Source organism: Lutra lutra, chromosome 2 (assembly GCF_902655055.1).
Source record: "Lutra lutra chromosome 2, mLutLut1.2, whole genome shotgun sequence".
Taxonomy (NCBI): Eukaryota; Metazoa; Chordata; class Mammalia; order Carnivora; family Mustelidae; genus Lutra; species Lutra lutra.
In genome coordinates this window covers 173196987-173485344 of record NC_062279.1, presented here as the reverse complement: position 1 = coordinate 173485344, position 288358 = coordinate 173196987, and the positions used below count along the sequence as shown (strand labels likewise).

Genomic DNA, 288358 nt, shown 5'->3' with positions numbered 1-288358 from the left:
TGATTTGACTTCCCAAACATACCTTGTCAAATAAAAACTGTCCTCCATGGAGGAAGAAGCTCCTGTTGACCCCTTGGGGGAGGGAAAGGCAATGTTTACCCAGTCTGAAAACTGGAAAGCCTTTAAAAGATGCTCAGAGACCAGAGCTTTGTCTCTGATGATACGAATACTTTTTCACCCTCACATGTAGGCCTGTTGACTGAGTTTGACCACAGTGACAGCATCTTCCAAAAACCCTCCTTCAGGCAAGTTTGTCCCAGTTCCCTTGAGCCCTCGCTGTCCGCCATGTTGGTTGATTTGAGGAAAACACCATGGGAGGCCCCTGGGAGCCCACCCCCAAGGGCAGAGTGAAAAGAGAAGGATCTCTTCCATAAAACCAGAGACTTCGAGAGCCTCTCCAAGCTGAGTTTGCCATGACCGCCAGCTCGGTGCAAGCCACCATCTGAGGTTCTACCTTAGGTGAAAGATAATGAATGATTCCCTGATCCCTGTGCCTGGTTAACACTCCAGGCCAATGAAGGCAGAAATTCTGGGAGTGGCAGCCAGGTGTTAGAACTGATTAAACCTCTAGGGTGACTCCAGTGTGTGGCCAGTTTGCGAATCAGTGGGCCGGATCACCGTGGTTCTTAACCTTGGCTGAACATTAGAACCCCCTGGGGCGGTTTTTTCTATATACACTGGGGGAGTCTGGCCACCAGCCTGGTAGATCAGAATCAGAATCTCTGGGGCTTGGGTGTGGCATTGTGGCCCTTAGACCTGAGAAGGAAGCCGGTACTCCCCAGCTCTGCATGCTAGGGAGACCTCGTGGCAGTTTTTCCAGTTCTAGGCAGGTGCCTGTACCTCCAGAGGGCCAACACAGTTGTCCCCTGGGACCAAGAGGCAGATGCCCTCAGGGCTCATTGTCTCATGATGTTGAAGTTGCCTGCTGCACTGTTTCTTACAGGAGAGATCAGGCTGCTGGTGGCACTAACTCCTGATTTGGGGTGACAACTCATATCAAATATGGAGTACATCTGGGGTTCTGGTTTACCTACCGCCCACCCTGCTGGAGTTGCATGTGTGGAAACTACTGTGGTTCTTGTCCCTCCGCCACTGGGTCCATGGCACTGCGGGGGATGGGCAGCACCCCGACTCTGTGATTTCCCCTGCGCACCGCACGCTGACACATAGGATGACCAGCCACCCCCAAGGCAGGCTCCGCATTCTTCCCAGGTGTCTTTCCAAGCTGTTCCTCCTTGATGTCAAGGATACTGCTGGTCAGTGTCCTCTCTTATCTCCCATGGGTAGTGACTTCATGCTGACCACATCTTCAGCTGTGCCCGATGAGGGTGGATGTTTTTTGTGGGAATCGCCTGTTCTCACCCTTTCTGCATGCCGTCACCCTCTGTTTGGCAGGGATGTGGTCCCCACGGAAGGAGATCCCTTTCTAGGAAGGCGATGATTGCCGCCCAAGGAGTTCAGAACACAGTGGAAGATAATTTCACATTTGTGCTGGGAAATTTCAAACAGCAAATTGAATGTCACCAAAAAGGAATTTTATCCTTTACTCTTTTTTTGTGCGTACTGGGGAACACCTGCGTTTTCTCCCCATCACCAAGAGGGAAGCAGAGTACAACCTTTGAGAGAACGGAGGGCAGCCGATCTTCACCCGGAATGCAGCGATGAGACAGTGTACCAGGAACAAAGTAACAACCTTAAAAACAATGTAGAGTAAAGCTGAAGAGAGATCTCTTTCAATACAGACTGGCTTTGAGGAACCCGGTGCTGTGACAACAATGTTCGTCCCTTCCAATTGTGGGAGACATGCAGTTAACCAGGGATGGTGCCTTGGACAATAAAGAACAAGAGAAAAAGGGGTGTGTGAACCCCATGAAGAATTCCCACATGCAACGACCAGATAATAAATTAATACATAATGTAGCTCTTCTACCCATAATTCTAATTTTTCTTCATTAAGTCACTCCACCTCATGTGGGCCTATGAATATTGTAATACATTTTGTAATCAATTGGTCTTATATTTGACAATAAATCTGTAAACAGCTTTTTTCTACCTATTATTCCAATGCTTCTTCAATAAATCACTCATAGGGGTCCATGAACTTTGCAATGTGTTTTGTAATTGACTAATTTCATAGACAGGAGCCCCACCAAATAGTATGAGCCCAGGCTGCTCACCTGTTAGGGGCAATCCTGTTGGGTCTTCCATTTTGCTGTTTTCTGGGGGGTTTTTTTGTTTTTTTTTTTTTTAGTTTTTATTTATTTTTTTTATTTTTACCTAAGCCTCCCCAGGTGATTTCAGTTTGCATCCCCCGCTAAAAGTTCCTGACCCAGAAGCACGCCGATGAAGGAACGTCCCTGACTCTGGTTTCCGCCAGTGATGGGGATGGGCCTTGGGTGGAACCAGAGGTTGAACGGAGCCCCTCCCCCACACACTAGGATTCACGCATGGAAGTCCTAACCCCCAGTACTTCAAAACATGGTCTTATTTGGAAATAAGGTCATTGCAGAAGTCATTAACTAAGATAAGGCCATACCGGAGGAGGGTGGGCCCCTGGTCAGTATGGCGGGCACCATATATAAAGGGGAAATTTGGACACAGTCCCCCACACAGGGAGAAGGCCATGTGAACATGAAGGTGGAGATTGAAGTGATGAACCTACGAGCCAGGGGAACGCCAAGGATTGCCAGCAGACCATCAGAAGCCGGGGGAGAAGCCCAGAACACATCCTTCCCTCAACACCCATAGCAGGAGCCAACCCTGCTGACACCTTGAGCTCTGACTTGGAACTTCCGGAACTGTGAGAAAATACATTCTACCACTGGAGCCTTAGCAAACCACTAAGGGGAGATTCTGCCAAAAAAAAAAAAAAAAAAAAAAAAGCCAACAGAAGTTCGATACACAAATGTTCCAAATGGATTTAAAAACAAGAACAAACAAAAATCCAGAATCTCTCTGGGTAGTGAAATCATTGGAAAGTATTTGGAAACACAGAGAAATCATTTTGTTTTGTTTAATGCACCTCACGCTCCGGCAGGAAGCATCATAAACCTCAAAGAATACCCCTGATCTGCTGATAGCGAGTGAGAAAGTAACTGGTTTTGGGTCCCTTCCTACACTTTCTCTCCCTTCCTCATCCCAGCCTCCAGAGAAGAACAGCTCTTTTATTAAATTACTGGGCAACTCAGATGCTCTCCTTTATAGTGTTAAAAGAGCCTTTCTCTCTAATCAATTAAAAATCTGAGGTCTCCCTGGCAAGGAGAAAAGTCTTCGAATTAGAAGTTGGCCAGGAGCTGGATTCAAAGGGACAGTTTCTGGATATGAAAGAAAGCTTCAGGGGAACCTTCATCAGGCACCCAGCAGAGGACCTCATGGGCTGGCGCAGGGGGTCCTGTACAATAGAGGCTTGTAGTCCTCCCACCAGACACTGAGTCCCTTGAGGTCAAGGACTCCATCCCTCACACCTCACCGTAGACCCTATGTTCATGGCTGTTCCATTGAATTCTCCTACCTAACCTTTCCTCGGGCACAGAAATTGTTCTTCCTTACCTGATTCCTATGCACGGAGCGAGTTAAACAAAGCTCACAGATTGGGGGGTGCAGAGAGCAGATAGGAAGTGAGCATCTCGGCAAAGCACTCATGAGTTCTCAGGGTCACGCAAGCCAGATAAAAAGACGACAAATGGAAATTTAATTAGGGTCACTGAAAGGAGAATGGGTGTTGAACGCAGTGATGAATTTTGCTTTGTGACGATGTAAGTAGAACCTCAGAGCCCTTTGGCTCCTTTGACCTATGGAGATGGTTTTCTAATGGAAGAGCATGAGACTCAATCACCTTCCTATATAAGATGTAAGCGGATCTCGTGAACTTTGGATAAGGCTCTTTAAAAAAATAATAAATGCAAAAGAAGGACATTCATATCTTCCATCCTTCCATTCTTTTCAGGTCCCCTCCTGCCCTAGGACTTTTCAGGGGGTAGATGTGGAGGAAAAGAAAATTTGAACATGAAATTATTCACCTTTAAATCAGCTTCATTTTCTAGCTGTCTGGTGGGTTGCCTGGAGGATCAACCCCTTGTCCTCTAGCGCCCTAGAAATGCCTTGTTCAAAAAGTCACAAATACCCTGGTTACCGTTCTGAGCTGATCCCTTCTTCCCACGTGGATCCCTACTGCCTAGAGAAGTCTGGTCTCGTGTAGGGAGTGTCCATTCTCAAGTCCCAAATTTGAATTCCAGGTCCTTCCCTGGTATAGGTCAGTTGACTCTCTAAGAGTGGAGAGGAAATGAGCCATGGGAGCTTCTTCTTATCCTTGTGAGAATCCGATAAAAGAATAAGAAATAGAGCTCTGTTGTGCTGATCAGGGGAGTAACACATTAACCAAGTTCCTGAGGCCCCCTCGAGCATGCTCAGGGAAAGGGCCTCCACTCTACTGTCTGCCCTGCCGCTCAGCTGAGCTTCTGTCCTTCTCTCCAGGGCACACAAGAGAGGAGAGGGGTTGGGGCAGGTGTTCTCCCCAGAGGTGGCTCTCTGAGGCCTGGCTCCTGTGCCCTACCTTCTACAGAAGGAGCCCTCACTGAGAGAAGACTGGTCCTTTCCATTCCAGGGAATGAGATAAAGGGGAATCCGTGCACTGGACTTGAATTCCAATCAGTAAGCCTGGGCTGAGCACAGACCTGCACGCCGACCCTATGCTAGGAACCAAGGATGAAGCCAAGGGCAAGCTTGGCCCCTTCCTCCCAGCCTCCATACATCTCGGCGTGTGGCTGTTCAAGAATGCAAAACGTCTTTCAAAGCATCGACTTCCCTAAGAAATGGCAGCGATTTTATATGTTATTATACTACTGGGCTTATTTTTTATTTTAATAAAAAGATTTACATGCAAAAGAAACACATTATTTTTTCCTCTCTCTTAATCCATAAACCTCATTGATATTTAAGACTGAATTAATTTCTAATAATATAAACAAGTAGTGACTGTTTTTCCCAGGTTGCTAAATAAATAAAGCCAACCATATTTTCACTGAAATATCTGATGAGACAGTTTTGAAGTCCTGGAGAAGAACTCCTTCTCTGTCTAATTAAAACCCATTTAGTGTAATAAAGTAGAACCTCTAAGGGCCTCCTCTAATAGAGAAAACTTTCTTAATCTGGGATGAGTTACAATGTGAATGTAGAGGACTTTTCAGAGAGAAAACCAAACATGCTATAAGTGGGAACTCTTATTTATGCCCACCGTCTCCCCGTCTGACTGCACATCCTTTCCCAGACAGCTGTCTTCCCCAGTTCAGAACCGAAAACGGAGCTCCCTCCACAATGGCTGGAGGTATTTTTCCTTTGGGAAGACAGATTTTTTTCTTCTGCCCCTTCTTGCAGCCCGGTCAACTTGAGCTTGATGTTCTGACACTTCCTCTCTTGGCCAACAGCTTCCCATTGAAAAGTGACACCATTCTGGTCAACGAGGTTTGTCCGTGGCCACAAAGGGAGCTCAGTGCCGAATGGAGAATGGCGTTGTCTGATTGTCCTCCCAAGTGAGAGGACACGGCATGAAATTCTCTCTCCGGGAGCTCTTGGACATGTGGCTGACACCGAGGGGATCATAATCTTGAATGAAGGATAAGAACATGCTCGCAGAAGGTCACGCACATCTGTTACGTGTGTAAGTGTCTGCAGACGACACCATGAACAGATCTCTGTATTGTCAAAACAGGAGCCTGAACTGAGGTCAACAAAGATTTCCCTGGAGCCTAGAGGTTTCTAAGGAACTTGTCTTAATTAGTAGATTAAGCAGTTGGTATTTTCAAATAGATGGTAGACCGATCGATGATAGATGCGTAGATAGGTCCATCGATCTATCGATCGATGGTTGATGTAGAAGTCAGATAGACCTAAGTTTATACCAATAACCTACAGAAGGATAAAGTACTAAGTTCCCTCAACCTACCTTTCCTCGTCTGTAAAATGGGCTCAATTACTCTCCAGGTGGTATTAACACATAAGCGAAACAGTGCACGTCAAACACTTAAGGAAGCAACGGTAAAGTCAGCCTCAATAAACAGAAACTGCTACCACCATTATTCTCGCTGAACAACAGTTAATCTGGGGGCATCTTTGTGAGTTCAGGATTTCGGACCGGTAAGGAGACAGACAGGGCTAATGGGAAGGTGACGATGGACACACCTGTAAACAGATACTTTCCACAACAATGCCCAGCTTAAGTGGGGCCGGTCACCTGGTGGTCAGGTGTTACCCCCCCCTCCCACCCCAGTCACCCAGGGTGAGACGGTTTTGCCCCCGGAACCCAGCTTGATTTCCTGGTTCAAAAATCACACCTGTGAAACTCGATCCAGGTGGGAAATTCTGGTTGATTCTGCTGAAGCCATGGTTCATTATCAAGTTATTTCTCTGGGTCACTCTGAGGTCATCTCTTAATTAAGTACAGCCGGGGGAGGGGGTCACAAACCCTAGCTTCTCAGCCCCTGCCCGAAAGCCCATGGTAGCACCTTCCTTTGGTTGAACACTTCCTGGGCGCCCAGCGCCAGGCAAGCAGCGATCTGCAGGGCAGTTTACTTCAGCCTCTGATGACTGCCTCCCCGGGGGGCAGCTACAAGGATCCCCACGTCTAGACGAAGAATCTCAGGCTTGCGCAGTTCAGTTATTTGTCCAAGATCACAGCTCGTCGGTGGTGGATGCAAGCACTGGAGGTTAAGTGCCAGAGCTCTTCCCATCAGCCTCCGCGTCGCCGAAAACCATTAATCCCCCTTTTCTCTCCTCTGTCATGTGTGTTTATACTGCATCCGAGAACAAAAGATGGTTTAAAATTCTCATTTTTCTCACCTGCCCAGGAGTGGGACCGTCTATTGTTCCTAATCAGGCTGGACCTGGCTCCGGGCTCTCCAGAAGCTCCCTCCAATCCTTTTCAAGTCGCCATCTCCGCTGGCCCTCATCCCTGCTTAGGATTCTTTCTGGCCTTTCAGAAAACAACTGGCAACAATTTAGCAACTAGTTTAGATCTCTTCAGTTGGGCGAAGGATCCCCCCTCGCAGAGGCCCCTGGTTGGAGCAAAGCAAGAGTGCCACCTGGTGGGACATTTGGGTCACTGCCAACAATGTTCCCTGGGCGGGGGGCGGGGGAGGGGGATTCCAGCTACATCAAGGGCCCACGGGTGTCCTCACTGTCTGGGACCATTCCTAGACAACTACAAGAACTCACTCAGCACGGTCCAGGCACTGACTGCATGAAGTTCAAGGTCTTACTCAAATGCAAGTTTGGGACTTTAAAGTCTTGCCTTCTGGGCTCCAAAACCCGGTGGGATTAGGGTGAGGTAAGAGGCAGGCCATCCACTCAGGACCAGGACGGCATCTCATCTTTATTTAATTTTGAAACTTTTCATCATGGATTTTTTTTTTTTTTGCATTGATTTTGACTTTTTAAGATCACGTTAAAATATTAGTTACCTTAATTGCCGACTTGGAAGCACCCCACCCTTATGTTTTAACACACCACAAACACCCCTTGACACACCCCTGAATGGGCTCTGCCAAAGTCCTCCAAAGAAATATTCTGTTTCCTTTCAAAGCTCTGTCCTTACAGGAGTGACACATAGCTCCTGAGGCTTCCTCGCACGCCTGCCTTTGCTCTGTCCTGTCTGACAACAGTCTCGGTGTCACCCCACTCCTCCCTACCCAACTCGCCCACTCAAGTCAAAAAAAAAGTACTCAAACCGGGGACACACTTCCGTGTAACTGCTGAATAACGGGACCAAACACGTGTGCCCCTCCCTGGCCTGGTCACAGATGTCGACCCTGGAGCAGGGAGCAAACCTGCCTGTGTTTCTGCCGGGTCCCAGCGCACCAGGCCAGGAGTCTGAGCCAAGAGCACCTGTCTGCACCTCGCGCCCTCGCCTGACCCTGGCCACGCCCAGCTGAGGGTCTGCCTTGGGACTTCACTTTCTCAGCAATGTCGGAGCTGAATGCCCACATCTGGCCAGATCACCATCAAATTCTCTGTCTACCCTGGGTCATGCCAGGCCCCTCCCTGGTCCACACCAGAGGCTAGGCAGGAAGTTCTTCACCTGGAACGGATGAATGGGTTGGGAGGGGGGATGGTTCTGGAAGTCCCTGAAATTTCCGGCCAAATGTTGTCCATTTTCTAGGGAGATGGTGTATCACTTTCTTCCCATTCTCCAAGGAGCCCTTGATCCCATAGAGAGTAAGAATCACAACAGCCTTTATAAAGTCTAGAAAGAGCCTCTTCCCATGCCTGGCCAGGGAAACAAGAGTCAGTGGCCTGATCTGCGGTCCGTCAACAGGTGGGCCATCCTGATGAAGGTCCATACGTTTTTCAAAATTCAGAAGAAGGAAAAATTCCTCTCTTTCAATAAACTGGAATTTCAGCCAGATCCTGAGAACTGGAGAGTCCCTGCTGCGTCCTTGGTCTCTCCCTCTGGGCTTAAAATCTCTTCTCCCCGCCCCCCTTTGCCATTGTTCTCAGGCAAAGTTCTTTAGCAAGATGGGGACTCGCTTCTAGAAGCTTCTAGAATATCCGTCCACTCTCTCGACCTCCTTGACTCATCCTTCCAGATCAGCTTTCTCCACATTTCCCAGCAGGGCTGGGCCCATCACACACTCCCGCTATCCGTGCAGATGACTTTTCTAGACTGATTTGCATATTTCTCTCTCCTGCCGGCAAGACCATGAGCCCGGGAGGGCAGGAGCCCAGTCTTATTCATTTCCTATCTCGTGCACCTAGCACACAGTCCCTGTGTTTGTGTGGCTGGGAGAGAGGGGGAGGGGTGTTCAGTGAACGAATAAATAGATCCATGAATGACCAACCCCCCACACACACGCACCTCCATGCCTTCATTTCCTTGATGAGGAGAGTGAGGCTCTGGGAGACATTAGCATGCCCTGAGACTGAGCCACATGGGGGTGAAGGGAGGAACCCCCCCCACCAGGAGCCACCCCCGCGCCAGCTGCAAGCCTCCCGGCAGCTGTGGGCTGAGGTCATGCAGTCAGCATCCCGCACCACCCTTCGGTGGCCAACACGGCACGCCACCTTGCCTCCCCTTCTGTCTGCTGCTCCTGGGTTCAGAGCACATAGCAGGGAGACGCCAACCAAAGCGACATCAGGGGCAAGAAAGCAGTCACTAGCAGATGACAATTGCCCCCTCCCTTGGCGGGGTCCGGGAACCCCAAATCTTCTCTGGGATTCTCTGTCATGAGCATAGTGAGGACCAAAATGAGAAACTGCTGGGCTCTTTCAAACTTACTTCAACAGCAGGATAAAGAGAGCTGAATTTCATGCCCAGAAATGCATTGTCCATGAACCTAAACAGTCAGTTTTCCTTGGCTTCCTCCCTGCCAGAATAAGATTCACGAGACGTCTGATAAAATCTCAGGCCGGCTGCTCCGAGTTCTGCTCGTCCCAAACACATTTCAGACACTAGAAAGAGAGCTGGTGGGGAGGGCGGCCTCCCCAGCTGGTTTTGTTCCTGCCCCGAAGTGGGGGGAACGCCTCAGAGGAAATTCATAGGCCCCAACACAGCTGTGGTCGTTACTAAATCATTAGATTTGCCACAAACAAGATAAAAATTTCGAACAACAAAGAGGACTTTTCCGTGGTCTGCCGAATGGGGTTTCTTATTGTGTTTTGGTTCCCTCTGGGAGCAGGGCTGGCTGGCCGGGTTTCCTCACACCCCACTGCCTTGGCCAGAAAGCCACAGGACACCCCCCACCCCGCCTCGGCCTCTCCCACCACTGCTCCTGCTCTCCTGAATGGGGCAAAGGGTTTGGCTCTTTCTTTTTTTGTTGTTTTTTTTTTAAGTGTAGACAAATCCGGAAAAGACTCAGGGTTTTGAGTCAATGTTTCGTGAGCAACAACCTGACCTTCTCTTGTCCGCTTCTCAGAAGTACAGGTTTCTTCTCTGAAGAACACAAAAGCCTGCACAAGAAAAGAGAAAAGTATCCCAAATTCACAGCTGGGAAAAGGGAAGTCACTTTACTGTTTGTCCTCAATGGGCACCGCGTTTGAATTCTCCGCCTCTTCCTGAAGTCTGGGAAATCAGCCATTTGTCCCTGATTCCACAGTTTTCTATGCTGTGCCTGTCTTCTGTATCACCCTAGACCTCAGCCTTCTTTCTGCTCCCTTTTGTACCTACTAAGTGTATAATAAATATTACTGACTGATAGAAAGCCTGGAGCCAAATTAAAGTTGTGAGGGTTTTTATAAAAACATGAGTCATGGGATGCCTGGGTGGCTCAGTCGGTTAAGCCGCTGCTTTCAGCTCAGGTCATGATTCCAGGGTCCTGGGATCAAGTCCTGCATCCAGCTTCTCTCTCTGCCTCTGCCTGCTTGTGCGCACGCTCTCTCTCTCTGTCTCTCTGATAAACAAATAAAATCTTAAAAAAATAAAAAAATTAAAACATGAGTCATTTACAAAGTGTCACTATAGCCCAGACCTGTACGTCATGTTTATCCTCACTGCAATCCTACAGGGGTGGGGTTTCTTTCTATTTTACAGATTAGAAAACTGAGGCTCAGAAGGATTCTGGGAGTGCAAACTGCTTCTTATTGGTGTAGGTAGAATTCCAGGACGGGCTCCTTTGCAAAGCTGAGCTCATCACCTCTTTGGACTTCCCAGGATTTCAGCGGATGACCCAGGGAAGCTTTCAGTAACCAGGTCCTAAGGGATCAGGACACTGTGTAAGACATGTCAGGGCTCAGAACAGAGAAAGGTTGACTAGCATGCTGAAGTCGTTCATGCTTTTCCTGGCAGAGTGGCACAGACTGCCCAGATCAAGCCCTCATTCCCCAAATCCTGCCCTTTCCTCCTAACCATGGCCAGTTGTCCACTCCCATCCCACACTGAGTGGCTTTCAGGCCAAAATGTCCTTTGTCTGCTCCCCTCACTAGCCCTGAGCTGGGAGTGAGGCACAGCATGGTGGTTCTGAGGATGTGTGTGACTGCCGACACTTGCCCCAGTAGTGCTCATGGCGGATATCCCTGAATTGATCCCAATACTCTTTGCTAGAGAAGATAGACCAGACCTCAGAATCCTTATCAATACAGCATTCCAGGCAGACACCACCAATCCATCAGCATTGTCCTGAGATTAAGCCTGTCCTTATTGGCATAGCAAATGATCAGCTGAACTTAATTTCTGTTCCCTTCTATCTTTCCTGCCTGCCTTCCCCAGTGCTTCTGGGATGGATAGAGGGGTGGATGGGTGGATGGAAGGAAGGACAGGTGGGTGGATGGAAGGATGGATGAACAGACAGATGGAGGGGTAGATGGATATGGTAGATGGATGGATGGATGGATGGATGGATGGATGGATGGATGGATGGATGGATGGACAGCCAGGTGGATAGATAGACGGATAGATGGACAGATGGATGGACAGGTGGATGGATGGACAATGGATGGATGAAGGGAAACTGAGTTCTCACCTTACAAGGAGCCCTGGTTCGCACCACTCCTAATTCTTCTGATTTCACTCAGTGCTGACGCTTCTTTGACAAAGCATGCTCTTAGCATGTGGCGTTTTTTTACAGGAACTGGTGAGATTCCTGGGTCATCCTGAGGCCGCGGAGGATCCTCAGCGTCAGCACTTTGTTTCTCACTCAGTCTCATTTCCTCCCCCTCTAACATATGCCTGAGCTTAAAAACATCCACTCATCCCATACTTCCTCCTTCTTTTTAAAGCTCAGGCTGACAAGAGAAATTTCTTCTCCCACTCACCTTTTTTTTCTTTCTTTCTTTTTTTTTTTCTGTACAGAGAAGAAAAAATACTTACAATTCCACCGTGGGGTGCATAGGAATGGCCAATGATTAAAAACTCTTCCATGTCTTTGGAGCAATCAGTATCCTTGACCCATAACTGCCATTAGCTGCCCAGAGGTTCTGAATCATCCTATGATTTAGCTGTGGATGGGGAAGCATGTTTTTCCAGGGCCTTTTAAGAAGCCCTGGCTTCTTAAACCAATCAAGTTATGGTGTTCTCAGAATATTCTTTCCCTAGCAAAATACCACTTAGTGTTCAAGAGGAAGAAAATGTTAAGAAATGTTTATTCAAGCCAGTTTGAAGGGAATAAAATAGCTCTTATAAAGCAACACTTTGGAGATTTGAGTACAAGTAAATCAGCAGCATATGGATTGTGTGCTGTTAAAACATGCTTTTGTTTCCTCAGGAAGGAAAAAAAAAAACTTGGGAAAAAATATCTTCTATAAAATGACATATATTGGAAAATAGCTAGGGATTTTTAAGAAAACCAAAATGTAGCCGGGATGGCCCAACTTTAGTTCTTAATATCCTGCGACCAATTAGGGAGTAAAATTAGGTGGTAAAATTATTGTACCATTTCTTAATCCAAGCTGGAGATGACATATTTCTCAGATAATTCTAAAAAAAAAGAAAAATTACATATTGAGATTTATATGAGATGAGGCTTTGTTTCATTGTCTTTGTTTTGACAGTCTGATAATAATTCTTTTCACTGGACTCACCATCTGGGAAAGTAAGAGTGTGGAGGTAAAGATGGGCCCTAGAATCAGACTGTTGGTTTGAATCACACCTCTGCCCCTTGTGCCATGGGATCTCCACAAGGCATTCACTGGTCCGTGTGCCCTAGTTTCCTCATCTCGAAAGTGAGAATAAAAAGAAGACGAATTACTACACTTACCACCTGGAGAAAGCGCTTGGATGCACAGTCAGTTCTCAGTAAATATTAGCTGGTGTTACTCATCATCTCACCTAGAATGCTAGCCCACTAGACAGCTCTGTGCCTCAGTCACACACATCAAAACTTAACAAACCTGTAGGTAGGCTGACAAAGAAAAAAATGAAATGCAACTGGGGACCTTACAACCAACTGTAAAGAGATAAAAAGCATTAGGAGAGAATACAATGAGCAACAGTACACCAAAAATCTGATAATTTACATGAAATAGCGAATTCTTCGAAACACACACAGATCGCCTAAACTGACTCAAGAAGAAATAGAAACCATAACAGACCTATAACAAGTAAAGAGAATGAATCAGTAATCAAACCTCCCTATGAAAATAAGCCCAGGACCAGATGTCTTCACAGGTGAATTCTGTTAGATATTTAAAAGAAAATTAACACCAATCCTTCTCAAGCCCTTCTAGTCACTCATGCCCTCCCTGACCCTTCTCTATAACTATGGTTTCACCGTCCCACACACAAATATGCATTCCCTCACCTCAACTTATTTTTCATCATCACTTAATGTATCATATACTCATTTTCTTATTTATTTATTGACTATCTTCTCCCTCTAGAACATGGGAGCTCTATCAGAGCAGGGAATTTTTTTCCACTATTGAAAGTTCCATGCCTCAGAGAGTGCTTACCACTGAGTGGTACCTATAAAACTGTGTTGAATAAATAAACTGTCTAATTATTCTTTTAGTGAAAGAGAATAAAGAGAAATCTAGAGAGGGCCTGGGTATTGCAGAACTCTAAGATCTAGCTGACTAGAACAACATGAGCCTTCAGAAGAAGATCACTAAGGAAGTGTTGTGTCAGGAAAACAAAGGGAAATGAGATTTCTGAAGAGCAGGGAACTGGTCAGCAGTGTCAAATAATGCTGAGAAATCAAGTACAATGAGAACCAAAGTGTCTACTGGACTGAGCTGCAAAAGACTGAATGACCAACCTAACGAGAAGCATTTGGGGGTATCAAAAAGCCAGGAGCCAGAACCCAGGCTGTTCTGAGGGACAGAAGAAGGAAGCAGCACATTTGACAACATTTTGAAAAAGTTGCTTTATTTTTTAAAAAGATGATACAGATGGAGCACCTGAGTGGCTCGGTGGGTTAAAGCCTCTGCCTTCCGCTCAGGTCATGATCCCAGGGTCCTGGGATCGAGCTCTGCTCGGCAGGGAGCCTGCTTCCCCCACCCCCTCTGCCTGCTTCTCTGCCTATTTGTGATCCCTGTCTGTCAAATAAATAAATAAAATCTTAAAAAAAAATAAGATGATACAGAGATAAGGAAGTTGCTAGAAAGGGCACGGGTCAATTGAGGATATTGTTTTTAAGTGGCCAAGATCTGTAAATGTCTAAAAGCCTATGGAAGGAACTCAGCGGGGGAAAAGAGAAGGTGAAAATACAGGGGAAGGCAAAGTTCCCAAAAGGAAATGTATGGGATTGCTAAAGCCAGACCATAGGACTGACTTTAGCAAGGAACAAGCTCTCTTACACCCTCAGACTGGAGGAAAACAAGACCCAGAGAGCCCACATGACTTACCCACCAGCCCAAGCAGGACCCAGGTCTCCAGTGTTCTTTTTCCTATGCATATTTTTTTTTTCTCTGGCTCAAATTAGAATGTTCAAGGGGCAGTGAGGAGGAGGGAGGGATAGAAACCAAAACTGGTAAGTAAAAAATGCTGACTGCAATAGATTTTGTCACTGAAGACTCTCACAGGAAAGGTACTTCTTCCCACTCAGGAGCGCCCTTCCCTGCGCTGTGAGCCCCGTTAGCACTAAAGAGCATCTCCCTGAAGCCTCACTCACCCTTCCCCGGGACAGCGGAGGGACTTACCTAACTGGGGAATCTGTGAGAAGGAACAGAACATGCACAGCCCAGCCCCTTCCTGTGTCTTCCTCTTTTTAGGAAATACCAGAGAAAAGATGATCTAGGTGGCTCTCAAACCCACAGCCAGCATAGCAGGAAAGCTCTCCACACCTACCCTGTGTGGAGGCTAGCAGTGGTCGGACTCTCTCCAGGGCCAGATGGGCAGGTCCGGCCAATATGTGGGCTCAGGTTTAGGAAGTCCATGTGCCCACAGATATGTCCCACTTTCTCTAATGTCACCCTTATCAATAGGAAAGATGCTATTTTGGTGTCTCTTGGCCTCCCTGCTTTGTTTTTTTTTTTGCTTTTTCCAGTGGATTCAGAAAAAGATGAGGAAGAAGGGAGGCAAAGACTCCAACAGAAATGATGCTATTAAAATCAGCCTGCAAAACTTGATTCTCAGAAACATTCTTTTTAAGCTATAAAGACCAAAGAAACATATTTTCTGATACAATTTTAAAAATGCAAATGCATTCTTTTCAGCAAAGAACACTCAGAGGGGGGAAGAGGAGAGCCTGATTGCTTTCATGGATGTGTAAAACCCAAAGGACCTGCTTTCTTCATTCAGTTGGATCAAAGTATGAAATCACGGTTGATCATTTCTTCAGCTCTTTCCAGGATTCCACTGTTTTCTGTCTGGAAACAGCCATGGCCACATCCACAATTTCAAACTTGAGAAAATGACCCAGAATCATCACAACATGCAGAGAGGTTTCATGGCAATGACCGTTCTGTGAGGGTTGGGGGTCGGGTAGGGAGAGAAACCTGCCAAAGTACATTCTTCGTTGATGAGAAAAATGCATCAACGATTATAAGATTAGGTGTTTGGCACTGTTCTGAGCCATGGTTCTAGTTTTTCGACTCACTCCTTTCCAACATTTTCAGTGCCAAAGAGTTGATCCTAATAATCATTTCAGAAATAGTGACCATCACCCTCTCCCATGACTTCGGTCTCCATATTCCAAATTGGAAAGATATTGGCCTTGACTGTACAACTTCTCTCTGCTGCTCCCAAGCTGCTATTTGGAAATTTACCACGTAATGTTTAGTTCTATCAGGGAAGACAAAGTTTAGCAGCAAAATCCCTCTTGCAATGTTGCTTGAAAGTTATTTTAAGAAACAAAGGGTCTGGGGATTATTCAAGGACTTCATGGCACATCAGACTCTGTGGGAGGTTGGAAGTCAAGGGTGGGAATGTGGGCAGTGACTAAGGCAGCTGGTAAAGGCAAGGCGGAGGCGGAAGGAGACTCAGAGCAGAGACATGTGGTCTGTGCTCTACCCTTGTCCTGCAGCCAATGGCCTCCAACCATCCCACATTCTTGCAATGGTTGTGCAAATTCAGAGCTCCCAGGGAGAGGATCTAGCCCCTTTGGTTTCTAAGAGCAGTCACTTTCCTCTACACCCTGCCCTCCAAAAAAACAGCCTATGGTGAGAAGCTCCCTACAAGAAAGGAGGAGTGCTATTGGAGGGGTGGGATCAGACGCTGGGAGCAGAGCTAGATGAGTGATTCCCCATGCCTGGGCCCCATGGGGGGAGTCCTGTGACCGACAGCTCAGTGACTTCATTTATCCAAGATGGTTTACTGCACGGTGATCCTGAGAGCTCCCATTCACCCAAACACCATTCACTGCATAGCGATTAAGACCTGAGGAGAGAGGCATCAGTGGACAGAAGAGACACAGCCCCTGCCTCCTCAAATCATCCGCCTTGAATTACGGGGCACTGAGTTCACCCTTGCTGTTATGAGCCTTCAGTGGCTGTAAAGGGTCCCATCCAAACCTCAGCGCCGGTCTGACTGAAAGGACCCGCTGGCCCGACTTGAAATACAAAGGACTGAGATCTCTAAGTTCAACTCATTTGCAAATGAAAAAGTGAGCTCGAGCTCTGCACAGACTCAAGGAAATGCAGGACATGATCCTGTCCCTGGGGGCCAGATCACCAGCCTGCGACCCTAAGGGGTCCACAGAGGACAGCACAGCTTACTGGAAACTTTGTACCTACTGATATCAGCACACATTCGTGCAAACAAACATTCCGTTTGGTAGACCCTTTTGTAAAACTAATAATTTTACATTCCAAGAATGAGCTGAGCTACCTAAAGTGTGTAGTGTGTGTGTATGTGTGTGTGTGTGTGTGTTCACTAGCAAGTATGAAAAAGAGTTAACTTTTTTCCCTTGTTTTTCATGGGGACATCTGGGCCTCCATGGTGGTCAATGTCATGGAAAAATCACAAGCCTTGGGAGGTTCCCGGTCTAATACTCTCAGTTGTTTATCTGTGTTCATGGCCTTGGAGAAGTTTCCTAACTTTGTCAAGGTTTGTTTCCTCCCTTATAATATTAAAATAATAATAATAATAATATCTATCCTTTGTCATGCACTTACCATGTGCCAGGCACAACAGTGAAAATTTATTTCTACGATGCTGAAAATTTTAAGTGTATTCTATAATATAATTTTTTCAATAATATATATAATACATATAATTCTATAATACAGTATTTCCCCAAGTAAAAAAGTTCATTTTTTACTTACACTGATTTTGCAAATGAAGAATCAGACCTAGTGCAGCTAAATAATTTGCCTAAGATCATGAAGCTAGTAAGTGTGGCAGAGGCAGGATTTTAACCCAGGTGTGTCGGACCCCAGAGCCCCTATTCTCCAGCACCTCATTCTACTACCTTCTCACAGGGTGTTTCTGGCAGGACAGGTTCACTTGCAAGTGACAAAAAACCCTCAGCATTCTCCTTCACAATCATCAGGGACTGCGGCTCCTTCTTACTGCTTTACCATTTCCAGTAAGTGACTTCCACCTCATGGTCCAACATGGCTGTTCACATCCAGCCATCATGTCCACATTCCAGTTGGCACAGAAAAGAAGAGACAAAAACGGGCCTGTTTCTTCCTGTTTAGGACACTTCCTAAGAATTGCATGTAACGCTTCTGCTTACAACACGGTGACCACACAGGCACGTGTAGCCACAAAGGAGGCTGGGCTCTGTGTTCTTCTCACAGGATTTCATGCGCCTGATTAAACAAATGTGGCATTGTATTATTAAGGAAGAAGGGATGGGTGAGCACTGGGGGAACAATCTCTGGTGTGTGGGGTAGTAGGAGCTATGAGGGAGGGGTGCCTGGGTGGCTCAGTCATTAAGCATCTGCCTTTGGCTCAGGTAATGATCCCAGGGTCCTGCGATCGAGCCCCACAATGGGATCCTTGCTCAGTGGGGAGTCTGCTTCTCCCACTGCCTGCCACTCCCCCTCATTCATGTTCTGTGTGTGTGTGTGTGTGTGTGTGTGTGTGTGTGTGTGTGTAATAAATAAATAAATAAATCGAACAAAGTAAGGAGGGAAGGAGAGGGAGGGAGGGAAGGAGGAAGGAAGGAATGAAGAAATAAAGAAAAGGAAGGAAGGAAGGAGGAAAGAAAGAAGGAGAAGGTAAATGAAGAGCCAGGTCCACTGCCTGGCTCAGAGTAGGTCTCCCCGGAACATAACATGGTCATTTACTATGACTGACCTCTATCAGGCGTCCTGCAGAACTACAGGCAAAAAATCACAAATTCAAATCAGTGAAGGGAAGGTCACAGAAACAGGGCAGGGGAAGGAAACATTTTTAAAATCACCATGATATGATGTACTGGTCCTCTTTTTGCACACAAAAGCACCGCCTTTGCTCATTCGCAGCCTCCCCAGGACCGCGTGGAAGGCGACAATGAGAGGCGCTTCAGCGAACAGCCTCGCCGGCAGCATCGGTGCGCTCCACGTGACCCGCGGGACGATGCTATCAGCGGTGACCGCCGTTAAGTAATTCCGACCGCCGCAGTTAATGGAAATGCAGTTTTCATTACAGTAAGAAAATTGAAATCTCAGCCAGCCTCCGTGGGTTCCATCTGACCCGTTCCTCATTTCTCATAAGATGGTGTGTTGTTTTCATTCCCCTCCTGATTAACCCTTATCTTGAAAAGGTAGGAGGAGCCAAGTAATTGAAATCCCCAGGAAATCTCCACATCACACTGCCATTCAAGCAAACGTCCTCCACCATCCTGACACCGGGGCTCCCATCAAGCAGGAAAAGGCCATTTTTAATGTGAGGTGGCCTTGGTGGTCCCCTAGGAGGGAAGGTTCCGGATGGCCGGACTGAATTGAAGTGACAGACACATAAGTGGTACGAAAGTGGGGGAGAGGAGAAGGGGAGAGGAAAGGAGGAGAGGAGGAGGGAGGGAAGAGTGGTGGCACCGAGGGACCAGTGTCATTGACAAGTTCTGAAAGGTAGCAGACAACTTCCCTTGGGAGGGAGGTTTGTGGGGCATGGAGGCTACGAATACCTTTCCACTCAAAGTATGTTTTCAACTGACTTTGGTTCTGGCTCTTTGGTTTGCTGATGATCTGTGTCTGCACCGAGTGTTTCCTTTGTTAAAAAGAAGTTAGCTAGACATGATGCAGACTTGCTCCTTCCGATGCCCCTTTCCTCTGGATTCACGGTCCTTGTCCCTCAGCTCCTGACCTCTCAGAGCCTCCTGTCCCTTTCTGTCACTGCCAGCTCCTCCCATGCACCGCCCACTCAACAGAGTGAGAGAGGAGCGAAGAGATTTGCAGCAAAGCGAACATCTGCTTAGCCATGCGAGTCAAGGCGCTTGGTTTCGTAATTTTGTTGAGAAAGCAAAAGAGTGCTAGACACCCCTCCCTTTGGCAGAGGCCCACCCTGGTTGAGGTTTTATCTCTTCCCTGTTTTATCCTGTCATTGCTCATCCTATGACCACATGGGGCCTGGCTGCCATTTTCGTAGCCCGGAACTGATACTCTTATCGACCACGCGCAAGTCATTTCCAGAAGGGGGACTCTGGTCACATCAGGAAGGAGCCATTTGAGCAGCCAATCAGACTCAAAGGTTGCCCATGACCTACAGGGGTTCCGGCCACGGCCAGGGCAACATGAAGCCGTGATAGCAGGCTCCACTTACTCCGTCCTGGAGGGCAATCCTGTGTGATGGCTCAAAGATGTTTGTAGAAGGAAAATCGTCTGTCCCCTTATTTATTCATTCATGTATCCTCACCTTCTTCTTCTTGCCCAGTCTCTTTTAGGAGAAACTCATTTTGCCATGATTGGCAGAAGTCCCTAGGCACAGGTCCGCTAGTCTCTTGGAGGGTGTGCTCTCCCAACTTGCAGGCGAGCTAGGATTGCAGGCTGGGTATCATTCCACTGGTCAGTTGGACTCGGGTCCCCTCTTCAAGCTCGGAAGCTTCCTTGTCCCCACTCTCACTCTTGAATCCTGTTTCGCTTGCATCTGTATATGCGGGAGACATTGGAGCCTATAAGGAGCAGCTGCTAGGAAACCAGCAGAGTCTGACTCATGTTTGTCTTCTCCTTTTGCATCTCTAAATCCAGTGGAACCACGTGGTGTCCCTCCAAAAGCCCGAATACGGAGCTGAGCCCTGCCCCCTGGCCTTCTGCAAAAAGGCAGGCCAGCCGTGCCAGTAGACAGAGAGTGGACCGAGGAAGGGAAGACGCACAGGGTATCGATTTCAGAGCCCTGGAACCTTAGTTCCCGTTGAGATCATCCATCTTTGTCACTTTACAGAGAAGAGTGCCATGGGCAAGATTGTACACCAGCCCATGGCAGACCCAGGCGAAGAGACAGAACCTTGGGCTCCCAGGTCAGGGCTCTCCTCACTGTGCCCAGGGTGTCTGATGGAAAGTGGGTGATTTGTAGCAAACGGCACCCCCCAAACGCTAGAGCTACCAACACCACAGGAAGCTACTGAAGGGACATAAGAGGCAAAACCATTGACAGAGAGAAGGGGGCAGAAACTTCTTTTTCTTTATGGCCAGCTGGTGTTCTGTTGGCCTCCTCACAGTGGGAGAACTGAATGATCTGAAGGACAGGAGGACTGCAGAAGAAATGAAGTGAGGGGCACCAGGATGGTTCAGTTGGGAACGTGGCTGACTCCCACTCAGGTCAGGATCTCAGGGTCCTGGGATCGAGCCCGGGAATGGGCTCTGTGCTCAGCGGGGAGGCTCCTTCTCCCTCCTCCTCTTCCCCTGCTCATGCTCTTTCTCTCTCTCTCGAATAAACAAATAAAATCTTAAGAAGAAGAAGAAGAAGAAGAAGCAGAAAAAAAAAGAAAGAAGAAGAAAGAAGAAAGAAAGAAAGAAAGAAAGAAAGAAAGAAAGAAAGAAAGAAAGAAAGAAAACAAGCAAGCGGGCGCCTGGGTGGCTCAGTGGGTTAAGCCGCTGCCTTCGGCTCAGGTCATGATCCCAGGGTCCTGGGATCGAGTCCCGAATCGGGCTCTCTGCTCAGCGGGGAGCCTGCTTCCCTCTCTCTCTCTCTCTGCCTGCCTCTCTGTCTACTTGTGATCTCTGTCTGTCATATAAATAAATAAAATCTTTAAAAAAAAAAAAAGAAAGAAAGAAAGAAATGAAGCAAGAGAGTCAGAAGAAGTACCATGGTGGCTGGGAGAGTGAGCCATGGAACCAGCCAATGGGGGTCTAAATCCTGCTCTCTCACTTACCAGCTATGGACATAATCTTTGTGCTCCAAAGGTATGGATTAAACGAGCCATTTCATGGAAAGTACTTCAGACAGAACCGGACACATAGCGAGCCATTGATGTCCTACCAGGGAAGGAAGCGTAAGGAACAGCCCAGAGAAAGTCACAGGACCTCTCTCAGGCTGACTGGAAGTAAATCCTTCTCCTTGTTTCTGGTAGTGTTGCTAGGAGAGAGTGCAGCTTGATGAAAAAGACCAGGATTTAAAAAGGGTGTTAGTCATGGGGCGCCTGGGTGGCTCAGTGGGTTAAACCTCTGCCTTCGGCTCAGGTCATGATCTCAGGGTCCTGGGATCAAACCCCGCATCGGGATCTCTGCTCAGCAGGGAGCCTGCTTCCCCCTCTCTTTCTCTCTGCCTGCCTCTCTGCCTACTTGTGATCTCTGTCTGCCAAATAAATAAATAAAATCTTTAAAATTAATTAATTAATTAAAAGGGTGTTAGTCAGTGTGGGGCTACCTGGCTATAACAGGCCTCAAAACACCTTAACTTGGGTGCCTGGGTGGGTCAGTGGGTTGAGCTTCCAACTCTTGCTTCCAGCTCAGGTCATTATCTTGCCCTGATGAATTCTAGCCCCGGGTAGAGCTTCACGCTCAGTGCGGAGTCTGTTTCAGATTCTTTCTCCCTCCCCCTCGTCCCCTCCCTGCTTGCACATTTGCACTCTCTCTCTCTCTCAAACAAAAAATCTTAAAAAAACAAAAACAAAACAAAACAAAAAACCATGACTTCCAGAATGAAGATTATTTCTCTGTCACATCACAATCCTGATGTAAACGGTGCTGGTCAGTGAAGGAGCTCTGTTTCTTTACGATCACTTGAGAACCCTGGTTCTTTCCATGTTGTTGCTCTGCCTACCCCAGATCTTGTCAAACTGAATCCTCTGCCACATCTGGATTTTAGACAGCAGGCAGAAGGAAGCCAGGAGGAGAGGGCATACCCATGGACTTAAGGCTCAAGCCGAAAAGTGGCACCGTGATCTCTGTTCACGTTTTAACTTGCAACAATTGCGTCACATGGTCACAGAACCCCTGGCCACTGTGGAGGCTGGGGATGGAGTCTAGCGGGCCAGCCACGCACCCAGAGAAAAGGGGAGTGAGACCTCCATGCAAATCCAGTTTTTTTGATTACTGATGGTGTCTGGGTGCTGGTTATGGAAACTCCTTCTAGCTCTTCCAGCTCATTCACTGAACTGGCTCTCCATCATCAGTTGCTCTTTCATTCCGCAGGTATTTCTTGAGCTCCTACTACGGGCCAGACTCTGTTCTAGATCCAGGGGACGCCACTTTGAACAAGACAGACCACACCCCTTCCACTCTGAAGCCCATTCACTCTAAGGCTAATGAGAAGCCTTCCAAGGACTTTTTCTTTTCATTCCAAATCAATATTCATTTTCATGTTCTTTTATTTTTTAATTGTTTTTTGGAACGAAGACCTCAGATTTATAGGCTCTCCAGGCCTCACAAAATTTGGATCTGCCTCTGCTGCTCTTGTGGGGCTAACAGCTTAGCCGGAAGAAAGAAAGTCAACATTGAACAAACGAACGTATACAACAGCAGAGGTGGATGGGTGTTGTACAACCACAGTCGGGGGGAGGGGAGAGAGCCCTGCTATATTCAGTGTGCCCCGAGAGCCCTTCTGGAGTCAGGTGAGCAGCCATTGAAGGAGGGGAGCTGTTCCTACTTTTTACTAAAGACGAGCGTCATTCACAGATCCCAGTGTGTGCTGCTGATTGTTTTTCAGAATTTATTTCTGCTAGTGGAGTTAACGAGTCAGAAGGACAAATGTTCTTCAGGTTCTTGAAATCATGGGCTAAAACCTCTCTTTTTAGTGAGACTTCTCATTAGGATTCTAAAAGACACAGCAAGGGACACCTGGGTGGCTCAGTGGGTTAAGCCTCTGCCTTCGGTTCAGGTCATGATCCCACGGTCCTGGGATCGAGTCCCACATCAGGACTTCCTGCTCTTCGGGAAGCCTGCTTCTCCCTCTGCCTGCTGCTCCCCCTGCCTGTGCTCGCGCGCTCTCTCTCTCTGACAAATAAATAAAATTTTAAAAGAAACAACAACAATGATAAAGACATAGATTTTGAGACATTTTAAATAACATCTTCTCAGAGCTTAGATTTGCTCCAGACATTTAAGGATGACCTCTATCTGTACTGTCTGGGCTTCTCCACGTCTGAGGTCCTAACTAGGCTTTTTTCACCTGCCACATGAACACCGACACGCAATTCCTTATTCTAGAATCATGTCTGAAGTCCTAGAATTTTAGGGTGAGAAGGCAGCTGGGTGTTGATGAGTCTGTGCTGACTCGCCCTAAGTCTCAGAGTGAGTTAATAATGGTCAAGCGAAGCTAGAGCCTCCATCTCTCAATCCCTCCGTCCGTGATCAAAGCCAGTGACAGGTGAAATGTGCCTGCAGTGTTTTGTGACAACAGACCTTAAGGCAGAAGTTTTTAAATAAACACTCTTGGATATGACCTGCCAGAGGTACCTGCTTCATAGGCGGTGATGAGCATGATCTGGGATAACAAATGTCAAGTCCATAACCCAGGGCTGGAACAGAGACATTTCAGCGTTAGCAGTGGATACAACTTTGGTGGCAGAGCCAGGAGAATGTCCCGAGGCCAGATGTGGGCCCCGTGGGAAAGGGAGCAGGTGTGGGGCAGTGTGGGGTGGTCTTGGGGTCTGTAGGCATGAGCAGAAGACCTCAGCAGAAAGGGATTGACCGTCATACCCCGGGAATCCCAGGAGCTGGGGAAGGAGTCACATGAGACCACCCAGAGGGAGAGAGCCCTTCAGTCTGGGTCAAGAGAACCACGGGAGATGGGGGGCCCAGCTGGAGGCCGCTGCAGAGTCTGTGACAGAACCACTTTAATCATCTGCCAGGCCGCCCCACAGAGGCCAGCTGCCGGCCCAGAGGGCTTAGGCCACCCAGCCACGTGAGAACTATCTTATTCCCTTACCTCTCCCCTTTCTGGGCTTCATTCCAAGCATGGAGGGAAACAGCAGCTAGCCAGGGGGAGGAGGTAAGTAGAGGGAGAGGCCAGGAAAAGGACCGTTCCCCCTTTCCCAGGGCAGACTTCCAGGATGAGGCAGGTCTGAGCCAAGGGAGAAGAAAAGATTTCAGGCTGAATCAGTTTCAGGGTTTTAACTATTACCTGGGACTTGGAATGTTAAGGTCTGAAGTGAGGCTGGGATTTTGGGGGGGGTGGGTTGTTTTTTTATTTTATTTTATTTGCTTTTTTGTTTGTTTGTTTTGCAACTCAAAGGATTTTTGTATTGTCTGAATAGGACAGGGAGTTCATCGGCTTGCCCAAGTCAGCATCGGAGGAAGAGAGATTCTGCAGCCTTCGAATAAAATGTAAGGAGACCATGGGGGTGCGGCACAAAATGTGGATCAGCCTCCTGCTGCTCTCAGGGACAGAGCGATGATAGACAGATGGGGAGAGAGAGAGTTGCATTTTGTTCACAAGCCCTGTTCCGTGATTTTCCAGTGAGCCAGATATATACGAATTTGATAGTCATTCTGGCTGTGTCGCACACGTGTAATGTTATTTCCTAAATCATCACTTTCTGCTAACAAGACCCACTTTTATTCCACTCTAACTCACTCCTGAGTTAAAAGTAATTTTTGGACCTCCTTTTAAACTTCATCTTCCTGATTGCACACGTGAGAGTTTTATCTTCTGTAAGCCTTTCCTTTACCAAAGCCTCGGGGAGGTATCTTGAATGCGCTGATCGGACTCTGAACACCGCGTGATCTCAAAATCTCAGCCACCGACCCCTGATGTCTCCAAGCCACAACGAACCACACGGTGTTTTCATGTTCCTTAAGGTCTTCCTCATCACTCGCCACTGATAGACTCCCTATGGTCCATTCATTCATTCATTCATTCATCATTTATTGGCTTGGGTACCCCCTTTGTACCAATCACCCTGTGGGGTGCTGGAGGTACAAACGTGATAGCTAAGAACACACACTCCCTGACCCCGAGGCACGCACCTTCTACAATTTCATGAGTCAGTGGATACTAAGTTATCGTGATAACAGGCCAGAAGGACAATGTTGGCGTGATCTACCAGGTGCAGTGGGAGCACAGGAGGGAGTCGTGAACTCTGCTTGGCAAAGGGTCAGATCAGTTTCACAGACAAAAAGCCCATCGGGCTGGAAGGATCAGTTAAGACTCTGCCAGGTGGCCGAAGTGGGGAGGGCAGGCAAAGGGAATAGCTTGGACAGAGGCACTGCATGAGTCAGGATCGCCTAAGTTACGCCACAGTCACAAAATGACCCTGAAGTCTTAGGAGCTAAATATAACTAAGATTCATTTTCCACTGGGATCATAGGTCCAAGGCAGGTCAGCTGCTTAGTGGGTGGATAGGAGGAGGAGCAGGCAAGGCTGAGGACCGAAGTCAGCGGTGTCCATACACTCTTATAGTGGGACCACCCAGAACACGGGGCTACCACGTTGGCTCTGAAGGACACAAAAAGCTGGCAAGTAACCCACGGAAGATAAATTCCTCAGCGCAGAGGTGATCTATAGAATTTCCACTCCCACTGCATTGGCAAGGACTAATCCCATTGCCCAGCAGACGGTGAAATGTACAGGACCACGTGGCTATTCCATGAACATAGTTAACATCTCTGCTATAAGCACAAAGGCGTGAAGCCATTTCCTAGGCTTAGGAAACTGAAGGGTTCAAAGTGATCAGAGAAGAAAGTGCAGAGAAGCAGTAGCAGAAGGTAAGAAAGGTAAGGATAAGATGGTGAACTCTTGTGCACCGTGCACGGGAGTCTGGGCCACTGTATGTCCAAAGCAAAGCTTTTGAAGAATTTTAAACATAGTATTGTGATCATATTTGTGGGATTTTTAAAAAGATTTTATCTATTTGAGATAGAAAGAGAGAGAGTGAGAGAGAGAGAGAGAACGCACAGGGTTCCCAGCTGAGCAGGGAACCTGACATGCGGCTAGATCCCAGGACCCAGGATCATGACCTGAGGCAAAGGCAGCCGCTTAACCAATTGAGCCACCCAGGCGCCCGTATTGTGTTTTAAATGCATTCCTCATGCAGCAGAACAGGGGATGAATTAAAAAGGGATTGAAATAGGAGATGCAAAGAATGGTTTGATTCCTACAATTGTCCAGGTTAGAGGTGATGGAGGAACTAAACTAGGGTTGTTGGGGATGAATATGAGAAAGGTGAAAGAGACAGTCAGTAGAACTTGATGACTAATTAGCTACGGAAGAAGGAGAAAAATTGGTTGACTTTCTCTTCTTCTCTAGATCCCACTGAGTGGCATTGATTAAGATGGTGAATACAGAAGGATACTGAGCTTGGGGAAAAGACACAGAGGGCAATTTGGGACCTGAGCATGAGTTACCCAATGTGCTTGCTATGAGTTGAACTGTATCCCTCAAAAAGAAATGTTCAAGTTAAACCCCCTAAGAGCTCAGAACGTGACCTTATTTAGAAATAAGGTAGCTGCAGATCTAATTAGTTAAGATTACGATGAGGTCCTCTGGAGTAGAGTGGACTCTTACTCTAACGTGACTGGTGTCCTTATAAGTCAGACACGTGACAATGGAAGCAGAGACTGGAGTGACACACTTACAAGGCAAGAAACACCAAACATCAGAATCTCGAGGGGATAAGGAAGGATTCTCCTCTGCCTGTTTCAGAAGGAGCATTTGCCCCACCAACACCTTGATTTTTGACTTCTAGCTTCCAGAACTGTGAGAAAATAAACTTCTGTTGTTTTAAGCAGTTCGTGGGACTCAGTTATGGCGGCCCTAAGGAACGGACACAGGCATCTAGGCGGGGCTGCCCCACTGAACGTATGGTGAAGTCAGACCAGTCTTCTAGAGGCCCAGGAAGGATCCATAAGGAGCAGAGAGCGGTCTGGGGCACGTGCTGCAAGAGCTTTATCTTGCCCAGGGTAGAGGGGAGGAAAGGGGAAGGGATAGGGAACATCGTAACAAAGATAACACTTAAAGAGGGCTTTGGAGAGTAAGCTGGGGTCTTTTCCTGTCCTAGCTGATGGCAAACTCCTGGGAGCCAAGACTCCATATCTGGCAACTAAGCATCTGACAACATTCACTGGGCACCTTTGTGCTGGGCTCTGTGCTAGGCACTGAGGATATGATGGAGAGCGAGCAGGCAGAGTGCCGATTCTCAGGCAATTCTAATCCCCTGGGGACACAGACTAATGGCGCTCAATATCAAACAACCCCCCAGAAACGTATACAGGCACTCACCCTGGTAAGTGGTACGAAGGGACATTACCGAGTGTTAAGAGAACCTATTGCAAGGAAGTTGTTCAAGCCTGGAGGCTCTGAAGGGCTTTTTGAGGAAGTGAGGTTTGAGCGGAGATCTGAAGTAGAGGAGTTAATTTTAGGGGAAGAGGGAAAGGGAGGGGACAGTCCAGGAGAAGGCTCTGGAGCAGGAGGGGAGACTCATGCAGATTTGAGGATCTGAAAGACAGCCAGGGTCACTGCAGCTCAGAGAGGAAGAGGAACTGACCCTGGGAGCAGGCAGTAGCCGTGGTCTGCAGGGCCTCCGATGGTTTAGTCGTCATCTGAGAGCAATGGATAGAAGGGGGAAAGCCAGTCAATGACTTTCAGCAGGGGTCCAGAGGGGCAAGATTAAAGTTGTATTTTTTTATTTTTTTTAAAGATTTATTTATTTGAGAGAGAGAGAGAGAGAGCATGTGCAGGAGTGAGGGAGGGGCAGAGGGAAAGAATCACGCAGATTCCCAAGGAGCTCAAAGCCCAACCCACGGCATGACCTGGGGCTCGATCTCCCAACCCTGAGATCATGACCTGAGCTGAAATCAAGAGTCAGATCCTTCACCAACTGAGCCACCCAGATGCCCCCTTTAAAAAAAATAATAATAATTAAAGATTTATTTATTTTAGAGAGACAGAGCGAAAGTGAGCATGATCGGGAGAGGCAGAGAGAGAGAGGGAGAGAATCTCAAGCTGACCTCATGATGATCACAGAACCCAACAAATCTCATGACTATGAGATGATCACCGTTGAGACAATGATCTGAGCCAAAACCAAGAGTCCAATGCTTAACTGTGCCATCCAGGCACCTCCGCCCCTTCCTTTAAAGACTGCTTTGATGAGAATGGCTGGAGAAAGTCAAGAATGCCTGGCTCAGTCAGTAGAGCAAGCAACTCTTGATCTCAGGGTCATGAGTTCGAGCCCCATGTTGGATGTAGAGCTTACTTAAACATTAACTAATTAATAAACTTTTAAAAAATTTTTTAAATAGTAAAGAAAAAAATGGAACGGAAGCAAATAGAACTATTAAAATTATCTCAGTGTTCCAGCTCAGAGAGCGTGTTGGCTTGAACGAGGTGGTAGCAGTGGAAATGGCAGATTTAAGAAGGACTTCTCTAGGCACTCATTGAAAGGAAAAAGGAATTCATGAATGAAATTAACTTTCTGAATCTGCCGCTATTCCATGCTCTTCTCTGTCTTCAGGTTATAAAATACTGTCTCTCTGAGGAGTAACATTGATGCCTGAGTAACAAAGCATCTTGACATCTGATAATAAAGACTTAATCTCTGAAGAAGAAGTTGTTCAACATTATGCAGAGGAGACGATGATACTCTTTCTAGTTGGGGAAGGGAGGCCCATCGAAGAGAGAGCAAGAGGTTTGACCCCTAGAGGCTTCCACAGGTCAGAGAGGTCCCAAGACAAGGCTCTATCTGAAGGACCTTCAGCACCTGCCAGCCCCAAGCTTTCTCTCACCTCATATCCCTAAGGAGCATGACTCAAGGGCACCATGTATAGAAGGAACATTCTGTACAGTAGAGCTCCCGCAAGGCACCCTGCAAGACGCTGGTATCACCCAGGAAGGGCTGAAGCTCCTGTAGGGAGAGTTTCCTCCTCTGTTAGCCTATGCTTTAGACACAGGGACGAGCGTAAAGTCCAGACGGTGGCCTTTGCTTTACGTAGGAGGGTGTGCTTCTTCCCAGGGGCCCGGCATGCACCTGACACTCTCCTCAGCATCAGATTTCTAGCTCCCAAAGAAGGCAAAGCTGTAGTCCCAGGTGCCAAGAATCTTGGCCCACCCTTGCAACTTGGGATGTGTGAAGTTCAAATTGTTTGCTCAGTTGGGGACTTGATTAGATGTAAGATGCTGCAGTGGGTGGGTCTTGAGTTCCTTTTCCTTCTCCATCATGCCAAGGAAGGGTAGAGTTTAGAGGAATGAAAGGCGCCAGCCATCTTGGAATAGCTGGTAGTGTCTCCCAGCTGACAGGATCTGAAGACTATTGGGGAGGAATTGCTTTGACTCTTACCTTCTACTCTTATTCAAGAAACGCTGGAATTGAATCTGTGGAACCAAAAAAAACCAGACTCTTCACTAGAGAGAACAAACTGGTGGTTACCAGAGGGGAGGTGGGTGAGGGGATGGACGAAATAGGTGAAAGGGATTAAAGAATACACTTACCATAATCAGCGCTGAGAAAGGTGTAAAACTGGTTTTTTGTGTTTTTTTTTAAGATTTTATTTGTTTATTTGACAGAAATCACAAGTAGGCAGAGAGGCAGGCAGAGAGAGAGGATGAAGCAGACTTCCTGCTGAGCAGAGAGCCTGATGTGGGGCTCGATCCCAGCACCCTGGGATCATGACCTGAGCTGAAGGCAGAGGCTTTAACCCACTGAGCCACCCAGGCTCCCCTAGAACTACTGAGTTAATATCATACACCTGAAACGAATGTAACACTGTATATCAATTATACTTGAATAAAAAAATAATCAAATCAATCAATAATACATTTTCATCCTAATTAACCATGCAAAAGCTACTAATGAAGTGACACAAATGATTCAATATTACTTAATAATGACATCATATTCATATGTATGCCCCAATTCCAATGACTCTGAGCTCCCCTTGCCAAACTGGAGTACCTGAACCTCCCTTTGAAATCTTCCAATTATTTTCAGGCAACTGCGAAGGGGGTGTCGGTGTCTTGGCCTCAGGAACCACACAGAGTTCTCCACTGGCTTTTTCGGGAGTGAGTCCTCAGGGCTGGAGTCCACCAAACAGACCCTTCACGAAACCTCCCACCGCTGGCAGTGCCAAGACCGTCCCCCCAACTCTCTGTCACAGCTTGTCATTTGGCTGCTGAGGCCAATGCCCAGAGTCTCACAAAGTCTTCAGAAAGACATTTCCTGTAGACCACGGTCCTTACCCATCTCTGTGGCGAAACCGTGAACCTGGTTCCAAGGAGGGTTGAGGACAAAGGCCATAACATCCCTTCCCGGTCATCCCTTTTCTGTCTGTGGGACGCCCTGCACACCCCAGGTCCATCTCTCCACCCCAGGCACATCCACAGACAGTCAAAGAACCCTTTTCACTAATGACATCAGAGCCTCATCCTGTCGGCCTAGACACACGCAGGCACGTGTGCACTCAAGCACACGCGCACACACACACACATGCGCGCGCACGTGCGCGAATTAATATATGTATAGAGCAGGAGCCAAAAGGTCAAACATCAAGGAATTTTCATAATGACGATGATCTCTGGAGGGTCAGTGCTTGGGTGTCCCACATTTTTGCCTGCTGACATACCCACTTGCTTTGCTTTCTTGTTCTTATTTTATGTTGTATTGCTTTTTTAAAAATTGTGTATTAATATATATTTTACATTTTATTACCTAACGCTTTCATTTTTTTAAAAGATTTTTTTTTTATTTATTTATTTATTTGACAGAGAGAGATCACAGTAGACAGAGGCAGGCAGAGTGAGAGAGAGGGAAGCAGGCTCCCCGCCGAGCAGAGAGCCCGATGCGGGACTCGATCCCAGGATCCTGAGATCATGACCTGAGCCGAAGGCAGCGGCTTAACCCACTGAGCCACCCAGGCGTCCCTTAAAGTCCCTTAAGATTTCATTTTTCATTTTTTAAAGTCCCTTAAGATACTAATGCTTTCATTTTTTAAAGTCCCTTAAGATACTAACATTTGGCCGATAACTGGACACCTTCCAGTTTATTTCTGGTCTTCCTCTAAGTTGCTTTGGAACCTTCAGGAACTGCTCCCTGTCTCAACCTATGTGGAAGCTGGCGAGAGCACCTGGGAGCCCTCGCTGCGTGCCAGGCGCTGTGCCGGTGCCTTCCATACACTGAACCAGGCCCCCCTCCCAGGAACTCTGGGCGGGCACTGTAATCCCCACTGCGCTGACCAGGACCCTGCTTTTGAAAGCCCATACAAAGGGCAAGGCGGGAGAAGATGCACAGGGCGGAGACTCACATTCTCCAGGAGAGAAGAGGCCAGAACCCTCCCAGGGGGTATCTGTTTAGGGTACCAGTTTGGGGGCTTCCTCTTTCCCCAAATTCCTGCGTCCTGGAAGAAACAGAGAAGGGCTGGGTCTTCGGTGGAACCTCGCCCAGCCCCACCCACAGGCTCTCGCAGAAAGCGCAACTCAGCCAGGCCCTTTCAGAGCCCGGGGGCCCTACCCGGCCCGCCCCACCCAGCCTCCAGCAGGAGCTGAAGGCAGTGGGGCCGAGAACCAGCCACTAGCCGGCCATCCTGGGACGAGGAGAGGAAAAACCCCGGCAGCCGCCTCCTAATTGGCGTTGGAAACAGGGAGAGGCTTCCAAGCGCAGAAATGAATTAAACAAGCTTTTTTTCCCCCTCCAGGGTGGAGTACCAGCTCCAGGTCTCCGCCCGAGTCCCACCCCAGCCGCCGCTATTTATAAGATCTAAATGCCAGATGGAACCTGCCAGGGTGAAACAGAAAACACAGGGCTGGGCCGAAGGCAGAGGCCCCAGGAGGCCCCTGCGGAGAGCAGAGAGGGAGCAGGGAAGGCAGGGGGAGGGCGCAGGGTGAGCCGGCGCCTCCGCGGCCCCTCTGGCCCCACCCAAGCCGCGGGGGCCCCAGCCAGCTGGGAACTTGGAAATGCGGGCGGCTGGATGCTTCCCCGACATTCCACAGCCTGGGGCGCAGGGCTGGGTGCCGGGGAGGGACTCGGGGTTGTACCTGTTGGATCAGGCGCAGCGGGCAGAGTCCAGGAAAGCCGCCGGGGCCTGCAGCCGGCTGCCGGGTGGGCTGGCGGGCCGCCGGGGAGGGGAGGGGCGCGGGTCCCCGCAGCTGCGGGAACTGGGTGGGGCACGGCGGGGGCACAGGGGGCAGAAGCAGGGAGCAGGAGGGGGCAGCCCTGCTTTCTTCTTCTGTTACCTGGTGGAACCTCAGGCCTGTTGCCAACCTCCCACTTCCTCGTTTGTGACACCCGGGCAGTCATTAAGCCCACTGGGTAGGGTTTTTGAGAAAACAGAACAGACAGCACGGGCTTTGGAGGGTTCCCCAGTGTTGGAACAATACCTGTTCCTCTTGGACTTTTCGCCCAGGTGCAGAAACGCCTCTGTGTGGGCCACTGTCTCTCTGGACCAGAGACTTGCAGGGCAAACACAGGTCCCTCTCCTCCTGCGGGGCTCAAGGGCTTGGGGACAGTCCGATCACATCTCGGCTTCCCAGGTCTGGGTGCCACTGCGCCCAGAAAGGCCGGCCTGAGCTCCGGGGTCATCTGACACACGCGCCTGACAAAATCCAGGTGAGGTCCCAGTGGCTTTGTAAGTTTCCTAGCAGCCACTCGCATCAGTTAAAAGAAGCAAACAGGAAGTTAATTTGAATGTATTTTATTTAACGCAATATATCAAAAATAGTATAATTTCAGAAACACTATTAATGAATGAGCCACTTTACATTCTTTTTTTCTGTCAGGTATCCCCAATCGGCTGTGTATTTTATACTTCTAGAATCTCCGTTCCCACTAGCGACATTACAAGTGCTCAGTCTGCTGGTGTGGCCAGTGGCGCCTGGACCGGCCAGCGTGGTCCCGAATTGTTGGCTGGATTTGCCATGGACCGGTTTGGGGTGGCATCCCCCTGAGACTGGGAGGCCCCCCTGGGCCGCTGAGACTTCTGCTCTCAGAGGACACAGTTTCTGCACCTCCCCCCAAGTTCACAGCTGGAGGGAGGCTTTCAGGGGAACCCAGGCTGTTATGGCTGGAGAAGGAGGGGATTGGATAGGGGAAGAAACCAAAAGAAAAGAATGAAAGGAGAGAATCTTCAAACTACCAGCCATCCGGCCGGCTGTGGCAGGCTTTTCACACAGCCTCAGAAACTGGAAAAGTTTTTTTGGCTTCCAAAGTGTCTGCAACATTGTTAGGTTTGCTTGGTGTGCCTCTGCATATGAGAAACAGTTTCACGTCACATGGAAAATATTTTCTTGCTGGTGCTCTGAGGGCCTGAGCTCACTGAGGGCTGATCCTACCAGTGAACATGGAGGAAGGCACTCCCTGACCTATAAGCCGCCGCCTTAGCCGCTGCAGGCATGCCTGTTAAACCCCAGCCTTATGGTCCCTGCCTTGTGCAGAAAATGCTGGAACTCTCTAGAAGACTCCAGATGGGGCCAAGATGGGACTTTGTGGCTAGTGCCTGCTAGTCTTGAAGTCACGGAGGTGATGACCCATTGATTCACACAGGTCCCCACCTGCCAGGAGCCTTCCCAAACCTCGGGTTGGCCTGGCTTTCTGACTCATCCACTCCTCTCTCTTGACTGCCCATCATGCAGACAGCCAAGCTAGTTACTGAGAGGATCTGGAATCTGGGGAGTAAGAAAAATCACTAGCTACCCTCCAGGGAAAGACCACGGGGTCCAGAATGAACCCAATGACCTCTCTGGGCATCCTTGACTCCAGTGCAGCCCAGCCCCTATGGAGGCACAGTGACCCCAGAACCCAGCCAGTGGGCAAAGGGGGACAGTGCTCCCTTGATTTTGTCTGGGGTACTCCTACGCCCATCCAAAAAACCCCACATGGATCCCTTGTCCCAGAAAATATCATTTCCCAGAGAAATTGCTACAGCAGACTCCCTTGAAAAATAATTTGCTTTCTTTTTATCACCATAAAATCTCAAAAATTAACATGCTGAGGAAATGGGGTTCTTCGGATAACTGGCCCCTTCTGATTAACAGGAAACTGTTTTTATTTTAACCAGTGATGCTGAAAATCTCTGTCTCATGGACCATGCCTGGCCTGTTTTTAATCACACAGGACCCTGCTGGGCTGCAGGCCGTTGTGAATCCAGACGCCACGGGCCAGCGATGCCAAACAGAGAAGCCACTGAGTCCGGCTGGTTCCGGGCCTGCTGCTGGCGTTTCGTTTCTGTTTGGTTTTCACCAGACCCTTTAGATGAACTCATTTTGTTGTCGTGGGTCCCCTTTCTCTAAACCCAAGCCTAAAAATTCCACTTGCGGGCTCAAGGGAACCGGGTCCCACCGGAGAAGGGGCTCTCGGAGCAAAATGTCCGGCCCCCACCTCACGCCTGACCGCAATTTGACTACGGGATGACTTTAGCATTCGCTTGGCAAGGGCATTTCCATTTGGCTCCCCGTGAAGTCACAGAAATTCTAGTTATTTCTGTAGTGTGCTATTGCCTGCTTTATTTATAAGAACCAGCCACTGGGGCTGAGCTGTTCTGTGTCTGGAGGCAGTTATAGTATCACAGTTATGAAATGTTTATTTTCTTAGATCGGCTTAAGCTGATACAGCACTTTTGAGCCATTAAGAATCTTGTAAATCAAGATAGTTTAGATAGGGGATGATTTTTCTGATGAGGGCTAGATCAGCTGGATCGATGCTTCTCCCTTGATTGGGCTCTTACATTAAATGGGTGGGACTGTCACATGTTCCTCGGAGAAAAAGTGTTGCCTAGTTAGGAAGATTGTGCTGCCCACTTTGTTTCTTCTGGCTCACGCCCCAGCTGGGAAGTGACGCTTCCAGGACCTGCAGCGCTGAGGCCGCCCCAGCACCCACAGGAACCCGTGATGAATATTTTAGGGCCACTATTTGCTAAAACATCGAGGACAAGAAGCCCAAAGAAAATATGGCAAATTAGCGAGGGTTGCACGGGCTCGTGACTTGAAAACCAAAACACAAATCTATCAAAGAGGGATCTGGCCATGCCTATCAGACGAGGAAGATTATACCCGTGCAGCAAAGATTTGAGAGTCTCCCCTCGCGAGGAGCTGTTCCAGAATGGCGCAGAGAAGAAAGCGGGCCTTGCCCTTGCAGAACGTGCTTTCCTGGGTCAGGGACAAATAGAGAAGGAGACAGATGATGCAGCACACGCCGCTGACAGCCCCGAGGGACAGGGACAGGGGAAGCAGAGGAAGGGGAGAAAGACCACAGGGGTGGATGGAGTGGGGGGCTCCCTGCTGGGGTGATGGGGGGCGGCCCCTCTGAGGAGGAACATGGGAGCTGAGACCAGAATGAAGTGAGCACAAGCCGAACGAACGACTGTCTGGGCCAGGAGTTTCCAAAGCAGAGGGGATAGCACATGCAAATGCCCCAGGCGAGCTGGCAAGGGAGTGGCAAGGGAGCTGGGTGCACCTAAGGGAGGGGGAGAGGTGATGAGGGAGAGGAGACGGAGCAGGGCTGGGGCTCGGATCCTTTCTTCTTCTTCTTAGTAATACAATCCCTTGCTGTCTTTTCGGGGTTCACGCACACGGCGCTAGAAACCCCACTGGGTGTGGCTCCTCCGTGGGGTTCTTGCCAGCTGGCTGTGAGTGGAAACCATTTCTGCTACTTCTGCTGCTTCTTGGTTCAGTGTTCACAGGGTGGGCAGGGTTGGCTCTTGTCCCTGACTTCTGGCAGCACCAAGAGCAGGCCCTAGGGAGCCCACCTGGCCCAGGAGGACCAAGGGAAGTGCCCCACTCTCACCCCAGGGAAGGTCCCAGGCAGAGGTTCAGGGGGTGTGGTCCTGGACCTGGGACCTTGGCATCACCTGGAAACTTGTAGAAATGCAAATTGTGGGGCCCCGCTCCAGACCTACTGAATTAGAAACATCGGGGGCGGGGCCCCGCAATCTGTGCTCTAATAAACCTCCAGGGGATTCTGATGCAGTCCGGTTTCAAAACCACTCTCCGAGAGCAGCATTTCTCAGCCATCAGCCGATTTGGCTCCGGATCCAGAACTCTTTTGGAGGGGGGCGCTATTTGCAATGGCGTCTCTGCCCTCTACCCAGTGGAAGATAGGGGCACATCCCACCAGTCCCCCAGTTTTTTACAACCTCAAAAGCTTCCATGAGCACACGTAGAGGTGTTTCCTGTGAGATGCAGTTCAGTTTTTGGAAGAAGAGCTGATAAACTAGTAAGGGGAACCTTTGGGTTGTAGCAAGTGGGAAGAGGGGCCTTTGAAGAACTTGGCTTTTACTTTGTATGTTTCTGCGGTGTGTTTTTACCATGTGTGTGTAACAGAACACAGTCATGTGGGAATATGTAGGAAGACCGCACGTTGGAAAAGTGGACACTAGGTCTCTTTACTATATAGGATACCAACTCCAATGTTGGGGGATTTTGCACAGCACCAAGCAACTCCCAGACAGTGGCCAGGGTGCCCACAACTCAACTGTTTGTTCACTGTCTACCCAGAGATGGTGTCAGATCCCACAGCAATGGACTAGGACCTATAAGACCACCCCCAACCTCCTCCATCCCATCAGGCGCCGTCCTCAGGTCCAGGCTGTCTCTGTGATTCTGACCCACTGGCCACAGATCCAAGTCCTCCTTACCCCTTTCTTGGAGTCGGTTAATTTGCTCACAGAACCCAGGAAACCAGTGTTAAGTCTGCTTCCTACTGGTTTATTATAAAAGGCTATACGGGGGGGGGCGCCTGGGTGGCTCAGTGGGTTAAGCCGCTGCCTTCGGCTCGGGTCATGATCTCAGGGTCCTGGGATCGAGCCCCGCATCGGGCTCTCTGCTCAGCGGGGAGCCTGCTTCCTCCTCTCTCTCTGCCTGCCTCTCTGCCTGCTTGTGGTCTCTCTCTGTCAAATAAATAATAAAAAAAAAAAAGGCTATACGGGGCGCCTCGGAGGCTCAGTGGGTTAAAGCCTCTGCCTTCAGCTCAGGTCACGATCCCAGAGTCGTGGGATCAACCCCCACATCAGCTCTCTACTCGGTGGGGAGATTGCTTCCCCATCTCTCTCTCTGCCTGCCTCTCTGCCTACTTGTGATCTCTCTGTCAAATAAATACATGAAATCTTAAAAAAAAAAAAAAAAAAGCTACACATAACCCAGTATCAGTCGGGTGAGAGAAATGGAGAAGGGAGAGGAGATGGTGTGGAAGGAACTCCCATGCTCTCTCTGGGCATGGGTTCTTCCAGAATCTCCACGTGTTCACCAACCCAGGAGCTCTCTGAACCCTGTCCATTATGGGTTTTTATAGAGGCTTCCTTTCATTGGCATGATTGATGACTGATTCGACGTGGGGAGGAGACCTCTTCCCTCCTAGGAGGTCAGGGAGTAGGACCTGAACTTCCAACCCTCTAATCATGTGGTTGGTGCCACTAGAGACCAGCCTCCAGTCCTAGGCGCTTTCCAAAAGTCACCTCATTCACCTCACAAATGATACCTTTATTGCTCTCATCACAGGAACTTCCAATGCTTTTAGGAGCTCTGTGCCGGGAACCAGGATAAAGAACAAATATGTGTGTCTCTTATTATAAATCACAATATCACATCTACTACAAGACTTAGAATCCTTACCGTGTGCTAACGTGTTTTTCACCTCCAAGAGGAGCACATTCAAAATGGCGTGCCCCAGAACAATTTGGGACACTGTTTCCTGGAGCCCTCCAAGTGCAAGACACAGTGAAAAGTGGCAAAGTCTGGCCACAGCCACTGAAAAATCTGTTCTGGGCATTTTATTGGAATGAGACTGTTCCTCCCACGTTCAGCTGAGAAATGCGCCTTGAGATAGGACAGTTGTCACAGGCAACTTTGACTGGCTCCAAGCAATTCACTATCCATAAAAGGCCCCCCAGGAGGTCTGGGTTTCTCTGGCCTGTACCTCCCTTTGCATGTGAGCTTCCCGAAAGTTCTCCAGGAGCTGCAGGAGTGGGGAGTGTATGGGCTCCACTGCCCAAGGCGTATGCTCACCCTCCACACCCCATTCCCACATGGCCCAGGCATGTCCATCAATGGTCCCTGGAACAGGGCCAGCTGTCTGCCTTGCAGGGCCCCTCCTTCCTTTGCCTTCTTCTGTTTCCTCCAATGCGTTGAGGCAGATTTTTCTTCTCCACCTCACCTGTCCGTGTTCAGAGAATGGAATGGAATGAGGGAGGGGGGGGTTAAAATTTAAATCCTGGTGATCATTTATTCTTACTTTTCTTTACTATTTATCCAAAAGCTCCTTGGGCACACGCCACACCTAGTGACCTACTGAAAACCCTGGAAGTTCACCAAGCCCACCCTTCAACCCTTGCTACCCAACCACAACGGCCATCCCTTCACAGCTGCAACAGATCAAAGCCTGACTGGGCCTTCCCTCATCAGAAGAGTTCACACTCATCTACGGGGCTCATCACAGTGCCTGGCATCGGAGCTTCTGGTGATGGCCACTCTTTTAGGGACTGTATCACCATATCCTACACTCAACATTTCTCACTATTTAACAGTTTCTGGAATTATTCGGATTTTCAGTGAACAGATTTACACCCTGAATGAGGTCCAAAGAGGGAAGCCCATGGCCCGGCCGGCAAAATATGAAAGGTCTTCATAGCAACAGGAGAGCGAGAATTAAAAGATCACTAATCAGGAGATTAAGATAACAGGTCACTAATAAAAAGATTCTCTTCACAGTGTTGTTGCTAACACACGTGTCTCCCAATCAGTATTTGGCCATTGGGATTCCAGCCCCCCGCCATCCCACAACACACACACACACACACACACACACACACACACACACACACACACACGTGGTTTTCAAGCCTTAGAGCCGCCAGAATTCCCCAGAAGACTTTTTAAAAAGCTTGCCAGCTCCGCCCTCTACAGTTTCTGAGTTAGTAGATTGGGGTAGAGCCAGTGAATTTACAGTTTCAACAAGTTCTCAGATGACACTGATGCTATGAGTCTGGGGATTACACTCTGGGACCCACTGCCCACCATAAGGATTGAGAACCTGACATTTAACAGAGCATTTTGCTCAAATCAGGTCACAGGTCCTGCTTGTCAACATCAGTCACGGTCCGTCATGACATTCATTGCATTTGCTTTGTGGCATACGGGCACCCAAGGGGTGTGCACCCCAGGTCCTTCTGTAGGTCACCACACGAATGCCGGTGGGGTTGGCTATGGACAAAGTCCAGTCCGATGGTTAAACCCCTAGCTTGTAGGCGCCCTTCAAGCCATATAATTACAGCAGGGGTTCTCAGTTTTGGTCGAATGTTAGAATCAGAGGGGAGCTGAAAAAAAAAAAAACAAAACTAAACAAAATATATGACCCCACTCCCAGCCCAGAGAGCCGGAGTTGATCAGCCCAGACTACCACAGGCACTGGTGAAACAAAGGCGCCTGGGTGGCTCAGTCAGTTAAGTGTCTGCCTTTGGATCAGGTTATGATCTGTCCTGGGATGCAGCCGGGCCTCGGGCTCCTTGCTCAGCAGGGAGTCGGCTTCTTCTTCTGCCTCTCCCCACTGTTCATGCTCTCTCTGTGTCTCTCTCTCTCAAATAAATAAATAAATAAATAAAACAAAGATATCTCTTGGTGGTTCCAAAGTGTAACCTGACCCCGGAACTACCATCTAGAGTCTTCCTGTTTTCATCTGTGGAATCAGCTCCATTGAACTGTCCTCTGTCCATGTAGATTTAACTTATTTAAGCTTTACTAAGTCAAATAAGCTCTTAGTTATTGATCTATGTGGTTACAAGCTTTGCTGAGATCAAGGTATGTGTTCCTACAGTTTTCCATCTTCTTTTTGGTCATCCCACTTTCAAAACCATAAAATGATATTGGCCAACTAGGACACGGTCTTAGGGAATCATACTAGTTTTTAAAAGATCACCTTTGAACTGTGATTACAATCTGTTGAGGAATTTTGCCTGGGGCCCATGCCAAGCCCACAGAATTGGATACACTTCGTTTATATGATCCTAGTGCAATGATAGCTAATTTGCTCCTTAACTTTGTCTCGGGGACGGTGCTCAGTGCTCTTTATAAACATTCAAATAACCCTATGAAGTGGCTGTGACGATTCCTATTTGACGGCCAGGAAGCCGAGGTTGGATCCGGCTGACTCCAGCGTCTGATTTTCACTGCCGGATTTGGCTTGTTTCTATTTGCCAGGCTCCATCTTGTTCCTCGAATGCTTTACAGTGACTTTTAAAGATACTAAAAATGCGAGAAAGCATGAAATCACTGTAGTAAAGTAAGACCAGCCTGGGTCAAAGTGAGTCACGGGTCAGAACAAAATGCTTGCACATTTGCTAACTGAAGGATCACTGATTTGGCTTTGAGGGTTCTGGAAATGTCAGTGCAACGTTTGGTTGCACCGCTGACATAATTAAACACAAACATCGCTCAAGAGAAGTACCCGAGAAGCCCTGGGGTTTCTTGAAGAAGACTCTTGAAGAAGGTTCCAGGGATGTCTTCAAGAATATTCTCCTGATCTATGCAGACAGGAGCCTCGCAGGGCTCAACAAACCATCATTTACACCATCCACTTCCTCCCTCATTTAAAAAAAAAAAAAATGGGGAATTTTGGCTAGTTTTATAATTCTTCCAAGATTTCTGCATTCCCATTTGCAGGACCTCTTCCACCGTCCTTGACCCATTCCAAGAGAATATTCACAGGAACTGGGTGATTCTTTGCTCACATTTCCTCAGTACCCCGGAATGGCATGTGAGTGGTCGGGATTTACCTATGGAGAGTTTCACAGTCTCTTGACTCATCTTCCCCATTGGATTCTCAGGCCATGAAGTCTCACGGAACCTAAGGAATGTCTCCTCCTTGCTGGTTTCCCCTTGCTGATCGTCCCAGCAAGGAGCTGATGGGGCCGTGCCCACAGGCCGTGAGAGCAGCAGGGACAGCAGCACAGACAGACACAACCAGGTCTCTCCCTGTCCGGTGCCCATCACCGTGTCATTTCACCACTCATTCCTCCCTGTGGCTTCGTGTGAAGTCGGGAACAGCAGATTCCCTCGGGTCCATTGAAACAGTCACTGGATGAGACAGATGTTTTATCGTTTATATTTACGGGACTATACAGTAATGGGAGTTTTCTCTTGAAAATTATTGGTATTTCCTAGCCATCTGAAAAGGACATAGTGTTAAAAATGCATTGGAGGGGCGCCTGGGTGGCTCAGTCAGCTAAGCGTCTGCCTTTAACTCAGGTCATGATCCCAAAGTCTTGGGATCAAGCCTTGTGTCCGGCTCCCAGCTCAGCAAGGAGCCTGCTTCTCCCTCTGCCTCTGCCTGCTGCTCCCCCTGCTTGTGCTCTCTCTCTTTGGGCCAAATAAAAAAATAAAATATTTAAAAAGTGCATCGGGACTTTTTTTTTTTAAGATTTTATTTATTTGAGAGAGAACATGAGCAGGGGGAAGGGCACAGGCAGAGGGACAAGCAGACTCCCTGCTAGGTGGAGCTCGATCCCAGCTCGTTCATGACCTGGCTGATGTCAGACGCTTAGCCGACTGAGCCACCCAGGTGCCCCTGCACTGGGATTTTAAAAAGGTCTCTTGTACAAGATTCAACGTTAGCATAGAATTATGCAGCATTTGGAAAGTACTCTTCCAACATCAAGCTACCAGACACTCTCACCCAACTCCTTCTCAGCTGCTTCCTTTCCTTATCCTTGGGCTCTTGCCTTGAATCCCAGGTCCTCAGCTGAGCCTTCTCTGACCGCTCTACGCAGGGAGCCCCACACTCCCTGACTGATTTGTTTGTTTCAATTACCTATGTTCCCAGCTGAACAAAAGCTCCCTGATGACAGACACTTACCATGTAGTCCCAGGACTGCCATCAGGGACTGGGTCAGGGAAGGGAGCACAGCAACTATTTGCTGGCAAGAGTGAAAGCAGGCAGGCAAGCAAACCGGGTATGAGAGGCTACAGAGACGGGGCTGGGAGGCGGGCGCGTCCAATTCTTCTTGATGGGAAGACAGCAGGGGATAGTGATCTTAGAATGATCACAGAAACAGATGGGAGGAAGAGAAGGCTCTTGAGTGAAAAAGCTCAAGTCCTTTCTAATAACCCAGCCGTTTAGATGATCTGAGCATATGAAATCTAGGAGGAAAGTGATGGCCACGTACATCAAGGGAAGGAGAATGGATCATGCTGTGCTCGGTAGAAAGTATCGGAACGCCCGCGGAGGGCAGAAATCTGATGTCCTCAGATGGACCCCTCCCCGCCCAGCTCAAGCAAGCTTGCCTCTACTTCCCTAATGTGCTGCTTTACCATCTGCAGATTCCTCACGATGAGACCTGGGAGATCACCCTGCAGGGGGCTGACAGCCCCAGCCAGAGTCTAACAGTAACCAGTCAGCTTTTCCTACAGTTGGAAGAAATGGGAAACAAAGAATGTTAGAAAGAAATGCCGAGAAGAGCAGGAAGAAGACCGGGAAAGCTGGTTGACGTGGATGTGCATATGGAATAAGGCAAAAGCAGTGGCAGGACACAGCCAGGAGGCTGAGGAAACGCAGCTGAATCTGGGGGAAATGAGAGAACTCTGGTCCCCAACCCTGTCGGACAGTCCAGGCTGTCTCCCCGGTTCTAAGCTAAGGCACTGCAGCAATGAGGTGCCATGAATCACAGGTGCTATTTTTTTTTTTTTAAGATTTTATTTATTTATTTGTCAGAGAGAGAGAGGGAGAGAGAGCGAGCACAGGCAGACAGAATGGCAGGCAGAGGCAGAGGGAGAAGCAGGCTCCCTGATGAGCAAGGAGCCCGATGTGGGACTCGATCCCAGGACGCTGGGATCATGACCTGAGCCGAAGGCAGCTGCTTAACCAACTGAGCCACCCAGGCGTCCCACAGGTGCTATTTTTAACGTGCGAGCCATCCAGCTCTCTCTGCTCTCCTGCAGGTGCTCTGGCCCCTGGTGGGGACAGTGGCGGGAGGGGGTGGGGTGGGGTGGTGGAGGGCAGTGAGATCACGTGTCCATGGCAGGCACGCGGGCCTGTGAGGGGGCAGACCCAGAGCCTCGGGCTAGAACCTATCCCACCCCTGCCCCATTACCGACAGCAAAGGGCCCCGATGGGGGGAGCCCAAGACGAGACTGCAGGGAAGTTCTGTGGAAAGAGCTTTTCGGAAAAGGATGTTTGGAAGTGTTGCTGTACTTAGGTCATCTCTTGGCCAAAACTCATGTAAACGTTGCTCAAACAGTCTTGGAGATGCTTTTATAACTTGCTCAAAACTTTCCAAATGAAGAGTTTGAGTGTTTTAAAGTCCTTGGTTTAAACCCACACACACACCCACACACGCATAAAACTGTAACATGTGGGGCGCCTGGGTGGCTCAGTGGGTTAGGGCCTCTGCCTTCGGCTCAGGTCATGATCCCAGGGTCCTGGGATTAAGCCCCGCATCAGGCTCTCTGCTCCGAAGGGAGCCTGCTTCCTCCTCTCTCTCTGCCTGCCTCTCTGCCTAGTTGTGGTTTCTCTGGGTCAAATAAATAAAATATTTAAAAAAAAACAAACTGTAACATGTTTCGACTCGTTTGCCTTAGCCATGAGAGAGGATGGAAATCTACTAGCAGGATTTCAACAAACACCTGCGCATAATTGGTGAATAAAAGTGAATTAATGACCAGTAGTGCCCTTCCTTCATTTAGAATGCAGAAGCCATCTTTTTCTAGCATTAAAACCAACAATCGAACTAGGCTGGACTTGGGAACTGACATCTGAATTACTGTGTCACAGTCTTAAAAATGTATTTAAAAATGATCAGGGGTTTGTTGTTCTCCTTAGAAACACTAGAGGGGTGCCTGTGTGGCTCAGTGGGTTAAACACCTGACCTTCAGTTCAGGTCATGATCCCAAGGTCCTAGGATCCCACTACACGTTCAGGCCTCATGCTTAGCGGGGGGAGGGGAGTCTACCCTTCCTCCCATCTCATGTGCGCACTCTGGTATGCTCTCTCAAATAAATAAAACCTTAAAAAAAAAAAAAACACTGGATATCAACATTATAATCAATGTTTTTAAACTATTTTGTTTCAACTGATTTAGATTTTTTTTTAAGATTTTATTTATTTGACAGAGATCACAAGTAGGCAGAGAGGCAGGCAGAGAGAGAGGGAGGAGGAAGCAGGCTCCCCACTGAGCAGAGAGCCCGATGGTGGGCTCGATCCCAGACCCCTGGGATCATGACCTGAGCCGAAGGCAGAGGCTTAACCCACTGAGCCACCCAGGTACTCCGATTTTGTTTTTTTGATAAAACTTACTCATGTTCAAGGTATTTTAATATGCATACAGTAGCATAAATTCAAACTTTGCTAATAAGAGTTTACAACCAAAATCGTTGGTTATTCAGTTCAGAGATACAAAGGCAGGTGCTGTGAAGCCTGGATACCAAGAATATTCTTCCTCATCTTTTGTTACCAGTTTCAAATTGTCCAAAGAACAACTGTAGGGGTTGCTCCAGAGCTCTTCCATTTTCCTAATCATTCTGATCTTTTCCAAAGATGGCAGCAAGATAGTTGACATAAATGGAAAATTTCACTTCTATAAAACCAAAGGCAAATCTGGTTGTCTTAAATACATTACAACGCAAGGGTTTTCAAAGTCTCAAGGTAAAAAGGAAACATCTGTTGGGAGCCAACACCGTACCTAATTTAGACCCTGGTGAAGTAGGATTCCTCTGTGTCCTTGACCACAGATAAGAGTGAGCTGGAGAGTGTACCCCCCACCCCGCCCTGTCTTTAACTCAAGGCCCCTGAAGACCCTGCATCTTAGGAGAGAATCTGATCGGGGCTCCTTACTAATACGGATCATTGTTGCTCCGAATCTTGCTTGAGGTTGCCAGAAATGATTTCCAAAGGTGGGCGGTGTGGACTCTTCAGCAGACGGGAGACTGGGGATCTAACTGATCCTACAGCTGATCATTTGGGGATCTCGAATATCTCATCATCTCACTCAGTGTTTTCCTCTATCAAATGAGGTCAGAAATGGTTTTCTAGTAGGAAGCACAAGTTTCCCTCTGGCTTTCCCAGTCCAAAATTACTTGGAGCCGTTACAAACCCTTAAAGTATTATCAATGTAAAGACAATGAGGCCTGTAAATTATTTTTACCACATAGAGTTTCTGGATCTTAACCAGCAAAACATTTGGTAGCACTTGACAGAGGGGAGCAGACAAAGGGGGCGGCAGTCCGGGATCCCAGCAGACTCTTGTCTCCACGATATTTCACCATCGTGACTTTCAAAGTCAAAACCAGTGGATGAATCTGAATGTTACAGGTCACTGACCACAGACACGTGGGTGGAGGTCTAATAACGCCCCCCTTCACGCCTGCTTTCATTCGTATCAGGCAGTTTCCAAAATTAATCATGGTAGTTTGTTCTATGCAAGCTTGTCCCAGAATCCCTTTCCCTGGTGGCTCTAGGTCAGACATGGCTCAAAGACATGCTTGTGTTGAGACACGGAAAACAAAAGGAAAGCAAGAGCCATTTTCTCTGAAGGTCATGGTAGTTAAAAGTGACTTCTCTGCTTCACCTTTTCTACCCAGGTGTTGACCTTCCAAATGTTGACCCCAGACCCCCCACTGGACACCCGGCTGAAGATGCTGAGAGACGGTCACCATGTGGCTGCAACAGCGTCCCACAGAGCTCCCTGCGTGCCACCTTGCCCTGGCCCACTCTGTACCTGCATGTGCTCTGCCTCTCGGATGGACCCACCGGTGACTCCTCCTAACTCAGAGGGTGCTCCCTCTGCACCCTCATTTTCTCCTGCTCCTTCCACACACAGCCCTAAGAGGGGCCTGGGGCTGGGTGTTCGTCCACAGCACTGAGTGCCAGCACATAGAAAACACGCGTGTTACGCATTTACAAATACACATGTATGTAATAGTGTGCTTCCGGCGGGCTCCTAGCGTCCTAAGTCGAAGGAAACATAAACGGTAGCAAAAGAAAGACAACCTCGATGTGCACACACACGTGCATACAGTTGGGTGTTAGAGAAAAACAGAACATAGTATTTGCCTCTGCAAATCCTCACACAGTAACGTGAATTGGCTTTATGGAGGTTTCTTTTCCTGAGTCCCACACGGGCTGGGCCTCTGTCTGACCTGTATCTGAGGGCTTGCGCGACCTCCAGGCACCCACGGGCCCTGGCGACTGATGGGGCCTGTCTCATCGGAGCTACCATTTCCGCTCCCACCGAGGTGCCATAGCGTCACTAGCACTTGGGTAACGATACTGGGAGCACAAGGCGCCAACGCCTCAGACGCCTTCGCGGCTTCCCTTCTCTGGCCTGAAAAGCAAAGAACTAAAGTCAACAAGTAAAACAGACACCATAAAAGTGTGGGCACGGATTTATTGCTCTTTTGTTCCTTATTTAATGCCGGGTCCATGTTTTTTGAGTCATGGTAAGATGATGTCCAAAATTCAACATTATTAAAGACTCAAACAGTGAAATAGGTGGAAAGAAGCCCTCAGATATTAACTCCTCTAAATTCTGTCTGGTGGAACAACTCGGGATAGATGCTCCTGGGCTGGGCATCTTGATTTGTGAGGAGAACCAACCACTATCCCCCACGTGGGAGTCCTGAATGTTGTCCAACTTTTAGGCACTGGGGAGTGCGTGTGTCACCCTCAGAAATGTCTGGGGAGATCTGGGATGAGTCTGAGTATGAAAATCCCTCCTTTCACCTCAGGCTGAAAGAGATGCGCGCTGCTGAGAGTCCCAAGAGACGAGAGGGGACTATGATGGCAAAGGCCAAAGTGATCCTGCTGCCTCAGAGACCCTCTCTGCCCCGACCCCTAGTTCTGAGAGCGCTTGTGCGGAGGCCTCACGCAGGGACCCGAGGAAGCCGCACTAGCTGTGAGCGGCTTTCTGCTTGATGAAGGCACAGGGTTCTCATCCCCCAAGGGAAAGGGTCACCATGTTGTGAATCGTAGTCAGAACACGCCGCCCCGCTCTGAACAACTGTGCTCAGCTGCCACTGTCTGATTGCGGTTTCAGGCTGATGGCTCTTTTCCAAAGCCATCTCTCTGGCGCCCACGACAATCCTGACACACCAGGCTACTTCTTTGGGGAATGTGGTTCCCAAGGGTGTGCCCTCAAAGGGACTCACAGCGCCTGCCTCACACAAGAGCAAAAGTAAATACCCGGCCCTGACCGGGCGACAACAATCCACAAAGAAATACACGCATCAGAGTCCACAGATGCCGGTCGCTCCCTAGCAACATGTGGTGTGAGCCTAAGAACTGATGATTTACCCAGAAAACATTGATCTACAATGACTTTGATACTTAAGGACTAAGTAAAAAAAATGAAAACCGTTTTTGTTTTTTTAAAAGACAGACGTCAGTGAATACCCAGGAGAGTGCTAAATTCAAGATGTCCTGACGGTTCTCTGGGGCTTCTGCAGCCAGGACAGACAGACAGGGGCCAGTTGCATCGCCTGCCTGCCGGGGACCAGAGGGTGTGGTTCCACAAACCCACATGGATGAGCCCCGGCCCCACTTCCAGGCCGGAGGACTCCCCTCGAGCCCCCACCCGAGCCCCAGCCCCGCCCCAGGACTCGCTGTTCTTCGTAAGCACAGTGCTGCTGAGAAAGGAGGCAACAAGGAAACTCGAAGGCGCATTTATTCACATCCGTGCCACCTAAACCTACTGGGTACAGTAATCGGGACTGAAAAAGGGACGGACTGCAACTTAAACAACAACAAAAACACTGGGACCTCCGTCCCCATGACTCGCAAGTTCTAGTTCAGAACAGTCTGCATGCTGGCAAGCCAGTGTCCTCCCTGAGAAGCACGCGTCATGCCTCGTTCTCTCCCTCTGGCATCTTCTGTCCCTCTCAGTTAAGGCCTGGACAGCGCAAGGACGGGCTGCAGAGGCTCCCCTGCAGCCGTGCTCTGGCGAGGGGCTGTGTCCTGTGCCGTCAGTCACCTGCGGGCCCGGGCCCCATGAAGTCCGGCTCTGGCCCGTGCGGTTCTGCCGTCCCCTGCCTCCGGAGCTCCTCTACCGTCTGCAGCAGGGCTGACCGCTCCAGCTCCAAGGCGAGGGTGGCCTGCTTCAGCTTGCTTTCGCTGCTCAGAAGCCTCTCAACCGTAGCTTCCAGGATCTGGATCCTCCCGTTTGCCACCTGGAGAATCAAAGAAGCAAGTGTGAACTGGCAGGCGAGAATGCGGAGGGGTTGGGGGCTGGCGGGGATCCACTCTACACTCCACTGGCCAGCCTCGAAGACGCTTTGGAGCCCTGTTTTGGCAGAGACAAGCCTATTTGTTTATTTGTGGCCTGGTCTTCTGGACACACAGGAAGACTACATTTCCCAGGTTCCTTCGCAGGAAGGCCGAGCCAGTCTGAGAGCCTCCAGCATCCTCCCTGCTGTGGCCTCTCTGAGAGGGCTGGCACCTTCACAGTGCAAAGGGACCCCAACAACAGGGAAGACAGCTCTGATCCAGGCCAAGACTGCTTCAGGAACAAGGGGCGGAGCTTCAGGGACAAAGGGACCGCCGCTGGGCCCCGCCCCTGAGATCTGGAACTTTGTGGACCACTGCGGCAGAGCCTGGCCCATCCATACAACCCCACACACTCGTGTGCACAGACTGACTTCAGACTGAGAGGCCAGTGGTTCCCGTGGGGCAGCCCCAGCGGTACCAGCCCTCTCCTCCCAGATCCTTTCTATTCTCCTCAAGGTCAGTGGGTCTCACCGCATCCAGGGTCCAGGTGTCCCAGCATCAGTCTTGCTGACTGGTCACCACCGCTGCCCCTGAGATAAGTGGTGTCCCCCCTCCTGCCCAGCCCACATCCTGGTCACCGAGCACATGACGGCCGCACACAACGGAGAACTTCCAGGGGCTTCTCTCTAGCAACTGCCCCTCCTAGTTCTCAGCTACCAGGGCCGGCTTCCCAGGCAACCAGTGGGCTCCAGGGAGGCTGTGGGGTTTCCTGAGAAAGCCACAGCCAGTCCGACCTTTAGAGGCAGCCGTCTCCAAGGCCTTCCCGGCCGGGTCGTCGGTGCACAGTGACTCCTGCGGGTGCTCAGCTCCCTGAGTCGGGGAGCCACCGTTCCACCTCGCCAACCCGGCCCTGCTACACACGTTCCCGCTAATTTGGGGTGGAGAAAATGGTACTTGTTTTTTCTCTCTCTCATTTTCAAAACAAGAGAAATAGGTTTTTGAACAAGACAACACTTGTGCCAGACAGGCGCCTCACGACTCAAAGTCTAGCTCTAGCTGTGCCGCTGGGGTGCCCAAAATAGAAGGAGGAAAGGACTGCGCGTCCAGGTCAGTGTGCCTGCCAGGCAGGGGCGGCCGCACTGAGTGTACACTCGCAAGGGGTGCTCTGTGAACCTCACACTCCTTCCCATGGCCGGGGTCTGGGGCAGGTCCACCGCCCCCACGAAGGACCGCCCGTTCTTGAGGCCCACGTGATCCCCACGTGCCACCCGGCTTCGTGGTGAGCGGTTCTGCACAGCTGTCACGCTCCTCCATGAGACCGAAGCGCTTTCATGGAGAAAAGCATGTCTCCTGTACACGGGTTTTGCCTCCCGCAGCACCTAGATCACTGGCACTTGATGACTCACAGACGCTTAGTATAAAAAAAGCATGTCCATTATTATGTGGCACCATTTGGTGGGTGTATGCAATTGTCTTCTATCGTCTTGCCCTGCTGGACAAAACAGGGAGAACCCTTTGCTCTCAAGCTGCTAGATAACATTAAGTGTTTAACAGGAAAACAAATGGGATCTTGGTCTCTCTGGCAACTAACAGGAACAAAGATAGAAAACAGGTCAATTTTGATACTTTGGAAAAAAACAAAGATCTATGTCAAAAACTATTATAGTTAACACTATCTTTGGACTCTGAAAACTGTTTAGAAAAAAAAAAAAAAAGGAGGTGTGAGTCTTACAGAACATGGATAAGTGTGGCTGCAAGACAGTAAGCCCATGTGACTCGCGGAGGGAACTGGGAAAACGATCTTCAAGCTCCCGCAAACTGACACAGCGTCCTCCCGGTCCCAGGTCTTGGACAGCAGCAGTGTCTTCTGAGTCTCGGTGGCCCTGGCACCTGGCAAGGCGAGGGCCCCCAATACTGGTGGGCTGGCACAGCAGCAGCCTTGAATGATCCCTCCACAGAGCACAGCCTTGGTGAAACACCGCTGCAAGAAGGATGTCCGTCATGACTAATTACCACCCGGGGTCCTTCTTGAGGGATTTCGAGATCTGAGCAGCTTTGCACAGCTTTTCTCGTCACGAAAAGGGTATGGTATCAGAGAAGCAACAAGAAATTACGTGCACCCTTTACCATGAAAAAAAAAAAAATCACGCAGGCATTAGCCCAATAAATGGAATCTTCTATTTCTATCCTGCCTATCTTCATGAGCCAAATGCTTCAAATGCTAGTCCGAGCGTTGTCAGAAACGTTCCTATTACATTCTATTTCAGAGACCTAGTTTGTTTGGAAGTCACTTAAAATTACCACCTCCCATGCAGACCGTTACAGGCCAGATAAGGCTCTTTATTCCCATGAGCCTCCCCTTCAAGGACAGCCAAGACATCCTGGAGACACTGTACACAAATATCTTTCCAGTTAGGACATCTCAGTTGTAGGGAAAAAAAGAAGCTAAATTTCAGAATGTGCTTGGTGGTTAGGACTGGGCAGGGAAAGCGTTTTTCTTTGTTCCTCTACAGTAAATAGCCACTAGGTCTCCTGGGATAAATCCCTGCTGGGAGGAATGCATTTTGGACTAGGGTTGATTTATTAAGCTCTCAGTGCTGGCCTTTCTCATATCACTGCCAAGCCTGTGTCTGCAAAGCGGCAACTTTCTATGGAGAAAACTAAGAGGCTTAGGTCGGGATGGAAGGCTTATTCTAAGGTCAGCCCAGGAACACCATAAAATACATGCTTTGGGGACAAATATGTATTTGTCTTTGCAGCAAATAAAGTTTTTTTTTAAATCCCTCCAAACAATTCCTTGACAATAATAGCATTACCACCCATTCATGGCATTAAGAAAGTAGGCCGTACCATTATGTTATTCGATGTGATCGGTAAAGGAGCTGTGCTAAGCCGTCAGGGACTGTGTGTCACACAGACGCAGCAATCAGGACAGGGCAGGTCAGCGGTCTGCCCAGCGCGACAGTGTGGAGACAACAATGGATCTGGCGGGAGCTGGGTTTCTGGACTACATCCCTAGGCTTACCCCATCTCACCCTTCTGTACACATGGTCTGTTTGCCTTTCTACCACATGTCCTCACCCACATTCATCCATGTTAAGATGTAAGCTTCTAGAGGGGAGAACTGTGTCCCTCATGAAGTAAACTTTTGTATTTGCAATAAGGACTCTCAAATCATGACCACATGCTCTGGTTTGTTTTGTTAGGTAGATCTCTGCGTTACTCCCCTCCCCTAACGTCCCTCCATGGACCTAGCTGGTTTCGCTCACAGAAGCCCAAGCCTTTGATTCTCTGGTTATTCCTCAAAGCACAATTGCTGGCATTCAGCGAACCCTCGGCATCCTGGACCTCAGTTCACCGCTGAGCCTCCCTCCTAAAAGGGTTAAGTGCAGAGACAGCCTCTCAGAAAGTTCCAGGACTGTCTGACCTCAGCAAAGGATAATCTGTCTGCTCCCTAATAAAAAGGACCAATTCTCCTGGGCTACCTTTGATCCCAACTATAAACAGACTGGGGGGCTGGGGGAGAGGTCCCACGGTCATGGGAAAACCCAGCCCGCCGGTGCTTTGGTGCGCTAATGATCTACCCCACGCTCAGGGCTCAGGAAGAGGCTTTCTAAATATGCTCTACCTGCAGTTGTTCAAGGAGGTCAAGGTTCTGTTTGCGCAAGCTGCTGTTGGTCTTCTCTAATTTGTCCATTCTTTGGTTGTCACTGAGAGGAGAGGAATCGATAAGTTCTTCTTGAAGCACGTGGTACTCGACTTCGTAGGCTTGTAACTGTTTAGCGATATCCATCTCAGACACCTGTTACGTACAGACAAGCCGTCAGGCCCCGAGAATGAGACAAATCCCACCTGCGCGTGTTCGTCCCCGTCAGCAAGCATCCCCCACACACCAACTCCGGGCCTGGTACTGTCAGTGAGAAACAAGGAAAACTCCCTGCATTGAAAAGGTAACAATTCTACTTGGGAAGAAAAAACAAAAGAAGCAATGAGACATAAACCCAAGGTACCAATAGGTATGGGTCTCAGATAACTCATTTTCCAAAGGCCCAAACCTTACTTTTTTTTTTTTTTAAAGGCTTTTTACAAAAATTTATTTTTAGTTCCTATTTCAGCACAGATTTCCTTTTTCTCTGAAAATTCTATTGTGTTAGACACATCAGCTATGGTCAAAGAGGGAGAAAAAACAAAACAAAACAGAAGAATCACAGCCCTATTTGCCCAGTCACCGAGTCAAAGTTTAATTATAGTTCACAGGGTTTTTAGAGTTACAAGAACAGCTAAGTAATGGAACTGTTTACTAAAAAACCCTCCTTTGCACATAAGATATGCAGAAATGAGCCAAAACCCAAATGTCGCCCACGCAGATGAGTGAACATGAAACAATGCCTTCCTGCCCATAATAGTAACAGTGATCGAGAAACCACTCGTGTGAAAAACAGCCCCGAAGTGCCCAAGTGAGTCGTTTGTGTTTGGACTTTCTCTGAGGGAGCGGGGTGGGAGCTGCAGAGGGGTCAGGAGCGGCCCCGGCCTCTTTCCTGCAGCTGCTTCTGTGGGATCGCCCTGCGGGCTGGGGCTCTGAGCACCCGAGTCAAGTCCCAGGGAGGCTCTGCGTGTGGGTCTGGGCGTCCGGTCATGCTGGCTCGGTGGAAACAAGGCCAGCATCCCAGAACACACACTTGGAAGATGAGGTTAGGCCTTATGAGAGCACAAAGGAGCTCTTCACTGCCTTCTTTAAGAAATTCCAGTGTAGTGTGAATCAATGGAAAGCTCGCATTCCCCGACAGTGCCCTGTTAGCACTCAAACATGGATGAACCCTATCTTCCCTGAAATCGATACTCAAAAACCATGTTTACTTTCTCACCATTCCTAACAATCTTCTCTGCTTGGAGATTAATTTTTCAGCTTCCTGCTTTTCAACGGAATTCAATGCACAAGACCAATTAGGCACAAAAGTCATTCTATGCCCCAAACTACTGTGTATTGTATTTGCGGTGTGGGTGTGTGTGCAAGCTTGCCGTGTTGATAGGCAATCCTCTGTTGTCCCTCCGAGTGACCGCGCGGTCAGCAGGGCTTACTCTCGCTGCAGTTCAGCCAAGAACACGGACTCAGCCCTCAAATCAGGGCTCCCCTGGTGATGCCCTGAATGACCTTGAGCAAGTTACGTGACTTCTCCCGGCCTCGGCCATGAGAGCACCCACCTCCAGCATCACTGTGGGAATTCCGTGAGGCAACTCGTGGGAGTTCCCAGCACATGCCTGGCAGGGGGGAGCAGGTGCTCATTTAGCTAAGGAAGCTGCTTCCACGCGCCTGTTATGAAACCCTCACATTCAACCTTGCGCTTCAGCAAAATTACAAAGGATGCCACATCACGGAACCTCTGAACAGCTCAAACGGGGCAAAAACCGCAAACATTAAAATCGAGACTGCCGTGGCACTGGCGTATAATTAGGGTGCAGAATAAATGTACAGTTCCTTCTCTCTTTCTACTGAGATTTAGTTTTAAAAGAGCTACTAATGTGGAAAACCTGTGAACAAAACCTATGGCCCTCTCATACAGATTGATGCCATGCTAAGGTTAATGGCTCTCAGCTGTGCCCAAAGCTGTATACTCTTTCAGGGACCCATTAATTCCCAGGAACCACCCTGGGTCACCCTGCTTAATTGCATCATTATCTCCTGGCGGCTAAAATCCTTCGAGCCCTGCGTTTTGCAGCTATGCTCTAGAATTGATCCCAAAGCGTGGCACTCTGCGGCTGGTTGGGAAGGCAGAGCCTAGGTCCTCAAATGAGGCTTTTTCGAGTTGCTCTATATTCTTCATGACCGTAATTACAAGTGGCTTCATTGTTCTACCTACTCGAGGTGTCATAACCCCGTTAATCCATTCGTCCAGTGCTGGGTATCTAGTTACTTATAAAGTTTCTGTAGTTATAAATGACAACTCTAAACATCCTTGCACATATGGCTTTTCCCATATTTTGGATTATTTCCTAAGGATACATTCCAAGAAATGGGATTACTGAGTCAAGGGCCATGAATATTTTACTGGCTTGTGATACACATCGCCAAGTGGCCTCCCAAATGGGAATAATCAATGTACAATGCCATCGACAACAACACACCAATGTGCCAGACACAGTCTACCCCTGGCGCCTGGTACCGACCTTAATATGTTTCATTTTGTTAATCTAGCAGGTAGAGCACTGTATGTTATTTAAATTATGCATGAAGGTAAATATTTTCCCAGATATTTGTTTACTAGATGGATCTCCTCTTTAGTGAATTGTCTGTTTATGTTCTTGGCTCGTTTGCTCCTGGAGACACAGTGGGTTCCTCTTTGCAGTCTGTGCACACTCTGTATAATGAAGCCGTTAACCCTGACGCCTGCAGAACTGGCCACAAACTTTCCACCTTCCAAGCCTCCAGGCCCTGCCCTCAGGTCATCACCAGGACTGGAAAGAGGAGCAGGGGCCCAGAGATCAGCCAGGAGGGGCTACAGTGCCTGTAGTGAATTTAAAAATAAGAAACCCAACTAAAAACTGGTCTGTTTTTTATTATCACCACATGCAAGCAATTCTAAACAATATCAGTGGTAAAATATTCCTCCTCACTGTACCCACCCTTTTGGTATGGCACTGACTAGCCTTTGAAGAAAGTCCTCGTTGTCAGCCGTGCAAACTGCCCAAGCTGTGAGGGCTCCTCCCGGCGCAGACGAGGCCATCTCAACGCTGTGATTCTGAGGAGCGGCTCCGGAACAAAGGAACCTTGTTAAGATTCTAGTTTCTATTCTACAAGCTCAACTAGAACAGGAATTGTCTAGTGTGTTCAGTGAAGCTGCCCACAGCAGAGCTTTTCAAATGTTCCAGTGTGTGTGAATCCCCTGGGGATCTTGTTAAAATGCAGATTCTGACTCAGCAGGTCTGGGGCGAGGCCCCAGATTCTGCATTTCTGGCAAGTTCCTACAGAGTACAATGACAGGTGCAGGCCTGGGGCCATGCTGTGAACACAGCCCCAAGAACTCTTTGCTCTGTCTCCCAAAGTCCCCCTTCAACTTGGATTTTTTTCCTTAACACTGAAATGAACTGGCAGAGGCAGACAGCACTCCCTGAGGCAGACAGACAACCTGACCTCCTTCTCGGTTTCTGTGTCTTCCCAAGGTTTCGCTCTTGTTGGGTCAGAGGATTTTTATGGCTCATATTCAACTGACAGTTAAACGGAGGACCTGCCACAGACTTCAGGACCCTTCTCCCTCTGCCCTGGGCTCCGTCAACTCTGGACCTGCTCTGCTGTGGCTGCTCCCCGCCTGCCCATCCCGAGCCAAAGCCTCAGAGCCCTGTCCTTCACTCCCTCCCTCCCATCCCAGCTGCACACTGTGTCCTGCTGCTGGAGCTGAGGCTATCTACAGAAAGAGCATCGAACGAAATGAGCCAGAGCTACCCCAGAGGACCATCATGACGACACCCACTCACATACACGACAGCTGCTCTGACGGGTGCAATGAATGCGTCTGTCACTTGCACCCTGTGGACCTCCAAGAGCTGAGCCTGGAGGCCCTCTCAGGCTGCCAAGGGGTCGCACTGTACCTCAGGCCTCATCTCCGAGTGGGACTTAAACTAGGGCACCCTCTAGGTGGGGAGGGGGCAGTGAGCATGGAATGCATGGGAGGGCAAGAGGTCAGAGAGCTGGGCTTCCCATCAAGACTCTTGGCAGGATGTAAACCTGGGCCCCGAAATGTAGATTCTGCATTCCCCACACTGCTGCTCCCAATCCACAACCACCCTTCCCTTCCAAGTTCAATGCAGAGGCATCTTGGATTTCCCTCAATTCTCACTCCCATGCCTGTGATCAGGAATCAGCAAAGCACCACCTATGGACTGAATCTGTCCCACTGCATGTTATTACAAATAAAGTTTTATTGAAACAACAGTCACTCCATTCATGTGCATATTATCTTTGTGCTGCAAAGACAGAGTGGAGTGACTACAAGAGACCTTCTGGCCCCCAAAGCCTGAACGACTTACTATCTGGCCCACTGCAGAAAATGGATGCTGACCCCTGCTCTTAGCTCACTCCTTGGGCCTACTTGAACTCATCTCTCCCAACTCCCAGTCAGCAGCGCTCACCCCACCAGCCTGGCTCCCACACGCCCTTGCACGAGCACCACTGTGGCTCTTACCACACTTGGAATTACTGGGTTCCATGCTCGTCTTCTGCACAAGATGGGCTCTGCTGTCAGAGACCCATCCCATTCTTGGCTCTGCCACTACAAACAGAGTGTTGGGCATGTTACCCTCTCCATGCCCAGCTTCCCTGCCTATAAAAATGGGGATTATAACACACATCCCAGGTCTATTAAGGGGTCCATGGAAAAAAGGACCCCAGGTTCAAGACGGCTGCCTGAAACAAATCAGGTGCACACACACAAAATTCTACTCTCTCCATGTCATGTCCATTTCCAGTCCTCCAACAATTAAATAGACCCTGACACTGAATAAGTATTCTTTACAGAAAAGGGAGGAGAAAACAGGATTCTTTTCTGGGGCTCAGTATCTAGGAGGTAAACTGAATGTTCGCTGAGCCTGCCTGCCTGCCTGAGAGCCAGGGGAGGCCCTCCCTGGGCAGGGACTTGAGGTAACCACGGTGCTCTGTCTACCCCGGCGGCCAGAGCACGTAGGTTTATGCCGTGAGAGCTATAAAGGCAATCAGTGCACATAAATGCCAAACATTTAAGAATCAAAAGGACAGAGAATTCAGTGTTAACATACAGGTAAAATACAGAAAAGCCTCTGTAATTAAATGATACCGGGGCGCACCGCAAAGCTGCGAGGTCACCACGCCCTCAACAGCAGGGCGACCAAGGGCCAGTGAGCCTGCCTCTTTGTGCCCTACGGGCCTCACGGGTTAAAACCATCTATCCTGTCAGGACCGCGGTCATGACGAAATGAGATCGTGTGCATATGTAGATTCACACAGAACCTGGCAGGAAGTAGGGCCTGAATAAGCCAAAGCTATTCACATTGAGAGAAACGTGCCAGGGAAGCAAAATACGAAGAGACGCATCGATTCCCGAAGAACCAAAGCGCAGAGTGGGAAGGCAGTGCCCTTTGGCAGCAAGATCCAGACTGCCCCGGGGCTCACAGCGGCTCCCCTCCCCAGGCCACACCTGCTTTTTTCTCTGTGCGCCACACCACAGGAGGGGCTGCAAATAAAACTGGAAACACCGAGTCTGGGTGCAGTCCACAGGAGTCGCCGGATTCCTCTTGGACCATGAGAAGTCCTCCGAGTAAGAACGTGCTTAAAAAACAGCTTTGTTCCACGACTTGTTTTTATCTGACTGCTCTATGCTCTATGTTTTCGTCGCATTGGGAGCAGGTGAGGCCTGAGCGCTGGCCGCGATGCAGAAATCCCTGCCAGAGCATCGTGAGCCAGCCAGCCCCTGGATGCTTGCAGCGGTGACCCACCCCCTGCTAAACAACCCAGCCCTTCGGAGCCAGCAAACGTTACTAGAAGGTTCTTCTTTATACAGAGTCAAAAATCACCCCTAAACCAGACCACGGAACAACTGATCTAGTTGTAATTCTGGCTTAACCCACCCTCGCCCCTAACGTTTGAGAGGAATGGTCTACTGGCTACAGAAACCAGAGGTGCTCAAGCCACAGATGTGAAACTGAATTCTAAAATACACACACACACACACACACACACATCATGGAACAAATTCCTAGAATATATACTATCATGATTTTGTTATCAAAGGGTTATTTTTAGAAAATTCCAAATACTCCCACACAGCTGAAAAGAAATCAAAGCTCTCCCACTGTAGGGCCAGCCTGATTGTGCACGTGTTTCAGAAGAACAACCAGGAGTGAAGCCCCTTGACTAGAAGCAGTTACCGATAGCCTGGGCCGGTTCTCCGCCCTGACCGCTGCCCCCTTGTTTACACGTGGCACAGCCCCATCACATTCCCAACGCACGCGCACTCGGACACGTGCTCAGTCACTGACCGAGTACTTGGCCATGTGCTTCCTACCTGCCCGGCAACACACAGCCTGGTGCCCACAGGACCAAGTGGTAGGAGACAGGTCCCGAGAGAAAGAAAGTTAAGCTCTCCAAATCCAGGACGGCATACGCCTTTGGAAGGCCGGACTGAAGCGTACCTGACTGATGGTCTTTTCCATTTGCACCAAGCCCAGGTTGGGAAGGGTGTTTTTTATAAAGTCAACTATGGTTTCTAGGTTTTCATGTTGCAGAATCAAGGGCTTATGGCTTCCCAACAGACTTAAAGCCACTTTAAATATGACCTCTGATCCCTGAAGAAAGATCATATCTGGGAAAACACAGAAATGCAGAAAAGTTAAACCAGACTAGTTTCTGATGAAGTAACATTGCGTTTTCTTGTTCACACATCAGAGCAGGATGGTGGGAAACGTGAACCCAAATTGTGGACTTTATTTCCTTTTTAAGTGCCTGATATTTCAGATAAGGTTGTCAAGATAATATTGCAAATAATAAAAGAAATACGGATAATATACTGCTAAGATTTTTGTCACAGGTTCAGATAAATCTTTCTGGTTATTGTTCTAAAATATGTTAAATTCAAAAAAGCTTCAAAAGTTAGGAGAAAACTTTTTATTATACTGTTTTCCTAGAGATGCTCCAGGGTTTTAAAGGAGTTACAAAACACATTTTTGTGAGTAAAACTGAAAGATGTTTAGATACACAGCATCAGAAATTAAGTAAAAAAAAAAAAAAGCATCTCTTTTTGAAATAAGGAATTGAATTAAAAGACTGCTAAAATTCATAAACTGTCTGCAGAGTTGCAAAAGTACATTATTATACTTGCCCGTATGCTGGGTTTTAGCATAACAATGAAGTGAAAACCATCTTCCTTCAGAAAAATTCAAAGAACCCTGTCAGTTATTTTCTAGTTCTTGCCATAGTTTGGACTGTGACGTGGTAAGAGGGAGGGCCAGCGGCCCAGGCCATGGGGTGAGCAGCCGGCCTCGCCCCAGCACCCCCTTCCTCACAGAGCTGAAGCCACTTGAGGAAGAGATCGTCCCGGGGCCAGAGCACAGCCCTAGCAACTAATTGTTTGATGACTATATTCGGGCAAGTAACCTAACAACTGGAATTAAAAATACAAGAGGAAAACACACTTTTAAAAGTGAGGGCATGGATCTAACTAGAGGCAACTGTCAATATGGGGGGGAGGGGCTGCAGGGTAAGGTGAGAGACAGAGAAGTGGTCCTCCGGGTCATCAGGTCCTGGAAAACAAAAGCAGGTGAGAGGAAGAACCCCCAGCAGTGGGCTTCTCTAGGTGGTTTAGCATGACAAGGTAGAAAGACCACGAAGAAACAGGAAAGGCTGGAAGCTGCTGCCCACAGGGAAGGGGAAGGTGTCCGCATCGGAGTGATTTGTGCGAGCGCGCACAGGGCAGGCCCTGGGCACCCCCGGCCGGCCAGGTCAGCCCTGGGATGCCCTGTGACCTTCCCCAAGGCCTCGGCCACACCAGCAGACCCCGTGTCAAGGTGCGTGTCACCGGTCTCTCTCACAGAGCTCAGGGCCACACTGTTTCCATAAACATCACAAGTGCTCACAGTGCGGACGGCCCCACGAAGCGAGAAGGAGGAGAGCGGCCTCCTCCTTAGGTGTGGCTGCAGAGGCTGGAAAGATAAATTAGAGAACTGGTCGTATCTTTGAAATCTGAGCCCTCGGGGGGAAGTACTATAGGTATCAGACAGCCCACTGTAAGAATATTTTTGTGAAACGTCTGCTTCATGAAATACACCAGTTTAACCATGTAAGTCACCACTACAGAAAATACAGAAGGTCTCAGACAGCACCATACCTGAGATGTGTTTTTAAAAAGAAATATTTCCCCAAATAAAACAAACTTGAAGCTTCTGTGGTTTAGACAGCAAGGCTTCCTTTCAATAGATCCGCTTTTAGAGCTGAACAAATATGACGGCATCTATTGGAAGAAATAGCAAGTCTTTTGAGCAAGGGTCCTGGGACAGGGCTGTGCGACAGGCTAACTGTCATGGCTCAGGGACCTTAGTCTCTGAGAGACATGTAACTAGTAACCAGATAGCGCCTCGTCTAAGCCAAGTAAGAGAAGTAATTATCGGGGAAGTTTTATGAGCACAAACATGCAACCCATAGCCACAGTCTCTTTAGACAGACAACTGGGACCTCCAAATTTTACTCATGGTTTTGTTGTTGTTTTAGAGAGGGGGGTAGGGGGATCAGAGGGAGAGAGAATCTTACTCAAGCAGGCTCCACGCCCAGCATGGAGCCAAACCTGGGTTCGATCTCACGACCGTGAGATCATGACCTGAGTTGAAATCAAGAGTTGAACGCTTCACTGACTGAGCCACCCAGGCATCCCAGGATCTTGCTTTTTATTTTATATTTTTATTTTTTTTAAAAGATTTTATTTATTTGAGAGAGAGACAGACTGAGAGAGCATGACAGGGGAGGTCAGCGGGAGAAGCAGAGTCCCCATGGAGCTGGGAGCCCGATGCAGGACTCGATCCTAGGACTCTGGGATCATGACCTGAGCCGAAGGCAGTCGCTTACCCAACTGAGCCACCCAGGCGCCCCAGGGTCTTGATTTTTAGAACAAATCTGCTTAGCGGAGTGCTTCCCAGCATTCTAAACTCTGACTTTTCTGGGCTGTATGAAGAAAACAGAAAAAAGCTGAGAGAGGTGTTTTGTTGTTGTTGTTTTTTAACCACTCTTTGAAAATATAGCCCTGGATGTATTTGTCTCATTGGGTGTGTCTGCATTTAACAATACAAATGCTCTTTCCTGATGCTATTCCCAGGGCCTTAAGAGCGCTCTTCTATCTGCTGAGAAGTTCCTCACATTTAAGTCAGCAGGCATTCATTGAGCATCTACTACATGCCAGGCTTTCTACTGGGCACCAGAGATCGAGCCATGAACAAAAAGCTCAAAGGGAAAACTGCAGAGACACCAAAATCTGTTGGTTTGGGAGAGTTAGGCCCTGGTGTCAGGAGAGCAAGAGGGATGAAAACATTCTAAGGAAAGGTGGCTGCCAAACCCAATCTTGAAGAACCCACAGAAGCTTGTGAGGTCAGGAACCATGAAGGAAGAGGAAAAGAAGGTGTGAATGCCCAGGGGTGTGGAAGCCGCACACCATGTCCAGGAGCCTGAAGAGCAGGAGAAGGCAAGAGCTCGGGCTCTGTGCGGCACCGGGTCACCAAGGGCTCTCCTCCGTCCAGACATCAGCATCCTGATTTACCCAGAGCACAACAGGGGTCACCCAAGGCTTTCTGTTCCCTTTGATCCGAGTAGGTCAGTGCCCAGGTAAAGGGATGATGTTAATGAGACCCGTGAGTCTGAGCTTGCCAAGGCTACTTAGCTTTAGACAGAGAAGAGCCATCGCAGGTGAGAGGACCCTGATTCCCACCCGCAGACTCCCGGGGGCCTGCTGCCAGCCTGAGATGCTCGCCCAGTGCTCCTGGAGGCCCACTCCAGATGCCCACCCTCCTGAGGGCAGGCCGGCCGACAGGAGCCCTGCTGAGGGAGCCCGGCCCCAGAAGCTTGTCAGCCTGGGAAGGCCTCAAATAAGGACTTCATTTGGGTGCTCGATAATGAACCGTGCCAGAAGGGTTAAAGGAAGGACCCCCCCACCCCCCACCCTCCTGCCTGTCAAAGTTTTGCTTGGAGGCTGGGACTACTCAACTGATCTGACTAGCCTTGGGGGCAATATCTGTAACCCTTAAACAATGGATACCTTTTTCTCCCTCTGGAAATTTAAAAACTTAAATAACTTTTAAAGAATTGTAGAGAAAAATGCTACCTATAAACTCACTGCTCCAACTCAATTATTTTCATTTTTGTCCATCTTCTAATCCTTGTACCTTTATGTTCTGGAAATTAAACAAAAGAGCCTCTGTGGAAAAGTGAGTTCATTGCCTGCCCCTGAAGATCACTGCATGAGACAGCGGACTGCCGGAGCTGCCCCCGCGGCGCCCCGAGGCCGTGCCCCCCGCACTGCAGCCAACTTCCCTTCCCTCCTACTGCAAGCCACCCAGAAACAGGCCAAGGGTTTTATCAGGCAGGAAGTAAAGGGAACCTGAAATTCAGCTGACTCAGCCACTTTTGCAAATTATTTGCTGAGAACAATGCAAATAACCACTTTCCTTTGAAGATGCTTCAGCAGCCCTATTGTTCTGTTATTGTGTTAACCTATCAGAACTCTGTTGGAAACGCCCATGACCTAAAGGTGCCCATGACCTAAAGGTGCTGTATTCCTGGGGGGGAAGGTGGGCAGTAAAGCAAACTTATCCTGCATCCTCTTTTCCAGGCACCTTTGCTGCTGTCAAGGGCAAGCGCTCTCCTAACTCTCTCCTGGGAGGCTGGGCTGCTCTGGATGTGAGAGCACCCACTTCCCCCCAGGACCAGGTGGGAGGGACATGAAGGATGACGGCCGATCTGCAGCAGGCCTGCAGCACAAACAGATCGTGCACAATCTCACTTCCCGGCCATCGGAGCACGTTCCCCGGGGGAGCCTTTTTTCCTGGCCCTTTAAACCATCTTGTTTTGCTAAGTCTATTTTAGTCCTAAAGCCTCTCTGAATCCTTCCCTGTATTACAGGTGGCTTCTGTGTTTTCCGCCAAACCCTTCCTTTCTGCCCTCCGCCTCCTCCCTCAGCTGCTCAGCAGCACACCCTCTAACACCAGGAACCTCAGACCACAGCCGCCGCCTCTGGCAGGAGCAAACCAGGTCCTATTTTTCAGATGATGTCTTCCCCCAAAGGTAGGTGTGATGTGAAGGTGAACAGAGCAAGCATCTTTCCCAGGACCCCTCTCTACCCAAACTAGAAACACACAGGAGGAGGCTATTGTACATTCTGGGACACCCGCTCGGGAGGGCTGACAGTGATCACCACGGGAAGGTTAGGATAGGTGTGCCCCATCGCGAGCTGGTGTCCTCCAAGGAGAACATACTTCATGCCAACTAACCTGTTCAGTAATATAGGAGCTGTGCTGTCTGCAAGCTCAGAATCTGGCACGTCCATATGAAATGTCAACAGCTGACAAAGGTCCGTTTGTTTTTACGGTTTATTCAGGCCAAAAGGCTTACAATGAAATGGGCTTCAGGCCAAAATAGACTACAGTGTACGAATGGCAGGTTTAGGGATTTAAAACTAAGCTATCCACCATCATGAAGCTAAACAAACAAGGTTCAAGTCACCACTGCTAAATGCAGACGTGGTTTTTAGAAAACCTTCCCGTGGAACCTGCTAATATGATGGTTTGGTTTTACATACTGGTAGATGGAACAGATGTGCAAAAAGAAAAACAAAACAAAACAAAAACAAAAAATGAAAAAACCCAAATCAAAAAACCAAAACAAAAACCAACAGTTTTTGCAAAATGACATCACACACAGTGCTGCGCTGAGCTGCCACTTCCTGCCTACCATCTGAGGAGCCTCAGCCAGCTGGACACAGACCCCCCCCCCCCCCGCTGAGCACAGCAGGGGTCTGTGGGACCCCAGAGCTTCCACACACTGGCGTCTTTATGCGTAACGTAGGAGTGCCTCCAAGACTCACCACCGATTACGTAATATAAATATCCTGCTCTTGCCGGCTTTAGCTTTTAATTTATGAAGTCGTCAGAATGTACTTTAGAGCAGCACATATTCTCTAACAGGAGGCCTGTTGACTCCAAAGCAGAGTTTATGCCTCTGACTTATCTGACTTAGGCAAGGACAGGCTCTCTCCCAGAGTTCTGTGGCCCTGGGGTCCCCAGGGGTCCCCAGAGCTCCCTGCAAGGCAGCAGCTGAGGGCCCAGGCGGTGAGCCCTCAGTACTTGCCCTCCCATCGGAATCTTTGCAGAATTTTTTCTCACAAATGCTGTAATTCGATGCTTGAGCTATTTTCAAACCATGAACACCAACTTCTTCCCTCCTACCTCTTTCAGTCTTCACTCCTGTTACCCAGGTTTTGAAAAATACAGTAAAAAATGAGGAGAAAAACTGGACTAATGAATTTCTTTTTAATTTCTAGAGTAAGAAAAGTAAAAAACAAAAACAAAAACCACAGACATTTTTGGTAAGAAAGGCTTCAGCCTACAGCTAGAGATCTTATCATTTTGGTGACTCTTCTGTTAGTAAACTAAGCAGACAATTTTCAGGCTTTTTTTGTTGTTGTTTTTAATTATCTTTTTATTTATAATTTTAAGATTTTATTTACTTATTTGAGAGAGAGAGAGAGCACACGTGCACACGCGTGTGAGAGCACACACAAGCAGGGGGAGGGGCAGAGGGAGTGGGTAAGTAGACTCCCAACTGAACAGGGAGCCGAGCACAGGGCTCCATCCCAGGGGGCTGGGATTAGGACCTGAGCTGAAGGCAGATGCTTAACCGAAAAGGCCACCCAGGCACCATTATCTTCTTTTTAAACCCTGGTATAAACCCTTCATGAAATCTAATGATTTATTAAACCAGAAGAGATCTAGTGACAGAAAGTAAGAATCAGTTTGGGGAGCGAGTTATGCAAAAGGGGGTGGGGGCTGTGAATATTTTAAGAACATGGATTCTTCTAGTAAAGCTCAATGGGACATTCTTTTGAAGTTCTCGTGGATAAGAATAAGAATAAAAATCTCATACTCTGGGGGAAAGAGATGCAAAGATCAACTCAGTGCCCACCTTTGTTAAAAAGCAAATTTCAGGGGACGCCTGGGTGGCTCAGTTGGTTGGACGACTGCCTTCGGCTCAGGTCATGATCCCGGAGTCCTGGGATCAAGTCCCGCATCGGGCTCCCAGCTCCATGGGGAGTCTGCTTCTCCCTCTGACCTTCTCCTCGCTCATGCTCTCTCTCACTGTCTCTCTCTCAAATAAATAAATAAAATCTTAAAAAAAAAAAAAAAAGCAAATTTCAGGATTTCTAGAATTTGGATCTACAAAGCTGTCTTTCCCAAGCATGCCAAAGGAGGGCTCTCCCAATAGTGCTTGGCACACCCTCCCCCTTGAGATGTTCTCTAATTCCAGAAGCAAATCTAAAAAAGGATGAGAAGATTACAGATTTTTAAGTTATCAGGTAAATGAACATTAATGACACCTTAAAACACTTGATGGGTGATGATTATTAATTCTCTAATAACCTCCAAAGTAAAAAAAAAAAAAGTGAAAAAAAAAAAACCCCGAATTGTCAAAATGATTCTTTCACTCTGAAGCAGGGAAAAGCCACAGTGCAAGGACTGCCCGTGCTCCCAGCGTCGCTCGGCTCTCAGCGCACAAGTGCACGTGCTTCCCCCGCCATCTCAAGGCCCCTGAGACTCTGCCCGTGAACACATGCTTAACTCTGATGGAGACAATCTTCTCCAAAAGTAAATCAAGAAAGTAGGAGATGGTGTGAAATGTGAGCTGCCTATGGTTGCAGTGGGGCCCCCAAGTGGAAGGGGCTGAGGCGTCTGGGAAGATGGGGGGGGCCTGTGAGGGTGGACCCGTGAGTCATCAGCATGGGGGAGGGGGGTCCTTGCAGAGTGACCTGGCGGAGGAAATGAAGAGCCAAGGGCAGGAAGAAGAGAAACAGGGGAAGATGCGAAGGGAATCGAGAAAGAACAGGAGCCCAGAAGTCCCCTGTTGCAAAGTCTGAAGGAGCCATCAGTGCAGTGTCTCGGGTCAGAGAGGTGGAGGAAGACGAGTCACAAGAGGCACGTGCCTGGAAGACATGCACGGGGTCCCCTGGCCACATCTTTAAAGATGTGTGGTCTGGGGAGAACCTGGTGGTGAGGGATCGGGGCTGAACTCCACCAGACTATGGCACCCAGACAAGCCCGGCGAGCATGAGAGGTGAGGCAGGTCGTGAAGTTCACAAACCCAGTGCCGACTAGACTCTGAGTGTCGACCGCCACCCTGTTCTTGCCGAGCACACAGCTCTCGAAGCGCGGAGGCTTGGCAGGGAACCAGAATACGTGTTTCCCACCTGCCAGGAGAAAGCTGGTTCGGGCAAACGGACACACACACACTTACCAAAGACTCTGGCTACAAATCCCAGTGGGAACTGGGAGGCAAACACGGTGAGAAACCAGGGGGCGGCGTAGAGGCTGGGCCCAATCTCGTGCTCCTCAAGGTGGTTGTAGAGGTCTCTGTGGTAATCGTGAAGAAGCCTCGAGAGCTGGTACATCTGGATCTGCAGGGACACACGCACACGAGGGGCTCAGAACCGGGTACCTGCTGCTAGGCTTAGTTACGTGTCCCACTCACAGGCCGTGGAGAATTCTTACACTGAGAGATACTCTGCTTGGACTGTGATAACCACTGTCGACCACTCACTTACCCAAGGAGCACCTGCCAGAGGCCTTGTGCACAGGAGGCCCCAGCCAGGAGAAGCCCAGAACATGCACGCCCAGTCTTCTCCTACCGCTTCCTTTCCTTCTATTGCCCCCTGTGTTCCTTGGCTACTAGAATCTAAAGACCTGTCTTGTGGGAACACTTCACATATTCTCTTATAAAATACACACTCCTAGCAAAACTCACACCCGGGGGAATTCAAAATGTGAAAGAGAAGTGGGGGCGTAGGATGATTCTGTGGAAGGACCCCATTAGACCCATTCACTTAGTAAATTCATTCTAGACTCCCTCGAAATTACTCAACAGGCAGGACAGGTGTGACTTCCTTAGGTTTGTAACATATGGAATTTACAGATCCTGGGCAATTTAAAAGAAGACGACAACCGTTTATCTCAAGATGGAGAAAATAACTTTTAAAGGGTCCCCTCTCTAGATTGTGTTACAGTCCTAGAGGGAAGCCCACGATGGGTCCCACAGCACGCAGGGCTCCTAGAGTCAGCCCGGGGCTCGGCAGTCTGATGGCCTGAGCCCAAGGTACTACCACCTAGAGAGGGTCCGAGCCCCACTGAGATGCTACAGGTTGGACACATACCACGCAAATGGGCAAAAACAAAACAAAACAAAACAAAACAAAACAAAGCTATTTCCAGGGGCCCAGACAACATAGCCCTTAAGCACCAGTAGAGTCGTGTGTTAATGAACTAAATTAAATTGAAAATTCCACTCTCTCCTATGGCAGGTGCATCTATATCAAAGCTAATGGGGAGAACATCAAAAGAACTGACAGGGTTTGTGGGAAGTGTTAGGGGCTCCACATCCTCTAGGTAATGAAATGGCTTCCTTCGATGAGTTTTGTGTTCATGGGGAGGTTCATATTCACAGGTGGAGGTAAAAGGATTTTTAACCACCCAGTCTGGTCCTCTCAAAGAGTCCTTGGATCTGGGGCACCTGGGTGGCTCAGTGGGTTAAAGCCTCTGCCTTCGGCCTGGGTCATGATCCCAGGGTCCTGGGATTGAGCCCCACATCAGGCTCTCTGCTCAGCAGGGAGCCTGCTTACCTTCCTGCCTCTCTGCCTACTTGTGATCTCTGTCTGTCAAATAAATAAATAAAATCTTAAAAAAAAAAAAAAAAGAGTCCTTGGATCTAATGAGTCCTTTCTTAAAAGAAATACTAAGGCTCTGAAATCAGAGTAGCCTGCTGGTAGAGGAACGTGTATACGTGGGATCTCACGTTTAGAAATATTCCCAGAGCGGGGTACGTAGTGCTCCCACCTCTGACAGAGACAGTCACAGTGTTAGGCACACACTGCCCTTTGGATTTCCTTTGCTCTGACCTACCACTGTTCGTTCAACAGATACGCACTGGGTGCCTCCTTCATCTCAGGCACTGCTCTAGGAACTAGGGAGGCGGCTCCAAAATAGGTTAGATCCCTGCCTTCTTAAGAGATATGCTTAGGAAAGTCAGAGAGCAATCAGGTCAATGAATAAGGGAACAAGGTAATTTCAGACAGTTAGTGTTCTACGCCAAAAGAAACGAGACAGGATACATAAGACGCGTGCCTGGGCGGAAGGTGGTGGGGAGGGGGATGGGTATAACATCAGGATGGTCAGAAAGAGCCTCTCCCAGGATTTGATATTTGAGCTGAACCCTGGGTGACAAGGGCTAAGGTGGAATGAGGGGTGCCTGGCAAAGGAAGTGAGAGATACAGTGGGTTACGAATTAGATCACCTGAGGATGGTTTGACAAAGGGTAAAGGGAGGGTCCTGCAGTCAGACAGGCCTGGGCTGAAACCCCAGCTCAGCCACTTGCTAGTCAGGTAAACTGAGTTAAGGTGAGTCCTCCCATCTGTAAATTGAGCTGCTTCACAGTGTCTTCCTGAGGGTTACAGGGGCAGTAAGTGCAGTATGAAACGCTTGCCGTCATGCCTAGCACAGAGCTAACTGCTCAGCAAAGACAGCTACTCCCATGTTAACGGAGAGTGGGGAAATTTTCTTAGAGAGACCTGGAAAGGGATCCGAAACATTTCTGGCATTTGTCTCTAGCAAATACATAAGGAACGCTTTCTACCTGTAAAATAATCATGTCCGGCCGATACTGTTTCCGCAGTCCCATTTCAAACATCAGAAACTTGAGCATGGTAAATGCCTCTTCTTCACCCATGTGAAGTAGCAAAATGCCTGCTACAAAGCTGAGACCTTGGCAGTATCCTACTTCCTGGTCGAGAAGCGAGTAGGCCTTCAGGATGTTGTAGAGAGACAGCTGCCCCGCCCCGAGCTGGGCAGAGAAGTACGGATGTGTCGGGAAGGTTCTCCCTGCAGAAACAACATGGGTTAGACGCAGTTGAAGAAAGCAAGCCCATGGAACCAGAACTCTGATGTGCTTCAGGTGGAGGAACAGACCTCTGGGAGCTCGATCTTAAGTCAGCTTTGGACATGAGGGTGGGCGCTTGTTATCAGAACAATGGGGGCAATTAGAAATCAATTATTGATGCTTTTTCAATGGTGGTTCAAGGTGAAAGACACTAGGACTACCCTGGGTCCTGCAGGTATCTGGATTTCAAGCTTCAACAGAAAGAAAACGGTTGATCCTGTAAACTCACGTCTACCCTCCAGAGAAGCAGATGGCCGCGGCTCGTCACCGCCACCCTGTCCCCCAACACCTGCAGGCAGCCCAAGGCCCCAGAGTGCTACGGACACAGCCCGACCAGTTCTTCCCAGCCCGTGCACAGCCTGCCTGCAAATGCTTCACACCCCCCTCGGATTTCTGTACTTTTAAACCACAGGCGTGCTTTGAAATGGCTTGAGAAACAGCAGGTGGGGTTTTTTTTTTTTACACAAAACAGTAACCTTCCAGAAAGGTAATTAAAGAAAAAGAAAAAGAAAAACCCTCAACATCCTGATTATTTTCACAAAAAGCTGATTTCAGATAAGGTTTAAAGACTTCTTTTGTCCAGGGGCTTTTGGGGCTGCTGTCAAATCCCACCTCACCCCCCTCCTGGAATGTGCCTGATGGGGCAGTGTGTTTCCAGGGAGAAAAGTACATGATTGAGAGGACAACCGTCTAGAGCCAAGCCAAGGGCCAAGCTTGGACCCAGGGGGAGAATTAGGGCCTCATCTGGATTAGCAAAGGCAGAAGGTACATCTAGTTGCCACAAGGCAACTGTTCACCTTAATCATTCAGCCTTGGCAAAGGGAGCACGATGCATTCGTGGGTTCTTCCTCAGCCTCACGAGAAAGCATTTAATCAATCCAGATCAGCTTGTTTGATTTTGAATCAAGGGGACACCAAGAATCTAACTACTCTCCTGATTTCCTGTCCTGCATTCATTTTCTGCTTGCTCTACCTTCTTCCCCCAACGAACTGTCCCCAAACACACCCTGAACATGTCACCCGCACTGCTAGAAAGCACTCAGCAGCCCCCCAGCGCTCAAAGAACAAATTCTATACCCCTAGCCGGGGAGCTCTGTGCATCTCCTCAGCCATTCCCCCAGCTTCATCCCCTACTCCAGGGCTGGCCTCAGAGTGGGCAGGGGGTGCGTGCAGAGCAGACAGTGCCTGTGTGTGCGTGTGAGGGGGGGTACTTACCCCCGTGCACCCTCCCAGTTTACAACAGCACGTGCGACTCAACTGTAATGAAACATTCTCCAGCAGCCACGGGCAAAAGCAAGAGGTAAAACTAATTCTATGACCGTTTGTTTAACCCAACATATGCAAATGTTATTTCAACACGTAATCAGTACACAAATCATTGGGACATTCTGCATTCTTTTTTCTTGCTAGGCCTTTGAAACCCAGGGTCCTCCTCACGCGGATGGTGCGTCTCAGTTTGGAGCCACCGTATTTCCAGGGCTCCGTAAGCACCCATGACTGCCACACTGAGCGCACAGGTGTGGCTCTTTCCCCAGATTCTCCGAGGGACGAGAGCAAGAGGATACAGGGGGCTCTTCACGCCATCACCCCCAACCTGCCGCCAAGCAGATGGCGCCCTGCCCACCTCTGCACATTTTGCCCATGGCCCCACCCCAGCCCGGCCCACACCCTTCCCTCTGAAGGCCTCTGGGTCTCCCAACAGGTCCGGGTGGAAGACACACAGGCCACATGAGGCATGCAGTGCCAGGAAGGATCTGGTTCCCTTTCCATCGGTCCCCGTGAGCACCTGCTTACCCAGTACCCTCCGGTGTCAGATTCCGCCCCCTGCAGAAACAAGAACAGACACTCACTGGCCCTGATGGTGGAGTGAGCCTGTTATTATTCTGGTTGACATGCAATGTTACGTTAGTTTCAGGGCTACAACGCACCGATGCGACAATGCTTCACGTTACTCAGTACTCAGCACGATGAGGACAGTAGCCACGTGCCCTTACTACCATCCTGTCCGCCACACTGCCTATGCTCCGCGTTTTATCTCGGACTCGTGCTGGAACTGGGCATTATACCCTTCTCTTCGTTCCATTCGCCTCCTTCCTCTCCCCTCTCCTCTAGCAACCACAAGTTCCTCTATGTCTATGAGTCTTTTTGTTTTTTAGATTCCATATGTAAGCGAAAGCATGTGGTATTTGTCTTTCTCTGTCTTCCCTTAAGCATCAGACCCTCTAAGTCCATCCATGTTGCAAATGGCAAGATTTCATTATTTATTTTATGGCCGAATAATATTCCACTGTACATATACCTCATGTTTATCTATTTATCTGTTGATGGGGGATAGTCCTCATTTAATCTTTGCAAGTCTCCTGGGAGGATGAGCCTGCAGGCTGGGGAGGAACTGGTGTCACTTAGATGGCTCAGTAATTGTCAGGTTGGGGGCAGGGCAATCATTTCCTATGTGATCAATGGCTCTGTGCCTACAAGGGTTTCATGCTGGGTCTAATGCTCTGCTGTCACAGTCTCGACATTCTTAATAACTCTTGAACAGGGGATTCTGCATTTTCATTTTGCAACAGGTCCCGCAGATTATACCCTGTCTGAGGTGGGCAGCCCCCTGGGTAGTTTCCTGGGGTGGCTATAGACATGCCGCCCACAGCTCTACTACCAAGCAGTTATGAGAAAGCAAACCTTAGGCCAAATTCCACCAAACAAATGATCTTTATTAGCACGCTGATGTGAAAAAAGAACAGTACAAGAACGTCTCATGCTCTGTTCGGGCCTCCAAGCAAGTGCCTCTTGGGAAAGGTTCAGCTGGAGGACGGTACTATGGCAGTCTGATAGCACAGCCAGGCCACCAACTGTCCCACAACAATACTCCGTGGAGCGCAGAGACATGGTCTCAGTGGGCTTAGGGACCTTCCAAATGCCAACTGAGCACACTAGGTGGGAAAAGGATTAATCCTACAACACCACCCATCGCCTTGGTGCTACCCCATGAAGCATTTTAGGCAGGTCACCGCACAAACAAGAACATCACCCTTGTTTTATTCATGAGAAAAACATGGCAGGTGGGCACCTCAGCCCTGACGTCACGCCGCCCAGCTGTGAAGGGGCAAACCCGGGATCCGAACGCTGGTCCCGAGCGAGCTCCAGACACGGAGTTCTCCTGCAGATGTCGAAGTGAAAAGTATGAGAACTGGGGTAGCACAGCTCCTACCACTCACGGTGTCCCAAGCTCACTGCATGAGCTGTTGGGAGAGCCAGGGTCTTGCATTCCTTTCCTCCCGGTGAGTTCCCGTCCTCCACACGCTCAGCCAAGCCCCCCACCCTGGGGAGCCCCGGCTCCTCTAGCGCTTGTTTCCTGCTTTCCTCCTCACTCCGTGCTTCCACACGATCCCTGGGACCGGGCACTGCCTCCTGTATTTGTCCTGGCCATGGGACCGCGGGTACTGGGCTAATTCCCCAGCACCTCTGCTTTTTGCCTGCGCTTGCTGGGGCCCCCGTGAGGGTTAAATGCAGGCGGGTGTGCGTGCCTGGTGTGACGCCACACAGCTGGCCCTAACGGCCGGAGGAGGGGTCGGTGCACTCCACATGACCACCAAGCCAGCTTTCTGAGACACAGGGCTATTCGTGTAAAAGAGCTTCTTCCCAAGCAGCAGCACACAGCAACGCACCTGCTCCCTGCCCCAAAGACTGTGCAGACGAGATGTGGGCTTTCACAGTACTCACGTGAGCCTGGTGACAGAAATACCCGCCCTGCACTCAGAGCTCCCCGTGTGACAGGAACTGTGCCACGGAACTGAAAGACCAACCCTTTCCTGGCCCTTAAGAAACTCACAGTCTGGTAGAACAAAACAGATAAATCCAGAAAATTCAAGTATTTGCTGACTGCAGGACTTATACAGGGTGCTGGGCCCAAGAGGGACGTGGCCCTGCTTGCATGCGGCTTCACGAGAATTGGTTGTAGTGGCTCTCTTCCATCAGGTGGCCGTAACAAGCATGGAGAAGAGAGGTACAGAAGTGCAGTTTACGGAGACGAGTCCCAAAACCGAGAAGCCTGGCCCAGACACAGGGCAGCAGTCCAGGAAGGCTGCCTGGAGGAAGTCTCTTCAGCAGAACCAAGCAGGAGAAAGAGGCATGAACAGAGCGGGGGAGAGGAGCACACAGGCAGCAGGAACCCCACAGGCCAGGCACCAGACTGCTAATGGGCACAGCCAGAAGCTCTGGGGCTGGCTATCAGGGGAGAGGACGGGAGAGTTCACAGCAGGGCCTGTAAGAGAACAGCTTAGATGCCAGGCTTAGCCTATGGGCCCCGTGAAGGCCATGGAGTCAGCACAGGCCACGGAGAGGTCGGAGATGTGTGCTTCCTCGCTAAAGAAAACTCGAAGAGCAGGCCTGCCAAGATAGCCCAGGGCGGGCAGAGACCAGAGGAGGTCAGCTGGGCCAGGAGCCAGGAAGCAGTCACAGGCCCTTAACTTGGCGAGCGGTGGTGGGGCAGCGAATGGGGCTGGACTGCGGACTTACTCTGCCGGGCAGCCTTAGACTGAGAAAAGGGCGTGCAGATGGTGGAGTTTCTAGTATGGGAAACCAGACGAGTCATCAAAATGAACTGCTTAGGAAGGGCAGACTGGGGTACAGGGTAGAGCACCAGCAAATCCCTATCTGGACCTGGGGTGCACGGGTGGCTCAATCATTAAGCGTCTGCCTTTGGCTCAGGTCATGATCCCAGGGTCCTGGGATCGAGGCCCGCATGGGGCTCCCTGCTCAGTGGGAAGCCTGCTTCTCCCTCTCCCACTCCCCCTGCTTGTGTTCCCTCTCTTGCTGTCTCTGTCAAATAAATGAGTAAAATCTTAAAAAAAAAAAAAAATCCGAATCTGGACCTATAAAGCTTAGGGAATTTCATAACTGACCAATTCAGCAGAGTTCCGAAATGTCTCTACCAAAGCCCTTGAAGGAAATGGGTATCACAATTCCAAATCTGTGAATTTTAGAAAGATGACACAGCACATTGGTTATTACCTAACCCCTAGCAGGGCTGAGGACAGCAGTCCGGAGTGAAACACACTTACGCATCCACAAAGACACAGGAAAAGCCACACTGAGGAAAAGAGCCAAGTCTGCTAAAGGCCCCCTGGAAGTTCGAGTCAAATTTTGCCTCCAAAGGGTTCAAGACTCACTGCGTTCTGCCAAAATGAGTTACAGGAAAACTTCTGGTTTTCATCTTTTCGGTTCTGGAATTGCAGACACAGGGTTATGGGCCTGTGTTAATTTCTATTACAATTTACAGATTAGGTAAGAGGAAAAATCACAGAATATTTTTAAGGGAAAGTACTTTTTCCGCTTCTGAACGCATTGCTGGAATCAGGTTAGCAAGAGCTCTTCAACCTTGCTCCCGGAGGACTCTCTTTTATGAAAGCAAAACCGGGCTAATTACCTCACAGAAGAGACTCCCGTGGTAAGTAGGAAGCTCGGGGGGCATGTGTGAGGAACAATCAGGTTTTATTTGAAGGCCACGGACACTTGATAGGAAGGAAAGGAAAGAGACCACGGGTGTGGGGTGGATATCTCGGACCGGGATGGAACTCAGTTAGTTCTCTTTTTTGACCCATAGCCCCGAGGAGGAGGCATTATTAAGCTTCCCGATTTGAATAGTGGAGAAAAACCCAGTGTTTTTAGGATTTAGCGGACATATTCCACACAACATCACATATGAGCTCCGCTGAATGGACAGCCTCTTCCTATGTGGGCATGTCCACGAGGCAGTGTGACCAAGCACAGGGCAGTGGCCCACGATCCCAACTGTAGCATGTGTATGTGGCTCAGCATGGCCCACGCAGCCTCTCTGAACCTCAGTCTCCTCTTCTCGACAGAGGGCAGAATACATACTTTGTGGCAGGGCGGCACAAGTGGGTGCAATTAATGGCGTTCCAGCATGGGCAACACTGGGCCAATATGCCCCAGAAAACACACAAAAGCCCAACTCCCAACCAAGACACAGAAAAAAACAAAACAAAAGGAACACGTACAACAGTTCTGTAGCATAAGGGCACAACAGTTTCTACTTCAAGGTCGAGGCACCACTACCGCTCTACTGACCACAACATTCCTCCCAAGCCTGAGAGTCTCACGTTCTAACAGACTTCCAAAGGCAAAGGAAAGGTTGAGCCCAGCAACTGATTTCTGTGAAATTGGGAATTCATACACGTGGGGAACTGAAAGCGGATATGAATTCCAAATAGTAACACTACTGAACGTCATCACCAGCTAGATTCTACCGAAGCACCTGTGAAGGGCAAACTTCCAGATCTTTAGTTACTACGCAAACCAGTCCACTCTCTCATGATGCAGTGTCAGAAGCTGTCACTGACTTTCTTTATGCAAGCACCCTGTTCACACAAACCTGACCGAGCTGAAACAAAGGTCCCGTGTGTTCCAGGAGATTCCCAACGCAACTCTGGTTCCACAGCATCTGGAACTCGGCACAGCAAGACAGGCCCCTACTCCCACTCCCAGGCTGGGAATAATCAGTCTCCAGCGTCCAGGTCCTGGCTGGAGGAGAAGAATGACTGCCCGTCTGCCTTCGTAATTATTACAATTATTACACTTCATAATATTACACTGGATTCTATTTGGGGGAGGAGGACACTTTTTCTCCTACATTGCATTCTTCGAGTCCCATGGTTCTCAGTGTACGGCTGGTCTCTCCGGGCTCTGTGAGCTGCCCCCTCCGCTCTCTGTGTATCTATCTATGCAAGTTTAGCTTTTCCCTCATATATTTCCAACAACATAAATGCAACAGATTGAATGCAGAAACAAAAATGAGAAGCCGGTTAATTCTATTACCCCAGACATTAAAATGTAAAACAATGCCTCTCACTAAATTTTATTTTGGAAAATGTGTTGTTCATAATGACGTGTTCCTATGTATGTGTTTATGATAGTTCTTTTAAAATACCACCACGGCTCACCCACGCTCCTGAGTACACACGCAGTAAAGGGAGGAGGCGGGCCTCGCAAGCTGAAAAAGGACCAGGCAGATGAACCGTGTTCCCAGGCAGCCTGCCTCTGCGTTCACACAATCCAGGATCTGGTACTGCCACCGAGACCCCGCAGCCGAGGAAAAGCCCCTCACTCCAGCCAGCCTCGAAGGAAACGTGAAACCCTTCCTCCAGACCAGACGCTGCAAGCAACAGGACGGGCCTTCTTTAGCCTCCATGTGATGGTTCGCAGCCGAGGAGAGAAATGAGGCCCCTCAGACTTCTCTCCAGGGTGGAGGCTCCCTCACACACAGGGGAGACAGCCAAGTAGCCACAGTCACACGTGGGCATGAAGGAACTCCTGATTTGTATTAAAAAGACCTGTGATGATTCTGTGTCTCATGTGTCTGCGTGGAGCAACGTGCTGGAGACCCACATTCGGATGTATTTCTAAACAACCCACAACTTGATTTCACGTAGTGTTCAACAATGTAAGTGTTCACCCTTCACAGGGATGCTTCTCGGGGATGAACCTTTCCTTCTAGCAGTTTCCAAACACGAATCACATCCATGGATCACCTGAGTGCCTGGGGGTGCGCACACCCTGGCCCCCACCTGTGCTCCTTCGGCGGCACGGCAGGGACGGTGGCCTCAGGAATGTGATTTTCACCAGGTCTTCAAGGGCTCCTGCACGTGAGCCCTGCCTGGTCCCAGGAGAAACATGATTCCAGCCTACTGTCTCCATGGCCCACCTGACTTCCTCTCGGCAGAGACCCCGGACCCCGAAGTTTTGCTCACTTGGCCGCAGCTGCTCCAGGAGGCCACACGGGCCACCCGCACAGCTGGTCAGTGTGCAGCAGCCCCACGGCTGGCAAACAAGTTCCTTTCTCTTGCCCCTTTTACCAAGAGCCTGGAGACTTCTGCATCCCCAGAGGGCGGGGGCAAAGCAGCCCTCTGCTGGGACCCTGGGCCTCTCTGCCCCTCGGCTTCCGCATTGGCAGAAGAGGAACCCTAACAACCCGACCATCTCCAGGTCTCCTTCCCTGAGGAGACCTATGAGCCGAAGTTGTTCTTAAATTGCTGCACTTAGCTCTGAGCAGAATGTGAGAAGGACTGGAGAAAATAATAGGCTTTGTATAACTCCTCACAATTTTTATGAAATAACCTGGTTATCACGTGTTTCTGAGAGGGCAGGCAATGTACAGGTGCTCTGGAAGGATCTGTGGGATCGCTGAGGGAGATGCGGTGGAGTCGACGGTGGGGCAGAGAGAGAGTTCTTCTCTACAAGATTATTTTTAAGAACATTTGACTGAGCTGGGTGAGCCCTGGAACCGGCTCCTCCTGTGTCCGGACACGTCTCTGCTAAACCCCAGAATCAGTGACCCCAGGTTGGTAGCTCACAATTAGCCAAGGTGGAAGCAATTACACTGTGGACGACTGGCAAATTCTACTTGAGGACAACTTCGGAGGGGTGTGGGGAGCTGGCTGTTGGCCAGCACGCCACAGCCAGGCATGAAGCATTCAGGGAGAGCTCAGACCCCACGAGAGGAGAGGAGATCGCCCCACTTCAACATACCCACACTCAGTTCTGTCACTCTGACATTAAAGAGCAATCACTGTGCCATTTAGATGACAAATACGTTATCATGATATAGTCTTGATAATACCAGCGACAATGACAGACCCTCTGGAATTATGCATGTAGCTCGTGGTGCAGGAAGTTATTACACTCGAGTTGTGACTGTTCAACTCACCTCCGTAAGGCCAAGGCCCCGACTGGACAGACATGTGTTCTAGAACAAGATCACTACACAGCAAATTCTAGGGACTTTTCTGGGTTTTGCCATTAATGCTTCTTAGTTTCTCGTGTAGGACTTGAACCCAAAGGTGACACCCAAGGTGGTGCTTGCCCTCAGCCCCCACGTGTTGCTCAAGACCGCCCATCTACTTCCCCCAGCACTCAGCTTTTGTGGTGCGGCCAAGCGAGGCAAACTACCAAAATATAAGGGAAAACCCTCTGTGCCTTGCTGCGGTCAGTCTTGTTCAACATCCTCAGCCCATCCTTCATTCTAGAGGCTTTCCTCCTCATCATCATCTTTTATGGACTCTAAAACAACAAGGAGATAATTCTTCTTTCTCACACTTGCATTATAGTTCCTTTCCTTTATGATACCAGGCAGGCTTTATATCTTTGGGTAAAATACATTAAGTGGAAGCAAAGACCAATACGACAGCCCCATGCTGGCTTGCGGAGGCAACCACGTCTCTGGATATGTGCTTTGCCTCTCAGGGCAGTGTGGGCATGGCTAGCTGCATTCAGGGTCACTGATGGAGGGTCTTAGAAGGCCATCAGAAAATACTACCTCTGGTAACCAAAGACTCAGCAGACCTCTGCGGAGTACATACACTATGCTACCACTGTACTGACCCATGGAGCACAGATTAATAACACAAGCCATCGATGTGGGGAGGGTTAGGGGCAGTTCCAGGCTCTGCTCTTGGATTTCATGGTGTTCCCAGATTGCTGGACCTGCTCACGTTTTGTCCCGGCTGAATCCGTCCTTTGAGGGGAGAGGCTGGAGAGCCTTGGGGGTGGAAGTTCTGACTGCCAGAAGGGGTCCCGGCTGGGATGTCAGGGAGAGGAGCCCCTGCAGTGGTGGAGGATAGAGGAAGGGAGCCTGAAAGGGCGTCTCCAGCTGCTGCCGTTCATCACGGGCAGCTTTTCGTGTGGGAGTGGGAGGCAGGATGCTGGGCTGTACGTGCTGTCTATTCAGCATGCAGAACCAGAGAAGAGACAGCCTGCAGTCACCTGCCGGCTGCCCAAATGATTGCAGGTGGAACCAGACTTAAAGGGTGGGGCAGGTTCCTGAACTAAGAAGGATTTGCTAAGCTTCCTCTGCGTAGCCCGAGAGAAGCTGTTTTCTCGTGGCTGGGTGTGGTCAGCTCTGAGAGTGCACTGCCACGTGACGGTGACGAGAGGCAGGGAAAGCTGTGTGAGTATGGAGTAGGCTGTTCCAAGAAAGAGAGAACTGTATGGTGTCCTGGAAGGGACAGGATACAGAAACTAAGATGACCCAGATTCCAGAACTTTCTGACCCTGAGTAGCTTGCACTTGAGCAAAGCACACACCTCTCTGGGCTTCATTTATCACCTCTACAGTGGAAACAACATGTGCCCAATTTCATAGAGGGTTGCATAAAGTTGAAATTGGACAAGGCTTAAGAGAGTAAGTTTTACAGGCTATAAAGCAATGCCTGACTCCAAAGTCTGCCATTCTTCCTCTTTGGAGGAAAAAAGTCTTACGGAAAACTGATTAACAGCTAATTTCAGAAAGTAAAACAAGAGGCAGGAAAACAGAGACTCATGGAGACCCAAAATACAACGAACTAACAAGCATTCTGTTCTTCCGGCCCGGGAAGATGCCACCTCCTCGAAAAACTGAAATACTGACGCGGGTTTTTTTTTTGCTCAGCACAATGCACCTTTATTGAGCCTCGAGTTAGCCACGGCGGAGACCAAACAACTCCCTGGGCAAACGCCAACCCCTCGTGAGAGGAGAGCGGAGGCGCCGGCGAAGTCTGCGGGGACGCCTAGGCAAGCCCTCCCTGCACCCGACGGAGCGGAGCTGGTGGGTCGCACACCCTGGGCACCGCTGCCGGATGGTTCCCCCAGTTCAGCTCAGGAGAGAAGCTGGGCTCCACAGAGGCCCTGGTAAAACTCAGGAGACACACACAGAGGTTACCTGGAAACTATACTGTTGCTGGAAACAGCTTTTGGGCTTTGGGTGGGTATTCGGAGGGCATCCAAAGGGGGGGCTGGGCCAGGACGGGGATAGAAGTGAGCTGGAGCGGTGGCCAGCGCTGTCGGGGAGGGGCAGTTACAACTGGCCTCTGGGCAGGGGTGGGGTGGGGGTGGGAGACAGGTGAGCACTAGAGGACAGGAGGGCTGGCTCTGCCCGTGAACCAGAAAAGGCAGTCTCGGCTCACACAGACCCAGTGGCAACCAGGGGACAGTCTGCAGTGGGCTCATGGCAGGGGAGGCACCCCCACCCCGGGCCCTGGTGCTGACCTGACCTTGTTGTCCCCCTCTGCAGAGAAGGGAGGACATGCGAGCACCAGGAGGCAGAGGGCCAACTTTGCCCGGGGAAGGGGGAGAAGAATACTGAGGGAAAACATCTTTCAGAGAAAAGAACATCTGGGTTGAAGAGTGGAAAACGTGCCCCCCACCTTCCTCCTCCTCCCCCTTCCATCCCAGGAAGGAGTGGGGGCAGGGAGAGACACTGGCTGTACCTCCCACCCCCTTCCACAGCTTACTCTCAATTTAGTTTTCACTTCATTTCAAGTGATAAGAACATAAAGTCATTCTTCTGTTACTCATCACATCAGCAAACATAGCAGCCAGTTCACAACACTGCTTTTCTCGGGGTCAGTGGGCCAAATGGGCTCCAGCCCCATGCCTCACACTTTGTCCCCAAGGGGTAGTCACGGCCTGTCAGCATCACCCTTCACCTGGCCAGCTGTCTCCATGGGAACCCACGGGGCTCCAGGCTCCGAGGGGCCTGCCTTCGATAGCGGGGCCAGGTCCTGCCCTTTCACCGTGTGTCCCTGCCCAACCGCAGTCCCCCAGTGCCCTGTGTGCTCTTCCTTAAGAGGGTTCAGGGCCAACTCCCAAGGCTGTTATGGGGGTCATGTGAGATGGGGGCGCTAGCTGGGGTCCCTGCGGTCAACAGCTCCGCTTCCTCCAGCATCCACAATGGGACAGGCTCTGCCCTCAGGGCTGGGGGCATACTGGGAGATCGGCCCAGTCCAGCCCACAAGGGGCTGCTTCCCTCGGCAGGGAAGGGCAATGAGAAGGCACTACCGGATCACTGAGGACAGTGGCTGAGGGGCTGCGGGGAAGAGCATGGGCTCCACAGTCACCATGCTCAGCACACAGGCTATGGGATTCCCAGTACGTTACTCAACCTCTCTGCTGTTCCATTTTCTCAACTCTCAACAGGGACAGAACAATACTTACCTGATCGCGTTGGTAAGACTAAAGAAGGGAGTTTAAGTAACTCTACACAACGTCTGGCCCCATCCGCTTTAACTAATAATGATCATCGTAACAATAAGGAACGTGGGCAGTATCATGGTGGGACAGCACGGGGTGGGACAGAAAGGCTCGGCAGAAAGACCAAATCCAGTATGAAGGTGGGAGAAGAGGCTAGAGGGTCAGGGGCAGTTTCTTGGAGAGGACATCTGGACCCAAAGAAGACCTTGTGTGCAGTTTTCCCTTTGATTTGCTATTTGGCTAGACAGACAGGACTCCACGTGGTCTCGTCTAGCCCACACCTCCAGCTCCTGGGCAATAGCCGCCTTCCCTCCTGGCCACTGTGCTGCAGGGACCTCGGAGAGCCAGGCTGCTGCGGGTCCCCGAGCATAAACAATAACTACGGGGAGCCCTTGGTGGCAGGAGCTGGGATGGCCATTCCGGAAGCAGGATCACATGCTCTGAAAGCCGCAGGCCGAAGCTCCTGCCACCTGGGGCCGGCAGGGTTCCTGGGAGCAGTCACATCTCTACCGTAGCTCACGGCCACGGACAGGTCCAGGGCTGCTCCATACACCCTAGTGACCGATATGCGGACCCCGCGAGTCCTTCACTGGGGCACCTGCAGGTCCAGCCAATATACTGGCTCTGCCTTAGGGTTGTTACCACTGTTCAGGAGACAAGGTTGCCACCCTGTTCCCAAAATAAAATGGCCCAAAACCCATTCACCAACTGCTTTCTACAATTGTGCTAGTAAGTCCTATCTGTGATTAGTAAAGACTACGGAGTGGCTCCTTTAATTCAGCCAAGCATCAGTTCTGACTCTTGTCTTCCAGCACGTTCCTTCGGGGGACTATACAACCTCCTATTGATATCGGAATTACGGAGCTGAACCACGGTCACTACCAGAGCCTTCAAGCAGAGCAGAGTTAACAAGCTGCCCGGACAAGAGAGGGATTTTTATCTACTTGAAGGCATCTGTGATTACTCCAGGGCTTTTCCAATTCAAAGACTCAGTGGTAAATTTTGATTGCTAAACCAAAAGGCAGATCACTAAATAACTCAGACAGCCTCTTCCCGTTTGCCAAGTGAGCGAAGCTTCCGTTTCCATGTCACACTGACTACAGACTTACCGAGGTCGATAAGAATCGCATGCTGTTGGGAGGTGAGCCGTTTTAAGAGTTCTTTGTATGGCGTGTCCTTTGGCTGCTGTTTACTGGGGAACTGGTGTTGAAGGCGGTATTGCTCTGCTAGGAATTTCCAGATTTCCCCCCGGAGATGACGTGGCACACCTACGGGGAGGAGGGGTGGCAGAAAATATATTTCATGCTCAGAGAACAAACTAATAATGAGTTAAATTTCTTTCCATTGACCCGGCCTCTTGTTCCATATGGACTGACAGCACTGAAATGGAAAGGAAGCAACCAAAAGTCTGTTCTGTCTACTACTCCCCTTCTTCTCTCCGTCATTCCCCCATCATTCCTCTACTTCCCCAGCCTCTCACTTTCCTTTCAGCTCTCAAATGCATACTATGTTCGGACGGAGCTAGACTCAGCAGGGCATGAGCTGGTGAATGGCACAAGCCCCTCCCTGGTGCCGATCAGTAACATTCTAAGGAAAGACGTCGGGCACGTGAAGTTACAGTGCACAATGTCTCGTACAAGGGACGTGAGCTGAGTAAGGGGGTTCGGATGAAGGAGAGCAAGAGGTCATGGAATACTTCACTTGTGCCAAGATGTCAGAGCGTGGGAGGGAAGAGAGAAGATGAGTCGCAGGAAGAAACCAGAAATGTTTCCGAGCCTTGGGCATGACACGCACGCATGGAGGAAGCAGGCGGCCGTCAGGCTGGAAGGGTTTTATTAAGAGGCGAGATTAAGGGTAAGCAACCTGCACCTTATTTGGCAGCTCTGGGGAGCTATGGAATGTTTCCGAGCTGGGGAGGGAGCGGCCTAATTGGGGAATACTGCTTAGACCCCGTGTGCCAGGTGGGTGGAGAGAGGGAGGAGAGGCTGGACACCGTCCACATAAATGTGCCTCAGGGAACATTCAACCAGGACCTGAAAACAATAGAAGCTTTCCAAGCCGCTACTCCGTGTTTTAAATACACTGATTTGAATACTCCAAGTGATTCAAAGTGGCATCTGAAATGTCATATGAAAAGTTCTCTTAAAGCCAAGGATGTTATTTAAGGCAAACTTCAGCAGCAAAAGTGATGGTTTTGATTCAAAACTTTCTGGTTCACCATTCTGCTGTTGTTACGAGACCCAAACGCAGACATGGGGAGAGAAGGGAGCCTGCAGAGTAAGACACCAAATCTTTCTCATCTCCCACAGGAGCTCTCTTGAGAGAAAAGGAAGCTCTGATTTAGGGACCGAGCTTTCCTTCCATTCAGGAAAAACTGTGACTGCTTTGTACACTTCCTGCTACTCAGGGTGCCTGCCCAGGAAGACAGCTTCCCTGGCTTTCCACTGGCCATGCCTGAGAGAAGTCTCAGCCGCGGGTGACATTCACCATGAGGTCACCGGGCACTGCCAGCATTCTAAGCACTCTGTCACCTCCACGACCTGCTGAGGGAAACAGGGCAATGATCCTCATGGTAAAGACAAGGAAACTGAGGCCAACAAGCACAGATCCCTCACCGGAGATCAGCCAGCCGCTGGTTCGGAGCAGAGCCGAGAAAGGGACTGCTGTTTCTCTCTTCATGTCTTCCCTGTCACAACAGTCAGACAAGCTGCTACTGGAAAAATGTATGTTGTGTTCCTGCCTGGCAGTTAGTAATAAAATCATCGTGTGTGGCTCTGAACCAGAGAACAACCAAGGTCGTTTATTATTACCAAATCCATAAGGAACTATTTAGAATACTCAGCTATCTCTTAGAAATTCTCTAGGTGGGGCAGCTGGGTGGTTCAGTTGGTGAGGCATCTGAATCTTGATCTCAGCTCAGGTCTTGATCTTGGGGTTGTGAGTTCAAGCCCTGCACTGGGCTCCACGCTGGGCATGGAGCCTACTTAAACAAATAAATAACACTTAAGGTATAGTAAGTAATTTGATTTTTCCCTTACACATACCAGATGTAAAAGAATAAAAAAGGTGAACCTGTGGGAGAAACCCAGGGCCACACTCCCCGTGTAGTGGGTTGAACGGCGGCCCCCCAAAATGTATGTCCACATCCTAACCTCCAGAACAAGGGAACATGATTTGGAAAAAGAGTTTTTAGAGACTATAATGAAGGCGCCTTGAACTGAGATCATCCTGGTTCTGGAGCAGCCAAGAGGAACAGGCAGTGTGTCCAGAAGGCAGAGACGGCAGTGATGCAGCCCCAGGTCACTGACAGCCTCCACCAGCGGCCAAGAGCAGCCCTGCAGACACCTCCCCTCTAGACCTCCGTCCTCCAAGAGTGGGAGAGGAAATACTTCTGTTGTTTTAGCCACCCGTTTTGTAATCATTTGTTACAGCAGCAACAGGAAGGTAATATACCCTGACGTCTGCCTTTTTATGTTATTCCATTCCTTCTCTCCCTGTCTCTGCTCAGAGGAGTACCTTACGCTGCGAATACACATGCACACGCACGTGCAAGCCCCCAACATTTCAAACTATATTAGAAGCAAATGTGGCTTGAAAAACACTCAAAGTGTTAAGTGATTTATAGTGGGGCTTTTCACAAAGTATTTTTTTCAGACTGGGAAATTTTCCCAAGGTATGAGATGACCAATTTCCTCTTATTACTAAACCATTCCCATTATCTTATCAGACCTTTATCTTTTGGAGGAAAAGATACTGCTTGTGTCATCGGACAATACCACATATTCTGGTATTGAAGAGAGCTTAGGTTTTGTGATTTTAAAAACAAAGAGTCATGCGAGTTGGAGCCAGTGCCTTTGCTGAGAAAGACCTGGCACCCCCTTCCCCAGGCTCAGTTAACCTCCACTCATAACCCAGTCTTACCCTGGGGCTGTAGGCAGGGTTCTGCGTGGATAGGATGCCACTTTCCCCCAAATGCGAATACCTTTTTATTTTTACTGACTTTAAAAGTAATTTGTGCTCACCACTTTTTTTTTAAAAAGCCCTTCTAAAAATGCAAAAGATATAAAGAAAGTGAAAAACCACTCAGAACTAGAGTGAACATATAATTCACCACCCAAAGCAGGAAGCTCTTGAAAGCAAAGGGAGAAAGGTATTCATTTTATGGTCATCCCGCCTATTACTTGGATATCTGCAAATGTGTCATGCATGGCTTCCTACATTCGTACGTGGACACAGAAATACACGGCTGTATGTGAGACCGTGCACTGCTTACCTCAGACAGCTTCCGCGTCAGTCATTATAAACCGACTGCATCATTTTCAAGGACTATGGCATAGGATGGGCACATGGTTGGGGTTTTGGGGTTCTGTTTTGGTTTCTGACTCTCCAATGCCACAATAAGCATTCTCCCTACTGCAGTGCATTTCTGACTGATTAATTTCTAGACTAGGTTTCTAGACGTGGTGTTGCTGGATCAAAGGTAAGGAGTGTTTGCTTCTGGCCCTTATTGCCAATTGCTCAGGTGGCCTTTTCATAATCTCCTTCCTAAAAAGTATGCTCTGGTTCGTAAAGTTCTACTTTGCTTTCTTTAGGGAAATCATTTAAACCCAAACTCAGCTTTGAGTTATTTAAAACTCCACAGAATTATTCTTCCTTCTCCCAAGGTGACACCTTAATCCTGCTGCGTTGATCCAGTTCTAACTGGGAAAGCTCAGAACTCCCTTTCTCCGTGTCTTCGGGATCCTTAGGTCATTAGGAGGAAGGGCCTCATCACCCCCCAAGGACTGTCTTCTAAAGGCTCTGTGTAACCTGGCCTCTACCTAAAAGGCCAAAGGGGTGGTTCTGATTTAATCTCCTTTTTTAGTCTGAGCTACAAGATGGACCATGGGCATTTGTTCGGAGTCATTATGTCTTATGTACTGAAACCAGCTGAAAAACTGACAGAGCCCTTCGTGCACTTAGAAATACGGAGTTCCTGCCTCAGAAGGTGATATGGCCATGTCCGCGGATCCAGAGGGAATTCCAGGTTTGGCTCACCTCTGCATACAAACTACACGATCACCTCTCCCAAACCTCACTAGACAGGCTCCAGACGCCCCGAGTGCTTCCGTCAGGTCCCCCTTGTAAAACGCATAATGGAAACCACCATATCCAGATGCTGGGCTTCTGAGAAACTCCAACATTTGGAATGGCTGTTACAGACCCATGCGATACCTTTAGTGGAAGCAAAGTCACCTAGGGACCATCATGCCGTCAACGGTGGAAAGGGAAAGAACAGACTCATTTCCTTCTCTGCTGTTTCCTTTTTCCAGACAGCAATCTGGGGCCATTTGGTGCAGTGCTAAGCCTCCAGCAACCACTAAGGGCACAAAGAATGTGAGAACTGGAAGAGAGTTGTGAGACCCTCAGTATGGTCTATGCCTCTCATTCTAGCAGCCAGGAGGCCTGTGCCCAAAAAGGCGAGGACACCTGCTGAATGTCACATGGGGAGCCACTGGCCAGCTTGGAGCCTGACCTGACTATTCACCACCCACCACATTTCTGATCTCTGAGAAGAGGACTGTCGAGGCAAGTTTAACCACAGGTAGTGTGGGAGTGAGAACTCCAGCAGACGGTTGTGTGTGCAGCTCTGTGGCCCTAGGCGCATTACAACTGAACAATGCTTCCTTATCCATAGAAAGAGGAAAGTCATAACTAGTAATAACCTCTTATTACTAAAACGGGTGCTGTGAAATTCAGATAAAGGTCAAATAATGCCTGTAGGAGGCTACAGAAAACTGCTTTGCCCCACTGTCTTAGAGATGAATTACACTTGTGTAACTTCTTCCACTGAGCTGCTAATAAAGTCAGAAGAAAACTGTAAGTTTCATACATATTTGTAAAGCTTGGTCTGAATTCTTGGTTATTCATGACTACATTGACCAGAACTCAGTGATCACTAGATCAGACTCCAAAAGTCTCTGATCTTGCCAGCAGATGCTAATATATATTTACTTAAAAGAAACAGTTGAACACTAATATTCAAGGTTAAGATGTAAAACTGAGCTACTCAAACTCGCTGTGATGAAGGACCAGTTTTTGTTTTTTTTTTGAAGTGTTCCAATCCACCACTGATACTTTTATAAAATACACTAAAAGTGAATTTATAGAAAAAATGAAAAAAGAAAAAAAAGACTGAAGAAGTCCACTTTTTTTTTCTTTTAAGGATTACCCTTATCAAATTGCTGGAAAAGTTTCTAAATGCTTTGTCTCAAGTTCTATGCTTAGGCGTCGCATGTGGACTGGCGCACAGTCAGCAGACCGCACTGAGTAACAGCAAATACTGCCCACCCACCTGGGCCTCCCAGGACAGCAGGCATGTGCAGTGGGCTTCCAGGGATCAGCTTATTTACGGCTCAAAGCAATCACTGTCAACACCCACATTCACACATGGGGTCAAACCATTTGCCTAAGATCACACAGCAGATCAGTAGGGCTGGGATCTAGACCTGGGACTACCTGTCTGAAGTCCGCACAAAACGCTGTGTTCTCTCTCTTGAGAGTGTTCAGAGAGAAGCCTGTGCAATCGGTTTTCACTTTACCATTTAATTCAGAGTATGTCATCATTACCCAGGTTGTAGGCAACCAAGCCCTGTTTTCTTATTTTCTTCCTGTTATCTGGGCTTCTGGGCATTTTAATTAATTAAGAGAAATCCTAAAGGTGATAAAACTTACATCAGTTAAGATATCTGGAAACAGATTAGGAAAAGACATGGTAACTAGGACAGAAATGGTCACCAAAATTAGACTTGAACATTTTTTTTTTTTTTTAATCCATACTTCCTCCCAATCATCAGTGCGAGGTAAGGACAGCTGGACAGATTTCCCACAAAGCTTACCTTGCCCAACAGCCGAATGCATTTTCTCCATGTCAAACTTAATTTTTGATCTTCCTGGAGTGCTAAGCATCTTTTCCCACACTGTGGTTACTTCTTTAAGACAAGGAGTGATTTCCTCATAATCCAGCTTTAGACGCTTGTTCAGCAGGTCATTTTCAGAGGCTAGAAGAGATCATTTAAGAACACACATTAGAGAGAATGCCACAGGTGCCTACTCACATGTCACTGCTGAGATGCTGAGCGGTTACAGTGAGCTAGCTTACTCCCCATTTTCCTTTAACTTGGAAAACACTAAATGCACGTAAGAGGTACCCTTGATCTCTCTTGCCCTTTCATTGGCTCTACTCCCGAAATATGCCTCCATCTGTCCAGTTCTAGCAATCTCCACAGCTGCCCTATTAAACTACAAATACCTCGAGGACAGGAGCTCTGTGTGAAAATCCCTTGTGTCTGGCATGGTTTGAGACCAACAAAATTTATTCATCTGAGCCAGGAGAGACACCCCCCACCCCAAGGAAAGTTCCTCCTTGTTTAGAGCCAAACCTCCTTAGGTAGATTCTACTTAGTCACGTTTCTGCTTCCTGCAGCTCAACAGAAGAAATCTGCCCTTTTCATAGGACATCACGCCAAATACATGAAGGTAGTTATTATTTCCCACCAAACTTATTCAGCCTAAACCGCATTAAGGGTTGTACCTAAATTACCAAAACGGGGAGCGGGGAGGGGAGGGGGATCAATATAGGAAAAGTTTAACTTGACAATTCTTAGGATTAGATCGGACAACTTCACTGCCATCCAAAACCACTCTATCCTATTTTGACACAGGGGTAATGTCAGCCCCCAAATCCACTCCACCTCATGTCTCGGATCCTGACTATGAGTTTATTAGGACAATAGGGAGGAGGCATAGCTAAGTATAAGCCAATACCTAGGCTTCTGCAGAACTGATCAACTTCTGCCTTTTACAATGTGATAAGCAAAGACTAAGTCCTCAGTACTCTATATTTAGCAACATTTTATCCTAATGACTCTGAGGCAGGGTTCTGGGTGAGAAAACCAAGGCACGGAGGCTGAGTAGCGCCTCCACGGTCCTCAGCAGGAGGGGGAGGGGCCTGCGGTCCTGCCCTTGCCCTTCTCCACTGCCCAGCATGGTTTGCTGTTATTATATAGTTTTTCTAGGACGAGGCATGTATCTATCAGAGGCCTTAAATGTTTGACAGAATCCAGTGGAGGTTTCTAGGCCTAGAGTTTTCCGAGTGAAAGATTTTCAACACGAATGTGATCTCTTTAACAGATATAGGGCCATTCAGATCTTTTTCTCCTCATTTCAGTTTTGGCAAATTGCACATTTCATGAAGTTTGTGCATTCCGTCTAAGCTGTTCAGTTTCCTGGCATAAAGTCATTCTTAGTCCTAGAGACACTGACAAGTCAATGCAAACATCTCATGCATCTGTCCCCCCTCCATCCCCCTGAAAGCACTTTTTCTCTCCCCACCCCAGCCCCACGTTATTCAGGAGAGGAGGCTCCGACTCTGCCCAGGGCCACAGAAGTAGCAGGTGCTGGAGGCAGGACCTATCTGAAGACCCCCGGCTTACCCACTACACTTCTGAACCCCAGTGCCTATTATTTTTAAGATGGGAATTATGCTACTGTACTGAGTTGCTCTGATGAGGATTAAAGGAGATGAGATAGACTCAACACCCACAAAATGTCTACTAATCAGGAAGTGCTCACAAATTATCAAAAATATAAAGGCAAATAAGGAAAAGCATAAAACATTGCTTTGCAAATTTAGTGCTAGGACATGAAATAAAATATTTTCTTTTTCCACATTAGAAATTGAGCAAAGGCTGGCTCCATTAATCTGGTTAATACTCCCCTAACGGTAAGACCTTACTCCTCGGATGTGCAGATTATGTACTTAACCGACCCAATTACCGCCTTCAAGTACAAATGCATCAAAAGATGTGCTGAAAAGTGCTGCAGAGCCCCCTCCTCCAGCCTCTCATTTCACGGACACAGACACTGAAGTTCGAAGCGAGCACAGGGCTTGCTCAAAGTTATTCACCAGCTGGTGGGGGCATCAAGTGATTCTAGGCCCGGGGCTGCCTCACCTGCGAGTTTTCATCTACTACTTTAATCTTTTCCTTACTTTGAATAATACTTTTTATTTTTTTAAGGTCCCACTAAACAACCCTTGGGACAAATTGGGTTCAGGACCAGCTTTGCTGGGGACACTGACTGCAGGTAGCACTGGACTCTCAATGCCAATGGACATTTCTCCGGCTGTGAGCCTGTCGGGCTGCATGGAAGAGCCCAGCAAGCAACGTGCGGAACCCGTTCTGAGGTCAACAGAGCCATACTATCCGGCTGGAAGATTCGGTTGAAAAGGCTTAATCCACGTACTTCACGGTTGGTCCGAGCACCGTCCTGCTGTTTGAGTATCCCAATGCAGCTGCTGAAGATCTGAAGCCTCCAAAATGTCTTATCAAGGAAGCCAGTTGGTGAATGCTTGTAACAAACGTCAAGGCTCCCAGCCAAGGCCTTTAGATATAAGACCAAGCTGTTTAAAATATTAAATAAGGGTCTACAAACCCATGATTTTGCATTTCTGGGGCAAGAGCAACCAGGACTACATGAGATCAAATGGAACTTTGCAAAAGAGTCCTCAAGACATATATCTCCATTTGCCATGGATGTAGGAGTGAACATGGACTTCGGACTAATAATCTTCAGGTCTGATTTACGCCCATTACATAGGGTGGACTGTAGCTGCCCACCCCCAATCCTGCACCATTAACACTGCCTTCACAGATAAAATGTTCTTCCAACTGCAACCATCTCTTAAAGACTTAGTAAGGAAAGGCTAAGAGGCTGGACGCATCAGTGGTTAAATGACCTCCAAACCAGTAGAGATTTTGGAAAAATCAGATTCAATCTTTATTTTTTTTTATAGCCAACATATTGCACTTGCTCAACCAGGAAAAGAAAAAAAAAAACAAAAAACCTTTAAAACATACCTTCAGTTACAATTCATTTAAATTCAAAATTCAATGTGTTATCATACCATTATGCAGATACAGTGTCTTTAATATGAACTTTAATATGAAGCATGAAATTCTGAATTCATGAAGTCAGTTCCAGGAGCAATCGTGTGCTGTCCCCAGACCACGGCTGTATTGAACCACACCCTGTCCTACATGAGGCTGCCCGTGTCTTCATGTATAACGGGGAGAATGGTGTTGCAGAAGGGCACAGCTGAGACTGCTAGCCCGGGAGGCAGGCAATGCCTTTTAGTGCCAGCACCACGAGAAGTCAGCTGTTTAACTCAGGGGAAATCAGAATTCAGCTTCCAACTGCCTACAGTGGAGTGAAGTGGCTTTAGATCATGTGATTTGGTTCTTTCTCAGCTGCAATGGTTCTGGAATAATAACAAATACTTAATCCACATATTCCAAAGCCAGGAAATAGGCTTAGCCATAGAAGAACCCCAGCGTACTGTTCTTCTCATTTCTCTCCCAAACAGCAAGCAATTCAGCTTTAACATCTGATCAATTTCAACCACTCTCAGCTACCATTTAACTTTCCTCTAAAAAGCAACTAGGAGTGGCACCCGGGTGGTGCAGCCAGTTAAAAGGGTGACTCCTGGCTTCCGCACAGTTTGAGATCTCAGGGTGGTGAGACTGAGCCCCTCCATGCTCAGGGCAGAGCTTCCTTGAGATTTTCTCTCCCTCTCCCTGCCCCTCCTACTTGTGCGTGCGTGCCCTCTCTCTAAAAGAAAGAAAGAAATCGCGGTGCCTGGGTGGCTCAGTCAGTTAAGCGTCTGCCTTCAGCTCAGGTTATGATCCCAGGGTCCTAGCATGGAGCCCCACATCAGGCTCCCTGCTCAGCGGGGAGCCTGTTTCCCCCTGTCCCTCAGCTGCACGCCCCACCCCCAGCTCATGCTCTCTCTCTCTCAAATAAATAAAATAAAATCTTTAAAAATATAAATAAATAAATAAATAAATCCTTAAAAAAAATTTTAAAAACAGCTTAAAAAACTAATGCAATAGAATGACTGTTTCTAATACACAGTACACTCCTGGTTGGTTCTGGTCAAATCTTGCTTCTGTATTTATTTAAAGATTTATTTATTTAAGAATTTACCTATGTGTGAGAGAGAGAGAGGGAGAGCGCACACATGCGGGTGAGCATGGGGAAGGGGGGCAGAGAGAGTTCCAAGCCGACTCCACGCCACGTATGGAGCCAGACTCAGGCTCGATCCCACAACCCCAAGATCAATGATCTGAGTCAAAACCAAGAGTCAGATGCTCAACTGACTGAGCCACCCAGGTGCCCCTTGTTTCTGTATTTAATGTGAAAGTTCTGCCCCCATCCCACCCCAACAAAGCTTACCAAATATTTTTTAGGCAAGTCGTGGTCAGGCTTTTATTGATGGCTAAGCTCTCGTCAATACAGGTACTGTATCGCCCTGAAACCATGCTTTCTAAATTACATTAAAGAAGCTTATTATGCTTTCACCACAAAGGTAAACATATGTTGAACTTTACAGAGCTGGGAAGAGAAATTAATTCAAACAGCAAGAACGAAAGACCAGCCAGGACTGGCCACTGCCAGATGAAATGAGGATGCCGCGGGACGGTGTTGGCACGGGCTCGTGCACGCCATGCCACACCTGGCAAAATGTTCCAGGTAACCTGACGAAACTTTGCTGTTTCTTCTTGTCTGTCTAGCCTTCCTACACACAGCTTTACAAAAGCTCTGCTTCCATGGCACAGTGATCTTGTCACATTAGTGGCAGTCACGACGTCTCCCAACATCCCAGGAAGCCAGCCAGCACCATTCCCATCTTACAGCTATGGCCTGATTTTCCACAGCTGTCATTTTCAAGAAGACTAGTCAGGGTAAGTATTAGGATTTACGACCTACGTGATGAACCTAACTGCCTCTCTGCTTTTCAACAAAAATCCCAACCAACAGACACACGAATACAAGGTCCGTGCTCCAGGGAGGTCACTTAGCTCATGGCACACTCTATGATGTCATCACAGTCAAATCTCTTCTTGACATTGGCTTTTATGTATTTTTTAAAGATTGATTTAGACATCCACTTTTAGAATGGGCTTCAAGAACACACCAGAAAATGGCAGGAAAACAGAGCAGGGAGAAAACTGCATTCAGTGCGTAAAATCCCCTCGCTGCGGCACCCCTTCCACTGCATCGTCTGGGGACGACCTGTCTGCCTCAAACCCTGGGCGTGAAGAGTCCACATTATCCGTGTCCATCAGAAGCCCATTCCAGCCACCAAGCTACTTTCTTATCAGAAGGTCTTATTAAGGGCACCCAGGTGGCTCAGTTGGTTAAATGTCTGCCTTTGGCTCAGGTCATGATCCCAGAGTCCTGGAATCAAGTCCCACATCGGGCTCTCTGCCCAGTGGGGAGTCTACTTCTCCCTCTCCCGTTCCCCTTGCTTGTGCTCTCCTGCTCTCTATCAAATAAATAAAATTTTTAAAAAACAAACAAAAGAAACCAAAAAGGTCTTATTACTTTGCATCTGACTTCTTGTTTTTGGTCAAAGATGACACACTTTTTGGACTATGAACCTTATTAGTCAGATTTGGTGTCTTAATAACCTTCCTCTATACAGATCTCAAGACAAAAGATGAAGATCTACAGTTAAGAAGTAAGTTCAAGTACATGTACTCTACTTGCACAACTGGCCTGGGCCAGGGCAGCATGACTCGGTTGCCTGCACGGCCTCCTTCTGAATGAGAATACCTGACTTCCTGATTAAATGCCCATTATTTCCTATGCAGCCAGCGCTCTATACTCCAAGACCCATGTTCTTTCCATTAGACTGCCCACTTGGCTTCTAAGCTGCTACAAAAATAATGTTTTTTGGTTCGAGCAACAGTAAAGAAACAGGAAGTGAACAAAATCTAAACTTGCAAAGTTCATGTCTTATTTTGATACTGATATAAACCCTGGCAAGAACTTGGCTGGTCTGAGTCTCAGTTTCCTCTTCAGGCTAATAACTGCCTTCTGGAGCTGTTAGTAGCATTAAACGTGTCTGTCTATATAAAACCTTGATTATCAGTTCAGGTAGAACTCAGCTAATGCTAAGGTTGGTCCTCTTCAGATCCCCCGCAACCCACTAAAAATGCACATAGAGCGAGGTTAGGTACTTAAATGACTTGTATAGGATTAGTTCGTACCTACCAGCCAAGCACAGACCATGGCCGAGGGCAAAGTAGGGAGAGAGAGAAAGAGAAAACAAAACAAAAAACACTCTTCAGAGGGTTGAAGCTTACATTTGAAGTTTGTCTCCTGTTCTAGATGTTATGCTAAAAATGACCATATAGGAATAATTTAATATAGTTGGTGAGATTATCATGAACTCTCCAGAAAGTAAAGAGCATTAACTCAACTTTGAAAAAGTATATTTCATATATATACATATGGATGTATGCATGCTAGAATATTCTGTTTTTCTTTTTAAAGACAGCATACTTATGTCAGATATGATTCACCTCAGAGCCAAGATAAATGATCAGGCCTGATCATTCCAAAAAATGGTAAACCAACCTTGCAGCTTCTGATTTTCCTTCTCCATTCTGAGGAGCAGTATCTGCTGTAAAATAGCCTTTTGCCATAACTCTCGAAGCTCTCGAGAGGTCCTTTTCTTTTCCTCTGGGACGGGACAGAAGGGTCCATCTTCGCAAACTGGTTCTAAAGGAGATCGTGGTGGAAGCTCTCCCAGTTCGGAATAATCTGGGGATGGAAAAGGACATTTCAGAACAGTTATTTTTTTTCCAATATAAATTTAAGCACAGCATCAAATCAGAAAATTTCTGTTATTATGAAGTGATATCACCAGATTCAAAATTTAGGTTTTAATATTCACTGAAATAAGTTAGGTCTGAGCCACAACCATCAAATTAGACAGCAAACAGTAAGTGAAAGTTGGAGGACCTGAGGTAATGTTCAAAGATACCTACTTTTAAAGGTGTAAAATTCCTATTTTTTTCTGAATTAATGTATTATTGGTGATAGCAAACATTCACAGAGTGCTCACTCTGCCCAGATTGTTCTGAAGGCTTTATGGATACTAGTTTATTTAACACTCAACTACCCTAAGATGTAGCTACCATTCCTATTCAGTTTTAAAGAAAAGCAAACCGAAGCACATTTGACACCTGCCAAATGTCATACAGCTCAAAGTGCAGAACCAGGATCGGGGACCCAAGCTGGCTGGCTTCCATGTGCATTCTTAAGCACCAGGTTCTAAGGCTAGGTATTCTGGAAGAAGATTAACACGTATTTAATAGCCAATAATAGCCAATAATAACAGTGACCATTAATGGGTCCTGTACCAAGTGCTGGGCACCGTGCCAGGTGTTTTATATAGACAGACTCATTTAATCCTGACGACAACTCCAGAAGGCAGGGATTCGCCTGAAGAGAAAACGGAGGCTCAGAGAAGCAAAGGAAGCTGCCCAGGGTCAGACCGTGAATAAGCACATGTGCTGGGATCCCAAAATATGTCTGCCTGACTTGGAAGTTCATGCTTTTGGCTCAATATGCCTATAATTCAAATGTTTCCTATGTCATCAAGTTTCAAATTTCTATTTATTGGCTAAAATCTCTTTACATTTCACGAATTTGTAACTTTCTCAAGTGCAGACCCCATGTGGCTGGGACACAGGGCTGTTCCAACTCACAAGTACCTTACAGACAAGCAGAAAGAACATCCCACCTGCTTACTCTGAAACTAGCTAAAACAGCAGAATTTTTTATGTGGAACACGACTCAGCCATCAGGAAGGATGAATGCCCACCATTTGCATTGACATGGATGGATCTGGAGGGGACTATGCTGAGTGAATTAAGTCAATTATCACATGGTTTCACTCAGGTGTGGAACATAAGGGATGGCACAGAGGACCACAGGGGAAGGGAGGGAAAACTGAATGGGAAGAAATCAGAGAGGGAGACAAACCATGAGAGACTCTGGACTCCAGGAAACAAACTGAGGGTTATAGAGAGATGGGGTAACCGGGTGATGGGCATTAAGAAGGGTATGTGTGGTGGTGACCACTGGGTGTTATACACGATTAATGAATCGTTGAACATAACCTCAAAAACTAAAGATGTACTATATATATGTTGGCTAATTGAACATAATAAAAAAAAGGTTCTACATGAGTGGGCCCCATCTGAGGCAATATATTCTTGAAAACTTCCCTCTAAATTGAACCTATACAAAATCACGGTCCTAAACATTCTGTGGAAAGCCCTTCAGAGACAACCCGGATCTCACAACCACCCAGATCACAACATACACTCTCTTCCAGGGTACAGTTCCAACAAAATCCCACACTACGATTAATTTCCAAAAGAGTTTCAGCATTGACTGCTCATTATCTAAAGGTGGGTTTGATTTCCTGTTATGAAATCTCTGAAACCAACACAAGCCACAAAATGTTTCATTTCCTAAAGTGACTTGTCCATCTTAACTCTATTAAAGTTACTGGATGAAAAAAACTTATCTCTGATAAGCATTAAGAATGCTTTGTCATCTCTGTAACCATTTAAGTGCTTACCACATTTCTACCTACATCTATTTCATTATGATCCTTTAAATGAATGAACAAATAAAAATTCTTCTTTTGGAGGTAGTTTACGCATGTTATAGGAGAACCCTCATGTGTAATGGTCAGTACAGAAGCAGGAATCGCAACTGTCTGCATTGGATGGTCTCAATCTTAAAATTATTATGAGAAGCAGGACCATTCAGTGACCAAAAGGTCAGACTCTGGAGCCAGGCTGTCTAGATTTTAATTAAGGCTCTGCATTTTTTGACTTTGTGACCTTCAGCAAGTCGCTTAACCCCTTTATGCCTCAGTTTCCCAATCTGCCAAGCAGGAATAACAGCACCTCCCTCACAGAAGTGTTACAGGGATTGGGGCACCTGGCTGGCTCACGAGGTTCAGCATCAACTCTTATTTTCTGCTCAAGTCATGATCTCGGGGTCAAGAGATCTGTGCTCCGTGTGGAGTTTGCCTCTCTCTGGCCCCTGCTTGCATTCTCTCTCTCTCTCTCTCTAAAATAAATAAAACCATTTTTTTTTTTTAAAGAAGCATTACAGGGATTGAGTTAATACATATCCTAGAAACTAACTGAAACAGGGTCAAACACACAGGAAGAACACAGTGAATACTAGCTTCTTATCGTTTGCTATTCCATAGTCCTTAATAGCAAAGAAAAAAATAATGGAAGGAAACACATCAAAATTTAGCCACTCGTGGTAAGCTCTAAAAAGACAAGACAGGCTACTTGTCAGGGAGGGTCTGCCTGGCACCCAGCACAGTGCCTGCCACCCAGCAGGTGCTGAGCGGACAGTGCGGAAGGAGAGACACAGATGGGTGCTAGGTTTGCATGTGCTGGCTGCTCTTCCTTGTACTTCCTAAATTCGTGACAATAAATGTAATTTTTAGAACCAACTGAAGAAAGGTAATGCAAATCTGTTCCCGATTTGAATCAAAGATTGCAAAATGTTCTGCAAAACACTTAGAAACAAACGAATCCCCCCTAACTTGTGCACTTAGCACGAGCTGGTCCCGATAGAGCCGAAGTGGATCCTTTTTCCAGGAGGTGTTTCAGTCCATATTCTTCTTCAGTCTTATTCTGCAGCCTGGAGGCTTCCCTCTTGGCTGTTGAAATTCTGCTTGACACTGTGGTGGCAATTCAAGCTCTGCTTCACCTCATCGGAAGGAGTCACACTCCCACCGGATGGCAAGGGTCTCGTTTCCCAAAAGCGATGGCGGGGAGACAGCATCGCCATGGGCAGGTGCCATGGGGGCAGCCGTGAGCAGTGCCGCGCTTTCACGGGCACGCAGGAAGACAGCCAGGGACCCGTCCCAGTGACAGCAGGAGGCACAGTGTAGACATTTCCCTCACCCTCAAACCCTGCTCATCAGTCAAGGGCTCCTGTCACCTAGCCTCCTGCCCCCAGCCTCACCCCTGCTCTTCACCACTGCCCTTCTCCTCTGCTCCATCTGGAAAATTCCTACAACGTTACTTTCAAATCCTGCAACATCATGAACGGAGCAGGGGAGACCCAGGCCAGGCTGATGGGACAGGTCTGGGAGTTGAGGCTTCTTGGTCCCCAGATCCACTCCTCTCTGCTGGTTGGCCTGCTGACGAAAGCCAGAGTCTAAGGAAGCACAAGGTCCGCAAGGCTACAGGCATTGTTTGGCGACGGTGATATGCACTGTCTCCCTAAAGTCATTTCCCTAATGTTCTCAGCTTCTGCCCACTTTTTACTGTTGATCGCAGCTCGTTTATGAACACTCACTCTGAGTCCTTGACACTAATAAGCTTGTCTGATTCTCACGACCACTTCATGAAACAGGTGACCCTGCCATCCTCATTTTATAGCCCAAATAATTAAGGAACAGTGAGGTTTTGTAACCTGGTCAAGGTCAGAGCCATCACGTGTAGACACGCAAGCATCATGCAGGGATCTTGCCACAACCCAGATTTTGATTGAGGTTGTCTTTGGGGGTGGGCCTGGGAGTCTGCATTTCTAGCCAGCTCCCTGGTGAGGCTGCCACTGCTGGTTCTCAGAGCACATTCGGGGGCTCTACCCTGCAGCTCCCCTCTTCATTCACTCATGTGGTGCTCTGTGCCCCATAGCGTGTCAGCTCCTTTCCTTTCCCTGCTGCCATGGAGCACAGGGCAGGCACTGTCGGTGTCAGCTGCCTGAGTGGAGGCATTCACTCGAGGCACTCACATGAAAAAAGAATGAACATGAAGAAAGAATGCAAGTACTAGCATTAATTTCACCTCTCAGTATACGAAATAAAAGCTAATCCACTGTAAAGGTCACCAAATAACCCTAAGAGTTGACAGCAGTGTTTTCTCAACTTCTCAGCACTACTGACATTTTGGGCTGGCTTATTCTTCGTCATGGGGACTGTTTTTGTGCATTTTAGAGCATTTTGCAGGATCCCTGGGCACTACCCACCAGAGGACAGTAGCATCCACCCACCCCAGTAGTGAGCATCCAAAATGCGCTGACATTGCTAAGCATCTAAGGGAGAAGGGAGAGGACACAATCACCCAGAAGAACCCCAGGCAGAATAAAAAAAATCCATCGCCATTCCTCTCCTAAACCCTAGGAAGGGGTAAAAATATATCCACTTCACCCAAGTTCATTTTAGGTGCTATCAATTACCCATGTTCCAGTTTGTAATTAACAACTTTTAAGTATATCATCCTTTGTTCCTATTAAGCATACCCTAGGTACAAAGTAGTTTAGTAACTTACAAAAAGGCTGATAGTTAAATATCGGTTTGTTCTAGATCTGGCCTGACTAAATTGAACCCGAGTGGACTGTTTTCTGATCAATGCAAAATGACCCAGGCTGGGGCTGAGGGCATAGCTTTCTACCAGTCCTCTTTCATGCTTGGGGGTACATGCTTGGGGGTACAGAGTGCTTGGGGTATAGTCTTGTGAGACGTATACTCAACACGCATGGAGATGAGGGGAGTGGCCGGGTGAGGATAATATGAAGATGTTGGTCAATGGTCCGCTGAGACCCTTATTCTAATAATAAATATGTGCATTATTTTAACTTTGGATCGCTCTGGAGCCATTTACACCCGTAGTTACCAAGTCCCTTATATGTACCTGGGATGTGACGTGCTAGGTGGTCTAAGAGAGGCTCCTTTGATGTTTCTAACATTCTTCAGAACAACACTGGAGATCTGGCTTCCTTCCCCGACTTACACTCTTGCTGAGAGGCTGCTGGACAGAGGCTGAGAGGAAAGAGCACAGTAGGGGCTAGGCTAGGGACCCTCCACCCCCTGGCCGGCTTGGCAGTCCCTCTTTGTACGCCTCTGTAAGCACGTCCTCCTTTGGGGGTTCCCATCCCTCGGTGCAAAGTGTGAGAAATGATACTCACCTCTGACTGCCCCAACTGTGGAGCCCACAGGCACTAACAGACAGACAGACTTCTACATCTGCTGGGTCCCGAAACCAAAGGGCCACAATGACACGCTAGCCTGGGATTAGACTGTCCTATTCGGACATGCCCTGTGACAGGATGGAGCACGCTGAGATCACAGAGCCTTTCAGAAACAAGAGGCTTCAGAGGGTTCTGAGAACTTTAAGACCAGCCGCTTTAAACCAGGCAACTGCCTCCCCTGAAATCCTTGCTGTGACATTCCCATCAGGGAGGTAAGTATGACCTAGGTTGGTGTGTCAATACTTTAGCAGCTAAACTGTTCTCCTGAAACTGTGCTGCTTCACCCTGCCCTCCCCGTCTCTGCACACAGGTGTGCGGGAAGCGCAGGACTCCGCATCATAGGTGTGAGCACGGCTGACGCTGTGACCAGGCGGAGGCAAAGGAAGCCTCCCAGCTGTCCCGCGCGGACCCACAGTATGGAATACGGGGCCACTGGCTGGTACTGTCACAAGACACTGCTAGCAGGTTTAAACTGTTCTCCTCCTTGTAGAGACAGGACAGTAAGCCACACACTAAATGCCCTGTAACAAAGGGGAGCTCCAGGAGGAACGTGAAGGCCCCGCTTCTCCCAACATTCTGGGCTTTTCTGTTATCCCATAGCACAGCATTTTAGAACTCTCTCCATCTCAAAAATCCTGATCTCTTATGCCAAAAGAGAAAGAAATGCTTAAGATTCCAGTTTATTCTGAAACCTCTGTTTTAGCAACATGACTAGATTTTGGAAATGAGAATTAAAACTGAACAAAAAGCCTCTGGAGAGAAGTTAACAATAACAGGGATTAACATCTACAGCATCTGTTGTTACCAAAAGCTGAAGACAATTTCTTTAAAAACCAGAGTAAAATAACGGTGCAGACGCAGCAAAGGAACAGGCAGTCCTCCGTGAACGCTGTCAGACTGTTTACAAAGCACGAACAACTTTACCTTTTCTATGACAGGAGGTTGGTGTGGGAGAGCAGGGACTTCTGTGTCCCCTGGTCAGCCCCACGCCGGGGAAACAGCAGACACACACGAACAGTCACTGAACAAAAGGATTCATTTACCCAAGACTGCCCTACACCCTGCCGTGTCTTCTTTGGAAAATAACAACAGTAATAATAATAATAGAACTTCGTTACTTTCTACAGTTGCATTATAGAATGGTCCAGCCACGGGGAGACAGGATTTCTTCTTTTGTTATTTTTTTTAAAGATTTTATTTATTTATTTGACAGACAGAGATCACAAGTAGGCAGAGAGGGAGGCAGAGAGAGAGGATTTCTTCTTTTAAAAATAGTATTTTGAGGGCGCCTGGGTGGCTCAGTGGGTTAAGCCGCTGCCTTCGGCTCAGGTCATGATCTCAGGGTCCTAGGATCGAGTCCCGCATCGGGCTCTCTGCTCAGCAAGAAGCCTGCTTCCTCCTCTCTCTCTCTCTCTGCCTGCCTCTCCGTCTACTTGTGATCTCTGTCTGTCAAATAAATAAATTAAAAAAAAAAATCTTAAAAAAATAAAAAATAAAAAATAAAAAATAGTATTTTGTGGGGCGCCTGGGTGGCTCAGTGGGTTGAGCCTCTGCCTTCGGCTCGGGTCATGATTCCAGGGTCCTGGGATCGAGCCCCGCATCGGGATCTCTGCTCAGTGGGGAGCCTGCTCCCTTCCTCTCTCTCTGCCTCCCTCTCTGCCTACTTGTGATCTCTGTCAAATAAATAAAATCTTTAATAAATAAATAAATAAATAAATAAATAAATAAATAAAAATAGTATTTTGTAAAAAGAAATATTTTCGAGTTTTTACCACATGCCTGCTAGAAATCCAAATATGACTAGGACACAATCCCTCAACTTTCAAAAGAGTGATTAGGAGAAATGTGTGGTTGCTAGGAAGTACAAAGAAAATGTTCTAGAAAATTAGCAAAGAAAATGAATCTCTCCTGTCAGGTCAAGAGCGTGAGCCCTGGGGTCACACGTCTGGGGTCAAATCCCAGCTCAAACGCAACCATGTGGTCTGACACTTTACACTCATTGCCTCATCTGCAGACTCCTCTGTGGAATCGTGTATGTGGTTAAGTAGTAAATGTGTGAAAAACACAAGCCGGGCACAAAGCAAGCGTCCGATCAAACAGCAACTACCATCCTTCTTATCACCGTCCTCAGGACCAGGTTTCTGGAAGTGGTTGTGGTTCTCGAAGGACAAGGAAAAGTCACACAGGTGGAAATGACGGGAGCCATTTCAAGTAAATGGGACTACACAAACAAGGTGGCCAGGTGACTATCAGCTACTCATCCAGTGACCCATTTCAGCTAATGAGCAGGTGTATGTGTGTATGTGAAAATAAGACAAGAATGGTTAAGCCCAGATTATGGAAAACATTGAATGATTAATTTATGTATTAGTGGGTAAGGAAATGGGAATCATGAGAGATTTGAGCTTTTTACAGTTTTTAAGGAAAATGTGTTCCATTTGAGTGTTCTTCAGCCCTGGGAAGAGACAGTGGCTGTCAGGGAATGCACAGCTTAGCAGACCAGACAAATGAAGGGCTAGTACAAAACCACGTGAGAAAGCCCTGGGCCGGGGGCGGGGGTGGGGGGAGGGGACCTGTGAAGACAGAAGAGGGAGCCTAACTCTGCCTGAGATGGCGTGCAAGGTGAGGAGAGGATAAATGCTGGGGAGCTGGGCACTCACATTTTATTAAAAACTAGCAGCCCATATATGTAGAAACTAGAAACAAGAGCAAGGGTCTTACAGGTCTCCATCCCTATACCCTTCCAAGTTAGCTGTTTGGGGGTGGGGGGAGTCTCCAAGACTCTATGGAGCCAAAAGCCCGAGCCCCCCTGCTCGGGGGTTCTGAGGACGGCTCCAAGGAGCAGCAGTGGAGGTGGCATGAGCTGGGAAGTCCAGCCTGGACAGCCGGGCAGAGGGACCAGGACTGAAGGCAAGGTGGACAGGGGATGCTCCTGGGGATTCTGGTCAGCCCGCCGTGCCCCCAGCTGCCCCCTCTGGGCTGAGCTCTGAGAGCAGAGGTGAGCAGCACCCAGAGCTTAGTTTCCTGGTGGTGGGGAGCTGGCGGCTATGGACATTAAGGCCTACGTAAAGCTTGAAAAGAACCAAGAAAATGCTGTAGATGAATTTTTATATTTAATGCAGGAGATAAAATCACCCTTTGAAATGAGTAGCATTTGTTTTCGCATCTGCAAGGGGAATGCTACTGTACTTTTCAACAGGGCTGAAGGTCAGAGCTCTTGTTTCTTGATTAAAGTCAATACAACCATGAAGAGGAACATATATTCAGTCTGTCAGATTATAAAGCGCTGAGCTCAGTCACAGTTTGCTCTCTCCTGTTACCACGTATACAACACTGGACCTCAAACCGTGGTCCTCGGGATCTTGTGGGACACCTCATGGTGGAAAAGCACCACGAGCACTCCAAAGACCCCTAGTCAGTGCCAGCAGGATGTGTGTGTGTGTGTGTCAGAGAGAGAGAGAGAGGGAGGAGGTGTCCGGGGATGTCCCGCCAGCAGCCGCTGAGTGCCCACTGCCCCAGACACTCCTTGCTCACGCTCCTTCCTTCTTTGGGACTTGGGGGGGGGAACGGTCGGCATTCACAGGAACACAGGGACCCAGGGCTAAAAGGGCACCAGAAGATGACATAGCTCAACCCCCCTCCTTCCTCAGAGGGGGAAACTGAGGCTCAGAGAGGTCCAAACTCACATTTTTTGGACCCCCTGACTATGTACGTGCCAGGCCATGTGGTTTCCAAGACCCCGCTGATTCCATGCTCACAGCCACCCGATAAGCAAGGACTGTTTCTATCCCCTAACGGCACAGCCCGAGATACGGAACTCGAACTCAGGCGCCGGGTGCTCAAGTTGATGGGAGGGAGTCCGGGCTGCCACTCCCTACCCAGGAGAGAAGCCGCCTGACTCTCCGTGCCTCAGTTCCCTCATCCGTAAATCCCAGACAATAACTGCCTCTGCCTCCCGGAGCTTTGTTGCGAGACCAAACAAAAAATCCTTACGAAAGCATACAATTATACGTGGCCGGGGGTAAGTACGAAATTCCTATTATCACCAGTGTCTATTTTATTCTAAACCTGCAGAATTCTTCTCCACAAGGAGGAGGAGAAAGACCTCCACAATCACGGTCAACTGGGGCTGGGGAGAAAGAAGAAACCCGGTTTACCGAAGAACACCGGGGAAGACAGGAGCTTATTTTTCCCAGGGGCTCCTGCCAACAACAGGAGGTCCCTGGTCACTGCCTTAGCACGTCCAGGACCTGGGTCCCAATAGACACGGACTCACGGGACAGGGACGGCCACCCTCACAATAGCGGGGATGTCCTTCTAGCCTATGTCTGGCTGCCACAGCCTCTGGAGAAACTCCTCTCGCCATTCCCTGCCCCGTCAGATCCTGCAGCACCCCCTTTACGCCGCCCCAGCGCCCTGGCAAGCGTCAACTGAGCCACCAGGATTCTGAGGATGGCATCCCTGGAGCCGAAAACCACTGCCCTGAGCACCAACAGTCAAGTCCAGAGGAGCTCCGAGAAGCGGAAGATCAAGCGGCCTGGAGCATTTGGGGGAAAAGGAAGCAGAAGGGAAAGAAGAAAAAGAGGGACAATCTAGACAGAGGCGACAAGGACACATAAGCATGGAAGAAGAAGCAAGACCCTTGGGTGGCACTCAGTTCCAGCCCAAGGAACAGGCTCAGCTCTTTTCCACAGTTTTATTCCTAAATTGTGCAAAAGCTATTATAAAACTTGATATAAACTTTATACAACCATATGTGAATATACAGAAGCCTGATACCTATGTATACACAGAGCTTTATAAGAAAAACAGTACGAAACATGTGTGGATCACCCCCACGACCCATCATTAATTTATCCCAAGAACAATGAAATGAAAACACCCACCCCCCGCCCCGCTCTGTGCCTAAGGAGAGAGCAGAGGACACCACCATGACAGGTGGGTGTGTGCGGCGGCAGCAGGAGGGCCCACAGAGGGTGGCCAGCATGCCGGAGACAGGAACTAGGACAGCACTGCAGACAACGGTCAGGGGCTGAGTCCCGAAGCGTGACCAGGTGGGCCCACCAGGTGGGCCGACCAGGTGGGATGGAAGGACACAGGTTGTGTGCAGGTTGGGGTGGGGCAGGACAGGCAGATGGTAGGACAGGAGTCAGGTTGAACCCTCCCGTGCTAGGAAGCAAGAAGACCGTCCCAACACAGCGCAAGGAGATGGGAAGAAACCACAAGCCACCACGGTCTGTTTCAGAGGCTCCCCTGCTGCCCACACTCAACCCTTTGATCTCGTCCATATGGAGATTCTAAAGGTGTCAGACCGCCCTGCGTTCATCATCTACGCCGGTAACTCTCCAGGACAACAGCTGCTGGTCAAGCCTTCCTGACCCCCGTCCTCTGAACCCGGGCCGGGAGCTGGGCCCACGGGAGCAGCTCCAGGCCAGCAGCCTCTGCATCCTCTGCGTGCTTGGTGGAGCTGTCGGTCTTGCCACCACTTAGACTGACTGGCTCGCAGACTGGGGCGGGGGAGGCCCAGGGACCGGGGTTTTAACATCTGGAATTCTATGCACACTGAAGCACAAGAATCCCTGGCCTTTGGCAAGTCAGCATTTTCTCAGCCTTCTTAGGTTGTAGACTTACCTTAATTGGTGGTTTCACATTATCCAACACTAGGAAGTGGAGTTACCTTTTAAATAAGTTATTTCAAATTAATTAAGGACTCCATCCATTACAGATAACCTGGTCATTAAATAAAAATTTAAAATATAACATATCTTGATGGTCAAATACCAGCCAAATCTCGTTTTCATCTTTGTCAAAGGCAGCTATTGGAAATAAAATTAATACCATTTTCTCAAGAAATGCATTCAGAGAGTCATCCCTCCCTGTTGACCCAGATCAACTACCCATGCTATTACACCGATAACAAATATTCTTCCAGAAAACTTCCAGATCTGAACATAAATAGTCAGCAACACAGACCGATTAGTCACCCAACAGAAAGAGAAAAACCTACTACTAAAGCTAAGGTTACAATTTCTCAATCTGTGATATTGGACCCTCTGCAGAAAAGCAGCTCATCTGTTTACAGCACAGCTTTTGACATCCCCCCAATGCGAGCCCCCTCCAAGGAGAAGAGCCCCTGCCCCACACCCTGCAAGGAAGATGGGGCGTGGGGGGGTGCTTTTGGCATCTGCTCCTACTAGAAGCCTGGAGAGGTTGGCAACATTCTACCCTCAAATCCCCCTGACTACAGCAAAGGGCACTGTGGGGTCTGAGTTACACTGTAACTCAGTGGCTGCAAGTAAGTGGCTGCATCATGGAATGAGAGCTTTCAAACTCTACCCCATGAAGCTGAGAGCAAAGTCCATGCATGGGCCCGGGGAGTGTTTGGGGGACACAGCTGCCTGAGCTCAGCAGCGAGGCTGAGGGGCTGCGACAACACTCACCATTCCAGAAGCTGAAAGTGCAAATTCAGAGTGCCAGCATGCTCAGGTTCTTGGGGGAAGGCCCTTTTCCTGGCTTGCCTCTTCCTTGTTGTGCTCCCATGTGGCAGAGAGAGAGAGAGAGAGAGAGAGCACACGCACTCTGGTCTCCTCTTAGAAGGCACTGATCCCATCATGGAGGCCTGACCCGCACGCATGGGCTCAGGTAAACCCAGCTGCCTCCAGAAGGCCCCAGCCCCAACACAGTAAGTATTGGGACTTCAACATGTGAATTTTTGGGGACACACTCAATCCACAGCAGGAGCAAATATGGTTCGAAACTTCCGCTTCTCTCCGTTTCAGCAGAGCCATGGGATTTCACGGGTTTTAGGGACTCTAAAAACTTTCTTTTAAAAGGGTTGTCAGTAGCTACAAAAAAAGTTTTGAGGGTACAGGAAACAAGGTTTTATTATGACCAGAAGCAACAGGATGGTGTTTTGAGTCTTGATGAACTGGCACAATTCAGAACCTTTTTTGCAGGAGAGAGACCTGGAGGCCAGAAAGGAGGAGCTGCTCGAGTGACGGTGCCATGGTATTCCGGCCGAAAGCCACCCTTCCTTCCGAATCCACGGTACTTGTTATCGACGTCAACGTGGCAGCTGGCTTGTGCTGCCACGGGACCCCCTACCCATTTTATCTTGTGCATCTTTTATAAGCCAGATCCTGGGATAGGGCTTACATGTGGACTGTCCTGTAACGTCATGTCATGTCATGACCAGCTGGCTTCCGTGTCAGTGCAGGACAACCTGGCCGGGCCCCCAGCAGGAAGCGGAGGTCGAATGGTACTTCCAACCGCCCCTGTTTCAGGGCACCATCTGGGTACTTAAACCAGGGCTCGCACGAAAAGCCCCACTTCCAGCGAAAATCACTCGAACACCCATAAGGTGATGAAGAAAAAGAGAACAGGACAACTCTGCAACCTCAAGACACAAGACAAACACAATCTGTTGATATAAAATCAGAGAAAATGCAGTGGACCCAGGAACAATGCAGGGGCTAGGGCACAACCCCCATGCCGCTGAAAATCCACAAAGACTCCCTGAAAACTCAATGACCAACAGCATACTACTGACCAGAAGCTTTACCGATAGGCAACAGTCGACTTAACGCATATTTTGTTGTATTATTTAATGTATTCTTATGACAAAGGTAGGGAAAAAAAAGTGTTAAGAACATCTTAAGGAAGAAAAAAATACATTTGTAGTCCTGTACTGTATTTGTTGGAAAAAAAAACAAAAACAAAAACCCTGTAGAAGTGAATCTGTACAGTTCGACCCCATATTGGTCATCAAGGGTCAAAGGTATATTCAAGGCAAAAAAAAAATTCAATTTTTGTGAAAGAAAAAAGTCAAGATACAATTTCTGCCACACAGACAAATATAAACAGATAGATGTAGTGTATTTAATAAATAATATCAAGTTTGGTGTGGAAAAGGATCATTTTATCCTGACAAAGTCATAAACCCCAAATTGTTAACGTCATCACTATGAAGATGAAAACCCCCACCCCCCCCCACCCCCAGAAGGCAGCTTTCTAATTCGGAACCTGGAAGTCAGCTCTAGCTGTACCCAGACTTCTCCTCTCCTTTTCCCCCAGTATTTGTCATGCGTCTCTCCTACCATACCTGCACACTCCTTTATCCAGCATAAATCCACTTTCAACCCAATTCTTCTGTGCACTCAGAATATTTATAGGTTAAAGAGCGCAGTAAGGTGCTCGCATTGCGTCAGGGGCAGGGACTGTATCTTGTCCGAAGACTTCGGACTTCTGTTAAAAACTGTGTGGGTGGGCTCTGGTGATGTGAGATCAAGACTGAGTCAGGCATAGGAAGAACCACGTGGAGAGGCAGAGGAAAAGCTGCTGCTGCCACGGAGGCCTGAAAGATGGGCCTGAGAGGCAGCCCAGGAACAGGAAGGAGGGGGCGGAGATAGCGTGTGTGGAAGGAGAGAGAGCTCTGCGTAGTCCGGGCCAAGGCCGCGGGGGCCAATCTCCCGTAACTGGCAAAATGGGAACCAGTGGCATAGATGGTGATTCTCAAGAGGAGGAGCCCCAGATCCCTTATGGACCAGGCGAGGGGCCCTAGGTGGGCGAAGGGGATAGGTGGCCTGGGCACACTTAGGACTCGCCTACAGGGAGGAGTATTTGGAACTATTCCACTAGAAATAATCTTAAATATAGGACTGTGATGTGACTTCCTCGGGTCCCACTGAAGAGCTGGGGAGGTCTTCGGTGGGAACTTGTGGGAACGGGGAGCCCTGTCACTATTAGAAGCTCAGGAGAGGGGATGGTGGGGAATAGAAGAAATCTATGACCCCCCCAGGCCCCCCAAAAAATATCCAAAGCAGGAGGGAGGAAGGAAAGGTCCCAATAGCACCCCCGGGCAGCTAGGAAACCTTGATGGGGTTCTGGTGGCAGGACAGTCCCACAGTGAGGACTCAGACCTGAAGGCAGACGAGGATGGATGCTAGAAGGCCCGCCGCCCTCCCCCACTCCTTCCACATATCTGTGGCTAGAAACACGAACACCGCCCATCCCATTACACAATGCTTATCTGGATATGATCTAAGGTCAGACTCCATGAGAGGAAGGCCACAACATAAAAGTTAGGAAATACTTCTGGGCTTCGCTGGGGAGAGGAGATGGGGAAGTCCACCCTGTGAAACAAGAAGGTGACCACAGAGGCCCCGGTTCTTCCCCCGACTCGACACTGTGCTCACTGGGCTATATGTGGAAATGTGACCTTTCCACCTGGAAAACCCCCGCCTCACTGCCTTCCTTAGAAGGGCCCATCTCCTGAAGGAAGCCAACTCAGAGAACAGCACTCTTTTTAGGTATCCACACCTGCTTGGCATCTGGGAAGTGTTTGGGTTTTAGCTGTGTAAAATTGCGGGCTTTGTCCTCAAGGAGAAAATGGAAACCAACAGCGTGGTCATCGTGGTGGCTTCCATCCTTGGAAGTCAGCACCCTGATGTTCATTTAAAACCCTAACAGTCCTTACACAATTGGGTTGATGAGTTAGAGTGGACGTGTCAAGTGTGAATGTTCTTTGAAGACGGTGTTGGTTATAAGCAAATTCTTTAAACATTACCAGAGCTTCCTCACCCAAACAAACTCAAGAAAGAAGCAACATTCCCCTTGGAAAGTCTCCAGTGACCACAACTGAACATGGCGCCTCCCAGAACGCTGAGCTTCTGTCTGCAGTTCCTCAGAGGGAGAGGTGCTACGTGAGTGCACGGATGCGAGAAACTGGCCGCTTGGAGGGAGCTAAGTCATTTGGCAAAGACTTAACACGGCTCCCCTCCAAAGGATGGACACTTTTGTAAGTACCCTGGCACAACACAGTAAACCAAGTACGGTGCACACAGCCCCAAAGTGGCACCTTAAATTTCAAGGAAGGTCCGCACAGCAGGAGTTGACCCTCCAGAGCCTGGGGACCCCGCGCGTAGCCGGCCAGGCCTCAGCTCACTGCACTGGTCAACCTCTGGGCATCTGGAAAGCTGCATGCTGTCTGACCTTCTGCAGGGTCATTTTAAAGAGCACAACATCAATGACATTTCTTTGCGATCACTGTGGTCTTGTCTCTCCCCACCGGGGGGGGTTTGAAGAGAGACCAGTCCCCTGTGTCTGCGGCACTCTTGGTCCACATGCGGCTTTCCCCTCTCTGAATCCAGAGCACACAGTGGCTCGGCGAGGCAGGGTCTGTCGCCACAGGGGTGCGCCTGGGGTGGGAAAGAGCAGGACCCACGTCTCCTCTAGCTCCAACTTCAAGCCACGCCACACACTTTGCTAACCAGCTGAAGCCATGGTGTGAACCACCTGCACACTGTCCAGGAGGCTCAGAGAAGTCCTTTCTGGCGACGTGAGTGTCCTTCATAGGCCGCAGTCTCTGACAGCCCAAGAGCATCCCTTTGCTTGTCCTAAAAGTCCAGTGATGATAAATGGGAAGGTGGTGGGACGTGGAATTAAAGGATGGCTGCCATTTGTGGTGGAGACTGAGAGCTGGTTTCAGAGCCTCCCAAACCCTACAAGGAACAGGCTGTCTATACTCAGGTAGCACCCATCTCTTGGGTGCTTCCTCGCTGGCAATCCTATTATCCCGAGCGGCACAAGGTGGGCGCTGTTATCACAGCGTGTCACACTCCGTGTGACAACAGAGGACTCTGTGACAACTGCCCTTGGTCATCAGCTCACACTCGGAGGAGCCATGACTTAAGTCTAGACCTAGTCGCACTTCAGGATCCATACTCTTTAACTCACCAACATGGAAAGAACAGATAATTCAATTACAAAGTAGGCATAAAACTTGAAAAAAGACACTTCACCAAAGATGATACACAAATGGCCAACAGGAATATGAAAAGATGCTCAACACCAGTACTCGTTAAAGGAATGCAAATCAAGACCACAATGAGGTAACACCTTGCACCTATTAGGATGGCCACTTCAGAAGAACCCCAGAAAACGGTTATCGGTGAGGATATGGAGAAACTGGAACCCCTGCGTACTGCTGGCAGGAATGTAGAATGTAGAATGGTGCAGCAGCTGTGGAAAACAGTACAGCGGCTCCTTTCCCCCCAAATTAAAAACAGAATCTCCATGTGATCCAGCAATTAGACTTCTAGGTACATCTGGAAAAGAATTGAAGGCAAGATTTTGGGCAGATATGTGCACACCCATGTCGAGTGCCATCGTTATTCGCTATGACCAGAAAGTAGAAACAACCTAAATATCCACTGCGAGAGGAAAAAAACAAATCCCCCCCTCACAGAGCGGAATACTATTCAGTCTTAAAAAGGAAGGAAATCTTGTCATATGCTGGAAGAACCTAGAGAGCACTATGTTAAGTGAAATAAGCCTGTCACAAAAAGACAAATACTATACGGATTCCCCTTACAGGAAGTAGCTGAGGTCGTCAGGCTCGCAGAAAACAGAAAGTAGAGCAGGGTTGGCAGGAGTCCGAGGGAAGAGGGAGTAAAGAGTCAGTGTTTCATGGGTACAGAATTTCAGTTTTGCAAAATTAAAAAGTTCTGTAGAACCAATGCACAAAAAATGTGAATTAACTTAACACTACTAAACTATACACTTAAAAATGATGAAGATCGGGGTGCCTGGGTGGCTCAGTGGGTTAAGCCTCTGCCTTTGGCTCAGGTCATGATCTCAGGGTCCTGGGGTTGAGCCCCGCATTGGACACTCTGTTCGGCGGGGAGCCTGCTTCCCCATCTGTCTCTGCCTACTTGTCATCCCTCTAAAAAAAAGAAAAAAAAATGGTGAAATGATAAATTTTATGCATTTCTTATCACCATGAAAAATTTTCAAATATTTTTACTTTTTAAAATTCATACTCTTAACCAGGATGCTGCCCACTGATTCTCCAATGGATCCTGCCTTTCTGAAATTATCCTTTTCCTCTCCAGCAGCCAGAAGTCATTTTCAGAAATATTCATCACAATGGGAGTTATCAACCAGCACCAAGTATCACTTTATTTCTCCTCAGGACAAAGAAAACAGAGGACCACGGACTGGAAGGAGGCAACAGAAAAATCTCAAAGGGCCCATTTTTAAAACTCCAGCAACTCAGAAAAGGTGGGCGTGCAAGGAAGGAGTCCTGATGTAAATGAAAATCTGAGAGTCCAGGATATCCTCCCAAAGTTCACTCCAATTCAAAACATGCAGTCAGAACATTCCCAAGCCCTGTCTCTCTGCCATACAAACACATGTCTCTCCCTGGGTCTGAGGTTTTCCAAGGCCATGCACTTTTGCCTTCTTGGGGCCCAAGCTGTCATTCACTATGCAATACTGCCTCTCATGGAGGGAGACCATTACTGCCAGCCCCGTGTTACAAAGGGAGGGACTGAGGTCAGGTGGCAGGCCCAGGGTCCTAGAGGTGGGAGGCAGTGGGGACAGCCAGCACCCAGACCCAGCCACCTGCACAGCTCCCACTCAGGCTGCCCTGCAGTCGGCGAATGTGGGGGGCACTGACCCTGGACACTATTCCCAAATACGATGCAGATGAAGGCCCCTGGGTGTCATATGGGCTTTGAGCCTCAGTCTTCTCATCTGTAAAATGAGGCATTGGATTAAGAATCCCTTCTCTTTCTAACACGAAAAGTTCCGAACTTCTAAGTTTTCAGTAATATCAAAGAGACTTTACTGAGCTCCACAAACTCAGGGTATCATAAGAGGAGTGTGAAACAGAAGTACCGAACAAGCAAGAGCCTTTTACGCTGCCATCCAAGAGTCCGCTGTCTAGGACAGCCATCAATACAGACACACCTGCCAAAGGAGACAGAACTACACCATTCAGAAAAGCATGAAGTAGCAACAGGATGATTACGAAGCCACTTCCCACCCACAGCAGTAAAACGGTTATCACTCACAACCAAAGGAGCTCTGCGACCCCGTGAGGGCGGGACCGCCAGGGACTGTGGCAGTGAACTGGAGTTTACATTAGCATGGGAAACCAGAAAAGGCAAAAGGCCAAAGCCCTCCCCTGAGAAGCATCTAGAGGGTGACGACCTGGGTCATTGTACCACTAAAAATGGACACCACGTGTTGGGAAAACTGGACAGCCACATGCAAAAGGATGAGACTAGCCCGCTAGCTTATATCCTATACATAAATTAACTCGAATGGATTAAAGACTTAAACATAAGACCTGAAACTGTAAGATTCCCAGATGAAAATGGCGACAGTAAGCACCTTGATATCAGTCCTAATGGTTTTTGTGGATCTGACTCCAAGGGCAAGGCCAACAAAAGCAAAAACAAATGAGATCATATCAAACTAAAAAAAAAGCTTCTGCACCAAAGGGAACCACCATCAAAACAAAAAGGCAACCTACTGACTAAGAGAAGATATTGCAAATCACATATCCAACAAGGGGTTAACATCCCAAACATATAAAGAACTCACACAATTTAACAACAACAAAAAACAATCCGATTAAAAAAAAATTGGGCAGGTAGGACGCCTGGGTTGCTCAGTGGGTTAAGCCTCTGCCTTCGGCTCAGGTCATGATCTCAGGGTCCTGGGATCGAGCCCTACATCGGGCTCCTTGCTCAGCCGGGGCCTGCTCCGCCTACCCCCTGCCTGCCTCTCTGCCGGCTTGTAATTTCTCTCTCTGTCAAATAAATAAATAAAATCTTTAAGAAAAAAAATGGGCAGAGGATGTAAAGAGACGATTTTCCAAGAATGACATTTATATGGCCCCAGGGCCTTGCAAAGATGCTCGACATCACTAACTCCCAGGGAAACACAAACCGAAGCCACGATGAGCTATCCCCTCACACCGGTCAGAAGGGTTATCAAGAAGACCAGAAACAATAAGTGCTGGAGGGGGCGTGGAGGAAAGTGAACCCTCGTGCACGGTTGGTGGGGATGCAAACTGGTGCAGCCAGTCTGGAAAACAGTATGGAGGTTGCTCAAAAAGTTAAGAAGAGAACTACCTTACGACCCAGCTACTCCACTCCTGGGTACTCATGTGAAGAATGCAAAAACACCAATGGAAAAGATAAGTGTCCCTTCTTTTCACAGTAGCATTATTTACAAGAGCCAAGAAAAGGCAGCCACATACGTGTCCACTGCTATATGAGTGGACAGAGAAGATGTGGTGTACACAGACACGGTAGAAAACCACCCAGCCACAGGGGAAAGAAATAAAAGAAATCCTGCCATTTCTGACAACATAGATGAACCCAGAAGGGACTATGCTGAGTGAAATAAATCAAAAGGAGAAAAACAGAAACAGTATAACTTTACTCAAGTGGAACCTAAAACAAACAAAACAACCAAAACCAAACTTACAGATTGGTAGTGATCAGAAGGGAAGGAGGAAGGGGTGGGCAAATGGGCAAAGGGGGTCAGACATATGGGAATGGATGGTAACCTGACTTTTGGAAGTGATCACTTCGTAAAGAACACAGGAGTCAAATTACAGTACTGCACACCTGAAACTTATATAACGTTATACACCAGTTTCGCCTCAATTAACAACATAATAAAATGAAATAAAAATAGACACCATGGTATGTTTGCTTTTCTCATATCACTGATGTGACTTCTTCAGAAGGAATAAAACACTGCATTATCAGGAACCTTAAAATTACTTCAACTGCAGAGTTTAAACTTTAACCAACTGTTAATTTAGCGAACACTGATTTGGGCCAGCTACCAATTACAATTCCAAAAGCAAAGTATATAGTTGTACAGTCAGAGCAATCCGAGGAGAGGGAGCGTGGTCACTTTGGAGCAACCGGATATAGAGAAAAAGGTTCCATGGGCTTTTAAATTTCTTAATGTAACTTTTTTTTTTTTAACAAATAAATGTTTAAACTATTCTCCGAAACTATAAACATAACGTACTGCCATTTTATTTCTGCTGAGCTAAGAGGTCACGGAGACTTGGAGGCTGGTGTGACTGTACAGAGTGACTTGTCAGCTGGGAAAGCCGGTGTGCAGAATAATTTGGAATCTCAAAGATTCTTAGGTAGCCGAGTGCTCTAGGATACCTGAGGTCCTTCCTGGGACGGCGAGCAGGTAAGGAAGGACCCTCGGGAGGCAAGAACACCTCAGGCAGGAAAGAGGACAGTGGCCAGAAGGCAACCAGAAAAGCCCTTCAAAGGAAGGGTTGTAGCTCTAACTTTTAGACTAGATTTCTGCAAATTAAGGCTGTCACTTTCTCTGCTCAAACTACTGGTTACGCCAAGTTGCATAATTCCAAACAGAAAGGGTGGAAGGGGGATCAGCAAATGAGCATCTGTTGTTCAAGTCCACAAGAAGTGATTTTATAATCAGGTCCATTTCCAAAAAATTGGAATACTTGCTGTTTACCATGATTTGTGACAGGACTGTGTTTCCATTATAACCCTCTATGAGATTAAATATGTTTTGAATATCTTTCTTAATTAATTCTTTCTTATTAATTCTTCCTACTATCAAATGTCACTACCTTATAAAATTGAAAAAGAGAAAAGAGGAAAATATCACCTATTACCACAACTTTCCAAACTTCTGTAGAATATCAGTATGTTTTCTTGATACTTTTTCTCCACATATACATTGTCACACATAATCTGAGTCGTTATAATAAAATACCCATATTTGGTTAATATTCCAAAATCATCTATCATGTATCCAGCAGAAATCAAGACTCTTCTATGAACCAAACCCCGTGCCAGGTCGCAGAGGCATAACAAGACAGGGTCCTTGTCCTCACGGAGCTTTAACTCCTTTCCAGAAATGTGCCCACAGTGCTCACAGTGGCCTGTTGAGGAGGTGTAAGCGGACGCAAGCCCCAGGCGGGCTCTCCCACACCACCAGTCTAAGGTCCATGGAGAGCCCAGCAATGGCTCACTGGTCTTTCTTCCTCCAGGGACACCTTGACCACCTCTGGCTGCTGAGCCAATGACAACTCCCTACCTTACTCTAAGAATCCCAAATTCTTATTACTGGGTAAATATATTAATCAAACTTCCTGCCTAGCAGTGGAATTTCTGACAGAAGGTCACCAGCTTCTTTCTAAGCACTTCTAGTAATGAGAAATGTACATGCTTGCCACGCATCATTTCACCTACTTCCAGATAACCCGGAAGTGTGATGAAGCCAGTGAGCTCCAGTTATTGTCACTATCATGGTTCTGCCTTTGGCTGGTAAACAAGATCACCAACAAGCTTACACCGACTTGTGGGAGTTGGAGGCTGAGCCTTCTCAGTGTGGGCCCCGCCCTGTTCCTTCCCACCATCTGGATAGTAAGTTGAGTGGGTTCCCCATGCCAGGCTGGCACCACACTTCTCCGGTCCCTCCTCGGAGGAGCTGCCATGAATTGGGCCAATCAGCTCCCCAACATCTTGAGGGAAACCCAGACTGGTTGTTAGGTCATCGGCTGCCCGTGGAGCGAAGAGGTCACGCAGACTTGGAGGCTGGTGTGACTGTACAGCGTGACTTGTCAGCGGGGAAAGCCAGTGTGCAGAATAAAGAGGAAACCAGAAGAAAAATTAAATGGCCCCAAAGAGAGGGAGCGTTCCATGGTTCCGGACAACTTCTGGTTTCCAGCTCTTGCCCTTATCTTGATTTTTAAAAGCCTCCTTCTCATTAAGCTTGCTTGAGTCATTTTCTGTTTCTTGCAACAGAACAATCACTGACTGACGAAGACTCATCTGTTTCCTGAGCATTCCCTGAATGCCGCCCATATGCAGTGGGCACTTGAGGACAGCTGAGAACTGAGAACAACTTCCTCTCTCAAGAAACTAGAAACTGGGGCGCCTGGGTGGCTCAGTGGGTTAAGCCGCTGCCTTCGGCTCAGGTCATGATCTCGGGGTCCTGGGATCGAGTCCCACATCGGGCTCTCTGCTCAGCAGGAAGCCTGCTTCCCTCTCTCTCTCTCTCTGCCTGCCTCTCTGTCTACTTGTGATCTCTCTCTGTCAAATAAATAAATAAAATCTTTAAAAAAAAAAAAAAAAAAAGAAACTAGAAACTGGTGGGTAGGCGAGACTAGAACATAATCAGGGAAAGCAGGTTGGTGATAATGAGGTCAGGTTTAATGGGAAGAGAAGAGAATGCAGCCAGGGCAACCAAGGGTCCAGTCCCTTCTACCACTGGCGGGCCGTATGACCTTAGGTAGGGTCCCTCTCTCTTTCAGAGCCTTGGTTTCTTAAACTGTAAAATTAAAAATTGGAAATTTCCAACTCCTCATGTACTTTTACTATTCTTTAAAAGCAGTGAACCCAATACCACCTACGTATCCAGTGAGAGTATTTTTAGAAGCAATTTTGGATGGAGAAGATCGTAGCTTCTGCCCAAGTTGACCCCTTGGCTGGGAGACAAGACAACACGAGCGCCATCCTGAAGGCTGGGTCGGCAGTTCCGAGTGATGGGGTCAGGGTGAAGTGGGGCCTTAGAGAGCTCGTCACCTCGAGCAGCCTGCGTGGGAGAAGCTGGACAAGGGAAATGTTCTCAAGCTAGCCACTGGTCACACGTGGTCCTTGAGCGCTTGAAGTGGGGCTAGGGTGAGGAGCTAAATCTTGTACCGTATTTAAGGGTAATTAGTTTACATTTAGGCTTAATTAGCCTTATGTGGCTTGTGGCAACTATGGGACAGCACAGTCCTACAGGTGGGGACAGATAACCCCAGGACAGAGCACGCACCTCTCCAGCAGGGACACGCATCAGAGAAAGAGAGGCTGATTGTGTCCAAGAGAAGAGAGGAAGAAACGGTGACACGGAAGGGGCCTGGATAGATCAGGAGGGTCTGTCGGGGCTGAAGTGTGGCGTGCTGGATGCGCAGAGGACAAGAGAGCAAGAGGAGCTTTCTGGGCAAAGGAAACGGCCCGTGCAGAAAGGCAGCATGTGAGTGGGCGGCAAAGAGCTGTGCGTGGGCAGAGTAACAACCCCTGACTGCCGCCCCCCACATCCATTCTCCCCTCCGTCCTCACAACCGCCGACAGTGCACGAGGCAGCCCAACACACTCAGCCCAAGATCACAGTCTCCCAGCCTCCCTTGCGGCTGCAAGTGGCCCACGACATGGTTCCAGCTAACGAGACCAAGGGGAGCTCTGCTAGGGATTTCTGCAGCGGTGTGGCTCTCTGGATACAGAGAGGTCACCTCTTCCTCCTTACTGCTTCCCTCTTCATCCGTCTTGGAAGTGTGAGGGGAGCAAAGGTGGGGCTGCCATCTCGTGTCAGGAGTGTAAAACAGGAAAAGAGAAAAGCCCGCAGATCACCCATCACATAAGGGAGCTACTGAAACAGCCGTGTTCTCACACCCTCCAGACTCCTTGTTTTCTGAGAAAAACCAGTCCCTCCTCGTTATGCCGGAGTAGCAGGATTTCTAGTATATTCAGTCAGACAATCTCTAGAGGACATTACATTTGGCACTTAGAGGTGAGGGGCTAAAAAATGCGGAACCAGCAGGGCAGAGAAAATCGGGGAGCAGGAACTGAGGAGGCATGGCAATCAAGGGTCTCTGCTCTGTGCTGGTAAAACACCCGGTCTGACTGTCTGCAGCCTGCTCTGCTTGGGGCCGCACACTATCTGACATACGGCAGCGTCAGGAACGATGAAAGAAACTTCCAGAATGTGGGGTGCAGAGACTTCTCCAGGGCAGAATGATGAACACATTCTGCAAGTAGCAACCGGAAGACAGACCACTTTGTTAAGGCAGCTCTGCCTGCCTGCCTGTGACCTGTAAACCCCACCATCTGAAGCCTCGCTGGGCTAACAAAGCCATGGCTTCTGTGACCCAACACAAGGCCGGTGCCCTTAAGAACAACTTCCCCTCAGTAACTGTCTGGGAAAGGTGATGCTACCAAAAAACAATTCTAAAAACCAAACCCACTGAGGTAAGACTATAACCTCTCATCACAAGAACTGTCCTTAATCAAAAGTTCTCAAGCGAACACACCTGGACAGGAAGTGAACCACAATACCTCAACATTCTGTGAAAAACCTATTGTTCTCTCAAGTGTAAAATGCTTAGTCTGGCACCACAAATTATTTTCAGAATTATATAATGCCATAGTTACCGCATTTGCTTATCAATAAATGATGTTTAAAATCTTGTTAGTGTCCATTCTGTAAATATTTTCATTCAGATGAAAGTGGTAAAACAAATTTACTTCAAAAAAATCCATTTAGAAAGTAGTTTAATGCATCCCTTGGCTTTATTTCAGCATTTACAAAATCAAGGGTTCACCCCATGTGCCAACAGCTGTAATTCTGGAGCCACTAGCTAGCCCAGTGGGAAGGTATGGCTTTGCTACCTCCAGGAGATCACATTCCTTCATTTAAACAAATGATCTTAATAGAAACCACTCAACTAGGAAAATTCTAGTTCTGTTTCTCAAAATTAAGATACAATAATGCCTAAACTGGGTGCTGTATTAGCAAAGGCTAGCACTGAATTCTAGAATCCTTCCAACACAAGAATGGTTCCTTCACCTATCACAAACACAAATTCAGGCAAATTGTTCCTAAAACTCAACATTTCATCACTGGGTTTAAGAGACTGGACTCAGGGGCGCCTGGCTGGCTCAGTATGTGGAACATACAATTCTTAATCTTGGGGTCATGAGTTCAAGACCCACACTGGGCCTAGAGCTTAGTTAAAAAGATAAAATAAAATATAAGAAAAAGAGACTGGCTTTAGAGCCGTGCAGACTAAGTGCTGTGGGAGCAGAGGCCACGTCATCCGGCATTTTCAGCCTTGCCGCTAAGGTAAAGAGCAGGGCCACCCCCAGCGGGAAGCCACCCTGAGAATTACCATCCAGCCGCGGAAGAGTGCAAACACTAAATACTGAATACATGATAAGGATAATTACAATGGCTAGTATTAATATATGATTACTTTTATTGCAAAGAAAATAGGACTTGTTGGCTGCTCCATAATCTGCCATAGAAGGCATTTCTGAATTTCAGTCCGTTGTTCATCTCACTAACGACCACTGAGGGCTTTTTTGGTTGGAGTTTAAATCAGAATGGGATGTGCCCTTGCCTACAAACCTGCAACACCAGCGTCACCTGGGAAGCTGTAAGAAATGCAAATTCTCGGGCTCCCCCAAAAATTCCATCTCCAGAACCACAAACGCTAGAACTAGGAACAGCAACATGTATCTCCACAAATCTTCCAAGGGGTTTTAAGTACACTCGGTTTGAGAAGAGCTAAAGGAAACGTCATCTTGGGCCAATACCACTAACCCGTGGCCCTCTGATGGCCTCCCTGGGATTGGGAGAGCTATGGGGGCCCTTAGAGAGGCTCCCCACACCCCTTGCCTTCCCAGGTGCTCCTGGGGGCAACACCAGAGTCCCCTGTCCCCTCCCCACCCCACTCAGCCAGAAGCAGAAGGCAGGCACACAAGGCCAGCCAGCAGGGAAGCCTGGTCCTAGGCACCAAACCTCGTGCCCAGCCCCCCGCCCCCGCCACAGGCCTAACAAGCCTAACCATCAGACTGTCACCTGTGATTCTGACCCCAGAGGAGTGTTCTCACACCGGCTCACCCATAAAACCCTTCCTTAACATACGTCCACACAAAAACAGGTCCATGAATGTTCACAGCCTCGCTGTTCCTAACAGCCAACGGGTGGGAAGAACCAGAACCGCCGTCAACCTGCCAATGGATAAACAGGATGTGGCCCTATCCTTACAAGGGCCTGTGAACAGCCCAGAGAAAGGAATGAAGCACTAACACACCCCACAACCGAGGGAACCCTGCAAACGTGCTCAGTGAACAAAGCCACAAAGGACCAGGTAGTATCTGATTTCATTTCTGGGACAGAGCAGACAGTCTGGAGAGACAGCAAACAGAGGAGCGGCTGTCTCGGGCTTGAAGGAGGTGCAGGAGGTGTGGCATTACTTCTGCGGGGCCAGAAGTGTTTTAAAATTTGGTTATGCTAATGATTGCATGACTCCATGAATATGGGGATTAAAAACAACTGTACGCGTTATTTTTTAAAATTATACACTTTAAATGGATAAGTTGTAAAATAATTATATTTCAAAAAGGTCATTTTTTAAAACAAAACATACCCTTCCTCAGAACTAATCAAACCTGCCCGGCAGTGCTGTCGAGGTCACATAAGCAGGCTGTAGGGGAGAAGGGCACAGTGGTGAGGAAGGCCAGGACGACGACGATGGAAGCAGGCACCCAAGGCGCAGTGTCGAAGATCCTCGTTCTCAGGACCGCATAAGCACAGGGTCGGTACTTACAGGACCCCATAAGTGAGTGCCTCTTCTAATTTTGTGTGCAGGACGCCTTGCCCACAGTCCTGCCCGGAATTGGAGGCTGCTTCGTGTTCAAATCTATTTATAGATTTTAGCCCCCTAAACATATTTTCAAACTGCTTACCACCCCCACCCCCCCACCCCCGCTTTATAAACTTCAATGGCTCCCTAGCATAGACAAATCAAGGTTCAAAGGTGACAAATCAAGATCTTCTACTTGGGACATTAAGCTTGGGGCACACCTTCAAAGGCTCTGGAGTTAGATTAGCCCTAAGGAGGAACTCCCTGCCAACCAGAGTGCTCGAAGCAGAGATTCACACTGAAGCCCTCAGATCACGGGGCTTCCAGCCCTCTGCCCCTGCAGATGTCCTACCAAGTGGCAGAGGCTGAGATGGTATCTTTGTATCATCAACAACCTTAGCGCCAGCCTTTGCACAAAGGCTGAACTGTACGTGTTGAACGTCCAAACGCGTACGGTTAATTAGGAAAATGTCAATCAATGCTAACAATTGTTATCATTCACAAAATTAGCCAACTAAGGTAAAAATCTTGCCATTTACCATGGCTTCCCAATGACCATAATGATGGGCCAAGAAGCACAATAACGGGGAAAAACATCTAGTAGCTTCAAACTACAGAAATCCATGAACAATCAGATTTCTGGCTTATGATATTTAATCTTGAACCTGGTCTTTATTCACTGCAGAAAAACAAAGTTATAGGGAGAATAAATTAAGAGGAATTTTTAAAAAACCATGCAACTGGCAACCAGAGACCATTTTTTTTTTCTTATTTTACCCCCTCCCTAGAGCCCAGTAGGAAAAGAAAGCACGTCAATTTCAGAAGGTAGCTCTCTCCATTCAAATAAGCTGGAAATGAGCAAGGAAGATACATACTGTAACAAAAACAAGACCAAAAACAAAATCACAGGAGAAAAAAAGAGCTATCTGAGATTGGAAGGAACACAGGCCCATCAGGACACAGGAAACAACACTGCCACCTAGTGGTGACGGTGCCTCAGGTCACCCTCTGCCACCTGGACCCGCAATCTCAACTGGGACAGCAAACAGAATCCTCTATGGGGGTTTCTTTTGTGTGTGTGTGTGTGTGTGTTCAAAGAATCTATGCCCAGGCCCCATCCCCACCCAACTGACATGGCGAGGCGGAATGCCGAGGGGCAGGTGTGGCTGTATTTTAAAACCTCCCCAGGTGACTCTGGCACACAGGGAAAGCCAAGAACCAGGGATCAAGCAAAAGGTCATACCGATGTCACTAGGCTACTTCCATTTTCAGTGAAGTTTTACTTGTAGTCATTCCACTTATGTGATCCATTAAAATTTCCTAATGGTATATAACTTGAAAATTTGGCTATGTACAACACAAATCATAGTTCTATAACGGTTTTTACGTGTTGCATGATATAATCATAAAGATTCCAAGTACATTCCTTAGTCTTGCCATCAGTGTCTATATCTAATATCTCATCCAGCAGACTTAAGCTGATCATAAATTAGACACAGCTATACTCACAACACAAAACCCTTTGTGTGTTAGTGTCACTGGACTCTGCTTGTACTATGGATTTCAAATCAATAAATCTTATCTATATTAGATGCGTTTTTCTTTTTTCTCTTTTAAACAAGACATAGAAAGTCTGAATGCTTCTATTGTTGGTGGAATCTGTCAATACACAATGTATCTGAAACACTTCAGGAAAAGCTATCAGACTGCCACTAAAACTGTTCCTTGGCACACAGAGGTAAAGAGAAAGATTTTCCCTCTTCCCGGAGTCTGGACTTAGCTAAAAAGTTATTTCTTTAACAACAAAGACTTATCTTCTGTATGATACACTAGGAGGCAAAACTGTGGAGTGTTTCTGCTACCAAGTACCTGGTCAGGAGTTGACTTTCCACATTCTGCAGGCCTGATAATGGGGTCAGAGCCCACTAAGAAAACAAACACTTGAACAGTCTCTGTGCCCTGGGGGCCACCCAAGAGGCAAAGCTTCTCTGGAAAATAAAAGGGCAGGAAAGAGGAAGAGCACCACACGCTTGGTTTCATTTGGCACATTATCAAATTGTTCTTATTGCTACCAGCACATGTGTATCACTGCATTTTCTCCAGAAAACCCTTTCCTTCTCTAGGAAGCACCAACCTTCTCAAAAAAAGTCACTGGTGACCCAGATTTCTTGGAGGTCTGAGACATGTGAGTGGCCCCTTGGGGGATCTGCAGGGATGTGTCACGGCAGAAAGAGGCACAGGAGTCCCACTCGGAGTCCAGAAGGTCCGGGCTGCATTGATCGTGGTCGTTTGTTTTAAGCTCTTGCTACACGTCTTGGACCAGCACCATGGGCGTCACTAGGGCGTCTGTCAGAAAGGGAGACCATCTGGACCCACCGGACCAGAGCCTGCCCCTGCACGGGTTCCCCAGAGGACTCCAAGCACATGAACATTGGGGACCACTCAATGGACAGATGCCTTCACGTCTTCGTCTGCGGGAGGAGACCACCTCCCCCCGCTCCACCCCTGGGGCAGGCCTATGGTGGGATCAACAGTGGGAAAGCTCTAAAAATGAGAAGGCTGCCATTCAGACTTCAGCATGGACACCCTCTCGGAACAATGACATCTGCACTCAGCAGAGCCCTACAAACGCAGCCCTGAGCACTCCCAACCCTCAGCAGCTTCGCCCCGAGGCGAACTGAACGGCGCCTCCATGATACCATGTCTGGGTAGTTCATAGTTTACTCCACTGACCGTCCCCACACTCGGCATCTCATACCACAGACTCCTCACCCAAAGAACCCAGACACGACATAGAGAGAATGCATCTTCCTGGGAATTCTGGGGCAGTAGCCACAGGCAGCCACCACAAACTTACAGCACCACTGAGGACTCCTGCTTTAAATTTAAGCAATCGGGCAGCGTTTTTGGATTCAATTTTATGATCTAACTATGTTTGTTTTATTGCAAAAACGTCTGCTTGCCAAGTCTTCGAGTACCAACTGGGGACTCCCTTACTCACTGCTTTCCCTTCAGTGCGCTGGCGGACACCCGCCCAGCCCCTCCAAAGTTCAGGATGGGAACGATCCCGCCTAGACTGTGCTAAAGTCAAGCAGGGATTCCTACAACAAACCAACTGGTCTCTGTTGAGTTACAAAAGTAAAACAGTCTGGGATTTGGGAATGTTTGTGCTGGTCCTACTAGACATATGTGAGTACATTTCTCAATAGAAATTAACTGCCTACCTACTTCAGATGGGTCTCCAAAACACAAAATTCAGATTCTTCCAACTAAATTATTTCACAGAGCTTTTGTATACAGAAAGTCACATGCCTCTGAGTAAACACCCCCAAGTAAGCGACCAGCTGATTCTGTTGCCCACCTCTGACCACAAGGCCTTCGTATTTTCGTCGTCTTATACTACACTCAGAGCCACACTCCCTAGCTCGCTAACACCCTTCTCTCCAGGTCTGAGCCCATCTGTTAAAAAAAATCAGGACCCCAAAGTTACAGGAAATCCTACTTCTCCTTCACTTATATCCTTAACTAATACAAACTAATATACTTATATACTTATAAGTATAGTTAAGTTATATACTTAACTAATACAAACACCAGGGCTTTTAAATCACTGGCGGTTTATTAGTATTTAACATAGTGGGATGGAATGGGTGGGGGCGGCACAAATAGGGGCCTCACTTTTTCAGCTTGAAAAAAGGCCAAAAGGTTTCCTGTCTAACTCAAGTGTGCGCCGCCAGGAGAGAAATACCAAATGGTCACAAGGAGTCACTCTGAGCATCTGAAACACTTGAAAAGACCCTATTCAGGGTTCCCAGCAAGGACACTTCCTGCCTGCTGTGCTGTGAGCTCCCTGCGGCATCCACACCTGGGCTGCCCGCATGGGGCAAGGTGAGAACAGAGGCCACGAGCCACCTATAGCGGCACACCCACTGCCAGGGACAGTCTGGCCAAAACAATCTGGAGGTGTCCCAGCTGTGAGGGACACACATTTCAGCGTGGGGCCAAGTGGTCCCAGAGCACAGTGGAAGGAGGTGGGATCTCTGTGCCCTTGAGATGGGGACCAGACACAGGCAGAGGCTGAGGATGCCTGGTTTGGGAGAAAAGTCACAGACTGACACTGAGAAATCTCTCTCCCTCCTCTGCACACTCCAGTCCCAATGGGGACACGGAGAGGGAGACGGATGACCAAAGGCGAGTCCACACGTTAAGATACTCAGAAATGGCGGGGGCGGAGGGGGGAGGGGGCTGCCTAGCTGACACGGAGACCTGTGCACAGACAGAATAAACGCCCAGGGTAGGCGCAGGCAGGAGCATCCTCTGGGATGAGATTCCAGAAGAGGAACCACACCCGGAGGCCGTGCCACGCATCTCAGCTGGGCTCCTGTGCGGGTCACAGCACAAACCTCAGGGCACAGGTCCGTGAGCTCCAGGCCTGCCTCTGTCGCCCACTAGCTCTGCTGTTTGGAGAAAGGGATTTAAGTCAGTTCAAGCCTCTGCTCCCTCATCTGTGAAATGAGTGTCATAAAAATGCCAACCTTCCTAAGGCTGACAGGGAATTCAAGAATTCCTATAAAGCACCCACCACAGAGAATGCCATAAGTGATTATTATTATACCAATTCAGAGTCCTAAATGCTTTTATTCTCTCTCTCCCTCTCATACAGAGTACCTACACTATAACCCCCAAACCCATTCAATATTTAATTCTAAATAAAGAGCATAAGAACATGTTCCCATAGAGGAGGAAGAGAGAGGGAGTTAAGAAATCACTAATGAGCATATACTAAGTTTGTGAAAATATGAGCAATTTACTTGCCTTCCTTTAAAAGTCATCAAGCCTGTAAAGATTAGAGAAGCCGATGACAGAGATCATGAGTAAGTAAATCCTAGAGCGTGTTACAAGGAAGGGAGTGCTAGGGGAAAAGTCAGGAGAAGGAGACGAGGAACGAAGAACGTCTGGCAGTAGGAGGGGAGGGTGGGATTTGAAATGGAGTGGCCAGGAGGGGCCTCCTTGGAAAGGTGACTTTAAGCAATGAGGCAGGTGAGGAGGTTAATTGGCCTATGGGAACAGCATTCCAGACAGAGAGAACAGCCCATGCAATGGCCTCAGGGCATGTATGGCAGGAGCCAGGGACCCCGCAGAAGCCTCCATCAGAGAAAACAGGTGGGCAATGTATCACGACGTCACTAGCACGGCATGGTGGGAGGGGGCTCTCAGGACACCTCCCTGCAGGAGATGGGGAGAACCCACACTAGCTCAGTAGCTGGGGCCTGAAGAATCGGTGAGGATTATGGGCTGGGCAGGGCCGGGGCTGCGTCTGAGCGGAGCCCTGCTGTGTTCAATAGTAAAGGCGGAGATGTGCCTTGTCAACTTCACACCATTCTCCACTCTCCTCAACATACTGCTCATCAGTATCAAGCTTTAGAACCACCCCGAAGGACTGGCCAGTGCTCTAGCACTTCCCAAGAACAAGGTGCATGGGCAAAGAGCTTCGTTTTTGTAAAAGATGAAAACTTTTTGAGGGCACCTAGAAATCTGTATGATTTTTAAATAGCAATGAATGCTCCAAAGGACAAGCTACAGTCAGATACAGGAATGTGAGGTCATGACTTAAAGCAGAAACAGATCAGGAAGGTGAAGCCACATGAAGAAAACAGTCAGTGGAAGGAGGAGGTATACCAGAAGGCCAGGGACAGCAGAGCGCTGTGTGGGTGCCCTGCCCTGCAGCTGGGGACACTGTGTGCTTGGAGGACAAGACTTGGACTGGAGGGGAGTTGACAGTGACCCACAGGAGGGTGAGGGCAGTTCAGCTGGGGAGGAGCTTTAGAGGAAGTCGTGGTTTCCATGACCTCCTACCACCTGAACAACGGGAAGTGGAGGCATATTGTGTGGCTTCAGACACAGAGCAGAGAGGCACCAAGGGATGAAATGACAGGGAGCAGGATCTGGTTCAATCTAAGAGATTCACTGGAAAATTGAGAGCTGTTCTAAAATGGGACAGGCTGCTTCCCACAGTCACCCACGGCCCTTACTACACACTCAGCCAGCGCACCGAGGGTTTCAAACCCATTACTGTTGCACTTTTAAATACATTTCATACATCGCCACACATCAGTCTCCACAATGCCCGTGAGGTATGGTCACTGCAATACTTGGGTACTACTTTAAAGCTCGAAACCCCACTTCTTTTTTTTTTTTTTTATTAACATATAATGTATTATTTGCCCCAGGGGTACAGGTCTGTGAATCATCAGTCTTATACATTTCACAGCACTCACCATAGCACTTACCCTCCCCAATGTCCATCACCCAGACAACTTAACACTACCCCCCCACCCCCCAGCAACCCTCAGTTTGTTCCCTGAGATTAAGAGTCTCTTACGGTTTGTCTCCCTCCTGACCCCATCTTGTTTCATTTTTTCCCTCCCTTCCCTTACAACCCCCCACCCTACCTCTCAAACTCCTCATATCAGAGAGATCATATGGTAATTGCCTTTCTCTGATTGACTTATTTTGCTCAGCATAATACCCTCTAGTTCCATCCACATCATTGCAAATGGCAAGACTTCGTTTTTTGATGGCTGCATAATATTCCACTGTATATATATACACCACATCTTCTTTATCCATTCTTCTGTTGATGGACATCTAGGTTCTCTCCATAGTTTGGCTACTGTGGACACTGCTGCTATAAACATTCGGGTGCATGTGCCCCTTTGGATCACTACATTTGTATCTTTAGGGTAAATACCCAGTAGTGCCATTGCTAGGTCGTAGGGTAGCTCTACTCGAAACCCCACTTCTAGTGTTGCTGCTGTTCTGTCGTTTCCGCCACAAATCACAGCTTGGCTCCCCATCCTGGGCCTCCCTCCTGTCCCTTCCTGTTCTCTGCCCGCCCCACCTGCTAATAGGGTGCCACCAGGACCTGGGAGGAGGAGCCCTAAGCAGCAGGCTGGCCTCTCCACTGAGGCAGGGGAAGGGGAAGAGGGAGGCACGGCTATTCAGTTACCACTCCCGCTGGCAGTGAGGGGAATCAAATCCCTGCCACTGAGCTCGGCAAGCTCCCGTGAGGGGCTCCAGGCAGCAGAAAGGTGCCCCCTGTGGAGGGGCTGAGGCAGGAGCAGCATTGGCCCCGAGATCCAGAGAGACCTTTCTGCACACTGAAAACTTCGGCCTCAGAGATTTTTTTTTCCTAATCTATGAATTCTGAAAGCTTTGAAATAAAATGTCAGTGGAAATATCATGCGTCCTTATTTCACTCAGTATGGCAATCGGCATAATGAACCCTCTATCACGGGGGAGACATTTCAACAGCTTGTTCCAGTTCAAGGCTCCTAAGGGGGAAAGCTGCGATTTAAACACAGCCGCTCTGGCTCCAGCTTTCAGAAGAGGTTTCTAAATGAGCTCTAAATTCCTTCCCTAAGTTCGCCTTCATGGCTCCCCAGACCCTCTGACACTGAGGAGGCCAGTTCTCTGCTTTCTATCAATATGCAAGCAAGGGAGTCCTGGGGCCCTGCCAGGTGGACTGTCAGCACTTCAGTACCACTCCAGTGGGGGGATGAGAAATACCCAGTGTTCTGTTCTCCGTCCGGAGAGACCGCACAGCCCGGGCTTTGGGGGACTGGGGGGTGATCTGCTCAGTGCACTAGCCTCTGGGGAAACAATAATTCATCCCAACTAATTCACTGCAAACTTTGGCCCAACATTGTTGGCTAGCCCAGAATTCACCAAGGAACCCTGTCAACTGCAAACACCATAAATAAGAATGCCGCTTGGGGTTAATTAAACATCCGTTTCTTATGGTACTTCCAGACTAAACCAACTAAAAACGAAGCCTCCAAAAAGAGAAGGGGGACACACATTACAGCCCGGCGCTTCTACCCCCTGGATCACACAAGGTCACATTCTCGCATGGACCCACAGTGCATTTTGCTCACCCACTTTATCTTGGGGTCCTCCAGAGAGGCAAACATGCCAGCACTGACCAACCTTCTGACTCCAGTCCCTCAGACGCCAACTGGGAGACACCAGCGTCCGTCTGGGCACTCGCCACACTTCCCCACTCAGGCAGAGAGCAGCCCTGTGGTAGGGCCCGCAGAGCTCACCGCACTTCCTTGGCCGTCAGAGCTCCCACAAGGGATACAGGCCTCCCAGGCTATGCGCTTAACAAGCCCGGAGTTTCCCACAGCCACCAACCCAGCAGACCCCCTGGGCTTAGACGTTTAGGAAGGAACTGGGTCACACAATCGGACTGTTGGACATTTCCACACGATCTACAAAAGTGACAATGAAATCTTTAAAACTAAACTTTCTAAACTGATACACACTGAAATAACTCAATTTATGACTTAAAAAAAAAAAGATCTCACTGCATTTATAAACCCAGTCTTTTTTTTTTTTTTTAAGATTTTTTATTTATTTATTTGACAGAGAGAGATCACAAGTAGACGGAGAGGCAGGCAGAGAGAGAGAGAGAGGGAAGCAGGCTTCTTGCTGAGCAGAGAGCCCGATGTGGGACTCGATCCCAGGACCCTGAGATCATGACGTGAGCCGAAGGCAGCGGCTTAACCCACTGAGCCACCCAGGTGCCCCTAAACCCAGTCTTTCTAGCGTTCCTTTACTTAGTCCTTCCTGATGGGGAAGCTTAACACCAGCACTCCAACCTCCATAATGGTCAACAAAAATAACCATATTGCTTTACATTTGATATGTCTTAGGTTTCCAAAGTACTTTCGCATTCATAATTTAATGTAACTACATGAGATAAGAAGGGCCAACGTTCACTATAACCCTTTTACAGCTCAAGGTAAATATGGTTATATGATTTATATTGCGAAGCTAGTTGAGCTCAAACCAGGCTCTTGTTTAATTCGGCAGGGGAAGCATTTTTTTAATTAAATATGAAGAACTCTGGGCGAGGGGCACCTGGGTGGTTCAGTCATTAAGTGTCTGCCTTCGGCTCAAGTCATGATCCCGGGGTCCTGGGATTGAGCCCCACATCGGGCTCCCTGCTCGGTGGGAAGCCTGCTCCTCCCCCTCCTACTCCCCCTGCTTGTGTTCCCTCTCTCACTGTGTCTCTCTCTGTCAAATAAATAAATAAAAATCTTTTAAAAATTAAAAAAAAAAAAAAGAACTCTGGGCGAGGGAGTGGAAAGGAGAGGGAGAAAGAGAGAAGCAGGAAACGGGCAGAGGTTGAGGAGAACAAGGAGGGTGTAGGAGTCCCCCATGTGGGGCAGCCACAGCAAACCTACTCTGCAAAGTCTCAGGGTCATCTGAGCTGCTGCTTAACTCCTACCCAGAAGTATGCCAAGGAACAAGAATGAATCTGTGCTACACACAACCAGAGGAACTCAAGGAATCTTTGAGAGGTCTACTATGTTGCTTTGCTTTTGCTTTTTCAACTGTATTTGAGAGTGTGTGTGTATGTGTGTGTGTAGAGAGAGAGAGAAGGAGAGACAGAAAGAGAGAGATCACGAGCAGGGCAGAGGGGCAGAGGGAGAAGCAGACTCCCTGCTGAGCAAGGAGCCCAACATGGGGCGTGATCCCAGAACCCTGGGATTAAACCCTGAGCTGAAGGCAGACCCATAACCAACTGAGCCACCCAGTCACCCTGCTTTGCTTCTCCTTACCAAAAAAAAAAAAAAAAAAAAAAATGCTTTCTGATTAAAGAACATTAGGGAAAAGAAATACCTGTTGCTAAAAATTTAGGTTATCACTGGGCAGAGACAAATCTTAAGCTTAGAACTACATCTAAACTCATTTTTTTACATTGTGACTCCACACAGGAAGGCCCAAAGACAAGACCTGAGAGCATAATCCGAATCTGGGAGACACAAGCAGGCTGCGAGGGCACAAGATGGTCCTCCTGTGACAGCACACGGCAGGGGATGTGACAGGTGTAACCCGAGCACTGGGACCTGGGCGCCCTCCACAAGCCCGCTGTGCTGAGGTAGAGAGCAAACCCACACTCAGATCGCAGGGGCAGGCATGTGGGCTTGGAAGTGAGCAGGAAGGGAAGGAGCCCCTGCGCATTCCCAGACACCCATGGGGGAGCGGTCCCAACAGCTCGGCAGAGGCGCCATCTTTCACTCGAGGCGCCACAGGCTGCTGGGTTCTCTTACATGCATCCCTGGAATTTGAGGATCTCTTTGGAAACAGCGATAGGCATGGTCATTTGAGCTTCTTACCTAGGGAGCTTTAAAATCAGGGGTGAAATGACCTGAAATCTCATTTCATCTTTTCCTTCACCTAACACTGCTGCTCTTCATGCTACAATCTCACAGGTTTATCTCCGGAGCATACGGTACCTTCGTATCTGCCGGGAGAGTCGCAGGCTTTCTGTGGGGTGGCCACTCGGAGGAAAATCTGCTGCCTCCACGAGTGTCTCCGTGTCTTCATGGGGGTCCTGCTGCCATCACCAAGGTGGTTAGCTTTGGAGTCAAAGTCTCTGAAAGCACAAAATGATGGACTCATGAGTGATGAGGAGATGTAATCAGGTATTTTAGCTTGACCTTTTGTTTTTAAACAAAACACTACATTATAATTTATCTTTGTATAAGAGAACATAATCAGATAATCCTGAAAGCTGAATCAAGCCCACAGTGAGTCAATACTCCCAAGGGATTGCTTTCTTATAGGACACTTTTCATGAAGATCACAAGGTTGCATGCCCTTTTGTAAAAGGTACTAAGAAATAGGCTCCACAGATCACTAGCTTCCAGGTGGACCTTTCTTGGCCTCACTTCAGGAAAGAGGAACAGTCTAAAGGGGGCACTGGCAGCAGGGCCTCCATCTCCCCACACCCGAGTGTGGGAGTATTTTCTCGGCATAGGTCTGCATCTCCACAGATGGCCGTAAAAATGAAAAAAGATTACACAGAACCTTCAAAGCAATAATTACACAGTCATTTGTTTGATGACAACTATTTTAACATTCGTATTTTTTAAACTACAAAACAAAGTATATTTATCAACACATATCATAAATAGAATCTAATTAGTGATTCTTCTTCCTATTCGTGGGACTTGGGAAAGCCCGTGAAACTTACACCTGCGTACACACCCACAACTACGGATCACCTTGGTTTACAGGTCAGACATCCTGACTAATTCACCAGAACCATATGCTCACTCTCCAGAAGCACTATTATCACTTAGAGAACTGCTTAAGACTTTCTTGAATCTTCTGAAAACACCACATTAATAAACTACTCCTAGTCAAACCTGGGGAACAAAAGGACTACATTCAATAGGAAAGTATAAGAAAGAAGATATGAATCGATTTAGCTAAAATGATTTTTTGAGTGTCAAAAAAAAAAGCTGAAAAATCCCTGTATATATCAACAATTCAACACTTCTACTCAGGCTTGATATGTCTAAATTAAACCCTACCTTTTCGTGTTCATAAAGTCAGAGGTGTTATTTTCATCTACAGGAGCCAGAAATTTAAGAAAATTTGGCACAGAGGAAGAAGAATGAAGTTTTTTCCGCAGGGCATTACGGTAGGAGACGCTGAGAGTTTGAGAAGAGAGTTTAGGATAAAGAAATACAAACACAAAAAGTATAAAATATAAGCTTTAAAATAAATACTTTAGTTCTTATTCTAAGAAAGTTAAACCAAGTCAGAAATTAAAAAGTTTATAAATGAGATTTAACTTCTGCATTCAGTCAATAAAATTCTATCTTAAATGAATGGAGTCAATGAACTAATTCAAAAACATCAGTCCATTCAGTCGTGCAACAAACAAGCTCCAGACATCTGCTGTGCGACACTGTGCCCATAGTTAGCAAGACTGTGCTATGCACTTTAACAGTGTGTTAAGGGTGTAGATCTCATGTTAAGCATTCTCACCAGAAAAAAATAAAAACCTAACAAAAAATCAGTCCATCTTCCAAAATGACTTTTCCTTTTGAACCGGAAAAAAAATAATTTTCCTAAATTCATGAGGACATTTTTGATTTGGCACAAATCGCAGTGTATAAGATCAAACACAGTTCTTGTTAAATTGTGTGTGCGTGTGTGTGTACACACGTGCGTACAACAGGCAGAGATAAGTACGTAGAGAATGGCTTGACATGAAGACCTGGCAAGAGTGATTAATCGATAGTAAAATTAATAGTAAATCAGTCAGTTCAGATGATAGACTGAAAATAGTAAAACCAAAATCAGACAAGAACACACACACGCACACACACACACACGCGCGTGCGCGGTGGCCCTGGGTTCTCTCCCGCCATGCAGCACATCCTCTCTGTGCAAACTTCCCGGGAAGACAAACGACACTGAACTTGCCGCATGAGTGTGCTCACCTCTTCGGCACAGCATTCCCACTTGGTTCTCCACTTGAGCTATGTTTTAGATACTTAAAAAAATTGGGCGAGGAGGCGGAGGGGTTAAGACGAGGCGGAGGAGCAGGAGCTGAAGACTGACCTGAGCAACTTTTAGACTCGCCCGCAGCTGGATGATTCACACTAAATAGCAATTAGAGAGAAGGCAGGGCGATTAGCGGGGAGAGGAAGGGAGCCAAGGGGGCCCCCGAGGGGGGATGCAGACTGGGGATGAGAGGAAACAGGCCAGAGCAGGCCAGGCTGCCGTCCGCTTATCTCAACAGCAGCTGTCATAGTCAGAGGACGGCTCTTCACGTCTCTTCTGTATCCACTGTCTCATTGGCAAAGGTAGTTTTCAGTAAAAAAAAAAAAAAGAGGTGAAAAGTCATTCTTGACCATTTCTCATACATGTACGCACCCAATAGTGCTTTTTCCTCCCTTCGCTTTTTAGAAACTGACAGCAATTTCTTTTCGTTTTTTACTTAAACCAAAAGCAAAGGAAAGCAAAACAAAATCCATAGTTTTAAAAATACATTTCTCTTTAAAGTGAACAATGACCTGCCTTGAACTCAAGGTTTCATTTCTTGTGCATAAATGAGGAAAGAGTTCATAAGGAAGCAAAAAGCAAAACAGGTATGCTAGGGAGGGAGGGAGGGAGGGAGGGAAATGGTCATCTTTTCACCCTCCCCACCCTCCCCTGTCCAGCAAGGTCCATTAGGAAGCTGCACTCTTGGCGAGAAGGGAAATGTACTGTCAGGGATACCCCTTTCCTACCACCTCCGCTTGTGTGAAACTGCGGGCCGAGCAAGAGAACTGGGAATCTCTAGACAGGAGTGTGTCCACAATCACAGAAAACGCTCGAAACAGAGGACTGGGGACATGGCAGAGAGGTGGAAAAGCAGCATGGGTATGCAGGGTTTGAAGAACACGGCAAGAACGCCATAGCGCCTTACACTGTTGTCTCTGAGAGGTCATATATTAACACTAGCTCCCAGCGTGCGTCCTGCCTTGGGGTCATGGTCATGCAGCCGAATTCTTGAAAACCATCATAATTATTTTTTATGGCTGACTGGAAACCAGCGGAGAGGCTCTGCTACGTCCTTCAGGTGGTTTCATTTCTTCACTCAAAACCTGGCCAAAACCTCCATCCAGACTCTGCATAATCCATGCATGACCCCCACTAACACATGTCAGTCCCAGGAAGACGGCAGCTCTACACAGGCGTGGCCCGTATATTTATACACTGAGGGATTTTAAAAGATTTTTGAAGTTATTTTTAAGGGTAACTCCGTGACTGCTTAGGGCCCAGTTAATTGCCAAGGGACCCCAGAAAGAGCCAGGAGATCTTCTGCTCCCCTGCGGATTACCCATCTCTACAACCAGGAAATTCCAACTGCTCATTCAAGCCAAATTATTAAAATAAGTAAATCCAGGTAGCAGGCTCCAGAATTCTCATACTGCAGGAAATTTCAGGCAGCATCCATGCTGGTTTGGTTACCCAGAGAAACAGATGTGCCCGGGTCACAACAGCTCAGGACCGAGCCAGCCCCGGGACCCTGGGCCACGCAGGCAGCAGAGGCAGCCAGGTCGCCGCTCGCGCTCCGTTGGGGACAGGATGCTGCATCTCCGTTCCAGCAGAGAAGGGTCCCGGGTCTGCCAAGGAGGACTCACCAGCTCACCCCTCTGCCGCCTGGCCCCAAAGCCGGCAGCTAGGTTCCAGCACGCCCACTTCGCACACTGTCCACAGGATTCTAACCCCTTTGAGGGCCACTTCCCACCTGCTTCCTCCTGATGCTTGTACCGGCTCCTGGACAAGTAACAAACCTCTTATGTCGACAGATTCCTACGGGAGGAGCAGAACTCACCTTCGAGTGTTAGCTCGTGAGCCCTCGGTACACCCTGACTCAAGTCTGTCACCCCACACGATACCTGGGCTGCCCATACCCGGTGGCTAACGGATGTGCCCCAGCTATGTCTACAACAGAGTTGCATTTTTAAACAAATCTTACTTCCGGTCCCGAGGCGTCTCTGTGCTCACGGAGTGGTACCTCAGAAGTTTCCTTTGGGAGACCCCCGGAGACCCCTGAGCTGGTTCCGGAGGCTCCTGGCACTCCACAGGCAAGTGGCTCAGGGTGTTGGCGCGCCTTCGGAAGCTCTGCCGGGGTGACAAAGGGGCGGACTCTTCTGCGGGGTGGCTCTCCGGGTCACTGGACAGGTCCTCCGAGGAGCCCTGGAGCCTGAAGGAGCTCTCGGGGGTGGGCAAGGCCTCTCTCTCACACCCAGACGGCTCCTGGAGGCAGAGGGACAGGAGATCAGGCGTATCCCGGGAATATCCTCCCAGGGGCAGGAAAACATTCTGATGCGTAAGCACATATGATCATAATGCCATCTAGAGGCCACCGACAATCCAAGGACATGAAGGCCCAGTAAGTGCCTGCTTAGAGACCAAACGCTGGGCTGCTGGCCAGAGGGGAAACCTGCCCACAGCCCAGGGGGAGGACGGAGCTGTTGTAGGTAAGCCGCGTATAGCCCCTTCTCCCTGTAAAAGCTCTACAGTGCTTTGAACCCACACAACTTGTCTGCACCATTCACACCAATCAAGACGTTCTTTATCTCTGCCAAGTGTGTTCACACATGTTCTAGCCATATTCTTTTTTTTTTTTTTTAAGATTTTATTTATTTATTTGACAGACAGAGATCACAAGTAGGCAGAGAGGCAGGCAGAGAGAGAGAGAGAGAGAAGATGAAGCAGGCTCCCTGCGGAGCAGACAGCCCGATGCGGGGCTCGATCCCAGAACCCTGGGATCATGACCTAGGCCGAAGGCAGAGGCTTTAACCCACTGAGCCACCGAGGCGCCCTAGACTCTAGCCATATTCTTAAGGCTCTCTGACTTCGATCTAATGCTGAAATTTAACCTGGTGATCCTAAGGCTAAAAACTATATCCTATATTATTCTTAGAAAATGAAGAATCTCCCTTTAGGCACTTATTGCCAGAACTCAGGGCCAATCATTCAACTTCTTTCTGTATCCCAATTTTCTCAACTGTACAAGGGCAGAGAGAAAATTTATCTCACGGCGTTTCAAGAATTAGGCAAGGTAATCCAAGTGAAAGTGCACTGTAAAATGTTATACAAACATAAGTTACTGTATCAGGTACTCCATGAAGCTACTGAGGGGTAACCCCAGCATTCATTGAGAAGCATGACAATAACACCACAGTCTTTGGAGATGTACGCTTTTTCAAAGAGATGAACTAGTACTCGGGCAATTCTATGCTTAGCACTGTGCCCAGGACATGGTTGGAGGCCAATATATTCTTCTCCAATCAAAGACCATAAAATAGGGGGCAGGGGGAGTATTTCAGCTTGCCCCGATGAACATGATAGAGGGGATCAGTAAATCACATGGAAAGAGTAAAATGAAATGAATGCATCTAATGATGGACTGAAGAATCTAAATTCTATCTGTTCATTTGCTAGATGGTTGAATGCTCTTCAGATGATATGTATTAAGGATTTAATTTTTAGAAATATATGTTTATTGAAGGGAGAGATTATATACATTTAATTTTGTAGGAATTAGGAAAATTTAATTCCCAACATACTACAAAATATTAATTACCTTTAAACATAGCTGAAATTTTTCATTCTTCAAGACTCTGTAGTTCCAAAGACCCTTTAAGGATTTAAAATTTTGTCTAAGACAGTACATCACAGCAAACGATCTCCATTATGCAAACCTGTTCATCTCAACTCTTCCTAACTTCCTTCCAAATTATATGAAGGAATTAATCCTTAATCTTACACCTAAAAGGGCCAGTTGGATGTTCCTCAACAATTAGATATCAATCTACTAGTAGAGATCCAATTATGTAAAACAGATTATTTTTACAACAGTTTCTCAATCTCAGGATAAAAAAAAAAGTAAAGATGTGTAAAGAAGTACACATACAGGGACGCCTGGGTGGCTTCAGTGGAAAAGCCTCTGCCTTCGGCTCAGGTCATGATCTCAGGGTGCTGGGATTGAGCCCCAAGTCGGGCTCTCTGCTCGGTGGGGAGCCTGTTCCCCACTCCCCAACCCCCACCTGCCTCTCTGCCTACTTGTGATCTCTCTGAAATATAAATAAAATCTTTAAAAAAAAAAAAAAAAGATACTCCCACACACAATACAAGCAGGTAGCCTCTGAAAGCTGCACTTCTCTTCAGATTATACAAATTCAAGCTTCGCGTATTTTCCTAGATCCGTGCTTCGGAGAAGAATACAAAACAAGCAGTAAGACTTCCTGGAAAAGTCACTTGAGTGACACGAATTTCTTCATAGTATCTTTATTTGCAAAGATCTGGAAAGCCTCTTCCCTGTCCACTCCCACGGGTGCAATGCCTAGCCTTTACAATTTAATTCAGAAGCACCATTGCCCCCATTCCTGCACTTTCTCTGGTTCCACTGATCCAAAATAACCACCCTTCCTCTTGCTCCTGGGACGGCTATATTCCCGCCATCTCTTAGTCTCTCAGGGCTCCTTCTATACTCTGATGCTGCTGCCATTGGAGTCTCACTTCCTAGGTGAGCTCCTGAGGACAGAGGCTTTGTCCCATACATCTGTTAAACCATAAACTGTTTCCAAATGTGAAGTAAACTGTACAGTAGAACCAGTATATGGTGGACAGAGGTCAGATGACGCTCCATCCCACTAGATTTTAACACAGAAAACCCTTTTCAGAGGACTGGTATCTAGAGCCTTGCCCGCCCTGCCCCCCCGGAGACAATCCACAAACCCAGAGCACCCATGCCACCCTGGAGCTTGTCACAAATGTAGCATTCCAGCCCCCCGCCCCGCCCCCAGCCTCCTGAGCCAGAGGCTGGATTTTTGCTGGAATCCCATTAACAGTAGGCCTGAGAACTTAAATAGCCCCTTCCAAGGCAGTGTATCTCAAGGGGTTGACTGCAGGTGGTAGGAACAATCTTCTTGGTCGGCCATGAACATTTTTAAAATTAAAAAGAACCAAAGGGAACTGTGTGTGTCACAGGCTGTTTACAGTAAATACTGTTTGGGGTGATTTTAATTCTGGACGTGAGTGTGCACGTGTGTGTGTGTGTGTGTGATCGTGTCACAGTGTTAAATGAGTTTCTCACTGTTGGCCATGGTCTAAGCGCTCTGGAAGTCACATGCCCAGGAGGAAACTCAGGAGAACTTTGGAGCTGTGTGGTCAGGAGACAGCTCCCCACAGCCTCCATCTCTGGTGCGTCTGAAGTGGCTTTGGTAGCAGCAGGAAAGCTGGCCCCCCCAGCACACACCCCAAACTCACTTCCTGGTGGTTAAAAAAAGTTGAGGCTGCTTAAATGTCTAGAAAGCAAGAAACAAGGACACGGACACAGGTTTGTTACCGAAGAGAACCGCTGGCTTGCCCGTTACCATGAGGCTGTGCTTGGGGAGAGACCCAACGGGCGAAGCTTAGTTGTCTGACTCATAAGATCAGTAATATTTAATCACAATCATAAAGCCAGCCGAAGGGTCAAAGTATTCAAGCTGCAAACTTCATGCAATTCACAAACCCACTTTGGAGGTTTTCCTAATTTCAGTTATTTTTCGTACTGGCCAAGAAGCTCATTAGGTGCTTTGTGATAAATGACCTCCCAGGCTCTCAGGGATCTCAAACTGTGACCGCGCTTCTTTGCTTATGGAAGGGCCACTGTTTCGTGATGTGAGACTTTTCAGTCACAGAATTGCAAGACCCTCCCCACTGTGCCGAGGATTCTCAGGCACCAAACTTGTCATGACGAACGACGCGGGGCTCCCTGGGGTCCTTTTGTAGGCTGTGTGGGTAGCAGATGAACAGATGACCCATCTGCTGACTTCTTCAGGGGTCACAGAAAGGGAAATGTGCTTACTTTGCTCGTGTTCCTTAAAGTGCTAGACGTGGAGCTGTCCAGATCCAGACTGGCGGAGGGTTCCTGGAGGCCTCTGGCTTTGCTACCCTACAGAAAGGAAAGCAGTCAAGTTAGGATCCCCTAGGCTGCTGCAAAGGCATCAGCTAGAAGCAGCTTGGTCTATTTAAACAGTCTCGGGAAAAATGCATCTACTGAGAAAAGCTGCGGAGCACATATGTGCATTAAGATAATCCACATTTCTGGGCGCCTGAGTGGTTCAGTGGGTTAAGCCACTGCTTTCGGCTCAGGTCATGATCCCAGAGTCCCGGATCAAGTCCCGCATCAGGCTCCCGGCTCCGCGGGGAGTCTGCTTCTCCCTCTGACGTTCTCCCCTCTCACGTTCTCTCTCGCTCTTTCTCAAATAAATAAACAAAATCTTTAAAAAAAAAAAAAAAGATAATCAACATTTCTGTTTGTTTTGTTTTGTTTTTAATAGCGCAACCACCTAAATGTTCCTGAACACCATGCAGATGAGTCATTTGGCAGGGATGACAGGCAGGAAGAAGAGACAATCTGTCTCTGAAGAAAAGCAAGTGCTAAAGCAGGCTCAACACCTCTCTCCCGAGTCCCAAGCTGTCACCGCCGGGCAGCGACAGGACACTCAGACAACGTTCTATCCACTCAGGAGCTCTCAAAGGTGGCCACCTGGTTTTGTACATGGACTGTTATTAATTATCTCTAAGGATGTTGCAAAATTCTGAGAAACACCTTCAAACAAAATAAAATTCAACTAGAACAAAATTAAGCATGGTTCAAATGGAGTATATCACAAAATTAAAGAAAAAAATAAAAGCAAACAAACCCTGTAAGATATTTCAAGCTCCAGAAAGACGTGAAACTTTCAAAGAAAATCAAACTCCGATTTCTTAGGCCGTGCCATCAAAGGTCATCTCCACCCGCTGGGGTGGGGAGTACAGAGCACGAAATTTCTTAGGGAGCTCCTAGATCGGTTTCCTAAGGAAACCTATGTTTCCTTCACTCTTCCTGCAGAATGCAGTCTGCAAACATGTCTGTGAAGGGCCAGATACTAAATCTCCCAGGCTCTGGGGCCATACTGTCTGTGGCAACTACTCAGCTCTGCACAAAAGCAAACTAAGAATACAGGCAGATGAATGCATACAGCTGTGTTTCCAAAACTTTATTTATAAAAACAGGAGGTGGGAAGCACTTGACCGGAGCGCCACAGTTCACTGGCCAGCGGCAGAGAGGCCTACACACGTGCCAGCCATGGCCGACGGTGAATGGCTTTTGAAGCTGTGCTTGGTGGCACTTAGGGACGAGGGGACCTACGCTTTACTACATCTAATCTGTGCTCTTCACAGAGACTGGCCAATGAGTAACATCCTTTTGAGAAACAAAAATACCAGGCTTTGTAAGAGAATTTCTTTTAACCTAAGCCAAGTTAAAAACCGAAGTGTGGGTAACCTTGCTCTAAGACAGAGAAGACATTAAAAAGGTTATTATGCTTCTGTACTTTATGACAAACACTGACGGCACAGAAGCAAAGAAATGAGGGCGCCCGGCCGGCTCCACTGGGAGAGCACGTGACTCCTGCTCTCAGGGTCATGAGGGTGAGCCCCACGGTGAGTGTAGAGATTTCTTCAAAGGAAATATATTTTTTTAAAGGCAAGGAACTGAATCGTATGTTCTCTTAAAAAGCGATTTTAACTTAGGAGGAATTATGCTACTTACCCGGGATAAAATACTTTCTAAAGACTCTGTTAGAGATCTCTTCGCTTTGTTTTTCAGCATATCTAGCCTAAATCGAGTGGCACTCGGAGGTAACTCACTTCCAATGTTCTCTGCTGCGATCTGGGAGGTCTAAAAAGTGAAACAATGAAAAGTCAAGTCAGTCACTCCCGGCTTGCTGGCTTCCTTCCTTCCTTCTCAAAGGAATGATCTCTAGGATGCATCTTTTTGACCCCAGGCCACTGTTCTGGCTCTGTGACCTCCTCTCACTTGCTCCTCAAAGGCGTGGCTGCATGTCCAGGAAGCAGTCTGCCTGAAGTACTGCTCTGACCGCTCCAAACAAAACGAGGAAATGTATGTGGAAACCACTCTGTTAACCAAGCTCGAGACCTCGGGCTCTGTGGTCGGCATTAGAGTCATGTCACTCACTCACTGGCCCTGGACAAGTTACTTCTTCTCTCCTCGCCTTGGGTCCTTCCTCTGTCAATTCAGACCCACCTCAGGACCTAATCCGAATGCCTTGTTGCGAGAGCAAAGAGGTAATTTACCGTGTAAGCTCTGAGCAGAGCTGCTGGTGCCCAAGGTGGATAGCGTTAGCTCTGCCAAGCAGAGGGTAACTTGCATTTGGGGGAATTTCAGAGGTTGGAACAGATTAATCAACTGAAGAATCCACTCCATAACCTTAAGTCGATCCCTTCGTCACTTTCTGTGGAGTTCTGTCTTCTCCACTTCTGCCTCTGCCCCACCTAAGGCTTCCGTCACCCCTTCCCCCTGCAACCACACTTGCCCCCCCTCACTGACCAAGACAACACATGCATCTGCACCCCCGCCCCCCAGCTCTGGCCAAGCGCACATGCACGAGTTGAGAGCAGCGAGGAGCCCTGGACAGCAGCTAAGAGTCACAACTGCTGACGTCTATTGAGCGTCAGGTATGTTCTTGGGGCTTTAACGTGTGTTGGTTCATCTGAAGCTCAGAAGCGGCCTGTGAGGAAAGCTCCGTGTGTCCTCAGTCTGCAGGTGCAGGAGCTGAGGGATGGCAGGTGAAGACCTGTCCGAGGCCACAGAGCTGAGGAGCCATGGAGAAGCATCTCTTAGCTACTGTTGCCCATGCTTAACGGAACACAGTGCAGACCTCTTTGACACCTCCTAGAACCACCCTCCGTTTTCCAGCCGCACAAACTGCCCCGCTCCTGAATGTGGTGTTCATCAACTCGTACCGTGTACCTTCACATACATGTATGTATCCGTAAAACACACGTGATGGTCTACATGTAGCTGAAGCTTTAAATGAACCAATCACCCTGTAATACCCTCCCATAGCTACCTTGTGTCCTTTTTTTTTTTTTTTTAAAGATTTTCATTCATTTGACAGACAGATCACAAGTAGGCTGAGAGGCAGGCAGAGAGAGAGGAGGAGGAGGAGGCAGGCTCCCCGCTGAGCAGAGAGCCCGATGTGAGGCTCGATCCCAGGACTCTGGGACCATGACCCGAGCAGAAGGCAGAGGCTTTAACCACTGAGCCACCCAGGCGCCCCTACCTTGTGTCTTTCAATGTAGTTTTTGAGATTCGTCTATGTTGACAAATGTTCTTTGATTCACTCACTTTAATTAGCATGCAGTAGTTCACTGGATGACAACGTAATTTGTTCATGTTCCTGTGCTTAAATACGGATTCCTTTGTGCTTTTACAAAGGCAACTGGGCTAATCTCTCCCAAACATAGCTCCTTAGCACATATGTGAAAGTTTTTGCAAGGCAAATAATTAGAAATGGCCTTGCCGGGTCACCAGGTCTGTGTGTCTTCACATGGGCCAGATACTGTCAAGGTTTTCTCCCCTAAATGATACTAATTCATCGTCGCAGTTTGCCTCTACATAGCATGGTCAGACTTTTCCATTTCTGTCCATTTGATGGGTATATGTGTCTTTTGTCTTCCCCTGATTCCTATGTGGCTATGCATTTTTTATTTTATCTAGCTACTTGATGGTTAAAGATATCATGTCTTCTTTGAAATTATGAATTCTTAATTCATCAATGAATGTCACACAATTTTCAAGGCAAAAAATAGAAAGAAAAAGCCCTGGTAAGATCTACCTTTTGGCTTCATGCGGTCATCAGAGTTTTACCTCTGTGAGAACTAGGACGTGCATTAAGAGAATGACAACCTGCTTAGAAATTCCTTCAAGGGAGACTGTCATTTATCTTTGCATTTTCACAGAGTATACTGAGCCCGCTCTGGACACTTCGCACTTGCTTGCTGGAGGAGGAGTGAGTGAGCAATGATCACCAGGCAGGCCCGTGGGAAACACGTACCAAAGCAACAGACTTACACAGCAGACGCCGACTAAGTGCCAGCCACAGCAGGCACCACAGGCAGGTGCCTTCCTCATTGTCATTGGGACCCACACAGGGCCCTTAGGGGCCTGTCTGGGACTCGCCCACTATCAGTTCTCCCACATAGTTAAGAAGTTGTGGGCTTGCTTTCAAGCCCCATACAAGTTTCCATAAAGTAGAAGCATTTTGAATGGACTGTTTGGATATATAAAGAAAACACTGGCTAGAAGACCAGTAGCACACAGCAGAAAGTATATACAAGAAAAACTGTACTTCTTTTTTGAAACCAGACCATAAGAATGTACCTGAGTTCAAAGCTCCCTCCGCTCTCCTCTCCCACCTAACAAGATGCTTCTCCAGGTCTACAATTCTAATATAATTAGAAAATAATTCATGTTTAGAAAGTATATTCCTTGTTTATTTTAAAATAAGCATCTAGACGTTTCTCCTTCAAAGACGATGCTGGTTCTTCAATAAGTTTCCAGTTTGGGGAGCTAGAGCGATTTGCACCACGGTCATCACACTGCCCAGCCTGCGACGGACAGGGGAATTCTGTGCACGGGAGTCTGGAGCCAAGTTTTCAATTCTGCGGCTACACTGACGTTCTCGGTCAGAATCCACCATCCCATGGCGCCATTGTAACCATTGTAACCATGAGCACCATTAAGTAGCCAAGGTGTCCACCCCAAGGATGACAGGAGAAATTGTGGGGCCCGCCCATGGAACAAAAAGGAACAAACGACTCGTCCACGCAACAGCATGAACAAGGACACGAACAGGCTAAGTGAAAGAAGCCGAAGCTGAACGAGTACAGACTCTCTGATTCCGTCTGCAGAAGTTCTAGAACAGGCAAGATTAATCTATGGTATAAAGAATCAAAACTGTGGTTGCCTGCAGGAGGGGTGGTGAGGACCGGCAGAGGTAGCGGGGTACACTCCGGGGTGAAAGAGGACGCTCTCTGTCTTCATGGGGCCTGGGCCAAGCCACCCAAACGTATGAAGATCTCAAAACTCAACAAGTAGGACACTCCAGATCTGTGAAACGTACAGGATGCCAATCTCCAAAAACGACTGTCACGTTGTATCGTGACTAACTGTATCACGCTGAAGTGTGTAGGAATAAAGGGCGCTGGTATCCGAGAGTTACAAGTCATCCCAAAAACAGGGAAAATAAGAGACGGACGGATATATGGGAACGCAGATACTGCAGAACGCTACAAACGCTAGAATCGGGACAGTGGGCGTATGAATGCTCTCTGTGTGTTTCCTCCAACTTTTCTACATGATTGAAAATTTTTCAAAATAAAATGTCAGAAAAAAAACTCCTCTATTGGAAAACTGACCCAGGCAAATCGGTGAGTGTTTATATAACATTAGATTTTGTTAGGTAAGCTCCTAAAAAGCACAATGATTAAAATATCGCCCTTGGGGGGGCGCCTGGGTGGCTCAGTGGGTTACAGCCTCTGCCTTCGGCTCAGGTCATGGTCCTGGGGGCCTGGGATCGAGCCCCACATGGGGCTTTCTGCTCGGCAGGGAGCCTGCTTCCCTCTCTCTCTGCCTGCTTCTCTGCCTACTTGTGATCTCTGTCAAATAAATAAATAAACTCTTTAAAAAAAAAAAAAAAAAAAGATATCGCCCCCAGACCTATGACACGGGCTGCCATTCCTACATGCGCTGCTTGACCTCTTCCCCACATCCCCAACTCCAACAACGGTATTATACCACTTGCCTTGAAAAAGTTGTAGAAAAACTGTAATTGCTCATGCAAAAAATTCAAACTCTGGTATGTGGCAGATATTAAGTGGCAGCTGATTCAATATTCTTAATTTTTTGCACCAGCTCTATCCAGACAAGTAGAAACAATATGTCTGCTGACTAAAATGTGACACTCTTCTAACTTTATTACCTTACAGGTCTTTGCCCAAAGCGATTTTTCGTTTCCCATAAGAACAAAATATCCTTTAGTTTTTCTATTTTTTTTTTTAAAGATTTTTATTTATTTATTTGACAGAGAGAAATCACAAGTAGGCAGAGAGGCAGGCAGAGAGAGAGAGGAGGAAGCAGGCTCCCTGCTGAGCAGAAAGCCCGATGCGGGGCTCGAACCCAGGACCTGGGATCATGACCTGAGCCGAAGGCAGCGGCTTAACCCACTGAGCCACCCAGGCGCCCCTCAGTTTTTCTATTTTATAAAAAATGGCTCCTCTGACAGCTAGCCAATGCTGCTATTTTAGTCTTTAGAAAGCACATACAGCATCACCACTGGCTCGGAGCAGTGCAGCCCTGAGTCTGTGCTCAGCATCTTCTGAACACTTGAAGGCCAGAGGGCCACAGAAGTTCACTGCCAAGGCCATGGTCCTACTCCTCTCTAGGTCAAGTCATAACACTATCCAAAGGCTATGGGAATTTTCAAGGTGCAACAAGAATGGAACTGACATTAGTGTAGTTAAACTATCAGGGAGCAGAAAAGGAGAGCAGGAATCGACTGGTGAATCTCAAAGCATCATCTGACCCATCTAAAAGCAGCAGCTGCTCTGAAAAGCCCGATCTTCAGAGCTGGAGCGGGTGTCCAGTCTGGGGGAGCCCCAACCACAACTGGGGATCAGAGCAACTTCTTTACAGTCACAGACATGAGGCTGCTGGGTAACTAAAGGTTTAGAAATCTCTAGAGAAAGCACTGGAAACTCTAGAGAAAAAGCTGGAAAGTGCTTTGTGAGGCTTGGACACTGTGACTTAAATTCTCAAGTGGAAAAAAAAAATTAAATATACTTCACTGGGCTAAACTATGCCCAAATCATAAAGATACTTCTCTGTTCCCTAAATATTGGTTTGTACTTAGGTCAAAACTTTCCATCCAGCATAAATGCTTTATTCCCCTCTAGTAATTATAAATCATTTCAAAATTGTCAATTTCCTGTTGGGAAAAATTAGGGAAGAAAATTACAACAGGAAAAAACTATTAATAGCACAAGAGGGGGAAAAAAAAGGAGTGGAAACAAGAAAAGTAAGAAGTTGAAAAGCAACAGAGAATTCACTGTCAAGAGGGCTGGGTGGCCCACCCACGTGAACAGGAGAGCACAGAAACCCCACACTGTCCTGGGAGGGGAGGGATGGGAACCGACAGAGACCAGACGAGCACACACACAATGCACAGGTGTTAGGGTCCAGGCTAAGAGACACTATGGCTGGCCAAGGAGACGAAGAACAGCGTCAGACACTGTACTTGAGGGCTGTGAGCTCAGGAAAGGTACCTGACTGCCAAAGTAACTGTAATGTAGAAATCTGGGGAGAATAAAACTGCATCATGGTTAGGTGACCAGAAAAGCAGAGATATTTACAGGGAGGGGGCTCGCCACTGAGCACTAAAGCCCCTGTAGAACACGGCAGTTAGGCATTTTATAAAAAGGCAACGTGGGCACCTGGAGGCTCGATCGGTTAAGCGCTCAACTCCTGGTTTCGGCTCAGGTCACGATCTCATAGTTGTGAGATGGAGCCCCATGTCAGACTCTGTGCTAGGCGTGGAGCCTGCTTAAGATCCTCTCTCTCCCTCTGCCCCTTCCCCACCTTTCCAATCTCTCCCTCTCTCAATCTCTCTCTCCCCCTCAATCCCTCTCAAAAAAACAAAAAACAAAAAAGACTGGGGCGCCTGGGTGGCTCAGTTAGTTAAGTGACTGCTTTCGGCTCGGGTCATGATCCCAGGGTGCTGGGATCAAGTCCCGTGTTGGGCTCCCTGCTCAGCAGGGAACCTTCTTCTCCCTCTGCCCTCTGCCCCCTCATGCTCTATGTCCAATAATACAGAATAACATCCTAAAAAAAAACCCAAAAAACCATATACTTTTGGAAAATTAAGGAATTTTTTTAACATCTTTCAGTGATATTTCCCTAGATTTTCTGACCTACAAGGAACTTAATTACAAAATGCACATTGAAGTTCCACTGGTTATCATGAGTTGACTTACAGAGAGTCTAAAGGACATAAGAACATAATCCGTGACACCATGTGCAGGGAATCCCAGATTCGGAGCTCTTCAAAGAACAGACCTACAGCAAGTCCCAGCTTCGGAAACGGCACCCCGAGACAGAAAAGATGAACAATGCTCGTGGCCAGAAGAGGAAGGCAAGCTGATTCCGGACCTCTACCACGCAGAACAGAATTAATGCCGGTTCGGTATGTGGCCAGCACGTAAGCCAGGCTCTCTAACGCTGCCCCTGATGGGTCGGGGAGCTACCTTACATCCTCGTAGTACTGACATTCCAGGGAACCTCCAGGCTCCTTAGGAATTCTGAAGGCAGAGAGGCAAGGTCATTCCCGTTTTCCCAGGGAGAGAAGGGAGAAGACCCAGACAGGCTCCCTGCAGGTCAAGTAGCTGGTTGCAGGAGTATCTGCTCTTAGCCTTCATTCTCACAGCTCTACACCCGCCCTCTGCTGGGAGAGCCTGTCCGCCCCCACCCCCAGGGTGCGGACGCCAACTTCCCTAACTGCCTCCAAACACAGTCTAAGTATTTCCAAATTTCCCCTACGTGTGCAGCAAGCAAAAATAAAACATAGGGAGAAAAAGAGTTTCAGAACTTGAGAAAATCCTCAAGATTCCATTTTACACAGCGTCCTGGTAAAATGTTTAAAAAAAAAGGAAAAAAATCCCATACCTGCTTTATCTCCCCAATATGGATGTGACCTTTTTGTTTCTCTTCGTACAAACATCTTAGGAAAGAAATAATCAATTCATTCTCTCGCTGTTCACTTCTTGGTCTTGATTTCTTAAAAAAAAAAAAAAAAAGAAAGAAAGAAAGAATACATTTATTTTTAGTTGTCAACAAAACTGCTAAACCATGCCTTTGAAAATGCGAACAGCTTCCATCCGCCCGTTATAATGGGTGCTTTTACCCAATCACCTCACTAGGGGGCACCAACGATCCTAGCTAGACAGGAACACCAGTCTTGAAATGGAACAATGGAGCCCTGCGAGCCAGATTTAGCTTTTGACCTCTGACGTCCTTATACCTAAAGTAAATACTTCACATCAGAAGCACAAATATTTAATAAATAAGCTGTCAACAAGAAAAGAATAAAATCAGTGTAAACATCCAGAGGTCAAGAGCCACAGTGGCGAGCTACAAGTTTATACACTTTTCAGGCTAGGAAACTGGAAAGGAAAAGAGCAACTGGCTCAGGGTCATGGTCCTGCACGGCCAATGTGAGAGTCAGCATGAAGCACTTTCTGCAAGCCCTGCAAGGCATAAACTTGCACGCAATATTTCATGGCACTGAGTCACTTTTCTTTTTCCCTTCTTTTTTAAGGAAATTCTCCCTACATCTTTTACTTTTCAGACAGGGAGTGGCAAAGCACACTGAACCAGAAATCAGGATACGTAGGTCCTGGATACTGCCTGTGAGTATGACCAAAGGTGAGTCATTGGAATCTTAGCTTCCTCATCTGTCCAGAGAAAGATTATGCACCAAATAAACTCCAAGGTCCCAAATTCTTTGGATCTAAAACATCAGGGTTCATTTTTAGAAGACCATGTAATTTAATGTATTATTTTCTCGGAAAAATGAAAAGTTATTCTGAAGACATACAAAGTTGCTAGTCTATAAACCTTGAAAATACGGGTTTTTGAAGATTTTGTTTGAGAGTGAGTGAGAAAGACAGAGAGAGAACACGAGCAGGGGGGAAAGAGGAAGAAAGAGAAGCAGACTCCGCGCTGAGAAGAGAGGCTGCCAGTCAGCGGGTAGCGTGCGAGCCCTAGGACCCCGGGATCATGACCTGAGTTGAAGGCAGACACTTAACCAACTGAGCCACCCAGGCGCCTTGAAAATATGTGTTTTTCATAAGGTGATTATCCATTTTCCTGCTCCCCACCCCCATTCCAAACCTGCAGCCTGCCCTTCAGAACAAAGGTGGTAATAAATGAGTCAACTTTACAGATATCCAGTCTGGATCAAGGACACTCCTGGAAACCTCCTCCCTGAGCTAACCTAGAAACCATGACTTCACCCTGCGTGTCGCAGGTTTTGGAAGCAAAGGGGACACCAACCCAGACCTTCTGGTATTCCTGCTCTTTAAAAAAAGATCATTTGAAATGATAAGTTGTTCCTATGACTCAAGGAAAAGACAGTAAATGATTAGAATGAGTTGTTTTCACTGAGGACTTCCTGTTCTTTAAATTTCAGATTTCAGGACTGAATATCCTAGAACAGATGCTCTCAATCTCGATTCCAAGCCACAAACCTCGATGTTATGAAGTTTTACACGTTTTATGTAACAAGTGCATTTTTCCAAAGAAAGTTCCCATTAGATCTTCAAGAAAGGAGAGGAGAGTCATGCACCACAATCCCAACTTCGCACCAAGCACCTCAAGGAGGTGACACACACACTGTGAGTCTACACGCCCAGGAGGCAAAAGGGACACTCATTCACTGCTGGTGGGACTGCACAATGACCAGCCACTGCGGGGGCCAGTTTGACAGCTTCTTATGAAACCAACCATGCTCTTACCATGCGATCCAGCAAATCACGCTGCTTCAAATTTTCCCAAAGGAGTGGAAAATTTACGTCCATACTAAAACCAACACACAAATGTTTATAGCAGCTTTATTTATAACTGCCAAAACTTACGAGCAACCCATATGTCTTACAACAGTGAACAAACAAATCGTGACACGTTCATAAAATGGAATAGTAGGGGCACCTGGGTGGCCCAGGCTGTTCAGCATCTACCTGCCTAGGGCTCAGGTCATGACCCCGGGGTCCTGGGATGGAGCCCGGTGTCGGGCTCCCTGCACAGCGGGGAGGGAGTCTGCTTCTCCCTCTGCCTCTGTTCCTCTCTCTGCTTGCACCCTCTCTCTCAAATGAATAAGTAAAATCTTTTAAAAAATGGATTATTATTCAGCACTAAAATAAAAAGAACTATCATGCCATAGAAAGACATGGAGGAACTTTAAATGCATGTTGTTAAGTGAAAGCCAATCCCTTGCATGCTGTATGATTCCAACTGTACGACATTCTGGAAAAGGCAAAACTATGGAGACAGTAACAGATGAGCAGGAGCTTGGGGTTTGCTGGAGGGGGAGGAATGAACTGAAGGGGCAGAGAGGAGTTTTAGGATAGTGAAAAACAATTCTGTTTGATCCTGTAATGGTGGGTACATGCCACTATGCATTTGTTAGAACCCACAGAATGTACAACAGTAAAAGCTAACCCTAATGTCAACTATGGACTTCAATTACTAATAATGTATCAATATGGGCTAAACTGTAGTAACAAATGTTCCACACTAAGACACGATGTTAATCATAGGGAAAGTGGCCTAAGGGTAAGGGTGGGGTATGGGCGGTCATATGGGGACTCTATATTATATTCTACCCACTTTTTCTACAAAACTAAAACAGCTGTAAAAAAAAATAAAGTCTAAGGGTACCTGGGTGGCTCAGTGGGTTAAAGCCTCTGCCTTTGGCTCAGGTCATGACCCTAGGGTCCTGGGATTGAGCCCCGCATCGGGCTCTCTGCTCAGCAGGGAGCCTGCTTCCTCCTCCTCTACTCTCTGCCTGCCTCTAGGCCTACTTGTGATCTCTCTCTGTCAAATAAACAAATTAATTAAAAAAAATAAAAAAAAATAAAGTCTATTCTTTTTAAACTCTAAGAAAGAAGAACACACGGGAATTAGAGGAGGCCTCTGAATTAGATACCCAAGAGTTAGAACCATTCCTTCTTCCATAACAATTAAATATTTGGGGCTGTTCTCACAGGAAAATGTGTATTTTTCTTGGAGAAACTGTGCACTTGCTTATTTCAAAGTCTCAATAAAGGCTAAAAATGCAGGAATAAGAGAAAGACATTTTATTTTCCTCAAAATATACAAGAAGTTCAGATGGACAGAAAATGAGACAAATGAGCACCACGTATTGTCACAGGCATTAGAAACTGAAGCAGAGGAAGATATACATCATGAGGTCGTGAAACATCAGAGGAAAGTCACTAAGTTCAGAAATCCAGATCCATGATGTCCTACAATGTCAAAAAATAAATCCTTCCTTAAAATAACTAAAAGGTGATTGGGGCTACTCTTCTATTGAGTTCAAATGATTAGCAAGGTGTCTCACCACCCTCCACGTGACAACTCACCCCTTTGTATGGGTGATTTGATTTTACAAACACTCATTAGTGAGAGAGACAAGTCTGAGGAAAATGATGGGGAATCCAGTTGGACAGCATCACTTTGCAGTTAAAAATGAACTTGCTTGTAAAAAATCAATCCTGCTGGGGCACCTGGGTGGCTCAGCAGGCTAAAGCCTCTGCCTTAGACGCAGATCATGATCTCAGGGTCCTGGGATCGAGCTCCGCGTCGGACTCTCTGCTCAGCGGGGAGCGTGTTTACCCCTTTCTCTCTCTGCCTGCCTCTCTGCCTACTTGTGATCTCTGTCAAATAAATAAAATCTTAAAAAAAAAAAATCAATCCTGCAGTGTCAGAAGTCAGGACAGTCGGTCCCTGGGGGTAATACCAGTGGGGGAGGGACACGGGGTGAGGGGTGATTCTGAGGAGCTGGAAATGCTCTATTTCTTAATCTTTGTGCTGGCTGGCTGCACAGAAGTATTCGTCTTATAAAAATTCACTGAAATACACACACCACTGATCTGAGCGCTTTTCTCCTATTAGATTTCATTTAAACAAATACAAAACAACTGATTGCCTGTTATAAGTAACAAAGCCAACTCTGCCGCATGCTTCTTGACCTTATTTCTATGAGAAGACCTATGAGCTGGACATCAGAGGGACTGAAAACTGAATTCCCAATGCTGACTGTTGAGTACCAGAATGCTGAGAGTCTGCGGACTTCGGCGGGTACTACTTGAAATGGCAATGCTCACTTGGACACTGCTTTCTGACATCTTCTTACAAAGTTATAACCAAATCTTCGAGGAAATAATTTTAAAGCCATGGAAAATCCAACAAAGTTGATATTCTTCACAAAGTCGAGGAGAGGGAGCTCCTCTATTAATCCTTAAAACTTGTGAAAAATCATGTTCTTTAACCCATCATTGACCACCCCCCCGCCCCGAGTATGAATTGACTTGTTTTATCTACTAGTATTGGTTCGGCCATTCCCTGAAATACTCTCATTCAGCAGGACAGAGCTGGACTTGTGAGGCGTCTCCTTTGCCAGCCCTACTTGGAGTGGAAAGCACTGCAGGGGACCGACCACCGACCACCGTGGGCCGCCTGCACGGTAAGATGTGCCTATGCCTGAAGACGGTGCGATTCAGAAGGTCATCAATTAAACAATGGCTGTGAAGTGTCACAAGTCCCCCGACAGAAGGGTTCACAGGCCCCCAGGCTCCTCAGGCACCAAGTTCTCTCAGCATTCTCCAAGTCAGCTCGCATGTGGCAGCGACAACCTCCTGCGACACGTGCAGGGCCGCCACGGGTTTCTACTCTTTGTGTCCTGTGTGGTCTTCCCTTGTTTCTCTGCATTAAGCATTTATTCACAAAAACACGGATTATGTATTCTTTAACTAAGTAATCACATACCATTCATTTCAACCGTAATTACATTTGTCTTATGAAGGTCTGCCCTTGGAGAACCCTTCAGAAATAAATTACCCTCCAGGAAAACTGTACAAAGGAACGTATTAACCTTTCTGTTTACAAAAGGGCTCCTGACACTGCAAAGCCACCTTTCTATGATCTGTTTGAAAGGTATAATTTGCAAACACATTAGCAGGCACTCCTACCTAGAAAGAAACTTGGTTTATAAAATGCTTTATAAGAACCAAGGTCGGGGGTGCCTGGGTGGCTCAGTCATTAAGCATCTGCCTTCGGCTCAGGTGATGATCCCAGGGTCCTGGGATCAAGTCCCGCATTGGACTCCCTGCTCTGCAGGAAGCCTGCTTCTCCCTCATAAATTCTCTTTTAAAAAAATTCCTCTAACAACAACACCAAACTAAACAAAACAAAACCAAGAATGGCCATTGAAAATAATTCAATGGAAACCCCCAAGCCATTAGAAGAAGATATCCATGTCAAATTGTATCACATAAGGAGAAGCTGCGCTTACAATGATGGAGGACAAAGTAAACGCTGGCTTTTCACACCCAGTGTCACTTCCCTTTGGTCTTCAAGCCAATCGAGTTACAGAGCCTTCTAGAACAACACATAGGGGCCCCAAGATATGGACTGCGTGCATTTAAAAATAACAGGGAAAAAAAACAACAACCCTGTATCATCACTTTTCTCTAAAAAGTCTCTTGTCAATAATGCACTGGCTGTCTAAAAATTTAAAAGGGTCAAAGGGAATCTCAGAATCACATCCGTTAGGAATTTCTCACTGCCAAAGAACACTTATTGCCTACGCTGAGTCATCACACTGTTTTGGGATGGCTACACAGTGCTGTCTGAATAAAAAATGAAACGCACGTTAGGGGAGGAATGTGCAACTCCTGAGCTTGCTGCAAAGATGTTCCCCAAAGTGGCTTGCTAACACTGGACCATCAAGCAGACCGGCATCCAGGGAAAAGGCCCGGCCTCCGCCGTAAATGCATTTAGAGTCAGAAGCAAACTGCCCGTCCATTTATGAATTCCAAGTACAAATCGCACTAAGGTTTTCTGAGTACTCTGTATGCAGAACTCTAAAGATCCTTTAAGAAAAAACAAAGTAGGGGCGCCTGGGTGGCTCAGAGGGTTAAAGCCTCTGCCTTCAACTCAGGTCATGATCCCAGGGTTCTCAGGCATCGGGCTCTCTGCTCAGAAGGGAGCCTGCTTCCTCCTCTCTCTCTGCCTGCTTCTCTGCCTACTTGTGATCTCTGTCTGTCCAATAAATAAATAAAATCTTAAAAAAAAAAAAAGAAAAGAAAAAACAAAGTAGCCTGTTTCAAGTCGATTCAGAAGAAAACAAGAAAATTTAAAGGCAATTGGAAACTGTGAAAACTACAATCTAAGCCACTTATGAAACTGAAAAACCTTCCATTGCTTTCCTTGTCCGAACATGTGTCACTCCTGCCAGAAAACAGGCCAGGGGCCTGTGTGTACAGCCCCGTGCCACTGAGGAGGCCGAGAGAACTCGCCATCCAGAGCTGTCATCCTTCTAGATTGGGTTGATGACTCCTCTGCAGGACCCCTGCCACTCCCCCTCCCCACAAAAAAAAAAAAGATATTCTTCGTCCTGATGTGCTCTCCTCCCTACAAAAGTGCCAGGAAACTGCAGAAGATGCCCCTTGGCCAAAGTGGACATGAAATCTGCGATGAGCTCACTAAAGATTCATAATGAACACAGTCCAGGCATGCCGGCACACGCAGCGTCATTTCCCGAGCTACATGGCCTCTGCGTGCGAGGACAAGAGCGAGTTTCCAGTACAGCGACGAGCCTGGCTCTGGTTTTGTATTTTGTTTTTATATTTAGGCTTGATACATAGTTATAAGTAGGTAACATTATCTCCATTCCTTTCCAACACTGAGGACCAAGGGAGAAACAGCGACCAAGCTTACTTACGAAATGCTGTCTCTGCCCACTCCCGCACTTTGGGACTGGAACCCAAGCAGGAAGGGGCTGGCAGAGGTGTCCTGGGGAGCAGAGGAATGCTCGAGGACCAAAGTCCACATCATCTTTCTCCTGGGTGGCAGGCTCTTTCCACTCAGCAATTTCCTTTCTCTCATCCCAAAATATTCTTTAAGGCAGGACTTCTCCGTGTTAGTCACATTCACCGTGAAAACCAAGACCCAGTGGGAGTCTGAGTCTGACCTGGCCCCTGCCCGGGGCTGGTGAGCCTAAACCAGGAGGAACCAGGTCCGCTTCCTCCCAGCTGGGATCATCTCACAGATAAGCTGCTCAGCTCTGCTTTAAGTTTAGCAACTAGAAACTTGTGCCCTACCTGAACCTCCTCAAAAATAGTTGCTTGCTCCTGATTACTTAATGTCGTCAGGTGCTTCTGGAGTTCTAGTTTGGTTTTGGAAGAATTCATTCCTGTTAAGAAAAAAAAAGAGAGAGAGACATGAAAACACACTATGGAGAAGTCACAAGGCAGAGTAAAACTTCCGACTCGGGCTTTTCACGTCCTTACATACTCCAGGCTTCCAAAGTTTTCCGGACATTCTACTCAGTCATAACGTTTGTGATGGCAATGATGACAGCTAATTTTTTAGCTGAGTCCTCACGTGCCAGGCACAATCTTAGACACCAGGCCTGCCTCAGTTAACACTGAGAACAACTGGTGAAGACAATCAAGCTAGCCCCATTTTACACTTGAGGAAACCGAGACCCAGAGAGCTGACGTGATCGCCAAAGGACTACCATGCTGGACCCCATCTCAGGCCTCTGCGGTTCCGAATTTTCTTTTCTCCACCATTCCGTGTTAGAACACCTCGCACAATCAGAACACTGTCTCCATCAGTACTTATATACAAACTGGACAACTCAAGGGAAAACATCTGCTGCCCTATCATGTTCTCTTCCACAGTCGGCTCCCTGCAGACTGATTCACGCAGCTACCCACCTTCGTTTTAGCACCACTTGCTTCCTACTAGTCTAAGCCCATCTAATTACCATTACAGAGGATTCTGAGGAAAAGTTACACAGTCACGATATAGTGCCAACGAGAAACTGATGCTTCGGAAAGTTGTTTCTTCACACAAACAGGGCTTAGATCCTGTTTTGCCTTTTCTTGGTGCCAAGAGAGAAATGTTACGCCTGCCGAGAAGATTTAGATGGAAGGGCCCCCACTGGACGCAGAGCCCCCACCTTGCTCACAGCTCTGCTGGGCCCATCTCAGCTTCCAGGACATCCTCCCTCCCAGCAGCCCCCACCTCCCTTTATTTTTTGCCAAGAAAATCCTATAAAAATAAAAGCCAACACTTCTGAAGTGGCTGGTCTGCCACCACACTGAGCACTCCGTGCATCCCCTCAACCCTCAAAACAATCCGAGTGGGCACCATTCTTAGCAATTCTAAGCAATTCCAATGTATATATGAAGAAACTGAGGCACAGGCAAAGTCCAGTATTTTGTCCTAGGTCATCGGCTAAGTGAGGGACAGAGTTAGACTCTGAACCAGGTCCATTTCCCTCCACAGACAGCTCTTGAACTCTCCGCTGCCTCCCTTTCCCAGAGAGTCCAGTCGCCCAACCCACAGGTGGCTCCCGTACTAACGTGACCACAGAGGCAGTGACAGTGCCAAAAAGACAGCTGGCTTCTGCCAGAACGCAATTCAGGTACTCTTCCGGCAAGCTGGCAGGTCAGACAAGCCGGGGAAACAGAGGGGTGGCTTTTTACTGCACTACTTAAATATTGACTCAAGAGTGTTTAAATTGATGAGCGAAAGGAACCATCATCGTTAACCAAAAGCCTCTCCGCAGGTCCCTGACACAATGTCATAAGCATCCTATCAGGACAGACGTGTGTTGTTTGACGAGATGCTCATATGTGGAGAGCACCCCAGAGCTCGGAGCAAAGTTCGACCAATTGTGCAACAACTAACAGCGACAGACTGATTGTACAACAGACTGATTATACACTTCTAACAATCAGGCCATGGCACAGAAAATTCTCCATATGGAGGGGGGTGCAGGTGAGGAGACTCTTTGACAAGTTTTATCCTTGCCCTCAGGATGCCTCACCTCAGAAGGTTGCTCGCCCCACCTCAGACAGCAGGGCAGGTTTCTGACCCCTGCTGTCCAGGCCCCAGGCCTGGCTCTCTACTCTGCCTTTACAGTGAACCTTCCAGCGGCTTCTCAACACCCTCAGGCACTGCTGGCTGGTTTCTGCAGCAGGAAGGTGGCACCCCCCATGTGAGGCCTAAAGGCTTTACAGGGGGAAAGGGATGCAGGGAACAACAGAGAAAAAGGGGAGCAGAGTCAAGGGCATTCCAAAACTCTAATCCCTCCAACCCGGTGGTCAGTGAGGCCACGTTCACACTGTTGGTGCAGAAAAGGCTCTTATTAAGGGGGCTCTGATGAGCAGTTGCTTGGCCAGAGGCAAACTTACTTAGACGGCAAAAGGAAAACTCAGCTCAACTTGTTTTTCTTCTTAGTGAACATAAAATTCATTATACGAATTCCCAAAATGCTCTGCCTAACTTTAAAATAAGCAAAATGCTAGACAAAGCACTGCTAGGAGTTGCTCAGAGTTCAAATTCAGGCCCAAGCAGAGCTGCTCGTCTTACATCTTGGGAGTGGTGAGTCCCACAGCCGCTGTTGGACAGATTATATGTATTTTTTTATAAATCCTGGGGCATAACCCGACTAAATCATTTGATGAAGGAAACAGTATTTAAGTCTTTCTTTTTGTGGCCATGTCATTAGTCCTCTCCCCAGTGTATGGAGTTCCTGGACAAAGCCTGACTTCCTATTAGCACTACGCTTATGTGAACACACAATGAGCTTTTATAAACCACTTCATTCTACTTATTAGGAATACATGACAGCAGACAGCAAGGGCCTCAAAGTGTTCATGAAACCAGCATCTCCCCAACAAAGGACCCATCTCCCCTCCTTAGGATGCCTATAACACTGTGCCCGCTTTATCTAAGAAATGCTTCCCATCAGGCACGCAAAACCCCAAACTTCTAATTGTGCTACCAAGAATGTTTCTACATTAGCAGAGCTTTCTGCTTTGCTTGGATTTTATCAGGTAGAAAGACGAATTAAATAATAACTTCAAAATACAGCAGCAAAATCCCTCCCCTGACTGAACTTTTCAGCTCTCACTTTCGGAAAGCTAAGCCAAACCACAGAAAGATTTATCAAGTAGAACTCTGGAATCCTTCCAGTCCCCGCAGATCATGGTCTGCTTTATCTTCAAGGCCAACGTTGTCGTTGGCTTCTTAAATAGCTCTTAAGGGACATTTCTGTCATCGTTTCCCTTATCTTGACAACCACTAAGGGAAGGTTTAGTGATCTTTTCAGAGGAGATCTCTAGGTAAAACTCAACTTTTCTCCTTTCCAGCTGTATTTTATATAATGTCAGCAAACAGTAACAATTAGGGAAGCACAGTTGAAAATATTAATCATTTTGATTCATTTCAAAGAGCGCTATAATGCCAGCGAATGAACCTTTGAAACTTAAGGTGATGATTGTCAGTTTAGCTCATTTAAAAGGGAAATCAGATACTACTGCACACCCGTTAGGATGGTTATCATTAAAAAGAAGTAGAGAGAAAGTAACGTGTGTTGGCAAGGATAGAGTGAAACAGGAACCCTCGTGCACTGCTAACAGGAATGTAAAATTGTGTAGCCACCGTGGAAAAGACGATGGCAGTCCCTCAAAAGATTTAACACATAGTTACCATCTGACCCAGCAATTCCCTTCTGGGCATATTCCCAAAAGAACTGAAAATGGGAACATGAGGAGAGATGATACACCAACTTTACAGCAACGTCATTCCCAACAACCAGCTGAGGAAGCAATTCAAATGTCTGTGGACAGAGAACTAGACAATGTGGTCCAGGCACACGAAGGGATACTCATCTGCCTTAAAAGGGAAGGCAATTCCTGCTAAGACGTGAAAGGAGATTTATGCTAAATAAGCCAGTCATGAAAGGACAAAAGCTGGATGACTCCACTTGGATGAGGTGCCTGGAAGCTGTCACACTCACACACACAGAAGCAGAGTGGTAGCTGCCAGGGACTGGGGCAGGGGGACTGGGCAGTTATGGTTTAATGACTTTCAGTTCGGGAAGATTAAAAAGCTCCAGCAATGGATGGCAGTGATGGCCTCAAAACAACGTGAGTGTACTTTATGCCACCGGACTGCCCACTTTAAAAAGGTGAAAATGGGAACGCCTGGGTGGCTCAGTTGGTTAAACGGCTGCCTTCGGCTCAGGTCATGATCCCAGTGTCCTGGGATCGAGTCCCACATCGGGCTCCTAGCTTGGCAGGAAGCCTGCCTCTCCCTCTGCCTCTGCCTGCCACTCTGTCTGCCTGTGCTCGCTTGCGCTCTCTCGCTCGCGCGCTCTCTCTCTCTCTCTCTCTGTCAAGTAAATAAATAAAAATCTTAAAAAAAAAAAAGGTGAAAATGGTCGATTTTATATGATGTGCACTTTTACCACAATTATGAAAAAAAGGAAATGAATTCCAAATAGCATAGTGTTTTTCTCTACCCAAGTAGAACTCACTAGAAGTGTTCTAGGGACATGGGACATGAGCAAATCTGGAGGGGTTCTGTGTATATGTGTGTGTGTGTTTTACAATAACATGGGTTGTTTAAATCCTGTGACTCCTGTCAGAATCACAAAGTTTTAGAAATCCTCCTATAAATGGAAAAAAACGAAAACCAAAGAGAGAGAGAGGAATGCACCCCTTCAGTGCCAGGTTCCCTCAGAGGATCATTATGGAGGGTTTACCCTCGTTCTCTTCCCCTCGCCTCTGCCTCCCCTGCAGGCCCAGAAATGGAGCATCTCTCTTCCCACCTGAGGAAGTTTCCACGCCCCACCCCCAGAAAGGAGTCTCCTCCTTTCCATTCTGACCCACTGGGCCCCTGTGGCCCTGGATCTGCTTGAACCTCTCCAGCTGTGCAAAGCTGGGTCCGCTGGCTCTTCCCCCAGCATGGCCTTCCCCAGGGGGCAGCTCTGTGCGCAAGTGACAGGGAGGGCTTTCCCACAAGCGCAGACTCCTGGGCTCACACGCTAGATTTCCCCTCGACCTCACAAGTGCTCGGTGTACTTATCCCTAAAACGTACATCAGTAATCCTCTTTCCTCCCACACGTGAAAGAACCTGGCACAGGGCCTGGCACGCCTTAGGTGCTCAAAACACAGCAGCTGCCAATGAGTGCATTTACGTTCCTCCCTACAGCACATTTCTAGAAAATATAGTCGACTCCCAGTCCATTTTATTCCTTCCCTGTGACTCAGGTGCAACCTGTCTTCTGCCCCTTCACTCCGTGAACACTGTCCTGGCAGAAGTGACCGGTGACCTAGGAACTGAAACACATGGCGGAGATCCTGCAGCTCTCACCTTACTAGACCTCTTGAAAGCAGCCAACAGGAACGACCTGACCATTCACAGCCTGGATACAGGCTAGGCGGCTGCATCTGTAGCTTCTGTTTCTCTGCTCCACGACCCTTAGAGCAGCGATGGGGAAAGGGCAGGGACGCCTCCCTTCAAACCCTGAGCACAGAACACAATAGCTTGGCCATGTACAGAAGACATCCCCCCCATCCCCCGCCAGGCTGACATCCACCAGCGGTCCCAGTAACTAAGGCTACTCACCCTCTATCCGCTCGCAGAGCTTGTGCAGGCCCTGCAGGGGGCAGCCCTCGCACAGCTGGGCAGGCACCTGAGCCGTCCGCTGCACCGCAGCCACGGTGAACGCCTGCTTCAGGGTCAGCATGATTTCATCAACCTGATCAGAGAAGACACAGGGAGCCAGCGTGTGTAAGATGAGCAGGGCTGAGATTTCAGGACTCTGCAAACACTTTCAGCATTTTAAGATTCTGGGGGGATTATTTGTCACCGACTGACAGATAATAATCGTGATAACCGCTAGGATTAGAGTCTGAGAAACACTACCCAGCGGCTCAAAGCTCATAAAGAAGGTAGAAACTAAAAACACAAATTCAATACTCATGAAAGAGCCAGCTCCTCTGGGTCAAACGTCCAAAATGACATACTTTAATGCCAGGCCAGAGGGCGAACGTGAGCACGTTCCTCAAAAACAATGAAAACCGAGGACACATACCCAAACAAGGCTTGCGTGTGTACTAGCTAGTCACTAAACAGTCATGGCGGATAATTTAAGCCAAATAACAACTCGTCGATGTAGCTCTATGGTTTGCGAAGGAAAGAAAAATCAGTGAGGCTGACATTGCCCAGAAAGACGTTTTCTAGGTAAGAGCTGCTCAGTGTCACTTACCAGAGCTTCGTTTGTGCACTGAAACACGTAACAGACGAAATGAAAGCCTCCACCCCCTGAGGACTCTCGGCAGATAAACCCAAAGTGGTCCACATGTCGGATACCCTGTTGCCGGCGGGGAAGAGAGGAAGGAGTGGTGAGCAGTATCCAAAAGCCACAAGTGCCAGAAGGCAACAAGACAGGCAGTGCGGCCTTCTAGAGCGCTCTAAAACGATTTCCCAGATTTTTCTGAAGGACAGGCACACTGAATGTTACCTGAGTTTCAGGTGTGCGACTTGGTGACTCGACAAGTCTGTGCTCATCCCGAGTGCAGCTCCCATCTCCCACCATACCAAGCCCTCACAATCCCACAGACTGTCCTCGCAGCACTGTGACCTTTCATTCCGGCGACTTAACGCGCTCCGGACCTCGAAACCTGCACACCTCCACCGCTCTCCCCTCTGGCAACTGTCAGTTTGTTCTCTCTCTGGGTTTATTTCTGCTTTTTGTTTCATTTGCTTTTCAGATTCCACATATAAGTGAAATCATGTGGTATGTCTCTTTCTTGAACTTATTTCACTTAGCATCATGCCCTCTACGTCCATCCATGCGGTCACAAATGGCAAGATCTCCATCCTTTCTATGGCTCAGAAATACCCCGTGGGGCATATATACACACCACTTCTTCCTCAGCCGTTCATTTGTGGACACTTGGGCTGCTTCTGTATCTGAGCTATTGTCAATAACGCAGCAATAAAAACAGGGATGCACGGCTTTTTGATTTAGTGCTTGTGATACCTCTGGGTAAATAGCCAGTAGCGGAATTACTGGATCATATGGTGGTTCTATTTTTAAGGTTTTGAGGAACCTCCATGCTGTTCTCCACGGTGGCTGCTTGCATTCCCACCAGCAGTGTACCAAGGGTTCCTCTTCCCCACATCCTTGCCAGGGGTAGCTCACTGTGATCTTGATTTGTATTGCCCTGATGATGAGTGATGTTGAGTATCTTTCCATGTGTCTCTTGGCCATCTGTATGACTTCTTTGGAAAAATGTCTATTCACGTCCTCTGCCCATTTTTTAATTAAATTATTTGGGCTTGGGTGTTGAGTTGTGTAAGTTCTTTACATATTTTGGACATTAACCCCTCATGGGATATATCATCTGCAAATATCTTTTCTTTTTTGGGGGGGGGTTTAATTTTATTTTTTATAAACATATATTTTTATCCCCAGGGGTACAGGTCTGCGAATCGCCAGGTTTACACACTTCGCAGCACTCACCATAGCCCATACCCTCCCCAATGTCCATAATCCCACTCCCCCCCTCCCAACCCCCCTCCCCCCAGCAACCCTCAGTTTGTTTTGTGAGATTAAGAGTCACTTATGGTTTGTCTCCCTCCCAATCCCATCTTGTTTCATTTACTCTTCTCCTACCTCCTTCACCCCCCATGTTGCATCTCCTCTCCCTCATATCAGGGAGATCATATGATAGTTGTCTTTCTCCGATTGACTTATTTCGCTAAGCATGATACCCTCTAGTTCCATCCACGTCGTCGCAAATGGCAAGATTTCATTTCTTTTGATGGCTGCATAGTATTCCATTGTGTATATATACCACATCTTCTTTATCCATTCGTCTGTTGATGGACATCTAGGTTCTTTCCATAGTTTGGCTATTGTAGACATTGCTGCTATAAACATTCGGGTGCACGTGCCCCTTCGGATCACTACGTTTGTATCTTTAGGGTAAATACCCAGCAGTGCAATTGCTGGGTCATAGGGTAGTTCTATTTTCAACATTTTGAGGAACCTCCATGCTGTTTTCCAGAGTGGTTGCACCAGCTTGCATTCCCACCAACAGTGTAGGAGGGTTCCCCTTTCTCCACATCCTCGCCAGCATCTGTCATTTCCTGACTTGTTAATTTTAGCCATTCTGACTGGTGTGAGGTGATATCTCATTGTGGTTTTGATTTTTATTTCCCTGATGCCGAGTGATATGGAGCACTTTTTCATGTGTCTGTTGGCCATCTGGATGTCTTCTTCTGCAAATATCTTTTCTTATTCAGTAAGCTACTTTTTCATTTTGTTGTTGGTTTCCCTCTCTTGCAGAAGCTTTTTATTTTGTTTTAATCCCAGTTTATTTTGGCTTTGTTTCTCTTGCCTGAGGAGATATCTGGAAAATTCTGCAACAGCCAATATCAAAGAGGTTACTGTCTGTGTTTTCTTCAAGGAGTTTTATGGCTTCATGTTTCACACATTTAGGGGTTTTTTTTGGTTTTTTTTTTTTTTTTTTAGAGACAGAGAGAGAGAGATCACAAGTAGGCAGAGAGGCAGGCAGAGAGAGAGAGAGGGTGAAGCAGACTCCCCACTCAGCAGAGAGCCCAATGCGGGGCTCGATCCCAGGACCCTGAGATCATGACCTGAGCCAAAGGCAGAGGCTTAACCCACTGAGCCACCCAGGCGCCCCCATTTAGGTCTTTTAATCCATTTTTGAGTTTATATCTGTGTATGGTGTAAGCAAGCGGTCCAGTGTCATTCTTTTGCATTCAGCGGACCAGTTTTCCCAGTGCCACTGTTGAAGACACAGTCTTTTCCCCATTATATACTCTTGCTTCCTTTGCATAGACTAATTGACCACACAATCATGGGTTTATTTCTGGGTTTTCTATTCTGTTTCACTGATCTGTGTGTCTGCTTTTGTGCCAGTACCATACTGTTTTGATCACTACAATTTTGTAGTATATATTGAAATCTGGGGTTATGATAAATCCAGTTTTGTTGTTCTCTGGATTGCTTTGGCTTTTTGGGGTCTTTTGTGGCTCCACACGATTTTCTCAGATATTTTAAGTATCTAAAGACATCACTCAAATATGAAGATTAACATCGTTCTACTAAAATATTATTCTGATTACCTCCATAATATAAGAACTGAAAACCAGAGTTTGTAATGTTTATTTTAGTACTAAAGGTAAGGGCAAAAAAGTGGACACAGAAAAATGAGAACTTTTCCTAGGTATTAAGAATAAAAAATTACTTGGAAAATCAAAAGTAGACAAAAGATTATTGAAGAAACACAACTATACACACACATGCACACACACACGCAAACACTCACAGACACAAAGGTTAAAAAAAAAGAGACTTAAAACATATTTTTACTCCTACAAGAACAAACAGGTAAGCACTGAAGTATAGTGGTATGAAGAACGAGTCAAGAATTAGATGCACAAAGAGCAGAGAAGCTTCTAAATGTAAGATATGAAGGCCAAGGCTGTACACCATAGTTTCCTAAGAGCTCTTCTGATCTAATATGTAAACTTGTTTTGGAGGTTCTCAGCTAAGAGGCACCTTGATGCAGATAATACAGAGCCCATAAATATTAACACATGAGCGTCTCCAGGAAGTACCAATGTGCAGAGATACGAGTGCCAATAACTTGAAATTCAGGCCATCATGTATACTTGTAAGCTGAACCCTTCAGGAAATAATAAAACTGTTACATGAAAAAGCAAACTTAAAACATTAACACTTCAATAGACATAGCAGCAAATCAAGATTAAATTCTGTGGATCATCTCCCTTCCAGGTTGAACATTTTCTCAATAAACGGGCAACCACTGACATATCCTGGCATCTCATTCCAAGTTCTTGCAAAGCAAGATAAGCACCTGCTGGACATTCATTCTCCGGGGAGCAGGACTTGGAAAAATTTCTTTTGTAAATGGTTCTCTATTCGACTGTAAAAGGAACATTCTTTATTTTCACATTTTGGGAAAAGGATTCAAAAGGCATTTTTTTAAATGTAGATCATGTTATAAATCGGGAATGAGACTGTCATTACATCTTCTTAATTATGAGAAAATGGAAGCAAGGAAGAAGTCAGAGTTTTAAAATATAGACAAACAATAACTTTAAGCGATCTCCTATTTGCTAGGAAAACCCGGAGTACAATTGACACAGCTCACTATAATTGATACGCCAAAAATCTAGGAAACACACTTTGAGAGATTATCAGGAAAGAACTCAAGTAGACATTGTATTCTGAGGAAAACATCCTTATAGAGAGTCACCATTTCAAGGAAGAATAATGACTCACACCCAAAAAGAACTTCAGAATTTTTATAAAGTATCAATGAGCATCTATTTAAAAACATTTGTGTGTATGTATGAATATAAATATGTAAGATGTGTACGCAAACCCACACATATACACCTGGAATTTGTGACTATATCAACATTACCACCAATAACTGAAAAAAGAAAGGTAAATCTATTTTCTCCAGTATATTATTGTTGCCAACAGTGAACTTCTTAATTTCAAAATTATATGTATATTTTGCCTTAATATTCAAAGGAGAAATGCCAACATCGAAAATCAAGTATACCCAGAAGGCATACATCTTGTGACCTTTTAGCACTTCTGCAGAATGACAGAATTCATTAAAAATTCAAATGCAAATGAGCCAATAACCCATCTCCATTTACCTGAGAGCAAAAGGATATCTCCTTAAAATTTTTCTCCAGTGCTATTTTTTTGGTGTCAGGACTGATGAGGTAAACTTCAGACTGGCCAATCTTAAAAAACAAAAAAAGAAACTAGTTTTTCATGAAAGTCGAATTCAGTTTTATTAAACTAACATTCTCATTCTGTGACCTATGAAAATAAAGAAGAAAAGGGGCAAGCTCCTATAGGATTCTGACTATTTAACTGTGGAGAATCACCTCCAGAGGTTTCGGCTGACCCCACAGATTTCACGTAGCACAGGATACCTGCTAGTACGTTCACCTACATAAGACAGCAGTCTTCTTTGAGATCAGAGAACCAAATATCCAAAAGTTAACAAAACCACAGATGCCACATCTCTGCTTTAGAGGGAAGTGAGCTTTCTATAAAAGTAAAGCTTCCAGAGAACAAAAGCTCTCCTTTTGAAGCTTCCAAAACACTATTAACTGTTTTACTGAAAAATCTTTTAAAATTATTGTTAAAACAACCTACCATTTGTGGAGTGCTTAACTGTGTGTTAGGAATTTAAATACTACTTACTTGACTTCTTAAAGTTAGAGCATTATTAGCATTACAGCCTTGGGTCAGCATAATAAACTCCATTCAGCCCATCCCTCCCTCAGGGCCTCTCATCCGCTGCTCCCAGGATACTCCGGCTAGAAGAATATCTAGTTGGTCACAATGAACCTCTGCTCCTTCCTCCACGAAGCCTTCCTGGAAACCCCAGACCACAACTGTAATGAGACAATTACTTGAACACTCAGTTGTCAACGCCCCTTGCTGGAATCATGGCTGTCCTGTTCACTGCTGTTATTACTAGCATGTTGCAAGGGACCCCAAACACAGCAGTCACACACTAAGTACTTAACATACACACACTGAGCAGCTTTCACAATGACACCAAGAGTTGTTCTTTTTAAATATTCATCGCAGACTAAAGCATAAGCCTGAGGGCTGACACAGCACCCTTTTCAGGACACGATGAAAAGAGGAAGGAAAAAAGCACTATTTACCACAGACACATCACCTTCATCTTAAACCTGCTTAAACCAACGTGGCTTTCCCCGAAGCAGCAGCTTCCTTACCCATCGGCCCTCTCGCTACTGAGTTAGGCACAAGAACATCACACCCATGGTAATTTTGTTCTCTCTAGAATACCGGTCACGGCATTCTAGAAGGGGGCTGAAGAAAAATCAGTTCCCTAGATCCTTAGAGGCCAGCTCACTGCTGGGACGGCCCCGAGCCCCATCAGCTCAGACCCAGGGGACCCCCAAGGAGGGCAACCCAGCCAGGGGAGCCCAGAGCAGCTCAGAACCCAGGAACCCCAAGTGCCAAGGACAGTTTCCGCATCCATTCCTTTTCTGGCACTTGGCTCTCGGTGTAGCAAACCTCTCCAAGGAAAAAAGAGAGTAAACAGTTGGCTAAACTATTCTTTCAGTTCGGGTATAAATTTCAAATACCATCTTATCCCCAAATCCAATTATCCTGATTAACCAAGGAGAAATGTTTTATAAATTAATAGAAACAGTAAAAAGGAAATATTTTCCAACTAAAAGATTTTGTTGCGATACACTACTTGAAATTAATACACATTTTCGAGTGCCCTGTTGCTTCCATTGAAAAAGTCTCTTTCCACTGAGCAGGGAGGGGTGGGGTGGGTAGGGACAAAAACGAGGACAGAAGATGGGTTCTCTTTAGGTTTCCCACGATGAGGGTAAAGGCCTAGGACTAAAGTAAGGATTTCCTCCGAGAAAAGGATTATTCAGTATAAAACACACAGATTCACACTTAATAAATCCGAAAGCAATCCGCTAGGAATCCGCGCTCAGAAGAGCAGATGGAACGCGGACCCGCCCCCGGGGAGGAGCCCGGGCGCCGCGCGGCTTTACCGTGAAGAGCATAGTTCGATTTTCCTCCATGTCTGTCGGCTGCACAATATTGTGTCCGCTAATGAGGTGGTTCTCGATGTCGTTCTCCTCGAAGGAGCTGAAGAAACTCCTGCTGCGAAGGCTGCCATCCTGGAACTCCTTGCGGAAGGCCAGCGAGCGCAGCCCGGGCTGGGAGAAGGACTTGCGCATCGGCCCGCGGCCCTGCTCGCCCTCGCCCGCGGGCGGCGGCCCCGGCGGGATCCTGTCCGGGAAGGAAGGGCCTCCGGCGGGATGCGGGCTCTCCGAGCGCGGGGAGCCCACGCCGAACTCGGCTCTGCGGCGGCCGCTGACGTGCTTGAACTTCTCAATGCACTCGTCGATCAGGGCCGGCGGCGCCTTCTTGTGGGCCACCGTCACGCGGCCGCAGAAGAGCACCTCGAACTTCTTGGCAAACGTGTCGTCGAACTCGGACGGGCAGCGCAGCTCCTCCTGGCGGGCGATCTTCCCGGCCTGGCGGATGGAGCTGATGATCTCGGGCACCTGCCGGGAAAGGGAGCGCGTTACCCGGAGGCCGCAGGGCACGGCACGGCACCCCCACAGCCGCCCCCCCCCCCCCCCCGCCGCACCGAGGGGCGAGCAGCCTCCGCCCCGCTCCCTCCGCCCCCCCCCCCCCCCCCCCCCCCCGTTCCGCCCCCTTGCCTGCTCCTGGCCGAAGCAGGAGTCCGCGGAGAAGCCGGGACCGCGGACGCCTTCCCACGCGAGGGGAACACACAGCTTTCGCGGCAGGAGAGGGGCAGCGATATTCATCACGCACCTCTGGCGTGCCAGGGACGATGCCAGAGGAGTCACATGCCCACAGCACTCCTCAGGGCGAGCCCACGGACACACAGCCCCGCGGCCAGCCTCGGAGGCAAGCCCGGGTTAGTCCCACGCAAAGCCACAGTCCTGCCCGCAGCCGCTGTCCCCTCCCTAAGAGGACTGTCTCCAGTGGCTCACGGAAACATTAGGCAAGTTTTCTAGATTTCCTGACAGGGTGTCTTGGAGAGTCTTCGACAACAAATGGGCAGGATGAGGATGACAGGTGATGACTGAAATCTATAAAACACTTCTCCAAATCACATCATTGTTTTTTCCTCAAGGACAACTGGCACTTTATTACTTAGTTCTCTATCTCCTAATAGTTGGCTGGTACTATGGAGCTAGGAGGGAGCGACCAAGATGCATCATTACCATGGCAACACACTGGGGCTTCTTCCCACACAGACTCCAAAGCCTTTGGGTCCATGCAGAGCCATGATCAAGAGGGTGAACAAAAGGGTCCCATGTGCTATCATCGTCCCTCCTGTTACACCCTCTCATCACCAGCTTCTGACAGGAGCCTTCAAGGCAGCAGCAGACATGAAGATGAATCCGTGAGCACAGTTACCATCTGTGTGATCCCCTAGAAGAGGTACAGCCATGACACTAAAACAAGATGGTCACGAATTCCATCTTCATAAGGAAGGACCTGATTTTCGTTATGATCTAATACCCAAAGCAATTTTTTTCCCTTCTTTTCTATGTAAGAAAATTCAATTTAAGGCCCAGAAGCTTGAAGTCTTCTAACAACATTATAGAGGAAAGAACAACAACAAAACACCAGTTAACAATTCAGGTCAAAGATCCACATATAGGGGCGCCTGGGTGGCTCAGTGTGTTAAAACCTCTGCCTTTGGCTCAGGTCATGATCTCAGGGTGGGATCGAGCCCCACTTCCCGCTTTTCTGCTCAGCAGGGAGCCTGTTTCCCCCTCTCTCTCTCTGCCTGCCTCTCTGCCTACCTGTGATCTCTCTCTCTGTCAAATAAATAAATAAAGTCTTTTAAAAAAATCTACATATACTGTAAAGGGACATGGTTGTAGATTTAAAATGTAAGCTGCTATTCTTTAAGACCCAATGACTCAAAATATTTCTTTGTGATTTTATATCAAGCATGTCTTAAAGACAGTATCTCTGCCATAAAGACTATGATATATCCTTCCAAGGTATTTTATCAAACAAAGAGATAAAATATATTTAGGTATAGTCTGTACTTTAAAAACAGATTACTGAAGCTTACGAGCTAAACAATACTAAATAGGCCCAAATTTCAACATTTGTCCAGCATTATTTGCACTATTTGCTTGTGCTATAGCATACTCTCCTACTGCCAAACTACACATCCCATGGCAGCCTGAAAATGGTTAATATATCAGAAGACAGGATGGAGAGAAGAGGGATGGAGGAAGCCTAGGTTCCATTCACACCTTTGCCAACAAGGCACTTAAAAGACATTGGCCAGAACTGCCTCAGTTTCTTAAAAATAAAAAAATATTTTTAAAAAAATCACATTTTGGGGGCGCCTGGGTGGCTCAGAGGGTTAAAGCCTCTGCCTTCAGCTCAGGTCATGATCCCAGGGTTCTGGGATCGAGCCCCACAGCATCGGGCTCTCTGCTCAGCAGGGAGCCTGCTTCCTCCTCTCTCTCTGCCTGCTTCTCTGCCTACTTGTGATCTCTGTCTGTCCAATAAATAAATAAAATCTTTAAAAAAAATCACATTTTTCAGGTAAAAGTTATTTTTGTGAAGTAATGTGAAGTAAAGAATTTTCAAAGAAAAATAACCAATTCATGCAAGTAAAGAGCCTCACCACTTTACTGAGCAAGTCTATGTAATTATTTTATCAGGAGTCACATGAATCTTCCCTATTATTAAACTTACTCTCTGAACAGAAAAGTCTTGCACAGGCTCCTGAGGCTTGTTAAAAGAAGTATCATTCTAAATGCTGAGTCTTCCACTGCATCTGAGGTAATGGTGTCTTTTGTTATATAACCAAAGCACAGAGAAAATGTGTGAAGTCCTGTGAAATTAGGGTGACTCAGTAGTAAACGGCACAGAGAGAAGTAAGACACACAGTAGAGAATCTGATTATTTCCTCACTTCCCAAGGTCACAAGAGGCTAAAGGGCACACCACAACCTTGGTCAGGGCTGAGGCTGTGGAAGTTTTTCCAACTGCCCGTCTTTCCAATACACTAATCACAACCTTTAGGAGACAGGCTTTCGTCAAAGCCCTGTCAGTGGTCCCTGTCCCTCTCCTTGCTCTGGGGAACTGTAACATGGGCGTAAAGGAGAAAACGGGAGTTAAAAAGAAATCACTGGGATCCTGACAAGAACATAACCATCTCAGAATATTTGACAGCAAATCACCAAACATAATTTCAGCAATAAACTGTCAACAATGAAAAATCTAGCGGCGCCGGGGTGGCTCAGCGGGTTAAAGCTTCTGCCTTCAGCTCAGGTCATGATCTCAGGGTCCTGGGATCGAGCCCCGCATCGGGCTCTCTGCTCTGCGGGGAGCCTGCTTCCTCCTCTCTCTGCCTGCCTCTCTGCCTACTTGTGATTTCTATCTGTCAAATAAATAAATAAAATTTTAAAAAAAAGAGTAATAATGAAAAATGTTTTAAAATTACCGTAAGCAAAACAGTAAACTTTTTCAATAAAAAATGGACTCCACCTGTGTGTGAGTTTGTAAACCTGTATTGAGAACTACGTTCCCTTTCCCAGAAGAGTCCTGGAGCACTGTTTCTCGAGAAATGAAGGCATGATACCCACTTGTGATGAAGCCTGACTTCTCCATTCTTTTAGCTCTGTCCTGGACTCACCTACAGGGTTACCTGTCACACGAGAGGACGGAGTCATTTAACTTCCTTTTATTGCCAAACATTTCTCTAAGTAGCACTAGATGCCAGGAGGTAGGAATCCAGGAGCAGGAGATGGAAACAAGGCAGCCCTACACGGATGGGGAGTGGGGCCCCAAGGGAGGCTTAGAATGTTTACAGAACTGAGATGGGGCCTGGGGGAGACTGGACAAAGACGAAAGACAAGGAAAGGCTAAATAAAAGCTTCCAGAAGAGAGAATGCACAAGATTCAGTGGCTATCTGGATGGGGGCGTCGAGGGCATGGAGGCCAGCCCATGACTCGCAGAGTCGGCCTGAAGCTGCGTGAGCAAGGAACACAGAAGCAGGTTTGTGGAAATGACATGAGGAGTTTGGCTTTTGTACCTGTTAAGTAAGACCGGGAAGACTTTTGAAAGTAAGGCATCCAGCGGGCGGCTGGGCCTAGAGTCCAAGATGGGAGATGCAGACTGTGATGTCAGTAGCTCCCGTACAAGAGGTGGAGACCACCTGGGAACAGAAAAGGCAAAGGAAAGGAAGCAGGCCAGGATGGGAGCAGAGGCCACGCCAATGTTTCAGGCATAAAGAAGCTGGGGAATCTGGAAGGTGGAGGACAGGACGAGGAGGAGGGGGAGGAGGAGGAAGGGGAGCTGTCAAGGATGAGGTCAGAATGCCAGCCAAGGGAGACGGGCCACTGAGAACCAGCAGCTGCTGGAGTTGGCAGCTCGTAGACATATGTAAAAATAAAGAAAGGGCTGATGCCAACACTAACCCCTAAAATAAGCAAACTTAACCGAAAAGTGTCTCAAGGTAAAACTGCAGTTTCTGAGAACATAAACTTCCAAGTTAGAATATTTACTGCAAATACACTGACCCTATTAGGACAAATACACTGAGGCCAAGGAGTTTATTTCCACTGATACAATCTGGGTACTTTCAACAAAAATCTTTTTTTTTTTTTAGTGTAGTCACAGCAATAATATCTACGTCATTTCTGATCACAGATAAGCAGACAGAGTAAATCAACGCTAACTACAGCAAAAACAAGAACCTGAAAAGCATTACACTGGCATAAATTCAGTAAGCGTTTGAGATTTTATTTCCTTTTACATTGGGAATCACAACAACAACAAAAAAATGTTAATTAAAATGAATTACCGGGATGCCTGGGTGGCTCAGTTGGTTAAGCCGCTGCATTCGGCTCAGGTCATGATCCCAGCGTCCTGGGATCGAGTCCCGCTTCGGGCTCCTTGTTCTGTGGGGAGCCTGCTTCTCCCTCTGCCTCTGCCTGCCACTCTGTCTGCCTGTGCTCGCTCTCTCTCTCTCTCTCTCTCATTCTGACTAAATAAATAAATAAATAAATAAATAAATAAATTTTTAAAAAATGAATTACCAATTAAAAGAAGGCCCTGTTTTGACATAAAATGTATTAAACTGCTCTTCTCTCAACCTGAGTTTATACTAAAGCTCCTCTTTAAAGCAAATCTGCACTGTTTCACAGAAAGTTGCACAAAACAACTTTCTTTCAAATTCACACACTGAAAAAGCACGGTATATATGCATGTTGTTTCTGCAGGAGACTTAAGTAACTATTGTTTTTATAAGTCACCAGAAAAATGATACTTAGTGTAAGAGAACTAGAAACATTCATTTCTATAAATAAAGTCCTTATTTAAAAGGACTTTATTTGGGTCAACTTTTTTGGGGGGTAAGGATTTAGGGATTCTAAAGGATTAGAAATACACTACAAGTGTAATTTTACTCACAAGGACTGACAGAGGAAAGAGCTTCTAAAACGGTATTTAGAATGAAAAGTAATTTTTACTTTACATTTATACTTTTGTTTTGCTGCTAACTGGTAACAAAGAAATATTAAATGAATCTGAAGAAGCCCGGGTTTGTATTTAAAATTCTAGCATTTTTTTCCTGTTATTTAACAGTAAAACATTCCCAAACTGCAAAAAAATGGCAGACCACACTGTACTTCTGCCCCTTGGACGAAATGTTCTCTCACGGCAAAAAGTTAAAACAAGCACTTCTAAGAGAAAATTATTCTGCATAATTATTTTCCAGAAGGAACAGACTTGTGTTTCATTTTTGTTGGTGAAATGTGGTTTTTGTATCTGTTGGTCAGAAACAAGATATATGTAAGGAAAGAAAAACGAAATTAAATCAAGTATTGGCTCTACATTACATGTCTTAAATTTTATACAAAACTCTTAAGGCAACATCTTCTTACAAGTGCTCATGACTGAAATTATTTAGCGAGATTAAAACACCATTCAGACACAACACACATGAACACCCATGTTGTCCAAGAGCACTGCCGAGTGAGACTGGATTCAACAGAGAGATGCGAACACACCTCACCCAATGAGGAAGACAGGATTCTTCTTACCTGAGAGGCTCACAGACTAGAAAATGAGACACTCTACATATCTAAATACGTGATTTCCAGGATGACGTGGCCGATGCTAGAACACAGGAGCAAACCAACCAACTGTGCTAGAGAAGGCTGGTCCTGACCACAGGCCTCTCTTCTCTGCCTGCTGGTCCTCAGGGTGAGCTAATGCCTCAACTCCTGCTCTACGCTTTCAATTAGCCCAACGGTCAGACTCATGGCCTAGGCCTTCCCAAAAAGAGAGGAGCCGTGCTCATTAGCTGACTGAGGCAGCATCTGGCACCTAAGAAATGCTAATGACCGCTGGCCCCTAACCCAGGCCACCCACCTCATTCACCCGGATCCTTCTATCCTTTGGGTCTTGCTCAAGTAGTGTTCAGCTTCCTAGTCCTGAAATGGCCAATGGGACAGACTCTTAGCTTTCAAACTCCCTGGAATGAGTCTCTGCAAACACAAAACCCAGCATCCTACTCCAAAATAATCATTTGAAAGGTTCACTACAACCTTTTGATGTGACCAACATATTTCTACGAAGGACTGAAACAAAGAGACAAAAATCCAACCTGAGTGACTGAACAGCTGCAGGCGCTAACAAAGCCATTGGGAGAAGGTGAGCAAGGAAGAAGGAGAGAAGGCAGCTGCTGGAAGACTGTGAAATTGTTTTGTAGCTTTCCTAAAACAAAGGTAAAAAGTCAAAAACATTTTGATCGGTTAGCACAGATACTGACAGAGATCATGGAATAAATCACTGAATGCTCGACCTGAAAACCTAGGTCCTCCATGTCCAGTCCTCTCCAGGGAATGCACTGGTTCTCACCTCAAGTGGGGCTGCAGGAGAACTGCCCCCCAACACCCCCAGCCTGGAAGCAGTGGCCCGTTTGGGGGTGGGGCCCTGGCTTCCACAGTGTTCAGGAGCACTAGGCAGTTCTGACGGGCAGCATCTCTGATATTCCTATCACCTGTCCTTGCTCGTGTCCCAAAGTAAGGAAATCTCTATCCTTGCCCTGTCCTCCACACCACTGTACCCAAACCCTATTTGATTATTAAGGCCCTAGATAAGCTTGTGTGCTTTAGCAGCCCTGAAATACCCCCAAATGCCCAGATCCACACCATGCTGGTGTCAGAGATGAAGAAACTAACCAAGACAAAAAAGACAAAATCACCACACAGGTATCTGACAAGCTGTTCATACCATATAAGGTAAATTTGGTTTCCAAGTAAATTCACCGCATCTCTGAAGTCTCAGCTCATTAAATGCACAGGTGCGAATGCCCTACAAGAAATGCTACTGTATAAATTCTGATCAAAGTCTACTTCAAAATAATCTCTCGAAGATTAACACTCACAAATACAATGAACTAGCAGTTGACCCCAGCAATCCCCCATTTGAGTTATGTATGGTACCTAATGTTTGCGAAGGGACCCTGGGTGCCTTTCCTACAAGGCAGAGGGAACTATAAACATGTAAATGTACTAGGAAGAAACATTAAACGAAGCACTGGTTCCTCCTCCAGGACACATACCACAATCGGTTTTTATAAATGAAGCCCTTATAAAATTTTGCCACTGAGAGATCATTAATAAAATATTTGGTCATATAGTGTATATTGGTTACTAAAACAGCAAAATCAGCTAGAACACTGGGCACCAATATAGTTGTACTTCTACCTAAAATCACCCAGAGTCGAATACATTAAACTGATTAAAACTGGTTTTCAAGCTAACAAGTGCCCATGTGTTGTCTTTTCATGTCCAAATCAATACCCTTTGATGAAACATTTACAGAAGGTCTGGACCGTCTATCGGGCAACAGACACAAGTCTTTCCACCCGTTCTCATTTATGCCTCAAAATCAAAGTCCTTGGGAATCCCAGAGCAGTTGAGTGTTTAAACCCCTCAGGCAGGAGCCAGTGCCCGATCAAAAACATGGAGAAGGAGAATAAGCAAGCTACGCCAAGTGCAACGACATGGGTAAGTAAGCATCATGCTGAGTGGAAACAACACATAGAACAGAATCAAGCAGTAGAATCCCACTTTTGGCAAATTTCAAAAACTGGCAAGACCAAACTATGACGGGGGCACCTGGGTGGCTCAGTGTGTTGAGCCTCTGCTTTCGGCTCAGGTCATGATTTCAAGGGTGCTGGAATTGAGCCCCAAGTCGGGTTCTCTGCTCAGCAGGGAGCCTGCCTCCCCCCCTCTCTCTGCCTGCCTCTCTGCTTACTTGTGACCTCTCTCTGTCAAATAAATAAATAAAATCTTAAAAAAAAAAAAAAAAGACTAAACCATGATGACAGAAGACAGGAGGGCTATTATCTCTGGAGGAGTGCCTGGGAGCGGGCCTGTGGGGCTTCTGGACTGTCCTGTTTCTTCATCTGGGCACTAGTTATACAAGATTATTCAAACTTTGAAGTCACTGGATACATGATTTACGTATAATTCTGTTTGTAGAACATCAATGAAAATTTTATGAAAAAAAAATGTTTTCATGGGCGCCTGGGTGGCTCAGTGGGTTAAGCCTCTGCCTTCAGCTCAGGTCATGATCTCAGGGTCCTGGGATTGAGCCCCGCATCGGGCTCTCTGCTCGGCAGGGAGCCTGCTTCTCCCTCTCTCTCTCTGCCTCTCTCTCTGCCTACTTGTGATCTCTCTCTGTCAAATAAATAAATAAAATCTTTTTAAAAAAAATAAAAATAATGTTTTCACAAGCATGATAGAATCTGATTGAGAAAAGGGTAAAACACTAGCCCAAAGTTACCAGCTAATTAGCTGAAGAGTCAGGACAGCAGCAGACCTGATGCCACGACACATCCTCTTTCCATCACACCAAGACTTCATTCTCAATTCAGAAGGACTTCCCAGGTCCTGTGAGGGTCCACGTGTTTTTTTGGCTTTGGTTCAGGAGTTTCTTGTTGTGGTCTTACCTGGAATCCAGTGCCCTCTCCCCTAATAATTAGTAGTACCTAACCTCACTCTCATTCTGATGGTTCGATGGCACAGATAGGCCTCGCCCCAGATGGCAACCCCAGACCAAACCAACCAGCATATTCTATTACCCCACCCCACTGCATAATTAGTAAAGGGGTGGTCACATAACCTAATCCACACCAGAACCTATGCGTTTTAAGGAATTGGTAGAAAAAAGAAACTTGCTGTGGTTTTTAGACCAGTGGTTCTCCAACCTGGGGCAACTCTGCCCACCACCGTTCCCCCAGGAGTCATTTGGAAATATCTGGAGATATTTTGGTTTGTCACATCTGGAGGGTAAGAGTTGCAACTGGCACCTCATTGGTAGAGGCCAGAGATGCTGCTGCACATCCTACAATGCATGGGAGAGCTTTCCACAGTTAACAATTATCTTGCCCAAAATGTAGTATTGCCCAGGTTGGGAAATCCTGCTTTTGGACTGAGAATTCTGAGGACAAAAGCCTGGAATTTCTGGTGCTATCACAAATAAAGCCATGCTAAATAGTTCCAGAGGAGGTGAACCAAGACAGGAGATTAAAAAATGGAAGAGAGGGGCTGAGAATGATGGTTCTGAGGTTTGAGGACCTGGATCCAGCCATGCCTGAAGTCAACAAACTGGGATTCTTGTGTCAATAAATTTTTGATTGTGCCATTTTACACTGGGTGTGTGTCACTTGCAACTAAGAGTCCTGTTCATACTCTCACTATATAAAACACTTTATGCCAAATTCTATGCCAAATTCTTCTTGAATACAAGGATGAACCACACATAGATCCCGTTCTTCAGGTAACCTACAATCTAGACAGAAGGGATCAAGAAGTAGACAAATGACCCAACAAGAGTAGAAGTCCTAAGAAGGGTAAGAAGATAGAAAAACAAAAAATCTCAGTATGGAGTGCATTTCAAATAAATTATCAAGAGCAAATAGGAATGGGGCGCCTGGGTGCTTCAGTGGGTTAAGCCTCTGCCTTCAGCTCAGCTCATGAATCAAACCCTCACATCTTGCTCTCTGCTCAGTGGGGAGCCTGCTTCCCCCTCTCTCTCTGCCTGCCTCTCTGCCTACTTGTGATCTCTGTCAAATAAATAAATAAAATCTTTTTAAAATTTTTAAAAAAAAATTTTTTTTAAAAGAACAAATAGGAAGATTTAAATATTTACCAAACTCTGCCCTTAAAATAAAACCAGCCGGGTGCTTGGGTGCCTCAGTGGGTTAAGCCTCTGCCTTTGGCTCAGGTCATGATCTCAGGGTCCAGGGATCAAGGCCCGCATTGGGCTCTCTGCTCAGCGGGGAGCCTGTTCCCCCCCCCCCGCCTGCCTCTCTGCGTACTTGTGATCTCTCTCTCTCTCTCTGTCAAATAAATAAATAAAATCTTTGAAAAAAAATTAAAACCAGCCACCAAAGACCCTTAGGGAGCCCAACTGACTCAATTTTTTCCCTATTAAAAAGGGGAATATATAAAATTTTAGATCATCTCAAAAAAAATGTTCAGAAAGAGCTAAAGTAAATTTCAAGTTTGAGTGACTTAAAGCATTATTCCCATGCCAGGGCTGTAATCACATAGAATACACAAAAGAACTAAGAAACAGGACCCCCAAAACGTGGGTAATTTACAAAGTATCCACACACTGCCTTACACACATGTCTAAAGGAGCCACTCAAAGATGCTTCTGCTCCTCTCAAAAGGTAACTTTCTTCCCGTTGCACCAGGGTCCACTCGTACAGCTGGAGTGGGGCCAGTCCTCAGTGACTGGGGCTGAGGGGGTAGCACATGATCCTGCGCTTGCCACAGGGCTCCACCGCCCTCCTTTGCTGACCTGTGAGCAGAATCCACCCCAAGGGAAAAGACCGCAAAGGAATTTCCTAGTTTCCACCACATCTTCAAGGGTAGACTTAGGGACAAGGCTTACTATCCTCCAAGAACCCAAACAGATCAAGGAGAGCTTCCTTTGGCCAAGGTCAGGGTTCAGAGCCACAGCAAGGAGCCATCCCTGAGGTGGCCGCACTCGCACTCAGAACCTCAGCAGCTCAGCGCCGGGCTGGGAACAGCATCGCACGCGCAGCACACAAACATGACTGTCCCTAAACCATGAGGTCCAGTCTTCCTAACCAAATCAGAAGCTTCTCGGCACAATGTGCAACCCCAGGCTGCTAGCCCCAGACAGCACCTTCCAATCAGACTTCATGTACTTAAAACACATTGAATGGAACCATTTTATCAGAATTGAGGCCAAATACTGGAAAATGTAGGCTTTGCTCTCCAATTCTTCCCCTCCCCACCCCCTTGTTTTAACAGGAAAATAAAGCTATGCTTTTCCCCTCTGCAATGCCCTCCTCTTCCATTCATGTACTCTGCACCCCCGCCCCCTCCCCAGGGGTCCTGGCTCCCAGTCAGCACCAGCCACAGTGCCTCTGGGGCAACCAGGCGGACTTCTCCGGGTTGAGCAGAGAGGTCAAGATATTGCAGGTAGGTTCCTATGGAGAAGGGACAGAGAGGAGGGACCCCTTTCCCCCGCCTCTCACCTTGCTGGGAAAGGGCCAAGCTCAAGGACCATGCAAAAACACTTCTAGGTAAGACAGTGTCCTTAATAAACACAGCAGCAGGATGCATTCTTCAGTCATCTTTATTTCTTGGAAGTTTAATACCCTTTCATGTAACAGAAAAATACAGAAACTTATAAAGTTATCCATATTATCCTAAGCCCAAAAAAAGCCACAGTTAACAGTTCGGTTTTCCTGGCATGTGGTTCTTTGCCTATGCTAAATGCTAAAAAAAAAAAAAAAAAAAAAAAAAGCGTGTGTGGGTGATCAGCATTCTACAGCTACCTTTTATCATCACAAGCACACTGCAGTGGCCTATCGTCCCCTAGAGAGCCATCTCGGTCCTCATAACTACAGCATCAGTTCCAGTCACTGAAACACGGTACACACAGGAATAATAATCATAATCATAATAAAAACCTACTCAAGATCCAGTTCCAACGAACCTTATGCAGCTGTCATGAACTCTGCCCAACACGCCTTCTCAGCAGCCCTGCGATGAGCATCGCATTCTTTGCATAAACTGCCTGGACCCCAGGGCACCTGAATGGCTCAGTCAGGTAAGCATTCGACCCGGTTTCGGTTCAGGTTGTCATCTCAGGATCCTGGGATCGAGCCCCGCACTCAACGTAGAGTCTACTTGAGATTCTTTCTCTCCTCCTTCTGCCCCTCTCACGTGTGCTCTCTCTCTCTCTCTAAAATAAATGAAATCTTAAAAAACAGAACAAAACAAAACAAAAAACTGCCTGGACCCCTAGTTGTTGTTTTCGAATAGTATGGTGTTTGTGTGCATGTTATGGGAGGGAATGGGAGAAAGGTGGAAATTATGAGAATGAACCAGTGTTGCCTCCTAGATGGGAGAGAAGCTTTCCACTCCGGGGAATGGGCTTCTAGGAGCAGACACGGAAAGAGAATAACCTCTAGGAAGACAGAGATAAGCTCTCAGTCCTGCAGGCCACATCTTGGAGGAGAAAGTCAGCCCCAACTCCTACACCTTCGCAGCCAGGAACCTCCTACACAGATCCTCAGGGTGGTTCTGTAGCTGGAAATGCAGACACAAGGCTCCAGCTTCTGCAATTTCACGTGCAAGCCTGGGCAGGTCACCCACTTCCTAGAACCTCAGTCTCCTTTTCTATCAAAATGGGATATTACCAGCTACCTTGGAGGCTTGGAAGATAAAACGTGAAAGCTGTTAGTATCAAGCCTTGCACATATTCACTCCCAATAACTGCTAGCTGTTCCCTCCGTGTTACAAGGTAAGAAAAGATCAAATTACAAAGTAAGAAAAGATCGACTCCCTATGAAAGTGACAGTACCTGAGGAACCCAAGGCACGTGAAGCAGCCCTGGGGTCTCAGGCCCCAGGTGCACAGCAAGAGAAGCCCAGGACCACTGAGCCACCAGACACCTGAGCAAACACACCACGTTGGAAAGGAATCATCTAGACCTTGCTGCCCCACAGGAAGCCAGGCAGACAAACTGCCCAGTGGAGCCCTTCCCAAATTCCTTACCTACAAGACCACATATATAATAAATGGTTGTATTAAGCCATTAAAAAATTTGTTTAACTGAAGTTACAGTACCTAAAGGCAATGGGCTAGCTATTATTCCAGCTGCTCTACAGTACAGAACAGACAAAAATATATTCTATACCAGCCAGCAACTGATGCCAGTCAGATCGAGAATCTGACCATCTTCCCAAACATCCAGCAGGCCACAGAGCTCTCCCCTACCTCAGCCCACCCCCAGCCTTCCAGCAATCCCAAACATGTAACAGCAGGAATGCTTTGATCAAAATGGAGCTGAAAGGGCAGAGCATTGCCTTCCCCTCTTCCAGCCAGCCCTGAGGTATCACAATGACCCACAGAAATGGTGTGGAAACCACTACCTAAGAAATACACAGGTCTGTAGGTGGCAAGCAGTTTTTCTAGCCTGAGGAACAGCTCTACAAACCTCAGAGCATAAAATACCTGAATGCCCGAAAGTCTGCTCTGAGAGAGAATTACTGTCTATGTGTTCACTGATGTAGCCCCAAGTGCCTACAACCATGCCTGGCACACAGCAAGTACTTGATAAATTTGCTCTATGTGTCACTCAAAATAAAAATGTAGTGGGGCACCTGGGGGGGCTCAGTTGGTTGAGCATCTGACTCTTGGTTTCAGCTGAGGTCATGATCTCAGGTCTTGTGACACTCAGCAAGGAGTCCACTTGAGAGTCTCTCTCCCTCTCCCTCCCCTGGTGGCCCCCCACCCCATGCATGCACACATTCTCTCTCAAATAAATAAAATCTTGGGAAAAAAAATTAGTGACTTCAAGGTTTTTGAGTGATGACAAATATCTCAAGGAGAACTTAGAAGAGAACCATGATAAATCTGTAACATCCCCAATGCAACGTATGAGTTTATATAAACAACAAGTATTTGGGGGCACCTGAGTGGCTCAGTCATTAAGCCTCTGCCTTCAGCTCAGGTCATGATCCCAGGGTCCTGGGATCGAAGCCTGCATCAGGCTATCTGCTCGGCGGGAAGCCCTGCTGTGCTTCCTCTCTCACTGTCTCTCTCTGTCAAATAAATAAGTAAAATCTTAAAAAAAACAAAAAAAAAAAACAAGTATTTGCAAAAGAACAAATGTTGTAAAAATAGTAAACCAGAAATAGTGGGACTAAATCCTTTTGGATTATAAGATTTTTCTAGACAGCTGAAGGTTGACCCCTTTAAATGCCTAAGCTACTTTTATTTTCACCATTTTTAGATGGGACTCATTTAGTACATTTTATGTAAGGACTAAGAGAACGAAGTCTAACCCTTCCTTCCTTGCTGCACATGTGTATTACAAGGACCAGCAGAGCGAGTGAGGGTGTGCTGAGCTGGGTGCCACTGTGGGCTGGAACAGCAGGCAAGACTATGGGAATAGCAAGTGTCTCGGGTGAGAGCCGGCATCTCAGCTTTTCATTACATATCCCACATTCCTACCAATCCTTCCCAAGCAAATGGCAAAGGTTCCGAAACTTGTGTCCCAGACAGGCAGAGTGACAGCACAGTAAAATCTACGGACTCTTCTCAGAGTGAAGTTTTTAAATATATAGAACACAAAGGAATACAAAAGAACTTAATTATACTAAAAGGGAATTATCCGAATAATTATGATGCAGTAGTCGTGTTTTATTACCAGATTTGACAAGATCTAGAGGCAAGTCAAATGAATGCCGTAGTTCAAAGTAATGATGAGCAAACACAGTATTTTTTAGAAATGTGTTAACTCCTGTAGGGGTCCCTGGAGGGCTCAATCAGTTAAGTATCCGATTCTTGGTTTTGGCGCAGGTCATTATCTCAGAGTCATAAGATGGAGCCCCACATCAGGCTCCACACTCCACGGGGAGTCTGCTGGAGGATTCTCTCCCTCCACCCCTCCACCCACTTGCACGTGCACACCACGTGCACTTTCTTTCTCAAATAACCAAAGAAATGTTTTTTAAAGACTTTATTTGAGAGAGAGAGAGAAAGTAGGAGAGACAGAGCATCAAATCCAATGCTACTGGATTTGATGACCGCATTCACAATCGAAGGAAATGTTAAATTTTAGTTAGAAGTTAATAAAAATAAAGATGTAATTTTCTTCCCTAGTTCATGGACCACCCCATCCTCCACCCCAAATCCCCTGTTAAGGACCCATGGACTGAAGGAAGCCCAGGGGGGGCAAGGGAAACAAGGTACATAGAACTAACTCAAAGACCACCAGGCATCTCTCTCGGGGCCACACAGTGTACATATTTTGCAATGAATAATGCAACAAAGCCATCACACTATGCTAATGCAAACATAAACCCAATTGAAAATGGGTTTATTTATTTTTTTTTTAAAGATTTTATTTATTTATTTGACAGAGAGAGATCATAAGCAGGCAGAGAGGCAGGCAGAGAGAGAGGAGGAAGCAGGCTCCCTGCTGAGCAGAGAGCCCGACGTGGGGCTCGATCCCAGGACCCTGAGATCATGACCTGAGCCGAAGGCAGCGGCTTAACCCACTGAGCCACCCAGGCGCCCCTGAAAATGGGTTTATAACTCATTTTCATTTCAATGTAAACCCAACTGAAATGGGTTTATAATCCATTTCTGGTTTATAACCAGAAACTATATAGCCATCAAAATCTACAAAGAGAAATTAAAATGGAATGATGCCATCAGTATGGAGAGTAAATTCCAACTGATTAAAACTCAAGTGTCCATTAGTTAGAGTTATGGAATTAATTTCTACATAATGCAAATTCTTCATCAATATAAAAATATCACAACTCCTTCCAAGTGTTACCAAGACTCAGTTTAAGTCTGATGTGATTTACTGCCCAGCTAGTCCTTGAATATGACAATTTAGTCTAATAAACAGATGGAAAATTATTTTCTACTATAAACTTTATATTATCCCTGCCAATGGGAGAAGAGGAAAAATGTGACAAAATAAATACCTTTGAATCCTCATTTCAGGAAACTTATTTGGGTTGCAGCTCACATTTGACAACCACAGGCTGGCAGAGTAGCCTTTATTCTAGAATGTCCTTCCATCAACTCTCCACTACCATCTGCCCATTCTTCCAGATCCAGTTCAAACGTCTCCTCTGTTCCATTCCCCAGGATCCCATGGAACCTGGCCCCTGCTATCACACAGGTCAACACACTGAGTCTGTCTCCCATACACACGGAGTAGGTCTCAGACATATTTTGACTGACACTGAGTGTGTCACCATACTTTGGGTAAATGTGGAATAGTGTCTAATTAATTGTGTGGACCACGCAGACCTTGTCAGGGCACTGACTTAACACACAACTTGAATGTGAGAGGAAAATAAATGGCAATTTTCTATTTCTCCACCTTAATGTCCAAAGTGGATACTGTAATACTAATTAACCTCAATTTAAACATATTTAGTTGAAGGTACACCAAAGTGCTATAGGTAAACTCTAAATTGAAATGAAAGAAATAATAAAAGTGCTTTATTGTCTAACGTTACCTAAAATCAGGTAGAGAAATCAGGTAGAGACCTCATTATTTCATATAATCATATGTACACTGTCAGGAGGAAAAGCCAAACTTTGGACACCTTCACTTGCCTCAAGTTCAAGTTCACACGGCATCTCAGGACCTACCGCCACTCACAGGCACTAACTACGCGAGGCACTGTGCTTCACACACAGGATCTCCCTGACTCTTCCCCTCAAGCCTCTGAGAAAAACATTTCCATTTTAGAGAAATGCAGACTCTTCTGGGCTGGGATCTGCACAGGGCGCCAGGACTGTACCTGAATGTGGCACCACCAGGACTGGGGACTGAGACAGGACACTAGTTAGGAAACAAGGCAAGGGAAGCCCTGGGAGCAACAGCAGCCTTGCTCACCAGGTGAAAAGAGCAGAGGTACCCAGTGTTGGGGAGCAGGCAGCAGGGAGAAGAGGCCTGGCCCCCAGCCTGCCTACAGGCCCCCGCGTGGGACAGATGGGTCTGGGCCCATGTGCCTTCCAGCAGACCACAAGGCTGGAGGGGAGGACGATGCTGAGGGAGTCACTCAGGGCCCCACCCCGTCTTCACACCCAGACCACAAGATGAGTGATGAAAGACCCGGGAGGGAGAGGCACCGGCCTCCTTCCTGGCCTCCTCCCTGGCCTCTGCTTGGGGCAGTGGTGGTGCACACACGTGCAGAGAAGGGGGAAAATCAACCACAACCAGGAGGTAACATGACCACGAAACCAACCGGATGGAAGAGCCAGCATGTTAGCAGATCCATCCACCCATGGGAACAAAAAACCTCCAGAAACCTGAGCACAGATCACAATCTAGTATTTATTCATGAGTTCTCGCTCTCCTCAAGGCCCCTTCCTTGTCCAACCAGCACTGGAAACGGTGAGGACGGAGAAGCCTGAGTGTGCCGTGGCTCGGCTGGGGTCCCTACCCACTGACCCTCCAGTCCCCTGGGCATTCTGGCTACAAGTTTCAACAGACTGAAATACATGCAGCGTGTGTTCAAGAGCGGCTCTCTCTTCTACTTCTTCTCAGCCAAAGACATACAATGTGAAAAGATCTGGAGAGGCTGCCCACGGTAGTCTCTGGGTAGCAGGAATGGGGTGGTTTGCTATCTTTTCTTATCAATAGGCTCTTTTGCTCTAATTTTCATGTATCGCTTTTGTAATCTTAAAGATTATTTTTCATTTTTTTAAAATATATTTTTTTAAACTTTAAGAAATTTTAGAGATTATGGTATGTTGTTATTAGATGAGGCCTTCCAGGGACAAAATTATATGGAGAGTGGAGGGGAAAAAAAAATCATCATTGTAAACACATGAGGATAAATTATTTCAACAGCACAAGTGAATTGGCATATATTTCTAAGTGGCCCCAAACATTCACTACCTAACCTACAGAAGCCTTTAAGTCATGAAATACAATCTGAAAGACAAACATCAACACCTATAGAAAGTAAAAACTTTAGATGACAGTCTAAAAGCAATATTCAAAAGACTCCTTTTATATGCCTAGGTAATTACTTACAACAAAAATTTTATCTTAAATCAAAATTGTGATAATAATAAGAACTGGGGGGCGCCTGGGGGGCTCAGTGGGTTAAAGCCTCTGCCTTCAGCTCAAGTCAGGATCTCAGGGTCCTGGGATCAAGCCCCGCATCGGGCTCCCTGCTCAGCAGAGAGCCTGCTTCCCCCTCTCTCTCTGCCTGCCTCTCTGTCTACTCTCTCTCTGTCAAATAAATAAAATCTTTAAAAAAAAATAAAATGTGCCAAAGATTGCATCCGAAAATAAAATTATAAAAAGAAAAAATAGTAAGAACTGGTCTATTTTATGAAGCTGACGGTTCAAACTTGAGTTTAGATAACCATTAACCTTACTAACCAGACAAATATTCTTGCTACTTCCTAGGAACTGCAATAAAATGAATGTCATTCAAATGATGACATTTGTGGTCACAGTATGGAATCCCCTTGACAACAGTATTAATTTTTTTAAACACAAAGTCATTTATAGCACAGGCTACCCCTCACATTCACTTACACCATATTCAAATTTCAAAGCCAAAACTCTGTCCTCCCCCTTGCATACCAAAACCCGTATGTGGTAGAGTCAAGGAATCCAGGTGTGGGCTGATTCCAGTCTCTGCCTCTGTGCGGCATGCCACCTGCTCCAGCCCACGTGGCAGTCCAATCCCAGCCCCGTCACTGCCCTGTCACCAGCATCGGGGAGGTCCATGGCAATTGCCAAGCAAATGTCTGATATTTAAACTTACGAATGCATGATTGCCAGACTCAATCACATTCTAGGGTGTCATAAATGAATCAATTATTTACCATTTTTCAACACGCGACAACTAGCTTTTAGAACACGGACTGCATTCTTGAACAAAACCGATCACACACGTTCAGGAATCCTGAACCTCACTCAGATCAACAGTAGAAATAGGTCTTTTCTCTCCTATCATTTTACCTGGAAATAAACTCTCCTCACCAAGCAGCCATTCCTTTTCTTTAATCTTGATCAACAAGCAACTCAGAACTTTGGTGAGTAAAGGATAGTAGTTAGAACCAGTCTCATCTGTTTTCCACTTGACATATTTTAACTCTCTGTGATACTAACTGTAACAACAATACTATTTGTGGCTCCTTGGCTTTCTCAGAAGTTCTAAATGTGAGACTGTATCCTAACACAATACCCCAAAAGCAGAGTAAGTGGCTAATACTTTTCCTGCTTTCAGAGATGAAGGAAATCAATAAAAGAAACACACAAGAAAAAAATCAGAGTATAACACTGCACAAAGAATAAAGTAGTTCAAGCCTATATTCATAACCAGTGCCCAGCCCTCGGCTAACATTTCTCTTCCTCCCTGACCCACCGGACATTCCTAGTGCATAAGAAAGAAAATCTTGTTCTTGTCCTAGCACCCAGCCAAACCTCCATGTCCCGTCTCCCTAAGGAGGCTTACTCGTGTCACACTGAAGGGAAAGAGCGGCATTCTCAAAATCACTTCCAGTTCCAAAATTACACTATTCTATAAAAACAAATTAGAATGTAGAATAAAAACATGAAAAACAAACAAACAAAAAAATCCCAACATCAGGAATACAAGTTAAGTCTGTAATATATGTAAATTACAAAACCAAAAAACAAACCAAAAAACCTAGAAACCTCAGCCGGGTAAGTAAGTACCCATGGGGCAGACTCAGCTTGCCAAAAGTTCATGCGAAAAAGATTTAAGGATTTTAGTTGACCATTTAGCTCAGGATAAGCCAACAGAATGGCCTGGAAACCTGAAGAGTGAAAAGGAACAAAAAGCCTATGGCATTAGGAACGTCATCCTTACAGTAAGGGGAAATAGGGGGTCACACAGCCTCATCAACCTTGCCGCTGACTGGGCCACACAGAAGTTTCATTTTCGGTTTCAGCAGACTTTAAAAGCAGCAGCAGTAGGAGTCACAACGTGCCTACAATTCCATCAATGGAAACCCAGGGCTTTCAGTGTGGGAAGGGGACGCCAGGAAGCCTCTGCAAATCTGTCAAGGAAGAGGCATTAGCGCTCCCTCTCATAAAGGGGAAGGCAAAGTGGTGAGACACAAAGGGAGAAAGATTTCTGCTTCAAATATAAACATCTTTGTATTAGAGCGATGTGCAATGCTATGGATTTCCTGAGGAATGCAGAACATCCCTCGAGAAGATTTGAGCACTGGAGGGGGAGCAAGTCCACACTGCTCTGAGTCAGACTTTCAACTCCCAGGCTTAGGGCTTCGTTTAAAGACGGGCACCTGGGGTGCCTGGATGGCTCAGCCCTTAGGCGCCGCCTGCCTTCTGCTCAGGTCATGATCACAGGGTCCTGGGATGGAGCTCGGCATCGGGCTCCCTGCTCGGCAGGAAGCCTGCTTCTCCCTCTTCCACTCCCCCTGCTTGAGTTCCCTCTCTCACGGTCTCTGTCAAATAAATAAATAAAATCTTAAAAAAAAAAAAAAAAACTTAAAAAAATAATAAAATAAAGACGGGCAACCTGCTTCCACCACCTTCGAGGGCTTGCTGTGTGGTTCCCACCAAGCAGGAGTCTGAAAGCACAGTTCCTTCTCTGGCTCAGCCGCCGCTCCCCGCCCCATGTGTCAGGGGTCGGGGGCTGACTTCATCTTCACGAGACAAGATATTTTACAATCAGGAACATTCCTAGAGAACCAACACTGAAACCAAGGCTGACGGTAGATAAAGACTTGTTCCAGCCAAGAGCTGCTGCAAGCAATGTATTCAAAGTTTGGTTGCTTTTCCCGTGCCAAGGAATGGCTAATGTGCATTGAGAAGTTTCAGCGACTTGCTAAAACTGAACTCTGATCTACTCCCAATTAAGTCTACAATCAAGGAACAAGAATTCCACCTACCAAGTGCAAATTGTAGTCTCTGAATCCTGACATTTTCTTTCCTTTTTTTTTTTTTAAGATTTTATTTTTATTTATTTGAGAGAGAAAGCAAGGGAGAGAGAACAAGTGGGGAGAGAGAGAAGCAGACTCCCTGCAGAGTAGGAAGCCTGAAATGGGGCTGAAGCCTGAAACAGGGCTCCATCCCAGGACCTTGGGACCACAACCAAGCAGAAGACAGACGCTTAACCCACTGAGCCACCCAGGTACCCTATGAATCCTGACATTTTCAAAAGTGAGACTTCATCTTCACTTACAAGAAGAAAGGAATAAAGATAAGTCCTAAAGGATGGCATGGGGTCATGAAATCTTATGAATGTAATTTGTTCCTTTAGAATTATTTAGTCAAATGCGCTTCCATTTCTCAGACATCCCAGGGACGACCCTTTATGGTCTTCTGCTTCTCTCTCTACTCTTTCTCTCCCGGGATCTCACGCACTGCCCCAAGACCAACAAAGATAATTCCTTGGGGTGCCTGGGTGACTCGTTCAATTGAGTGTCTGACTCTTGATTTCAGCTCAGGTCATGCTCCCTGGGTCGTGGGACCGAGCCCCAGGTCACGCTCTGGGCTTAGCGGGGAGTGTGCCTGAGGGTCTCACTCTCCCTCTGCCCTACCCCACTCGCATGCATTTGCTCTTAATAAATAAAACCTTTAAAAAATAAAAGATAATTTCTTTATCTACATCTCTAGCTCTGAACTGTTTCCTCAACTCAACTCAAATTTCCAATCATCTCGAAGAATCCCCAAATTTCAGGCACCATGACCTTAAAGCATCCCAATCAAGCTCATCTCTTTGCCCTAAAACTGGCCTCTGTCTTGTTTCCCCAAATGCCTTCCAGGTAATTTGAAAACCTGGGAAGTGTTTCCTCTTCCCTCTCCTCCCTCTACCTGCCATCAGCCATCAGCCTGTGTGTTCTATCACTAGGAGCCCCAAACCTCAAACGCAGGTCTCAGCCTATGTGCACTCCCACCAGACCACAGCAAGACCACTGATGCTCAGCCCTGCCCGGCCACCCCCAGGGTACATACCCACCCACCCCACTCTCCACCGAAAGCCCCAATGGCATCAACCTACCACTCGCAGACCGTCCAGGGCTTCTCTCTAATCTCTACCAAGCACTGACAACTGCAGGCAAGGGCTTCAGAATGCCCCACAGCGGGGAGGTGGGGTGGGGGGGTGGGGGGGGTGTCTGTGATCGTTTCCTCCTGGGAGTTCACCAGGCAGTGGTGGCGGGGTTCAGGCACCACCACCGATCTCGGGCTTCTGCTCGTTTGGAATTCTACTTTGTGCCTTGGCTTATGCAGCTTCTTCCATCCAAATGTATTTCCTCATCCCCTGGATGAGAACCACTCACTCAACCCAGTCATTTTTTTTTTTAAGATTTTATTTATTTCTTTGAGAGAGACTGAGAATGAGAGGAGTATGCACAAGAAAGGGGTAGAGGCGGAGGGAGAGGGAGGAGCAGACTCACCACTGAGCAGAGAGCCCGATGTGGGACTTGATCCCAGGACCCGGGGATCATGATCTCAGCAGAAGGCAGAGGCTTCACCGACTGAGCCACCCAGGTGCCCTCAACCTACTGATTTTATCAGGAAACAGAGCCTCAGAGGGCTGGAACCACTGGCACCTGGTCAGGCCGCCCAGAACTGGACCTCCCTGTTCAGGACTCTTGTGCTAGACCCCACCAGGTGCTCATGATTTGCTTTTAGTTTTAACTAGGAGGTAATAAAGTCTTCGGTTTGAAATTTCCTTATTAGACTAAAGCCCCTAAGTCCGTTAAATTAAAGCAAACACATACCAAAAAAAAAAAAAAAAAAAAGAACAGAAAAAAACCTCCCCAAAACAAAAACAACAGAGCACCAGCCAGTGTCCATATTTCTAGTCTCTCAGACTTACAAGCTTTATTGGATCTGCACTTCCAAGTTTAACAGGCACCGTGTGAGTATGAAGATGAGTCTGGTGCCCATCAAGGGGTCTGCACCAGGGGCTTCAGGGCAGAACTGTGCTTTCCCCACACAGAAGAGCCAAGTGGGCTCCACTATCTGTTTATTCAATCAGGATCAGAGCAAAACAACTGTTAGATCGGAAAAGTGCACTAAAATGTGCAGAGAGGTCCTCCAGGAGCCCCACATCCAAACCACAGTACTGACTCCCAAACCGAAAGCAATGCTTTTTTTTTTTTTAAAGATTTTATTTATTTATTTGACAGAGATCACAAGTAGGCAGAGAGGCAGGCAGAGAGAGAGGAAGGAAAGCAGGCTCCCTGCTGAGCAGAGAGCCCGATGTGGGGCTCGATCCCAGAACCCTGGGATCATGACCCGAGCCGAAAGCAGAGGCTTTAACCCACTGAGCCACCCAGGCGCCCCCGGAAAGCAATGCTTTTGAGAAGGACGATATGTAAGCTGAAAGTGCGCGGTCAGCCCTGACTATCCCTGCTGAGGAAATACAACGAGGAGATGGCCAGGTGGGATTCATGGCACGTGGAAGGTGACGACCTCCGTGTACCAAAGGCTGCTCCGAGGCTGACCCCTCCCTCAGCCCGCCTGACCGCAGGGCCAGCAGTACGAGCGGCTTCCAGCGCCAGCCTTCACCGCACCGGCGCGAACTGCGCCTTTCTCCTCTTCGCATCCGTGTCCCGAGCGCCCGGCCCGGAGAAGATGCACATTCAATGTATCGTGACCAACGCTGCACTTGAAGATGCCGGGTTTCTTGGCCGAGATGTCCGGAGTACCACAAATTATGCTAGGTGGTGTGGCAACTGCAAAACAGTGAGACAGAAGTGTATGCTCCGATGGTGGAGGACACTGAGCTCTTTCCCCGGGGTGGGGAGGCGGGGGGGACATCTGGAGATCACAGTCTCGGCTAGTTTAGACACTACAGATCTGACGAAATCAAACTTTGGTCTTATATTCATTCAGCTAAGTAACAGTAGGTGGTACAGACTCAGAGAGCTGCCCTCACTGAAATCCAGTGTCCTATAAACTCCTATGTATTACCTCCACATGTTTCCAAATTACGGAAGAGAATCCCTTCAGTTCACCCACACGCCAGTAATACGGCTATTTTTGGAACTACAAGAGCTGTGACCAATATTTCACACTCAGGCAATGAATCAATAACCAGTGCACAAAGGGCCACAAAGTCATTGCTCATAAGCAGGCTTCTGGTTTGTATGTCTGAAGTCAAACTTCACAACTAAGTCTCCAGTTTTTTAACTTAAGAAACCTACACATTTAGGGAAAAAACCTGACACAACAGTGGCCATCACAATAGACCTATGTAAATCTCTCTAAGCAAATATTGTCTCACAGGCCTTAGAGTTTATTTTCACCTAATGACTGATTTCCTCTTGGCCCACCCTGTAGAAAGAACTTCCTCAAAATACCATTTGGCCAATTCTCTGCCTTCAGCAGGCCTACAATTATGAACTCGGCTAAACAAATAAACTTCCTTCCTATTTTTAAAGTTTTCCAAAATTGGAGAATCTACATCTTTGGTTGGCACACTATTTCCCGGACTTAGAGCCCTGGCCGTGAAGAAATTCTTCACAGTATTTTGAGAGATGAAAGGACTTCAGAAATGGCCAGGCAGCTGTTCCCCCCCTCTATCTCAGGGAAGGGGAAAACAAGGTGAAGTTGTGACCTTGGGCAAGGTCACATGGGGGGTGCTGGTGCCAGAGGCCGGTGTAATTCTCTCTGCCCATTTTCCCCTTATCTGATCGAAATTACCTGTGGCCTGATGAAGCATTTTGCTCGTTCCATACTAGTGAACCAGAGCTTATGTTTAATTCATGCAGAATGTGATAAAACAACAAAGATTCTAAATACCATAGCAAGAACCAGGTGACATGAAGAACTCTGGGCTAAGAACCAGAACACCTTAACTTCAGCTCTGACTCTGGGAAAGCCACCTCACCTCTGGAGGGCTCAATATTTCATCTTTGAAAAGAGGGACCAGAACGAAGCAAGCGCAGATGTCATCTCCACCCGTACCTTGAGTGAGGGGGCGGCAAGGTTTCACCCCTATTAAGGGCTTCCTCAGAGCCGGGCACTGTTCTGAGTACATTCTGTGGGAACATCCTCCACAGCCTGGAGGACAGCCCCCGTCCCCATTTTGTGGATGAACACATTCATCCACGCAGAGAAGGGACCTGTCTATGGTCACAGCTCCATGCGGGACACGTCAGGAGGGGATGTGTCCCAGGCCAGCGGCTGCAGGGGCCCTCTCTTCCTTTTCAGTGGTGGACAATCTCTGATGACTGGCCCCACTTGCAGTAACAGAGAGTCCAAACCGAGAACAATTACAGCGATCATTCAACACAATGTTCTGATTTTACAGATCAAGGACGGAGGCCCAGGGAAGTAGAACTTCGGTCAGGAAATTAAATGGCTACACCCACCCCACTTCCTAGACAAGCTTATCCTAAAAAGTGCTTTCATGGCTCCCATCACTTATACCATCTCGTGTGCCACCTAAACATGACTTTCTGATGGCAGCGGGGCAATGACCCTCACTCCCATGGCAACTAGCTGTGGTTAAACAGCAAACTCGAGGTGAGCTGGGGCTTCCAACCCAAGCCTCTTGCCTCCAGTCCTGTGTATTATCCCAGGCTTGAAAAAATGTCCACTGTGGTAGAAGTCTCTGGAGAGCCTATTCAAAATAGTCTCTAAACACAAAGAGAATTTCCCAGAGAGGCTAAAAACATGCTTCCATGGTGCTCTGAGAAAAATCTCAGATAATACTCTAAGGCCCACAACTCCAGTCAATAAGAAAATAAAAAATCAGGCTATGGTCATCTCAAAACTGACCTCTTTGGTCCATCATTCAATTGCCCCTAGTCTCCCCACCAATCTTCACCAATCTTCAATCTTCCTACCAGTGATTTTCTTCTTACTTCCTGTTTTCTTCCCTCCCTAACCAAGAACATCATGAAATTCAAGCTTTTTAAAAATAGGAGTTCCACTTCTGGTGTAATTTCACTCTTACACACCTATTTTCAAAAGCAAGTTAGGCGGACATAACATTTTACGCCTCTCCCTTAAGGAAGAAGGAAAATTCAAATTCTTAGTGGGACAAAATATTTTAAGTTCTGACCACCCTTGCTTCGTATCTTGAACATGTGTTGTAATCCCTTTATGACAGAGATAGCACAGGTACAACAGATAAAACGTGAATTTACAGCCAGACCATTCAAGCTTTAATCTTAATAGCTCCGACAAATGGCCTAAGCGCTCTCAACTTCATTTTCTTTACAGTACTTCCCCAAAGAAACAGGAGGAGGAAAGAACACCCCCACCCTGGGATGATCTGAGCTGACTACTCCCTACACAACTGCTAGCGCATATTAAGGGCTCAAAAACAATCATCTCTTCCTTTCTGCGGCTGCATTAACACTCATGTCGTTTTCTCTCCTGTTAAATCTGCTTTGCAAATGATGTTTCTCTGAAAAAACTCAATCTCCCCTATTAGAGGAGAAGAGACACATTATACACACTTCCCCTCTGTCCCACAGGACGCCCTCCAGGAACTAGAGTGAATCAGCAGGTCACTGGAGCCCGGCACGGGGAGCTGTGTCGCCACACTGGACTTGGGCAACTTCCACTCTCTTCAACTACTTAGGCCCTGGGTTCTTCCTACTCAGAGCTCACACCACTGGGCAGGCCTCCGGGGCTGTTGAGCATTTATGACACCCCTCACGTGTCGGAGGACCTCTACCCACCCCAGCAGACTGCTCGACTTCAGGCTTCCTTTCTTTGCCTGTTTCCCTGCAGGCACCTGGACCAACGCTGAAAATACGTGTGTAAATGGCCGAGTGATTAAATAAGGTATTCTGAAATACAATATGTTAATAGACAGGCACACTTTTTTTAATTTTTTTTTTAAAATTTTTTTTTTTTTAAGATTTTATTTATTTATTTGACAGACAGAGATCACAAATAGGCAGAGAGGCAGGCAGAGAGAGAGGAAGGGAAGCAGGCTCCCTGGTGAGCAGAGAGCCCGATGCGGGGCTCCATCCCAGGACCCTGGGATCATGACCTGAGCCGAAGACAGAGGCTTTAACCCACTGAGCCACCCAGGCGCCCCCACACTTTTGATTTTAGAAAAATACTTCAAAGAAAAAAGTGCGAACAGCAGGGCAACATCAACAAGGTGTGCAAAACCCAGGGGTCCAAAACTCTGGGTTCAAGTTCTGCCACAATGAGCTGTGTGATCTTGTTCGAATTAAGTCGCTTCCCTGCTCCGGCACTCGGTTTCCTCATGGAGAAGAGAGAAAATGCAATGACATTCAGGCTGCAGCAGAATGACCACCTCCCTAGTTGCCACTACAGAGAGGCATGCGCAGGCCCGAGGGCACGCCCTGCCTAAGGAAAAGGGCCACTCTCAACTCTGAATCTCGCAGTATCTGGGCCATTTGTTTGAAGTGACTGCCTTCCTCAAGGTTAAAAATCACTGGTCTCAAAAACAAGGCAACAGAGTTGGAAAGCAACCTTGAATGATTCCAAAACGTGCTGGAAAACTACAAGTATACCCCAGCAATTCTTTTCCATTCACCATACATCAGGGACATACAACTCAATCACCTTTCCTTAAAGACTTAGCTCAGGGGGCACCCAAGGTAACTCAGTTGGCTAAGCAGCCGATCTTGGTTTTGGCTTGGGTGGTGATCTCCGGGCCGCCGTGGCCTGAGCCCTGCGTTGGGCTCTGCGCTCAGCAGGATGTCGGCTTTACTCTGCTTGATTCTCTCATGCCCTCTGCCCCTCCCCCAACTCATGCACATGCACATTCACACTCTCTTGCTCTAAAATAAATATTTTTTTTTCAAAAAAGGACTTAACTCATCTCATATCCTCAAAAAAATCTCCCCGAATCCCCAGCTGAGTGATTCCCCATGCACACACCTGTACGATTTCGTGAAATCATCTTCGTAAGTGTACCTCTCCCTATTAAATCCCAAGCTGCATAAAGGCTGAGCCCCTGTCCCGCTCATCTCGGGGTCCTCATGCCCACACCTCACTTGCACACAAGCTGCGGACAAACTGCAAACTCAACCACATCCAAAGAGTTTACACTCGCAGATGATCTTCGCTATCTCCTTCCTATGCAGATTTTGACATTGCTCAATTTTAAAACAGGATCTTTAAAAAGATGACTAGGGAATATGTTATTTTTTAGATAAAAAAGGCCCAAGTTTAACTTAGCCCAGCTCAACCAAAGTAAATGAACAAGGCCTAGCAGTCTAATCTCATTATAACACATGACAGATATAAAAATAATTTGCAAAATTATTTTTGTACCAAAGTACATAAAGACTAAGGAAATTTTTTCCATCAAGTCTTTTCTTTAAACCTAACAAAATGATATAAACAGCTATTTCATGCTCCCAATAGCAAAATCAGAAGTAACAGAAATAATGGAAAAGTCAAAGATACTTAACTATAGATACACAAATATAACCATTAAAATTTTTGCTTTCCTATAACTTTATTATATATTTAGTAAATACCACCACATATTATGAAATAAAATTCAAAAGGACAAATTTATCATTTCTACTGCTTAAAAGTTAAAAATCAAAAGGAAGGGGGCGCCTGGGTGGCTCAGTGGGTTAAAGCCTCTGCCTTTGGCTCAGGTCATGATCTCAGGGTCCTGGGATCGAGCCCCACATTGGGCTCTCTACTCAGCAGGGAGCCTGCTTCCTCCTCTCTCTCTGCGTGCCTCTCTGCCTGCTTGTGATCTCTGCCTGTCAAATAAATAAATAAAATCTTAAAAAAAAAAAAATCAAAAGTAAGGGGGGGGCCTCTACATTATGTCATCAGGGAAACAGAAATTAAAGCAAAATGAGATACCATTACATACCCACTGAAACAGCCACAACCTGAAACACTGACAACACCAAACATTAACGAGGATGTGGAGCAACAGGAACTCTCATGCACTGCTCATGGGAATGCAAAAATTATACACCCAGTTTAGAAGACACTTTGGCAGCTTCTTACAAAACTAAACATATTCTTACCATATAATCCAGCAATCATTCTTCTTGATGTCACCAGCCCAACTGAAGGGAGCTGGAAACTTACACCCACAAAAAAGGCTGCACAAAAACGTTTACAGCTTTATTCATACCTGCCAAACCTTGAAAGCAACTGATGCCCTTCTAGGCGATTCCACCTAGACAATGGAATGTTGTTCAGAGCTATAATGAGCAATCAAGCCATGAAAAGATACAGAAGAAACTTAAATGTACATTACTAAGTGAAAGAAGCCAGTCTGAAGAGGATATGTACCTGATTCCAGCTATAGGACATTCTGGAAAAGGCAAAACTATAAAGAACAGTGGTTGACAGGGGGTGGGGAGGGAGGACAAGAGGAACAGGCAGAGTACAGGGGATTTTTCGGGCAGTGAAACTATTCTGTATGGTAGTAAAAATACATGCCATTATACCTTTGCCCAAATGCACAGAATGCACAACACCAGGAATGAACTGTAGCATGCACTTGGGACTTTCCGAGAAAATGTGTCAGTGCAGGTCCGTCAACTGTAACAAATGGTTGGAGATATTGATAATGGGAAAGGCTATCTACGCATGTGTGGGAACAGAGGGTGTACGAGAACTCTCTGTACCTGCTGCTCAATTTTGCTCTGAACCTTAAACTGCTCTTAAAAATTAAGTCTATTTAAAAAAAAGAAAAGACAGGAGGGCAATTTGAGTTAATTTTTCAATAATAATCTGATTCTGGTCTATTATAATACCCTAATGGTAGCCGGGGTAAAGCTAAATACATTGAAAAAGAGAAAAGGCCAAAACGTTTTTTAAATTTGATAAACTGAATAGTTAATACATAAAATGCTGACTTTTTAAAAAGGGTGTACGAGTATGCAATGCAAAATCTTCCTTCCACTCTTACTCCCCAGACACCCAATTTCAAGGTTAATTTTTCTAGGTTTTATTTCATGGGACACTATTTCCACTATCATCTTCCCAGATAAAAGCGACTACTCTGAAATCATGGCATTTGTTCCATAAACTATAAGCAACTCCTCGAATGGTAGGTATAACAGAAAACAGAGAGAACCTTGCTATGCGAAGTGCAGTCCCCAGGTCATCCGCATTACCTGGGAGCCTGTTGCAAACGCAGGATTTGGGGTTTCACCCGGACTTACTAGAGCAGAGCTGTATTTTAACAAGATGCCAAGTGGTCTGTGTGCACAGCACAGACGACCTTGGCAAGCACCCATGTTCTTGCAGAGCTTAGAGACCAGTAGAGGAGACAAAAGAATCAACCGCAACACGAGGCATCATACAGAATGGACTACATGGCTACGGGAATTTGGGGAAAGATAAGCTTTGGTCCCTAGGGCCCACCCCCCACCCCCACCCCCCGGGATCCAACGCCAGCCTCTCTGAAGGGCTCTGCCTGCCACGTGCATTCAGGCGCTGCTCACCTGTCTGGTCTCCTCCTCTCCTGCTCGCTACAACGGATTCCCCAGGCAGCCTCGCTGGCAGCCTGGGACTAAGGTTTCTCCAGGGTGCCACCAGACCTCTGCACCTGCCCCTCTAATCACCTGGCACACCGTGACCGTCCCTAGCGCAAGTGCCACTCCCTACTCCCCCATGGCCAGCGGGCTATCGTCCTGGGAGAGGACATGCTTTGGGAGCTTTTTTCTACCGGGATAGTATATTCATCCGAGGAATGAATGAATGAATACTCAAGATGCTTCAGGCGTGAAGGATGGGACGGGTTTAGATAGTCAGGGACAGACCAAGGCAGACACATATATAGGTTAAGATCAGTTTAGGGAATTTTGGGGGAGAAAAAACTAATGTGCTTTTTGGTCATTATGAGATCTGCTCTGAGCTCCCTGCTGTGTTGTGGATGAGGCAGGGTTTCTACTCCTGTTTTTCTCCCTTCTCTTTTCATAAAACCAACCTGTGCCCATGGTGTTGTTACTCTAAGCAACCGGAGCTCCCCCAGAGAGCCTGCCCAGGCGGGCAAACGGGCCTCATGGGAGCCCTGCCCAAATCCTGATCCCGGCTACCCCAGCTTCGCTTAGCAGAGGCAGCACATTTTTCAAAGTCAAGGAATGGTCTGATTAGGACAAGGAGTCCGCCCCTCTTTATTAAACTCAAACACTCACTAATTAAACATAATAGAAGTCTCCCGGAAAAAAAATTATATTTTTAAATAATTCATCACATGAACCTAGGACGCACCACATGCAACGGACTCGACCCCAGGAAGCAGAGGACCCCGCTGCCTAAGCACCAGGTGTGGGAAGATGTGCGCCTTCCAGAAGGCTGCCGGGTGGCCCTCGCCAGGGCAGCCCAGCTGGCCAGAGGCTCGCAAAATGGGCTGCTCCGGTCTGCAGGAAATGGCAAAGGTAAACAAACCACACTGGCATCAGGACACAACTGGGCCAGAAAGCCCTGCTCTTCAGAGGCAGCCAACCAAGGGCAAGTTGTACTCAACATAGACGTAATTAGTTTCTCGGTCATTTGCACCAGTCTCAGATGAATGCGATAGCAAAGCCACCCAGTCACCTCATTTCAGAAGATAAAGAACAGTGATGTCTCCACAGGTGTCCCCTCCTTACTACCAAAGTCCAAGCTAGCCCTGTCACCCCTGCCCAAAACACAACAGCCTAAGTGTCTCTCTGCTTCCGACCCACGTACACATCAGCCCACAGCGCTCCTCAGGTTCACACCCTCCAATGGCTCCCTCTGCACTTGAAGCCAAGCCAAACCCGGTCCTGGGCCTGCAGAGCCCTAAAGGGCCTGGCCCAAAAGGGCCTGGCCCAGAAGGCCCCTCCCCAACTCAGGGCCCACAGCTCGCCCTGCTCGCCAGATGGCAGTCACACCTGCCTTCTCCCCACTGCTCTAACATGCCCACCTGAGCCACCTCCAGGCCCTGGTCTCTGCGGTTCTGTCCCCCCGGGGAGGCGGGGGGCACTGCCACCTCCTTGCCAGCCCAGCCCCTCATCACTCTCCAGGAAGCATCTTGCTTACTTTTCTCCCTAGCACTTACCACCCCCTGAAACTACCTTGTTCGTCTGTTTGCTTGCTTCTGCACAGTCTCCCCCATCCAGGACCCGAGCTCCAGGAAAGAAGGGAGCTGGTCTGCCTTAGTCATTGCTGTATCTCCAGCTCCTCAAACAGGAGCAGGTATATACTAGGTGTGCAGTAAGTATCTGTGCAGAACCATTTCTGAAACCATTTGCTGAATGAATGGTAGCTCATAACCTTTGTTTTCAGCAAAGCCAAAATATGAAAAACCTGGTTTCACATAAAATGTTAGCAACTATTTTAAAAATTAAAAAAAAAATTTTTTTTAAAGATTTGACTTGTAAGTAATCTCTACACCTAACATGGGGCTCCAGCTCACAACCCTGAGATCAAGAGTCACATACTCTACCCACTAAGCCAGCCAGGTTCCCCCAGTGTGTACACTTTCTAAAGGATAAGTCTTGGGACACCTAGATGGCTCAGTCGGTTAAGCGTCTGCCTTTGGCTGGAATCATGATCCCAGGGTCTTGGACATTGGGGCTCCTTGCTTAGCAGGAAGGCTGCTTCTCCCTCTGCCTGCCACTCTCTCTGCTTGTGTGCTCACTTGCTCGTACTCTGACAAAATCTTTTAAAAAGTAATAAATAGGGGTGCCTGGGTGGCTCAGTGGGTTATGCCTCTGCCTTCAGCTCAGGTCATGATCTCAGGGTCCTGGGATTGAGCCCTGTATCGGGCTCTCTGATCATCGGGGAGCCGCTTCCCTCTCCCTCTGCCTGCCTCTCTGTCAAATAAATAAATATAAATGGGGCCCCTGGGTGGCTCAGTGGGTTAAGTCTCTGCCTTTGGCTCGGGTCATGATCCCGGGGTCCTGGGATCAAAATCCGCATCGGGCTCCCTGCTCAGCGGGGAGTCTGCTTCCTCCTCTCTCTCTGCCTGCCTCTTTACCTACTTGTGATCTGTCAAATAAACAAATAAAAATCTGTTTAAAAAATAATAAATTAAGTAAATAAATAAAATCTTTTTTAAAAATAATAATAATAAATAAAGGATAAGCCTATGTGCAAACTGAACTAACTCCTTCAGGGCATCCACAGTACCTGGTACATAAAAGGTGCCCAATAACATCTGGCGAGTACACGAGCAATGGAAAAAAATACAAGGCATCAACTGCATGAAACTGCACTTGAATTTGAGAACACAGCAGTTGTGGATATATTTAGGCTCATTTTCCTTTTTACCTGACTGAATAACATATATATTGAAAATCCACTACTTTGGGATACTAGCAATAATCTTAGCCAGTATCTTTACAGGCAGGTACGAATCCAAATAAATTCAGAAAGTTACCTGGTGGTTCTGTAGCAGGTTTCACTAACTGATGCATGGGAGGCACAGAAGTGATCAACAGAAATACTCAAAACTGCCAGGTGGCTGAGACATCTGTGGGTTTAGTATAAAAATCACGATGCCTGAGAAATTTGTTTTTATTAGCAATCTATGGGAAAACACACGTGTCCCAATGAGAGACTAACCAAGGAATCTCACCTCTGTAAAACCTGTCCCATTTGTAATACAATGCACACCTGCCTTACTGTTCCAAGGCCATGTCCAGCATAAAAGAAAGTGCATCTTAATTTTTTTTTAACATAGAATTCTCTGTTTGGGCTCAATTCCTCACACTCTAGAGTCAATATTTACACAATATTAATGCGGCACCCAAGAAAAACAAATTTCTGTTCAGGTACCCATCTGCACCAAGCCATGTCCACACCCCTTTCCCTCTCCCAACCAGGTGTGGAGCCAGTTTGCAAAGGTCAAAATAGAATAGCAATTAGATGTAGTGTTTGTGTGAGGTGTGTGCTCATATTCATTGATGTGCTCTTGAAGGCTCATTCTAAAGTCAAATATAACTGTACTTTGGGATTATGCACACTGTGTGTCCTATTTGCAACTCCTTTTCTGCCTTTAGAATATTCCCTAGTTTAGGGGCACCTGGGTGGCTCAGTGGGTTAAGCCTGTGCCTTTGGCTCAGGTCATGATCCCAGGGTCCTGGGATCGACCGACCCCCGCATTGGGCTCTCTGCTCAGCAGGGAGCCTGCTTCCCCTCCTCTCTCTCTCTCTCTGCCTGCCTCTAGGCCTACTTGTGATCTCTTTCTCTGTCAAATAAATAAATAAAATCTTTAAAAAAATAAAATAAAATATTCCCTAGTTTATAATGCTAACCATGTTGATGCCTTATCTCTTAACAGTAAACCAAATCAGGTTCCCTAGAAAGTCACTCTTATCATCTACAGCCCCAAGAAATGAACTTTCAAATAATTTCATATTCTAAAATCTCACAGAAGATATTGTCTATAAAAATCAATTTCAGGATCCAATTTATAATCGAACACCACCTAACAGGAATGAAATATAAAATAACTGCACTTTCTCCTGACAACTGATAAATGTGTTCCAAAAACGTTTCATAGTTTTGTTGTTTTGCAGTTTAAATAACTTTGGAATAACATGATTCAGAATTTAGATGAAGTTATCAACATACATTTCATTTAAATAATCTTTTCAAAAGTATTACCAGTTGGAGAAAGCTGACAATCCTTGTAGAAGTCCTTACAGTTTTGTTTTTTGAGTTTGTGTGTTATTTTTTTTTTTAATAAAACTTTGGTCTGGTGTTTTCGCTGTCATCTCCTAGGCCAACGTGAGCAAAAGTCCACCTCACTCCTATAGTGAAAAACATCTTTATTAAATAGGTTTTGGAAAGGTAAATAAAACCATAAAACAGTATGAACAATAAGTATTTTGGGTTTTGTTTATTTAGACTTCAAACAGTAAGTCTAGTTTTTTTGGTTTCTCCCTTTGGCCTTATGATATAAAGTATAACAGTATACAAGTAGACTCAAATCCTCAACCTAAAATAAAATATAATCAGACAACGCACCCTGAATTACTTCTTAAAGCACCTCACATCATTTTTTAATTTAGCATTATTTATAAAAGCTAATCAGCTATCACATCAAACCAGGAAATCTGGGCATATCATTCTTTTTCAATACAAAACTGCGACTCAAAACTTTTTCATTTACCACCCGCTGTGTTTCAGGAAGTGAAAATTCTGGTGAGGATGAGAAGATAGGATACAGTGCCTGATAATCTGGTTTCTGTGTCTCCATTTTATTACCACTAATTGATAGTCAAAGCTTTATCTGGCTGAAGGACAGGTATTTATTATAAAACCAGCAGTCTAAAAGCACTGTGTAATTAGCAGATGGAACCACCACCTAATTACTATTTGTAAAGGGTCACATAATGGCTAACGGGTTCTTCCAATAAGAGTTTATTACTCAACCTGCTAAACGCCACTGGGTGTGAGAAAAGTGCCCTGGGGTCCTACCGGCCTTTTAGAGGCTGCGAGGGAGGCATCATTCAAATCACCCAAATGCCTGGTACTCCGGGAGGTATAAAAATAATTCCACGTCCTCCAACTGGTGGGAACTCTAGAGAGCTACTCCAGTCCCTCCGTTCCAGCAGTCGTGAAACTGGCAGGGCTTTGTAAGGCTCCGTTATTCTGAAAGCGCTCATGTTCGGAAAATAAAACTTCATGGAAATATAATTTACATTCAAAACTCGCACCACCGCACCCTCTGAAATCGGGGAGTTTAAGACAAAGGACAAATACCCTCTGCGTGCACCAAGTCCAGCCTTTCGGCCCCCGCAGCGCCCTATCCCAGGCCACCAGGCACGACCCTGTGTCAGGGAGCACGCCACACACGGTCCCGCCGCGGGGCAACGCGCAGCTCTGCGTGCGGTGGGCTGCGCGGGGAAGAGAAGCAGCCGGCCTCCAGGGGCGAACACCTGGGGCCGGGCGTCGGGCCTCGCTCTTCCCATCCGTGAAATGGGCGTGACGCCACCTGGCCCGCTCGGCCGACTAATGAATGAGAGCCGCCCGGGAAAGGACTCCGGCGGCGCCCGCCACCCTCCGGTCGCTGTCCGCTGGCCGCGGGACGTCCCCCGCCGCGGGCAGTCCCGGCACGGTCAGGCCCCCGCCCCCCCCACTCCGAGCGGGGGGCGCTCCCAGCGCTCCGGACCCCCTCACGGCCCGACGGTTACAGAGGTGCCCAGAACGGCGCCCGTCCGCTCCGGTAACGGGCGCCGGCCCGACGCTGCCCCGACGCCGCCTACCTTGGCCACCCAGCTGAACAATGGTGACATCGCGGGCCGGGCGGCGGCTCCTCGCCGGTCGCTCCCGCTCACTCCCGCCGCGGGCCGGGGAGGCGGCGGGTCACCGCGGGCGGGCTCGGGGCGCGGCGGGGCGCGGGCATGGCTCCCCCGGCGGCGGCGGCGGCGGCAGTGGCGGCGGCGGGCTCCTCCCAGCTCGTCACGGCCGGGAGAGGTCGCGCCCGCGGGGCGGCCCGGCCAGCCGAGAAAGGGAAGTGGGTGGGGAGAGCGCGGGGAAGGGGAGGGGAGGGGAGGGAGAGCCGCCGACCCCGCCCCCCCGCCCCCCTCCCACGCCGGGCTCGGGGCGGGAAGTTGGGACTCTCGGGGGTTGCCCTCCTCCGGGGTGCCCCGGGCTGCGCAGCTCCCGGAGGAGGAGTCCGACAACTTTCCGAAAACTAGGAATTCCTGTGTCAGAAGGCCCCGAGTTGAGCTAACACAAAGCCCGCCCAACTTACCCGGGGTTACCCCCACCCCCACAGCCTTTCTTTCTAAACGCTCTGAGATTGCTGGTAACAAAAGGACTAGTGTTTCCCCAGCCCCTAATACCTTTATATAATCAAAGGTGGTTTTCTTGGAGTCAGAAAACTACGCTATTGGGGGTTGGGGGGAGTAGCTCCAGCTCCTGTCAGCCCGCAGCTTTCAGCCACGTGAGAGATTTTGATTTCGAGAGTTGTCTTCTCTCCCAAGGCAGGATGATAAGACAGCGTAGTCAGCTTATAGCTACAAAGGTTAAGGTAGGTTTCTAACTCAAGGCACCCTGGAGTTCCACGTTGGGGAAAAAAATGTCCAAAGGTCTAACAGCCAATGTGTAAACACATTGCGTGACATCTAGCCACTCACTGGGTTCATCATGCCCATCAGCAACCCCAGCGCAAGAATTTTGCTTCTGTTTCCTTTTGTTACGTTGTGCCTCATTTTCAGATAGGCCAACAGAATGTTTTAATGATCTCCAAATGTCTGGCATCTGAGTTAGGTGGGTATTATCATCTATTGCCACATAACAAATTACCCCAAAACGGTGAAGCTTAAAACACAAGTGTCTGTGGGTCAGAGATCCAGAAGCCTATCGGCTGGCTGCTCTGGCCTGACCTGTCTCTTGAGGCTGGGTTCAAGCTGTTAGCTGGGGCCGCAGCCATCTCCATCTTCCAAGCTCACTCACACAGTGAGCTCCTTGCAGGCTGTTGGACTGAGGACTTTGGTTTCTGTGGCATCACGTGGTCCTCTCCACAGGGCTGCTCATAAAATGGAAGTTCGAATGCCCCAGCAGAAACGATCCAAGAAAGAGCATGTGTCCACAAAAGACATCAATCATTTCATAAACTCATCTCAGAAGTGACGGCCCCAAACTTCTGCTGTATTCTATTCGTTAAAAGGCGAGGAAGGAAGTCCAGTCCATGCACAAGGCAAGGGGGATTACACACAGGCAAGACTGCCAAGAGGAGAGGATGGTGGGGGCAAGGGAGATGTCATCTCGTTTCCCCTTGCAGGTAGGGTGTATAGGGAAAGCCAAGAGTTCCAACAACATTCTAACAGAGCCTATCTAGGTAATTGAAAACGGCCTTTGGACCATCTTAAGGAGCTTCTTTGTGCTTTTAAGCAGTGTTTGATTGATTTCTTCTAAAGAAATTGAGACCAGGGGCACCTGGCTGGTTCAGTGGGCAGAGCATGCGATTCTTGATCTTGGGGTTGTGAGCTCGAGCTCCACGTTGTGGGTAGAGTTTATGTAAAAAAAAAAAAAAAAAAAAAAAAAAACTTAAAAAAATTTTAAAGCTAAAAAAGGGGGAGGGCATTTGCAGCCATTTAACCAGATCCTTCCCTGTTAGCAAATCACTCCCCTCCCTACCCCACCCCCCACCCCCAGCAAGTAGAAGAGAGAGAGATTAACGCTGAGGACTCCCCTGTCCTCCGCAACCTTGCTACTAAACCAGCGCCTGGTCACCCTCTGGCAATTTGTTAGAAATGCAGAATCTCAGGCCCTTCCCTAACCCAGACCTACAGAGTCAGAACTTTCATTTTACCATGATTCTGGATGGCCAGTGTGCACATTTGCATCTGAGATGCACTAGTATATGAGAGTCATTGACGTGGGGTTTAAAATGAGCTTCTGGCCAACAGACCCTTGAGAGAACAGCTGAAACTGTCCAGCGTCCGGGGATGATGAGCACTAGCTCAGCTAGAGGGAGATCTGGAGGGTTCCTAGGCAACAACATAGTTAGATGGCAGTGGATAGAGAGCTGAGTGGACAAGTGGGACAAGCTGGGTCCAGGACAAATGTCACCAGGACAAACGTCACCATACTCCATACTCCATCACTCCAATTCCCAGATTGAGCTCTATGAAAATGCCCAGGATTTAGAAGCAACTCTGGGATGAGGATTAAGGGAACCCAAAACTGATGAAAGAAACCTAAATTACTCCCAACCGAGGTAAATTTTCTGTCAGTTGGGCAAGTGATGGGGAGGCAAAAAAATTAGATTAAATTTAGGAGAATAAAAATCACACTTCTAGAGCATGTGCGCACACACACACAAAGAATTAAAGTTGGGTCAAATTCTGGATCTAACCGTTAAAATGGGAGAGTGTGCTGGAAGGTGAGATAGGGACATCGTCTTCATTGTTTTACCCTGGATCCAATTCTCCATATATACACATAGGGGCAGAGGCTCATCGAAACCTGGTTTGAACTTACATACCCTTTAGACACACAGAGGTCTCCCTCCGCCCGAGAGCTCTACTGCCTGATCCAGGAATGGGCAGAAAGCACTCATTTCATGGGAACACAAAGATCTTTCCATTGAACACACTTGACAGGCAGTAACAAGCGGGGCTCCAACACCAAATTAAGAAATATAGAAGGGTCTTATTTTTTCTTAATTTTTTAATAAACATATAATGTATTTTTAGTCCCAGGGGTACAGGTCTGTGAATTGCCAACTTTACATACTTCACAGCACTCACCATAGCACACACCCTCCCCAATGTCCATAGAAGGGTCTTATTTTAATTCACTGCCGTCATGTACCTTGCAAGTCACAATGTAGGAAGCAATTCTGTTAGAATTTGGAATTTTATTAAAAGGAAACTGTTAGCATCAGACAATCTACTGATTCCACATTCAAATAATACAATTTTCATTGAAACACCACACCCCCTCCCATCTGAAAAAAAGTATCCTTCCCCCCAAGAAACTGTCTATTCCCCCAGGGAAGGACTGTACATAGACCAGGGATTGGTTATTTTTAAAAGCTCCCTAGTGCTTCTCTTTCAGTTGGAATTGAGAACCCCTACAGACAGAACAGTCAATGCTCCAAGGTGCTGATGGTTCCCAGCCCTGATCGTCTATCAGAGTTACCAGTGGTGCCAAGGGGTAGGTGGGGGAGGAGGGTGGACAAACTGGCCCTGTGGGGGCAGAGTCGAATTCTCAGGGACCTCAAAGGGCAGGCAGGTCAATAAATGCATGAAGAGAGCCAGTTGTGAGACAATAAGGACTGAACGAGCTGGGGCTTCTTCAAGAAGGGACACCCAATTATCACAACTCCACCCAACCAAGCACAATGTGTCAGCCAAATGTACTTGGCCAGAGTGACCTCTCACTTTACTTAAAGCTTGGAAGACTGGATGTATGTGGGTTCCTACCCTAACAGGTGAGTCTGGCTATCAGCCAGGATTGAGAACTACTTCCAAAGTGCTAGATCCCTTATTAAAAAAAAAAAAAAAAGTATGAGGGATATCTGAATGGTTCAGTCAGAAAAGCATGTGACTCTTGATCTCAGGGTCATGAGTTTGAGTCCCACATTGGGTATAGAGATTACATGAATGGATGAGTGAACAAATGAATAAAAGGAAAAAAATAAAATATAAAAATATAAAATAAAAAATAAAATATAAAAAATAAAATAAAAATAAAAAGATATGGTTGCTCTGTGAAGATCGATGGGTTTTCCAAGTAGGATCGTGGCGATCTAAACAGGATCTATAGAAAATCCAAGACTGCTGTTTTCTTGTAGCTTTAAAAGGATGATTTAATCTGTTTTCCTGAGACACTAAGGGAGGACTTGAAGAGAGATGGGGGGACCAGGAACTGGAAGAGTTGCCCCCCTCCTAAGTCTGACCCCCACCCCTGCAAGACACCCCCAACACTGCTGCCCGACTCTCCTGCCATGTTCCTCCTTTGAAGAGGAGAAAGAAGAAAGGACAGAAAAATCTCCTGAGGATTCTGGAGGAGCTGTACCTGCTTGGCTGTGCTCCACCAGCTCCGATATGGAGGCAAGGAGGAGGAAGCATGCAAAAGCATGACCTCACTCACCAGCCTGGTCCTCTCCCCCACAAGACCTGGCTAAAAACAGGGCCATTGTTACACAAGGAAACAACGTGGCTTCAAGTTAATCAGAACCACAGGGCAGCCACGATCCTGACACCAATGACAAGATGGTTGTTTTTTTTTTTCCCCCACACCATCAAGCAATCTCTGACACCAGCTGGGTGTCCGACAAGTCACCTCAGTTGGGAGACGACTGACCTGGAGATACTCTCAGACCCCACAAGTTAGGAGCTCACTCACACAAGACCGTGGCCCCCACACACTCTTCCCATGGCAATCACAAGGCCAAGTTGCCTCTTGGGTTTCTGACCCACCAGCCACAGGTTCTCCTCACCCCGTCCTTGGGTTCCATTAATACGCTAGAGTGGCTCACAGAACTCAGAGTAACATTTCACTTCCTAGATGACTGGTGTAGTCGAAAGGACTGTAACTCAGGAACAGCCAAATGAGAGAGATGCACAGGGTGAGGTGTGGAGAAAGTGCAGCAACGTGCACACTTTCTCTGAGCGCCACTGTCCTGGCATGTCCCAAGGGCTCACCAACCCAGAAGCTCTCCAAACCCTGCCATGTGGGTTTTCAATGGAGGCTTCGTTACCTCAACACGATCAATTAAATCCTTGGCCCCTAGGGACTGAACTCAAACTTCAGTGCCTCTCTCCACTCAAACCCCAACCCCCAACCCCGGAGGTCAGGGGGTAGGACTGAAGGTTTCCTATCCACTGATCACGTGGTTAGTTCCCTGGCAACCAATCTCCTTTCTTAGGTGACCAAGGGCCTTTCCAAAAGTCACTTCATTAACATGACGAACAGCTTTCTGGCTCTCTTCACAGGAAATTCCAAGGGGTTTAGGAGCTCTGTGCCAGGAAAGGGGACAAAGATCAAATATATCTCTCTTATAAATCACAATATCACAGCAACTAATTAGGGATTTATTCAGTTCGAGGACATTCATCACCTATTGTATAAAGCAACACGTGTCTTGGCAAGGAACAGAAATGTGATTAAGACCTGAATCTTGACCTCAAGGGGGATAGAGGGGTAGCCAGTAGGACTGGGAAGGAAAAGAGTGAGCAATGCCACGAGAAAGGCCCAGGTGAAGCTCCAGGGAGTTCCCAGGAAAAAAAAAACAAAAAACGAAAGTTAACTCTTGCTGCAAAGGAAGAACCAACTTCTGACTGGAAGGTCAAGAATCTTTTCTCTTTCTCCTTTTTTCTTTTTTAAGGAATCTCTACACCCAGTAAGGCGTTCGAACTCACAACCCGGAGACCAAGAATCACATGCATGCCCTAGGGACTGAGCCAACCAGGTGCCCCAAGACTTTCAAACTTTTACAGATGGTAATAAGACTTTCCAGGAGGAAGGATCAGCTGGACAAAGGGAATAAAAAAATGAGTGTCTCTGTCTCAGGAAACCAAGTCTTACTAAGGACAGAAATCAGAGCTTACATTGCAAAAAGAGAGTTTTAGTAAATTTTAGTCTGGAGGTGTGCAGTTATCCCTTTCTGGCATAAAACTTTGTTTCCAGAAAAAATATTTGCTGAGGATACTATCAAGTCCAAAAAAAAAGTCATGCAACAAAAATCCCTCTGTATGAACTGAAAACATATGCCATGAAAGCATGTGAACGTTCATAGTAGTAGTATTCATAACAGCTATAAAGTAGAAACAAGCCAAGAGTCCATCCACTGATGAATGGATAAACAAAATGTAATATACCACACAACAGAGCATTATTTTGTCATAAAAAGTAATGAAGTACCGATCCATGCTACAATGTAAATGGACCTTGCAAACAATACGCTAAGTGAAAGAAGCCAGACAAAACAGATTATATATTGTATGATTCCACTTACATATCCAGAATAGGCAAATCCATAGAGACAGAAAGTAGATTCCTGGTTTCCAGGAACTGGAAGGAGGGAAAAATGGGGAGTGACTGCTAATGAGCATAGGGTTTCTGTTCTGGGGTGATGAAGATATTTTGGAATTTTCTGTATATTCACTATACCAAATACATTAAAAATATACTAAAAACCAAAATTCCATGGTATGTGATTTATGAATCAATTTATTAAATATCTCTAGGTGATGATGCTTTAAAAAGTTAATGCCATGAGGCTTTATAATAATGGGACCCACACTTTAGAGGGCTAGTTGCAGGAATTTTTTTTTTAATATTTTATTTACTTGACAGAGAGCATAAGTAGGCAGAGAGGCAGGCAGAGAGAGAGGAGGAAGCAGGCTCCCCACTGAACAGAGAGCCCGATTCAGGGCTCGATCCCAGGACCCTGAGATCATGACCTGAGCCGAAGGCAGAGGCTTTAACCCACTGAGCCACCCAAGCGCCCCAGGAATTTTTTTTTAAGTAATCTCTACACCCAACTGTTAGGAGTGAGTTGGACAGTTAGGGAGTCAGGGCCAGGGTCCCCAACAAGAAAATCTAAAATCAGGACAGCTACAATAAAACAGCACTGACATCCTGTTTTGCAGCTTAGACAGGACTAGCATTCTGCTTTGTGGCCTTTGCAGAAATGACTTCTGCAAAACGTCCTAAAATAAGACAATTAACCACAAAGCATTTGTCAATATCACGGGCAAGGGGCAGTTAAGACATAAGCCCCCAGATGTCAGCCAAAAAAGAGACCGTCAGTATGTAGACATTAACCTAATAGGTAGACAGATAGGTTCCCAAAGCCCTGATTGGCATGACTCAGCACACCCTGATTGCTTAATATAGTTCTGCAAAAGAGCTCATAAAAATCCCTACGCTTAGAAACTCCAAGGGCAACCCTCTCAGTCCCACCTCCCTCTCAGGGAGCTTTATACTATCTCTCAATAAACTCTGCTTTGCTGCCCACCACTCTTTGTCTGTCTACCTCTTCAAAGCCGCGTAACCAGGAAGAGAATTCCTACAACACAACGTGGGGCTTGAACTTACAACCCCAGGATCAAGAGTCGCATGCTCTACAGAATGAGTTTTAGGATTGAATGAGATGCATGTAAAACATCTCAGCCTGAATCCCTGCATATAGTAGGTGTCTAGGAAATGGTAGCTGTAGTGGTAGAAGTAGTAGTAGGAGTACTAGCAATGATTGCAGTTGGTTAGAGATGGGTATTTACCGTGATTACTTTTATGTGTCCTCCTGAATGGCCTAAGGGCCATTCACTTGGTTGGTAAATATTTCTGGGTATATCTTTGAAGGTGTCTCCAGAAGAGATTAACATTTCAATCAGTAGACTGCCTAAAGAAGATAGCCCTCCCCACTGTAGGGTTGGTCTGATCCAATAGTTGAGGGCCTCCATAGAACAAAAGGGCGGAGGAAGGGCAAATTCGTGCTCTCTGCTTGAGCTGAGACATTCATCTTCTCCTACCTATGGCCATCAGTGCTCCCGGTTCCTGGGCCTTCAGACCAGGACTTACACTATCAGCTCCCAAATTCACAGGCCTTCAGACCTGTACTGTTACACACCAGCTTTCCTGGTCCTCCAGCCTACAGGCGGCGATCACGGGACTCTTCAGCCTCCATAACCACATGACCCAATTCCTATAATAAGTCTCCTCTTACCTCTATCTGTATTGGTTCTGTTTCTCCGGAGAACTCGGACTAATACAGCATATGTTATAAATGCACAAATAAAAGAGAGATGATGGGCTAGAGGTCTCAAGTTCATGACTGGGTTTACAGACAGGACGAACAGTTGAGATCAAAGAGGAGACTGTGTGTCAGCCAAAACTAATTCCAGGACGGGTGGGCCTCCATGCCTCTCAATATTTTCCTCTCCCTTTTTATGAGTTGCTAAGTCTAGCGGCATGACTGTGTTCCATTTGTTCCTTTAACTCTTTAAAGCACACCACGAATTGTCCAAGTCTCTCTGGTAAATTCCCATCATTCTAACCAGGGAGAGACTGGAAATGCACAAGCATTCCTGCCCCTCATTTTCAGACACCTCGGAAATTCCTCCCTCTGCAATGAATCCTGTGAATTCCCACTACTTCTCCCCTGTTCCTCTTCCCACACATCCCAGCCCTCCTCACCTGGGTACCTCTGTCACTTTCTCTCAAGCACATACAAGCAATCACATTTTAAATCATGGTAAATTCAAAATGGAGTCTTTGGGTGGCAAGACCAAGTACTTGAAGGCCCCCTTCAGAACACACAGTGCTTCATAAATTGGTGAGTGAGGGAAAGAAAGTTCTGTGAGGGAAGTAGAAGGATAAATTTGATGAAGACTTATTAGGATGTAGACAATAAATTCAAGTTATTAACTAAAGAACATTCTACTTTGATGCCTCCATATCAACATTTAAATTAAGGCCTCTAATTTTGTTTTGATTTCGGGCATCAGGTTGTCGTTTCTCGTTAACCAGCATAACAGCAAAACGATTTAGTTAAGACATTTTTAATGGCTCCAGGCACCTTTAGTACGTTTACCAAAAAGCCTTGCAAAATTAAAAGCTGGCTGCAGCCCAACGAGAAATACTAAGACTCTGCAGTGTAAAAAGTGAGTCATTGAACTGTTAACTCGAGAGGGGACCAGCCAGTGACTAAACCCCTACAAATACAGTTCGCTCCAACTGCAGGATGCCTTTTTTCCCTCCGCACTCAGCAGTCTTTTTAAAAGAGAAATTTAGGGGCACCTGGGTGGCTCAGTCGGTTAAGCATCCAACTGTGGGTCTCAGTACAGGTTTTGATCTCAAGGTCATGAGTTCAAGCCCTGCACTGGGCATGGAGCCTACTTAAAATTAGGAAGAAGGGATGGAGGAAGGGAGGGAGAAGAGGAAGGAAAGAAAGAAAGAAAAAGAAATGTACTTTATGACAGATTTATCTCTTCATTAAGAAAAACAATGAATTCATTAAAATGCTTATGACATTTCTAAACAAGATAAATTCATGTATTTACTATTTTAATATCTGTTCCTGTCTCATTATCTTGGCCTAATATGTATGGTAAATTGTGTTCACGTTTTAGCTCGTAAAACATTCTAAAAATAGAAACAATGTTTTTCTATTTTTAGTCAGTCTATAAAGTTTAAGCAAATAAACTCTTCCCAAAAACTGTACACACATGTTTCAAAATCATGGAAAAACCCAGCAACAATGAGCTCACAAAAGAAAACACTGAAAATTTAGTCATAAGATTTTTGACATCCTCATCCTGGGTTATAACTAAACATAGATGCTCAGCTTTAAGCTCTTTAAGCTATTTATTTTATAATAAAAATTATAAATTTTTATTATAATTTATAATGGAAACATTAAAAACGCCACTTTGCATAGCACTGACCTTACTAAAACAATAACGTTTTTTCTAAACTGAAAGTTAGGGTTTCTCCTAAAAAATAAGACTGAAAAATATTAATCCTTATCTCCTGATAAAATCTATTAGTGAATAAAAACTGGACCCAAATTCCCCTTTCTCACTTCTTTCATGGTAAATTACAATTCCCTGAAACAAACAAACAAACAAAGTGGCTTAGTTTCTCTTTGATAAGAGTGATTTCCCACTTCTAAAAATATTTCTGGTTGTTCAATATCATCTAGTTCTTTAAAATCATCAAGTTTCAATCCAGCAATCATGCTCCTTGGGATTTACCCAAAGCGGTTGAAAAGTTACGTCTCCACAAAAACCTGCACATAGAAGTTCGGAGCAGCCTTATTTAATTAAAAAGCCTGGAAGCAACCAAGCTGTCCTTCAGTAGGGAATGCATAAGTAAACTGTGGTACATCCAGATAATAGAATATCATTCGGTGCTAGAAAGAAATGAACTGTTAAGCCACAGAAAGACATGAGGAACCGTAAATGTGTATTACTCAATGAAAGTAGCCAATCCGAAAAGGCTACATACTGCATGATTCTGTCTCTAAGACGTTCTGGAAAAGGTAAAACTATGGAAATAGTCAAAGATCGGTGGTTGCAAAGGGATTGGGGATGGGAAGAGAAGGATGAATAGGGAGAGCAAAGAGGATTTTATTTTTTTAGGATTTTTATTTATTTGACAGAGACAGACACAGCGAGAGAGGGAACACAAGCACAGAGAGTGGGAGAGGGAGAAGCTGGCTTCCCACCGAGCAGGGAGCCTGACTTGGGACTGGATTCCAGGACCTCAGGATCATGACCTGAGCTGAAGGCAGACGCTTAAGGGCTGAGCATCCCAGGTGCCCCGAGCACAGAGGATTTTTAGGGCAGTGAAAATTACCTTGCGCGCTTTTATAATGATGGATAATGTCATTATACATTTGTCCAAATGCAAAGAAGGTCCAACACCAAGAGAGTCCTAATATAAACTATGGACTTTGGATGATTACATCGTATCGATGTAGGTTCACCAGCTGTAATAAATGTGTCAACTCAGATGGGGGGAGGGATACTGACAATCAGAGAGGCTAGTTATCCGTGGACGCTGGGTGTCTATACTTTCTGCACACTTTCTGCTGTGAACCTAAAACTGTTCTAAACAAATGAAGTCTTAAAAAAAAAAATCATTGAGTTTTAAACACAATGGAAACTCTTCTTATGAATGTTCTCGCTCTTTTCAAAGCCTAAATTTGTTACGTGTCAGTATTTTTGGATCACAATATTTTTGGAACCACGCAGCAAACCCCTAAAAAGCAGAACAGTGACTCTTCCATGTTGGCTACCCAGGCCTGGTACACAGCCACGCACTTCTGCACGGTCAGGCAAACAATTCACATCTGCTTCCTCGCTATAGCTTGCGAATTCTCCAAAATGTCCACCGAGCCGTGTACACTTGCATTTCCCCAAAAGGACAGTGCCTGGTTACGCTCAGTGCGATTTTCAGGTGCACAGAGCAAGCACACATTCCAGGAGTCAAGACACTGGAGCCACATTCCTGGGTAAGTGTCCCTCCGGAAGCTTTAAGATAGACGGTCCCTCTGGGTCCGCAGCTCAGCAAAGTAATGCACGGGTTATAAAACCAGACCATCATCTGCCTCCTAGTCTCTGCACACCGCTAGAGGAGGTACGTAACTGAAAACCATCTCTGCTGGCTTTGACAAGAGATATAAGGGATGAGAAGGTATAAGCAGGAAAGGGCTTCTGGGTTCCCTTTGTACTCGAATCTCCTTTGAGGTCTCAAATGCTTACAGCTAGGGCGGTCTGAGACAGCGCTCTCCTCCCCTGGAATTGTTCAGACATGACAGAGGTTGTGCTCTGGGTGAAGTGAAGATAAACCAACTTTCAGAGGAGATCAGAAGTTCTCTAAAGTGGTCTGATTGATTTGCACACAGTCCTTTGGAATCTTCCTCTTTGTGGAGGCAGCGTAGGGGGGTGGTCGGGGTGCCTCACCTACACACCACCGGCTGTGTGATCTCAGGCAGTGCGTGCTACATCTCCCATTTCCACCTCGCACATTTCAGAGGTTAGACTCGAGATCTCCAAGATTCCTCCCAAGCTTCCTTCAGGAATGCTATGAAATATGTGCTCAGTTAAATGCCCATGACGGGTTTATGCCTGGCAGCCTTGGCTCAGGGTCCAGACACAACTAAACACGCCTGCTCGCCAGTCGCCAAGTCCTTACGTCACAAGGATGTCACAAGGATGTCAAAGCCCCTGGAACTTTTCAAGAGATCTAGAGTTGGTTCCTTACTTCAGGGGAGAAGTTTGCAAGAATGAATGCCTACGACTCCAGTGGGAGGGGTCACCTGCCTCTGGTCTAAGGTAGCCCTTCTCCAAGATCAGGATCAGGATCAGGAAGGGAGGAAATAATATCTGCTGAACATTTATTGCATGCCAGGCATTTTCATACATCATCTCGTTAATCCTTACAACAGCCCCAAAGTCTTGTGGGCCCAACTCCTGCCCTACAAAGCTGCAGGGTCAGGACCTCTGTCTCGGTGGGTCTAGAAGGTGCTACTCCTCCCCTAGTGGGTCTGGAGGGCAGAGAATCAAGATGAAGAAGACTTTTTCTCAAACTTTAGGATCGAATGGGAGCTTTGCCTTGTAGTTTGGATTTTTTTTTTTTTTTTTGAATGGAAACTTTTATCCTCTGCCTAGCTCACCACTGTGTTTTGGAAGCACATAATTTGTTTGGTTTCACAGGTTCACAGCTTAGGAGTTTGTCTCCATGTGTCTCAGGATGAATTACTAGTCTCACCCACATCTGATTGAGATATTTAAAGATTTTATTTATTTATTTGACAGACAAGGATCACAAGTAGGCAGAGAGGCAGGCAGAGAGAGAGGGGAAAGCAGCCTCCCGGCTGAGCAGAGAACCCAATGTGGAGCTCGATCCCAGGACCCCGAGATCATGACCTGAGCCGAAGGCAGAGGCTTAACCCATTGAGCCACCCAGGCACCCTTGATTGAGATATTTAGATGAGACTTTGGACTTCAGACTTTTGAGTTGATGTTGGAACCAGTGAAGACACTGGGGGTTTGGGAATGGAATGAATGTGTTTCGCATTGAGAAAGACATGAATCTGGGGGCCCAGGGACAAAACGCTATAGACTTCATGTCCATATCCACCCAAAATTCATGTTGAAACCGAATCCTCCATGTGATAGGATTTGGAGGGGGGCCTTTGGGAAGGGATTAGGTCATGAGGGTAGAGCCCTCCTAAATGGGATTAGCATCCTTACAAAAGAGACCCCACAGAGCTCCTTGCCCCTTCCACTATGCGAGGACACACGGAGAAGAAGGCCTTCTACGAACCAGGAAATGGTCCTTTTCAGACACTGACTCTGCCCGCACCTTGATCTTGAACTTCTCAGCCTCCAGAACTGTGAGAAATGAATTTCTGCTGTTTATAAGCCACTCGGTCTGTGGTGTTTTTGTTACAGTAACCTGAAGGAACTTAAGGTAAATAAAAATAATGGTAATGGAACGTAATGTGTATTGAGAGCACGGTATCTACAAGCCACCACTAAAACCAGCGAACCTTCAGAAAGTGCTCATGACAGACCAGGTCTTGTTGTGAGCATTTGTAATCTGTGAGTGGGGATCAGGGTTACTCTGTTTGGGGTGGGGAAACCGCAAGGCAGAACCAGGATTCAAGCCCAAGCTTGTCCACTTAACCTCTTTACAACAGTCCCTAATTGTCTCAAAGCCCTGCTGCGAGATATTAGTTATTCTATCTGGTGGACGAAGACGCAGAGGGTCAGAAAAGTAAACTACCTGGCCTGCTTAGAACTGAGGTTCTCTCCACAATGGCAGGAAAGCAAATGGTCCCGAGTGCTGTCAACACAGGGCTTTGTGCTCTGAGATTTTAGGGGTCTCTTCTGGTCAAGAGAGGTTCTGAAGACACTCACCAGCTTCCAGCCAAGAGCTGGATTTGAGGGGGGAAGAAGTTCTACCCGTTTTGTGGGGCTGGAGGCTGAACCAATGCCAGCAAGGCCACGAGGATCTGGGCATGACATGGGAGCAGATTCTAGTAATCAAACAAAGGAGATAGGAAGAAAAGAGGAAGGAAGCACGTTCTCCCTGGGTCCAAGGAAGCGGGGCCCTGCTGGAGGCTACAGCTGGCCGGGGCTAGGAAGAAGGCAGTGGGGCCTGCAGCAAGCTCTCCTCTGAGGCCCCACTGGGGGCTGGCAAGCCCACTCAACCCAAACCTGAGGTGACCAGGGACAAAGCCGGGGCTGGGCTCTTGGGTACAGGCGAGGTGGCTGCAGTGATCCTTCCTGTGAAGAGCTGACTTGGCTGATGGACTAAAGGACCCTGACCTCCCGGTGCCCAGGAAATTAGCTGGATGAGTACATCCCCTGCCAAAGCTTAATGACGACCTGATTCTTGAGGGAGATGAGTCCAGAGATCTAAGACCAGGTTTCCTTGTAACAAGCCCATCACCTGGTCCTCCTCTCCACTATGACACTGTGGTGCAAGGGCTACGGGCGGGCCATGTCAATGGTGCACACAGCCTCCCTGAGGCAAGACATGTTGCTAAGTAGTTTCAATTCATAGTTGATAATATAGTTCCTATTATCTATGGATGGTGATTTCAAGTATCCAAGTCCAGCCCACTGTGTACACAGCTTTGAATGTGAACCACCGAAGCATCCATGAATTCATTGTCACTTAATATAGATCTATTGCACACCAGTGCACACCAGTCCCTGGAGATGCTACAGCAAACAAGCCACCTGTTCCCAGAGGGACGTCTTGGGGTCCAGTGGACCCAAGCAGCAAGTAAACAGGAAACTGCATGGCTGAGTGAGAAATGTTGCAAGAAGGGAATGAGCAGGTACAAAGAGAAGACCTTGAACCCAACCCTGGGATCTACAAACCCACCCCCTCCAAGGTGGATGCACACAAAGGCCAAGTGGAAATTAGCTGCAAAATGGCAAAAGAAGAGTGAGATTATCCCTAAACTACAAAGAACCGATTCTGATACTGGACTTTGTATTACATATAACATTCTCATTTTCTAAGGTTTTATTTTTTAATTATACAATATTTCAAAAAGATCAAATAGAATATTTTGATAGACACTCATGTAGCTACTACCCAGTTTTAACACTTTTAAATATTTCGCACATGTGTATATGTTTAAAGAAGTAAAACGTTACTTACAGAGTTCTTCCTACATCCCCAGAAGTACCCACTGTCCCATGCTGGGTCAATCTTTCCCTCTCTGTTTTTATATATTATCCCCATAAGTATGAATGCACAAACAATATGCCCTCCCATCTTGTGCTTTTCAATTTCATCCTACATGGTTTCACAATGTATACTTTATTTTAGGCAGTGGCTTTTTTATACTCAACATGGTGTATTTTAGCTGCTGAATAAAATTCAATTGTAACAAATTGCATGACTAGTCCATAATTTAATGATCTCTTCCATTTTGGGTGGAAATACAGAATTTTTCTTTTTTGTAACCATAGCAGCAATACCCTTTTACTGGTCTCTTTGTGCTCATGTCCACAATATATGCTCAGACAAGGGACAGCTCTATTACAGGCAACCATATCTTCAGCTCTACCGCACATGGCCATATTCTGCTGTGGAATTGCTGTGTCCATTTATACTCCCACACACATGCATGCGTTCCTGCTTCTTCACATCCTTACCTGTCCTGATGTTATCAAGCTCTTAAATTTCAAAAATCTAATGAATATGATATTATTTTCTTGCTTTAATCTACTCCTGTCTAGTTGCTGGTGAGTTGCCATCTTTTCATAGGTCAAATGGCTATTCAGGTTTCCTCCTCCATAAATTGCCTGTTCACATTATCAGCCCTTTTTTTTTTAACTAGGTTGCCTTTTTTTTTTAAGATTTTATTTATTTGTTTATTTTTCAGAGAGAGAGAGAGAGAGAGCAAGCGCATAAGCAGGTAGAGTGGCAGGCAGAGGCAGAGAGAGAAGCAGGCTCTCCGTCAAGCAAGGAGCCCAATGTGGGGACTCAATCCCAGGACCCTGGAATCATGACCTGAGCCGAAGGCAACAGCTTAACCAACTGAGATACCCAGGCATCCCTGGGTTGCCTTTTTTTTTAAACTGATTTACAAAAATTCATTACATATTTCATTTATTTATTTATTTTAAGTAAGCTCTCTGCCCAACATGGGGCTGGAGCTCACAACCATGAGATCAAGAGTCACATGTGCTCCCTACTAAGCCAGCCAAGTGCCCCTGGTTTATATTTTCTTAATGGTTTCATGTCTCCTGCCCTCGGGGATATGCAAAGAGATACCTGAAATGAAGAGTTCATGTTCATTTAGTGTAGGAGATACCCTACTAAATGGTTAATTACTGTCCTGGAAATGTTAAAGACCCTTAGAGAAGCTACAAGTCCTATGGTGACCCCAGGGAGACTAAACCAAATACCAGCTTACCACAGGACTTAGGGTGATTTGTTAAATATTTTCTTTTTTGTCCAATTTTTTGTTTAATTTGTTTGATTTCAGCTTAGAATTTGACTTTCATTGCTTAGAATAATTCTGAAAAAAATCTATAAAAACATAACCGCAAATGTCATAATTATTAACATCTTCATAACTAAATCCCTAGGCTATTAGCCTAGAAAGTTATCATCTAGCTAAACCTCTTTATTTACAGGTGATGAACTTGAAGTTGAAGTAGAACTTGAAATTCATCATTGAGAGAGGTTAAGTTATTCATTTATTTATTAATTCAATAGATATATATTGAGCTTCTGCTCTTACAGACAATATTTAGGTGCTTACTATGTACCAGACATTAAGCTAAGACTTTCATATAAATTTAAGCATTAGACACTAAAACAAAAATTAGAGACATTTGATGTCTCTAAGAACAGCTTCAAGAAGTAAAATCTGAGAAGTTAAACAGCTTGCCCAAGGCTTATAAGTAAAGGAAAGCAGGGTTAAGATGCAAAGATTCTGACCCCAGCAATAGGATACACCAGTGATGCTTGGCCTGAGTTCAAAACACAGAGATACGAACCTTGCAGAACAAACAAGGTCCTAGCATTCACACAATATGATGTCCTCCTTCATAGATGAGACCCAGTTCTTCCACTGAAGAGGGTGATGGATGGGGCTAAGGAGTTTATGCCCACACCTAGTAGAAACTCATCATGGACCTGTGTAGTCAAGACAAAGAGTACTGATACAGAGAACCCACCAGAGTTGGCAGACTCTAGTCTGCCCCTAGAGTACTTACTCTAGGGGCAGAGGAAGTACTTGGCCATCATGGTGAACAACAGTCACAGTCCCTGTCCTTCATGGGGCTCATGGTCTAGAGGAGGGGACAGACATTAAGCAAGTAAGGAAACCAGTGGGACACATAATTACAAAGTGTACTGAATGCTATGAAGAACAAGATAATGTGGGAGAAAAAGACTTGTGGGCAAGAGACTTACTTTAGAATGTGTAGTCAAAAAGCCCCCAATTAATGCTAAAACTGAGATCTGAATGAGGCAGTCAGGTCACAAGTCAGGAGAAAAGCATGTGCAAAGGCTCTGTGAATGCAAGGGAAAAAATATCTCTGTGAATGCAAGAGAGAGAGTGAGGTAGAAAGTGGCTCACGATAAAGCTGGAGATGGAAGCAAGGGATAGATGACCCGGGGCCCTGAGGCTGTGTTAAAAATTGAACTTTATCCTCAGTGTAATTGGGGCAATATTAGTGGGTTTAAGGAAAGGAATCACGTGGCTCAATGCTCTACTCTGTCACTCTAGCGACCACATGGAGAATGGAACACTGGGGAGCAGCATGGGAACAAGAGACCAGTCCTCCAGTTTAAGAGGTTACTGTGATGGGGGCACTTGGGTGGCTCAGTCATTAAGCATCTGCTTTCAGCTCGGGTCATGTTCCCAGGGTCCTGGGATCGAGCCCCGCATTGGGCTCCTGCTCCACGGGAAGCCTGCTTCTCCCTCTCCCACTCCCTCTGCTGTGTTCTCTCTCTCGCTGTGTCTCTCTCTGTCAAATAAATAAATAAAATACTAAAAAAGGAGAAAAAAAGAGGTTACTTCGATGGCTTAGCTTAGTCTGGGGCTCACAGTGAAAATTAGGTAGAAGCTGATGGATTAAAGATATATTTTGGAAACGTAACCAACAGGGCTTGCAATAGAATGGAAGGTAGGTATAAGAGAGACAGAAGAGGGGCGCCTGGGTGGCTCAGTGGGTTGGGCCGCTGCCTTCGCCTCAGGTCATGATCCCAGGTCCTGGGTTCGAGCCCCGCATCGGGCTCTCTGCTCAGCAGGGAGCCTGCTTCCTCCTCTCTCTCTGCCTGCCTCTCTGCCTGCTTGTGATTTCTCTCTGTCAAATAAATAAATAAAAAATCTTTAAAAAAAAAAAAAAAGAGAGACAGAAGAATCAAGAATGACCTCTAGGTTTTAAAAAATTTTTAAAAATATATGAATAAAGAACTGTCTAGAATTATTGCTCAAATGTTTCATGATTTGTCTTGAATTTTGAGTTTTGAATTTTGAAACTTAGCAAACCCTCTCCAGTGGGAAGTGTGAGGGAGATAGAAGGTCACATGATCATGACTCTTGTCCAAGGAACCATAAGGCAGCCTGGGACTGAGACTTTGTATCTTTTCTGGAGGTCCCTCAGCGCATCCTTTGACTGGGAAGGAATCCGGAATCCTTGACCTCTGGCTGCCTCAGACGGTTCTTAAAAAGGCGTATCCAGTTGGTTTTTTATGGAATAAGACATTCAAAGACATGACTGCTACCCACTTTCGGTAGCAGCAGCAAACTACTAACACGTATGATAAATACCAACTCTTGATCTAGAAAACTCACTAAATCCTGGAATTCAACTCCATCACAGAGCAACTCCTAGACTGACATGAGACATCTGTGGCTCCATCAAAGCTTTGTACAGAATCTAAGGCATGGACATAAGCTGCGTGAAGCTGTAAGATGTCAGTTCTGCAAATGTTTACAGCTTGCAGCTGTAAGATGTTAGTTCTAAGCTGCAAAATGAGAGTTCATGAATATTATTTAAGAATTCAGACATTTTTTAAGGGAGGGGGGCAGAGGGAGAAAGAGAACCCTAAAGAGGCTCCACGCTCAGCACAGAACCCGCTGCAAGGGTCCATCTCACGACCCTGAGCTAATGACCCCAGCTAAAATCAAGAGTCAGATGCTTAACGGACTGAGCCACCCAGGCACCCTAACCATTCAGATGTTTTAAGATAATCAGTGTTAGTCCAAGCTGCAAATGTGTTTCCTATTTTTTCCAGCATATTCCATGTAACTCTCAGTCTTCTCTGGGTTATCGCCTTTTGCTTCCAGGACCTCCTCAAGGCTTTCATCTTGTTCCTGCTGGACTGGGGAGAAGACGTGGGAAGCTCTTGACCTGACCCTGGCCTCTGCTCCTTTATCCTGTGCTATTTCCTGTCTCCTGTTTTCTCTGCGGGAGCCAATCTTGTTCACATATTTCAAAAAGTGGGAGCCTTCGCAGAGAGGGAGTGTGGAACCCGGGGACAGCGGGGGAGGGTAAGAAGGAACACAACCCACTTTATATGTAAATAGAACGTTGACTATCAGAAATCGTTGTGGTAATCACAAACTTAACATGCTGGAGTGTGATTTTTCAGGCATTCTGAAACACTCAAAAACCACTTAGCTCAAGCACAGAACAACCCAGGAAGAAAGGGCAGCTGCCTCCGCAGCATTTCCTAACTTGTAACGTACTTTTGCAGACATGATTTCACTTCCTATTAACCTTTGGTAAATTCAAGTCCTCCACTGTGACCAAAGCAGCTCCCCAAATTTACCCCAAAGCAACTGAAAGATGAAAAATAGACCTCACCCCAACTTATCTCTTTTACCAGCTCTGTTCCTTTGGTAGCAGAAATACGGCACCCGTGGTAAGTAGAGTCACCAGGATCTGTCTGGGCTCCGCAGTCCTGTCCTGGGCGATGGGAGTACCAATGACCTTGGCCGCAGGCACAGGATACAGGGGTGTTGTATCCTGCAGACATCTGCCAACCCTACTCCAACCTAGTCCAGCACCTTGATGCACAGCAGTAAAGGGCCACTTCTGCTTCGATATAGAAGGCAGTTTTGCTGAGTGTCCTTTCAGTTCAAAGGTAAATAAACTTGCTCTCCAATTCATCCCAGAATGCTCTCTCTTTTTTTAAAAGATGTTATTTACCTGACCCAGAGAGAGATTGAGCACAAGCAAGGGGAGCAGTAGGCAAAAGGAGAGGGAGGAGCAGGCTCTCTGCTGAGCAGCTGGGCTTTATCATGGACCCGGGATTATGACCTGAGTCAAAGCAGATGTTTAACCGACTGAGCCACCCAGGTGTCCCCATTCCAGGACTCTTTAACCCAAGTGTGTGTATGCATCTGAGTTTGTACGCAGAAGAAAAAAAAATCTGTTTATTTGCAAAAGGCCCACCTTAAATACAAGCAGGCACTCATGGGTATTATCAGAGCTCCTACTCCTAGCCTGAGACAGCTAGCTAGTAAGGGACAGAGCTAGGATTTGGATCTGGTATATCGTGTGATTAATTTAACTGCTACACGGAGCTGGGAACTGAGTACCATTAGCGGTCAGGCAGACCACGTAAATGCGTGAAATGCTGGGTGGAACGAACTAGAGAGTAGGAAGAGTGGGCAAGTAGATTCTGCATGCCAATCTTCAGGCATTCAACAGACTGCTTTCCTTCTTGAAAAAAAAAAAAAAAAGATCTGTTAGACACCTGTCAACAACCAATATACTGTTAGTGTAAAATACCACTAACTGCCATCTTTGGAAGCATTTTGACACATTCATCTTTAATAAATCGTCTTAAAATGGTACTCTGAACCTGGGCAGAAATAAAGTAAAAGATGTAGTTTAAGTGTCCTAAAGAAGGGATAAATAAAGACTAGTGGGGTGTACAGGTGTGAAAGCAAATCCAATCCAGGAAAGCCTTCGGGAGGAGGTGGCATTTGAGCTGAGAGAGATGGAAAGCTTCCTAAAGGTTTTGAAAGAGAAGAAGCTCTCTAGATTAAAGAAATAAGAATGAGCAAAAAAGAGAAAAGCTTGGTTATTTCAGGAGAATAAATAGGGCACCTGGAAGGCTCAGTCAGTTTAGTATGTGACTCTTGATCTCGGTATTGTAGGTTCAAGCCTCATGTTGGGTGTAAAGATTACTTAAAAATAACATCTTTAAAAAATAAAATAAAATCATTTTTAAAAAGAAGAATAAACAGTCTCATTTTGTTGGAGAATAGGGTACAAAATCGTGGAATTACAGAGAAAAGTATGAAAAGTCATCATGGTCAAGGCCCTTGACTGTCAAGCTAAGGGGTTTGGCATTTATGGGTTGGGCTTGGAAGGTAAGCAGGTCAAAGAATGGGTTTTCTTGGAGGTAAATCTGCAATGTTGATCTTACAGACTTTTTTTTTCTTAAGTAAGCTCTATGCCTAACATGGGACTTGAACTCATGACCCCAAGATCAAGAATCACTTGCTCTACTAAGCCAGCCAGATGCCCCATGATCTTATAGACTCTTTCTTTCCTTCTTTTTTCCTTCCTTCCTTCCAAGATTTTATTCATTTATTTCACTGAGAGAGGCAGCAAGAGAAAGAAGGAGCACAAGCAGGGGGAGTGGGAGAGGGAAAAGAAGGTTTCCCGCCGAGTAGCAAGCCTGATGTGGGGCCCGATCCCAGGATCCTGGGATAATGACCTGAGCTGAACATTTAACAACTGAGCCACCCAGGTGCCCCTTATAGACTCACTCTTTCTTAAGCATACATTTTTCCTAGACAACTTCAATCTGAAAAATATGTCATTATTCTTAGCATATGTTTTTAAAAGTAAACTTGGTCACCATGAATGTATATGAGAAAAGGGGCACAAAACTAGCAAATCCAGCAAATGTGGCCATCTGTTTCCACAGCTCTGAGTACAGATCAGTAAAAATAGCATTTTTTAAAACCACAAAACTACAGCTGAAATCATTTCCAGTGTAGGATTCCACAAGTGACTACTTATCATTTATTTGTCTGGAATTTTCAATAAAACATATCATCCCCAGGACATCGTGAAAAACTATCATCTGTTGCATTACAAATGCAAGAAATGGAAAAGGAGGGGAGGGAGAGAGGAAGAGAAGGAGAAAGGGTATGTAGCTTGTCGGAAATGTAAATCAAATGTCAGAAGTGACCTTTTTAAAAGTAATGACGAAGGAAAAGAAAAATATCAAACAATCTGTGCTGAACTTTTACGAAAAAGCAGTACAGTGTATAAAAAAATTGAAATTTGGAGTCAGAGAGGCTATGTTGGAATCTCAACTCTCTTCTTTGACTCTATATTCCCGGGATGAGCTAAATTTCCTCATCTCTAAAAGGATAATATTATTTCTTCCTATAATGGTGATAAAATGGTGAGGGATGAAAGCATGGTGTCATGCATCATGTATATTCGTGTCTTTTCTTCCTGTGGGAAGGAAGGGATGTGCCTGCCCTCTTGAGTTTGTGGCCATGGAAATTTCACAAACCCATCTGTGGCTTATGTTCTCCCAACACATGAAGGGAGTCTAGATGTGGACCCAGTCAGCTGGGGGCTTCATGCAAGGGCGGGATGGGGGGACAGATAACCCCAGAGACCAGATAAAAATCATCATGATTTCCATCATGGCACGAATCAGGTGACTGAGCGGGGGGGGGGGGGGGGTGGTATTAATTTACTCCCCTTTGCTGTAGATTCATATTGAAATCAGTGGACACACTTGAATGTATCATATGAGGTCTAGCAGGGAAGATACAGAAAAGAGGTCCAGGGAAAAGCCATTTGGAGATTTCAAATGTATTAAAGCAAAGCACAATGAGGATAATCCGCTGGGAATTCATTCTTTTGTCCGCTAATATTTACTGAAGCGCCCATCTGGAGCCAGATACTGTAGACTATGGGGATAGGTCTGTTAACACAATAACACAAATCCCTGCCCTCACGAAACTTACATCCTCGTGGAGAGACGGACAGACAGCACACAAAACTAAAATGTTAACGCCATACTATGTTAGAAGTTCATTAGAGGCAGACTGCCTAGACTGCGATCAATATATATAAATGGAAAAATGGAAGGTGTACACTTGGAGGTGAAGTACGGTTAACAATGGTTATTCCTGGAGCACAGGCTGCTCGTGACAAATAAAGGGCAGGGATTTTTGTAGAAAAGAGTCGACTGGAAACCGCACAAGGAAGGCATGAGAATAGCATGATTAGGAGAGGAAAAGAGAGACATGAACGTGTTTAGGTGTCTCTAACTATGTCTGTATTACCTTAGGAAAGAAAGTGGGAGAGGCGTGTTTCAGAAACACGATGGAGAGAGAGATTCCTTTCTTACCTGTTACAGTGTCTCTCTTTTTTTAAATGACTTTTATTTGTTTATTTGAGAGAGAGAGAGTGAGAGCACAAGGTAGGGGGCCAGACACAGAGGGAGAAGCAGACTCGATGCCCCGATGCGGGGCTCAATTCCAGGACCCTGGGATCATGACCCGAGCCGAAGACAGACACTTAACCTAATGAGCCACCCAGGTGTCCCTACTTGCTATGGTTTCTTAAATTTATCAGATTATAAGTATCATTTAACTGTCAGGGATGAAAGAGTTCTAGATGTATTGATACAGAAATCGGTCTGTGATGCAGAAAGTGGAAAGTGCAGGTTACAGAGCTTTGTGACCTGTGAGCATGTGTACGTCACATACATAGTTTTGTTTTTTTTTTTAATGGCATCCAGTAATAGCTGAGTGAGTGAGCACATACAAGTCTCACGTGTACTCTCCCTTTCTCACCATCCACCTGCAGCTTCTCCAGGTAATGACATGCGTCTCTAAGCAGTCTTCCAAATGCATCCTCTTCTCTCCAGTCCACCTGCCACTGTCCTGGGTCAACCTCATCAGCTCTCCTCTGGACGACTGCATACATCTCCTTACTGGTCCTGGCCCGTTCTCCATAGGGCTAGATTTACTTCTCAAACCACAGTTACGAATCTATCCCTACCTTGATTCTCTCATAACCACCAGTCCAGTCTTGGAATGGCTCCCAAGACTCTTCCACATCTGGCCTTGCCTACCTGTGGTAGATAACGATTCCTGCCTAAGAACGATTCCCCCACTCCTCTTTCCTAACAGAACCCTAATTTTATGTAATTAATGAACAGAGACCCTTGATCTCAGACTTTAGTTCTAAGGATGCTTATGAGTTGGCATATAGTATGCAATCTTTTATTTTGATTTATTTATTTTTTTTTTTTTACTAGAGGGATGAATGGTATGAACTAGCCATGTTTATACTATTCCTCTTCCCAAGAGATGAATCTACATATCAACATGTGACCCAGCCTGGTTAACAGAGATAATGGAAGCAAGCCTCCTCCTTCCTGCCTGGAACTCACTTGCTCCAGGAGCTACAGCAGCCATCTTGGAACCATGAGGTCACAATCTAAATGGTCAAATCAACATGCTACAGATGATAGAGGGTCATGAGATGGCAGCCTGGATTACTGGTGATATCACGTCTTACTTCCAAATCCTCATTAAGTGAGACATCAAAATATCTTTAGTGTCTAAATGGGACTTATTTTATGTATCTATGAATCATCTGAAAATCTCATTAAAGTGAAAATTCTGATTCAGTAGGTGTGAGGTGGGGCCCGAGAACCTATGTGGATAAGAGGCTCCCAGGTGGTGTTTCTGTCTGAAGAGCCACATTCTGAGGAATGAGGATATGCGCTGCTATAAACTGGGCGTTCCATTATTCTGTTGCTTTTAGCTGAACTCGTCCTTACTGCCTGCTGTCCTCCCCCACATACCAACTGACCACACTAACCATCCAAATGTCTTCTTTTTAAGGTTTTATTTATTTATTTGTCAGAGACAGAGAGACAGAGAGAGAGGACACAAGCAGGGGCAGCGACAGGCAAAGGGAGAGGGAGAAGCAGGCTCCCCGATAAGCAGGGATCCTGATGAGGGACTCGATCCCAGGATCCTGGGATCATGACCCGAGCTGAAGACAGATGCTTAACTAACCGAGCCACCCAGGCGTCCTACCATCCTGACTTCTCAATGTACACAGTTTTCCAGACTTGACTCATGCTCCTCCCTCCCTTGACAGACCTTCCATGGATTTCACCAGGATTCTCTGCACATCAGCCTGGGTCATTTTAATTTATTTGCACTTACTTGCAACTATGCTTCTCTACAGCCTTTTACCCAAGTCATTATTAAGCAATGAAAGGGACATGTTTAATAGGTAAAATGATTTGGAAAGATCTCAAACTTAACAGCAAAGTAGTGGATTTGATATATTATATAACTGGTATGTTCCGCTTCAGTAACATGGGAATTTAAAACTACGTAAGCAATGTTCTATTGCCAGTAATGACAGGCACGTGACACTCCTTGATTAAGCCTTGATTGCACACAGCATTCTGACGCTCTTTTAAAAAGTCTGATATTAATATGCATCAGCTTAAAAACATACTCCAAAGAATTCTTCCGGGTCACTCCCAGATCAAAAGCACTAACCCTCTCTTATCCAAGGAATTCCTACCTGACTCTATTTCATTAACAACAGGCTTTTCATATCACACTATATTCCCATGTATCTTTTTCAATATTATTCTATAATTAGGTTTCATACTTTTCCTCCCAAAATTGCCAGGAAAGTCACCTGATTTGAGTGCAAAATGTGGGGGGCGCCTGGGTGGCTCAGTTGGTTAAGCGTCCGCCTTCTACTCGGGTCATGATCTCAGGGTCCTGGGATGGAGCCCCAAGTCAGGCTCTGTTCAACAGGGGGCCTGCTCTCCCTCTCCCTCTGCTGCTCCCTGTGCTTGTGCTGTCTCTCCTCTCTCTCTCTGTCAGATAAATAACTAAAATCTTTTAAAAAAAGAAAGAAAGAAAGGGAGGGAAGGAGAAAGAAAGAAAGAAATGAATGAATGAATGAATGCAAAATGTGCATGAGTGCCAGGGCCGGGGTGGGGAATGGGGAGGCATGGGGCGGGTGTGTGGGAAGCAGTCTCTGGGGCTGTCAGGGGCCTCACACCAAGCAGTATGCGGCGATGACTGCACATCCTCAATCAAATGCATGGATTTGCTTTGATTTCCTCTGTAAATTTTCTGCAGCCCAGATCAGCTCAAAACCATCCCATTATCTGTGCACGCAACAAGGACATGAGAGACAATGGAAAAACCAGGACTCTGGGAATGGAGGTTTTAATTCACATTCTTCCATGACTGCCCAAGAATATCAGTCGAATCACAAGGACTTTAAATCATACACGGTAAAAGTTAAAAAATCTAAAAACTACCCGGGGCCGTCGTCCACTGATTGAAGGAAACCACAGCCCGACCTCAAAGACCAGTGTGAAGATGCAGGCTAAGCCATCTCGAGGCCACTGGTGTGAACGGGAGGCCCCCGGGCTCTGTGGTCCCCACCTAGCTCAGGGCTGCTTTCTACGTAGGTCTTCACCACCTTTGCCTTCACCTCCTTGCAAGGTTGCCCGTAGGAATCATGAGTTATTACAATCAAGGTAAAGGCTTATTTATAGCTGAGGACCTGTAGCATTAATTTGTAGATCGGTTCCAGACTCACATGGCGGGGGCCACGGGAAAAACCCATGTCCATTATCAACTGAACTTGATAATTTTCTAAAACCTAAAACTCTTAATGACTTCCTCCTTGGGGCAAAGACTGTGACCCCTTTCTAGATCATCCATGTTTTATTCTCCTGGACAAATACTGCCACCACTTTATAGATCCTAAGTGTTTTACTAAACAGATATTCTGATATCTTTGTGCCTTGTGTTGTTTGAACATGAAGGACTAGAGATTTTCAAATAAGCAAGGTCCAAACTGGGTTAAAAATGCATACCATCAGTCAGCCACTTATATTTCTCACTTATAATAAATAGGAAAATTCCATCAATTCAATATGAAGTTTTCCTGCCAAGAGATCATCAAGGCACTTTTCCACAATTAAAACAAAACAAACAAAACAAAATAAAACTTTATCACCTGTGCAAAAGTCACTATGCTTTATAATGTCTAAATGCACTGTATTAGGCCCTCTACACAAAGATTAACATAAAATCTTCTTAACAATACTTTGTGGTAGGTTCTCTGATGATACCCGCTTTACAGACGAAGCAACTGAGGCACAAAGGGGTGACGTCATTCAGCCAGGGCCATTCAGGAGCAGAACAGCATCTCAGACTCATTCCAGAGCCCGGGATCTCTTCACATGGTTAGCTTGTTGTAAGATTATATTGACTAACATCGTTCCGGCTTCTCAACTCTGTTCCCTTCAAAACAAACCCTGAGAAAAGGAATTGGGGACAGGCCATGTGTCTGGCTAGAAATCCCCGAAGTACAAGTTAACAACATAGGAAAGAAAGAAAAGCCCCAAAGGGTGTGGTCATGAAGGGGTTGCCTCCGGAGGCACCTGGGGTTCGACTCCACTGGGGAATCGGAGGAATCCCAGAGAACAAGGGTGGGCACACGGCAGCCAGCAAGTCAAAGCCGACCCACTGCCTCTTTCTGTAGAGAAAGTTGAACTGGCACCTTGCCCAGCTCATTCTCCCCACCCAGATCTGCGGCTGCTCTCCCGCCAAAGGAGCAGGTCTGGATACAGCAGCAACAGAGACCATGCGGCCTGGAAGGTTCAAATCATTTACCATCTGGCCCTTAAGAGAAGGAGTTTGCTGACCCCAGATGTAGAACATCCGGGAGAAGGGAGGGAAGCTGAGTATTTATTTACCTTATTAGTTTTGGGTTGCCCTGGGGTCATTAGTTCCCCAGTACTGCCAAGCTGCCCTCAGGCAATCTGAGCTCACCCCTGGGACTCCTGAGAAAACCTAGGGCTGAGAAGCAGAAACAGGATGGCTAAAATGAGAAGCTTCCGCTGGGGAGCTGCAGGTGAGCTCGGAGGGCGGTCAAGGGCCACCCGCCAGGCGGCAACCACATGGGCTACGTCCCATCTCTCTGGGCCTCAAAGCCTCTTCTAGCACAAGAGAATAATCTGATTTAGCAGAGAGATGAGTGTAAATTATATTCAAAAATACACTCAAAAAATTTAAAAAGGCTCAAAAAACTTTATCGGTTATTTTGCATAATTTTCCTAAACCCTAGTACTAGGAAAACTATCATTGTCACCTATAGCCTCGGTCTAAAATTCTCCACCACGTGGGCAAATATTTCAGAAGAGTCCTCAGAGATATTGTTAACTATCAGGAAAACTAGAAGCCCGACAATAAATTGAGAGGCTTCTGCCTACCACTGATATCCGCCTCTCACTTAGCCACTTAAAATCACCATCAGCTGCTGAAACAAAACTGATTTAGAACAGCGGCATTATTCACAGTCACCAACAAGCGGAAGCAATCCCAGGGGTCTGTCAACAGCTGATCAGACGAATCAATTAGTACCATGGAATATTATTCAGCCACGAGAAGGAATGAGCTACTAACAGACACGACAACACGGATGAACTTTGAAGACATTATACTAAGTAAAAGATGCCAGATACAAAAGGCCACATGTTGTAGGATTCCACTGATGGAATATCTAGAGGGACAGGACGTAGATGAGTGGTTTCTAGAGCTGGGGAGATTGAGTGGGGCGGAGGGGAAGCTGGAGTGCTTCCCCTTTGCGGGAAGTGTCAAAACTGCTATAAAATTCGCTTGTGGGGGCGCCTGGGTGGCTCAGTGGGTTAAGCCGCTGCCTTCGGCTCAGGTCATGATCCCAGGTCCTGGGTTCGAGCCCCACATCGGGCTTTCTGCTCAGCAGGGAGCCTGCTTCCTCCTCTCTCTCTGCCTGCCTCTCTGCCTACTTGTGATTTCTCTCTGTCAAATAAATAAATAAAATCTTTAAAAATAAAATAAAATTCGCTTGTGATGATTGCACAAGCCTGTGAATACACCAAAAACCACTGGATTGCACACTTGACATGGTGAATTTTATGGGATGTGAATCAAAAAACGAATAAGAAGAGGCAGGCTTCTGTACTCAATAAAGAATGTGCTCACAAAATGTTCTCTGTGGCCACACTTAACCCTGCTCACTGTCTTCATTCCCCCTCCCTATCTCTCCAGCACGTTGCCTCTTCCAGGCTTCTTTCTGGGTCTCCTCCTTCTTCTGGCTGTGTCTTCACACTGTGCAGGATCAGGTCTTGGAGTGTGACTGCATTCTGGTCATACCACCAGTTGGCTGTGTGACCTTGGGCAAGTTACTTAACCTCTCTAGGCTTTAGTTTCCTCATCTATAAAACAGACAGTAATAGTGCCTACCTACTATTGCTATCACCATTATTATTAATGGACAGTTATTGAGCATGTACTATTTCATGAGCCCTATTCTTTTCTTTGGAGGATTTCTTTTTAACATTTATTTATAATAAACGCTGCATATATTTAAGGTCCACGATTGGATGTGTTTTGACATATGAACATATCTGAGAAACCCATGCAACTTACCAAATATTTCCATCGCCCCCAAAAGTCCATGTACCCCCTTGCAATCCAAGCCTTCCTCTACTCCATCCGCCAGCAACTACTGATCTGTTTTCTCTGCTAAAGATTAGCTGGCATTTTCCAGAACTTTCTATAAATGGAATTGTATAGCACGCACCCTTTTTATTGGGAGTAGGGACTTGTTTCCCTCAGCGTAGTGACTTTGACACTTTCCACATCACTAGGTGCATCCTTTTTAATAGTGAGCTGCACTCTACTTGCCACCTGTTGATGGACATCTGGGTTGTTTTCGGTTTCTGGGCTGTTTGCCATTCGGGGCTAGGACGGCTGAAGCTGCGCGGAGTCCTGGTGAACAAGACTTGTGGGAACATGTATTTTCATTTCCACGTAGAATCTTGTGGTTGTATCAACAGTTTGTAAAGCTCAGGAGAGCCCCTGGCTCATGACCCACAGATTGAAAAGGAAACCAGAATCAGCATCGCCACGAAGTGAGCTCCCAAACACCCGCTCCAGGCACCACGGACCTCTGCTGCCACCACCACAGCTCCCACTTCTCTTCCTCGTGGCCACCACTGGCTGGCTTCCTTTTTCTGCAGCTGATGCCTCTAATTCTTTTTCCTGGGCAGCTGTCGACCCTTCAATGCCCTGGTCACGGTCTGGCCTCTCCCTGGGGACACGACAAAACTGTTCACTTCCTGATCAGACAAAACAAGGGTGGTATTTTAAGAGATACATGTGATACTGAGTTTTCCAACATGCCTTGTCTCCTGAGGGCTGTTTGTGTAACAGACAAGACACGAGGCAAGGACAAATTTAACTCCAATGAAAACATCAAAGTTCATTGCTTTCACCTCTTTTTAAATGTTCCCACTTGAACTAGTACCTTTTTTTTTTTTCAAAGAGCCAATGGTTCTTTGTAAAATATGATGACTTTAGGTCATACGCCCACAGCTTAGCTATAATTACTTGTAATCTGATATATATTATTTTTTTAAAGATTTTATTTATTTATTTGACAGAGAGATCACAAGCAGGCGGAGAGGCAGGCAGAGAGAGAGGAGGAAGCAGGCTCCCTGCTGAGCAGAGAGCCCGATGCGGGGCTCGATCCCAGGACTCTGAGATCATGACCTGAGCCGAAGGCAGCGGCTTAACCCACTGAGCCACCCAGGTGCCCCTGATATATATTATTTTAACATTTATTTGTTTATTTGAGAGAGAGAGTGGACACGCAGGAGCGGGGGAAGGGGTGGAGGGGGAGGGAGAGAGAGAATCCCAAGCAGACACCCCGCTGAGCACGGAGCCCAACACGGGCTCAATCTCATGACCCTGAGATCCTGACCTGAGCCAAAATCAAGAGTCAGACACTTAACTGAGCCACCCAGGTGCCCCCTGTAAAATGAGATTTTTTTTTTAAAGATTTTTATTTATTTATTCAACAGAGAGCGAGCACAAGCAGGCAGAGTGGCAGGCAGAGAGAGAGGGAGAAACAGGCTCTCTGCTGAGCAGGGAGCCTAATGTGGGGCTCAATCCCAGGACCCTGGGTCATGACCCGACCTGAAGGCAGCCGCTTAATCGACTGAGCCACCCAGGTGCCCAGTAAAATGAGATTTTTAAATAAAGGCTCTTCTCTGTTATCAAAATGTCCACAAATTATCCATAAAAAGCTGACTTTTATTTTGGCTGGGATTCCTAACTGGAATTGTCTCAGTTAATTGACATTTACAAATTTCAACCCATATCTGCTTATTAGATTCTATCAAAGAAGACCTAAAATTAATCCTGAGTGTAAAAAGGAACTGCTATAGCAGTTTTGGGACTAATATAGCATGAATTTCAGACATAAAGGTTTTATACAGGAATCCTGATATCTCCCCTAAATCTTATCATAGCTGCTCCCTTCCATGTAGAAATACTTGATAAAGAAGCAGCAGGTGATGGGGCACCTGGGTGGCTCAGTCGGTTAAGCCTCTGCCTTCAGCTCAGGTCATGATCCCAGGGTCCTGGGATCGAGCCCCACATCGGGCTCTCTGCTCAGCAGGGGGCCTGCTTCCTCCTCTCTCTCTGCCTGCCTCTCTGCCTACTTGTGATCTCTGTCTGTAAAATAAATAAATAAAATCTTAAAAAAAAAAAAAAAGAAGCAGCAGGTGATACTCTTCACGAACTACCGAGGCAGCATCTTTCAATGACAGAAACCGGGTCACGTGATGACAGAGCAAAGCAGGCTGGCCCGAAGGGCTAGGTTGGCGTTCACGTTCTTGAAAGGCCACCCTGGAGATGACACTGGATACTTATTTTGGGGCTGATCTCATGACCCATCTGGGTCAGTCATGTAACTCTCGGAGACACATTCACCCGACCTCACTTAACAATAGTATTCCGTGTACAACTTTTAACATGTGGTTGGTCACATATCTTAAGAACATTGATCTTTAACAGCTAGTTCTGCTTTGTTAAAATTCAGCTTGCTTCTTTGAGCAACCCTCTGTTCTTTGCGTGCAATGGTCTCAAACAAAATCGTCTTCTGTCTGCACTGTCCGGCCACGTGGGGCACCTGAGCACGGTTTCCTGGACCCAGCAGCGCAGCCAGCCACCAGCACAATGAGGAAAAGTAACACCTGTACATCCGGAATGACATCCCTGAAGGCTGGTCGAGGATGGGTTCATTCTAGAACTTTCTTGAAAATCCCAGCATTATTTAAGATGACTTTTGCTTTTGAAGAAGAAAAGAGCTCTCCACAGGAGACATCCTGAATAGGAAGTTGTCTCCTTGGCAACGCAAATCAGTTGAGGCAGAGTGAGCACCTTCCCTCCAACAGAACTCAAGCTGTGCTTGCCCATCAAAATGACAGATGCCATCACAGGGCTTGAGGTTCCAAGCAACCCCTTGATTCCCAAGCAAGAAATAACCTGATGATGAGCCCTATGCGTAAATTATAAACACCCAGTAATAGCTATGATGTCCAGCCCTGTGCGCTTTAAGAAACAATTCCTGTCCGAGTGGTTCCTTGAGGAAGTGTGTAAGAACATATTCCCAGCTGATGACCGGGGTTATTTCCTGTGGTGAAATGGGGTTTGGGAAGTAGGGAGTAAAATTATATTTTATACAATTACATTTTATACTTTACAAACTTCTGAACTGATTGTGTTTTTAACAGTGTTGATCATAAAATAATTTATTTTTTTAAGATTTTATTTTATTTTATTTTATTTCATTTGACAAAGAAAGAGAGGGAGCATGGTACAAGCAGGGGGAATGGGAGAGGGAGAAGCAGGCTACCCACTGAGCAGGGCGCCCGATATGGGTTTCAATCCCAGGACCCTGAGATCATGACCTGAACCAAAGGCAGAGACTTAATGGACTGAGCCACCCAGGCGCCCCAATGATAAAATATTTAAATGAGAAAATACTTTCCTTGGTTCTCTATGTTTCTGTCCAGTCCTCCCACAGAGGACACTTAGAACTTTTGGGGGCCAACCTGCACTGACTGTCTTACTCAGGGAGAAATCTCCAACAGGTAGTGGCATGGCCCCCTCTGCTGACGGGGGACAAATATGTACTCTCTTCCTCTTCCTGGTGCTACTGTTTTCAGTCAGATATTCCTGTCTGGGGCTTGAAGGAGTCAAGTCAGATCACGGGGTCAGTGAGACTGGACTCACAGGACAGGCGTGGTTAGAGTCCAGTGTCACAGCAGCTCATGACCACTGGTGGAAGGCCAGGGACAGCAGTGCCTTGCAGCAGTGGTACAGGTGGTGGTCCCTTAGTGGGGTATTTCTGTGATGTCACCTTGGCCACAGTTCCACCTGCTCCCCTCTTCTTGGTGGCCATTCATTTTCAGGGCTTGACACTCTAGTCTTTATGTTGATTCTGCGAATGACCTTCTATCCTTCTATTAAATCCTTTTTCTGCTTCCATCAGCCAGGATTAGTTCTGGAAGCCTGACTCACAATTTGCTCGTTCATTCATTCCTTCATTCATTCAGTAAAGTGATTATGAACGGGCTAACGTGTGGAACACTGCTCTGGGCACAGGGATTTTGCAGTGAACAAAACAAAACTTCATTCCCTGGAGCAGCTTATATTTCAGTGGATCTCACTTCCTCTCAACCCCACTTTTCTTTATCTTTCTCCACATCCCTCCAGCCCTCAGCCGGCTAGTCAGCTCACCTTGACATGAAGGAAGCCAGGAACTTTTCATGTTTTTTTCTGGTCTTATTCTTGGGTTCAGGACAAACCCTACTGTTGGACCATGAATGGTCATTCACCCTCACACCGTACACCCTTCCTAGCCCCTGGACCATTCAACTGCCGGGAGCTGGAGATGTAATGCTGAAGGAGTCACTGCCTCAAAGAGATCGCTGTGGAGCAGCAAAGACAGACAACAGACACTGAAGTAAGTAGAAAGCAGGTGATCCAGACCACAGGAAAGGAAGTACGGTGACCCACGAATACGCAATAGGAACTTCTTACCTAGTTTAGCAAGGAGTCGGAGAAGGCTTCCTGGGGGAAGGTGGGATCTGAGGGATAAGCAACAGCTCACCAGCTGAAGAGGATATGGACCATAACAGTCAGTAAGAACAATGCACGAGGTATTCTAGAACTAAGAGAGAGCACGGTGCATTCAAGAAAACAGAAGGGGCTCACTCCAGTCAGAGCATGGAAGGTAGGAAGGCTTGAAGGGTGGATAATGGTTTAGGGGGAACCACAGGGGCAGATGAAGAATCTCAGTAGTGTTCCACAGCTTTCTTCTAAACCAGAAGCCATGCAAGAGTTTGCCCAGAGGTGGCCACGGAAGGCTGTGTCATCAGATTGGCAAATCAGAACAATCACTTGGATGCTGGGTGGAACGAATTGGAGAGGGGAAACATGGAAGCCTTGAGATGGTTTAAGAGCTCACCACAGTAGTCCAGAATAGAAAGACTATATCCTGAATGAGTAGGAGGTAGGAGAGATGAAAAGAAGCAGAAGTATTGGAGAGACACGCAGTGCTTACCATCAAGAAGACTTTCTGGTTGGGCTGGATATGGGGTGAATAAGGAAGGTGAGAACTCAGAGACAACACCCAGGTGTCTGATTTGGGTAGCCAGATGGACAGTGGGTCTTTAATCAAATAGAAATGAAACGCCAGGAACGCCTGGGTAGCTCAGTCGGTTAAGCATCCGACTCTTGGTTTCAGCTCAGGTCATGATCTCAGGGCCATGGGATCCAGTCCTCTGTCAGATTCCGTGCTCAGAGAGTCTGATTGAGATTCTCTCCCTCTCCCTCTGCCCTTCCTCCATCTCTCTCTCAAACAAATAAATCTTAAAAAAAAAAAAAAAAAGGAGGAAATGACTTCAGTTTGGTCATTTTCAATTTTTTTTTTTTTTGTCATTTTCAATTTAAAGCGGCCAAGAACAACAGCTGTCTATGGTAAAGGATGGGATCTAGGATCATGAGGACAGTCAGTGGGATCATAGGAATAGTTGAGATGACCCTGCAGTTAGTACAGTCATGGGGTGCACTATATTATTGGTATAAAGCTTCAGTGCCCCTCCCTGGGGAACAAGGAGGTTTTTATCACCTTATTGATGTCATGTCTGGTCATGTTACTTGTTTTGACCAATGACATGCACATGGAAATGACCTGTGTCCCCTCCCTTCTGCACAGAATCTCTCAGGCCAGACGGTTCTCCATGGTCTTGTATCCATCTGTTATGACAAGCAGCATTTCAGACAGAGGCTACTCAGTGAGCCTGGGTTTCAGAATAAAGATTATAAGCAACCAAGCGATAATGGTTATATTATATATATAATAGATAATATATATAACAATAACTAATTGTTATAAGTCACTGAGATTTGGAGATTGTGTGTTATTGCTACAAAACCAAGCCTACTCTGGCTAATACAGGTGGGAAGAGAAGCAGGTCTATGACAGAACCCTAAGGAAAAGCAACATTTAGTTATTTATTTAGCTTTTATTTGCCTTTTATTTATTTAGCCAATAAAGCAGTGCCTACAAAGAAAGACCGCTCCTGCCCCGGCCGCTGACTTGTAGAAACTTCTACAAATTAGCCTTTGTCAGACTCCTCTCTTCTGGCCAACTCAGGTGTCCACTCTCACAAAAACACTCCCGCTCCCTTTTTTCCTGTTCACTCTGCTCCTTCTCCTTTTGTCTGAAGCCATTTGCATCAATTTTCAGGTTTATGGGCACCAACTCAGCACCGGGAGCATCTGGGGACAGAGGTCAGTAGAAGCGACATGTCCTCATCCCCTCCCTCCAAACCTGTCCCTACCTTGGCCTGGTCTGTGACTTTCTCTCTTCGCTCTCTCCAGGTTTCAACCGATTTCTTGGATTTATTTCTGGCCACGCTGTCACTGGTCTTGGACACCCCCCTGCCTGCCTCTGTCTGGGGTTGTCTGGTAGCCTGATGTGTACAGGCTCCTGGCACAGCCTCTGGGACAGCCCACACCCGTGGTACCCACTCTGACTCATCCCGAGCTTCTAGTCTTTGCTCTCAGATATGTTCCCTGCCAAACAGTTGTCTAGCCAGTGGACCTTTCCAGATTCCAGTCAGTCTGGCTCCTCTTCCCCTCATTCCCCACACCACCCCCAGCCTCAGAATTCGCACCGTGACACATGGATGCCTACGGCCAAAGCTTCTCACCCACCAGCTTTCTCCCAGTTGACCAGAGGGTCACACTGTTCGCCTGTTACAAACTGACAAGGGTAAATGTCCTCATTTGCACTGACCACGTGCAATGCAGGTGGCTTTGGCTCACTTTCAGCCCCGGAAAAGGCCATTCAACAGGCTGTCTGGCTCCCTGACCTTCCAAGCTCCTTGACATGTTTTTTCCTTCTACCTAAAAGCCTTTCTGCCACCACCCCCCACCCCCGCAAAATCAATAAAACTGCCACTTCCTCCGTGCAGACCCAGTCTGCAAACCAGAGATACTCAGTCTATACAATGCTTAGGATAGCATGGAGGTCAAGATGAAACAGCACAGGGGCACCTGGGTGGCTCAGTTAAGTGTCTGCCTCTGGCTCAGGTCATGATCCAGGGTCCTGGGATCGAGTCTCGCATCCGGCTCTGGGCTCAACGGAGAGCCCGCTTCTCCCTCAGCCTCTGCCTGCCCCTCCCCTCCACTTGTGCACTCTCTCCCTCTCTGACAAATAAATAAAAATCTTTTAAAAAAAGATGACAAAGCACACCTAGCTCTTCTTAAGTTCACTCATTGTTCAACATTTTGTACATATTGTTAGCTACTAACATTTCTTGAATGCTTAGGAGATGGCAATGTGCTGAACACTTAACATATTCCCATTTTCTTCCTCAGTCAGCCTAAGAGTAGTTTTACTTTCCACATTTTACAAACGTGAAACTTGGACTTCAAAAGTTTATACAACTGCCTGACAAAACACGGCCAATACCAGGAAGGGTGTAGGTTTGCCTGACTCCAGAGTCTTTATTTTCTACTTCTGTGTGTAGCTGAAGGTGTCAAAGTGTTCTAATCTTTGGTTAGACAGTAGGTAACAAATATATGTGTGTGTGTGTGTGTGTGTGTGTGTATACACACATTTTTTTTTTTTAATGTTAAGCTCTATGTCCAACATGGGGCTTGAACTCATGACCCCAAAATCAAGCATCACAGACTCTACCCATCGAGCCAGCCAGGTGTCCCTACTATACTGTGTTTTAACTGCCTGGTATCACACCTTGTACAATACAATATTCCAGTGGAAGTTTTAAGACTCTGAAATTTATTAAGCTTTAAGTGTACTAAAGAAACTCTTCTAAAATTACATTTTATGTGAAAATCATTTAGAAATTGCTCTGTCAGGGCAGGAAGCCAGGAGCCCTGGGTCCCTGTCTCACCTTTGACATTGCCTAGCAATCCCTACCTTCTCTGAATCCATTTTTTTTTTAATCTGTAAAAGAGAGGAATTTGACTTAATGCCCCATCAGGGCCATTCCTGCTCTAAAATGCCATAATCCAGAAGACATTAAGTGTCCCATCAAATCCCTCTTAAAATAACAGCTTTATACTTAAAGAAGATTAATGCTTGCTCATAACAGTTACTAGTATTTGCACTTTTGATATTCCAGTGCCTTTTTCCATCCCAAAAGCTTTGTAAAACCATTTCCCCCAAGTATCAATGAAAACAGTAAAAGTTGGTTTTATATGACCTCCAATCTAATAAATGCTTTAAAACATAACCGTAATGGAACTTGGGTGATAATTCTTGTTTTCTCACATCAATTAAAAGATCAGAAATAAAAAAAAACACGTTGCATATTCTGCACCATGTGAGGGACCCGTTCTAGAGATCCGACAGAAGCTATTTCTGTAAAGGGCGAACTAAAGATGCCCCGTCTTGACACATCCTTTAGAAATGACTGGGAGTTGAGTTTCAGAGATCCCACTAAAGATTCAGACTGTTTATTCTGGCAGATGCCCATGAACGCAATCTTTAGCTGTCACTGGGGAATAAAAAACAATGACAGATGAGTTTAAAGTTTTCTCAGATGATTCCAAATTTGTTAGTCAAAACCCTACCGACTGAAGCTGATGGGGAGAAGAAATGGAACAGAACAGAGCTTTTCGATCTAATTCATTTTTTCACAATGTATTTGTTGGTCCTGCTCAGTGACCATCAGGAGGACAAAGGAAATTCAATGTGAGACACAAGGAAGAGTAAAAGTCCTTTTACGCTGCAGGATGAGTTCGCAGAACGTCTGGTGTGAGTTTGAACAGAAAGGAATGAGGGGAATGGAAAAGATTAGGGGTAATGGGAGAACAGTGCTTCCTTCCCAAAATTTTTTGTGACAATAAGTACCTATCATGGAGAATGGCATGAAGGAGGCTTACGAAAAATAGTAATGGCCTTGGGTACTTGGGTGCATAGGTTGGTTCAGCTTCCAACTCTAGGTCTGGGTTTCCGGTCATGACCTCATGGACTTTGAGATGGAGCCCCGTTTGGGGCTCCGTGCTGTGCGTGGAGCCTGCTTAAGATTCTCTCTCTCCCTCTCCCTCTGCTCCCTGCACTCTCTCTCTCTCTCTCTCAAATAAATAAATAAATCTTTAAAAAAAAAAAAAAGGGAAAAAGAAATAGTAGTGGCCATGATTGTTCTCGCATAAACTCAGTATCAGAAAGTTTCCTAATGCATTCTTTCTCCATATGACAGTTAAAGTACTCAAGGTATAACCCAATACCATTTTCTCTACCTTTGCTGAAGTGAGTTTTTATCTTGTGAATGTACCTTAATCCTTCACCTTTTCATCATTCATGGTTTTAAATAATCAGGTATTATTTTAACATCTGACAAGACTCTGCAAGGATAACAATATAACACACATACAGAAAAGTACATAAAGCAGCTTCTCAAATTATATTTAAACAGAAACATATATAACTACCAACCATGCCAAGAAATGAATGAGAACTACCATATGATCCAGCAGTTCCACCTCTGGGAATATATCTGAAGGAAATGAAAATGCTGTGTCCAAGACAGATCTGCACCTCTGTTAATAACAGCATTATTCGCAATAGCCAAGACCTGGAAACAACCTAAGTATCCATCGGTGGATGAATGGATAAAGGAGTTGTGGTGTACACATACAATGGAATAATCTTTTTTTTTTTAAGATTTTATCTATTTATTCGACAGAGAGAAATCACAAGTAGGCAGAGTGGCAGGCAGAGAGAGAGGGGGAAGCAGGCTCCCCACCGAGCAGAGAGCCCGATGTGGAGCTCGATCCCAGGACCCTGAGATCACGAGCCGAGCTAAAGGCAGAGGCTTAACCCACTGAGCCACCCAGTTGCCCCTACAATGGAATATTCTTTAGCTAAAAAAACCCGAGTAAATTCTGCCACTTGTGACAGTATGGAACAACCTTGAAGGCATCATGCTAAATGAAGTAACACAGACAGAGAGAGACAAGATTATATGACCTTATTTACATGTGGACTCTAAAAACAAAGACAAAAACAAAACAAAGTCACAGAAAAAGAATCAGATTTGTGGTTACCAGAGGTGAGAGTGTGTGTCTGTGTGTGGGGTTGGTGGGCGGGTGAGGGATTGGAGGAAGGTGATCAAAAGGAAGGTGATCAAAAGGTACAAAGTTCCAGCTACAGGATAAATAAATCCTGGGGATGTAAGATACAACCCAAGGACTTGGGCTAATGCTACTGTTCGACACATATGTAAGTTCAAAGGATAAATCCTAACAGTTTCTACCACAAGGAGAAACATCTTGTTTTTTCTCTTTCTTTTTCCATATCCCTATGAGATCATGGATATTAACTAAACTTATTATGGTTACCATTTCACAACATTATGCTGTACACCTTGAACTTACACAGTACTATCTGCCAATTAGACCTCAGCGAAACCGGAAAAGAAAAAGAAACGAACGAGCATCAAATTTGCCCAAAGACCCCTATGTATCTTTTATGATCCTGGCTCCTTCCCTTCCCTGGAAAGGTGGTGACTCCCAACTTCCAAACACACACCCCTAAACAGTGAGCTAGTTTTTTCTTTTCTTCACCCATTTGAAATGTATACAAATAGAATCACACAATGTGTATTTTCCTCTATCTGGTGTCCCTTGATCAGCATTATGGTTTTTAACTTAATTCATGTTTTTGCACATAATTGTAATTTTTTTTAATTTAAAAAATATTTTAAATATTTAAATTTAAATATCTAAATATTTAAATTTAAGATTAATCTAAATATTAAATGTAAATACTAAATTTAAATTAAATATTTAAATTAAATAAACGTGTAATTATTTATTAAATTTAAATTTAAGTTTAATACTTAAATTTAAATTTAAATACTTAAATGTTTAAATTTAAAATTGAATTTAAAAATTGAATTTATTTTTGTTGCTGTTTAGAAATCCATCATATTCTCCAGTTTGTCCCTTCTCCTGGTGATGGGTAGTTGGATTGTTTCCAATTTTTGGTTATTACACACTACGCTGCTAAAAACTTTCTGCTCCTGTTTCCTGGCATCAGGGTGCACAAATTCATACATACTGTCTTAGGACCGAAACTGCTAGGTTACGAGGTGTGCAATATAGTCACTTTTGCAAGTAATACCAAATTGTTATCCAAACCGGTGTCCATCTGCTTTTTATATCTGCTCACTCCTCCTCCTGTTTTGTATTTGTCCATCCTCCCCATCCCCACCTTTCCCTCCATCTTTACTTTTCTAAGAGACTTTATGACATACCCCAAAAAGATCAGTTAATACCATTTAGTTGAATACCACAGACCCACTGACATATTTCATGATAGGGAGGAGGATAGAAGACTTTTCTTTCCAAACTCCTATGTAAGTCAAGATCCTATTCAGATATCAAGTTAATATAAGCATAGTTAAACCTTCATTTATACCTAAGCCAGAGATGTTATCATCTGCACACTACGAAAAAGCAACCTTCCCTTTTCCTGTTGGCTGCCAGAAAGCTTGGAGCCCAATTTACTTATCTGCAGCAAGTGAACAGGTCAGTGCTTCTGGCGGTGTCCCTGGACCACTGCATTGGGATCACCTAGAGGCACACGTTCACAATGCAGGGGCCAGAGTTCATGGGGCAAAGCCAAAGAAGCTGCATTTCTAACAAGTATCCAACTGTGAGGCCAATGCACGCTGCATTTGGAAACCACTGTTTAAAACATCATGTTACATAGTATCCCACTGTAACTTTTTTCTGACTCAAGAGTATGTCCTTATTTTGTTTCTCTCCTCTGTTACCCAATTTGTAATCCATAGAACATTGTTCTATTTCCTGTATACGTGTAAGTCACTTATGATGGTTTCTGATTCAAGAACTGAACTGATAGACCAATAGATCAATGCTAAACTACATATAAAGAAAGAAAAAAATTTGCTCTGGAATCCCTTCTCTATAGATATCATTAGCCACTCATGAAATTATTAAAAAAAAAAAAAAAGATTTAGAAGACACAAATTACCCTATGTGGTTTTACACGACGAACTATTTATAGTTTCATTACAAAGTTTAAAGCACCAATAGATAAAGGAGGCCACAGTGAGCTCAGACTAGCAGTCCAGAAGAACATTCTTTGTTCTCCTGCCCACACAGTTCCTAAGCCCATTCTGGACACCTTTCAGGAAGAGCTCGCCTCACTCTGGGTAACTCTGCTCATGATTCATAGGACCTTGAATTTCTAGAAGTTACTGGGAAGAACAACTACTGCAGTCTAAAAGCGACCAGACCCTTGTCCCAGTGATCACAACATCCGTATCTATGACAGAGAAGCTTAGGTTAAGGCCGGAGTTCTTAGAGTGGAGCTCAGATTCGAGCCGCCCACGGAGGAGCGAGCAGCATTCCTGACCCCAGCGGCCGGTTGTCATTCCTCTGCCAAAAAGAGCCTGGAAAAAAAAAAAAAACTGGCACAGGTCGGCTGTTTATTGTGCACAGACAAGCTGTAAAATCAAGATCTAAATTTTCTAAGGCATACCCACTGCCAGGGCGGGCAGCCTAACTGCAGTGAGCGAGAGAGAAAGCAGAATCCCAACAAACCATACCAGAGGCAAAACAGAACCAGGACCGTGCCACCAGGAGGAAGACAAAGGAACCAAAAGAGAGCTTCGAAGACCAGAAGTTAAAACAACAAACAACGAAAACCTAAAAAGCAATCCGAGCTAAAAGAAACATTCAGACTCTTTTTTATGACCCTTACCTTGACTCTGATCTCTCTGTAGCCCATCCAAGGGGGAAAACTCCTGGGGTGTTTCAATTATCAGAAGTTTGCAAAATAAAACAGAATACTGCTCTGTTTCAAAACATTTAAACATTTGGTATTTATCGTGGTGGGAATCACAATGAGCTTGGCCAATGCATTCAAAAAGTAATACATTATAAACATGCATACCTAAATGTTGTCTGACTTCCAAAAGATAAGTCACATGGTATTTTTTCATAAAATGGATAATATTTGGATAGAGTAGCTGCAGCCACATGCAGGGCCCTATTCCAGCACTTGACGTATCTCAATTCATTCAATCCTGACAACAATCCAAGACAGTGATACTACGAGTATCCTAGTTTGACAGACATGGGAACTGAGGCACAGAGAAATTCAGTAACTTTCCAAAGTCCTTAAGCTAGTCTGTGGCTCTAGGATTCAGCTTGTAATCACACTTGCCATATATCGACCCTTACTATTTGGGAGAAGGGACAAAAATGACCTGAATTTCAAAGCACCAATATTTTTGAAGGTGCATTAAAAGCAGATAAAAACATACGAGGGGCGCCTGGGTGGCTCAGTGGGTTAAGCCGCTGCCTTCGGCTCAGGTCATGATCTCAAGGTCCTGGGATCGAGCCCCGCATCGGGCTCTCTGCTCAGCAGGGAGCCTGCTTCCTCCTCTCTCTCTACCTGCCTCTCTGCCTGCTTGTGATCTCTCTCTGTCAAATAAATAAATAAAATCTTTAAAAAAAAAAAAACATACGGATTTGTGTCTAAGCAGCTCAGCTTTACCACGTATCATGAATTTCCACAAAATTACATTTCATTTGCAAAACAGCACGATGATTGTTTCTAATATAAAACATCCATCTACCACATCTAAGACAATCCACCTGCAGGGTTTGCTTTAATACAAACATCACCGTGGTATAGCAAAAATGGGTATGGCTGGGGCACCGGGGTGGCTCAGTGGGTTAAGCCTCTGCTTTTGGCTCAGGTCATGATCTCAGGGTCCAGGGATCGAGTCCCACATCGGGCTCTCTGCTCCGCAGGGAGCCTGTTTCCTCCTCTCTCTCTGCTTGCCTCTCTGTCCACTTGTGATCTCTCTCTGTCAAATAAATAAAATCTTAAAAAAAAAAAATGGGTATGGCTGGGACTGCAGATTTGGGCTCTCCAGACCAAAGAAAATAAGAGTTAAGTAGCAATAGTTGTAAGAGAGACTTTTAAGGAGTAGCTTAAGAGAGGGAAAGAGGGGCACCTGGAGGGCTCACTGGCTTAAGCATCTGAATCTTGGTTTCAGCTCAGAGTAATCTCAGGGTCGTGAGACAGATCCCTGTATCAAGGCTCTGCGCTGGGCGTGGACCCTGCTTAATATTTTCTCTCTCCCTTCCCTTTACCCCTCTCCACACTGCTCCCCTCTTTAAAAGAAAAAAAGAGAGAGAGAGAGAGAGCGAGGAAGAGAGGGAAACACTTGAGAACAAGCAGACCTGGTAAATTTAAGGAGACCAAAAGAAGAAACAGAATTTGTTTTAGCAGAAGGAAAGGGGACTACCTTCAAATTAAAAAAAAAAAAAATCAGAAATGAGGAGAGGTTTTATTTATTTATTTATTTATTAGATTTTATTTATTTGATAGAGAGCACAAGGAGGGGGAGCAGCAGGCAGAGGGAGAGGGAGAAGCAGGCTCCCCACTGAGCAGAGAGCCCGATGTGGGGCTCGATCCCAGGACCCTGGGGTCATGACCTGAGCTGAAGGCAGATGCCCAACCAACTGAGCCACCCAGGCGCCCCTGGATATGAGAGTTTCAGATGGAACCAAGGCTTTGGAAGATCTAGCTGATGTGTTTCTGACTATATTAGGAGCCTGTATTAATCTGAATAGCTACTAATAATTACAAAGTGATAATTCAAGCACCTGTAGACAACACTACTTCACATAAATTCAGCCAAGATTTAGAGGGCTTTGTTGAAAGTACTAGTCTCCAAAAAAAAAGAGCTTGCTGGTGGTGGTGGTGGCCAAGAAAAAGGTAGGATTGATGTCTCCATCCAGGTAGTTTTCCACCAGGACTAGACTTGGATAGAGCTCGATAAGTGTGTTGAATTGAGGACCACGTCCCCAGGGTTCTTCTAGAATTGGGGTTGCATCACCTAGATCTAGAATATGTACAACCTTCATGTCCCCAAAGAGAGAGGCAAGCCTCAAAAAGGCAGAGGTAGGACCATGATATAAAGCTTTATGTGATACATTATTTACAATAGCCAAGGAATGGAAGCAACCCATGTGTCCACCAGTAGAGGAATGGATAAAGAAGATGTACTACTATAGGGCCACAACAGAACGATCACTCTACCACAAAAAGAACAAGGTCTTGCCATGCGTCACAACATGGGTGGGACTAGAGAGGATCATGCTAAGTGAAATAGGCAGAAAAGGACAAATACCACATGATTTCATTCCTATGTGGAATTTAAGAAATAAAACAAATGAACAAAGCGGGGATAAAAGAGGAAAACTAAAGAAACCAGACATTTGACTGCAGAGAACCAACTGGTAGTTGCCAGAGGGGAGGTGGGTGGGAGGATGGGGGAAACAGATAAAAGGGGTTAAGAGTACACTTACATATGTAATGAGGACTGAGGAAGGCACAAAATTGTGGAACCATTATATTGTACATCTGAAACTCAGAACACTGTATGTCAATTATGTTCCAATTTAAAAAAAAAAAAAGACAGGGGCACCTGGGTGGCTCAGCGGGTTAAGCCTCTGCCTTCTGCTCAGGTCATGATCTCAGTGTCCTGGGATGGAGCCCCGCATCGGGCTCTCTGCTCGGTGGGGAGCCTGCTTCCCCCTCTCTCTCTGCCTGCCTCTCTGCCTACTTGTGATCTCTGTCTGTCAAATAAATAAATAATCTTAAAAAAAAAAAAAAAAAAAAAAAAGACAGAGCCAGGACCACTCCATGGAGTCTTCTGTGTTGCTCGCTGACCCCGGGTGGCCAGCCAAGGAAGTGAGTGAAGAGTGTATTCAGCATTGCCCCACGGCCGAGCTGCAGAGTGGGACCACTTCCTCTCCGAGGAAGGAAGGGGAGACTTTTTCTCATGTGGACAAGGGAGCCAACGGATGTCAACAGCCCTGGAGATCAATGCTAAAGCATTAAGGAGCCACAGCAACCTAATCTAAAGGATGGGAGGCAGAGCGCATCCTACGGGGGGAGGTGGGGGGACAAAGGAAAGGAATCTATGTCCCAGAGTATATCCTGTCACCCGTCATCTGTCCCCTGTCATTTACATACCGTCTGCCTCTAGCATTCGCGTTTAGGTACTTTTTATTGCTAGAATTCCCCATCTTCTCTACAAAGGCCTCCCTGTATGTTTTCCTCATGTAGCACCTTTCTTCCAAAGCACACACATGCCTTTGAAAGAGCTGAAAATTAATACAGACAGATTATAGAGCATTTCCTCCTAATGATGATGGATAATCATAAAGCCACTGCAGGGCACCATCTGGCAAATTCTGTAGGATGAATGTCCTCCAAACAGAAAGACATAAATCTTCAGTAACTGAATTGAGTAATTTAAACATATTAGAGGTAGCTGGGGGGTCTTTTAGGGCCAATTTCTTCCTTTTGTTTTAGAGTAAATTGATACCAAAATGCTTTGATCTTTTCTCATAGAGGATGATAAAGCATTTTATTAATTTATTTTAAACTTTCATTAAAAACAATTATCTCTGAATAGCATAATTTTCAGGTGGTTTCCGTTTTCTTTGCCATGTTTCTTGTCTTTTTTTCCCCTGAATTGTCTGCAACGGTTATGTGTCTTTTTTTTTTTTTTTAAATCACAAGAAGTATATAAATTTGTTTTTAGCTTGTTTCTTTGTTCACTCCACCTACAGACAAGATTGGGTTCATAAAAGAAAGCGGCTGCATATGTTCTGAAAAAGGCTGGCCAGATCGGTCACCGGCTGGGCAAGGATAAGGCCCGGTGGAGCAGATGGAGAAGAGAAGAGAGCCGTAGGAGAGATGGGCCAGCCACCCCGCAGCCCAGGCTATAAACTACGAAGTTATTGCCCTTCCTCTCCATTCATTAAAGAGCACACTGGGCATGACGAACACAAGCTTCTGGACTCCAGCCTCCAGCCCAGAGCCTGGCACACAGGGCAGGAACGTGTTTCTTAGAGGGCCTAGAGGGCTGACTGTATTGTGGCCACGTCATTCTTACTAAAGGCATAGCCTCTGGAGTCCCACATATGTTGGTTATTCGTGGAAAAGGATGTGTTGGGCATGTTAATTTCCCCCAGCCTCAGGTTCCTCAACTCTAAAGTAAGAATAATAATACCGCCTCACAAAGCTCTCGTGAAAATTAAATAAAATAATGGGCATAAAATACGCAGCACAGTGCCTGGCGTATAGAAAGTCCAGGGTTGATGCAGCAATTTCACTTCTCAGTATATTCCCCCAAAATTGAAAGTATTAGCATTCACAGCTGCATTATTCACAAGAGTCAGAAGCTAGAAATGACACAAATGACCAGCAACAGATGGGTAGATAAACAAGTGGGGCTCCTGGCTGGCTCACACAGTTGAGCATTTGCATTTGGCTCTGGTCGTGATCCTGGTATCGAGTCCTGCATCGGGCTCCCTGCCTAGTGGGGAGTCTGCTTCTCCCTCTGCCCCTCCCCCTGCTTGTGTTGTCTCCCACTCTCTCTTTCTCAAATAAATAAATAAAATCTTTAAAAAAAATGTGGGCTAGGTAGTCAATGGAATGTTACTCAGCCTTAAAAAGGAAAGAAATTCTGATACACGCTACCACGTGAACTTTAAAAATATTCTGCGAAGTGAAATAAACCAGACACAAAAGGTCAAATGTTATAGAATTCCACTTACAGAAGATACCTAGAATCGGCACATTCGGGAAGACGGTGAGTAGAATAAATGTTACCAGGGTCTGGGGAGTTATTTTTCATGGGTACAGAGTTTCTGTCTGGGATGATGAAGTTCTGGAAACAGCGGCAATAGTTGTACAAGATAGAGGATGTACTTAAAGACACTGGACTGCAATAACGGTTAAAATGATAAATTTTATGGCATGCATATTTGAGCAAAATAAAAAAGAAGTGCTGCATTAATGGTAGAATTTTTTTTCTGTCCTTATTAACAATAGCAAGCATCGGTTGATATAAAGCACAGACGCCTCACAAACTTAAAAACTCTTACTCACTGCAGACTGATGCGAAACAATCCCATGAGATGGTCTGGGGAGGGGGAACAGGACAGGAGCCAGCAAGGGGGAGCATACTTGAAAAAGCCCAGAGTAAGAGGATGGGAGAGAAATCCCAGAGAATGCAATGATCAAACCCAGTGAGTCAAGTCAACGCAAGGGGCAAATGAACTAAAGAGGAAAGAGGAGAATTATCAGTTAAAGATCTTGTGGTTGCCAACTGCCACCCAAAGGGATTAGGCTTCAATGGGGACTTGACCAGCTCGGGCACCTGAAAGTGCGGGGAGAGCTCCAGGTCTAGGCACGCTGGCTCCCAGGTGGAGATGATGTCATCGGGGCCCAGCTACCTCATCCGTCACTGCGCTGCCCCCATGTGGGCTTCATTCACACAGGCTCTTTCCAGGCCCCGTGGTCCCCAGCAGAGAGCCTGTGTTTCCAAGACTGAATCTGATTGGCTCGGCTTGGATCACACACTCACCCCTGAACCAATCACTGAAGCCAAGGAATCAGAATATGCTAATTAGCCATGGGTCATTCCCACGGGACCAAATGGAGAAGCGATTGATAGATTAAGAATAGATGCTGCTCAGGCAAAAAAAGCACAAATGTCCAACAGTAGGGAACATGAGTGGGAACAAAGTAGGGGAGGCTTAAGTCATGAACACACATGAGGTTGGAGGGTCTGTGGTTTGGTTTTCTCATCCACCGGCAAATAGCATATGGGTGAGTCAGAGTGATTTAAATCTGCAGGATCTTAGCTGGCTATAGGCCAAAGCTCCTTCTGCACTGAGTTCTAACACGGTTGCCTGAACCACACTGTTGTCCCTACCCTGTACTGAGAATCATGCAATGAAAATCAGGATTGGCTTCTAGTGCTAGGACCCTCCAAAGAGTGGTGACATGTGACATAAGACACCAAGTCTCTCTGAACCTCAGTTTCCTAATTATCAAAAGGGGGGTTGAATTATAAGGCATGTAGGATGTCTGAACCTCTACCCTAAATAATTAGGTTTAAAAAAAAAAGATTTATTGAGAGAGAGAGAGTGTGTGTGTGCAAGCAGTGGGGAGAGGCAGAGGGAGAGAGAATCTTAAGCAGACCTCATGCTGAGTGCGGAGCCCAACGTAGGGTCCGATCTCACGACCCTGAGATCATGACCTAAGCCGAAACCGAGAGTCGGATGCTTAATCGACTGCACCGCCCAGGTGCCCCTGTAAATTAGTTTTTATATCAACTCAAAGGGTGGGTGAGCATATGAAATACATTGATGTATATGAAAGCATTTTGTAGATTAGAGTCATGCAAATTTATTATGATTATTATTTTTACAGTCAAAAGGTAGGGATGTGGTAAAAAGCAAAAACAAAATGGCCTTGAGTAGAGGTAAAAATAGGAAAGGGAAGAAAAAGTAGATCAGAATGAAAATTTTATATCTGTGTGTGTGTGTGTGTGTGTGTATGCATACACATTTTTCCCCCCTGGATTCCGTTAGAAGTCACAACAGCATCTCAATGTCTTTGATGTCCATCCACTCTTCAACTATACCTGGCATTCACTTCCTCCTACTTCACTGAAACAAAGGTGCCCACTCAGGGTTTTCCCCTGGGGCCACGTCTAGGAAACATCTGCCAGCTACTATCCATACAAACTTTATTACTTCCCTTGACATTGCTATCCTTGCCCTCATTCTTGAAAATCCCTACTGTCTTGGCCCTCAGGACACTGCGGTCTCATGCATCTCCTCCTATCTCTCTATTCCCTTGGTCTCCTCTTCCCCTGCCCACCTCCTAAAATATTCATATTCCTGGGGGGTTCCTTTCTCAACATGGCTGCTGTCAACCACTCTCATAGTTTTTACTATCATGTTTAGACTCCACTCATCTGAGCTTCAGCCCATGGCATGTCCCTCAAACAACTCCATTACCCCACAAGACCCAAATGGAAGTCATCAACTCCTTTTCCCTTATTATGGTCTTCCCCTTATTCAGCCAGACACCTACTCAGAAACCTTCTCACTCATCCTCCCTCCTCTTTCTGGCCACCCCCACCTCACACTTTCCATGGTTCTATTCCTTGTATCTTCACCTGGTTCAGCTTACCCATCATCTTCTCCAAGACAGCTTCCTTGATGCCCTAGGTGGAGGACAGCTCATCTAGTGGTCCAACTTATCCCCTTTACCTCTCACCAGATTATACTAACGCATCCATTTGTGACTGTCCTCTAAGCCTCCTCCCAACCTTCACAGCCCCTGGACTCTGAGTCCCTCAAGGGTCTGTGCAATTTGCTGGGCTCTACCCTTTAGGCCTAGCACTGTGTCGGACACGTAGTACATGTTCAGTTAATGTTTACTGAATGAAACAATCCTCACCAGCTGTAGTGAAGCTAAATAAGAACATTCTGCTTGTGATGAAAGTAATCTGTCAACCTTTAAGAGCCAGTATAGATAATTGAATGTAATCCCTCAGCACTGACAGAGATAAAAAGGAGGTTCACGTATCTAAACTATGAAACAGATGATACAGCAGATTCTGAATCTACATTAGAGTATTTATTTCCAGAAATATGCACATGCATTTTTTTAAGCAGTGATCACATTATGAGTCTTAAATAGAAGTGGATGTTCTTTTCCGGGATAGTTAACTGCATAGAAACTGTCTGATCAAATTAAAATCTATGACCTTAAAATTCTTTGGTCTATTTCTTCTTTTGAACCTTTTATTTCAAAGATGCACATTTCTCATTAAAAGAAAAAAAAAGGTACACGTGTGGCCGGGGATAAGTCTTCAAGCCTCTAGACAGGAATCATTTTTGTTCACATATTTTTCCCCCTGTTTCGATATTTTGTTACAAGTAAAATATCAACTAAAACCTTAAAGGAAAAGTTATTCAACAACTATGTTGAATTATACTAATTAACATTTTTAAGATGTTATATATGCAAGAATATAATAAGAAATTTTTAAATAGTATATGTTGTATACTTATAAAAATATAAGCATCCTTTGTAATTAGTTGACAGATAAAGTGTACATTTGTATATCTGGGTTTTGGATACTGATAAAAAATTGTAGGCTAGCCTTACAAAGAAAATGCCAGAAACACTCCATGATGACATTGGTTCGGTCACTATTTAAAACATGAAAGCCAAGAAAGAAAAATAGAAAATCTTATTTAGTGTAATTTTATTTGCTTCATAAAGCACAAGTGGTATATACAGCTTTATCTTCTCTTTGTTGTTTAAAAATCAGTGGTAGTGACCTCTTTTATTATAAGTGGTCCTGAGAAAATCCATAATATCGTGGAAGGAGAAAGGCAAGAACAGAATTTAGAAGTCCAAGCGTTATAAATCAACCTTTGAGAATGGAAATCATCTGGATGTGACATTTATTCACTTGCCTGTCCAACTTGTCTCCGGTTGTTTTTCAAAGCTCTGAATCTCATCGAGGCATGCCACTGTAATTAAAATGTAATCTCTGGTTTGAAATTTAACATCATGGAAGTAGCACAGGGCAACTGTGGGCTCCAAGCCATGTCTGCTGCTAAGGGGATTGTCAAAATATTTTTTAGTCTTTTTTTTTTTTTTTGGTGGGAGGCAGCATTATTTCTGTTGATCTCTATGAATTAACTATTTCTGTGCAGAAGAAGACACACAGCTACACAAGATCTTTGTTGCAGGAAAAAACCATCATGAAGAGAGAAAAGTAGGGAAAATCGAAATGACTGTTTGTGAGGACTGGCTACAAGAGGGGTACCTCCATATAGAGACCAGATAAGCAGCAGAGGTCATTCTGTCATTTGAGAGATTAAAAAACTGGATCAAAAATCTCTTCTTGTGGGGACAGAGAAGGCCAGCATCTGTCCCAAATTCTCCAGGGATTCTCGAGAGGCCACAGCAAATCCTAGTCCCCCTGCTCCAGTCTCCAGATCCTGTATCAACAATCGGCTCTTTCCTGCCCTGCTGCTATCACTATTGTTTGCTTGTTTGTGAGAGAGCCAGTGAGCACAGTGGGAGGGGCAGAGGGAGAGGGAGAGAAAGAATCCCTAAGCAGACCCTCTGCTGGGTATGGAGCCCCATGCAGGGCTCGATCCCAGGACGCTGAGATCATGACCTGAGCCAAAGGCAGACAACTGAGCCACTCCCGCACCCCTGCCTCCTATCACTCTTATTACTCATCATTTCCCTGTTCACTGTCTACAGACAGACTACGTGGCCCCTTTTCTTTGATTTCCCCAAATGGCACTCACGTGACCTCTTCTGGGCTGTAGGCTAGAATAGCTATCTGGGGGCATCAGCGAGCGGAGGCCACGGCGAGAGAGGAGTGAGATATTTTATTGCAACATAATATACCACCGTAGCTAACTAAAAACCAATATCTGACCTCCTGTTCTTAGAAAACCTTGGCCATTCCCCCAATTCTGCCTATGAGAATAGGAATTTCACTCTGGCCTCTGCTTCCCATACTCAACGTTGAGACCTGACTTTCTCCAAACTCTTTGTGGTTCTCTTCTTGTCTTGCCTTTTTAAAAAATTTCATTTTATTTCTTTTGTTGTTCTTGTGTACCTTTCCTCCCAGCGTTATTTTTTTTTATTTTTTATTATTTTTTATTTTTTTTTAAAGATATTATTTATTTGTTAGAGAGAGAGGAGAGCGAGCGAGCACAGGCAAACAGAATGGCAGGCAGAGGCAGAGGGAGAAGCAGGCTCCCCGCCAAGCAAGGAGCCCGATGTGGGACTCGATCCCAGGACGCTGGGATCATGACCTGAGCCGAAGGCAGCTGCTTAACCCACTGAGCCACCCAGGCGCCCCCCTCCCAGCGTTATTGAGACATGATTGACATTTAGCACTGTGTGAGTGGAAGGTGTCCATTTGACACACCTATGTATCGCAAAATGATTACCGCCATCGCTACGCATGGCACCCCATTAGCTAACACCTCCATCTCATAAGATAATTACCATTTCTTTCTGGGAGTGAGAACATTTAAGTTCTACTCTGATAGAAACTTTCAAGTGTATAATATAGTATTGTTAACTATAATCACCACTTTGTACCTTAGATCCATAAAGCTTATTTTCCTTATAATTGGAAGTTAAGGGGCACATGGGTGGCTCAGTTGGTTAAGCGCCCGACTCTTGATTTCAGCTCACGTCATGATCTCAGGGTCGTGAGACTGAGTCCTGCAAAGGGCTCTGTGCTAGGTGTGGAGCCTGCTTAAAATTCTCTCCCCTCTTCCTCTACCCACCCCCTGCTCTTTCCCTCTCTCTCTCCCCCTAAAAAAAATAGATGTACTTAAAAAACAACTGGAAGTTTATATTCCTTGACCAACATCTCCCCATTTCCTCCACCTCCAGCCCCTGGTGGCCACCATTCTATTCTGTTTCTATGATTTCAGCTTTTTTAATATTCTATAGATAAGTAAGATCATGGACTATTTGTCTTTCTCTGTCTGACTTATTTCACTTAGTATTATGCACTCAAGGTCCATCCATGTTGTCTCAAACAGCAGAATTTCCTTCTTTTTCATGGCTGCATAGTATTCCATTGTGTATATAACACCACTTCTTCATTCATTTACCCATCGATGGAGACCTAGGCTGCCTCCATGCCTTGGGTATTGTGAATAATATTGCAATGAACATGGAAGGGCAGACATCTCTTTGACATGTGGTTTTTACTTCCTTTGTGTATACACCCAGAAGTGGAATAGTGGGATCCTATAGTAATTCTAGTTTTTATTTGGTGGTGAACTTCCATACTGTCTTCCACAGTGGCTGCACCAATGTACGTTCCCACCAACAGTGCACAAGGGTTCCCTTTTCTCCACATCCTCGCTGACACTTGCTATCTCTTGTTTATTTGAAGGTAACTATTCTATTGGGTGTAGAGGTGACATCATGGTTCTGATTTCTATAGCCCCAATTATGAGCAGTGTTGAGTACTTTCTCATGTACCTGTCGGCCATCTGTATGACTTCTTTGGAAAAATGTCTTTTCAGTTCCTCTGCCCATTTTTCAATCCAATTGGCTTTTTGCTGTTGAGTTGTATGAGTTCATTATATATTCTAGATATTCACCCCTTATCAGATATGTGATTTGCAAACACCTTCTCTTAGGTTTTCATTTTTTGTTGTGCAGGAGCTTTTGAGTTTAATGTGGTCCCAATGGCTTATTTTCTTTTTTTTTTTTTTTTTTTTTGAAGACCCTCTGGCCTCTTTTTTTTTTTTAATTTATTTGACAGAGAGAGATCACAAGCAGACGGAGAGGCAGGCAGAGAGAGAGGGAAGCAGGCTTCTTGCTGAGCAGAGAGCCCGATGTGGGACTCGATCCCAGGACCCTGAGATCATGACCTGAGCCGAAGGCAGCGGCTTAACCCACTGAGCCACCCAGGCGCCCAATGGCTTATTTTCGCTTTTGTTGCTCCCAAATCTTGTTTGTGTCTTATGCTAAGCAGATTAGCATCACATCTCTGAGTCACTTGCAGCCCATCCTGGCTATGTTCTCTTTTCATAATGAGAATGGCTCATCCAAGCTAAGCAAAGATGATGCTATCACCCAGGAACTGTTCTGCCACAGTTACGATCAGCCCCTCCTTTCTCCCTGCTGCATCCAACTGTGCAATCACCCAAAAAATGAACCTGTACTACCACGAGAAAGATCTACGATATAGCTATAGTCACACTATACCTGTGTGTTTGTTTCTATTATATATATGGAGAGAGCACAGAGTTTTTAAAAAATGGCAGAAATATAGAAATTAATTCCATATAGAAACATTTGCTTATATAACAAAATAATTATATCTACAAGAATAGACACCAATTTGTTGGGTTCTCTCTAGGAGGTGGGATTCAGAGGGAACTTTAAATTGAACACGTGTGTACTAATTTTTTTACATTCAACATTAATGCCGCTATAATCAGAAAAACTATTCACTTTGGGAGACAAAAGACTGCGGCGCCTGGGTGGCTCAGTGGGTTAAGCCTCAGCCTTTGGCTCAGGTCGTGATCTCGGGGTCCTGGGATCAAACCCCGCGTCAGGCTCTCTGCTTAGTGGGGAGCCTGCTTCCCCCTCTCTCTCTACCTGCCTCTCTGCCTACTTCCAATCTCTCTCTCTCAATGTGTCAAATAAATAAATAAAATATTAAAAAAAAAATAAGGAAGACAAAAGACCAATGCAAAAAAAAAAAAAAATGGGCTCAACTTCCTGCTAAAAGGATTTAACTTACGCACAAGAGTTTCTCAATAACAGACTGCTCAATATTCATGAAATCTCTCCCACAGTAGTCCCCAGTAAATGCCAAAAAAAATTTGAGTTCATAAAAGCAAGGAAGAGACCTGTACAGATTTCAAAGAACTCAGAACCAATGAATGTCATGTTATGAACAAAGACCAAGAGGGAAGAATCTCAGGAGGGATAGGGAGAGACGGATGGTATCTAAGAACAAAAATCCCAACTGAACAAGAGAAATCTGTCCTGATGAGGAAGGAAAGGCAAAACAGGAAAATAAATGCATATGGCTACACCTGGGCCTTCCAGAGGAGATTGGGTTAAAAACAACAACAACAAAAAAAATCAAAAACAGAAAGGAGAAGCACATCTCCAAGAATGACCACAGAAAGGTAACATTCACCCATTCACTCATTTATTCATTCATTCATGAAGTCCCCGCTACGTGCCAGGCACTTCCTGGGTGTCCAGATCCGGTCATGAACAAGAAAGCCAAGGGCCCTGTTCTCTTGGAATTTAAGCAGATGTGACAATGGTAAACAAGGAAGCATAGCAACAAACAAGATAATTTCAGATACTAGTAAGTATTATGAAGACATTAAAACCAGACGAAGTGATAATAATTGGTGTGGAGGTTCTTTTAACAGGGTGGCCAGAGGATAAGGTTTAAAGCAACTCCAAAATGGTCTAAGTCTTCCAGGCCGAGATAACAAATGCACAGTCCCCGTGTGAAGAACGAGGCTGTCACGTTTTAGGAATATAAACACCAGGAAGGCTGGGGTCCAGACAGCCCTGCAAAGGTGTGAAGAACAAGGTCCACATGGTAGGCCCCAGAAAGGATCAGGGGTTTTAGTTCCTATTCGAGGGAAAGTTACAAGAGAGGTTTTAGGCAGGGGAGTGTCATGAATATATAGGTTTTCTAAAAATGCCTCCAGGTTCTCTCTGAACGATTGGCTGGTGGAGAGGAGAAGCAAGGATGGCAACAGGGAGAACAATTAGGAAGTATTACAGCAGTCCAGATGAGAGATGACACAGCCTTGGGCTCAGGGTTTGCAGCAGAATCAGAGAAGCACCAGATCTGGACCGGGGGCTGAATCATCTGAATGAGAATGTGAAGAAAAGAGAGAAATCAAAGACAATGCCAAGATTTCAGCTGGAGCAATCCTCATCGCCACTTCAGAGCTGCCCAAGACTGGAGAAGGTTCGTGGGGAGTGAATTAGAGGGGTCTTTTTTAACCAGGTTGAGTTTCAGATACCCTAGTAAGAGTCAAGTAGACAAGTCCAGTGGGATCCTGGAGAGACAAATCTGGAACACTCCGGCGAGTTCGAAAGAATGGATTCACTTTGGAGTGTCACCATCAAACAGGTGGTATTTATTTATTTTATTTTTATTTTTAAAGATTTATTTATTTATTTATTTATTTGACAGAGATCACAAGGAAGCAGAGAGGCGATGTACATAGCCTTTTTTTTTTTTTAAGATTTTATTTATTTATTTGACAGAGAGAGAAAGATCACAAGTAGACAGAGAGGCAGGCAGAGAGAAGGGGGGAAGCAGGGCCCCGCTGAGCAGAGAGCCCGATGCGGGCCTAGATCCCAGGACCCTGAGATCATGACCTGAGGTGAAGGCAGAGGCTTTAACCCAATTAGCCACCCAGGCACCCCTAAACAGGTGGTATTTAATACTATGAGCCAGGGTGAGCTCATCTGGAAAGAGTGTCGAGATGAGAAATGTAGAAGACTGGGTCTCAGGGGACATGAAATTCAGAGCTGAGATCTTCAAACAAACAAAGGGGTCTGGGTGGAAACCACTACTGAAGTAAAAGAGGAAATAGGAGGGTATGGTTCTTCAAAAGCCAAGAGGGGAGAGTGTTTCAAGACAGAAGAAACACTGTCCTGCCAACTGTGCCAAAAGCTACAGAGAAATTGGATGAGAGAAGCAGAGAAGGGATCACCAGATCTCACAAGTTGGAAGTGGCGATCAGGACAGAAGGCCACTTGGTAAGTCGAGGAGAAAATGGGTGCATAAACGTGAAGATAATCACCAGGACGACTCTTAAAACGTAGAGCCAAAAATTGGGCCAGGGACTGGAGGGAGCTCGGAATGGGATATGGGCTCAGTGGAGGGTTTGTTTAAGATGGGAGATGCCAGGAAAAATATTTTTAGATGACCAAGCAGAACTAGATTAGCAATTTTACTTCTGTGTTCTTTTTCACATCATTCCTTAGGAACCAGGTAGGTCAGCGTCAATCGGACGGCAAATCAGAATATGACTGACTTTCTCTTTCATGAGAGACCAACAAAGTGTTAAATTAAACCATTAATTTATCTAGAGGGGAAAGAGTTTGAAGATATCAACTTGGTTCCATGAGAATAAGCTATTTCACATCATACTGATGGATCAAGATACTCTCTATCTTTCTATTTATTTATGTAACCACTACCCAATGTGAGGCTTGAACTCACGACCCTGAGGTCAACAGTTGCATGCTAGGCCAACTGAGTCAGCCAGGTGGGAGGGGTCAACACACTTCCTGAGCTTTCACACTCACTACTGCAATAGCCTCCTAGCTGGTCTGCCTCATCTGCCTCTCATTCCTCTACTTCATCCTCCAATCCAAAATCTAAATACAAGCTTGGTTATTTCACTTGCCCTGATCAATGCCTCTAAATAACATTTAGAGTTAAAAACATCCAACCCCCGGGGCATCTGGGTGGCTCTGTGAGTTAAAGCCTCTGCCTTCAGCTCAGGTCATGATCCCAGGGTCCTGGGATCGAGCCCCGAATGGCATCGGGCTCTCTGCTCAGCAGGGAGCCTGCTTTCCACCTCCAGCCCCCTCTGACTGCTTCTCTGCCTACTTGTGATCTCTGTCAAATAAATAAATAAAATCTAAAAAATAAATAAATAAAAGAATATCCAACCCCCTTGGTAAGGCTAACAAAGTCCTATAAAACCTGTCCCCAGCCTTCCTCCCAGTCTCACCTCAGACCGTGCAATTTGCCAAACTCTAACACAGCAGCCCCAGCCACCGTGGGCACCTCCGCATTCCCATGTCCTGCTATGGCTTGGCACACCCTCTTTCCTCTACCTAGAATGCTCATTCAATCTCCACCCAACTCACTGGCCTAGAAAACGCCTAGTGGGTCTTTAATACCCATTCAAATATCCCACAGAAAATACATTTACTCAGGGTCCTTCCGGAAGATAGAGCTATGACACACACCTAGACATTCCAGGGAACAAATTTCGCTTCGACGTGAAATAGATTTGGGAGCGGGTCAATTATCTGAAACCACAGGGGAACCCTGTCAGGTGTACACTCCTCGTAAGTGGCAAGTGTAGAAACAGGAGGAAGATGACTTGTCGGGTGAAATCCCCTTGGGACACAATCCATCCACATCCATTGTTCAAGGCAGTTCCCTATCAGTGCTAGGAACGGCCAACAATCTGTCTCTCCGCAAGTTTCTTCAGTTCCTCTTTTGCCCTCCAGAGCAACTCGCGGTGTGTCTATTTCTTTTTGTACGAACATGGCAGCTTTTCAAACAACTGCAGGCATTACGCTGGGCCTCCTCCCATTCTCCCCAATTTTCTCTTCTATGACTTACAGATGTTGCTAACTCCTGGCAGTACAGCATTCAGAACATGAAAACATCATCGTACCTCTCGAGGGGGCAATCTTATCTCACTTGATTTTGTACCAGAACACCCAGCCAAGTACACGACATACTGGTAACCTTCCAACGCATGCACTGATGTTGAATCTACAACATTTCAAATACCTACCTCACTCGAGCGCAAGAAACCATGGCTTCTGACCCACTGCCCAGAACCAAGGCCGCTAGGAAAGTGTTTCTACAGGACTGGCTGTCGTGAAGTCAGATGTGAGCACTCAGTCAGACATAGAGTCCAACATCGGGGATCACACCACTCAAGGCCACCTCTTCTCCTGGTCCTACATCAGCTCCTCCCCAAGCCCTACCTGCCAGCCGGCTCCGTCTGAGGTTCTCAGGGCCAGGCCTCCCTGCACTCGGCCTGCTCACAGGCCACCCTTAGTGGGACACATGCCTAAGCATCCAAAGGGTTGAAATGTACTTTTAAAAAAAGAGAGAAAGAGAGAGAGAGGCACCTGGGTGGTTCAGTTGGTTAAGCATCTGATTTCAGCTCTAGTCAGGAGCTCAGGGTCCTGGGATCCAGCTCCCAGCTCAGCGGGGAGTCTGCTTATCCCCCTCCCTCCACCTCTGCCCCTGCCCCTACTTGGGCTCTCTCTGTCTCTCTCTCAAATATATAGACAAAAAAATCTTAAAAAAAAAAAAAAGAGAGAGAGAGAGAGAGAGAGAGAGAAAGTAGAAAGAAGAGATTTGTCTCTTTCAGTATATCCCAAACTAGCGGCTCACAGGGTTCTTGTCCATCTCAGTACAAATCTAGAGTTAAAAATAAGATGTAGCTTTTTATTTGTTTGCTGTAAGGTTTCATTCATTTATTTGACAGAGAGATAGGAGAGCACAAGTAAGAGTGGCAGGCAGAGGGAGAGGAGAGGGAGAAGCAGGCTCTCCGCGGAGCAGGGAGCCCAACGCGGGGCTCGATCCCAGGACTCCGAGATCATGACCTGAGCTGAAGGCAGGCGCTTAATCAGCTGAGCCACCCAGGCGCCCTAGGATGTAGTTTTGAATGTGATCTTTTCAGAAGAACTTTGAGCAAAATTCTATCATTAACAAATAGAAGGCGGCAAAGAAAAGTGGGAAGCCCGGAGTCACTCTGGGATGAATGTTCAGATTATTTCTGGAAATACTTCCTGGATAGCTAGTCTAGCCCAGTGCTGCCTAGTGGAGAGGGGGAGAGGGTACAAGCTACATATGTAATTTTAAATTTTCTAGGAGGCTTATCAAAGAAAGTAAAATAAGCCGGTGAAATTAATTCTAGTGTTATATTTTATTTAACTCAATATATCCAAAATACCACTTCAACATGTAACCAATATAGAAAGTTATTGAAATATTTTAAGTTCTTTTTTGTTTTTTCAAATGAAGTCTTTGCAATTTACTGTGTTTTGACACTTACAGCACATTCAACTCAGACTAGGCACATCACAAGTGCTCATCGTCTCATCGGGCTACTGATTATTGCACTGGATGGTAAAGGTCTAGGCTATAAATAAATCCTTTTAAGATACAAGTCAACTTTGGGCTCAAGGTACTTGTAAACTCTATTCTTGGGAACAGACTTATATTAAAAAATAATTACATTGGGTGAAAAATGCAAAGCTGTACAAAGTGGTATGTATTGAAAAACAAGGTCTTTTAAAAAATGAAGGGTCTCTCGCAAGGTGGGTGCTTCCTGAAGCCCTCAGACTCATTTTTCAAGGTCAAAAATAAATTATGCAATCAATCCCGTGTCCCTAACGCAAACCCTCCAACAAATACTTCAGAGTTCACGCAGTCCGGGACGTTCTTTTTATAGATGAGAAAGAATCCCGGCCAACCTTTGCACCCAGCAACTGACTTCTGTCTAGCGGGACAGACGGTCAAGTGTTGATTAGCTGACACGGATACGCTGTTCCCGGCAACCGTGCACTGAGTCATTGCTGCTGAGTGGGACCCCGCATGAAACCTTACATAATAAACCAGAAGGGATCAAAGAGGCACGTTAGGAATGGAACACAGATCAAAAGTCCTCCACAATATATACAACAAAACCTTTTCAGAACCATCCCTTGAGGAACAAAAAGAGACTAACGTCTGAAGTTTAGAAATTATGAAAGCCAAACGCAGAAGGGCGACCGATAAGAACATCTGAAAAGTAATCCTATATTCCTCAGAATCATCACCCTCAGGAACAAAACGCTCCAGCTCAATGTTGTAATTTCCATCTTCGCTCTAGCAAAGAAAGAAAGTAATGAGCCGGCAAATGCACCAGCCAAGCTAGAGACGCGATGGGAGACAGACTCAACTGAAAATCCTGAAATAAGCAGTATACAGTTGGGACTAAATGTAAAACCCTATGCAGATGGGGGGTTAGGAAGACAAATTGGTAATGGGTAAAATGCAACCAAAACAAAGCTGCAATCAAAAATCAAATTCCGTGGGTGCCTGGGTGACTCCGTGGGTTAAGCCTCTGCCTTCTGCTCAGGTCATGATCTCAGGGTCCTGGGATCGAGCATGGGCTCTCTGCTTGGCAGGGAGCCTGCTTCCCCCCCTCTCTCTGCCTGCCTCTCTGCCTACTTGTGATCTTTCTCTCTCTCTCTGTCAAATAAATAAATAAAATCTTTAAAAAAATTTTTGTTTTAATTAAACTCCAAAAAAAATTTAAATCATTAAACTCAGCCAAAGCAAACTCTAGCTTTTTAGATAGGGATTTAAAGTCTTAGTCCTGCTAATCATGAGAAAAGAAAATACCACCTCTTCATTGAATATGTAAAGTAACCTAATCCAGAAAGCCTGGGTGAGGGAGCTCAAAAACCCAGGGGGTTACTGAGAAAACCCACATCCTCAGTGAATACACTGGTTCTTCACTGGAAATCTTAAAGGGAAATACTTATTGCTCTGAACTTAAATCTACAAATAGTTAAGTACTCTTAAATTTCGTGGTAGGGGAGCCCCCGGGGTTCAGTTTCATGTATGTGTCACGTTCAAGAAATGCAGTTTAGATGCCAAAAGTCATGGATAAGGAAACCCATTCCCTCCAAGGGCATTGAAGGCCTCTCAAATACATCTTCCTCAGCAGCATTTAATAAAGTCCTCATCCATACGCAGACGTCTTTCTAGAAGTCTACTTCCACTACAGGTTCCTGCAGTTACTCTACCCCTGACCCCAAGCTCCTTTACCACACTTTCCCCCTCCTCCTCCTCATCCCGGGAAGGGCTTAGCACTTTATTATGGAGATCAACTTAGCCTCTCTCCCAGTAAGAAATGACACTTCCTCTTTGGAAGAATGAAGAATAAGGCTAGCAAGATGGACATTAAGGAGGGCACGTGATGTAATGAGCACTAGGTATTATGAGATAAGACTGATGAATCACTGAGCTCTACTTCTGAAACCAATGGTACATGATATGTTAATTGGATTTAAATTTTAAAAAAGAAATTTTAAAAAGGCTAAAAAAAACAACCAAAAAAGATGCGTTATGTGTACTTACAAGCTTTGCTAGTCTGCTAGCACACTTATATATGACAGTTTTTACTTTTTTGCCTCTCAGTTTTTTCTACGAATAGAAGTTATTACTTTGGGGAAAAATTATCATCAATACGGATGGGTGAAATTATGCCAGGAACAGTAATGACAAGTATGGGGCACCTGGGTAGCTCAGTGGGTTAAAGCCTCTGCCTTCAGCTCAAGTCCTGGGATGGAGCCCCACACTGGGCTCTCTGCTCTTCCTCTCTCTCTGCCTGCCTCTCTGCCTACTTGTGATCTCTGTCTGTCAAATATATAAATGAAATCTTTAAAAAAATAATGACAAATATAACTATCTTTTTAAGAAAGGAGTTTAAAATTTTTACTGTGAATTATTATATTCATCTAAGTATTATATTAATGCTTTTTCTCAGTTAAAATGTTGAATTTGTCTTAGAGTCTTAACAAAAGATAGTAAAAAGTCATTCTCTTTTATATAGAGTGTCCTCAGAGGTTTTATATCTTTTCAGCATAACTGGCTGTTTTTTATGTTGACTTTATCATGTCCTCAGCTGTTAAAGAAAAGTTTTTCTTGTGAATGTGCTGTTGCCTTAAACTCATGTTGTCCTCTAGGTTTATCTCAAAATCTTTTCTGGTCCCTTTGGTTACATAGGCAACAGAACAGTGGTTTTTCTGTCAGCCATGGTCAGTATTAATTCACTTACAAATCTTCAAATACTCTGATTTTTTACTTTCAAGCTTAGAAAATATAAACTTTTAAAATTTAAAACATTTTTAAATACAACATTTAAATTTAGAAAATATAAACAGAAATTTCACAATATTAAAAAAAAAAAAAAAGATTCTAGCAAATACCAGATTCTCTGATGGAGAAGAGGAAAGCCCATGAGCACTCTTACATTAATGACATCTGTCCCATCACAATTATGAAACACCCATGCTGTGCCCAGGCTGGACACAGCATCCGGAAGATCAGAATCTGAAGAGAGTCAAAAACAGTGTTTGAAAAGCGAAGACATATTCCAAGGAGAAAAGGAAGATCACTTAAAAAATAATGGGCACTTCATAAAACTGCTCTCCTGTACCCAATCTGACTTACCCTGGGGTCCTACACTGTACCCTCCCTTCACCTGCTCACCAGCTACACTTCTCCATGTATTACCATCTCAATAACGCTGCCACTCCCCTCTCAAAATCCATTCTTTCTTCCTATTGACACAAAACAGCAAGAGACAATGTCAGAAGCCCCAGAACTTACACCGCCTGCAACTCAGTGATGGAAACTCCCTTTCAAGGAAGCAGTTTTTCCCTCCATGAATAAAGAAAAGGATAGAAACAGAAATATTCTTATGAATGATTTCAAGTAAAACTCAAGTGAGTGAAATATCTGACGTTCTTCTGAGTACAGATTTTCATAGAAGAGACAAAGTTGAAGAACTGGAGGAAGAAAGACCTAGACTCATTTTCAAGGGCTGAGTCTGGGCAGAACTCCTGGTTTCTTTGTGATGTGATGGGGGAAAGGTCTAGTCAGGGTCACTCACGCAACCATCTGTTTTCCAGAATGGATGTCTTCGCTTCCTACCATGGACCCAAACTCAAAACGACACTTCAACCCAGAGCCTTATCCCACTGAGTTTGGATGTGTCCTGAGGGATGTTCTTGGATGTTATGAGAAAAATGTTATCTTTGGCCCAATAAATTTGGGGATTTCATGGATGAGTGTCCAACTCAAGAGTGAAATACAAGACAGCTTCTCTAAAACCGTGGTTCTTTGTGTCAACTATGTAGCTGTGTGAACCAATATCTTCCAGATAGCCTATGCATGATGTTACACAGTCAAAAGTGCTTAAAAGATTCATTAAAATGCACGATAAACCAACAGGTCTTAATATAACAAAGTGAGAGAGTGCCTTGATACAGTTTCAGATTTCATTTTGCAACAAGCCTTTAAGCAACTCCCACTTGTCAAGTTTTGGTATAGTATAAAAAAAAATACCCACAATTTTCTAAAAAGGCTATACAGTGTTTCTCCATTTTCCTACCACATATCTGCGTGAGGACAAGTTTTCTTCATACGCTCAACCGAAACAACGTATCACAACAGAATGAATGGAGAGGCAGCAGAGAATCTGGCTGTTGTCTATTAATCCAGATAATAAGAGATGTAAAACAAACAAACAAACCAAGAAGTAAAACTATGTCACTCGGGCGCCTGGGTGGCTCAGTGGATTAAGCCGCTGCCTTCGGCTCAGGTCATGATCTCAGGGTCCTGGGATCGAGTCCCGCATCGGGCTCTCTGCTCAGCAGGGAGCCTGCTTCCCTCTCTCTCTCTCTCTCTGCCTGCCTCTCTGTCTACTTGTGATCTCTCTCTGTCAAATAAATAAATAAAATCTTAAAAAAAAAAAAACAAAAAAAACTATGTCACTCTTATCATTAAATATTTTTGGAAAAATATATAGCTATTCTTTTTTTTTTAAGATTTTATTTATTTGAAAGAGAGAGATCACAAGTAGGTAGAGAGGCACCAGAGAAAAAGGGGAAAGCAGGCTCCCCGCTGAGCAGAGAGCCCGATGCGGGGCTCAATCCCAGGACCCCGAGATCATGACCTGAGCCGAAGGCAGAGGCTTAACCCACTGAGCCACCCAGGCGCCCCCAGAAAAATACTGTTGATGCTAACATATAAGAGGCATATTCCTTTTGTTTTTTTTTTTTTTTTACAAATTAAAAAATTAGTTCCTTCACAATTTGTTTTACTTTCTGATGCAGTGCTTATTAATAAATATAACCCACATGCACGCTCTTCAGGATCCTCTATAATTTTTAAGACTGAGAAGGGGCCCTCGCATCAAAAAAGGTGGAGATTGCTTTTCGACTGTGGAAGCTTTTCTCTGTGGAACACCTCGAGTGTATTCCATGCAACACACGATGGGAAACACAGTCTCATCTTACGCTCTAAAAATTATTCCTTTATATGCCTCTTCTCCCTAGACGTTCTTCAGCAAGTCAATTTACATGCTATCGGAGGGTTTCCTCTTAAGTAGTAGTTCCATGTTCATAAGCCTGGCAGTAAATGCATACATCTCCTCTGGCAAGCACGGCTGAACGCGACCTCATTTATTCAGGAGAGGCCTTAATCTAGAGAATGATTCAACTGAGCGAATGTTTCCAATAATCCCGAGAAATGATGACAGAGGTTAATGTGCTCCGCCAGCAGATGATCCTCTCCCATGAGATGCGGTGCCAGGGACGTCCCGAAAACATCAAAGCTGTCACGCCTGATGGAGAATCGGGCCCAATTTGGTGTACCATTCAGTCTCCAACCAACCCAAATCTCTAATTGAGGTAACTGTGCTACAAATTACTCTCTTACAGGAGGAGGAGGCTGACAGCAGTGTATTACTCCGAGCCCTGGCAATCTGTGTTTGGAAAAACTGTATGCCAACCAAAAATAACTCCAGACCTAATTCCAACTTCTCCCATGGCTTTTCAGAACGCAGAGTAAGGCCAGTTGTCTACTTTCAGCAAGACAGGGAGCTCTAGTTACAGAATTCAGTTATAAATCTCTTCTTCCTATCAGGTGTCTGAATGACCGGCCAGGAGCCTGTTCTCAGATGGCTATAAAAAATTCTGGGAAAGAGTCAAAAGTGGAAAGTGCTGGACAAGTATTTCACGCAAAGACTCTCCCCAAGGAAATTCAGTCCTTATATAGATCAGGGGGGCCTGGAGTACAGATTGTTCCGTCCTTTCATTTACATTCTGGAATTTGCCCAAATAATAAGAACGATTAAGTTTATTTATGCACTTTTTAAAGTATCTAGTTTCTAAAAAAATTGTTGCTGAAGGATGACCAGGATCTTGGGAGCTGAAGACACTCATCTTAGCCTCCTTTTTCCTGTTACCTTAGAGATGAAGTGAAATTAGCATATAACCTGCTTTCAGTAAAACTCTCTTTAATGAAAATTTTTTATGGCCATTAACTGCTTACTAAAGTGCTGTTCTAGCTCATTTGGTCCCCCTGGCAACATTGAGATAGACACGATAATTATCCCCATTTTACGGATGAAACACTAGGGCTCAGAATTGCCTTAAGTGACCCAGTTTAGAAGTGGCAGACTGGACCGGAATCTGGGCCCTCAGAACCTCTGTACTGGGGTGCTGTCCCGTCTATTTGAGGTGCATGGATGACAACATTAAATGATCTAGAACTAAGGAGATATCAAATTCTGTGGGTAAAATAGTGGTTGTCAGCTTCAAATTAGCCTTTACTGAAGAAAACCCTCCATACAGCCAGTGTGTTCGGCTCCATTCTCTGTCTTCCAGTCATGACCTGGACATGGACCATGTGATACTGACCTATGGTTGCTTCCGCCTTCCTTCTAGCCTGTACTGAGACCCTCTTGCTTGACACCTGGAGCAGCACTCACTGAATGAAGGAATCAAAGAGCCACTTTTGCTTAAAAGTGAATCTCTAAGAGTCTACTTGGTCACCAAGAACATGAATTTCCCAATGACGTTCTTACGCCCTGGAGGGTAAGCACAACAAACAAACAAACAAAAAACCAAAACCAAAACCAAACAAAACAGTGGGGTACAGGCTGAAAAACATTAGCCTTTTTATTTCTATTTACTGACATTTACCACATGATTGACACTGGCCGCCTCACTCCATGTGCCTGGCAGACAGCCACAGAGGGATGCTAGGCCTGGCAGGGGCATTCCTCAGCTCATGGGGTTGGTCAGCAGAGGAGGCTCTGTCAACGTGCAGTTTATATGGGCCCAACGGAGATTGTAGCCATGCGGATTACGTTTTCAATTTTATCTAAACTGAGCCTCACAAAATGGATAAGCGACTTTCAACAAGTTCTGCACCGAACCACAAAACAAGGTAACAACAACGCAAGCACCAATACCCAGGAAAGTCATAGAGCCGATGATACCTTTTCTGTTTCCCATATGATATGTTTCTCAGCCACATCACAAGCTATAACGATAACGAGTTAATCAGATCTGACATGAAGTTGGCATCCACACACACAAAACCTTCATGTATCAAACCTTGGATTCGAACCCATTGTTGTTATCAACAGTCTTTGCCCAAGTGACCATGATACCTCAGGAAATTGGCTAATCGTATTCGGATATAGCTTCTAAATACATACATATTTTTTTTACCAGGGTAAAAGATATGGAGCTCACTGATCCAGGTAGCACTCTGCTAACCAAACCACAATCTGCAAAGAAGCAGCATCAGTGTCTCCCCAGTATCTTGTTAGAAATGCAGTCTTAGGGTCCATCCCAGACCTCCTGGACCCACATCTGTATTTTCACAAGATCTCCAGCTGATTCATGTGCACCTTTCTGTGGGAAAAGCACTGCTTTAGAACACACACCCTAAATGACCTGAACCCTCACAGTTCAGCTCTTGTTTGTAAGCTGAGGCAAATTTCTCTGTTGAATTTTTGAACTCATAAACTTAGAATTCCCAATAGCTGTTATCAAATGTTCTTCAAAACTACAGAAAGAAAAGCGACCTCATAAACCAAAATCCCAGTAAAATAATCCATGTATGACCGCAACATTATCTTATTCATTCCAGGATCTGCAAAGTCAATGTCCCGACCCCCACACGAGGAAAGCCATCCCGCTCCACCTCCGTCGTTCTCGTCCCACTTCCACTTACTTTTGTTTGATCGTCAGCTTTGAACACGTAGCAGATACTCTGCTGACTGGCTGCATGGTCCTTAATCAGACAAGCAAAGTAACTCGGATCGTGACTGTTGTGGATCAGTTTATGAACGTGCTGGGGCTTACACTCGAAGATGCTGGAACAGATCAGTGGATCCCATTGTTGGCTTTTCCCTGGCTCGGGTTCACACCTCAGTCCAGAGGGGGAAACACAAAGCCGGACTTGCCTGGCACCGGACTCCTTTTTGGAGGACTGGCCACTGAGCCTCCGTACCTCCGCCACGACCCAGGGCAGCATTGGCATGGTGGTCAGAGAATGTACAGACAAGGAGCCCACCAGCTGCAGGCTGAAGTCCACCGAGGGTTCGTTAGGAAACGGATGCTTCCTCGCTGTGAATGTGATTGGCTCCATCTTGGGAAAGATCTGGAAACTCAGCAAAACGTTGTCACTGTTTTCTATCTGAGAATGAGCAATCTATTTTATGTGCTTCTGGGGCAGAATCCTGCGGGAGAAAAACAAAGGCATTAGAATTTAATGAAATCACAGCAATAGCTACTTTCGAAGAGTTATTATTCCTGAAGAACTAAAAAGCCTGAAACCCAAACATGGGGAAACAAACGGATCTTAGTTCAAACAAGGTGCTTGGCCTAGAAAGAGCCTTCTCGAAATTGTGCTTCTTTATATGAATGCTGTAACTGTTGCGTTCACTACAGGTTACAAAGATCCCACCGGGAAACTCCTGTGAAACATTTGTACGCCTTGTTGATCCAGCAAAAACAAGCAGGACAGAAAACAATATCATCTGCTCAGATCCCTTTAAACCCTGTTGTATTTACACATATTTCAAAGAATTTTTTTTTTTTAATAATCTCTATACCCAGTGTGTGGCTCGAACTCATGACCCTGCGATCAAGAGTTGCACGCTCTGTGGACTGATCCTACCAGGTATCCCTCAAGGACTTTTTTTTTCCAAGATAATCAAATTCAGTAGTGGTGATTCTCCCCCCAACAAGTAATCTTGAGAGAAAAAAATAGTGGCTATCTATCCATTATCAGAGTCTACTGAACCAGCCCAGTTTTCAACAATTGACCTTTTTCAATTATGATGCTACTTAAGTTTTAAAAGCCTCTCCCTGACTTAGTCCAGAGGTGCTGAGCAGGAATTCAAATTTCATTAACATGTAATTGGTGCCAGTTATGTCCCACAGATCACCATAAATACAGTTTCATGTAACTCATGTATTATCAGCCATTGTGCCCACACTGCCGCTCATCAGTGGAAAATGCTGCTTCTGGTGGCCCCAAACTCTCTTACCTGCACCCCCCATGGGTGATTTTCAACATCCACCTCTGATGTAGCCTAATGCCTCCCTGTTCCACTGGACACAAAAGCCTTCTGGGCAGAACTGACTTGTCTACAGGATCTCAAACCTCGTCGTTCCTCATTGGCTCATCCTTCCCTCCCTGAGCACCTAGCCACTGCATCTGTCTGACTCAACATTGTGGCCCCAGCGCCTGCCAGTGTCTGACTCACAATAGAGGCTCAATAATATTTTAAACTAAGGAATGAAGTCTCTCCCATCTGAGGGAAAAAAGAAAAGACATTTTCCTTTGATCTCAACCCTCCTGAGCCCCAAGTCTCCCTTCTCCACACAACTTCCTTCCACACTTACTGGCTCACTACCCAGTGCTCATGGACAATCTCAACTATGACCAGATGCACGGCCTATGCACTGGACCTGCTCCCACTAAGGTCATCCGCATCTTTGGGCTGTGAAACCCAAGGGGGGCTTTTCGGTCCTTAACCGCCTTGTCCTTTCTGATGAATTTCTCAAGGGTGATCCCTCCTTCCTGCCTGAAACCCTTCTGCGTCTCCTCTTACCTCCTTGGTTCCTTCTTTCAGGTTCTTGGATGGCTTTTGGCCCCTCTTTCACTCCATCCCTTGTCCTCATTCCACTTGCTTTCTTTGGAGAGTCTCACCTAATGGCTTGCATGTCCATAACCACATTCAGACATTCCTGCTGCTGCTAGCAGCTGACTTGTGCACTCCAGGCACACCGCAAGTGTGACCTCATTCCACCTTCGTCTCCAACCCTAGCCTCGGTTACAGACTACTAGCATTGCCATCATGGGGACCTGGGTCACAGAGGTCTGGAGAGCTTCAGTGGCGCGTCACAGGTGGGCGTGGGAGAGTCGGCTCCTGATTCTCGACCCATCCTCCTGAGGGCTGCACAAGGATGGCATCTGCCACACAGACCCTGATGATTCCCACGTGAATGTCTTCCCCTGAACCTCTTTGCTGAGATCCAGATCAGGACAGACCATTCGGTACTTCTATCTGGATAGCCTAGAGACCCTCAGCTTCAATCAGTCATTTTAAAGATTTATTTATTTTAGAGAGAGACCTTGCGTGTCTGCATGCAAGCAGGGGGAGCAGCTCAGGGAGAGAGAGAGGAGCAGACGCCGCACTGGGCCTGCAGCCCCATGCAGGGCTCAATCCCACAATCCCCAGATCATGACCTGAGCTGGAATCAGCAGTCGGATGCTTAACCCACTGAACCACCCAATTTAGTTATTTTAAATTTTTTTTTATAAACATATAATATATTTTTATCCCCAGGGGTACAGGTCTGTGAATCGCCAGGTTTACACACTTCACAGCACTCACCATAGCACATACCCTCCCCAATGTCCATAATCCCACCCCCCTCTCCCAACCCCCCTCCTCCCATCAACCCTCAGTTTGTTTTGTGAGATTAAGAGTCACTTATGGTTTGTCTCCCTCCCAATCCCATCTTGTTTCATTTACTGTTCTCCTACCCCCTTAACCCCCCATGTTGCATCTCCTCTCCCTCATATCAGGGAGATCATATGATAGTTGTCTTTCTCCGATTGACTTATTTCGCTAAGCATGATACCCTCTAGTTCCATCCACGTCGTCGCAAATGGCAAGATTTCATTTCTTTTGATGGCTGAATAGTATTCCATTGTGTATATATACCACATCTTCTTTATCCATTCGTCTGTAGATGGACATCTAGGTTCTTTCCATAGTTTGGCTATTGTAGACATTGCTGCTATAAACATTCAGGTGCACGTGCCCCTTCGGATCACTACGTTTGTATCTTTAGGGTAAATACCCAGCAGTGCAATTGCTGGGTCATAGGGTAGTTCAATTTAGTTATTTTAAAACTAACTCAGTCTCATCTCCCCAGTTCCCAGAACTTCTCTTGCTGCCCATGAACTCTGTCTCTATAAATAGCATCACTATTTTACTGGCCAAGGCAAAGGCCAAGGAGTCACTGCTACAGACTGAAGGGTCAACTCCTAATCCCCAATGTGATAGTGTTTGCAGGTCAGGCCTTTGGGAGGTGACTGGGTCATGAGACTAAAGCCCTTATGAATGGGATTAGCGCCCTCAAAAGAGACCTGGGGTGCTCCCTCGCCCCCTTCCATCATGTGAGGAAATAAGAGGCAAAGACGGCTGTGTATGAACCAGGAATATATTCAATATTCACATTCTAAACATTTTCTGAAATAGAACTGAAGTCTATTCCTTTAACTCTATATTTTTCTATGTGATATAGATGCATAAATGACAAGAGTGTATTTTTATAATAGGATTTGAACACAGTTCAGAGCTACTTTTTAATTTTAAATGTTCAAATATTCAGAAAGAAGCTCACACTTCCGAGCTCCAACAGAGTTCGTGGAAACGTATTCCCTGTCTCTTCTCCTTGAAGGGATAACCTCTCTTGATGATAAAAACAGACTTGAAGTTCACATAACCCCATAAATAATGGTCTCTCTCTCTTCTCTTTTCTCTCTCTCACCTGGTGAGAGTGGCATTAAATATCTTGCTCAGCTTCCACTCCTGTAACTGAATCTGCTTCAAGTCCTAACCGTTGACAGCCGCTAATCCCAAGACATGCTGCAAGAAGGACTAGAATTATTACAAAGGGGAGACCTGAGATCTACCAATTAGTGTAGATGGGGCAATTATTAATATGGTGGCAACAATATATGGGATTGTTTTCAGTCTTCTTGTAAGGCAATATATACATAGTGCAAAAAAAATTATACCATTTAGAATTTCAAACATTTAGTAAATGAAGAGTCATCAAATTAGTCTGCCATGTCATTGACAAAATTATCTAAATGCCTAGAGTTTTCATTTTTGAACCAGCTGGGGCACATTCTCAGTTTCTCTGTAAAAAGTAGACTGGTCCATAACACTGTTGGCAAACTCTCAAATAAAAAGTTCTACTCCAGGGGGTGTCTGGCTGGCTCAATCAGAAGAGCATGTGACCCTTGATCTCAGGGTCATGAGTTCAGGCCCTATGTTGGGTGAAGAGATTACTTAAATAAGTAAAAATTAAAGAAAAAATAAGTTCTACCCCCAAACATAGCCATAATTATTTATCAATAATTCAGATTCTGCTGATGTAATGTATCTTAGACTAGGTGAGTAATTTCTGTACTACTTTTCAATAAAAAGTTCTGTGAAATAGAAGATCTATTCAAATAATACTAATACACCATGAGGTTATTTTTAAAGCCATCTCAGTCCACGTGATCAGCATGCAACCTCTGACCATCCTTCCCAGGCAGAACCACCAACTCTAAGAGAGCTCTTGGGTCTCATACACCGAGTAAGAAATACTGCAATCCAGGGGCGCCTGGGTGACTCAGTGGGTTAAGCCTCTGCCTTCAGCTCGGGTCAGGGTCTCAGGGTTCTGGGATCCAGCTCCGCATTGGGCTGTCTGCTCAGCAGGGATCCTGCTTCCCCCTCTCTCTCTGCCTGCCTCTCTGCCTGCTTGTGATCTCTGTCTGTCAAATAAATAAATAAAATCTTTAAAAAAAAAAAGAAAGAAAGAAAGAAAGAAAGAAATACTGTGATCTGTTACTCCCAGCGAACTTCAAACTCTGTTTTTGTTGGTAGATTCATCTGTGTACAAGCTCTGTCCCTCACACAAACCAACTGTATGCTACACAGTTCCTACCTACCACAGTCCATAAACAAGGTAGGCATCGCAAACACAAAGATGCTTTTATTAGAACAGTTGCAATCATCTTGTTAGTGAGTCCTTCTATATCAAACATCCCTGAAGGCATGCACTTAGAATTATAAAATCCGTAAGTCAGAAATGTCCTTTTCAGCTCTTTAGAAATTCCCCCTTATACTTGAGGGATGCCTGGCTGGCTCAGGGAATTAAGGATCTATCTTCGGCTCGGGTCATGATCCCCAGGCTCTGGGATCCAGCCCAGCATCGGGCTCCCTGCTCAGCGGGGAGCCTGCTTCTCCCTCTCCCTCTGCTGCTCCCCCAGCTTGTGCTCTCTCTTTCTGTCGGGTAAATAAATAAATTTTTTTTTCCCCTTATATTTGACATGAGGAAACGTGGTTCTGCAGAAGTTAGTGCCTTGTCCAAGTTGGATGACAGAACTAGGACAGTCCGATTCCTGACTGCCACCCAAGTGCAGCAAAGAATCTCAGTTTCCTGATGAAAACACTTTCAAGGGTGAAGCTGAGAAAGCGAGTCACGTAACTTCTCCAAATCTCAAGCTCATTCTTATAAGAGAATGGAACAAGATCATCCTCAAGTTGTCTTCAGCCTCTCAAATCGGGAAAATCTAATTTTCATAATGTATAATACCAGATGTCCCCGACATTGTGTGGGGATAGAAAGCTGCTCCCATCTTCCTGTCAAGAATACAAATACGGGGGAAGTACCAGAAGAAAGAATGGAGTTTATTGATCAGGAAGTGAGAGAAGAGATGGTAGGAGTTAGCAAACCGCCACTGGAAAACCCCTCTCTTCCCAGCCCCCTCTCCATGCCGTCCCAGCCAACCATGGGGAATGGGAGGGGGACTTTCCAGAAGCTAGCAATAAACACCACAGCCTCAGCACATGGAGCCCTCACCTTCTCAGAGCGCTGGTAGGAGGGGAGGAGGGAATAAAAGAGGGATAGACAGGAGAGGTATTGAAACTTCTAGCTCCAAACCAGCTTAGAAACCAGCCAAGACTGATTAGCTGTCCCGGACGCCCCCTACCCAGGATGGGCAGACACTCCCCAGATAGCTATTCACTTCCCCTTGCAAACCAGTGGCTTCGTTTTTCTGCTTTTTATCCCAGATTGAGAGGGCATGCTGCTGAACAGAATTATTCTTCTACCTAAATACTCTAGTCTCCTGTTGTAAGATCACTGGGGTAAAGGCTACACTATGTGTCCCAGAATCTCATCCAGTCAGAGCAGTGGGCTGCTACCTAGGAATCGCCCACAGGCTCAGAAGATCCTTCGGATGGTACCCTATTTCACGCACAGCCATCACACGGAGCTCCTGGAGCCTGTGGATCTAACCTCTCCGTCATCCAGGACGCTCCAGCCCCAGCAAGCACCTCTCTAATTTGACACACAAAGTAATGATGTTTGGAACGACTTCCCTCCTACATAAATCAGGGCCAGTGTAAGCCTGGTCCCTTAGGATGCCATGGCCACTTCCTGTATGCTCTTCTACCTAATGGCACAGGATAAAAGGGTTGGTGGGGGGGGCCTTGCTGGCCCTCAGGGATGTCTATCCCTCCCTCTGGCATGGTTGCCTGGCTATTCTCCTGAAAGTAATAATAATAACTGTGAACACAGACAAAATAGCACTTACTGCATGACTGTTAACTGAGCTCTTACAACAACCCTGGACAATAAAGACTATTATTTTTTTTAATACCACTTTTTTTTATGATTTTATTTATTTGACAGACAGAGATCACAAGTAGGCAGAGAGGCAGGCAGAGAGAGAGGGGAAAGCAGGCTCCCTGTTGAGCAAAGAACCCGATGTGGGGCTCGATCCCAAGACTCTGGAATCATGACCTGAGCCCAAGGCAGAGGCTTTAACCCACTGAGCCACCCAGGTGCCCCAATAAAGAATATTATTATCACATCTAAATAAGGACTCCAACAGATTTTTGCCATCATCAGCTCTAACTTTCAGATAAGAGATGAGGAAGGAGGCGCTGGCACAGAGAAGACAGGTCACTCTCCCAAGGTCATCCTAGCAGCAGACAGCAGAACCAGGTTTTGAACCCAGGGCCTTCCCCTCCAGGCTTCGTGCTTCCTCTTAACCACTTTGCTAGGGGAATATTTATTGACCAACCACCTCTTCTTGGACATTCCATGCAAGATTTTCTCTATTCTTACAACTCTGAGATTTACATTTTATCATTCCCATTTCCGTACGGGTCCCCTGGTTAGTGCTGTAGGCAGGATTTGTCCTAGGCCCAAATTTCTATTCTTTGTGATAGAAACATCTCTAGAAGGTAATAACCCTAAAATATCTTTCTAGTGATTTAGCTGGGTGATTTTTCCTATTTATGTTTTGCTTGGTCTCATTAATCCAAATCTAATGTCAAAATTATACTCAGCCTGTCTGCTGAGTGGAATCATTCCCTTTCCCCCATAGACTGTGATCCTCCGAGTTTCAATGACCAAGAAAAGATGAGGGCTGGAAAATATACCACGTATGGGGACCCTCATGGCCATGAGACTTAAGAAGGGTTGTCAGGGGCGCCTGGGTGGCTCAGTGGGTTAAGCTGCTGCCTTCGGTTCAGGTCATGATCCCAGGGTCCTGGGATCGAGTCCCGCATTGGGCTCCTTGCTTGGCAGGGAGCCTGCTTCTCTCGATTCCTCTGCCTGCCTCTCTGCCTGCTTGTGTGTACTGTCTCTCTCTCTCTCTCTCTGGTAAATGAATAAAATCTTAAAAAAAAAAAAGAAAAGAAAAGAAAAAGAAGAAGAAGAAGAAGAAGCACAGCCCCAGCAGACAGGGAAAAGAGCAAAGAAGCTACCCCCACACCTGAGCTGACTTGGGCCATCTGGAGAACGTAAGGAGCCGCGGCTGGGGAACTTCAGAGAAATGTCATGAAGAGCGGAAAAGGGGCCTCAGGGAGTTGCCATTCTGACAAGATAAAATTAAAAGTTACAAAGACACAATCCTCTCAGGCAGGTATCCCTACTCCGGGTGTCATGGTGATGGGCTCACTGGGTGTCAGTGGGGAACAGGTATGTGCCACTCCCTGCTGCTCACCGGTGGTCTGTCCCAGAAGATCCCAGAAGATCTGGCAGACAGAAGCCGCCACCCGCACCCAGCACTGCAGAGGAGTCTTTCTGATTGTGAGGCTGCCTTCTCTGGAAATGGAGGGCGCAGACTGTCAACAGCTGGTTAATGAGGAAGAAGAGGCAAGCTGCGTTTCCCCAGAGTCACTCACTTCCTCCTCATACCCTCTGTATTTCCAACAACAATCAATGTCACATGGGGGAGAAGTCGTCCCAACACTGACAGAACAGCACCCAACCAGAAATGCTATTACAGCGAAAAGGGAAATCCCCAGACCTCTCAGTGGGAAAGACAGTGGTCGGATCAGGCAGGGAGTCCCATTTACAAAACTTAAATTTGACATTAATAATGTATAAGTACACCCATGAATTTCCCCCCTATTTTGCTGGCTTGCACATGGCTGGCTAAATCAACATAAAGACATTTATTTTCAGGGCGCCTGGGTGGCTCAGTGGGTTAAAGCCTCTGCCTTCAGCTTAGGTCATGATCCCGCACCAGGGAGCCTGTTTCCCCTGCCTCTCTGCCTACTTTTGATCTCTGTCAAATAAATAAATAAAATCTTTAAAAAAAAAAAAAGACATTTATTTTCATTTTCACCTGATCATTTTATTTACTGCTTTGAACCACACTTAATCCCTTTTGCATCTCCTTGAACTCAGTTAATAGTCTCGGGATATTCCTCTTGTGTTCACTCCAGAAAGTATCCCCTAAACATTTCACATGGCACCCAGTAATTCACAGCTGAGTCCACGGTCCAATAACTCATATTACGTCAAGTGTTACTTACAGACAAATCTAAGGAGAAAGCCCTTTTTCATGGTCTGATTTCCCTATAACTTGGCCAAAAAAAAAGACACAGGGAGATTCAAGACCATGATAAGCATTCCGTTTTAAACAGTTCTAAAACACCTGTTTACAAAAGCAGACAATCCTTTTTTATACAGACTTTTTCACGCAACGTTCTTATTCCTGTAGACAGTCTTCAGGATTCTCGGGAAGGAGAGGGTCCCGAGGAACACCGTCTCCCCAGGCAGAAGCCACCTCAACTCTAGCTGCTTCAGAGATCCCTAACCCAAGACTGTCCTAGAACATAAAGTGTTCAGAAACACGGGAGAGTCATTTAGCAAGGTGGTTCCCCAGCTTCTTACAACATTTGCTCATTCAGTCTCCCCCCCCCCAACCCCTCCCACACAGAGCAGGCTCCCAACACTCCCCAAAACCCAGAGGTGGCCATGCTCCAACTCTTATCAAAGTCATCATCGAGGCAGAGAATGAATTTCTGCTTTCGAAAAGAACGGGTTTCGATCAAGGCCTCTGTAGTTCTGCTTAAGCACAGCGTGAGAAGTTTCGAAGTTTGGAGGTGTAGAGATAGCTGCTGAATGTCTTGGGTGTGACCCATTTAAACCAGGTCATTTAAAAATGCTCTTTCAAAGTCTGATTGTATTAACAACTGAAATCATCCAATCACCTAGAAGGAAGAATGAGAGATCTATACCGATCCCTTAATGTAAGGCCCTCTGGAAATTAAACTGTTTGGTGGGAGGAACAATCACCACTTTCTTTTTCTTTTCCTTTTTAAGCAACTTTCAGAGAATAATCTATTTTAAATAAAATAACAGGTAAAGCCACTTCTAAATGGATTTTAAGGAAAACAGTCTCTTCAAAACAACAACAGTGTGTGGCGAAGTTTGAGGGGTCTCATAACGACAGAAAGATCAGGAAGCTGCTAGAAACAATTAAGCAGGGTTTCAAAATGACGAGTACAGGATGTGCCCATAGAAAGAAATGTTGTGCGCACTGGTGAAGCTGCCAAAGTTACTACTGCAAAGTACCGTGAACTTTTAAAGGATGGCAAGGGGTCACTCTGACCGCCCCCCCCCCCCATTCCGGTCGCCCTACAAACACACCAGCCCCAGAGATATTTGGCGGGAGGGGGTAGATGCCCAGCGAGCAGGAGTGAGGGGGGCTGGAGGAGGGTGCCTTTCGGAGGTCCTGCGCGGTCACGAACTCCAAGGTTTCACTTTCGTTCAAGTAGGGGGGCAACGAGGTGGCAATGAACCCCACCCACCGACCCCGGAAGCCCCCGGCGCGGCGAGCACAGGAACGCCCTTGGGCTGCCGGATTCCAGCTTCGCGGGCCCGGGAACGCTCGGGCGTGCTCGGTGTCGGGAGGGGGGCGGCTGGGATGCCGCCGCAGGCGCGGAAGCTCCAGAGAGCACCTACCTGCACCGCTGCTCGCTCAGAGCCCAGGGCCCGGCCGGGGCGCGCAGGTGCTCGGGGGCGGCGTGGGGCCGGCCTGGGCGGGCGGGGCGCCCATCGTGCCTGGCTGGCTACGCTCTTCCGCGGCGGGGGGCCGAGAGAGATCCCCTCCGCTGGGCTCCCGCCTCTTCTTCACCCGGCTGAGGACACGGCGGGTCCCGCGGCCGCGGCAGCAACAGGCTCGGCGGCGCGGGGGCTGCGGCGGCGGCGGCGGAGGAGGAGGTGTCTGCGCGCGGCTCGCGTTTCCTCCTCCCGGGCTGGGTGAGCGCGGGGGAGGCGAGGGGAGGGCAGAAGCCGGGATCTCCCAACTCGGTCCCCAGGGACCTAAGAGGGGGACGCGATGCTCTTTCCCTCCCCACTGCGCCTTGTGACTCTGCCCGAGCAGCACGGCCGGGACAGGCGAGTCACACGCGGGTAACAGCTGCTGCAGTGCGGGTCCGCCGCGGCCTCCCTCCTCTCCCCGCCTCTCCCCTGCGGGACGGCCCATCCTCAGCGCGCGGGGCTGGGCGGTGGGGGAAGGGGGGGTCCGGGCGACGCCCCAGCCAGCCCCGGCGCAGTGTCCTGGCCCGCCGTCCGCCTGGGCTCCGAGGACGCGGGGCCCCGCGCGTGATGAAGGCCCTCGCGGCGGGATGTGCGGTCGCACGCCGTGTCCTCGGCGGCCTATTTATAGCAGGTGGCGCTGCTCGCGGCTCTCGTCCCGCCGCGCTCTCAGCAGGTGGCACTGCCCGCCCGCTTTTCGCTCCCCCACGGTAGTGTCGCCTCCCCGGCACCCTCGCTTTCACCTCGCGGAACGGACGGAGTGAGAACCGCACGGAACGCGGGAAGGCGACCTCGCCACCTGGCGGTCGCCCGCACCGCCCCTTCGTCCCGTCCCAGGGTTGGACACAATGGCAAGGAGGGAACTGAGGCAGGGCCATTCTCTGGGGGCGCCGGTAGGCGAGGCAGGACAATCAGGGGCTCAAACAGAGAAGGCTGAAGGGTCGCCCCCCCAAAATCCCAGTCAGCCCCATTTCTGAACCGCTCGGGTGACGCAGCCGCTCGACCCGGGTCCTCTTCCCTCCCGCGGGTCCAGCGCGCGCGCACACATTCACACTCACACTCACACGCACACACGGCGCACACGCCCCCCTCGCCTCGCCTCTCCTCCCTTCGCGGCGCCTACCCTAGATTGGGGTTCGGGGAAGTTCCCGGCGGCCGCGGGGTGTGAGGAGAGACCCGGGAGACGAAAGCCGGCGGCGAGAGCGGGCTCCCAGGCGGAGGGGATGGCCGGGCGCGGGAAACCCCCGGGCCGCCGCACTCCTGCCCAGCAGGTAAACTGGGGCAGGTTCAATCCCGGGGGACGGGGCGCGAGGGGGATCTGAGGCAAGTAGGGGACGGAGCACCAACTCCAGAGAGGAGTGAGCAGGAAAGGGAGAGCAGGGAGGAGAAAGAGCCCTGGAGGAGCCCAGTGGCCTCTTGCAGGAATTTTTTTTCCCCCTCATTGGAGCTGGAAGCTGACTTGAGGGAAGTGGCTGAGACTTTGGGCAGCAGAGTTGGACTTAAACCCAGATCCCAACTCCACCACCGGGTGCGCTAGGCAAGCTGCTGGACCTCTATTCTCTTCCTTCTCCAGTAGACCTACCCTATGGGATTCCTTGATCCCATTCCTCTGGACGCTCCCATCCAGGGAGGGTATATTTCAATGGGACACAAAAGTTTTATCCACAGCTTGATTTTAAAACGCTCATAAAAAGTGGTAGCTCTTCTGGGCACCTTCCTGGGTGGCTCAGTTGGTTAAGCGTCTGTCTGCCTTCTGCTCAGGTCATGATCCCGGAGCTCCGGGATCAAGCCCCTTATGGGGCTCCCTGCTCAGCCGGGCGTCTGCCTCTCCCTCTCCCTCTGCCCCTCACCTTGTTCATGCGCTTTCTCACAAATAAATAAATACGATTTTTTTAAAAAGTGATAGCTGTTATTCTGAGAGGGGCCAGTCTATTTGGGGAACTCTGGTAGGTACTTGACATAGGTTGTCTCTAATCCTAACAAACATTCTGCTGTACAGAGATGATTAAATCCTCCTTAACTAATGAGGAAAATAAGAGATTAATGCCTCTTGGAAGCCACAAGCTAGTTGGTGCTGGGACCCCCCAAAAAACCAAAGCTACTAGTAACACATTTTCTCTTCTGCCACTGTGTACGCCTCCTGTAGCACTCAGCTCATACTGTTATCACATAGTTATTTGTGTACTTGACCTTGAATTTTTTTTCAGGAGAACTGAAGAACATATGCAGACATAAATACTCTAGTGGTTGGAACATTTATTGGGTCATGGAAATTGTTCTTCATTAGGTTAAAAGAGCTGTAAAGCGTTTAAGCCATCTTGTTGTCTCTTGGGTCACACCATGACTTATTTCACATCTTTATCTCCAATTCCCCCATACAGTTCTCATTCCTTCTCTGCAGCAGCCCTCTGAACATAGCTACCTCCAGAGAGCTAGGATGTCGAGACAAGCACACCATCATCCATTTCACTGACACCCCCAAACTGCCTTCCACATGTATCCGGCCAGATGATGGTTGAAACTGTGACCTAATGACCTGTCGGCCAGCCACTGCCCCTGGGAGGTGGGGTCAGACCAAGGCTGGGCACTGCCCTGCTCAAACCTCCTCCCACCTGCCACTCCACTCCTTTCTCGCTAATCCCCTTCACCCAACTCCATCCATACCCCCCAATATCAGAGTACAGGAAAGCTTAGTACAGGTAGGCAGCTAGATGGGTGCTCATGAGGTCGCCAACGTAGAAAGTGAAAGGGGTGGGGAGCAGAGAGAGGAAGGCCAAGACCCGGAGTCTCTCATATTATTGTGGTGTGGAGGGGGGAAATTGCCTTCTCCCCACCACCCCTGCTAAAATCTAGCAAGTTCCAGCTCAGAGTTACAACCTAGTGGGAAATGACCAGACTGTTTGCCCTGACCCCACCCTGGGTTAGAGAAGCGCCGTGGCCTGGTGAGAAGCGGTGATTTCTGCATCACTTTTCCAATTTCTGGGGCGAGTTGGTGCCCTTGGAATGATAATAAGGGATTTTATCATACTCTTAGCTTCCCGGATACAGAACTTCTTTGTGAGATGTGAGAAAGAGTTTCAGACCTTTTTGTCATAAAGCATTATCTCAGAGAGTAGGGGATAGCCTGCCATCAATCTCTTTTGCACTCATGTCCAGCACAAAGGGAAGACCTAGTTCAGAGGGCTTTGGAACCGATGGTGATACCTGAGCTAGCAGGTTGAAGACCGGCCAACTGGGAGGGGACATCCGTGTTTTCCCAGTGTAGAGTGGACAGGTGAGAGCTTGCCGCCCAGCTGGTATCTGCCAAGTACCATTGCTCTTGGAGGAAAGTATCTCCTTGCCCTTATTGTCCAAGGATATCACTGTACCTGGGGGGGGGGGGAGTGGACAGCAGGGCCTTGGCGATGGCTACAGAGAGCTCCCTCCCTGCCCAGGAAGGTATTCTGTCCATAGTTCTTTAAGTCACCAATAACAAAACTGAGTAGGGAGTGGGGCTAAGCCCTGCCGCCACTCTGCTTCAGACCCTTGATTCTCTTGACTGGTGTGACCCAGGCGCATAGAGCCCTTCCCCACATGGGGAATTTACTGACTTTTTGGCTCAGTGAGTGAAAACTCCCAAGAGCTGTTACCACCTCCTTGCGTGGACAACTTCTCACCCCCAGCTCCTCCTGAAATCCTGCCATGAGTCATTCTTTTGGGGGCTTCCTTTATAGGTTTGTTTGTTTGTTTTAGTCCTTTGCAGCATATTTAATTGTTTATTGTCAATGGTCAGGAACATTAATATTGAATTTAAGATGGCCATGGAGCTCTAGAAAATTGTGAGCCAGCGCCTGGGTGGCTCAGTGGGTTAAAGCCTCTGCCTTCAGCTCAGGTCATGATCCCAGGGTCCTGGGATCGAGCCCCACATCGGGCTCTCTGCTCCGCAGGGAGCCTGCTTCCCCCTCTCTCTCTGCCTGCCTCTCTGCCTACTTGTGATCTCTGTCTGTCAAATAAATAAATAAAATCTTTAAAAAAAAAAAAAAAAAGAAAATTGTGAGCCATTGATGCCATTAAATCAACTGGGAAGCCCAGGGACTAAAAGAAGAAACAGAGGCCACTTTACTTTTTAAAAGGCTAAGGGAACCATATATAAATCTAGAATGAAAAGTCTTTGGTTAACATAGAAAAGCGATCTTTCATAAAACTACTCATTATTATTAAATCTATCAGGTGTTTAAATGTTCATAGTCATTTGGAACCCAAACGCATTGCTACGATAAGTTTTCACCTAATTTCTAAATATACGTGATAAGGTAAGCGTTCTTGACTAGTGGGCCTATTTCCAAAATTGGCATCAATAAAGGCAAGAAATTAAGATTACACAGGAGAGAACCCTAGGACAGTAAGGTGGTTCACTTGGGATGCCTGCTCCCACAATTGGGGGTGGCTTTCTGGAGCCCAAGGTGGAGAAGGTTCCTGAGGCAAGCCCGAGCTCAATGGGAGAGTGAGCAAGATGGGGAAGCAGCATGGGAAACATGGAAAAAGGCAGCATTGCAGAAGCAGGAGCAACGCTGGGTAATTCCCCAATCCTGCCAACCAGAGGCTAACTAAAAACAGCACATTAAGTTATTAGCTGTAGGGAATATTCCTCATTAGGGCACCTGGATGGCTCAGGTGGTCAAGCGTGGACTCTTGGTTTTGCCTGAGGTCATGATCTCAGCTTCCTGAGATCGAGCCCCACATCAGGCTCCACATCAGTGGGGAGTCTGCTTACGGTTCTCTCTCTCCCTCTCTCCGGGCGCTGCTCCCTGTGTACTCAAGTGCTCTCTCTCTCTCTCAATAAGTGAATAAATCTTTAAAAAAAAAAAATCCTCGTTGACAAGGAAATGGATTGAAGTCAAATGAGAGGGGGGTGGGAGGTTGGGGGAACCAGGTGGTGGGTATTAGGGAGGGCAAGGATTGCATGGAGCACTGGGTGTGGTTCAAAAACAATGAATACTGTTACGATGAAAAGAAATAAAAAAATTAAAAAAAAAAAAGAAGTCAGATGAGAGACTACATTACATGGTTTAGCCTACAATACAAGAGCCTTGGGATTGCTTTCTCAAAGGCACAAGAATGATAAAACATAGTACAGTAAACAATAAAATAAAATGAACAGATAACCAATGTGGATCTTGGAATTTCAGCAGTTTAAATAAACAAAAATTGGACTGCATGGGAGATTCATGCTTACCACGGAGGAGACAACATAAATCTCTGTGCGGTGAGAAGAAGTGAACTTACAGAGCGAATGAGAGGGCTTCTGTCAAGCGTCTAATTGCCTTTTATGGACAAAGCATGTTAAACTCTGGGCACTGGTTCCATTTCCCTTTTCAGCTTCTCCTGTTTGTTAAATCGTTGCTCTCTCTACACAAGCAAGGGTTCCACGCAGCCCTCCAACAGTATCCAGCCTTTACTTGGGGTTCCCACTGGCCACATGAGCTGGTTTTGTGGGTTTGGACACCAAACACCAAGCTACACAAGTGTTAGATAGCATATCACCTTTTGTTATGGCATCTGAATTTGTCTAGAGTCAGTGGGAATTTCTCTGCATAAATTGTAAGAGTCCTGGATCTCGGGGATTTTACCCAGACCTGAATGGGCAGGATGACCGAACCTCCAACACTGCAAGGTTCCCACGTCATTTAATCCCAAAGGCTGTTACGACTTTGTTGGTGCATGAAGTGTAATCTCACGTAGAAAAATGCAGTTGCCGGCTAACTGGTCTCCCTACTTTTGTCCTCAGCACCCTATGTTTAATACAGCAGCCAAGGGAAGGTGCTGAAATATTAGTTGGGCCATATCACTACTCTACTTAGAGCCCTCCCAGCCTTCCCAGATATCCCAGAGTAAAGGTCAGTCATTGTAATGGTTTGTAAAGCCCTATGGGACCTTCCCCTTCCCCAACCCACACCACTACCTCTGCACTTCATTGCCTGCTACCAGCCCTGGGTCACTCCACACACACTGACCTTCCTCTTCCTCATCCCTGCCAGGCATACACTTGCCCCAGGGCCTTTGACTCTATCCTCTGGCAGGTACTCTTGCTTCAGATACCCACATTAGCCCTACTTAATTTACCTTCTTAAGTCATTGTTTAAAATATTATTTTCTCCATGAGGCCTTCTCTCCCCAAAGTTTTGAAAATGGAAACCACTGCTACACCCCCCCAAGACTTCTTATCCCCTTTTCTTAATCTATATTTCTCCATAGCATGTATTGCTTTCTAATATGTTACTTGTACACATTTTGTGTTGTTACTTGTGTATCTTGTCATTTGTGTATCTTGTTACGGTTCCCTCTTCCACCACCAAACCCCATGAGGGCAGAGAATTTTTTCTGCTTTGTTCACTGCTGCCTGCTGTTTCTTCAGTGTATACAATAGAACATAGCATATAGGAGACATTCAATAAATAAGGAATGAATGAATGAATGAAAACAATTTATAACACATGACATATGTGAATTCATTGATTGTCTATATAGTACTTCCCTCAGAGCAGAAACTTTTCCATGTTTCCCCCTATTTAACCCTTAGTGCTCTCATCCATTTTCTCAACGGTCCTAAGAGTTCAGTTCTTCCCTTCAGGTGAGCTGAATGGTTGTTTCCCCATCAACAGAGGACCTGATTTCCAGATATACTATAAAGAGGTTGTAAAATCATGGAACAACTGAGAATTCATCCACACAGGGTATTTGTTTCAAGTTGGGCTGAGAAAAATACCATTTTGGAGAACCGTCTGAAAGGTACACAGTCTGGTTGGCCCTCTAGATCTGGATCCCCTAAAATCCATTTCCATATCAGGTCAACCCACGTGAAGAGCAGTTTGCCTAGACTGTATCTAAAAGAAATTCCTTTTGGGCGCCTGGGTGGCTCAGTGGGTTAAAGCCTCTGCTTTCAGCTCAGGTCATGATCCCAGGGTCCTGGGATCAAAGCCCCAAGCTCCTCTGCTCAGCAGGGAGCCTGCTTTCCTTCCTCTCTC

At 46.6% G+C, this 288358-nt stretch overlaps 1 protein-coding gene and 2 long non-coding RNA genes across 7 annotated transcripts; all 3 read right to left on the bottom strand.

Annotated features, from left to right (window-relative positions):
• Window positions 1-12509: 12509 nt before the first annotated feature.
• On the bottom strand, window positions 12510-32203 carry LOC125094354 (uncharacterized). Its single transcript, XR_007125476.1, has 3 exons — window positions 32135-32203; window positions 29445-29479; window positions 12510-12638 (listed from the first exon to the last, which is right to left on the bottom strand). It is a non-coding gene; the product is annotated as an uncharacterized LOC125094354 (long non-coding RNA).
• Window positions 32204-47715: 15512 nt separating this feature from the next.
• On the bottom strand, window positions 47716-281502 carry TBC1D1 (TBC1 domain family member 1). Of its 5 annotated transcripts, XM_047719091.1 has the most exons (22): window positions 281280-281491; window positions 270946-271453; window positions 167595-168113; window positions 165687-165776; window positions 161224-161328; window positions 160581-160713; window positions 155251-155342; window positions 148034-148144; window positions 141062-141190; window positions 139331-139417; window positions 135449-135729; window positions 133422-133583; window positions 132504-132623; window positions 131421-131560; window positions 94458-94643; window positions 87872-88033; window positions 82103-82261; window positions 68668-68912; window positions 66280-66439; window positions 58431-58600; window positions 51901-52074; window positions 47716-48235 (listed from the first exon to the last, which is right to left on the bottom strand). In XM_047719091.1, the coding sequence occupies exons 2-22, from the start codon at window positions 271360-271362 to the stop codon at window positions 48032-48034; spliced, it is 3846 nt and encodes a 1281-aa protein (XP_047575047.1). In that variant the 5' UTR covers window positions 271363-271453; window positions 281280-281491; the 3' UTR covers window positions 47716-48031. The 5 variants fall into 5 exon arrangements, with proteins under 5 accessions (XP_047575047.1, XP_047575048.1, XP_047575050.1 ...); XM_047719092.1 differs by lacking the exon at window positions 132504-132623 and having other exon boundaries at window positions 281280-281492; XM_047719094.1 differs by lacking the exons at window positions 270946-271453; window positions 281280-281491 and adding an exon at window positions 203781-203982.
• On the bottom strand, window positions 229519-251520 carry LOC125093629 (uncharacterized). Its single transcript, XR_007125300.1, has 3 exons — window positions 251511-251520; window positions 249012-249020; window positions 229519-232073 (listed from the first exon to the last, which is right to left on the bottom strand). It is a non-coding gene; the product is annotated as an uncharacterized LOC125093629 (long non-coding RNA).
• Window positions 281503-288358: the final 6856 nt, after the last annotated feature.

Coding starts and splice junctions, on each gene's coding strand:
- TBC1D1 (XM_047719091.1), bottom strand. CDS start 271,362: ATGGAGCCAATCACATTCACAGCGAGGAAGCATCCGTTTCCTAACGAA. Junction 135,730..139,330: donor CTTTAAGGAACACGAGCAAA/GTAAGCACATTT, acceptor CTCTGCCTCCAG/GAGCCGTCTGGGTGTGAGAG. Junction 88,034..94,457: donor GGAAAATCAGAAGCTGCAAG/GTTGGTTTACCA, acceptor GATCTCTTCTAG/CCTCTGAAAATGACCTGCTG.